Raw genomic sequence first — 236,501 nt, forward strand, 5'->3', positions numbered from 1 at the left:
TTCACATTTACATTGTGTGCAGTTTTTTGTTGCGTGTGTCACAAGGTGTCAGTGCAAGTGATGGTCTGTTTCGTAAATATATATGAGCAGGAATTAATTTGTGACAGGTGGAGAATCTGGTTAAGCAGTCAAAGGATAGCTTGCTTCTACCAAGATCCCTGGCATCCCTGGCACTGGCATTCAGCCTGTCTCAGTCTTATCAGTGCAAAGCCAGCGCTGCTGTGTGTGTGTGTGAGAGACCGATAGCTTCTCAAACCAGCTCCTTTTTATATTTAATGTGAAATATCCTTTGAACTATTCACACAAAGCACAATGACCTTGTCTCTGTTTAGATCACATTTCACATTGAATAAGAGAATGCACCAGGTTTGTAAAAAATATTAGTATTAGTATTGTTATTATGAGAAGGGTTTGACAAATGTTAACCTAACTGTATACAATCCTAACTAAATAAACTAAAAAAAGGTGTGCAGTTTTTTGGGGGGGGGGGGGATGGGGGGGGGGACAGAATGAAGCTTATAAATCCGGCTACTTGAGCATTATGCTGCCAAATATGGTGAATTAGCACCTAATCGGACAGGCTTTTGTGTTGGATAATATATATTTCCATTAGGCCATGCAAAGACAGCCATTATTTTGGAATGATTTCTGGTCCCTGTGGTTTGTGAAGATTACATAGGGCCTCAGTGCAATGGGCATCGAAATCAGAAACATCGAAATCAGAAACAATCTGTAGTGTTAGTAATAATATAAATAATATGAATATAAATCCATATTCGAAAAATACTATTACACTTTTGCTTATATCAAGAGTTTCAACAAAGAGGACTTTCATACTGTGCTGTTATATGATTGCACTGATATACAGGTTAAGTTGTGGAAATGACACATAAGAAAAAGATCAAGTAATTACCGGAATTACACAGTTAACAATGGAATGTGCCACACCCTCCATCAGTGCTGTGAACATTCCAAGTACCTTCCTGTGTGTTTGCACAGGATCAGTATTGGGTGCAATGGATCAGAGACACATTAGACATTGATTAAGTAACTAATTATTCAGTATATTTAACTAGTACACTTTGATTTTACTATGGGGAACATTTAAAGGGGGGAGCCCTCTAAAAGTTAACAAGACTTTAGAAATATAAGCTACAAGCACATTTAAAAAAGTGTCTTCAGACACAAAACCATTTTACAAGCATTGATATCCACCCTAGTAGTCTTTACCTGTAGATATTTGACTTTGTTTTTCGGTAGTGTCTTTACCTTGGGCTCAGGACCCCTACTGTAACTGTCACGGCATTCAATTGTCTAGCAGGAAAGCCTGCTGTGTTGAACATTAATACCAAACTAATGTTAAAAAATAAATAAATAACAACACAACTTGAGAGTGCTTAAGGGACCTGATAACACTTTTTTTTTTTTTTTTACTTGAGTTTTGTAAATTGAACAATTAGGGCTACCAGTAGAAACCCTTTTTATAGTGTAGGTTGGCTCTTCCTGAATTACATTTAAATTACTGAAACGTTATAGTGCTGTTGTTAAAGTAAGATCTACCGATGAAATTCTTTCCCTATTTGACTGAGACAGATTGTACAGTCTAGCTGGTTCCAGGAAAAGAGAACAAGCGAGGCATTGTGAGATTATTTTAAAAGGAACAAGCATGTTGTATGAGAAGGTTGTGTTGTTCAGAAGGAATTAAAAAGTAAAACTATGCAGAATATATGTAAAGTTGACCTGTGGTCAGATCCACACAACTGTAAAGGAATGCCAGGTTCGGGACTGGCTTTTTAAAGTCCTTTATGATTCATTAAATCAAGTTTGAAATGCAGGGCAGCCTGAGAGGACATGGAGCTTTGATGAAATATTTCGAACCGATTTTGAACCTGTCTGTCGCGTTCCTTGCGTTGGAGGTTTTGAACCTGTCCGTCGCGTTCCTTGCGTTGGAGGTTTTGAACCTGTCCGTCGCGTTCCTTGCGTTGGAGGTTTTGAACCTGTCCGTCGCGTTCCTTGCGTTGGAGGTTTTGAACCTGTCTGTCGCGTTCCTTGCGTTGGAGGTTTTGAACCTGTCTGTCGCGTTCCTTGCGTTGGAGGTTTTGAACCTGTCTGTCGTGTTCCTTGCGTTGGAGGTTTTGAACCTGTCTGTCGTGTTCCTTGTGTTGGAGGTTTTGAACCTGTCCGTCGCGTTCCTTGCGTTGGAGGTTTTGAACCTGTCTGTCGTGTTCCTTGCGTTGGAGGTTTTGAACCTGTCTGTCGTGTTCCTTGTGTTGGAGGTTTTGAACCTGTCTGTCGCGTTCCTTGTGTTGGGCGCTCATTAGGTGACTTCCTCCATCAGTGCGAGTCGGAGAGGTGCAGTTCTGCCAGCCCGCAATCCTAACTGGGACTGTGGCAGAGTCCCTATTGAAATCGAATTGATCTCGAGACGAACAGGACTGCTTTCAAATGGCAGATAAGAAGGTACACTTGATTTACAAATAAAATGAAGAGCCGCTTGGCTTGGCAGGCCCTGGACTAAGCGTCTTGATCAGTGTCAGCCTTGCTTCTGTAGCAGAACACATTACCTCGAGTTACTCAGTGATCTTCAGTGCTGTGTTAGACGCTAACAGCAACGAGACAGCCGCTCCCTGGTGTATGACATCATGAGCATGGGTGTTCATGTCAACAAAAGCAGAGCGCTCTGGGGGGCATTCTGTAAGGGGAAAGCCATCTCTGACACAACGTGGGTGACTGTAAACATGAGTAGTGCTTTTAAAGTACTTTAGGAGATAGGAGCTGTCGACGTCGGCTTTGCAAAAAGATGTGAGTCAAACTGAAAGGGATTCTTCATTGTTACTGTACTGTAATGAAAAGAAAAGAACTGCAATATGTATAAAACATGAAAAAATGGGGATCGTAAGATTGGTGTTCAGTCCTTTCAAGTGACCAAAGCAAGCTTTAATTCAGGTCTCAAATGATTATGTAATACATCATTCATAAGCAATAACTTATTGTGCAATATATATATATATATATATATATATATATATATATATATATATATATATATATATATATGTGTGTGTGTGTGTGTGTGTGTGTGTGTGTGTGTGTGTGTGTGTGTATCTGTGTGTTTATATATTTGGAATCAAAATTAGGAACTCCTTCACTAATACCCCTATTGGTATTTGTTGCTATGGGAACACACAAGTAAATAATGGCATTCAGTAACACAGGCAAACTTGTAATGGAATATATTCCTCTACAATACATTACTTAGTGCCAGAAATGACTTTTTTTTTTAACCACAGTAAACTTGGTCAAATGTCAGCTCTAAAATCCCATATGTATTATATACAATAGAGTATATTAAATATATACTGTACAGTGGAAATAGCAATCACATTGATTTTATCAACACAAAACTAGATGCTGTGCTTGTAGCTTTGAGTCTGGATGCCCTGTGCTCATTTTCTTGATGCTTGCACCATCAAACTGTGCAGCAAGAGTGTGTGGAGGTCCCACAGGGGGCTCACAATTGAAGCCTGTGTCCTCTCCTCCTCAAACTGTGCAGCAAGAGTGTGGGGGTCCCACAGGGGGCTCACAATTGAAGCCTGTGACCTTTCCTCCTCAAACTGTGCAGCAAGAGTGTGTGGGGGTCCCACAGGGGGCTCACAATTGAAGCCTGTGTCCTCTCCTCCTCAAACTGTGCAGCAAGAGTGTGTGGGTCCCACAGGGGGCTCACAATTGAAGCCTGTGCCCTCTCCTCCTCAAACTGTGCAGCAAGAGTGTGTGGGTCCCACAGGGGGCTCACAATTGAAGCCTGTGTCCTCTCCTCCTCAAACTCTGCAGCAAGAGTGTGTGGGTCCCACAGGGGGCTCACAATTGAAGCCTGTGACCTCTCCTCCTCACTCAAGACTTCAATACACCACCTTTGCAGCTTTGTAAGAATCTGCTCCTATCCCTCCCCATCTAGTGCTGGAATAGTTTCCAGGTTAAAAGGTGTATTTTTGATGGCGTCTCTTTATGATGCGTACTTGGGAGTTGACACGGGTCCGGTATTTTTGTTCTTGGAAGTCAGTTTTAAACGGAATTCATTGAAAGACACACATAAACAGAGATGTATTTGTTCCATCCATTTGTTCAGGTGAGAAGGTGCTGGTGCAGACTGGCATGCATGGAAAACTCACAAAGTCTTGCCACGAGTTGTTATTTAAAAATAAATTCTAGGGTGTTCCTTTCTTATGACGCAAATAATCCATGCCATATGTATTATTGTATGGTGTTAAAGGCATACACACCCCATGCCTGGTGGCTGTACTTGAATGAAATGGTGATTAAAGTGTATTACATTGCATTAGCAAACACATACAGTAGCATTGTTTGCTTCCAGCTCTAGGGAGTTCTCACAGAGGTAACATATTAACAACAATATAAATGATAATCAGCTGGTAATTTGATATACCTGTTCTGTATTGCACTCCCCTTCGGTCCCCCCCCCTCTCCCTCTCTCCCTCTCTCCCTCTGCACCTCTCTCTCTCTCTCTCTCTCTCTCTCTCTCTCTCTCTCTCTCTCTCTCTCTCTCTCTCTCTCCCCTCTCTCTCTCTCTCTCTCTCTCTCTCTCTCTCTCTCTCTCTCTCTCTCTCCCCCCCCCCCCCTCTCTCTCTCTCTCTCTCTCTCTCTCTCTCTCTCCCCCCTCTCTCCTCTTACCTCATCTCCCCTCAGCCTAAACTAACCTTCTGTTAAAATCAAGCTAGCAGTCTGCTAAATCCAATTCAATTTCATTAAAGGATAATAATAATAATAATAATAATAATAATAATAATAATAATAATAATAATAATAAAACATTTATCCTTTAATCATATAGACTTACTGAGTGGCTTTCTACTAAACTTCTATCATAAGATCTTGTTTTTTGAAGCAGGTAATAATGATATCTTCCTGACTAGCAGCCTGCTAAGTACTGGCAGTGCTTTGTGAATCTGGCCCTGGCTTCTTTACTGAAACTGTGGGACTGGTGAATGCGCTGGGGAGTAATACCTTCGGACCAGCATGGAGGAACGGGCTGTGCAATAGTGCTGCACCTTCAGAGATGCTGTGAAAAAGGTTAACTGCGTCAGGGTTGCTGCAGCTTTGAGTCAACACAGCTGGAATGGAGTCAGGAGGCTGGGTGTGACAATGGCCCGATCGCCCTTTACATACCAAGGTAAGATATTGTGTGTCCTGTGCAAGATTACAGGCTACCAAAGAACTTGCAAAACCTGTCGGAGTCGTCATCAACCCTCCTACTGCACACAGTACAACCAATCAGCACTGACACACTCCTCATAGTACATTTGTAGTGATGCACAGCTCCCTTCGGTGTGATGAGGTCACTTTTACAGGGGAGGCAAGTAAAACAGCAGTTATGTTTTGTTTAGCTTGAATGCCAGTGGAATATGGTTGCTTCTGGGAATGTATAATGCAATGTCTTGAGTGGGCTGCTGCAGTTTATGAACTGAGCAACGCTTATTCCACATGTCTGTCTCCTCTCCTTGGTGCTCTTCATCAGCCTGATGTAGTTCTTTAACGCATGTCTAGCTCTCTGTCTCCACCTGCTGGTAGTTTTGTTAACTGACAGAGAAAAAGGAACTTATTAAATGCATGTAAATAAACCAGATGGATTGAAATGAAACGCATATAAACCTGCTGCGAAGTTAAGCACATGCTTTATATCGTCATTGATCTGGTTCTCAATCCTGGTCCTCGGGGACCCATGTGAAAACCAGAAGACAAAGCGGGTCCCCAGGACCGGGTTTGTAGAACCACTGGTCTAGACAGCGGTACTACTCAACTGTGGCCCCCGAGATCTGTTCCAGTCCTGGTCTTTATTCCAAGCAGGTCCTAAATTAGTTAATTGCTTCTTAGCAGCTTCAATTAACTACATTAGAACATGCTTGGAATAAAAACCTGGACTGGATCATATCTCGAGGACCAGAGTTGAGTACCATTGATCTAGGCTAGGATATACTTTGCTGGTTTGTATTGGATACGAGATTTATTTATTTATTTATTTATTTATTTTGTGATACCTTTTAATAAGATCACCTGAATTTCAGCTGATCCTATAATTTAAAACTTGGTAAAAAAAATGATGGTCCCTACATATGATTTCACTGTACAGATAACACCGCTTTAGTAAACCACATTTGTCACAGTCCTGATCATTTTTAACATTAATTAAAAAATACATTTAAAAAGATGAAAATGAGGCTAAGTAGCTAACTATCGAGTGAGAAAATGTATCAAGAATGAACATTTAACTCTCATTTTTCGCAAACATGTTAACACTGGATGTGCCAAAAAAGGATAGATACCAAAATACCACGTACTAGCAAAGAAGATCTTTAGTGCTAGTCTTGGTTTCTGATCTAGCCTTACACATCTGATGTCTATGCTCTCCTCAACAGCGCAGAGATTTTCTGATTGGCCAACCTAGCGTTCTTAAGCGGAGGCGGGGCCAGATAAAACCGTGAAAGACTACTTCAGTGTTTCAGTCTATGCTATTGAGTGTAAATAGCATGCAAAAGATGCTGACCATTATTTCTAATGTGTTGAAGGGCAGCGCCAGCAAAAATGTAAGTATTTATGTTATGAAGGAATGTAGTGCTAGCCGTGTCGGCGTTTTTATATCAGGAAGGAGACGTGTTGTTTTCGCGTTGACCTTGCGAGAGACGAGGAGGCCTCTGGTATGGCTGTGTCAGTGACAGGTTTAGTTTTGCAGCATTCCACATTGAAAGCTAAGAATAAAACAAGATTAATAACACACTAACGTGCATTCTGAGTGTCGTGTGCTATGTGAAGTCAATTAGGCCACCATTTACCATTTCTTTAGCCTGTGTAGAAAATTGCCCTCCAAAAAAAAATCTCACCTTTTCAGACTGTGTTTTAAAAAACACGAAATAAAGAATTATTATTAATAGTACAGCTTTTTTTAAAAAACGTTTGGCTTAAATCCGTATGTGGAATATACTTTTGCTGTTTTCAAATGTATTTATCGGTCTGTAATACCGGGAGTAATTCAAATTTTATATACTGTTGGCATCCTTAGCATTGCACTTCTAAAGCAAAAGATTTTTGGTGTTTTTTATTTTATTAAATAATTAATAAGTGTGGTTTAGGATTTCGAGTCCTAAAAATTTGGCCACTCAAACATTTTGTTCTCTAATAAATTCATACGCACACACCCTGAGTTTTGCCCTTGATGCGACTTGGTGGTTGTGCTATATTATACTATTGCATAGCAGTTTCACCCATTCCCCAGGTGTTATTAATAAATTAATATGCACTTGATTTAACCCCAGTGAATAGGTGTGTCTCTTATTGGGTACCAGTAAGAGACACACCTAAAACTGTTAGCTTTGTGCTTACTACAGTCTCTGCAAGTTGGGCTGCACCTGTTAAGCGTACCCTGTGTTTTATAGCTGGATAGAGACCCTTACTGTGCTGTCAAGGGGAGACCTCTGATAGTGGTCTGGTGAACTGCACGTCATAAGTCGTGCAAGGTATTAGTTTTTTAAGAAGTCAGCTTTGTGAATTATTGAATTAGTCAATTAATTCAAGCCTTAACATTATCAGCAAAAAGGCTTACTTTTTTTTTTTCAATCAAAATCCAGTGGTGGTATTTTGTTACAAGTACAATGAACCTTAAATAGGAAGTCCAGATACTGATGAGCCCTTGATTGGCCTTAATGGTGAGCCTTCACTGTATTTTCATTTTTTAGGTGTTCCAAAGCCCCCCCTCAAATAGAGTAATGGTGTATTTTTTATTTTGCATGTTTTGGGTACTATGTTTAACACCCCAGTCTCCTCAGTGATGTGATGGAAATCTAAAACATTTACTTGTTATGTTGACTTTGTCAGTTAAGTTGGCTGTGTTGGAACACGTGCCATTATTATAATGGGAAAAGTTGAAAATGGAAAGCCTGCATCTCATTCTGCCAAGCAAAAGTGAGAATTGTGAGGGTCTGGAACCAACTCCCCAGTAATGTTGTTGAAGCTGGGATCCTTCAAGAAGCTGCTTGAGATTCTGGGATCAATAAGCTACTAACAACCAAACGAGCAAGATGGGCTGGCTGAATGGCCTCCACTCGTTTGTAAACTTTCTTAAGTTCTTAATACAGTTAAAAAAAAAAAAAAAAAAAAAAAAAAGCAGTTTCCCTGAACCTTTGCTGGGATTGAGATGTACAGTAGTTGCACTTGCATGTCCACTAATTCTCACATTTTTCTCCTTTTTTAATGATTGCATTAAAGGGAGCTGCATCTGAGGTAAGAGATGGGTATCTTTCCTGCTTAGTAATGCGAGCACTTGTTAATCAGAGGAGCTAAATCGGTGGTTTCCAAGCAGGCTATATTAGATTCATTATAACAATGCAGTGGAATTGCCTGCACCGCTCTGCTTTTTTTAAATGCTTTAACTTTGTGTTTCTGCTTGGGGCCCCAATGCATATAACATGTAATAGCCATTGCAGTTGAAATTTATTATTATTTATTATTTTTTCTGGCCCTTGGGCTCAGTACAGACATTGATTTATTTTTTTTCCCCCCCACACAAATTAACAGAAGTTAACTTATTACCTTGTTGAATCATGTGTTGTGGTAATGAAATCTGGTACTGTAGTTTCACAACAGTATCTTCCTACTAGTCAAACATTCACTACAAATCAGCCCATGTAGTTTCAGCTTGAGTTGCACTGTGTAATTGCAGATGAGTTAATTCTGGGTCACCTTGGTAAACGTTTGCAGCATGTTTCTTTATTCTTGACAAGGTTAGCACAGCACCTTTCCTTCATTTATACAGTAGTTGCGTTCTCTGACACTGGGGTTCCGGGGAGGGGGGTTCAGAAAAGCAGATGGTCGGCACTATATAGTCGGGTTACCGGAAACACAGTTCTCTTGCATATGTTTATGAAAGGCAACTAAAACTGATGAACAGGTCCTGAACTCAAAGCACAGAATTATAAACAATATAGAGTTTGAGTAACCCACTCAGCAGGAGGAGTGCTGAAAATACCAACCCTCCCCCTGCGGAAGCAAGTACTAACCTGAAGTTGGTCCAGATTTGGCGAGTGCGTGGGTCCATTCTGACAGAATGCTCTCTCCTCACAAGCCCTGCACTCCCTGGAGCGCTATCCTTGATATGCTGGCTTTAGTCAGAATTTGCAGACTTAACAATAGCAGACAATCCAGTGAGTACAGAGAGTTCCTATTTACACATGGCTTTGATATGGTGTTGCAGGAAGGTCATTTCCTTCTTTTTTGCACAGCACAGGTTTCTCTCAGAAGCCCCCACTTCAGCAGTAAACAATTAAGGATCCTTGTATGGGGGAGCTTAAATGAATTTACAAGACCTCTGTTGTGTATAAAAACTCACATTAACTGTTTCATATTTTCACCCTTAACTCTGACCTGTGACCTACAGTAAGTAGTACTCTACCAAGCTGTGTTAGATAACCCTAATTTACCTCGTAAGGCTGCTGTATTGTGGTCATGCGGCTTAAGATTCTGCTGTATAGAGACAGTGCACTTTGAGTTGCATTATTTTGGTATTTGGATTCTTTGATTCTTACCTGGGGGGGGGTTTCATTGTTGCCCAGATATTAACAGTGAAGCTTGACACATTCTACATTTCAAGACCGTTGATGCACATTATACATTAACAGCTTGCCACAGTGACACCCAGTTATGTCCCTGGTCTCTGGGTAATGTTGACTCCTAATGGCCACAACATGCCCAGTGTTATTGTTGAAGCTTTATGCATGTAAGGGTATGCTTGTGTGTTGGATTTTTTTTTTTGTGGGTGGCCATATTGGTTGTGTGCTTCAGGAAAAAAAGTTTAAGATTGTCTCAAAAGTGAATTGACTTTCTCTGCTATTGCCAAAAGGGCTGTTTTAGGGGTCTTGAGTAGCAGCTGCAAAATCAACTAACTGCACTGACTGGAGTCACAATACAGCAAACTATGAACAAACTTGCTAAGATAACAGAACAAGTAGTACTCCTCGTCATGCTCAACGCACGTGGTTAACCTGCTGTCACGTTCCACTTGTATTGAATTGCAGTTTTGCTTTTCCCAACAGGTTGCCCGTGTTGTGGCGGCACGCACCTATGCTGATTTTACAGCCGAAGCGACCTTTGATGTGAAGGTGAGTTTCCTATTGTTTTTGTGGTGGTCAGGCATTGTTTTATAACTCGAATGGAAAAGATGACCCTAATTGGTTCTATGGAGGTCAGCCGTTTTTGTTATTACTCAGTAATGGAATGACAAAGCACCGCTGACGTGACCCTTATTAATGACCCCTGTTTCTGTGAACGCTTGCGCCCTGCTTGCAAAATCCTTTCAGTGGACAACTGTGCAGTGATTATTGCAGGCGAACCAAGGTAAATAACTTTAAAAATATTTAGTCAAATAGTGATAATGGTATATTCCTTATAATGAAATGTACCATTCCTCAATGCAACGCGTTCAAATAGTATCTCGGTAGTTCCGTTAAGACCTCTAAGCACGCCAAGGCGTTTTATTTTTCAATTGAAAGTCCGTGGATAGCAGCAGCCTGTGCATTTTCTTCTCTGCAGAAATGTGACACCCATCGTCTGGACGACGCCCCCCCGACCAAGTCGGTGCTGACCCGGGAGGATGCTCTGAAGTACTACAGGACCATGCAGGTGATCCGCCGCATGGAGCTCAAAGCAGACCAGCTCTACAAACAGAAGATCATCCGTGGATTCTGCCACTTGTCCGATGGCCAGGTGTGTGTGGTGTCCAGTATTACACTAGTCTTCAGTTAACTAAACAAGGGCCGTTCCAAGGGAGTGTAGCTTTTGTTGCATTGGATAAAGCATTAGAATCGGATTACCTCAAGACTTTCTGTATTGGGACAGATTTGCCTACAAAAATCTTTACCTTTTTGAGTTTATTTTGAAGTTGTTTGTTTGTTGTATTTAATTACAAGGTTATACATATTTATATGATTCTATGAAAGGATACAAGGAACTGAATGAGTGCGTTTCAGCGCTCCAGCAATAAATAAAGGCGTGTTTGCTGGTAGTGTTGCAGTGAACAAAGTGCATTTAATGAGAACATCATTATTAACCATGGAGTTTTATTAGAATATAATTAGGGCTTCTGATTTTTGATTTTAACTGAAATACAAAAAATTAAAATCGGAGGATAGCCAATAAACACCGGAAAAACTGTGGAAATGGTTAATCAATTCACGCTGACTTTACCTTTTTCCCATTTAAAAATAAATAAATAATAAAACCTATTACAAAAATAATAAATACATTTCCCAGTGCTGCTGGGCAATGTCCCGCCTTCCTGACTTGCATCTATCATTGGTTCGTTCTGAATACTTTACTTTAAACACGCCCCAACTACTGAGTGACGGCACATTTCTATTGGAGACTCCCCTTGCGTGATTTAAAACCTGATTACAATCAGGATGGAAGCTTGTTAGCGAGATTTAAAACTGTATTGGTTAAGATACGGAGGATTTAAAACAGTTGTGGCGACATGTACAAAAATGCCTACACGCAAACCCCAGAAGAATGTGCCCGTGACCATAAGGATTTCATTGTGGAAGACAGCAAAAGAAAGAAGGTACAACTTTAAGTGTGCAAGTACTGTCGAGTTAATACTATACATATTTTGACAGAAAAAAAATGCTCAAGCATTTTGGAAAGTAACCAAACACTAATTTCATGCAGTATATCAAACGAAAGCCCTGAAACGATTTACATAACTCAAATAGCTCAAATTAAACAGAAATACAATTAGTAAAACTCGAAAAACAGAAGCCCTATATATAATGTACTCTCCTAGTAGTAGATCTAGTCATATTTGTAATGTGTGTTTAAAAGCTTGAATGTGAAAACGTGTGATGTAAATACATCTACTTAGTTACTGAAAAGCAATGGAAATTCTTTAAATACTAAAAGTTGTTTTTGGTACTGTGTGCACATTGCATTTCTTAGTGCAAGCCTGACTGTGCCATTCTTATTTTTCCCCTGACAGGAAGCTTGCGCTGTTGGTATTGAGGCTGGGATTAAACCCACAGATCACTTGATCACATCATACCGAGCACATGGGTACACCTACACTCGCGGGGTGTCTGCCCGGGAGATCCTGGCTGAGCTCACTGGTGAGTATGGCATGGAGAGTGTGCTCTGTTGCGTGGTTTACAGTGTTGTGTTGGGTGTGATCTGGGAGTCCAGGAAATGACCCCTCACTGTAAACAATCTTATTTGACTTTAATAACTAGACTGACTGGCTTTGAACCATTTACTTGTTTTTTCCTTTCAGGAAGAAGGGGAGGCTGTGCCAAAGGAAAGGGAGGCTCCATGCACATGTATGCCAATAACTTCTATGGTGGTAATGGCATTGTAGGAGCACAGGTAAATCAAACTGTTCTGTTTACTATATACTGTGCCCTCATCTACATATCCCTAGTATGTGATTTTCTTTTTTATGCTTACTGACTATTTCAGCAAAACCCTGCTTATGAAACAAATCCCAAGGCTAATTGTAGGAAAGCATAGTAGTGTTACACTGTACTCTGAGGCCTATAATGTAGCAGTGTGCACAGAGTCCTGTGCAGATGTATAATTCTGATCACAATCTGCATGAGGACTCTTCAGAAGCAGTAGTAATTTAGCATGACAAATGATCTGTGCAGAAATAACAGAATCGTACAAACATAATAGCTTGTTATACAGGTAAGGAATTCAATATCGGCAAAACGTACAAACGATCTAAAGTATCCCAATAAGTGGTGCAGATAATGTTTCTTCTCTCACCGTGCCAGTGAAACCTCCATTTCCTTCTGATACAGGTACCCCTGGGGGCTGGTGTGGCGTTGGCTTGTAAATACCTGGACACTGACCAGGTCTGTGCGACTCTGTACGGAGACGGTGCAGCTAATCAGGTAAGGGCTGGTGTGACTAATACATATGCATGCTCATTCTCTACATAGACTGTATGTATCTGTATTGTTAAATTGTTTGTTTGACAGCACCTTGCATTAAAGGGCACTATTGAAATGTGAACTGTGTACAGTACTAGAGGTTTTATTGAAAGCATTTGTCTTTTTGCAGGGTCAGATCTTTGAAGCCTACAACATGGCATCTCTGTGGAAGCTGCCCTGTATCTTCATCTGTGAGAATAACAAGTATGCCATGGGCACATCCGTGGAGCGTTCCTCTGCCAGCACAGAGTACTACAAGAGAGGGGACTTCATCCCTGGACTCCGGGTGAGTAAGGCAGGCATGTCTGAGGGAGCAGGGCTATTGCAGGACGTAACGGGTTTATTGCATTTAATCAAGCCGCTGTCCTTGAACAGTTCAGTAATGAGATCTAGAAATGGGCTTTCACGTGATGCAATTTCTTAATATGAGTCGCTTACTGACTTGGTCCTTAATTGAGTATTGATGCGATTTCATTTAACAGAAATAAAACGGCATTTCTGTTTGCAGGTGGATGGTATGGATGTTCTCTGTGTAAAGGAAGCTACAAAATATGCTGCAGACCTCTGTAGAGCCGGGAAAGTAAGTCTAGACGACCGTAGAATAAATTACACAGTGTAAGACTTCCACTGCATAGCAGTTTGAGACGTTCAAGCTATTAGACACATGTGTTGTACAGGTAACTTACAATATGGGCTCACAAGGAAACCTGAAGTGGCACAAACTGCTTTGCAATTGGAGTCTTAAATTTTATTGCATGGTTAAGCAGAAACTAAACAGTTGAATCTGTTTTCAAACAGTGAGAGCTGTCTGCACTGTAAATGTTTATGAAATGAAAGCTACTATACTTGAGCAGCATGGGGACACAAGATTTATACAGTAGATCAGGGTAGACCAATCCAGTTTAACTATTTAATTCAACGATTTAAATACTTTTGGACCTGGTCAAAGATTCCATTGCTTCATAACTTAAAAACCGGGCTAGCCTTGCAGTAGATCACAGTGCTGTTTTGAAATATCATCTGACAAAATGAACAGCCTTCTGTATTTGTTCATGTAGGGCCCTATTGTGATGGAACTGCAAACTTACCGTTACCATGGACACAGTATGAGTGACCCTGGGGTCAGGTGAGACTGCTGGAGATGCATGCATTCCTTCATTTTAGTAATTTCAGTGATCATTTACAGCACAGATACTTTACACATAACCCTGTTACAGCCTCATCGGTCCTATCTTTTTATAAAACCAAACTTGTGTTTTTCATCTTCAGTTATCGTACTAGAGAGGAGATTCAGGAAGTGAGAAGCAAGAGTGACCCCATCTCTCTCCTGAAGGACAGGATGTTGGCCAACAATATGGCCAGTGTGGAGGAACTGAAGGTATATTCAGAGAGGCTTGGTAGTGTTCTGTGAACGTAGTCTTCATTCATAAGTCGGCATGCTGCATTTTACGCACAAGAGCACTTGAATTCCAGTGCACAGGTTGTGTGTGTTAAAAAATAATATAATATATATTCTAAGGTGAAGGGGTTCTTTCAAATCCTATTGTCCCAGGTAAAATGATCAAGGAAGTGCAATACTACCTGAACATAACTTTCAAACAGCTTTGTTTTAAGAGTACCAGATCTCCTTTTTTTTTTTTTAAAAGAAATGCATGATTTGCAGATTGAGATCTATACAATGAATAGAAGTGTGTGTGACTTCTTGATTATTTCAATAACTAGAACCCCTTTAACACTACCACACAGGGAGTTAATGAAACATACCTGTAAGAATTTAGTGTAGGAGTTTAAACGTTGGCGTAACTGTTTTAACCTTTAGAATTGTGCCTAAATGTTTAACTGCATATCCAAACCAAATATAGTTGTTGGCCTAAGTATGGAGCTTTAGCCAGTTTATTTCTTATTCAGTAGTTCTTCATGGTCTTGTGGACCTACAATCAAAATCTGTTACACCAATACATGTTGCAGCAATTTATAAAAAGTGACAAAGGGCTTCTTATGATGGCTTTTGTAATTTTGCTTGCAAGTGTTCCCGATGTGTTAAAGTTTACACATTGAAGCATGTTGCTTTTGTGTGTTTGTTTTTTTTTTTATTCCATAAGCTTTCAAACTTTAGGATTTCACTGAAATGGTGGCTCATCGTTTCTTTTCGCTGGTACAGCAAGGTGCTCAGTTGTTTGTGTGCTGCTCTCTCTTGTAGGAGATTGATGTTCAAGTGAGGAAGGAGATTGAAGAGGCTGCACAGTTTGCCACCACTGACCCCGAGCCTCCACTGGAGGAGCTGTGTAACCACATCTTCTACAACGACGCACCATTGGAAGTACGCGGCACCCTGCCCTGGACGAAACTGAAATCCATCAGCTAAGCACGAAGGCACGTTCCCGCCCCGCAACTCTCTAGCAGTTATGGCCTTTTTGACCCTTTTTGAGGACTGAAAATAACATACAGTTCAAATTGTTATCAACTTATTTATGAAGAATGTTTTGTAAATGTTAAATTTACAGAGTTACCGATCATTGCTAAGACCTTTTAGAAATTCACCCCACTTTGCACAAACTGACTAACCTGCGATTTAGTCCTATACTTCCAGATATCCGTACAGCGACGCCAAATAACTGATTTGAATAATTAAAAACCTTTATATAATAAGGGACAATTGTCATCTGTGTGGCGCAGGCTACTAGCAACTTGATTCCTAATCTTTCTCTCTGGTTTTGGTAGAACTACCCCTTCCCTTTTTAAAGTTCAGTAACATGTTTAAAAATGGGACTAAAATATAACTTGTTTGATATATGTTTTTTAGAGAACATTCTGATAACCAATTCATGAAGTGGTGGATATTAACTAAAGGGATGATTTGATTAATGATTGGTTATTGCTTTACTTACTGGATGTAGGACTAAATTACAGGTAAGCAGACAAGGTGTGAAAAACTACTGCCCCTAGTCATTGGATGTGTGATGCTGCAAAGTTCACAGGATTGAGTACGATCGTGACACAATGTTACTTTCTATCGTAAGAAACAACTAACCTTGTGTGGGGAGGGGCAGTCCGATCTTGGACTGGTGTTTCCTGTAAATACATTGTTGTTAAAAGAAACTGCAAGTGTTTTGTGAAGGGAATGTTGAATGAAATGTTTATATTTAACAAACAAGTTTAATGGTGGTATACCTTGATTAAGAGCCAACATGTCAGTTAAATATTAACCTTCATGTGACATTCCCAGCAGCTGTTATGGACACCTAGCTGACAAAATGTTACTTTTTATAGAAAAAGATATTGAATTTGGTGGGGGGGAGATCGAGATGTAACACATGTTGGGTGTGTTCGGTTTCCAGTCTGTTTTGTTTGTACAGTCTGACACAAATAAAATGGTCAAAATAACATCTGCTGCTTGAAACCAGTTCTTACTGCTTCCTTGTAATTCATTCTTCATGTGGTTCTGTAACTAAAAATGCTTTTTAAATTGATCATTAGAGTTGTGGCTTCATATCGCTAGCAAAATGTGTGGGCAAGATCTTTGACTGTAGCTTTTCGCTGTCCCACGTAACAAGACAGAGCATGTTCCCGCTCGTCTCATACCTCTTATATATAGCAAGGATGAAAACAGTGTAACTGACACACAATGGAATTTTTTTGTTCTTCAGTCACATTCCAATAAACGGATACTGAACTTCATTGAAACAAAGCAAAAACTTGTTTTGCATATAATTACTCTTTTATTTGGCAACTTAACATAAAATCACAAACAAATACAGCACATAAATCAAGTACTGATTGGGGGGGGGGGGGATACTACAAACTATCATTAAACACTAGGTGGCAGTGTGGAATTCCATGTGAATTACCTCTAGATCATATTTAAAGTCCTCCCACATGTATTGAATGCATCTAGAAGGAAAAGTAAGCCATACTGTCAGCTACACTACGTTGTTCAGCTAGTGACTGGAAAAACATGAGGCTTTTGAAAACGGACAACACCAAAGTAGTTTTTAGCTTCTATGTAGTGTCAAAATTTGTCATTCTTTTTCGGGACTACAAAACATCCACAGGAATGGAATTCGTGTGTTTCAGTAGCAAAGCTTGTGTACTATTCAAATTGCTTTTTTAGTGAAATGTTTATAGAGTACTCCTTTGCTGTATTGCTTGCATTGCATTAAAGGGCTTGGCAAACCCTGTAGTCTGGCCGGGCTTGCTTGTAAACTGCGTTGTCCTCCGACACTAGCTCTGAGGTGGCTGCACAGTGGGGCTGCAGTGTGAAAAAGAAGCGGGCGGCTGACAGCACACGCTTCGGAGGACAGCGTGTTCGTCTTTGCTGCTCCAGAGTCAGCGCGGGGGTGGCAGCGGTGAGCTGAGCCTAACAATAATTGTCCATTCCAAATTGGGAGAAAATTTTTTAAAAAAAGAACTGATACACACACACACACACACACACACTGGTATGTATATGGCTTCAGCTTGTATCCTACACAGCACCCTATATTATATATATTTTTTTACAATAAACATTAAATAAGCAATATCAAAGAGTATCACAAATCCTAATTCAACATCATTTTAATCTCATACTAACACATTTTAGATGACTCACATATATAATATATACATTTTAAAATCTTTTTTTGGCTAAAAAATACTTCTTGTAAAAGAATTTTGAAATCAAAGGTTTAGACATTATTTGCCTTTGCAATTATTTTTGTATTTCATGATAGTGACAAATAGTAAGTACAGTAGGAATTTGTGATTGAATATAAATGGGACGTTCTATATATAGACATTCGTATGGATTGCAGTTAAATGTAGTTTTTAATCATAATCCATTTTAGTGCATTTTTAAGGTATATTTACCAAGTGGACTCCAAAGAAAATTTTCAACAGTGAAGTGGTAGAAAAAAAATGACAACAATAAAAACTATACATACAGAAGGTCTCGTTCTTTGCTTTTACGCACGCGTGAAATATGACAAACAAGCAGATAAAAAGGCACATTTCAAATTTTTGGGAGCACTTGAGGTCCTTTGGTCTTCCTTTGTACACGCCAGTGCAGGTCTGTTTCAGTTTTCCATCTTCTCCAGGGTTTCCTCTTGCTTTCTTCTCTCCTTGATCCTGTACCTCTGCACACCCCTCCATATCCTGCACAGCACACCACCCCTGGAACACAGCAACATTACAACCACATACCAGAGCATTCAAACACCTGCCACACTGATCACAATGCAATACAGCACACCACCCCTGGAACACAGCAACATTACAACCATATACCAGAGCATTCAAACACCTGCCACACTGATCACAATGCAATACAGCACACCACCCCTGGAACACAGCAACATTACAACCATATACCAGAGCATTCAAACACCTGCCACACCGATCACAATGCAATACAGCACACCACCCCTGGAACACAGCAACATTACAACCATATACCAGAGCATTCAAACACCTGCCACACCGATCACAATGCAATACACCATTTGTATAGCCACTTTCCTGAAAATGATCTTAAAACACTAGTTCTGCTGCCACCACGCTGTAGCAGGGATGGCAATAAAGCTCCTATTGCATTGCAGTTTGATCCATTCCTGGTTTACTATGAGCCTGATGAGCTTGTTACCATACCTATAAAAACTGTGGTTAAAGCGTAACAAGACACATCTGAGCTTGTTACCTATACACTGTAGCTAAGCAAGCTCATATTAAAACCTGGTATGGGTGAAACTGCTATGCAATAGGAGTCTTATTTCCATCCCTGCTATAGGTTTCTGTTTCTTTCCTGTACATCAGAAAAAAGGATACACCTGAGCTTTACACTCACTTTGTTGCACAGGTACAGCCTTTATGCCTGCTGCACAGGAATCTATAGCATGACTCATGAAACACATTGCTACAGAACATCACTAGAGAACAATGTGCCAGCATGTACAAACATCTCACCTGGCATTCTGGACAATGCTCAAGCTAACTGGAATCAATGAATCACAACTTGCCAGGGTAGTGGCGGAGCTCAAAACGTTCTCTAAGAATGTTTTATTTCAATGCGTCGCCTTTATCAATCATTGTTCACCTATAGTAATGTATGGTGGCAGGATACACGGACTTCACCAGAATCCAAAATAACGTCTCAAAACTAAACAGTCTAGGAACAGGCGGTAACAAAGTCCAAGTAATTACATACAGTCGTGTGCAAAATTGATTCGAACACCCCATTGCTTCTGCAGTTTTGATTTGTTGGGCATATGAATTGTCTAACTGAACTGATGACTTTAATAGGCGATACATGCAATTCATTTAAAATAGCAAGGGGAAAGGAACGCAGTCGCACATGGTAACATGCAGGAAATTTTTTAGAACTTGTTTAAGATGCCTAATTGAATCACAAAGTGGTCTTAACATTTTCACATGAGTGCCTATTGTTTCTATATCACTGATTACTGACCAGACATTGAAATTCTCACACCCTGAGGTTTTCAAGCAGGTAGGCATATAAAGGATATACATTTGCACACTACTGTATACCTGCACAAAGCCATGGACCTGGGGATCGACTCACCGTATTCTTAGGTATCTTAAATCCTCTTTGCTGATATCATTGAGAACATCATTTAGTGTGTAATCCTCTGCAACAAACTGAAAAAGAGGGCACAAGGAAAGAAAGGTAAACTGTGATAAACATAAGGTTCATCTAATTAATAGAGGCAAGGTCAGTTTAAAAAAATAAGATTGCTTTGCATAGGCGAGGGCATTGACAAGGAACAGTTTCACAGCGTTAGCAGTTATTCCTATTCAGTTCCATTGCTTTTATTTGGGACAGTAGACACTCTCTGTACCTAATACCACATGTACCAAACACAGCAGGTATACTAGCATCACCAACAGAGACTGCAGCACAGTTACCACGGTGGCAACCTACATAACCCAGAAGAGCATTATCACATGGAAGGGGAAAATACCCACAATGAAAGAAAAACGTGTTACCCGTTCTATTGTCTGTGTGTCCGCTCCTTGTTCTTTCAACCAATCAGTGAGCTCTTTATCGACTTCCTCGTCCGCGGGTATGTGAAATATTGAAGGGGGCGGGACATCTAGAGACACGAAACAAACAAACCAGACTCTTACAATGTCAGATTCCATCCAGACCAGCATGGCGTACAATGACGCGAGCTCGGCTGCTTGCTACAATAAGTTCTGATATGCTGTAGTTTCTCTTTCTCTGCACTGTGCTCAGAAAAGAAGACACTCTTTATATTCCCCAAAGGTATCTCTCTGGGTTGCCGCCCCTCTGGGAAAATAAACCAGTAAATGATTGTAAATTATATATATATATATATATATATATATATATATATATATATATATATATATATATATATATATATATATTAGTATGTCTTTATAAGAAGTCCTAGGTAATCGGACTGGCTCGTTGGGCAGCTCTGGTTTAACTGGGTGGTCCAATGGGAGCTGCTCGCCTCGGCTGGTTACCTGCGTGTTTGCATTTCATCTTGATGAGCTCGAGGTCCTGACACCTCTGTTGGATAGTTTGTCGCAGGAGCTGCTGGTATTCCTTCTCTTTCTGCACCAAGTCTTCCAGTAACCTGCAACAAGGACAGCGAGGTTAAAGAGGAAAGCGAGACCTGGAAAGAAGCAGGGCTGCGGTCAACAGCGACTGATGAAGGCACTAGCCCAAACAATGGTCTGCTTGACTCAGTTTCTTCTAGTTTCACCTCAATGTCACTGAAGAAGGCACTAGCCCAAACGATGGTGGCAATTATTTTTTGTATTATTTTCCATCAGCCGACCTCTTCTTTTCACACTGCAGACTCATCATGCAGCCACCTCAGAGCTACAGCGTCAGAGGACAACGCAGCTCTGGGCAGCTTACAGGCAAGCCGTCATGCGCCTGGCCAGACTACAGGGGTCGCTGGTGCACGGTGAGCCGAGGACACCCTGGCCAACCTAAGCCCCCCCCCCCCCGAGCGGCTCCCATCCATGTTAGGCAGTGGAATAGCCTGGACTCGAACCGGCAACGTCCAGGCTTTAGGGCGCATCCTGCATTCCACGCGGAGCGCCTTTACCGGATGCACCACTTGGGAGCCCCAGTTTCATGTAGTTTTACTGTTAAGCAGCTACATTTATGTGCTGGTTAACAACATTCTTGTAAAAGACCTGTTAAAATGAAATAAAAACGATATACAGCTGTTGAGCAAAATACAAGAGTGGTGTGCACTCCTTGGTGCATAGCAACACAACCAGACACTCCGAATTCTATCTATAGACATCAGCTGTTCCATTACTCCACGGCAACAGAACTGACATGTTGACATCACAGCTATTCTTAAACCCCAACTGAAAAGAATTTCACACAGCTATATTAATAATATTCCTTGTATGTAAAATACAATTACTAATTAGTGAATGACTTGTTAATATATAAAAAAGAAAATTAAAACACAAAAAAGAGTGTGTGACTACTGACTAGGGGCCGCTTGGGGCTGCAAATTAAAAGGAAACCCTGCAAGTCGCATATCTTTATTGGTTAAAAAACCTGAAGCATTTGGGCTTAGCATTGCCGTCATCAGGGTACAAAGCAACATCACCTGGTGATATGAATCAAAAAGTATACGAATCATAACAACATTGAAGACACTGGAAAGTTTCTTTCAGTGTTTTACGAACAAAAATGGTCAAGAATGTGGCGACCCCCTCTATCCTCCGTACCTGTGGGTCTCCTGTTTAAGCCTCCCGAGCTGCATGCTGAGAGGGTGCTGCGGGGGTCTGGGGGTCTCGGACAAGACAGAGCTGAGGGTGCTGACCCCCGAGGTGAGCACCGGGTCCTCGGGCACCAGCTCCTCCCCCTCCCCCCTGAACTCTGTGTCCTCCACCACCTCGTCTGCGTCTTTATCAGCCCCCTCGCTCTCCGAGGCCGGCCCGAAATGCGTCTGCAGCTCTGGGGAGGGACAACCAATAAATAGCATGCTCATTACGCAGTATTAACATTAGACTTTCTCCCCAATTTAGGAGACATGAAGGTTCAGTGGCGTCTTCCGATCCCACAGCCGAGCCAGCTTCCTCTTCTACACCCAGGAACGAGAGAGCGGATGTCGGCAAGCTACCGGCCTTCCAGTTTTGCCTCCCTAACCCGGGGGAGCGCCAGCCAATGTGATGCTCCCTTAGAAACCCCCAGCGAAGAACAGCGCCTTCGCTCAGCCAGGACGCTAACCTGCGCTCCCCTGACCATATGACTCACCCTGCACACCCCACAGCCGTGCTTTTACCAGGTGAGCCACTCAGGGACCCCCAACATGTGATTTTGAAATGCGTGTTATGCTACATATTCATATTGAAGAGGAAGTCTGTCTCAGTCTGTGGAAACAATAACTAGTCTCAAGAGCTCAGCGATTAACAAGAACATGTCCCAGCATGCACCTGAGAACAACAACACTGTGCAGTGGAGACAGTGCTTTGGGGTTGCAGAGGGACTGTGAAGTTATTCATATTGTGAACACCAGGGGGCAGACGGAAGGAGAATTGGAGACGCATTGGATAGAGATCAGCAGGCACACAAGCTGTAGTGCACCTTGCCCGAGACGATGTGAAGAGAAACAATGTGACAGGACACGTGACAGTGCAGCAGCCAAGGCACTGCAGCGCTAAGCCTGGGCAGAGGGATCAGGCTACTGCAAACACATGGGGAGCGGACTGGAAGCTAATGAACAGTGAGTATAAAAACACAGCGCAAAGCAACAGCAACAACAAATTCTGACATTTACGAGAAGCCTCAAAGCACTGCACCGTACACAGCCTAGTCCCGTAGTTCCATTTTCTAACATGCATGTCACAGAGTCAGGTACTTCTACAGTATGATTTAGCCCGCTGGTTAACCCTCTCTACTCTGGATACATCCGAGGCACGTCTACACAGCTCTCCACCCTCCTCGGAACCGAGAGATATTACACAGAAGCTGTAGGTGGCGCTGTAGACACACACACACACACTCTTTCCAAAAACGAGGCTATCAATTCCAGAAACTGTCTACTTTCCAAAAAATGGACTACGGTTCTAAAAAACAGGGTTTATTTCCAAAAATAAACAGTAACTAATTAGGGAAGGTTCATTACAGATAGACAATTCACTCCAGGCTGGTTTCACAGACCCAGATTAGCACTAGCCTACCTAATGTTATTTTATGTAAGGTAATCCAGTGCTAATTGGGTTCTGGTGAACCAAGCCACCAGAGCATGTATATTTGAAGAGTTATTGAACAGAGAACAATGGCACAGAGAGGCACTGTAACCCTGGGCATGTACCTGGAATCAGTATTGTGACTGCAGCCTGGACTGCCCTGCGGATGATGTTATCCATAGCAAACATCCAGTGAGGCTTGATGTGATGGTTCCTCAGAACCTTGTTTACCTATAGAACAAAATAACATAAAAACGGACAAGAGTTCTGGGCATTTCAATAGCAGCATGGTGTGAAAAGGTCAGTCCTGTGATGCAGCTTGTGGCCCTCAGTGTTGTATTCCTGTCCTAGACTCCTGTGCTTCACTCACTGGGCTGCACAGATTAGCGGTGTGGCACCGGAGTTGTTCTTAAAAACACTGATTATTTAGGCGGTCACAAATCTTCAGTAACAACTATTTCTGTAATTCTGTACTGTTAAAATGCACAGTATAATACGCAGTAGCAGTGAAGAGGTCTGTAAACAGTGGAGAATCTTTTATTTGCTTTTAAGTAATTAAAAGGAAAGCTCTATAAAATACAAGGCATGTGAACTGGAATAGAAAGGCAAACTGTGATTATTTGAAAACTATAAAAAGAACCCAGTCAGACATGCAGCAATACTAAAGGTACCTGGTACAGTTCTTACAAGCAGAGGGGAAGGCATCAGAACGATTGCTACAGAATGCCAGTTTCAATAGGGATTTACCGAGTCCTGGAATCCAAAGAGCACCAGCTGAATCTGGTTTATAGAAGTGCTGTCGAAGTCCAGGTCCAGCTTGAGCTTGGATATCGTGGAGGCCATCACCCTGCGCTCAGGGGAGCGGATGAAGTCCCGTAAGATACAGATGATCTGCTTGATGTGATCGACTGACAGCTTCAGCTCCTCCGTGCCCTGCAGAACACAAACACACACACACACAACGAAAATATTCAGCGTCACTTTACTGCATCGGTACAGCAGTAAACATGTCAGCGCCCCGGATGACAGGAAAATTCGCCTCCAAAATCGACTTTTAAAACAGTCAACGCGAAACTTAATTGCTACTGATTGGTAGTCAATTGTAAAGGTGAGGGAAGGACAGCTTTGTTTTGAAACACATTAATAAATTGATTTATTGAACACCTGCTGATAAATACTTCTTAAAGGGAACTACATGCATGAGTATCAGCACACCGCTATTAACAGAACGCATAATAAAATAAATCCAGGAAACCATTCTCGACTGCTGGTGTCTTTTTAATTAACAGTCAAAATCTGAATACCGTATATCGTATTAATACAAATGATTTAAATAACTCAAACTTGTCTGCATTTCTGAATATTCAGGAAAACGGTTCTAGGCTTTTATTTTGCGTGCCATTTCTAAAAACACATTTTGATCAGACGTGCATCATTTTGGGCAGACTAGGCGCATTTTAAAATCAGCCTTTTTTTCCCCGTTGCTCATGGGGAATTGTTGCTTTTTGGCTGCACTGTGCATGCAGATGAAAACCTGCCTGTATGTGATTCTCCATGAGGTAAGCGCTGACTTTATCCTGGTCTTCGTTCAGGACCTTGTAGAGAATAGCCCTGCGCTCGCTGTCCTTCCTCAACAGGAACAGCCCCGAGTCCCTGTCCTCCGGGGAGGGGGGGGCACTGCGGTCCTCCGACACCGAGTTCTCATCCGGGACACTGTGGGGGGGTGGGAGAGGAGAGAGGGGTCTTCACACCACTGGACAGGGCCTTCCCTACACCAGCGGCTCTCAAACTAATTACTCAGGGGGATCCTCAGAAAAATCACTAAACACAACCCTTATCTTTAACTCTCTCATCTCTGCGATGATTTCATATGCACAACAAATCAAAACCACAGAAGCGATTGGGTGTTCTAATAAATGAGCACAGTGCTGTATAAATAAAATGCATTGAAATTGAGAGTCATTCTGCAACGTGACTTAGTGTTGAAAGACTGCATGTACACAACAGCGTGTCTTTGACTGAGTTACAGACCCTTACGAGACGCTTAGCATTCATTCTGCATGGTCTTAGTAGAACGGTTTCCTTGAGGCTATTTATTCCCTCTCATAATCAGCACATCTGTGGTCACCACATAGCTTCATCTCTAGATACATTAGGTCGTTTAAGCAGAGCGGAGGAGAGGCTAATTGAAAAGGCTGTAGCTAATGCACATTCCCTGCTCGTGAAAGCACTGGCATTGCTCCCACTCAGAAATCACTCAGAAATTCACTTGTACACCGATTTTTATGGTAAAGCAAATAAACAGATTCGTTGTATGGCTGCTTAACATAAATAAAACAGAACAAATGAATCAACTATTAAACTAACAGAGTGCAGGCAAAGTACACAGTATGCGCAGTGTCATTTACCTCAGAGCTTTTGTACTTCATTGATCAAATAGCCAACTCCAGGGCAATTTCTGGATGATAATGGACTGGATAATGGCTATGTACAGCTGCCTGGTAAACTCCACACGGAGGTCCGTTATCACAAACAGGCTCAGTGGAATCATCAGGGTTCAGCCAATGCTGCCTCCAGTTGATAGATTGTAATTTTCAGCGGTAGTGTGAGGACAGTCTTTGCCATTTGATTTAGCCTTCCCCATTACAAAACTGAAATCCATTTTTATCAGTTTAATTTGTGTATGTGCAGCCTTGAGTATTTTGGAATGATTTTGAAAATAGAATCAAATTACATGTTAAATAAGGTAACGTTGAAATGTGTGAGGGAAAAGTAAATACAAGTATGCATGTTTTGAATTATTTGTATTGTATTTTGATAGCATTGTTTGCACTTCTGAATATTTGAATTGCTAATGTTCAATGACTGCATCGTTAACTAATTGAGGTCAGGTTTTACTGTATTTAATGCTGTGGGCAGTGTCTGTTCACTACGTCCTGAGGAAGGAAGTCTGACGAAACCTTGCTTTGTTTTTAACTTTGTTCTTTTTCAATAATAAATAGTAAAGAATGGAAATCACAATCTATTGTTATCAATTGTGATCTATTAAGTGCATACTGTGAGAAAACGTTAAGCCATACGTTTACACAGGAGGTGGACTAACGCCTAGTGTAAGCTGCATGTAAATGCATAACAAACACTTAAACACAGGACAACCATGCAATGTGTTCTTGGGGGTGAATCTGTGAGCGTCTGCAAGCACTGTGAGAAAAGGACCAAGTCACAATAAAACACAGCTGCTTTTCAAGCACGCCCCTCCCTTCCTCCAGTCAGGGTCTCACCTGAGGAAGTTGGAGATGGGTGGTTTGATGAGGTTTTCAGAGCTGGATCGTTGCTTCTTCTCGAAGAAGATGTCTTGCTTGGCGTCAGAGTCGGGCGAGACCGAGCCGTGCTCACTGCTGCTGCTGCCGGCACTCTCCCCCTGCATCTGAATGGGCAGCGACACGCTCCGAATGTAATCTGAAAGGAGAGCACCCTGAGTCAGGCACGGCTGCAGCAGAAAGACTAGGAGCCAGGAGAAGGGTCGGATCTGAAATGCTCATTTTGTTAGAACTTCCCTCTGTTGGGGCCCTGATCTGAGAATATGACTACTTCATGGAGGGTTGGTGGCTATCGTCTAACCCTTGTTTCACTATCCGACTGGTAAAACTTTGAGATCAGCACATCAGCACAATGAACTGTGAACCTGGCCTAACGGGGTATGAAGCGACTTGTGAACTGATGAAGGAGTGCTGTGAGTAGCTTAGCACGACATTCTCAAAGCAGCAAGCAATGCATCCCCAGCATGTGGGGGCAAGGCAAAAGCCAAGCAATGCAGTCACTGCAGGGGCTGCAAAGCTACGGAAATGAGAGAGAGAGAGGAGAGAGAGGAGAGAGACAGAAGAGAGGAGGAGAGAGGCAAGGGAAGGAGATAGAGAGAAAAAAGAGACAAGAGAAAGAGGAGAGTTAGATCTGACTTAGTCAGCAGGGATGCATGCATGCAGGCAGTACAAATTCACAAACAATGAGACAGGTGAGACTGCAGTCATCCTGACAGTAAAGTGAACCAGTACGGGTATTGGAAAGGTGACAATGAGAAAGGAAGGGTAACCACAAGTTCAAACCAACCTTGCCACACTGTATTATACCACATCCAATTAGACCAGCAGAGACCCAGCGACAGTCCAGAATGCAACCAAGAAAAGGGACAAAGGGACAGCGTCATTAAGATCTAGTGCGGCAACTGAAACAACACTTCAGTAAAACATCAGCCACTGCTTTGGGGCGTCTCAGTTCAACAGCACTTCTATCACTGCACGTCAGCTCGGAGATTCATTCGCATTCATGTTCTTTGACTGTACGTTTCCATCCCGTCATCTTCTTCGAATACAGTCATCTACTCTGATGTCATAGCTGCTGCATTGGGAGTTTAACAGCCAGCAGAGTAGTTGCCTGGTTGTTCAAACTCCTGGCACCTACATGTGAAAAGGAATAAAATCCTTTATCCGGATTAAAAAAAAAAAAAAAGTGTACAGTTAATAGAAAGTTTGAATTCTGGTACCACTATACTTCTGGCATTTATATACTTAATTTTTTTTTAAGACCCGGTAACTTGTGCAATTATTTAACAGTAACACATCAGTGCTCTCTGTATATTTAACAGTAACACATCAGTGCTCTCTGTATATTTAACAGTAACACATCAGTGCTCTCTGTATATTTAACAGTAACACATCAGTGCTCTCTGTATATTTAACAGTAACACATCAGTGCTCTCTGTATATTTAACAGTAACACATCAGTGCTCTCTGTATATTTAACAGTAACACATCAGTGCTCTCTGTATATTTAACAGTAACACATCAGTGCTCTCTGTATATTTAACAGTAACACATCAGTGCTCTCTGTATATTTAACAGTAACACATCAGTGCTCTCTGTATATTTAACAGTAACACATCAGTGCTCTCTGTAATTTAACAGTAACACATCGTGCTATCTGTATCACAGTTGTTGTATTTGTATCGTGGTTTGCTGATCTGTAATTACAATGTGATCCTGGGGTTAGCTGTATGTTTCATGCAGCTACAATTGTTTTTAACTTGTCCAATATATAAATGCTTTTGCACTTGGTCCTGTGCTTTAATGAAAGTGTGATTAACCCGGTCTCTCCTGACATCAGCGAACACAAATCTAGAATCATTCAAATTCAGTCACCGCTGCCCAGGGCTTCACAAGTAAAAATAGACAAAGCAATAACATACTGTCGATTAGGCCAGTTATAAAACTTTAATAAAAAATAAAAACAACTACATGAAAGGAAATCCGCAAGGTATTACTGCAACATTATGAAACATTTGCATTTAGTTCTTGTTATTTATAATATTTTCACTCCCCTTTTTGATTTTGCCGTTAAGGAATCTGGTGGAAGTTGAGTTTGTGTAGATCACCAAATCACAAGAAAACGTGTTAAAAAAACAAACAAAAAAAAACACACAACAATCCAGGTCTTAACAAGCATCAGTGATTTGCACTTGTCCTGTCTGAAATTAGAGCACCATGCAAAATCACGAGAGAAGCGTGCCTTGCAGAACCATGACTTTAAACCCGAGCAGCTGAGAATGAAATTTGAGAAGGACCGTTTGGAGAGTTCACTGGCATTCAAAATCATTAAGATTCAGAGAGAACGTTTCAAATGCCTGATTTTGTAAGTCAACAGAGTTAGAAGCTAGAAATGGAGAGAGGAGGGTATCAGATGAGTTATTTGTCTTATTGATACACCATACCACATCTTATTTAAGCTTTTCTGTATCAGAACCCCATTGGAAGCACAGGCTATACTCACCAGAGGGCTTGAATGCGATTTTATTCTTCTTTCCCTTGACGCCGTGCCTCACGAAAGAGTCCTTGAGCAGGTCCGCCGCAAGGGCTCGTTTGTTAGGGTCCGGCTCAAAACAGCGCAAGATGAAGGACTTGGCTTCAGTCGAAAGGGACTCCGGGATCTCGGGGTGGATTTTAAACATCCCGACCTGCGAACGGAACAATATCAATCCACTGTCTATTCAACGTTAGGGTTTGCTTTCACTATCAACTTCCCAGCTCCGTCGCGGACCTCTTTCCTGGTTCTTACTACCTTAAACATGGCGGCTTGGGGTTCTCCCAGCTCGTGGAAAGGAGGTTTCCCAGTTGCCATCTCTATGATGGTGCAGCCCAGGGACCAGATATCAGCCGGGGCCCCGTAACCACGAGGGCCCTTGTCAATGATCTCTGGTGCCATGTACTGCAACGTACCTGCGGAAAGACACAATGGAAACGCCGTCAAACAGCGCAGGCTTAGAAACGCACTCCAGCCCCGGCACCCAGGAGCAGCGCACTCCCCTCAGTTAGGAATCATCAGGAGGCAGGAGTCTGAGCAGGCAATGCAGTCTATGTAGTGCAGCTTTGGAAACAGCGCAGAGTAGTGTCATGTAGTTTAATGCAGGGAATGATGTTCAGGAACACCTTCTACTGTTTAGAGGGAGCAAATCTTCAAGAAGAAGCGGAATCTTTGAAATGATAGATTTTGTTAAGAGTTAGATCTATACTGTTATAGTATGCAATATCGTGTGTGTCAAACTCTCACTAGCCCTGCTGCACCCAGTCCTGGGCTTTAGAACTCCCCTCAATGAAGTACAAAAATAGAATGATCAGGCGTCAGGAGTAATCATACCCCTGTTAAAAACAAATACAGAAATATATATTGCTTTGTTGGGTATAAATTATGCAACCATCAAGACTTCTTGTGGAAACGTGCAATCTTCCATCAGCCGCTATCTTCCTGATGGCTTCAAATTTAAACACATTCTGTTTCGAGGTGTTCAGTCACTGGAAAGCAGCGGAGGTTCGTTCATATTTACCTTGCCTGAAAACCCATGCATCACTAACACCCTTGCATTGCAAGATTGCTTTCCCTGTGGTGGATTAGGATGGGATGCTGCTATAGTGCACTGCACACCTGACAATTCGGCAGTGTTTACGCAAGCCTGCTTTCAAAACGCACTAAAAAGGAAAAAGAAGTGTTATGCAACACAGCCTGTGGACACTGCTGCCACAGAAAATGTCAGTGGAATAACCCATACATGCAGCCCCTGACACAGCTGTCAATGCAAAACTAGATCCGTATCAAAATACTTTCATTCTGCATGAACCCTGCTGGAGCTTTCCCAGCATCTCAGGGCGGTGTCATTAGGATCTGTTTTAGGTGATTTAAACAGACACATGTATCCTTAAAAAGTAAAATGAAAATATCAAAAATAAAAAGGTTTACAGGCAAATGTAATAATACATTGGTAACGCTTGTTTTCCAGTGTAAGCATTTCATTAATATGCAATGAGCCATTTGCTGAAGTTTAGTTCCATGTTAATAAACAGTCAATAGACATGCCATGCATGTGTGTATCTGTCATTAGACTGTCATTGGAGCTCATATTTCATATGCGTGTTGAGCAGGTTTTTTGAGGCTTGCTAGTTTCCTGCTCCAGTAAAGATCACGTACAAAGACTGGTGTGTAAAGCTACTAATACCCTATTCACACGATCATCACAATCTGAATACATGATTGTGAATGGCAGTCGTGTGGTTTAAATGCGCACCATTTAGGTAGTGTGGATAGCTTACATAATAATATCAGTAACGCTACATGAGTAGTCTTTGCAAGTCTCAAAAAACCTGCTCAAAATGCATATGAAATATGAGCTCCAACAGCAGTCTAATGACAGATACACACATGCATGGCGTATCTAGTGTTTATTAACATGGAACTGAACTTCAGCAAATGGTTAATTGCATATTAATGAAATGCTTATTTTTCCGACACTGGAAATAAAGCGTTACCAATACGCTTATGAAAGCCTGACGGCTCCTGTAGATTGATTAACATTTCATCTCCAGCTGTATAAATCCCAGTCACCCTGTTTTTAGTACCACGGGGGCGTGTTTCGAGCAGTAATGAAACTGAACACAGACAGCGGGACTGTTGTGCCAGGGAGAGTGGCAGCTGCACCCTGAGCCTCCAAAGTAGATTGCAGCACTGGCTCTATCCGAGTCTGCGGACACTCGTTACTAAAACAACCATCTTTACCCACACCCATCACGGGACTCCCTCCGTAAACCCAGAGCTCATCCAGCCGCAGCACCTAAGAGCCAAGCAAGTGTTTGGGTGCCTGCCTGAGGCGGCCATTTGTTTGATTTGATAAGAGTGTTGATTTTGCATTGTTTGCTTCCTGCACTTTATTGTTTGTTGTGTGATTCCTGCCTCGCGACTCGGCTACCCGGTGCCTGGGTTAGACTACAGCATGCAAGTCCTGGCTGGTGAAGGTCTTTAGTGTTCTAACCTTACCTGTGAATGTCTCAGTGCACGGGTTTACTCCTGCAAGCCTCTTGGAGGTCCCAAAGTCTGAGATCTTCAGCACGCCGCTGTAGGTGTTCACCAGGACGTTGTCCCCCTGGAAATAAAAACCCCTGGTTACTGAGGTTTATTCTTTGCCGACAACAGTTTCCCACAGTAAAAGAATAGCAAAGTATAATAAAGCACAGTGAACGCATGGTAAAGCACAGAGGTAAGCATTGTAAAGAATAGCAAGGTATGGTATATTAATAAACATGGCAAGCCTGGGTAAGCGATGGTTAATGCATAGTATAAGCATGGGAACATTGCACAAATCCAGAAGTACCTGTGTATAAGGGCTCTAAAGATGTAATGAAACCACTGTCTCATTTGAAAGAGTGTCAATTCACCTTAATGTCTCGGTGTACAATCTGGTTTTCATGAAGGTACCGCAGCCCTTCCAAGATCTGCCGTGTGTAAAATATTATCGTGGACTCCTTCAAGGGCCCCCACTTGGACCTCAGCAGAGCAGAAAGACTTCCTTTATTAAAACAAAACAAAAAAAGACTTGGAAAACATCCAAACCCCTCCCCCAGCTATATAAACCACCTGCTACAAGTCTCAATACAATGAAAAACACATGACCTAGCACGTGAATTGAATGACCTACAGCACTTGGAACAGGACACGATAAAAAATAGCCATGCACAGGCTCATAATAATTGGACAGATGATTCTAGAGATAGCTACAATAGCTATAGTCTACCATAGCTACAGTCTAACATTTCCGAGATACAGCCTGCCATATCTAGCTAGACCACAATCTAATGAGCTGTTCTCATTGGTTAATGTGGCACATGTACTATGCAGGGATGGACCCTCCCCTAGTTCCCCTGCTGCACTATTAAGATCCCTATCACCCTCCTCAATAGAAACACTGAATGGAAGAGTCTGTACACACCTCCAGGCACTTGCTCCATGAAGATCTTGATGTAGCCGTCCTCAGAGACAGAGCCCAGGTACTGCACAATGTTGCGGTGCTTCAGGTACTTGTGCAGAGCAATCTCCTCGTGAAGGGGCTGGGAGTACCTTCGGAATGCAATATGAAGCTCTGTTACGAGTGCACCAGGAATGACACTGAAATCGTGGGAGGATTCCGCTCCAGTACAGTACACAGTGCTTTGCCTCACCTGCTATCCCGCTCTGGAATCTCCTTGATAGCGATACGGACTTGATTGCTGAGGTCTCTTCCAGCGTAGACCACTCCGTACGTTCCTCTGCCCAGCACCACCCGGTCTCCATTCTCATTGTAGTCATACTCATACTGGAATAGACACACACACACAGAGACTCAGAGAGAGACACAGAGACACACACAGACTCAGAGAGACACAGAGACTCAGAGACACACAGAGTCAGAGAGAGACACACAGAGACTCAGAGAGAGACACACAGAGACTCAGAGAGACACACAGAGACTCAGAGAGAGACACACAGACTCAGAGAGACACTCAGATTCCTGTTTTTCCAATCTACTTCTCTGTTGATACGTTACTACACACGAGGTGCAGGGATGTAACCCTTCCTCAGACCAGCACGTTGTACACAGGTGGGGAGTTATATATACACACACACACACACACACACAATATTGGATGGCCAGAGATACATCGTTTATACAGGTTTATTCCTTGAGTGAGGCAAAGGCCTTCTTGCATAGTGAGTATGGTTATAAATAACAAACTCAACCACTTCAATCTCATGTTTCATTAAGCCTGCCTTAATTCTTTAAATAGCCAATGTACTTAATGAACGTTTATGTGGTATCTGATTACATTATATATATGTGTGTGTGTATACACACACACACACACACACACACGCACGCACACACACACACAACCATCAAGGATTTCTCAATGCCATAAAGAACAGATGATAAATTCGATGATGGTCCCATCCTGTATACTCTGTAGTCGTTTAGAGGGGACTGTCCTTACCTCTAGCGTGTCTCCATCAGCTTCTCCCTCCAGCTCCACGGCATTGCCAGAGCCATCCGAAATAACCTCCTTCACCATGGAACAAAACCTGCCAGCAATGCACACTGTCAGGCATTTCACTGTGCTCTGATAAACACGTTGTCTCACTGCGTTTCAGAAGGATTTCATTTGCAAAACCAAACTACTAACTGAACACCTTTAATGAATGCCAGTTATGCACATTAACATAACCTTTTTATTATGGACCCCACAATACAAGGACCAATAACAGATATCAATATAGTGACGTTATAGAGATGCTCAAAGCTGCACCTGCGATGCCATCAGCCATACAGTGATATGAAAGACTGATGCAGCACTACAGGAACTAAACACTTTACTTATATATGTTATGTGTCATTAATGTGCTTCTAACCTGCTCAGTGGCATTTCATAAATCTGCATTTTAATGTCATTTTATTGGACCTATTAGAAGAAATAGATACAGTAGTGTGCACATCATGTATTAGAACACCTCAAGATTTGTCATTTTTATCCTTTATATTATTATTATTTGTTTATTTAGCAGACGCCTTTATCCAAAGCAACTTACAGAGACTCGGGTGTGTGAACTATGCATCAGCTGCAGAGTCACTTACAATTACATCTCACCCGAAAGACGGAGCACAAGGAGGTTAAGTGACTTGCTCAGGGCCACACAATGAGTCAGTGGCCGAGGTGGGATTTGAACCGGGGACCTCCTGGTTACAAGCCCCTTTCTTTAACCACTGGACCACACAGCCTCCTTTATATACCTACCTGCATAAAAACCTTTGGGTGTGAAAATTTAAATCTCCGGTCAGTAATCAGTGATATAGAAACAATTGGGATTTGTGTGAAAATTAGGCATCTTAAACAACTTTGAAAAAGTCTCATGCATTTTACCATTTGTGGCTCTGTGTTACTTTTCTCTTACTACATTAGAAATGAACTGCAGGTGTGGCCTATTAAAGCCATCAATTCAATTAGACAATCACTAATTTGTTTATCATTTTCCCAGATTTTCAGTTCCAGTGGTTCGATTTCATGTGCACAACAAATCAAAACTACAGAAGCAATGGGGTGTTCTAATAAATGTGCATACAACTGTAGTTAATTGTTAAAGTATTAAGTATCCATCCTTTAGAAAAACACAAACGGTATGTGTCTGTGGTAAAAAAAAAAAAAAAAAATTTTTTAACAAAACGTACAACACCTAGCAGGGGGGCTTGGTTGTGTGTCTGACCTCCTCATGCTTCTTTTATCTTCATCTCGCAATCCCCCCTCTCTCCCTCTCCCTCTCCTCTCTCTCTCTCTCTCTCTCTCTCTCTCTCTCTCTCTCTCTCTCTCTCTCTCTCTCTCATTACCCACGCGCTGACATTGCTGTTTAACCCCTCACCTGCCGCACTGACACTCTGTAGAAAAGTAGATCTGGAAGTCATCAGAGTTGTCGTGAACGTACAAGAAACAGCAGCGCTCGTCAAACTTCGATATGCTAACAACGAAAAAAAAAAAAAATTCAAGAAAAGCAGTTAAAGCGATGGCCCGGGTTCGACAGTCTGACGAGAAGCAGCCTGTCTGAGAACTGACAAGACCATGATGAATACAGCCCGAAATATCACAAATGAGAACCTGAAAGAGCAGGTTAAATATGTCCCATACTGATGCCAGTAAGTTGTCACTTGGGGTACACCATGTAAATCAGTGTTACAGCAATGGCACAAGAGACAGTGTTACTGACAATGATACTACTGCAAAGAAGAAGAAGAAGAAGAAGGACATAATCATAATCCAGGATGGTAGTGTTTCATAATGCAAACAAATACATTCCTCAGAAAATTACATTCCCATTCTGTGTAATAAAATGCTAACACTGAGCTCCCCCTCCGATCCACGACACTGATAACCATGCAGTGGGTTTAAATACCAAATGAACACAGAGGGGTAGGTATTGACACACACACAGGAACGCTTCTGCGCACAGGAAACCTCTTATATTGGACTTGTATATTTCTTTTAAGTGTAAAGAGAATTGTGAAGAGCTGCTGTTGATGAGAATTGTATAGATTCTGTTACAAAAAAAAAAAAACCACAATACATGACCGAACATGTTTTTGATCATGGGGAGTCATGTCAAAGTCTGTGGATGATTCAGAACTTCATGACTCATATTCTTACAACAGCTCCCTGTGGTCTTGAGACTCACAGCTATTTACTTTGGATCGTCATCAGCATTATTTTTGTCTGAAGATTAAAAACCCAGACGAATAAAGGGACAACTTCAGACAACTCCAGTTAAATGTTGCGTACTTAAATGTAGGAGTTGCATATAGTAGGAGTTGCATATTTATCATTTTATTGGGTGCACTTTTACTATCTGAAAAAAACAAACATCGACAGGGTTGACCAAAGGTTCCAAGACACAAAACATCATGATGTAATGGAAACCCTTCTCTCCATCTCTCTAACCTGTTCATCCACACCTACTGCTGGCTTTGTAATTAGCTGCTGTGTGTGAGTACGCTCCGCACCTCAGTGTTACGGTTATCACTGCTGGCTTTGTAATTAGCTGCTGTGTATGAGTACGCTCCGCACCTCAGTGTTACGGTTATCACTGCTGGCCCTGGATTTCAATCAGCAGGTTGTCTAATGCACTAAAGATGTTCTGGAAGAGCTGTGAATTACATTCACTTTCCCAGTGATCTGCAATCTGTACTTACAATGAAGTACAGGCTCTAAAAAGCATGGCACATCAGGGGAGACTTGGGGTTTCATACAGCAAAGTCACCTCAAACTAGATCTCCCGGTCTCCTGGAACCAGGTTTCAAACCACTGTTCCTGAAAAAGTGGCTTTGTGTTCCCTCTTTATAATATGTGATTAATAATGTATGTGTGTGTGTCTGTTGGTACCAACCTGATTCCCTTGATTGACGTGGCAGTGAAATTCCATTCGTGGATGCCTTTCTGAAAAGGAAACGTGGTCAAATTAACATATGCTTTGAGATTTCCTTCTTCACAGGAGAGATTCTTAAGCCTTTCCTTGAGCATTTCATCTTAAAATAAAGATCTGGTAGATGTCATTATGCACAAACCAGGAGTGTGGTCAACATGCCTAAGTTACCAACTCTTGTAACAGTTTGACAGTTTCACTATGCCTTATTACAACCCCTGTTAGTACATGACTCCAATAGACTAAGGAGTTTATTCAAGATCGAAAGAGCAGCGCATCTATTCTTTCAAATCTGAACCTGGGTGTTTTCACAATCGAAGAGTCTTTTCATAATCTTCGCTGCTTTAGTAAAGAGGAAGGAGCTAACATGTTTTATTATGATTGTCCCCTTTGTATAATATTTGCAATATTGCAATATTTCTTCTTTTGTTTTTGATATAGTCTGTGTTAAGGTGTTCCTTGGTTGTAGTTCCCAGTCACAGGGACATGTACAGTAACACTGGAATACTGAACTCCCTCACCGTCTCTGCCGGGGAGACGTGCCATATAGAGACATTCTTCTCATCCGCTTCACTGTTGATTGAGACGTAGGATGGCTGGTATATCTTTGTCGGCTCAAGTATTAAAACCTACAAAGAAATGCGACAGGGAAAACAAAAGTAATGTATTAGCCCATGGCAACTGATTCAATGATGTCAGTGATTAGTGCTGCCCGAGCCGACTCAGCGATTACTCGATTATTCAGATCGAGCTACCCCTGGAAAGCAGGCGAGGAGCATTGGTGTTGATCAGGCTAATTTACCACTGCAAGCGAAGAAACAGCTGCTTGGATCTGTGTGGAGTGCTGGTTTTCTAAGACTCTGTGGAGAACAGCAGCCCACACAAATCCAAGCAGCTGTGTCTTCACTTGTTTCACTCTGATGGTAAATTAGCCTGATCAACAGCAATGACCCTCTAATCACCACTTCCATGCAACTCGGAGAATCCATTTGTGCCGCATTATCCCATTAAGTGCCATGGTCCTCATTTGAGGACAGGCTACTTTGTAATGTTTTGGAGCATTTTTAACTGGCATCTACTGTTACTTGAATTTTCTCTTTAACTATATTGTTATGATAACGTTACCCGTAACGTAAGTAAAGACACAAATACAGCTTGTGCTCCGATTGTGCACAAGTAGGTATTTAGAGTTCAAAGGTTAGGGGCAATGTAAACGCAGCACTATTGTCAATACATACTGGGAAGCGCAGTCCGTTGGTGGTCTCTTTGGTGGCCTCCACTATGATGTCCATCCAGAAGTTGAGGCGCTCCCGCTGGGGAGAGTGCTCCAGGTTCTGCTTCTTGAAGCGCTGGATAAGCTGCAGGTTCTGCACCACAGACCGCAGGTACCTGTGACAGAGAGAGAGAGAGAAAGAGAGAAAGAGAGAGAGAGTAACTGCCGCTGCATCACAAAGGGAACTGTGGTGCATAGGGTTAAAACTCTCAAAATAAATTAAAGGAAACCCACAACTCACATATCAAAAAAATACTTTATTGCTTCAGAATAATGACGTGTTTCAGCTTAGCATTGTCTTCATCAGGTAGAGAGAGAGAGAGAGAGAGAAACACAGGAACACAGCTCCTAGCATTAACACCTCCCTGATAGGAAGATAGGAATCCTGGTTTCCAATTAGTAACACATTCTTGTTGTTCTTTATCATTCTTATGATGATCCACATTTAATCATCACTAATGCAGTCAGTAATAGATAGCGAAGTGCTCCTCGTAATTGCCTTTAAGAAGTATTTATTGGCAATTATTAAATAAATCCATCCATTGATGTGTTTATCTTAAAACAGAGTAGAAAATGTGCTTCCAATCTCCTTTTAAAACACAGAATTTAATTGTCATTGATTGGTACTCAATTGTAAAAGTTTGGTGGTGTTTTCAAATCAACACATTCATGAATAGATTTATTGGAAACCTGCCTATAAATACTTCTTAAAGGCAATTACGAGTAAGAGCAGCAGCACATCACTAGTTAACAATGATGTTGATAAAATACTTCAGAAGGTTTTTGCTTCCGTAGTGTTGCTTGACACACTGCGGTTAAGGATTCTGTCAGTGAGATGAGATTAAAAGCTATAAGCACTCCTGGCTGGTGTAGCGTGCGTGATTGCTGGTTCCTGCCCTGCCTCTGCCAGACGCATTCACATGCATTTTGACTACATTACATCATTTTTAAGCACATACTCTTCATAACATTGGTCAGCTGGTTTTATCGGCTACATGTGACAACCTGCTTTATAAAGAAATATAAGATGTGGAAAACCCCAGAGACAGCGAATGGATCTGAATAGTCGCCTCTTGCCCTCAAGCAAGGGTTCTTAACAGTACCAAGCAGACAGAACACATTACTCCGGTCCTGAAGTGTTTGCATTGGCTTCCTATCCAGTCCTGGGTTTTCTTTAAAATATTGCTGTTGACCTACAAGGCTTTGCACGGTCAGGGTCCTGGTTATGTAACGGACCTTCTTAGCCCTTCCATCCCTGGGAGGCAGCTTAGATCCTCTCACTCTGGACTGTTAAAATGCATGCTTCCAAAACGTGTTACGCTCGGAGGGCATAGCTATAGCTGTGTTGCTCCTTTTCTTTGGAACTCACTACCAACCTTTATTAGAGAATCAACAACAGTAGCCAAATTTGAAAAATCCCTTAAGACGCACTTATTTTCTGTTGTTTTTTCTTAAACTCTTTCTTTACTTAATTTTTTTTAATTAATTGTTGTTGATTGTTTTGTACATCACCTTGAGACACAGTGGTGTGAAAGGTGCTATAATAAATTTATTATTATTATTATTATTATTATTATTAATCCTAATTGGGAAAAGCAATTACCCCATGACCTAATGAAACAGATAGCCTCTCTCTCTTAAACACATGTTTCCATTACCTTTCTGAGATGGATTTATAGCTCAGATTAGCTTTACTGACCCCGGTGTTTATTCTAGGGCTGTTTGCACTTCTGTCTGTAATGATCTTTTATTGTTTTATGAGTCTTTGAATGGAGGCACATTGTAAATGTGTGAGACGGCTGCATTTCAATCTGCTCTCCTAGCATCCTCGCACGAGCGCTGTTAGGAAAGTGTTGTCCATAATGTACTGAATTCCCTGCACCTGCTCCCTATATGTTTATTCACTGGTAATTACAAGCTGGCTTACATGTTCACAGGTGTGCTTCAGCATTACGGGCGAGGTTCTCAAAGATATTTACTCTAAATTATCATTAAGACAATACTGTCTGAGAGTACAAACGCACTCACTACCAAACCAGAAGTAAACAATCCTGCAGGGATGGGACTAACACTCCTGTTGCATAGCAGTTAGATCCATTCCTGGTTTTGCCATGAGTTTAATCAGACACAGCTTGTTCGCTATACACTGTGGCTAATCAAGCTCGTAGTAAAATGTGGAATGGGTGACACAGCTATGCAATAGGAATTATTTCTTATTTCCATCCCTGCATTTATCAGTGGAATTAAACCTGGTACTTTTCCTGACTTAAATCAAGCATTTAAGATGTATAACACAGCTCTGCATCTCGTTGTTTGAATGCGTCCAATCTTTGGTATGTTACCTAGAAAACAAGCGGCAGACAGCAGAAGAAGCGCCTTCCTTCTTCGTCTAGCCCTTTGCATTGTAATGAAAGCTTGGGGATTTCCACAGCCACTCACCAGACAGGGGGTTTTAGTTTGAAGAGTTTCTCTGCAGCCTGCACAGCCTTGGGGATGTCACTAGCCAGCATGCCAACGGTGAAGAACTGACCCACGTCCCAGTAATTGTTCATTTTCTCCAAGCTGCCCTTCCTCCCCAGCAGGCTGTTCAGACGGACACCTAGAGGTGCAGCGAACGGGAGGGGAGATTTCATTAGGAGCCCCGAGGCGCGACGCAGCCCTCTCAAGCAGCACCAGTGCACGCTCCTTACCTATCTTCCTCAGTTCCATTGAGCTTTCGAATTGCTGACCGGAAACAATGAGCAGAACTGCCAGGTTGATGCCTGAATACAAAGTTGGCTGGAGTTCAAATCCTTTACGATACCTGGAGGAAAGGAAAAGAAAACAAAAGCCATTGGATTGTTTGCTAGCAGTGAATCTGCAGCTGATCTTGAATGTCCTCTCGCCAGCACTAAGCCGACAACGTCAACTGTACATATTAACTTATTATAAATCATGCTTTAATTAAAAAAAAATACAATATATAGTAATGTCTTTAGAATTTGTCAGCTGGTAATCAAACCTCAGTATGAGGTGCTGAAAAGTTCTGAAATCTGGAGTTTTATTTAAGTGAGAGGAGTGGCTTTCTGACTTCTAAAACATTTTAACGGGTTCTGGAAATGTCACAGTGAAACAAAGAAGTTATTTTTACTGTTGTTTCTGGAGCTGATTAATGATACGTCTCAATAGTAATCCTTGCACATCTTGAGATCATTCTTCTTATTAAATGCTCTGTGTTTTGCTGTGTACTGTGGTGTGATTCCATTGGGAGTAGTGGGCTGGAGGGACCCCTCTCTCTACACAATCCTGTTTCACTCTCATTTCACTGCAGCACTATGGCAAGGACTTCATTGCCATTCGCTTTATCTACCTCCAGCACATCCCTCATAAAAGTTTGCCATGGTAGTTCTGCAGCTTCCCCGTGCTTTTCCTGTGGTTATACTATGAGATTTCCATAATTCACCCTGGTTTGCCATGTTTAGTAATGTGCTTTGCCGCCCTCGCTGCCTTGCTTTATTACACTTTGCTGTGCTTTCACTATTCACTTTTATAAGGGACGGGCCATGACCTTGCTAATCAGTCTTTAAAATCTCTCATGCAAAACTCTTAACAGGCTTTACGCCGATAACGAAAGTAAGAAGAAATATTTGGGGAATTTTCTCCATGGATGACATGTATGCAAGAGGCTTTGTGACATTCCTCAGCACATGTCATTCTGAGGGCCAGTGCAGGACGTGTTGGAGGGACAGGGTCTCACTCTGGAAACTCCAGCAACAGTACAATGATGTCTGCACATTATTCTAACTGAATTCTATTTCTACCCCAGAATAGAAGTTGACCACAGCAAATCTGCACAGTCACTGTCCAGTTTTCTCTTGCTCTTCTCATGGCTATACTACGCATTTACCATAGGTTTGTTTTTTATATGATTTAAATTACCTCTCCAAGCTTTACAATGCTTACATATGCTTTATTACAATGCTTAGGTATGCTTTAGTACACTTTGCTATGCTTTTACTATGGACAACTGTTATAAGGAATTCATTATATATCTCACAGCTGTTCGGGTATTAATGTGGCATTTCTTTTAAAAAGTCATATGATTTTAGCAGGTTTGGATCCACTCACTGCTGGTTCTGCTCTGTACATTCAGTTCAGAGAAAACGTAGCTGTTGCTGCCTGTGCTTTAAATAGTTAAAATGACATTGAATGCTGCTCCTGATCGGCACATGCAGACAGCAGGTGTGAAAAGAAATCGAAGGAGCCGGTGTGATTAGTACAGTGGCCTAGCTGGTTACCACTGAATGGCGTTCTCGCGGTTCTTTGTGTCTTTGCAGTCCGAGTCCAGGAATATGTCCTTGTATATCCGGCCACACAGGCAGAACATGTCGGGGGCAGGGTGATCGCAGGACTGCAGGACCTGGAGCATCACTCTCAGAGCTTTCTCCCTGTCTCCGGGGCTGTTCCTCCTGAAGAACACAGAACCAGAACCAGACAGAATGACACAAAATCAAAAAGAACCAAAAAGAATCAAAACGAATAGAACAGAATCAAATACAACCAAAAAGAATCAAAACGAATAGAACAGAATCAAATAGAATGAAACAGAACCAGATAGAACCAGACAGAATGACAGAGAACCAAATAGAACCAAAAAGAATCAAAACGAATAGAACAGAATCAAATAGAACCAAAAAGAATCAAAACAAATAGAACAGAATCAAATAGAACCAAAAAGAATCAAAACGAATAGAACAGAATCAAATAGAACCAAAAAGAATCAAAACGAATAGAACAGAATCAAATAGAACCAAAAAGAATCAAAACGAATAGAACAGAATCAAATAGAAGCCGATAGAATGAAATAAAATCAAATAGAACCTAATAGAATCAAATAGAACCCAACAGAATCCGATAGAATCAGATAGAATAAAACACGCGCTTTAGCAAGGCTTTTTCTGACATTACCTGAAAAGACACAAACTTAATTACTGGGATCAAAAGCGGACTGCTTTTTAACTGCATCTCAAGCACGGTTCTGACGCGTCACCGCTCGAGGGAACTGTTTTAAATCAGATTAAGAAACCTCTGTAAACTGATTCATGGGCGACACAACCTTCCGAAAGTGTGTAGGTAGCGTAGATCAACATAAGGGCAGGAAGCGATAGTGATCTTGCTGCCTTCCAGGTCCTGGTGTGTTTGAAGCGGAGTGCACAGTCTGGATTTGCTTCACCACAGAACCGCTGTGTTGGAGTAAATGGGTTACTTTAACTAACAAAGCAACCCCAGAAATCTAGCCTGTTGTGTATTTCTATTCCTCTTATGCATCTCAAATGTGCAGTTTTGAAAGAAAGACAGTAAAACACGTATTTGTATTTTAAAACACAATAGCTGGTACTACTACACTTGGTTAACAAAACCTCTATGTGTTTCTTTCAGAACTGCACATATGATACCTATGTAGCTAACGGAAGTGTGGAATAGGTCAAATCTATGGTATTATTTTATTAGCTACATGCTAACAGAACCCTGCATCTCGTTTAGTGGTAATTACCAAGTAAGTACATGAAACACACACTACACAGCGTTTTCACAAAGCTGGAAGAAGCACAGATTTTAAAAGCAGCCAGTGCATGGTGCCTATCCCCAGCTGGAACACACACCTGATCCCGTTTCATTTCTTTAGCAATCCATTCATCAGGAAATGTCATGTCCCCGCGTTGATAGAAAAACTGCTTCCATATGTGAAAAGCAAATAGCTTAAAAGCCTACTCAAAAGGCTATTACTGTTATTTAACAAATACACCTGTGGACATGCCCAGCTCAAGAAAGCAGAGCATGTGCATTGGATCAAGATTCTTGTGTTCACACGGTCTGCAGGGATGGAAATAAGACTCCCATTCCACAGCAGTCTGATTTAGTCCAGGTTTTACAATGAGTTTAATAAGACACACCCGAGCTTGTTACCTATACACTGTGGCTAATCAAGCTCATAATAAAATCTGGAATGGGTGAAACTGATATGCAAAAGGAGTCTTATTTCCATCCCTGTGTCTTACAGTATATAGGCATCTTCATTAAGCCGAATAAGGGCCGTCAGATTTTAAAAACTGTTCCAGACGCAGGGCTGGATCAACAGCCCTGGAGGCAAACTAACTCGCAAATCAGATGGGAACGCTTTTAAGCTCTCATGAAAAACTGATCCAATATAAAGATTACGATGCAGTTGTTTCCAATACTGCTAATATAGCATCGAGAGTGCTCCATTCTGCACAGTTAAGATCAGTGCATCATCTTCTACACTGTCACCAAGGCTTTGTTTCTTTTGCCTCCATACACAGTGATGCACTCTGCAAGCCTACCTCTATAAACTGTTGAAAAGGTTTTAGCAAAAATGTTTGGTTCCATGACCGATTATTCGCTATTGCGCACTCAAATGAGTACCTCGCTAATTTAGAATGTCGAATGTTGTTCCCTCATCGCAGCAACTCCCCACAACATCTCTGGATAACTGAGGGTCAGTGGGCGTCCTCTGACCCCACCGCCAAGCCAATCTCGAAACACTCAGGAGCTTTACAGTGGATTTCAGCACTCTACCAGCCTCTGGAGGACAAAGGCCAGCCCTGCCGGTATCTGCTTTGAATTCACCAGGCGCCTGGCCAGTAGGGGCCAGCAGGAGAAGACAGTCCATGATGATTTTGCCTCCCTAACCCATCAGAGCCAATAAAACGTTGCCTGTGGAATCCCCAGCAAAGACCAACAACTTGGCACAGCCAGGATGCAAACCTGTGCTCCCCTGACTGTATGACTCACCCTGCATTCCATGTGACCATGCTGTCACCAGATGAGCCACTTAGAAATGAAAAAGGCATTACAAACATTACACAGCTCTGTACCTTCTCAAAGGGATCCCTTAATCTAATACAATATTACACAGCTCTGCACCTTCTCAAAGGGATCCCTTAACCTAATACCATTACACAGCTCTGCACCTTCTCAAAGGGATCCCTTAACCTAATACCATTACACAGCTCTGCACCTTCTCAAAGGGATCCCTTAATCTAATACCATTACACAGCTCTGCACCTTCTCAAAATGATCCCTTAACCTAATACCATTACACAGCTCTGCACCTTCTCAAAGGGATCCCTTAACCTAATACCATTACACAGCTCTGCACCTTCTCAAAGGGATCCCTTAATCTAATACCATTACACAGCTCTGTACCTTCTCAAAGGGATCCCTTAACCTAATACCATTACACAGCTCTGCACCTTCTCAAAGGGATCCCTTAACCTAATACCATTACACAGCTCTGCACCTTCTCAAAGGGATCCCTTAATCTAATACCATTACACAGCTCTGCACCTTCTCAAAAGGATCCCTTAACCTAATACCATTACACAGCTCTGCACCTTCTCAAAGGGATCCCTTAATCTAATACCATTACGACTGGATGAGTAGTGCAGGCTTCAGACATCTAGAACAATGTCGCCAGAAAACAAAGCTCTGGCTACAGAAATAGTTTATACAGCTGAGCCACTCTCCTGGGTCATTGCCAGATAAGAGCCATTGAAATATGCTTAGTGTAAACAGTATTAGTTCAGCTAAGACAGCATGTAAAAACAAAATACAGATGTTTTTTTTGTTTGCTTCTCCGGTGCAAAAACAACCAAACAAGTGATGGTTTATTTAAGGACTTTTAAGAAAGAAAGAATAAATTTAAAAAATTGCGACGGCACTGCACGTCAAGTTCTTTCTGAATGCTAAAGTCATAACATCATACCATAAGAGCAGCACATGTGCTTTCAACAGCTTCAATCACAGCCCACGAGATATTCCAGCTGCTTAGAGACTGTCAGCAGCACCAGCACATTGCGTTCAGCTACTGTACTGTGTTGAGTGCCATCAAAAGTAAGTGAATACAAGCAGGTAAATCTGTCACTTTAGAACCAGCACTTGCAGCTGCTGGTCTTCTCACCCTTGTGTCTTCTGCGATCCGCTTGTGTTGCAGACTTCATTTGGTAGCATCATGCAGGGGAAGAACTGACTCTCTGTGTACACAGAATGCGTCTTGCAAATTCAATACTGATTTGTTGCTAAATTACTACATAGATCATGCATGCTGTTCATCTGTGAGCTGCCAAGATAAATAGCATGGGGTGTGGAGTGCAGAAACACAGTATATGTATTCACTGTTGTATGGTGCAAGGTGGTACACCTGGTTTTTAAAGGATGAGACCATGCCGTCCACTCCATTAATACAGGTTTCCCATGCAAGTGGCTACTTTAGTTCCGCTGAAGGCTTCTCATTAAACAGGTGCCCTGGCAGCTAGCATGGTCCCTCCTAACAGGCGACATTCAAGCTATGTTTAGCAGACGAAGTATTCATCATATGGGACAGCTGCACCGTGCTTTTACAATGCATGAGTCATTTCCACCAACATCTGCTTTTAAGAGGTCAGCAACCTACTGCATGGCTGCTTTAACATTCGACAAAGAACCTGGTGCAAGACCTTGAACACTGTGACCCAGAAATGAACACCCACTTCTTCAATTCTGCATACTGTACTCCCAAACTACTGTATATAAAATCACAGTCACATACAATGACCTTGAGCACTGTGACCCAGAAATGAACATCCACACACACAATGCAGTTGTGCACTTAAATCAAATGTTAAAAATGTTCACTGTTCAAAAACAACACACCAGTATCAGACAATGGGCAAGAGAAAACAAAACATTGATTTTCCAGAGTTTCAAATAGAAATCTCACGAGGTGAGCTTTAAGACCTGCAACATGCACCATAGTTGTTTTTCTAGTCCTGTAACAGTTTATCGTGTTCATTTTACAAAAAAAGGGGAGCAAACTTCCGGCTGGTAAAGATTTTGTGAAACATTATTAAACAGAGACCATGAAGAGGCGGTCTTAGATTTTGCTATCGATTTGAAAGCCGCAGTTTGAGTGGTTCACGAAGAGCTATTGATGTCAGCACAGCACTACACACAAGGGTATGGAGAGAGCAGCTTGTTTGTCACACATCATTCCCTGATTTGCTACTGCTGCCCTGCTGTTTTTCCTGTGTGTGTGTGTTTGCATATATCTGTAGCACCCAGTCAAGCAGGCACACTCAGTTTCTACTGACCTACATCCACAAGCCCCTTTGAAAACTCAACACACTGAAGCAGAGTGTGAACAGTTACCCTCTGCAGAGTGCAGCAGCTATGGTCTGTGGTAGAAATACATGCGGTTTATTGTTTTGTTAACCCTTTCAGTCCTTAATTACTTTTGTTGAGCTGAAAAATAAAGTGATTTATGTATAAATGAGATACATGAGTCCCGTGAGGTTCCAGCGTGATTTCTACACTACATCAGACTGGGACCGAGGAGTCCTATGAGGTTCCAGTATGGGTTCCAGTATGATTTTCGACAGCATATGTTAACATACGGTGCCAAGAACAAGCCTCACCAGGACTAAAACGGTTATACAGTGCTTGAAAAATGAAAATAAACCGTCTCTAAAACAGCTGAGAAAGGCTTCCTGAACGGCCAATGAGCTTTCAAAAAACATTCCTTACATTTTTGTGACTAGCGCCAAAAGCCTTTAATAATCCAACTAACCAAAGGCCAGAACTCCTGCAGAAGCAGGTCAACGTGATCTAGATATTTCAAGAACACTTAAACGAGAGGCTCTCAAGATATAGCTAAAAAATAAACATTCATTCCTGCATTCAGAAACAGATCACACATAAAACTTACTGGTTCAAATATACAGGTCTCAACAAACAGACTTCTCAAATATACGGGTCTCAACAAAATTTCAATTCATTTTTCAGTGTTAGGTTCTCTGTTAGGTTCAGACTGAGCACGTAACAGGTATGTATTACATTTCAAAAGCCCAGAATCTGGAGGCTTACCTGTTGAGTGCGAAGGCGTAGTGAAACTGAATCATGTGCTGGTTAGCCAGGTCACAGGTAGGTAGCATTTCCAGGGTCTCGACCAGCTTCACCATCGCATCATAGTCCTGCAGCCAAACACAAGGCAAAGAACAAAGACCAATGAGGAGGGTCTTGACTCAAGTCTTTAAAATCCTAAAAGGTGGAGTTGACAAAGTGAACCCGAACCAACACTATGCGCAACACAGAAACCAGGACCATAGAAATGAAGTGGAAATAGACTTATGACTGAGGTGGGAGACACTTCCACAGAGAGTGGTGAGGGGATGGAATGAGCTACCTAGCCATGTTGTTGATGCTGAATCCATGGGATCCTTTAAGACCCAGCTTGACAAAGTTTTGAGATCAATCAGCTGCTAGGAGCCAGATGGGTTTAGATGCAATTTTCCACAAAGAGACTACAGAGTATGCCAGTTTACCTCTGATTGTCCAGGAACCATGTAGAAAGATCTGTTATCTGTACAGCAGATACATCATCCTTAGATGGCATGATACACTGTTTTCAAGGAGGTAAACTACAAAGCAGTATGTAATTCAATATGTAGCATGACTCAGGGGGTTTCATTAGGGTTAGCAAAATTACTTAATTCTATATAGGGTGATGCAAAACGTCTGGACGTAGCTGTACCTGTTATCTTACTGTATTGCTTAATGATTGCCATTGTACATGGTATGAAAATTGTTAAGATAAAATACAAATAAGTTTAAAAATAAATAAATAAAAATAAACATTTAAATCAGCATTTATTGCAAGTGAAGTAAGAGTTAAAAAGGCCCGATCTGCACCTGAATATCCCTGTATGAAAAGAGCAGGTTCATGACAATATCCTGGGTCAGCATCTCGGTGTTGTCAATGCGCAGTTTAATACGGGTCAGCTCCTTCGCCAGCTCCTCTCCTTGATACTTGTCCCTGGCTTTGCGGATGTCGTTCAGTAGAGTGTCCTTGTAGGAAGCGCTGTGGACAGAGAGACAGAGAGTGAGACACACACACACAATGACTCGTAGATACTGCTGGACACCAGCTGTGTGCCGACGGGCAGAATTCACTTTCAGCGTGCTAGCAAAACTGAAAGAGAACTCCAGGTTTGTTCCAGGATGCTAAGCATTGATCTATCATCCTCATCCTCATCATCATCCTCCTCCTCCTCATCATCCTCATCCTCAGTCTGTTGGCACACGCTATGTACAGTGTGTTACTCGAAAATAAAGAGAGATGTGAATGCTGTTTTGAAATGATGTGGAGGCAGCAGGGAACTAAGATCAGCTTGGTCAACTAACGTCAGTATTACCACGGCAGGTAAGCATTGTTATGTAAAATGCAGAACTTGGAAATATAAATGCCACGTGATTATTACACTTCTTCAAAATTACGTGAGCACAATACAACTCATTTACTTATGAGAATTTTATTTTGTGTCTGTCGTTCTTTAAACTACTTACATACTGTGCCTATCAACAGCACACTGCATCTTCTGGTAGTCAGAAATTCACAGCAAAATAAACCAGTTTATATTATGGTATTGTCCATGGTGTGTCACTGTTAAAAGGTATAGCTAGTAGTCTTTGCTGGATAATTCTAGAATAGTTCTCAGAATTAATTTCTGACAACATATAGTAGAGAAATAGCAGTGGTCAAGGCGTCTTCCATGAAGTCTCAAGTTTCCATGGCAGCCCCCCTGGCTTGTGTCTCAGAATGCCCTGCAAGCATGTCGAGAAGGTTCTGTGTGGTCCCTGTGTGCTGCCATGTAATCTTAGTTGGAAAGCATTCCAGGTGGACTATTAAAAAGAAGCTGACTCACTGTCATGTAGTGTTTCAAGGTATCCATACTGTAACCGAACCCCTGTGCTGGCTGAGATCCTGAAACAGGAAGCTCGTATGAACCGAGATTACGTACTCACTGGAGAGCTAGTAACAGCAGCCATGTAGCTGGCACTCAATTAAAACTTATATGACAGCTTCATCACAAGTACTGTAGCCAAGCCCAGGGTGCATACACTATTAAGAGTCTGATTAAGGGTGGAAAGTACATTATCAGCTTTCTAGCCACCCCAGCCTACAACACATACACAAAATACATCTTTCACAGTAAATGTAGTCTTGTAGTTCGAACAGAGCAGGACAACCACCCTTATGTAAATGATTTACTGTACTTACAACTGTACTTATAGTACTGTACCTACCTGCATCCATGCATTCACTGTCACTCATGCGTGAGCTTCCACAACGCACCCGCCCTAAAAAATGTGTCTGTGCATGCAGAGATGGATTCTTGTATGGGGGGGGAGGGGGAGGGGCTCATCACTCACCCCCAGCCCATTCATCCTTCTAGGATCACGTTCAGACGAGGGCAACAAATCTGTACCCCTCAGCCTTCACCTTCAGACTCGGTGTCACGGCTCATCTTGATCTGTAACCCTCAGCCTTCACCTTCAGACTCGGTGTCACGGCTCATCTTGATCTGTAACCCTCAGCCTTCACCTTCAGACTCGGTGTCACGGCTCATCTTGACCTGTAACCCTCAGCCTTCACCTTCAGACTCGGTGTCACGGCTCATCTTGATCTGTACCCCTCAGCCTTCACCTTCAGACTCGGTGTCACGGCTCATCTTGATCTGTAACCCTCAGCCTTCACCTTCAGACTCGGTGTCACGGCTCATCTTGTTCTGTAAACGTCAGCCTTCACCTTCAGACTCGGTGACAGAGTTGACCATCCAGAGGCTGGTCACAGAGAGCCCCATGTGCTTGGTGGAGGCCTATTATGTATGTTTTATGATGTATATAAAAATCAGTCAATAAAATTGATCTGCTCTACGGGTGAACTACAAATCACACGTGACGGAAACTTACGGATAAGCAGAACGTGTTTTTCCAAACTCTGCTTTGCCTCAATCTGCAGCCACACTTACATTACTGCCAGGTAGTGACATTGACCACAAGACTCCACACAAAAGCCTGAGAAAGCCATGTGTACAGATTGCCATACGCGGTCCCTTTCCCGATGCCTGACTTACCACGAGGTCACGTGGATGTCCTTGATGAGGCTGATGAAGCGGTCCGCCAGGGGCAGGCACAGGGGTCCCAGCAGGTTGTCCCAGTTGGGCTGCATGTACTCCGAGGCCCTCCTCTGCGCATCGTTCTCACAGCACATGTACTCGTTGTTGGGGGTCATGATGTACGGAATAAAGTAGTAGTTCCCGCTGGACGCCTGAAAAGAGGAACAAAACATTCCCCCGACTGTTACCGTGGTTATGTTAGATTTTACCCAGATAAGAACACATGGCAGCACTTCAGCACGTCAATTCAAGCATGTTATACAAAGAAAGAGGTTCATACTGTACAGGCTGTTAAACACTGCAACACACAGCAACAGCAAGACTCTCCTCCTGCCTAAAGAGCAGCGTGATACTGATATGAAATACAGAGTCTTCTTAACTAACTAAAAAAATAAAAATAAAAAAATAGAAGGAAAACATACATTCCTGCCTTTAAGAAAAAAAAAAAATCCATCACAAATCAGCCGACCCCGTCTTTAAATCTATAATCAGTTTGGCATGCTGATTTAGTGAGAGGGTCAGAAGTGTGTAGGAGGAACACATTGCATTGTGTGGGTAATACCTCAATATCGTACAGAGTAAAACGCAGGCTGATTAATAATACAAATGCATTCTGCAGCTGATTAGCACTAGCATCCTCACACAGGCTGCCAAGCCACAGGATACCTACTTTCACTCTTAAACAACTGTGGTACTCAGGAGGCAACTGGACCCAGGGGCGGCCTATGGTGCTCCAAATAAGACACAGGGAAAATATACAAAATGAAGAATGCAGGGAAACTTAGGAGAGACACAGAGCAGACAATCCACAACCCAGGTACGAGAGCGAGAGGGAAACGAAATCCACAACCCCAGTACAAGAATGAGAGGGAAACGAAATCCACAACCCCAGTACGAGAACGAGAGGGACGACATCACTGGCTACATGTTCCTGATGCTTCAATTCTGACAATCCACACCTCGCTTTAGAAAAAAAAAAAGTGGGCTTTGGGGAGTCTTTTCAGAAGCATATATTTTGCTGGAATAGTTAACAAGCATGCCCCCTCATAGACTCCTAAAGAACTCACATAATAGGATGTTAAAGAGGTAGGTACTTCAATATTAGAAACAATGAGCTTATATACCGTGAAGTGTAATCTTGTTTGGCTCAGGCAGTAAACGTAACCCAGAAGATATTCCGACCAACCACAGCAAAAAATGATCTTTCGATTGCAAATCTTTTCAAGCTCTAACCAGCTGTGTCATCTCAAAGTGCGGGACGAGTCTTTTTTGAGGGGGCGCTCCAAAATGAAAAGCGGTCCAGGCTGTGGATTCTGCTGAGTATAACAGGTTAGCAATGCACACGGTGTGGAGTGCAGGATACCTGTTATGGAAGGAGAACTCAAGGACCAATCATTCCCTGGCTCGCTTTGTAACATGACAACCCCGCTGCAGCTCAGACCAGACTAGAGAGGCAGTCTGTGGGAATAGGTCCCGAGGTTAAACTTTATTGGGAATCTGTGAACTCGAGCTGCCCTCCAAAGCAAAACACTGACACCATGGGAACAAAACTCCTTAACCAACTCTGAGCTCCAGAGAGGGGAGAGGAGAGAGGGGAGAGGGGAGATCATTCACAAGAGAAGTTGTGTGCTTGTGCGGGCATGACTGTGTGTTTTTGTGTGTGACAGAGTGTGTGTTCCACTGTTTCCCAAGCTATATTATGTTTTTCTTTTAATGGGAGTGATGTTGTTCTTTTTTACTTATCTCTACAAGAATAGCTTGGCAGCTTCAGTGTGCTCGTTGTAATGACAGAGGAAACGGCAGGGAGGTTACAGCTCACCCGAGTCATGTCTCCCCCACCTCTTTGTTCGTTCTTGTCGCTCTAATTTAATACTTACTGTGTTTTTTTGGGAAACCATGTCCTGTAAAGACAAGATGACAAAAGGAGGCATTAGCGTGATCAAAGTAACTTTGTTACATTTAGTATTGATGCGGTTCATTCTGGTTCATGGTTTATTAGTCTAAAAGGAGTCCGGCAACGAGCTCCATTCAGCAGCTGCATCTCGATCAAAGGTTATCTTTAGTTCAGGAAATCTAATCTGAGACCCCATAAAGTTAGCTTGGTAAACTTGACAATTTAAGGGTTGTCTTGACATTGGATTTTACACCAAAACATCTTTCATTGTATTAACCCTTTCTGGCAATACATTTAAATGCAGGCACCTGCAAAACCTTTTATAATACCAGTGTCTGGTCTCACAGACCCAGATTAGTAATCCAAGAATATCAGATTTAAAAAAAAAAAAAAAAAAAAAAAGTATATATATATATATATATATATATATATATATATATATATATATATATATATATATATATATATATATATATATATATATATATATATACTTCCTGATGCTCGCCTCTGTACTTTATATGTACTCTTAAGGGTTATCCTCTCTGAATCAATCATATCAGTGACAAAGGGACACATTTGTAAAGTCACATTTGTATAGCATGCACACAGTACATGAAGACATTACTGAGAATGGCTATGGAATCAGACTGCCCTTTTGAACAGCAATAGCTTAAAGCACAAGTCCTGTAGCATCCACCTCAGTACACACAGACGAATCCATACCCAGCACAACCTTACCCTGCTGCAGTTACCAGAGGCCCCTTCAGTCCAACGAATAGACTGTTCAGATAGACTCTGGCCATCATGGGAAGTGAGGAGACGGACTGACTGTGCTTCTACACTACACTAGCGTCTCTTTGTCGCTTGTAAATAGTTTTAATTTTAGGGATTTTACTTTTTGTGTTGCATTTATGACTTTATAACTGTCCCAGGAAAGAGTTAATTTGGAGCCTTACTGATCTGTCAATGCTCATGTGAATGCAGCTGGTCAGGCTGAATTGCTTAATTGATTGCCAATTCAGCCTGTCTCTCCTGTATTTAAGCCTGTCCCTGTGTGCTTCAGTTAGTTCTGTTTGGACTCCACAGACAGGCTGGCTACCTGTGTTCTGTTAGAAGCCTGTTAGGAAGCTTTTGCTTTTCCATGTTCCAGGGAGAAGGGCTCGATATCCACACCCAGGGGCGCCACGCTGCTGCTGTTGTTGAAACAAGCGTGGTGTGAATTCCAACCCGGCATTACACAGTGACAGCAGTCACACGAGACCCAAAGGCTACAGCACTGCGAACGCAGCACAGGAACAAGCACTGTGAAGCAGCACTGGACTGGACAGGATTAGTGTGCTTCACGGTGCTACTCCTTACTGCTTAGTTCAGCATTTGTAATACATCAAAGTGATTGTAGTGAAGTACTTAGCTGTACTGCGCTTCCACCAGTTATGTACTGTAAGTCTCACATGTGCAGGTTTGAGAGGAGCACATGTTACAGGAAACAGGATTGTGAAAACACGATATCCGCTAATACGCTTGGTTAATGAAATCTCCGTTTGCAAGTCATGCTTTCTGTACTGTTGCACTTGCTTGGTCATTTCAACTGGAGGGTAAAACTTGCTCCATCTCTTTAATGGATTCTTTCCTGTCATTAAATAACCAGCTGCTTCCCAGTATGAAAAACAAAGGTAGAAAAAGCGTTCCTTAACCTTGTGTAGGACAAGACAGCATGTTTTTAAAGGAACGTGCACGTTTGCACATAACATGCACGTTTCAAACACATGTGGCTAGTGGAAGTGTTGTGAAAGCAGCCTGACCTTGAGGGACTGGGCAGTGTCGGGGTCGGTGTCGTGGTACAGGATGACGTTATTCGCCATGTCGAAGCTCTCTCGAACCCCCAGGTGATAGAAGAGCGAAGGCTGACGGAAAACATCGCTCATGTCCACCACAGCAATGTCTGGAAAGAAAAAGGGACAAACACAGGAACATACCATATAACTTGTGTTGATTTTATTCAAACAAATGGGGTCACAAGAATAACGATCGAATGACAAATAAATGACAATTCTGCAGGTGTGCTGAGGTTCACCTACAATTACAATGGCATTGTAATGGCAATTAATTAGGAATTGCACAATTACAACTGGACTTGACCCCGGTCTGGCATCAAACAGATCAACAATAAGGGACTTGCGAGTGGCCGAGCAGATGGTCTGAAATACCAAGTCCAAGGAGCCTTCCTTTAATACGGACTGTGGACTCAGCATGGATCGGATCAGAGAAGAGGGAGCTAATTAAACAATCAGCAATCAGAACCGGACAAGGCTGTGTTTCCACCTGCGCGTCAAACCGGGATGACGGGCCAAAAAAAAAAGTTCTGTCTGGGGGAGGGATTAGCCGGGATTGCAGCTATTTTGTCAGGGATATTCATGTTCCCATTGGATATTCCCAATACCTACACAGGAACAGTGTGTTCAGGCTGCTGCACACTGCTGCCCTAAGAAAACTGCACAATAATTTAAAAATTTCCCCATGCTTTTCTTATACATTTACTCTAGTTTACCACGGTTTGCCTCTCCGGCCTTTGCATTGCTTAACTATGCTTTATGCTTTCACAAGGCTTTATTACACTTTGCTATGCTTTTACACAGAGCTGCAGATTTGTATTGCACTTTGACCACAGTGAATCGCTGCTGTTTCATTCTGGATTAACAATGGTATAAAAAAAGAAGGCTGGTGGTTAAGGAGTTAATGCTGCTGCACTTCTTACAGTGAATTTAAAGAAGTAACAAATAACAAAATATCAAAGATAATTGGAAATCCTTTCTGCTGAGACTGCCAAGGACATTTACAGCAGTATTTATTGACAGCAGTATTTATTTAAAGTACGGCTATGGGGCTAGGGACACCGTGGTGAGAACAGAAACAAAATAAATGGTCTTACTGTACATTTTATTTATTTGCAAAAAGCCAGGCCCCTGAGGTCAAGGGAGCCCTGCAATTTATTTATTTCTCTCTCTCTCTCTCTCTCTCTCTCTCTCTCTCTCTCTCTCTCTCTCTCTCTCTCTCTCTCTCTCTCTCTCTCTCTCTTCATATTTAGAAGGCACATGCTAGCTGTATGAGTTACACAGCAGATAAAGGGCTCTTCTTATAACACCATTCACATTCATTTGTGATATATCCGACCCCCTTTTCAAGAATAATCTTGTCACTTACTGCAGCTAAATAAAAAGTCACTCCCTTCACTGGCCTTTTTTGTTTCGCCCCCAATTGCTATTGGATCTCTCTCTCACACACACACACACAGGCAGAAGTTGTTCTGAGAAAATTGAAAAGCGAGATTTGACTAATCCAACATCAAAAGATTGTAATGATTTTCAATGAGGTGTAAAGAGTTTCAGTGATATCAGGAACACATCAGCTCCTATATGCTTTAATAAGGTTTATATTCATCTTGTGGTGCATTGATCAAAGTATAGTCTTCGCAGCTAAGCGCTCAGAAGCATAAGGAGGATCTGAACTCCAGCCACGGAGTTCAAGGCAGGACAGACGCTTATAGGAAACGGCTTGCTTATTTTAGATCTGCTTCTTTGATTATTTTCCCAGGTACATGGGGTACGCCATCCAGGGTACACTTGAAATAACGGGCACAATAAATCCCAGGGGAAACATTTGGGCTCTGGGTTTGCTGTGGTTTTCCCAGGTTCTGATTGTCATCACACAACTAACATGGCTGGTACCACAACATGTGCCAGAGCCCACAGCAGACTGAAGGCTAAACACTGAGCGTTCCTTTCAGCCAGGCCGTGTCTAAAACAATACTCAGAGAGCACACTTACTGTGCCAGCTCTTATTCCGTAGCAAGAACACAAAATCTTTTTCAACACTGCTGGAAAGCACAGCAGAGCTCTCGTTCTCTTTCTCTAGTCGTGTGGTTGGACACGACGCAATTATTATTTCCATAATGGGCCAGACTCTCAAAGCTATTTACTCCAAAATGGTATTAGCATGTTAGCCATGCCCTGTGCCCAGCACTGCTGCCCGGTGCAACGCAAAGGAAACCAGGACAGCACAGTACAGAAGCACTCAAACTAGACTACAGGTTATAATGTAACCCTGCTGACAAACAGCAGCAACAAGCCTGGCAGCACATAGGAAACTGTTGCACAACACTTTGCAATGAGAGTTAGTTATTTAAAATGCATGAAGTGTACAAGATCACATGATTTCCTATTGAACAGTATACACTTTACACAAGCCAACAATCTATTCCTGACACTACAAATCACCATAGCATAAACACAATGGTCTAGATTCTCAAAGCTTTGTACGTCACAGTAAAAACACACCAAATAAAGCTACCAAATCCAAAATAAACAACTCAGATATTTAATATAAAGACTTGTGAGTAGCGTGAAGCAGAGGTGCAGTCCTAAACCGGAACGCCACTAAAATACTGATTAACTTAACAAGAATTATTATACAAATTTGCATTGCTACAGCGCTGTGCTGTTCCAGTTGTTCCAGTTGTTCCAGTGACCCCCTCCCCTTGTTCTGTGAGCATTCTGAACCCCACTCTCCATGAGTGCTACAGCGCTGTGCTGTTCCAGTGACCCCCTCCCCTCGCTCTGTGAGCATTCTGAACCCCACTCTCCATGAGCTCTGCACTGTGCTGTTCCAGTGACCCCCTCCCCTCGCTCTGTGAGCATTCCGAACCCGCTCTCCATGAGCTCTGTGCTGTGCTGTTCCAGTGACCCCCTCCCCTCGCTCTGTGAGCATTCCGAACCCGCTCTCCATGAGCTCTGTGCTGTTCCAGTGACCGCCCTCCCCTCGCTCTGTGAGCATGCTCATGCAGGTTTATGTAGAATAGTTTGTAAACTATGACAGCTCTGACTCCTCCAGTCCTCTCAGGGCAGGTTGAGACAGCACACAGCACAGCTCAAAACAGGAAATCAAGTCATAGGAGATTGGGGTCAAAATCATTCTTTTGAGAAGCAAAGATGTAACCTTCTCTAGATAGATAGATAGATAGATAGATAGATAGATAGATAGATAGATAAAATGTATGTTATTTAATATATATATATATATATATATATATATATATATATATATATATATATATAATATTTGTATTATTAATATTAGTAAATATAACTACTCCTCCTCCTCCTAATAATAATAATAATAATAATAATAATAATAATAATAATAATAATAATAATAATACAGGGATGGAACTAAGACACCCAATTGCATAGCAGCTTTATCCATTCCTGGTTTTACTATCAGTTTAACAGAACACATCTGAGCTTGTTACCTCTACACTGTGGCTAATCAAGCTTGCAGTAAAACGTGGAATGGGTGAAACTGCTATAAATAGCAGTCTTGTTTCCATCTCTATAATAATAATGATAATAATAATAATAATAATAATAATAATAATAATAATAATAATAATAATAATTAGTGTTACATGCAACTTCCAATTCTTCACTCAGGTTTCTAAATAAATGATGTTTGAACCTCACTGTCAAATCTAATCGATCAGATAAAGTGCCCCGTGCTCAATGTGAACTCGTGTCAGAACGGCAGCATTGTCTTTCCCTTGCGCTACGGTATTGGTGGACACGGCAGAAGCACTAGCTGAAAAAGCTCCCCTCTGCCCACCAAAGCAGCAGTGGAGGGTACTGGTCATGTAGCGACGAGAGGAGACTGGAGCTCCTCTATCGTGTTGACCCGCTAGTTTTTAAAGTTCAGCACATGCCTGCTCATTGTACTGTAATATCCCACTTGGTTTGCTTATTTGTTTGTGTTTTTTTCGCTAGTCGATAAACACATCCCACGTGGTGAGAAATCATCACAAAGTATACAATTTTATTTAAGATATATCATAATAATAATAATAATAATAATAATAATAATAATAATAGCTAGGCATTTGCACGACTTGCCTGCATCGTAAAATGTGTCGAGCACAGACGTCTCCCCGAAGTCTAACGTGCCGAAGGTAACCGTGGCAAGGATGGCGCTTTCTGCATCGCACGCCCGCTGCAGGCACTGGAGGGCTCCGGATTCTGGGCTGTTCGCCTGCACGGCTTTCAAGCCATCGTTGAGGACGTAGACTACTCGGAGGGACCTCTGTTTGGGCTGGGGGAAAGGGCTGTTGATTTCAGATCGCTCCAAAGCCCCAGCCCCGGCAGTCGAGGCATGATCGCCCCCAGACTCCACGGCAGACTGAGAGGAACTTGCCTCCATCGCAGATCTTGAGCAGTTTTTTTCTTTCTTATCTTTTATTTTATGTCAACAGAACTTTTTTTCCTTGCACGTCAGTGCGTTTTCTAGTTATTTACCTTGCAGGTACATACTAGCTCTCCACCTCATACAAGCACTACTTTTGTCCCGGGTATAACAATCACAATATGTTGTTGATGCCGATTGTCACTTGATAAAAAAGACTATGCAAAATACTGTACCTCAAAGCCGATTAATTAAACAGTTTTATTTTTGTCTTGGTTTCTGCTGGATTACCATGCTTTCCAAACTGCAAGTCGTGCACGAATATTTTAAAACTGTAACCTCTTTTTTTAAATCTGTCTCAGAATGTATGCAGCGTTCTGTTTTCCCACTGTCCTCAGCAGCGCAAGGCAGAGTGCGTCTGAAAAATCAACAACTCCGAATTGGGAAACTACATTACAGGCTAGTTTTGCTATTCCAAGTAGTTTCCATAGAAGCAGCGTTGAGCGTACATTAAAAAATGTCTCAGCAGCAAATTTCGATCACCTGTGTGTCAAAAAAAGATCATTGTTTAGGGAAGCTTTTATTTATCCGCGTGAAGAGGTCTTTGCGGTGACGTCTTTGGAATATGCGGAAGCGGGTGGTAATTCCCTTGGTGGTTGCTGAGTTGTTGCAATAAAACACATTATAAAATAAGACGCTTCCCAGCTCTATTTTCTCAGAAGGAAGAAACTTTACAGAGAATAAGAAGTCAAGCCAGACAGAGCACACGACGCATCTCTGTTTATTATCCTCGCCAGCGATAGACTTTCTGCTAGGGAGAGGTGTTCAATGAATTGGCTCCTGTAAACTGCTTCAGCGCAATGCTCGTTTTTCGAGTCGCTTGTCTTGGCAGTCGGTCGTGTAGCTGCTGCTCATCATCATGATGAGTGAATATAAACGTGTCTCAATGCATGACGATGACAGCCGCGAGCACAATTACAGCAGTCAGCCCGGGGTGTTCAGTTTGCGAGTCTGTGGCCAGGGCTGCACCTCCGTTCAGGTGTTTGACCCGACCTGTGGCACCCGCGGAGTATTGTTCAAATGTGCCAAAAGTTTCACAGGTGCCAGACTGGCGCCGTTGCAGCAGCACATTCCATTGCATTGAGTGTAGGACGGTGCAGTATAGCAGTTTGGCTTGTTACAGGTGTAATTTCGTGGTACACGTTAAAAAGTAGTACACCGTGTACTGCACTTGCCCAGGCATGTGCTAATTATTTTAGTTCAGAAAACAAGGCAACGCCAATCTGAAAGGGGTTACGACTATGGCTCTTAAAGTTTAACAGTCCGTACTGATTTGTGCAGTAGTTAGTCAGAGCATTGGCAGCATTACCTTTTTCTGGCGTGCCATGGGTCAAGTCTTGGTACGCGTACCACATTCTGACAATGTACCAGTTATGCAGCTGTGTAGCTGTCCTGTTTTATCCTCTTCTGCACTGGGTGTCTTTAATATGTTCATTGTTATTTATTACAAACATAGCGAGTTACATGTTCAATATGTATTTCTAGTGATTGAAAAGTATCCTGTTAGATCCCAGTTCTCCTTTGATGCAGTGATGGTGGCTGTCGTCTCTATAATAACATATCTTTTTGTTTTTTTACCCCCATTTAAAATAAAAATATGAATACATATCATGTAAATAAATTACCACATGAAGTTTTTTTATTGTTAATTTCTTTTAGAAGAAAATAAGCAAAGTACACTTTAGACTGAAGTAGTTTAAAAGTATTACCATAAAAGTGAACCTTTTATCTTTTTATAGCTCTTTTTTTGGTATTTATAATATATAAACGTGCATGTAGAAATAAATGTACAGATCCAGTCTCTCTCATTAAGGAGACGGTATAGCCTTGTGGTTAGAGAGCAAACCCTTTCCACTGTAACAAATGAAACTATTCCAATCATATCTGCTTCTGTTAGAATCACTCACACTGTACATATTGATAAGTAGAAGGTTCTGTCAAGAACCAAGACAGAGATGGATAGAACCATCGAGGGTTCCATGCTACAGTGATGCTTTCGGGTCAGAGTTGAGCGGGAAACTGTATCTGAAACCACCAATTGCTTTTCCTTTTCGAAAAAACAGATGATTGTAGTGACTGTTTAGCGAATATTAATTGCTCGTCTAAGTTCGTCCATATGGCATTCTCAAATATTTCCTTTTGGTGTGTTGAGAATTTCTCTCTCCTGTTCACTCCCTTCCTGCTGGTCAAACATTGCTCTTGCCGGATTCCCTAATGCCTGTGATGTGTGGTGTGTACTCTTCTGACTCTGTACTGGCTTTCTCTGCGCTGTTGCTTGGTGTGCAGGGTATTCCTGAACCTCCAATGGGAGTCATTTCAGCATCATTCCATCCTGCAGAGTGCCTCACTCTCCTCTGATTGACAGCTGTTATAATGCCCATTATACTAGAAAGCTCTTTTTGACTTGCTCATGCCTATCAGAGTGTGTTGAATTAACCAAGGCTTTCCAATTAGTCAATATCCTATAGCTGTGGCCAAAAGTTTAGCATCACCTAGAATTTTAGGACTGAGACATATATATTTTTTGTAACTATATGAATATAATTTAGGTCATTTATGTAACATTATGTAATCAAAGAAACTACAAAATTATATTGCTAAAGTCTACTCCAAGCCATACTAGTAGTACAGTATTTCATGTTAGATTTTAAAATGTAACAATTAATGTTGTTTGTTAAGGATCTGTAAAACTACAAAGTGCTCTTTAATTTAATATGTTAACACAACATTATTCAGCAGGCAAAATTAGTTAACTCTACAGGGTGATGCAAAATGTTTGGCCATAGTTGTATAGTCCTGGAAATTGCAGATTTCATGGAAAAATACACATCGGCATTCATACAAGTGCATATATGTATGCTGAAGAAGGCAAGTTAAAACAGTAATACCTTGTGGATTGTCTCAACCCCACAGTTGCACAGTGTAAGTGACGAGGGGTTGGATGATTGTGCATACAAAGTAACTGTCTCAGGCATCTCATCCTCCTCCAGTACAATAGACTCGTGTACACTATGAGGCTGAATTGTGCAAAGTGCTTAACTCTCACAAACAATTAGTCATGCTTACTGCATCTCAGTAACATATTCGAAAACCATGCAGCGAGCTTTGAGGAAACATGCCGGGATTGTTTATGCAAGAGGCACGGATTTCATAATTGAGTGTTAATTCAGGAATGGCAAGTGTTTCAAATACTGTAGCATCCTCCTGCAGCACTCTGCTACCTTTGCTATGGGTCACGTTTAATGAATTGAACCCGGTGAACAGCCTTCATAGTTTTACCACATCCTGAAATCCGTCCCTATGCTGTTAAGTTTTTAAAATGACACAGAGAGATGACCCATTGTACAGTACAAGGGGATGCTGGTCAGATTCTGGAGATGATCTCATCAAAGGTGACTGGCTAGTGACCCTCTTTGCCCTGTTACTTGGTAGGTGACCTTGTCCTGTAATATTAATGGAACTGGTCTAAAAGGCCAGATCTGAATTAGATTTAAAAAGCTGCTGGCTGCATCTGCATCCCTGATCTCCCTGGGAACTGAATTCCAGAGACTGTGGAGGAGAGGAGGGAGGGAGGGAGGGAGGGAGGGGGGTCATTACAGCTAAAAGCCCCAGCCCAGCTCAACCATGCAAACAGCTAATTGCAGTGCTTCATTATGTCATTTTAATGGCATGCCCTTGTATCTGTCAATAGAAGAGAGACTCCCGGTGCAAATATCAGAGGTTAAGCAAGTGAAGCCGGTGGACTGATCCAGGCAGCAGATGCCTAATAGGTCCTGAGAAGTTCATTTATTACTTCACTAAACTGATTGCATGCACACACTGCACCGTCGTTCTTTGGCAGCCATGGTACTACTCTGTGCTTGCTTGTGTTTGTGCTCTTAATTATTGCATTTCCATTCCTCTTGCTTTTATCTTTTATAATAAACTTCCAGAGAACACTTATTTACAAACCCTTAATTACCAATAAAGGTAATAAACTGCAGCCGACTGCTATGTAAAAAACGAATCACTTAGCAACTGATCTCGCCATGTGTGGGGGCTGCTATTGAAAATAATGTGCGCTGTAATGAACCCTTCATCGATACTGGGACCTCATGGGATCAGGTCATTCGTTAGCCAGTGTTTATTTTGTTTAAAGACACTTCGCAATCTCACAAGCTGCAAATAAGACAAAAAGGGACAGTTTTTCAAAATGTTTTACTCCAAATCATTGTCATCGGCACAATCTTATTTTGAAAGTTGGCAAAGAAACAAAAAAAATTACAGTTCTCAAACTAGTAAAAATGCAAAACTACCTGCAAGCCACTAGATTAATGTCTGGGTTTTTTCTTTCTGTTTTGGTAACTTTATTTGGCTAATTGTTCCTTCCTGAAATGATTATTTGGAGTGAGGATCTTGTAGAAACCACCCTGAGAGTTTCAAGATACTGCTTTAGAAAAGTGTTTTTGTTTAACTTAACATACCTGCCCCTGTTGAAAGAACTAGAGATCAAAAGAATGAAATAGAACACATGCAACACCATTACATTTTTGGCTTTTAACATATTGTAAGTATAGTGTAGTTTCAGAATTTGTTACTGTCATACCATTTACTGAGAAAATATTAATTATAGCATTGTGTGTTTTTCGTGTTCAGATCCATATTGTACCCAAAAGATAATCAAGTACGATGTTGGTCCTCACAACCTACATGTTTTAATGTAGATTTTAAAATTGGCACCAATAGAGTCCCTGACATGTTTTGGCAGAGAATTCCATAGTTTGGGAGCGCGGTACCTGAATGCCCTCCCCACCTCCCACAGTCCTGAATGCCCTCCCCACCTCCCACAGTCCTGAATGCCCTCCCCACCTCTCACAGTTCTGAATGCCCTCCCCACCTCCCACAGTCCTGAATGCCCTCCCCACCTCTCACAGTCCTGAATGCCCTCCCCGCCTCTCACAGTCCTGAATGCCCTCCCCACCTCTCACAGTCCTGAATGCCCTCCCCACCTCCCACAGTTCTGAATGCCCTCCCCACCTCCCACAGTCCTGAATGCCCTCCCCACCTCCCACAGTTCTGAATGCCCTCCCCGCCTCCCACAGTTCTGAATGCCCTCCCCGCCTCCCACAGTTCTGAATGCGCTCCCCACCTCTCACAGTCCTGAATGCCCTCCCCACCTCCCACAGTTCTGAGCTGAGCCGTCAGGATGGTCAGTAGTCCTGCAGTAGAGAACAGGTTGGATCGTATTCAGACAGCATGTCTGAGGAGCTAGCCCATGAAGATCTTATACAGGTCAACAAGAAGATCTTAGTCAATGCAAAACAAAACAGGCAGCCAATGAAGGCTTCTCAAGACTGGTGTAATGCGCTCTGCATACACAGTACGAGTCAAGGCTCGGGCAGCAGATTACACATGTAATACAAGAAAGGAATTGTTTATGGTAGACGTGTTTAAACTCTGGTGAGGATGCTAATCTACTGTGTGCTTTTTTAATGTATTTTCTTAAGCATGATTTATGATTAGTAAATATGTACAGTTGACCCAGCTTCCTCTGGTATAAGAGTTTGGGGGAGGAAGGAGGTTATTTTCTCTTGTATCACGAGACACAGGGTTAGCTGTATATGTTTAACCTATAGAGGACGCTGTTAAGTAAGCTCTATGCTGTGTGAACCTTGAACAGGACACGGTAGCAGATGCCCATAATGTTCCTGAAGTGACTTATGACATTTAAAATGATTTAGGGTGATGACACAATGCGATCGCTTCCATGTAATTACTGTACTGGAGCGCAGCGGCAAACCTCTTCAGCACACTGCTGGGGGGAGACCTCTAGTGGACAAACAACAAACAAACACACACAAAACAAGCAGTCACTCCCGCGTTACACACAGTGGAGCACAATGTACTCAAGGGTTACTAAAGAGCTGAATTTGGGTTCTAAAAAGGGAAAAGCAAACCTGGACTATTACAAATCAAGGCAAACAGCGACCTCCTCAGGGAGGTCTATTCAATGAAACACTGCCACTGCGTTTCAATGTTAAATTAGGAACACTGCGATCATCTGAATTACTTTTGAAGACAAAAATACACCTGAAGAGACTTGGTCTTGCTGATGCTAGTTTTCTTTCAATGATTTAAAAGACGCTGTATTTAGATCGGCCTCCACTTAGATCAGCTGAATAGTCGGGGTGTGCACAAACTCGCTGCTCATGCTCGGAGTTGTCTTTAAGAAGTATTTAAATCGGCAGCTATTCAATATATCCATTCACTACCGTGTTGATTTTAAAACAAGAAAGGCTGTCCTTCCCTCACCTTTACAATTGAGTACCAATCAATGGCAATTGACTTCCACACTGAGTGTTTCCAAAGCCGACTGGAAGAGTATTTTCCTCTCATCCGGGGCGGCGACAGTTTTACTGCTGTGCTGGCATACCGAGGCTTTTAAACTTGGGTTAAACCCCAAAATGAGCTAGTTTCAATTTTGCAACCCCACCTGTTTGTGTTCCCATTTGAACAAAGCCCTGGTGCAGGTGCAGCCCTGGTATGAATGCTTAGTGAATCTGGCCTCGTGATACGTCTAACAGCTTTTAATAACACTCTTGTAAACAAAATATCATGTCTCAAACCGTCTACTTTAGTGCATAACATAAAATGCATAAAACAAATACATAAATACCATTGTCTCCTGTGTATTATGTGTTGTTGGGAATATTCATTTCACAATAGCAATTGTCTTACTTCCTGTCTGAAACTCTGGTTTCCCAGTGTAAATACAAGGACCAGCACTACCTACATAAAAGCTTTTTTAATCAAACAGGAGCGCTCTGCAATTATGTGGTTCAGACAGCAAACTGGAGATTGTGTCTAAAAGGGTGCTCAATACTTTGGGAGGGCCACTCCAGTTGGTTAATGGGCTACGACATGGGGATAAACACATCAAACCATCCCCAGCATCTCTTTTATGGACATGTCGGTTGTCTACAGGAAGTGGGGGACAAATCATCTCTGTAGCAGTGTGGCGTCCTCTTTAGCTTTACAATCATGAAAGTTACAGGGGCTAAAGGAAATACTGCTGCATTTCTATATAAAAAAATATCTGCTTAAACATTACAGAGACGTGGCTGGTGTCCTCATGGTGTAGGTTCTGTCAGTGTTTGTGGGGTCTTTTTTTAACCTAGCAAGCACTATAAAAGAGTACACACACGCACGCACTCGCTCACACACCCCAGTAAGGAATTATTCATGCACTGAATATACAGTATTGAACATTATAGAAATGTGTTCATATCTTTGCTTTTTAATAAAAATGTCCACACATAATAGCATTTAGAACATTGAAATATAAAAAGGTATATAGAGAATATTTTGCAAAAGAACAAACCAAGTTAGAAAACACACAGGTCTCCTTCAACTTTGAAACAATCTCAACACTTGAACAGAAAGTGTCAATGTCACACTGGCAAACCATGTATGTGAACCCAGACTGGGACCCGGGACCCGGGAGCCAATGCCGTCGTCCCTATGAAACCCCAGAGCACAGGAATCACTTGCAACCACAAAAAAGCACAAATATTCCCCCACAAAAGTGGTAAAGCACATGATATAACTTGTAAACTTATATTGTGAAATACATTTTTTTTTTAATGAAAAATATAATCAAAATAGTACCAGGATGGGCAGAGCAGCCTGTCATTTCATTCACCAGCCGTGCACAATGACCCCTCCGCTAGAGAGCGAGGGCTGGGCATACAGAGGAGGCATCGCTCAGCAACTTCCCCATCGGCTACAGTTCGTCTCATGCATTTAAAAAAAATTAGATTTCATCTCTTTTTTTTCTTATATAAAAGGACAACAAGGGAAAGTTTACAAAAAAAAGTTGTTGTGTTTTTTTTTTTTGTCACAAAACTAAATTTGGCTGTGGCAGAACTGCAAGACTCGTAAGGTGAGCGAGCGCTGGTTCTGCTGCTCGAGCGCTCATTTCGAATGAAGGAATTTCTTTATGTGTTCTACTTCCATCTGAAAAGGAGAGAAAAAAAGCAGCGTTATCTTACAGCCAGACCTGGGCTCTATCACAATTACAGTTACGAAGCAGCGTTATCTTACAGCCAGACCTGGGCTCTATCAGAATTACAGTTACAATCACAGCAGCACTGCAATTACTGCAATTACGATTACAGGTACAAACACTGAAACATGCTACAGAATCTTTTTTTTTTTTTCAAACAAATGGGGTCACCAAAAGCAGTTGCTAATACAAAAATAACGATCGAATGACAAATAAATGTGTAATTGAACTGCAAACGATCAATTACATGGTAGAATTACAATTACAATTTCTGCAGGTGTGCCAAGGTTCAACTCCAATTACGAATTGCCCAGTTACAATTGTGATTGACCCCAGGTCTGCTTCCAGCTGGTATCACTGTTCTTATAAGAAATGTACCCTTCTCTTATGTTAACCCTAGAGAATACTTCAAGAACAGCAGAGAACTCAGGACAGGACCAACCCATTCTTTTATTGAACCAGCTGGCCTGGCAGGGATTATATGCAGTGATTTCTTTCTAGCCAACCGGATCGCTGCATTGCAGAACACTGTCACCAATCACTGCTAGCCTAATAAAAAAAACATTCCGAATTGGGATTTCTTAGTGTCTGCTGTGCCGGAGTGACGCTCACATACCTGTAAGGATAAACGGATTTTCTTTTCTTCATCCAGTTCATTTATTAACTGTCTAATCTCTTTCCTAGGAAACAGGCAAAAAGAAAGAATTAAAAACCATTTCCCTTTATCAAGACCAAAGCGGGCAGTACTCGTATTCTTCGCAATGTCTTTTTTTAGATTTTGGATATTGGTTTCACCTTTAGAATACTGGGATACTGTATATCAAGTTCTTTTTGTGCAATTTGCAGTTAGTGAGTGAAAGGAAGAAAAGGGCTACAAGAAATCCCATGGATTTCAAGTCAGTCTACTTCTAGTGATGCAGTGAGAAGCACACTTTAAGATTACTGGAAGCTCTGGAAAATCTATTTTACTCCACATTGCTCCCTGTGTAGTAAGCAACACATAAATGTACTCAAATAAATAGTTCCGGTATTAACCAAGCAAATGAATAACATTCTGAATTAATTACGGGGCCAGTAAAAAACTCTCACTGGAGTGCTCTGAATTGAAGTCCCTGTACTCACTTGTGCTGGCTCTGAATTGAAGCTCCTGTACTCACTTGTGCTGGCTCTGAATTGAAGCCCCTGTACTCACTTGTGATGGCTCTGAATTGAAGCCCCTGTACTCACTTGTGCTGGCTCTGAATCAAAGCCCCTGTACTCACTTGTGATGTCTCTGAATTGAAGCTCCTGTACTCACTTGTGCTGGCTCTGAATTGAAGCCCCTGTACTCACTTGTGCTGGCTCTTCATGAGGTCAATGATGGTCCGCAGGTCCATCACCTGTGACCGCAGCTCCTCCAAGGGTTGCTGGCTATGGCTGGCTCGGTCGTTCTTTGGCTTTGCTTCGTGGCCTACGTGGGAAGGGGAATTGGGTCTGTGTCCTGTGGCCGCCCCCCCTGGGTGCAGGGCTGACTGGTTACCACCTCCGCTGGAAGACAGGGCTGGCGCTGGCGCTGCCGGCTTCGGGGGCAATCCGGCTTTCAGATCGGCTCCCTGGAGACGGAGCATTATAAACAGTGAGGTTCGGTACCTGAGAAACACTCGCTGTTCAGGAAACAGGGATGCTCAAATGACTCATGAGTTAAAGCTTTGTGAATACGACCCTTTAGATATAAACTCCACTCACCACTGCATAACGCTCTAGCAGTATAGGAAAGAGAACTCCACTCAACACTGCAGAGCACTAGCAGTATAGGAAAGAGAACTCCACTCAACACTGCATAGTGCTCTAGCAGTATAGGAAAGAGAACTCCACTCAACACTGCAGAGCACTAGCAGTATAGGAAAGAGAACTCCACTCAACACTGCATAGTGCTCTAGCAGTATAGGAAAGAGAACTCCACTCAACACCGCAGAGCGCTCTAGTAGTATTGAAAATATACTGTAAGTGACTCAAAATTGTTCCAGTAGTATTGAAAAGTTAACTCAACCAGAAAACGGTGATATTTATCCTAGGTTAGTATTTCTGTAAAGTGTAACTGACCACGTGGTGTTTGAATCCAGGGCTTGAGTCTCCAGTCCTGCCTCTACAGCACCGTTCCTGATTCTCAAAGGCTTTTAAAGGAAGTAAAAAGAAATGCATCCCAGCTTAGTAGCAATACCTGGATAGGCCTTGGAGCTCTCTTTCCTGCTTCGTGTGGTTTCGGGGAGGGAGAATCCTGCCCTTCTTTCCCTCTGTCCTTCTCATGCTTGTCTTCTTCCGGAGGTGGAGAATCTGCTAAATCTGAACTGGAAAGCGAGGACTGCAAACAGAAAGTCAGCTTTTTAGAATTACAATAAAAGAACAACACTGCATGCAAACAAAGGAACAGGAAGGGTACACAGATACCGAGGCAAGGTCTTACCAAATACACATTTGTCTACTTGACTTTTAAACTTGAATCTTACTTCCCAAACCTAGCCTGTTACAGCATGGATAACATAAGAACATTTACGAACGAGAGGATGCCATTCGGCACATCAATGTTCGTCCGGTTCCTAGAAGCTGGTTGATCTCAAAACTCTGTCAAGTTGTGTCTTAAAGGTTCCCAGCGATTCAGCATCAACAGCGTGGCTAGGGATCTGATTCCATCCCCTCCTCCAGTCACCTTAAAGCCAGCAGGAAAAGGAGCATACAGTGCACATGCGGGGTCCTAATGTCGTTGCATGGCTGGCAGCACATCTCTTTTCTCAGCTGCCAGCTCACTGTGGACCCTGTAGGGTCTGTGCAGCCGTATGTGACGAATCACACCCTCCTGCACAGGGAGCCCCTGCTCAGATCAGGCATGCAGTCCTGGAAGGAGATCAAACACAAGACCTTCCAACCCAAACATACCAGAGAGGGGAGGGGAGGAGCAGGAAGGGGAGGGAGGGGAGGGACAGCTTCAACAGCAGGCTGGCAGCCAGCAGAGACTGGGTGTGAATCCCAGCCAAGACACGCTGTGTGACCTTGAGGGTGGATCACGGGACTTTGTGGTGCCTCAGAGCAATACTATGACAATGTGGGAATAAGCTTTCGCCCTTGAGCTGTGGAAGACGTTTGGGGTTTTTTTCTGTAATGGATTTGGTCTCCTTTGTGTGTTCACTTTTAAGTTCTAATTGAGTCTACATGCTAATGCTGTCATAAGTTTACCGCTGTATTTTTGCAGTTTTGCCCCATGCTTTTCCTATGGTTATACTGTTCTAGGTATTTCCCATAGTGCGCCCTGGTTTGCCATTTTTATTAATATGCTTTACCATACCTTGCTATTCTTTACAATGCTTACCTTATGCTTTGCCTTGTTTTCGCTATGCTTCATTACACTTTGCAATGTTTTTACTATGGGATACTTATATGAGGGATACTATCACTTAAACAAACGTTGTTACAGAAAAACTTAGTGTACTTCACATTCACTTTGATGCGTTTTAACTGTATTCCTTCATACCAAGTCTAGCTTGCAGTCTATGCAAACTCCTGAACACTGCTGAATGGGATCCTTCGCCCCTTGGAGCTCAGTGATCTCTATACGGCTCAAGAGCTCTCTGCTGCACAGCCCTGCTCTAGGCAGTCAGTAGTGAGGGCTTGTGAAAGGGAAGGACCCAGAGATGCTTACAGAAGTGAAGATCTGAGAGCGAGGCCGTCTGTCTGTGACTCTGGGTCTGGTGGTGGTCGGATGGCAGAGCTTCTCAGAAGTCGGTACTACCGTGTCGAAATCTTCGATATCTTAAAAATATACGTAAAACATTCATTTTAACAGCATGAGCGAGTCACCCACATTACAAACTGCACCAAGATACCGCAGTTACCTGATACAGTACAATATTTTAAGTCCTCTTCTTTTCATAGAAAAATCAGTATACACCACGGGCTAGATTCTCAAAGCTCTTTAAGCCAAATCTTTATCAGCAAGATTTTTCTAAAACGGGTACAATGCACCCAATACAACTGACCACATCAGGGCTTGCAAGTAATCATACATGGTTTCTATTAGTTTCAGAATTGCATTTTTTTTCTTTATTTATAAAAAAAAGACATAAAATGTGGTATAATTTTGGAGTAAAATGCTTTGAGAATCCTGCAGCAAGCCCTGAAGTCTACTGGCTGATTCCCTGTTGGTCAGAAATGAAGGAAGAAAGCATATGATAAGGGGCTCGTTAGGAACACAAACGCATCATCAGTTAGGCAAAAAATAAAGAAAGAGAAAGAAAGAAGGAGAAAATGTTTGCTGCTTCATTGAAACACTGCCGGCCGGTCACTGCAGCACCTACAGCATGTACTGTGCAGATACCAGCTACGAGACATGGATTTCTGCAGCAGCGTGTGGGAACCGCATACAGAACTGCAACACAACAGCACCATCTAGCAGACATAGGGACACATTTTCAATGCTACAGACCTTAATTAACTGGCCCAGTAATCACTATTTACGAGAACAGATTAGTTCAGGATGAGACCAAATAATTCAATAGGGAGTTTTTATTTTATTTTATTATGTTCTTCAAAAGTTGCTGCAGATCACACACTTGTAGCATTTCCGTCCAATTGTATCACAGGAACAATCAACTGCAAATCCCCTTCACCTGATACAGTACAGAACCTGCATGTTGAGGGCTCATTAACTGACACGTGCTGTTTACAAAAGCCCTTTCAACTGTTTAAGAGTGGCTTACAAGTTCATTCTCATTTTCAAAGCGCTGTTGAACTTAAAGCTGAGGGAAATCAAAGCCACTTTTTCAGGCTTGAAACCTGGTTCCTGGAGAACTAGTTTGAGGCAACTTTGCTGTCAAACCCCAAGTCTCCTCTGGTGTGCTGTGCAGTGGCCTGAAACCTAGTCTCCAAACCATGTTCCAAGCCACAACGCGGCTTCATGTCCCCTCAGCTTAAGAGGGTGTTATTAATGCACTCTTTCAAAAATCATTCCTTAATAAAAAAAATATAGAAAAAAGGGGAAATTCGAGCAAAAAACAATGTTCCAATAAATAAATAAATCAGCAGAAAATCGACCACAACAAACACTATCTACTTCCATTGCCTGCCCCTGTACTGTATGTGCAGTAAAATCAATTGCACATACTCTACTGCGTTTCGCTTGTGTCAGGACAGGCGATACACACACACACACACATTATAATAATGAATGAAATGCTTCAGCATGCACTCAGTACACCGCAGACAGAGATGTGAAGAGACACAAGGCACCTGAAGGCACATGCATTGAACAGAGTAAGAACCACAATGAGCATGCAGTGTCAAGCCTGCAGCCTTACCAGCGGTGAGGGCCGAGGTGTAGCTACCCATGGCAAAGAGAACACAGAGTTAGGAGACTGACGAGAGATGAATTGAAAGGAAAAGAAAGCAAAGCCTGAAAGCAATGACAAAAGAATAAAAAGGTTATGTTCCTCCTCGGACTCGCTGGGTAAGTATGATGACTGAAACAACAGACCAGCACAGGAGTGAAGAATACATGAGTTACTGTAATAGCAAGAGGATATGCAGCGACCCTGCGTCTTACTAAAGTATATTACATGGGTATTACTTAGCATTGCATCTTCACCCATACATTAAATTAAACCATGCAATAGGACGTTCTCTGTCCATAAACAGTAGTGGGCACATTTATTGGAACACCCCATTGCTTTTAGAAGTTGTTTAAGATGCCTAATTAAAGCACAAAGTGGTCTAACATTTTCACACATGAGTGCCTATTGTTTCTATATCACTGATTACTGACAGGAGATTGAAATTCTCACACCCAGAGGTTTTCATGCAGGTAGGTATATAAAGGATGTAAATGACAACTATTGAGATGTTCTAATACATTTGATTTGCACACTAATGTATAGTGTAACACTGTGAATTCCATGTAAAATAATGCAATTTATTTGCTTGTAATTCACTGCAGCCAATGTATTATTCTATATTATATATATTCAGGGGTTCATCTGTAAACAGTAAGGTACTGGATCTGATCATTAAGGAAGAGGGATTGCATTTTTGTTTCCAGACCTATTTGTCCTGACCTTGATTTACAGCAGCTCCCACGTATGCTTCAAATGCTTTAGTGGATCAGAGTTTCGTGTCTTATTGTTGGTTTCAGTAGCTGCATTTGAAAACTGTTTTAATTCTCAAATTTAAAAAGATACCGGGCCTGGGATCTGGTGCGATCGACCACAAATAAACCCCTGAATATACTGAAGGTTGTCATATGAATACTTCTATTGCAGGTGAGGTCAGTTTTCAAAATGACTCTGAAAGATTCTGAGCAAGCAGTCTTTCCGAAGTTGTCAATTGAAATAAAGCATTACCAATTCAAGAAATCTTTAGACAATAGCAACATTATTCCATTCAGTAAAAAAAACTTTGCACTACAGTAAAAATATCTGTCTATTGAAATCCAAGCTACCAGTGGAAACCATTTTCAGGCCAGATATTTTATAATTAAGGTGGTGAATCAATCCATTTCAAATAACATGTTTGTACCATAACTGTGCAGAGAGCAGTTTACACACACACACACACACACACACACACACACACACACACACACACATATACACACACAAAAACTACCTGAAGACACCATCGAACAAAGTAAAGGCAGCTCAAACCAAACACATCCCAAAGTGATCTTGCTTGGCTTGCTTATCCAGAGCTTGTGCAGTATTAAATGTCATGTTTTTAGCAGCTCAGAGTGATAAACCACAGAGAGATGTGATTGTAACGAGACCTGGAGTTTCTAATCTGAGTAGTAACAGGACTCCTGGTGGCAGGACCTCAGCTCTCTCAAGTGGAGGAGTGGTTGTGCCAGATGGTAAAACCACAAGCCAACAAAGGACAGGACTGAGGAACTCATCAGCCCATTGAAGACATTAAAAACCCACAGACATTTGCCTTATCAAGCCCTATTTTTAAATCCCAAGCACTGTAGTTCTCAATAAACCACGCTAAATGAAAATAGCAAGCCATGCATAATAAAGCAGTGTTGTGTGCAAGCTCTCGTTGCTACTGTACTGTGCATCTTGCAGCAGTTTCAAACATGCTTAAGAAATAGCTTAGTATTTCACTCCCTATTCCCCAAATCCTGCTGCTGAAATCCAAATAGCACTCTGTAAGTGGCAGGCACTGGCATCAATTCTAAGCAGGTTATTTTTAATTGTCCTACAGAGTTCTCTCACCAATGTCATTCGATTTCTCAGCGGAGTCCCTCTCCGGGGTGCTTGCTAACGTACCACTTCCTGCTTCGGACTTCGGGCTCTCACACCTGCAAAGAAACAGCAACAGCAAAATCAAAACCTGAGAAGAAAAAAGGTTCTCTCAACGCATGGCAGTGCCGCTGCTGGATGTATAAACACTGAACAGCGTGTGTCTGCTATCTAGAGTGGCCAGAGAGACTGCACTTTCACGTCGGGCAGCTATTGGGTTTCACAGCTGACAAAAGCCATTCCTTCGTTGCAAACCTGCTGTTGTCGCTTTTGCTGTTAATCAAGTACTTTTTTTTTTTCGTCCCAGGACAAATGAGCAATTCCTGCAGCTGTCCAACTCAGTGCCTTAAATAGCATGCTAGAGAAGCAGTACTGTATCTCTGCTGTGAAACTGGACCAGGAATACTAAACAAGCCTGGTCTAAAGTGAAATCACACCAAGGACACCAAGTGTATCATAAAACACTAATATTACAGAGCATTTTACACACAGCCTGCTATAAACTTCAGAGGAATTCCTGCGTGTTAAAAGCAGGTTTTGTAGGCTATACTACACAGCATACTATGGTATTCTTTCGGGTGTAGTATACTGGAGGCACACGCTGTACTAGGGATGTAACTCCCAGCTGCTCTCAGTCATGCTTGTTGTGCACAGGGTGAGCGCAAAACATTTTGGAAGTGTGTCCAGTAAATTACGCATGGGTCAACACAAGCACATTTCTTTTAACACCTCCCAGTGCAATATTACCCAGATGAAATAATTACAAACTAAACACTGCAGAATAAAAAAAAAATACATGATAAACCTAGGCTTTATAAGCAAAGAACTACTAAAGCCAAATAAAAGTAATATCTAACTTATTATTTAAAATGACTTTTTAAAAATGACTACACACTTGTCTGTTCTGCAAGAACATAAGACAATGTACGAACGAGAGGAGGTCACTTGGCCCATCAGTGCTCGTCTGGTTCCAAGTAGCTGACTGATCTCAAAAATGATCTCAGTGATTCAGTATGAACACCATGGCTAGGTAACCCATTCCATACCCGCCCCACTCTCTGTGTGAAGATGGCTCTCCACTTAATGCTTGAACACCAAGCTATGTTGAAGGCTGGTGGAGTCTCACTGGCTGTGCCGCTCTGCCTTGCTGAGCCTACCTGATGTTTGGCACCGGCCCCACTGGCCGCTCGGGTCTCTTGGGGGGGAAGGAGGTCGGTCTGCTCAGGGAGTTGCTTTTGGGAGGCAGAGGTTTCTTTGGAGGGATGGCTGGCAAGGTGGGCTTCGATAAGTCTTTCACATCCTTGTCTTGCTTATCTTCTAATATAAACGGAAAAAATGAAAAAAAGGAAGTGCAAAATTGCAATCATGTGCTTTTTAACAACAAATAAGAACACAAATTTTAGCGGCCAGTAAATGATGTGTTTTTTTTTCAAAATAATTTGGAAATACTCCAACAAGAAAATCCACATGGCAGCAACTGTGCAACAAGTTCAATATTCTGAACTGATGTCATAATGAAGGGAACCAATGAATGAAATCCAAGAGGAATAAGCAGAGTGAATAGTGTTATTCATGGGCACAGCCCAGAATCGGGGAATGGTACAGCATCACAGTAAGAACAAGGCTTTAAGAGGGGAATTTAACTTCTGAGAAGCTCAAGAGATCCTATGTACTGTGCTACTGTATAATGCAAGTGCATGCAGCTCTGTGCACGATCATTTTTATTTTGAAGGTTCTCTTTAAAAAATGGGGGCCCTTACGTGCTGATCATGTCCGTCTGTCCATCCATCAGTCTGTCTGTCACACTCTACAATGCTCCGATAAACTCCCCATTTTATACAAACATTTTGAACCTTTCAGAAACTGTGTGTAATTATGAGGACCCTCTATATGTGCGTGCACTAAACAAACAGGATATAGAAAAACAGAGCTATCAGTATTCTAAAAGACCATGACCTACGTCCACACTATGTACAATTAAAAACGCAAGCGTGTCATACAGTACCTATCTATAGACAGACAGAACGAGAGGTTCCTCCTTATAGACACAGATCATTTGCTATGTGGTTCTGCAGATATACGCAAGTGTGACATGTATATACAGTAAGTACATAAGGACAGATGGTCAGGCATCTCCTTACCCGCAGATTCTGATGCTCTCCAGAACTAAAGAATGTTCCAAACAAGTCTCACCACAAATGGAAAAGAAGTTCCCAGGATATGTAAAACTCTGTTAATGTTGCCTCCACTATATACATCCGCAACAGGGATGAGAAGAACAGAAATAACAAAATATACTGTACATGCTCACTTTCTTTGCCCTGATCATAATCTGTACAATGCATATATCCTGTATATTAATATAGTGTACATCCACCAGTATTGAAGCAGGCTGTTTCCTGCACCTGCATGCTCTTATATTGGCAGTAACACAGCATGCCTGCCATCAGCTACTGAGCAGCCACAGCAATAACAACAACAGCTAGACTAAACCATTCCCCTTTCATTATCAACTGTGGCAGGAATGTAAGCCAGGGAAGTAAAACACAATCAAACTGAGAGCTCGTCTGAGGAGGTTTTATATAAAACAGGAAGAGCATTTCAGTTTTGTATTGGTGTGTCTGAGTGTGTCTGTCTGTGTGTCTGTCTGCGTCTGTCTGTATGTCTGTATGTATGTGTGTCTGTCTGTGTGTGTGTCTGTCCGTGTGTGTGTCTGTCTGCGTGTGTGTCTGTGTGTGTGTGTGTGTCTGTGTGTGTGTGTCTGTGTGTATAGACACAGTGCACACTTAAAGAGTTTAAACATCATTCACGTCATACCTTTCTCCTCTACTTTGCTTGGAAGAGACTCCGGTCTTTCTGGTGGTGCCTTTTTAACTTCTGGCTTTTTCTCTACGAGAGTCGGTACAACGGCATTATACACAGTGTCTGTCACAGGTGTTCAAATCAGTTTAGTACACTGTGAGTACATGGTTAGGGTTATCTAGTGTCTGTCAGAGGTGTTCAAATCAGTTTAGTACACTGTGAGTACATGGTTAGGGTTATCCAGTATCTGTCAGAGGTGTTCAAATCAGTTTAGTACACTGTGAGTACATGGTTAGGGTTATCCAGTGTTAGTGTCGGTAACGCAACCTCATGCCTTGATAAAACGACAGGAGCGAGAACAAAGCCTTGACGACCGTTCACATTCGGATTAGTGGCAAGCAGGGGGTCATGTGTTACTGGGTAAGAGACAGACGTCTATTTGATTAAAATGTAGTTTATTGGCAGGAAAATGATGAGACAGAAGAAATGCGGACAGGTAGTCATCAATCCTGTAAACTGGTCTTCAGGGCAGAAAGAAACTTGAGCATTGAAATAGATACACACAACAGCAACGCATGTATATAATGTTAATATTGGAACACAGAAATGGGTTATCAAGACAGGTAGAACTCAATATGTAGCAAGAGAACTGATGGAAGTACATCAAGAGTAATACAAGTAGATCCAGTACATATATCTCAGTGAACCTGCATAAGTGAATGACAATGATGAACCGATCAGTAAGTTCCCATACAAACAGCATTGTGAATTCATTCCACTCCAGTACTCTAGAGTACTCATCATGTCCCTGGTGGTGATCCCCAGCACACCAGCCCATGTTTACACAATGGACTCTGCAGCATGTTCAGTATGCATGGAGATGCACGTGTTCATTGGCCCACTGAAGGAGTCCCAGTTAATGAGAGAAGAGGTGCAATTTAATTGGCAAGCGCTCGGGTCTGAATGTTATCAAGGCGTGTTGCTGTCAACGCAGCAGAAGAGCAGACAAGCAGAGCAGTGAAGTAGCGAGACAAACAACTCCAACCACAGCACCAGCCCTGTATATCTAAGATCTTATATCTTAGTGTGTTTGTCCCAGCGCTGTTACAAAGGGAATTTGATTCAAATAGAAATGACAGAAACAAGGTGTACTGCCTGGTGAACTGAAGTGGTCAGTAGAGTTCAGAGCTACTCGAAACAGTGAAAACAATGCAAAGACATGGCAGGAGAAGCACAAGGGTTCATTCCAGCCAATTCCAGTGCATGCTTTTACTTGAAACCAAAGCTGTGAATTTGTAGAATGACGTAACTGCATTCAAGCATTCGCAACCTCCTGCATAGCATTCACACCTCTTCCTGTTTCTGCAGCTCTGAGGTCAACTGCCACTTTTCTATTCGACTAGAACCCTACACAGAAGGCTATGGAAGGAAGGGGTTTGTTTTAAACAGTATGAGTAAAATGGAAGCTATTACCCAGTGTGCCAAGGCGGTGTAATGTGTGTGTGTGTCTATGTGTGTGTCTGTCTGTGTCTGTGTGTGTGTATGCGTCTGTCTGTCTGTCTGTATGTGTCTGTGTCTGTGTGTGTGTGTGTGTGTGTGTGTGTCTGTGTACGTGTGTGTGTGTGTGTCTGTGTGGGTGGGTGTGTGTGTCTGTGTACGTGTGTGTCTGTCTCTGTGTGTGTGTGTGTGGGTGTGTGTGGGGGGGGGGTATTGGGATGGCAGGGAGGGGGTTAAATTCCTCCCTGCAAAAACACGTGGGAATTTGGCTGGAGCCGTAAATTGAATAAATGATTAATTAGGCCACAGGTGTATAAAAAAGTGTGATCACGGGTGTTAATGTTAGGATTAGTGATGGTGACGGTATGGTGCTGTGCTGTGCTGTGCTGTGCTGTGCTGTGTCATGTTTGGTGGTTGTTTGTATTGTGAATAAAATGCACATGAGCAATTAAACTGCAGCTTTCTGGTCTCATTGATAACTCTACCCGGTCACACCCAGTTACAAAAAAAAAAAAAAACTGTCACGATGTTCAAGAGATACAGTATCTACACATGTGGTGCAGGCTGCAAGAAGAAGCAACAGCAAGCTGTGTTGCTTCAGCAAGCCCTTGACAGCTATGCCCAGCTGTGTTATTAATTGCAGGTGACAATGAAAGACATTTACCTGGAGTCTGTCTACCAGTAGGAGCTGCAGGAGGGGGTGGCTTCTTCGGTCTCTACATAGGCAAGAGAAACGCATACAGTTTAACAATCACACATAAAATGAGAATAAATGAATAGCTTCTTTATAGCAGTACGTGCCAGCTCCGTCGAGCACACAGCTGTGTATTACCAGAAATATAACTTATTAGCAGGGTGTGTGTGTCAAATGCATGGACTGGGAGTCTGTTTATCAAAGAACATTAGAAGTGACCGAGAGAGAGAGAGAGAGAGAAGGTATGAGAGGATACCAAGCTGTGCTGGAGAACAGGTACAAAAAGAAAGAATCGTTGAAGAATGATGTCACCACAGGTTAGGTATAAAGAGGCTTGTTTAGAGCTCTGTTGTTAGACCAGAGGAAGAAGAGAAGACTGTCACACTCTGAGATTGGTATCTATGTGCATTAATTCCTTTTTCGTATTGCAAGCTGATATCGAAGTTTAATAAAGCATTAGTATTAAACTGACTAATTGTTGTAATGAGTGAATCACTGGGTTAATCCACTAGATAAGACTCCCAGCAGTGAGACACTTAATAACAATTCATTCAACACTTAGATCTGCTTTTAAAAGAAAAGCGGTTTATTGATACCCGGCACGTTTTGATGCAGAACTCACCTCTTTTTCAACATCCGGGGGGAGCAGCTTCACAAAGTTATCAGGAAACACTCCCCGCCGGCTCCCTAACTCCCCTCTCCACCAGCCTGCGTCGGCACAGTCCTGCAGAACACACAGCAACGGGAGGCATTCATGGTGAATGGAGGAGTGGTGCATTGGAATACAAGAGGGCACGAGGTGTCAGTTCACTAGCGTGCCAAACAGATCATCTGCACAGAACCTCAACACTACAAACACTCCCGGAATGGCTGGGAGAAAAGTGGAGTGAAACGTTTGGCTACTGCCCTGAGGATGACAGGAGTCCTGTTGGGTCCAATCAGAGCAAACAGTCACAGGAACGTTACAGCAAGAGAAGACAAGCAGAGGAAATGGATGAGACACAGCCGCTTGAACAGGAAACGCTTTAGAAGAGTCACAGGAAGTTAAAGAGCTTCTCAAAGAAGCAAACCAAGATTAGGGTTACCATACAACTCCGTGTACACTAGGACAGCTTGGGCCAGTTCAACCTTTTCAACTCAAATCGCAATGCATTCTGGTACGTTTTACCTGTCTCAGGTACCTTTCACAGCAGGACTACACTTACCAGAATGCATTGGGGTGCGAGTTGAAAAGCCTGAACTGTCCCAAACTGTCCTAGTGTACACTGGAGTCACATGGTAACCCTAACCAAGACCCCTCTGACCCTAGGCCAGCAAATGTATTTTAGAGGTTCATCTGAGAAGCATCCAGATCCTCCGACGCCGTGTCCGTTGTTTCTGTCAGAAACTGCCACCGTTGCTTAATTTCTGCTAATACCTCGTGGCCTCATTATTGTGTCTAATGATAATGATTATGCTGTAAAGTTTAACTTTGATTACTGGGATGAATAAATCCTTGATTTGGCAGCACATGTTTCTGAGCCCGGCTTGAATAAGAACAGCTCCAGCATCTCATGTAAACTTTGCACTGGCTGCACTCTCCTCTGGTGACGGTTACTAGGTGTGGCTGCAGGAAAAACAGTCATTGAATTGAAGGCGGAAATCTACTACTGGGTGGGTGGCTCCGAAAACAAACAGCGATCACACAACCTGATCATCCCAAACCAAACTGGAACACATTACACTGGCAGCCATGCATGTTCCACCACATTTCCATCTGTTCTTAATGAGTTTTACCCTCAAAACACACTTTATGAGGAGCAACAAGTAACTGTTTGTTTTTCTGTTTTCATTACAACGCCACTGAAGTAGAAATTGGCACATTGAAAGCATTTAGTTGGTCCATTAATAACAACACTTGTTTGGAACACTTTCCAACAGTGTTTAAAGCAGGTCTGTTTCACTTTACTATGAAGTGAAACATGTATTGAAGTAAATGGCTACTTCTCAGTAATCGAATATATGCTATAAAGTAAGAATTGAATTGCTATGTATTATTCATTTCTGCAAAGTGACGGAACACATTAGTCATGGGACAGTTAACAGATTTCAATAACAACCAAATGTTTAATGTGCTTGAGTCACAATGCATGTGTGTTTGTTTCAGGTTTTATAGTTTCAAGTTTACTTCCCTTGCAGTTGAACTAAGGTGACCTGGTTTGTATTGTAAACAATGGCAGCTGGGCAACAAACCAAGCCTCAATCCACCTGTACTCCACCAGTACTGCAACCCCAATCCTAATCAAGGTATTGCATTCTCTGAGCAAACCAAACCACACTTAAAAATGCAACTGAAAAACAGCAGATTGCTGGTGTCAGCATCATGCAAACTAGGATTCTAGTACACGCCCACATCACACACTGAGCTCACCTTACTGATGATAGCAACAACATCCCCTTCTTTGATTGTCAACTCGTCTTCGTTTTGTGCTTCATATGGGAATGTTACTTTGCAATATTCCTTTGCTAAAGAGAAACACAGCCGTTAGCATCATTAAAACAAGTACACTGGAGGACTTATCTGCCAAACACAAATGGAACCCCAATTTAATGTACAGACACCCTTTGAAGAAGCATATTGCATGTGTGCTTGCTGCTGTATTCACAGTTAAATGCAGAGTACATCCATGCATTATACCCCCTTTCCACACAGCCTTAACTACTCGTATAATGTTATTTTAAACGCATAATTACAACATTACAACAGGACGAAGGTCACCCAACGGATTTACACACAAAATAAAACACACAAATACAGTTCTGGTGGATTACTCAAATGTGCAGCTAAACTGGAACAACACCATCACCAAAACAGGAACAGGAAAACTGGAAGTGGACCACGAACAACAAGGCTGGGGGTGGGGAGAACACATTTCTGATTCCATACAGGAAGAGGGCATCACTAATATTGAAAAAGGCCATGGTGAGTCCTACTGAATCTCACCGATATGCTATTAAACAGTATGAAGCATCAAGTTTTTTTTTTTTAATGCCTCCTTACCCTTTTATAATGTTTTCAATCAAGGAGGTTTATTGTCGTAAAGCTTTTTGATATTTTCTTTTAAGGCGCTTTGCCCTCAGCTCAGGAGCTGCTCCTCTGTTCCAGTTGGGTATGATAGATGTATGTAAGGTGCTTTGCTCTCAGCTCAGGAGCTGCTCCTCTGTTCCAGTTGGGTATAATAGACGTATGTAAGGTGCTTTGCTCTCAGCTCAGGAGCTGCTCCTCTGTTCCAGTTGGGTATGATAGACGTATGTAAGGTGCTTTGCTCTCAGCTCAGGAGCTGCTCCTCTGTTCCAGTTGGGTATGATAGATGTATGTAAGGTGCTTTGCTCTCAGCTCAGGAGCTGCTCCTCTGTTCCAGTTGGGTATGATAGACGTATGTAAGGTGCTTTGATCTCAGCTCAGGAGCTGCTCCTCTGTTCCAGTTGGGTATGATAGACGTATGTAAGGCACTTTGCCCTCAGCTCAGGAGCTGCTCCTCTGTTCCAGTTGGGTATGACAGATGTATGTAAGGTGCTTTGCCCTCAGCTTAGGAGGTATGTAAACCAGTCTGGATCAGCTGAAGTGTCTTTATAGAAGTAAGAGCCTGCGCTATCCATTCAACAGGCATTAATGATCACGTTTTTGCTGGTAACACAGCTGTTGACGAGATGGCGTTGGCTCTTACCTTTATAAAGACACTTACAGTTCATACATCTATGACAGGCCACTAGAACAGCAGCTTCTGAAATCAGGTGAAAGCATCGGAAAACAAAATATAAGAAAAACAATTGCAATCAGAACCAGTGTAAATCTGAGAGAGATTGCAAGTATCATTAAAAGGCTCGGGGACAGTAAAACAAATAAACCGTTGAACTTGTACTGAAATACTTTGCCTACATCTCTCAGCTGCGTGTGCTTGGGGCTCAATTGCTCGTGAATGAAGAGAGAAGTCAGGCAGGGTGATTAAACACACAGCTGCACTGTGCACTTACCCGTCGCTTTGGCTCTGCTGTCAGAGTCTGCTTTCACAGGCTCCTGGGGTCCAGCGGAGGAGGGGACCTTCCTTGCCGTTGACTGTCCAATAAAAAAATTAAAAAAAATAAAATAGTGGAAAACAAATGAACAGAAATAACAACCAATAAGAACCATTCAAGGAGGAGAAAACTGCAAACATACAAGCCATTCTTCTCCTGTCCCGTTTAAATCCTGCACTCGTGGAACCTGCATCTGAACTAAGATGTAGCAGTCCCAGTACTCAAGGGCTACAGAATATTACAATCCAGACCAACTGCTTGGCAATCTGTCATGACAAACAAGTATTCTACTTTAACACATTTATGTTCTTTTTCTTGAGCATGATGATAGAGATGCAACAAGTAATCGAATAATCAATTATTTCTGGTGCCCTATTCTGAGCCTCACGTAAATACTTTATATTACAAGCACATGCAAGTTTTCAGTTGTGTTTGAAGGCTTTCCTGAAGTTTATTTTTAGTTTTTGATTAAACATTGATTACTGATGTCTATTACCTGTCTGATATTCAATTAGGAAATTGGTTTCTGATTGCACCTTTGCAAAATGTTTTTTTTTTTTTTTTTTTTTTTGCAATACAATGAGTGAAGCATACAACTTCACTAAAGCACATAGTTACCAGCTTCACTAAAGATCTCTAGTAAAACTTTCCGGATAACAACTACACTAGCTAGCAAGCAAACAAGCAGGTATTAAACAAGCACCTAATACCAGTGGTGTGCCTTTACCCCCAGCTTAAACATCATTTTAAAAAAAACAAGATCAAACCTGTTGCATGTTCTTAATTCATCAACTTGTCTGTAGTCCTGCCTTCTACGATGGAGCACCCAGATCTCCCCCTGTACATGAGGGACTGCAGAACCCAGGAACAGCAAGCGTCTGCCCCTCTGACATCACAGACACAAGCCAGGACGTCAACTAGACTGTACACAGCCTGGGAGCACTTAAATACAATCATTGTCTAGCACCAGGCTTCAAGCTATGCAAAGCTGATGATTCAAATGCAACAAATAACTTGCTTGCAGTTCAGCAGAATTCACAGCTTTAAAACTTTTAATAAGTTTTTTTGTTTTTGTTTTTACATGTACATAAAAACTAGTGCAGGTTTCATGCAATGTATTTCCAAACACATGGAGAACCTCAATTGAAACCATGTGTGGAATGATACACAGCAGGGAAACAGGAAAACGCCAAGCTAAACAGACGCCAGGACAACATAAGATCACTTCCATGTTTTACAGCTGCATCCAAACTCACCGAATTCATTCAACCTTTGCAGTCTCAATTTGTTTAAGATTCCCTTCGGAGTTCCCCTAAACGATACGACTCGCTTGACTGCAGCGTTCGAAATGCAACAGCTCGTTGAAAACTCTTACACAAACCATGACGTTTTAAAACATGACCTTGTCTTCCGTTAGGCCAAGTTTTACTTCTCCTGTGTCTTAAAACATCCAGCCAGAGCCTTCACAACCGCCTCCTCAACTTCCCCTTAAATCGACAAGCAAAGTGAAAGAGAGAAAAAAATTGCTCGGAGGCTGGGCCGAGCAGAGAGTCACACTGAGAGCCACACGGCTCAAGTGGAAAACAAAGCTGCCATTTGTTTATTACTTAGGAGACCAAGTTATTTTTGGAAGAAATGCCAGAGGTTTTCCCCTCCCAGGACACTGGCCCTGGCCCATACACTGGCCAGGACCCTGGCCCATAAGCAATGCATTCATCTCCAGTGTTTATCTTTTGTGAAGACGAGCCCTCATAGTAAATACTGTACAGTACACATTACAGAAATGTAAACGTTGCATTAATGAAAACAGCTGAGGAACTTTTTTCCCCCTGCTACAGTTATTGGGATGAGTTAGTATTCAGGATTTCCACTAAAGCGCTCTCAAAAAACTACTATTCCGCCACTCCATCAGAACAGTACGCTGATAAGCCAGGGGTACCAGTGCAGGGCTGTGGTTCAAACTCTTATAATTACAACAGTCATTCTATTATTGGCATTATCAAGGATTAGCAATAAAGTGTAAGACTCGATTGACTCATAACTGAAACTTAACCAGATTACATTTCTGTGATTCCAAAGCATAAACGTACACGTCTTAAACTTCTGTTACACTGAGTTATGTAAGGCACTCACAAGCACCAAACAGGCAACTCCTTCAGGGGGTGGATAGGAGATCTGGAGATGTTGGAATCGCAGCTCGGTGTTGCCTATAACTACCTTTCTATTTACACAGAAAACATATCGTTTAAAATACAATGGGCCCCTGAACTACTCTCTTTTATCTGTTCTTATGAAATTGGCCACAAACCAATTTCCATCAAACAGGCCACTATGCTTCTCACCCAGTCATCACCTTACAATGTATACTATGGGTTAAATATAGGTCAGAACATATCTATTCCCTTGCCAAAGCTTGATATAATACATTTGTGGGAACCAAGTCTTTGAACTTCTCTTTCGTACACTCAGTCATTTCCACTTGACATTACCTTGTATATTCTATAGTTCACTGACCACATCATTCAAACTGCCACTTATTCTCCACTCAGAGCTATACAACTATCTCACTCCAGGTGCTGGTCCACTTGGAAAACATGATCATCACATCTCTCTACAGCAAACTCTTACACACAATCCCATGCTTTTTATGGCGAGGAGTCTAGAAGTTTGATCAAAAAGTTTTGACTTGCTAGTATTCTGATAATGAGGACTTACCCAATTACAGTATGTGACTATAGGGTAATACAGTACATGAAATGTAAATGGTTTGCACAAGCTGTTATTGTTGCATACTTAGGAGAAAACAATTACTGACTGTGTCTTTTGGGCTTGTTTGTATCTCATGACATCATATAACATGCAGCTCTACCCTCTGCTTGTGCTTGATGCACTGCCAGGGCGAGAGCTCATATTAGCTCATGTGTTTCTTGGGTAATCAGTTCATTACAAACGGGTGTTAGTTACTCTCTAAGGGCAGAACGATTTTCTGTGCGGCCCCTTCTCAAAGTGCACCGTCTGCAGAATTGTCGTTCCTTTCAGAATTACACCTAAGCTTTAATGGGCTATCTTTACAGCGTGGTACAGCATATTATTATGTTTCTGTGGTTTTCCATGTTCACGCTACATGCTGACAAAGCTCATTTTGCCCTTGGAGCTACAAACACACTGGAGATGCCAGCTTTTCCTTTCAAAGCAGCATGCGACCGGATATATAAACAACAAATATTAAAAGGTCCATCATTTATTTACTAGGATTTAAACGGCACGATCCGCTTCTGTAAGAAGGGTTTCAGCATTTCACAACGCATTCTTTTAGGATTGGAACTCCGCCTCAGAACTGTCTGTGTCACCGTGTTCTTAGAACATTCATCTGCAGGTCACTGTGCAACTTTCGAGCTTAAACAACAACAAAAAAAACACATCACTTTCTTATCGACTGCTTGTGCACCAAGTTGTTACAGGTACATAATGTGGTGCAAGACAGTGAACATTTGCAAAAAAACACCTTTAACAAATCCATACAATTATACAAAACTCAAGTCAAGTAGACCAGCATTTTGTGTTTGTTTTTAATTTGTACACTGAAAGCAGCACTAGACGAAACGTTTGTCTACTTGACTGAATTTCTTCTAAGTTTTGCTTAAGAATTCTGATTGACAAACATTTGTTGCTACCCCTACATGGAGATCCTAATGAAACAGCGCAGTATCTAAAAGTTACAGACTTCTTTTCTGAAAGCTTTCTTCCAAGTTTTAGCTCCAGTTATTACCAGAAAGGCACAACATTCCTTGCATTTTGGTTTAGTGTGACATGGGTTACAAAAGTGTTTACTGAAACCAAGCTAGTAGTGTTACACACTTGTATTTCTCTTGTGATTTGGCTGGGAGCAGTGTGCAAAATCAGCACCTTCAGGGCCAAAAAGCAGATCTCAAGTTTCACACACAGTTGCAACAGCCATATGCATGAACACTTCTTATTCTGTATGCAAAAAAAACAAAAAAGTGTACTCTCCACAAAATACAACTGAAAAATAAGCATGTGCATATTACTATGTGTAGTAATATAATACATGCATTGGAAAAACTTTACTATTCTTTATTCTGATTCTTCAATATCTCATCACAAAACTAATAAAAAGGAGCTTCAGTCTGGCAACATGCGAGGGAAGCACGTGTTACTGGGTAGCTAGCTACATGAGGCTCCAGAGGGCACCAAGGTGAATTACGGATCAATTAATGTTTAATTGAGGCTCGCAACATATAAGCATTGGTGATCAATAATCAATTTATCGATGCATCTCTAATGACATTGCTTCACTAATCATCTTCTCTGAGCGAGGGTAGGAGTGATGGAGGGAGGGCAATTGTGGTCTAGGAGAAGGATTACTGTACTAATAGGCAGGTTGGGGTTCTGGCTGTCCACTCTGGCCTTATTTTACCCAAAGCCCCCATTTGGTTAAATGGATGTGGACACACAGTAAGCCTGCCATGGAGCTTGAACACCCCCACACGCAGCCCCAGACTCTGCACTTCATGGCAGCGCTCCGGCCACTGACCCTCTGCTTCCTGTCTGCAGTCATCACAACGCCTGAAACCGAGAACGCCGGACTCATTTCACTTCCGAATCGGCTTCAAAGGGTTTCTTTACAAATTAGGAGCACATTAACTAAAGGTCTTAGGAAGAAGATCATTTATAGTTAGTGGGAGAGAGCAGTTTTTTCATGATGAATTTAAATGTTTAAACTTTACAGCCTTAATATAAACGGGACACACCCCCACACATTTCTTTGTATCATGCACTTTTGTACTGGAGGCTTGCCAAAATGCACAACAAATATTATTCCAAAGAATAAAAATGCCTTGTATGAAAACTCTTGGCAAAGACGTCCTGCCTCCTGATTACCAGTTGCACAACTTCCTCTGTCCTCAGAACAGCAAACTGATTTACAGGACAGACTTCTCATGTCTGCACAGAAATATAAAACCGAAACAAAACTACCCTTCAGGATGTTACAAAATAAAACGAATACAACCCCTGGCTAAAAAAGGAACTGTATATATATTTTTAATTGCAACTTTGGAAGTAGTAGCATTACTGCAGAGTTTATTTCCTAAAAATAAAAGCTGTATTTCCTCAAAGAAAAGTTGAACTCCCTGATAAACAATTATGAAACAGTTGGGTCTCTATGCTCCTGTCGGGTTAGGGGGGAAACTGGACTGAGGATAGTTCACCTCGTCCCACTCTAGTGACTCCTACTGGTCCAGGAAGAGACTAGCTTGGCTGGAACTCGGCTCCAAGATTCAGCAGCTTTTAAATCTCCAAAAAACATGTGAGATCATCATCAACAAAACCCATAGAGAGCTCCCACCAGCAGGGCGCAAACAGGAGAACTGCTCTGGATATTCCAGCCCTCCAGTCAGCCAGGAAACTGACAACCTGCACATGGATCAGGAAACACAGAGGCTAAAGGGGGAGGAGAGATGCCAAAGCAAATCAGAAAAATGACTGACCATTTCAATAATACTGCATTACAAAACCCTGAACCCACAATAAGATATCCACCCTGCGTGAGCATTTCAATAATACTGCATTACAAAACCCTGAACACACAATAAGATATCCACCCTGCGTGAGCATTTCAATAATACTGCATTACAAAACCCTGAACACACAATAAGATATCCACCCTGCGTGAGCATTTCAATAATACTGCATTACAAAACCCTGAACACACAATAAGATATCCACCCTGCGAGAGCATTTCAATAATACTGCATTACAAAACCCTGAACACACAATAAGATATCCACCCTGCGTGAGCATTTCAATAATACTGCATTACAAAACCCTGAACACACAATAAGATATCCGCCCTGTGTGAGCATTTCAATAATACTGCATTACAAAACCCTGAACACACAATAAGATATCCACCCTGCGTGACCATTTCAATAATACTGCATTACAAAACCCTGAACACACAATAAGATATCCACCCTGCGAGAGCATTTCAATAATACTGCATTACAAAACCCTGAACACACAATAAGATATCCACCCTGCGTGAGCATTTCAATAATACTGCATTACAAAACCCTGAACACACAATAAGATATCCACCCTGCGAGAGCATTTCAATAATACTGCATTACAAAACCCTGAACACACAATAAGATATCCGCCCGGGGAAAGCAGAGCTTGCTCCCTCATTTCAGGCTGCTTGTTGCTCACAGGACATGTGAACATGACTGGTGATCCCTCCTTAGTCTAGGTCAGTGACATACTGTACACCCACTCACAGGCACAAAAGAAAAACACAACTACACTCAGAAAACCGTTTCCTAATCGAATACTGTAGCCGATGCACTGAGAAGACTTTATTATTCAAAGCAAGAAGCAAAAAAAATGTGGCGATTCTTCACAAAAGCCTTAAAATACAACTGGAGCATGCATGAGCAATATCATATAATATTGTGTGAGGCTCCAAAATTGGACACTAATGAATGTTTATTTGAGGTTTGAAAAATAAAGCCCTGGCGATCAATAATCCAGCATATGATAAATAAATGCCACCTAACTGTGGCACACTGACACATTACTGTACAGCAGACCGGGGTCAATTAGAATTGTAATTGTGTAATCCGTAATGAACTGCAATTGCAATGCTGTTGTAATTGCAGTTGAACCTCAACACACCTGCGGAATTATAATTGTACCATATCACTGATCGATTACAGTTCAATTACGCATTGATTTGTCATCCGATCATTATTTCTGTATTTTCAACCACTTTTGGTCATCCCATTTGTTATATAGTATGTTTCTGTACTTGTAGCTGTGATTTATTAATGCTTGGTTATTTAGAATACATGAGTAAACATGTGAATGTGTGCAGTTGTTTATGTTACTTTACAATTGTAATTACTGCAGCATAATTGTAACAGTAATTGTAATTGAATAAAACAGCATTGTAACTGTAATTGCAATGTCAGCTAACAATTCTTGTGTGATCGTACTTGTAATTCCAGTTGACCCCAGGTTTGCTGTACAATGCTAACTCATAACTGTATAGCGCTGCTGCTACCTTTTCCGAGGGGGTCCCCAGTTCACTGTCCACGTCCATCGACCTGGGTCTCAGTTTGATGGCCTTGTCTTTGAAGATATCCCCGAAGCCGATTCCTTTCACCTTCTTGGGCTGGATCTCGGACGCGGACGTGACGCTTCCCCCGTCGGACTTGGTGCTGCAGGAGTCCCCTCCGTCGCTCTCCGAGCCCGTGCTGTCCTTTATATCTGCAGGGAGGAAGAAGAGGAGCAGGAAGCTGATTAACGAAGCCCTGGCAGTGAGGAGAGAGACTGTGCAGCCGGCCAGACTGAGCACAACTCGACTCTGGAGTTCAATTTAGGGACAAAACTGGCCTCTTCTGCCACTCCTGTTTGTTTAAAGCTATTTGTATTCTGTATAGTCTACACACTAAACAGCATCTGGAGGTCTCTCTCCTACCATGGTGCCTGTTCCACTTGTGCATGTTTAAGACTGGTGTTTCAGCTTCTTCCGAGGGTAAATAAAGAAACTGGTTTCTGGTGTTCTGCCCCCGAAGCCTCCAGGGAGGGATTTGTCTTTCTCTTCCTCATTATTTTTTTCTTTTCTTTTTTTTGAGGTCTAAGCTGCTGCTGTTGCTGTTTCTATTTCTCCATGTGTTTCATTAGCAATTACTAACATGGTCATTTAAATCTTGCTAAAGTACCACTTGTTGTAAAAAAGAAAATCATCCGATAAAATTGATTTTATACAAACTAAACAAATATCTGCAAGACTGCGTGTGCCCTGGTTACCTATATCAGGATTAAGAACCACTTACGTAACTTAAGTTTCCAGACACTTTCCACCTCACTTAATATGTGGCATTGGTCCCTATTCACAAAACTTCATGGACTATTTTAAAGAAGGTTTTTTTAAGGACTGTTTTTTTTACATAAATAAAATCTGAACACTTTTGTTAAATTAGATCCAAACACTTCGTGGCGCGAGAGCACAACCTCTTTCTTTGAAGTCCAAACACAATTAGTGTCTGTGGCAGGCCCTCCAATGAGCCCGGAAACACAGCTTCAAACTGCCACTAACAGCTGTTTTCTCTTTTTAAGCCGTTTCTAAAAGGAAACCCTTAGCCCTGGCCGATCGAAACTCATTTAATCAATGATTGTGGTTTATGAGATTTCAGCCTCCTGTGTCACTGCTATGGTAACCAGGATCAGAAGCCCCAGGCCGCTCTGGCGAGCCTCTCCCTGGCAGGGTTGGGAGCGTTGTGTTTTTGTCACACCCACTTGTTCTTGTGCTCTTTTCCTCCTGTGTGGCAGCGGTGTCCTCTGGCTCTACAGGAAGTTCCTTAATGAAGTTGGAGGGAAATATCCCGGTCTTCCCGTTCAGTGTCCCTTCCCACCAGCCCTCCTCAACCTACAGAAAGAGGAAAAATAACAGTCGGGCTGTCTCTCCCTCTTCTCTCGACTGGAGATCCCGAGTTTATTACTGTTTCACTTTTTAAAACACATTCACGGTATATCCTCAGTTAAAGCTGTTATTAATGGTACGACCACGCATGTTTTCAGTAGTGTTTGCAATGTTGCGTCTTGCATCTGAATAATAAAGTTTTGTCCATACCCAATATCCATTATTACTGTACCTAACCAATATTTGATTAGGAGACTGCTTGCTGACCCCAAGTAAAGTCCAGTTTTTGCTTGTTCAGTTTAGCAAGATCCCACTAGCTTTGCAGTCGGCAGGGTCGCGGTCAATCCCAGTTTTTTAATTCCAATTCCTTTTTAGAATCAATTCACAATTCCAATTCACATTCCCATTCTCTTTTAATCAATTCCACTGATCCAAATTGCAATTTGCAGTATTCTGGTTATAACGAGCTTCTCACAGTGGCAACAAATCACTTAAATTGAATTCACTGTAGCCAATTAAACTGGCTTTAAATGAAAGCAGTTGAATAAATCACAGGAATTATTAATGTCTCTGAAATATGAATTCCAATTCCTTCTAAGGAATTGGAATCGAAAGACAGGAATTGCCCCCAACCCTGGCAGTCAGGCCAGTCATGTTCATTCATGAGTGCTGTATGTATTCAGTTATACTACAAAAGTGACTTTCAAAAATGGTTTTATAACACTTTTTGCACTAGCGGAATGAATTCAATTAATAATATAGGCTGTGCATGATTAAACGCCTAACAAGCACATCAATATGCATGCAGCAGACAAAACGATCCCTTTAAAAAGGTCAAAGAAACAAGCATAGGAATGGTGTCAGTAACAAAATGTCAACCTGATATAAAGACAGCACATTATTATTATCTGTGCTAAATGAAGCAAGCTAACTTCTTCTGTTGTTGAGGAAAGACCTGCCATAACACTGTCAACAGGTACAGAAACAGAAGGCAGTCATTTGTTGTTAGCAGCATCAGCTATGCTGCACACATATCAGTAAAAAAAAAAAACATTTTCAGACAACTGTTTCATTGAAGACGGAGTCGCTTAGCGGTAGGAGCTTCGATCAAGGAGGCATAGGTCCCTAGTGAGTGATTTAATTAAATAATGTATTTGTATTGAAAATTCAGGAAACTGTTCAAGAGTGTTGTTGAATAAGCCAACAGCCTAAAATATCAAACTGCGCATTATTAATAAAAACAGACTTCTTCTTTCGATACTGCGCAAATTAAAAGAGAATAGAGCCCATAGTTTCAAATCTCGGTTTTCTACAAACAGTATTTTATTAAGTAACCCTGAGCAAGTCCCTGGCAAGTCCCTGTCTCCTCGTGACTCATATAGTTACACATTGATTAGTCATGCCATTGAGAGCTTTAGAATCCAGACTGGCATCTTCCTTACATTTCAGAACTCTGTAACCCCACACCACATCTGCAATTACAAACAGCCCAGCCCTCCACGCCAAGTTTAACCTTACAACCTCACAAAGGAACACTGATCTACCTAGAGTGGAGAGAATGCAGCTCCCAGCTGTCAGCTGGCACTTACCTCCCGGGAAACTTCAATGATATCTCCAACCTTCAGCTCCAGCTCATCATCATTTTGAGGGGCGTAGCTGAAAGCCGCTTTGCATCTTTTTTTCCTAATTTTCTCTCCTTTTAAAAAAAGAAAGAAAAAAATCGCTGATCTCTGCTTAATGCAAAATAAATAAAAGGAAAAACAGGTCAGTACTAAAAACAAAAAAGCAGCATTCCTTTTACATCGCAAAGACTAGAGTCTCTCACGCTTATTTTTAAACTTTCCCAGAGATGGGCTTATCAGATACACCAAGCTCCACCCGCTGCCCTTCAGCCAACATGCTGGTTTGCATTAGCTACGCACTTTCACAGAGTGCAAAATCACAAACACATGCTTCCTGGTGCAGGCAGCACAGGCTGCAGGCAGTGGAAGTAAGTGTAGCTAACAAAACAGCTCTATAAAACTTCTCCTGCATGCACATCTATTCATTACATAGGTCTCAAATGTGCAGTTCTGAAAGAAACACATGTTATAGCAAACATGTATTTTCATTGTAGACCATGATAGCCGGTGCTACACTAGGTTAAAGACACCTCTGTTTGGAAGCCATGCTTTGTGATTGTTTCATCAGAGTGTAATTGTCCCTTCTCCGACTGCTTCCCCTACTGACTGGCATGCTTTGACCCTGAAGAGAGTGCTGAGGTGACACAGCCCAGGGAGTACAAGTGCTAACAGACAGCCCAGGAATTCCTTAAAGGAAACTCAGTTAGTACCAGATACTCTGTTTCAAAATGAAAATGCATGTGTGCTGTAACCGGTGTTTCTGTACATCTGAGAAGCATGTAGATAATGGGAGTGTAAAGTGGCTAGGATTTATGGAATTATTTTGTTACCTACAATTGCTTTAAAAGCCACAATCCCCTCTGTGTGTGTGTCTACTGCGGAGACAAAAATATTGAGACTACTGAAGAGATGGCCTTTCCTGCTGCTACCCCACATTACAATGGCAATGGTCTGATCGATTTGCATGTATTTGACAGTTAAAGTCTTTGAATTGCAGGGCTTGTTTTGTAGCAGAGGGGAAACAGATTTAACAAGATCATAAACTGTAGATTTATATTGCACTTCACAGGAGGCTGTGTGGTCCAGTGGTTAAAGAAATGGGCTTGTAAGCAGGAGGTCCCCGGTTCAAATCCCACCTCAGTCACTGGCTCATTGTGTGACCCTGAGCAAGTCACTTAACCTCCTTGTGCTCCGTCTTTCGGGTGAGACGTAATTGTAAGTGACTCTGCAGCTGATGCATCGTTCACACACCCTAGTCTCTGTAAGTCGCCTTGGATAAAGGCGTCTGCTAAATAAACTAATAATAATATATATATATATATATATATATATATATAATTATTTGCCAGCATACCGTGCCATCTTACAGTATGGTGCTGAACAGTAAACCCATTCTGAAATCTCTGGCAGCCAGGAATGAGTTTACATGTGTAGTGCAGCGAGAGATGATGTTGTATTTATAGCAAGGTTCTGCTTGGATTCACCTGCCAATAAGTGTAACGTTGCAAAGCACACCAATCTCCAATACCTTTTAAACTTAAAAAGCGTGTTTGGAAGCAGCTCCTCTGGGCTCACTTTGTCTTTTGATAACCCGTGGTTCCCAATCCGCTCCTCAAGAGCCACTCCAGGTATTTTTCCCAACTAGGTCCTAAGTTAGTCAACTGAACCAGACCGGTGGTCAGTTACAATTGTGACTGTGCAACTGTTTAACTGTGACTGTAGTGGAACCTTGGCACACTGTTAGTCAATTACATTGGCTTCAAATGAAAGCACTTGAACAAACACAGCAACTATCATGTCTCTAAAATATCAATTCCAATTCCACTTTCCTTTGAAGGAATTGTTGTGTTTGTTCAAGTGCTTTCATTTGATACCCATTTCATTGACTGACAGTGATTTCAAATGAAGTAATGTGGCGTGTTGGAATTGATTAAAAGGAAATTGGAAATGGAATTGGAATTGAAACCAGGAATTGCCCCCGACCCTGGCTATCAGCGCCACCGTCCCTGACAGACAAGAGAGCCCGAGGAGGACAGGCAGCAGGCAGGCTGTCAGCTGGCTGGAGGTGCCCTGATCTCAAGACCACTGCAGGGGCACTGCAGAGGAGTCCTGCACAGCAGCTGTGGAAAGCTGAGTGATTGTCACATGAAACAGCTCCAATGTGTCAGCTCGGCTGCACCCTTCCTCTCCCCGGACTGCTGGGAATGCCTGGTGGCAGCAGCTGTTTGTAACACCACATGCTCCCGCAGTGCTGTACTCCTAGATCGTTAACAAGGCAGGCCACTGCATTGCTTTACATGTAACTGGTGAATCCATCCTATTCAGATTGCCTACCATACAAGGTTGAGGTAGTATCTCAGTGTTCTATACAGCATGGGGCATTCTCTGTGTATTCTCTGTGCTTGACCAAAATGCAAACAGATGCTTATTAAGAAAACAACTTCTCATAAACGACCGAATATTGGATTAAAATATACAATGATCAGTAAGAAAACAAAATGCATACATTGTACTGCAGATCAAATGTTTTTTTTTCTTCTAGTTATGGATGCAGCACACGATAAAACCTGGTTCTGACACAAGATAAACGGTCTCAGTTTAAAAAAAGATACCAGTTTAAATGCATTTCTCTTTAATTGAGAGATCATTCAGATTTGCTCATGAACGTTTTAGATCATGCATGTGTGGTACATTTGACACACTGGTTTTGTTCCCCTATAGCAGAGATGACCCACATTTAAAACTCTCAAATTTAACAGCATTTGCACCGTTTCGCTTGCTTTAGGTTTTGACTTTGTTTACAGGGTTCTCAGTCCTGAGCATTTTCATCTCTCTCCAACAGAGGGCGCTCCTTTCCTGCATTTAATTCAGCAGCTTGCCATGCCAGAGTGAGCTTTCCTGTTACCCTGTGGAAATTGAGTTCACATTTTTATCATTAAAGGGCTTAACCGCACATTAGCATGATGTCTCCAGGCAGAAAATTTGCTTTTAAGTGCCATATGGATGCTGCTGTAATGGAAATCTGACACCAACAGCATCTTCTATAAAATATTTTCAACAAATCATTCAGTGTTTATTAGTGTATCCAACAATTACTAAGAACTCACAGCAGAAAGAGAACATTAACAGCACATTGAGATCCAAGTGCAGTCCTTTTGCAAATCCCTCACAATAACATTATATATATATATATATAGCATTGCAATGGAAAACATTTCAAAACTAGATTTTTTTTATAGTAATTGCTAAACAATTCTACTTATCTTCTCAGTTGAATAGAATGGAGAAAGCTGCATAAATAAGGACACACAGTAGCAATGACAGTAATTTAGCATACTCCTGATGCTGATGCATACATACATAGATGCATTCCACCAAGCCGATTTCATTAGACAATTGATTACATGCGGTACTAAACTGCCACGTCAGCATCCTCACTGTGGAAACAGGTCAGAAATATCTCGACTCATGTACTCCCTTGTGCAAGAGATTTAATGAATGGATTTATTACTTGCATTTTTAATAACCTGTCGTGATTTAGTGATGAAAAGAGATTTATTTATTTTTGTTTAAATTAATAATTACATCCTTAAAATATGTGCAAAATGCAGAGCACTGCCTTATAAATGTATAACGTATATCTGTGTTGACGTGTATCTGTTGCTGACGGTTGCTGTCATAAAGGTTCTGTGCTGCTGCAGTTGCTTTCCTTGACCACAAAGCATTAGAGTGGGGAGGAGAGTAGCGTAAAAGTACAATGAAGACAGAGTGAAAGCTGCAGGAAAGCAGTGTGGTGGTGGTGCGAGCTAGCGTGAATCACTCTACCTTCACAGTGCATGTGCTGGACAGTGTTCTTCACAGTGCATGTGCTGGACTGTGTTCTTCACAGTGCATGTGCTGGACTGTATTCTTCACAGTGCATGTGCTGGACTGTATTCTTCACAGTGCATGTGCTGGTCTGTATTCTTCACAGTGCATGTGCTGGTCTGTATTCTTCACAGTGCATGTGCTGGACTGTATTCTTCACAGTGCATGTGCTGGACTGTATTCTTTTTTTTTTTTTTTTTTTGAATAATTTAGTCGTCGCCAATTATTTTTTTTACCCCGGTTTTCATCCCAATTTAACATGCCCAATTATTATCTGTATCCCCGGCTCACCGCTCGCAACCCCCCCGCCGACTCAGGAAACGGAGGCTGAAACACGCGTCCTCCGAAACGTGCTCCTTCCAAGCCGTCATTTTTCGCACTGCAGATCCACAGCAATGCTACCAGACCTATAGTGCCGGAGGACAACACAGATCTGGCGGCTCCGCTGCAGAGCCACAGGCGCCCTATCGGCCACAGGGGTCGCTGATGCGCGGTGAGCCGTGGATTCCCCTGCCGACCTAAGCCCTCCCTACCCGGGCAGCGCTCAGCCAATTGTGCGCCGCCCCCTAGGAACTCTCGGACACGGTCAGCTGTGACATAGCCTGGATTCGAACCAGCGATCTCCAGGCTATAGGGCACATCCTGCGAGGAGCGCCTTTACTGGATGCGCCACTCGGGAGCCCCGCTGGACTGTATTCTTAGTGCATGTGCTGGACTGTATTCTTAGTGCATGTACTGGACTGCATTCTCCTTTTTGTTTACTTTCTCAGAGTTGAAAGCAGCTGCTCCAAGGGGATGGAATAAACCCCACATTCATTCTATTTTCCTTTTAATCCAACACATCATTGATCAAAATTGCAATACAGCAGTATTCTGTTAAAATGTGGCAACAAATTACTTAAATGGAAGTCGCTGTTAGTCAATGAAAATGGCTTCAAACGAAAGCAGCTGAACAATCACAACAATTATTAGGTCTCTAAAATATCAATTAAAATCCCAATTCCTTGGAAGGTAGGCCGCTGAAAGGTATATCTTTTTATTTCCAGATTCTGAGAACTCTACTAGTGCTAAAAAATGTCCTGAGCAAGTTTCATGACAATCGGCTAACAGGTTCTAAATAAGTAAAACACTAAAGTGTTGCGTCCGTCCCCCAGAGAGGTTTAAACATGTGCAGGTAAACACCAGGACTCCCATATTCAAATCCAGAGTAACAGGCTGCACTGTGTCCCATTCCACTCCTGGGATCGCTGGTGCCAGTCCTATTAACCAGTGGCTTTGTGAAGTCACCAGCTTACCAGCGCAGCTTATTGTCAAGAGTGCAATCTCAAAGTGCTTTCTCCTGTAGTTAAAAGAAGCTTTGATTGCTTTTAAGAGATGTTCTTAATTACTCCGCTGAACAGAAATCAGGGAAGACATGCGAATGAGGCCAGATACGGAGCCAGTATCTGATATTAAGACCAGTCGTTGGGATTTTACAGAAGGGTCTGTATTTGTGTCCGGGGATGACGAGCCATTTGAACAGGGTCACAAAGTGAGGACACCAGGTGTGTTCTGGATGCTTGTTAATGAGAGGCCTGTCCTTAGAGCTGCAGCAGTGTGGGAGCCTGTCGCACTCAGATTAGTACAGCTACTGTACAGCAGTTAACCATTTCCCTCCCACAGCTGGGAGGCTGTTCTGGCCTGTTTACTGCTGTATAGCACAGGAATCTTACTCATTTAGAGGTTAAATGCTTAACCCTTCAGCGCTTAGCGCCCTCACCCTGTCTCTCTACTCATCTTGTGTCCTCTGGTCCTGGTCTCTGTGTTCAGATTGAAACCGGGACTGGGATTTACTTTGTTGAACCCTTTTAGGATTTCAAGTCTCCCCTAAGCCTTCTACTTGCTAGGATAAGCAGGTTCAGCTCCCTCATACCCTGAAGCCCCGAGGGTTGGTCTACTTGCTCCTTTCTAAATTTTCTACCATGCAGGAAATGAAACCACGAACGAGCATTCAACATCTCCGTTCCACAAAACAGAATCTCTGCAATAACTGCGGTACTGTTAGTACACACTAGTAATACGCTGTGCTGCTGCTGTGAGCTGTAAACAACACCACAGTCAGGCTGAAGGCAAAGTAAGTGGCTGTACCTTCCTTGTGCTTCCGCAGGCTGGCGTAGGTCGTCATAGAGGAGCTTCCATTGGAGAGCTCAGCCCCCGGCTTCTCCACTTGCTTCTCCGCTTGGCTTTCTTTCTTGACATCCTTTTTTATTTCCTGTCACAAAATACATAGAATAATGAAGATACAAATAAGACAAAGTCAAAAGATGAAGCTGGGTTATTATTAGCTCGTAACTACTGCACTGCAACTTCTAAAGAATGTTGTTTTCCGTGCAGCATCACACCTGAAGAAACACTGGCCTGCCAGTGACTGGGACGTGTTCCTGGAAAGATCAGACAGGCGGACGGGTCGCTCCGCGTTCCAGCTGATCAGCCCTGTCAGAAAATAGCTCACTTCTAAGCCTCAGAAACCCTTGCAGTATAACAACTAGACCTTCGAATAGAGGCTGGCTTTGATCGGGATTAAGCTAAACCTACACCGCTATGGGACGGTCCGGGAAGTGATTAAGTTGATCTACTATGGGAATGCCACAGCAAAGACGTGGCGTTGCGGAACAATCTCAGTGTTCCCGTTTGTTTTTGTGTTTGAATAACGAAGGGGGGAGAGAGAGCTCATTTCTCCTGACAAATGCAATAAATGTCCAGTACTTCCTTGTGACGCACAAGAATAACAAGAGAACATGTGGGCGCTCTGTGATGTTTTTGACTTGAGTAAAAGAATATGTGAAATGTGTCTGTTTGGAGGACTGATGCCAGAGGATTCCCAAATTGAAAATCCACTCTTTAAAAGCCAAACTGCACCTGTTTCCTCCTTGAAAAGGAGTATTTATTTATTTATTTCTATGCATGTTCAAATTATTATTATATTTTTTTTAAATATTAGTCAACACTGAGCTTTCTAGAAGCTATAAATATTATTAGCGTGAAAAAAACAACATTTCCTATAGCTACAGCGAAGTGTAACGCATGACTCCCTCCTCCTCCCCCCGGCTAATTACAGCAGCAGCACGTCTGTTTAGTTTGCAGAGTGACAGAGCTGCAAGAGGGCTTTTAAGGAAGGAGGCAGCTGAAACAAACTGGAGAGCCAACAAGGTCTGATACTGTAGCATCTACAGCAATATAAACTGAAAGAACCGAGTCAGTCAACCAGGATTAAACTAAACATGACTGCTGCACTTCAGTTTTATTACCCTTGCTGCAACTGGAACCCTGCCTTGTCTGACCTTCCAATCATTATCACTCCGCTCTGAATTCCAGTTTTCAATTAGTATATTTCAGTGCTTGCGTGACATTCATTTCCAAACTCCCTCTCCCCCGAGTATTTCTACTTCGTAATCAGAGGCGACTAAAAGCATGCAGAGCTGCAAAACACATTGGCTTTTAAATAAAGAGTGTCTGTGCTAGTCACGCACCATGCACTGTAGCAAAAAGCCAATACACAAAGTGAGAAAGCAAGCAGGGGTAAAAATACCAAAGTGTTTAAACAGGAACAGAAACCCTAAGCCCTGTAGTTTTTTTGTTTTGCTTTAGCACATCTTTAAAAAGGTACGAGGTCTTGCTTTTACATGCATGTCTGATGCAGGCCAGGATAGCAGCTGGCACTTACTGTAATAATAACACTATTCTGCTACTTGTTACCTGACTTATTCAAATGCAGAAATTCCATTAGGGCATTTTAGAGAAGTAACAAACACAATACAATAGGTGGTTTATGTAAATCCTTTGGTTGTGTCCTACTGTTCCATAGCCAACTAATAGAAAGTGCAGTACAGGCCCAGTAGAAAATGAACTCCAGGCGCAGATTGTTCTTGCGATATTTACTGGTCTGTTCTCTTTCCGTAGAAGTTAGTTAGTTAGTTTCCAGAACTACAGTAGAAAATCACTGTGTAAAAAGCTTCCACGTCTGCAGCGAGTTGAGTTCTGTCCAGATAAAAAGAAGCATGGGTGTCATGGGTGCAGCGTGCAGTCGGGCTGTTACATTACGTTTACTCTCCTGAAAGTTTTACCTTAAAGATTAAACATGTTTCAACTTTCACATGTTTGGAATGCTGGTAGCCAATACTAACAGCCAACAGCACTCCGACAGAGTTTAAAATAAATGACTACAATATTAATGTGTACAACCCTTATGTGTATATGGAAAAGCCTATGAATAAATACTGCACTGAATAATACCATTAACCTTACACAACTACTACTGTATAAAAACATCCATACTTCATGTGCACATTTCTAATTACACTGGAGATACAATCCTTTAACAGCTGAATAAACGTTTAAACAAGAAATGCTGGATTTCACCCTGGCACTTCCAAAAGCTCTGCATTGATCCCACTTTATAATAAACACACAAGCCCGTAATAACTGGAGCTCTGGAACTCTCCCGAGAGAGCGTGTAAAGAGGCTTCGCTGTAATCCCCCTATCGGAGCGCCATGACATGTTCTTAAAAAGCAGTGTGCATTAGTTCAGGGGCTACAGATACTGTACCATAGCTCTGCTTTATTATTATTATTATTATTATTATTATTATTATTATTATTATTATTATTATTACTAATTAAACGTGCTTAACCAGGACATCCATCCAAGTGAGATAAATCAAGGACTTCCTAGGGTATCCAGAGCAATGAGAGCGTACTGTACATTCATCAAACACAGCAACAGGCATGTTAATATCCAGGTAACTGCTGCCTTCAAAAAGAAGATCTTTCCAAAGGGTTTAGAAAGCTGCAGCCCTTGTGCTTATGGTCTTCTTTTATCTCTTTGATTAAATGAGAAAAGTGTGTGCACGCGCGTGTGTGTGCGTGCGTGCGTGCGTGCGTGTGTGTGTGTGTGTGTGTGTGTGTGTGCGTGTGTGTGTGTGCGTGTGTGCGTGTGCGTGCGTGCGCGAGCGAGTATACAGGTAGATTCGACACGGCTCCTCTTACAGCTGCAGTTTGCTGTGCAATGTTATTTATGGGAATGGATGCAACACAAGCACTGGATTGCGATGGATATAAATTGATTCAGACGTTTCACCTGCCAGTGCACCTCCGGCCGGGTATTGACATGTCTGTGTTACACGCTGCTCGCTGCGTTCCCTGGGCTTTCAAACTCATTTACTAGCTGGCAGGTCGAAACTCTCAGCAGCTAAAATGAACCATCGTTCAAGCAAGGCAAACAAATAGCTGGACAGACAGATTTATTGATTTCCCACGCAGAAGAGATAATCACCGAGCCAGACGGAATTTATACATAAATATACAAGACTGATGTCTTCCCCAGGAATGTCTGCAGGAACAATTTGTAAGGCTCTTTTGAAACCGTTTCAGGCATGGAAATGAGACTCCCATTGCACAGCAGTTTGATTTATTCCCGGTTTTACTAGGAATTTAATAAGACACACCTGAGCATGTAACTGTACCTATACAGTACACTGTGGCTGATCAAGCTCTTGTTAAAACCTAGAATGGGTGAAACTGCTGTGCAATAGGAGGCTTATTTCCTGCTTCTAATGATTTAACATAATTTCACAGAAAGAGTGCCACTGCCTTCTGGTGCTGGGTTTTGGCGCTAGCCGTTGTTACAAGGAGTATAAGACACTGGGGTCTACTAATATTGAGAACGATAGGGAGCACAGATAATAGAACAGGATTTAAGAAATTAAATATTCGGAAAATGTAGCTGGTATAAGGCAACCTCTAAAATGCTACAGAACCTCCTGTAGTGTTTAGACTTCACACTTTACTTTACCTTAGCTCTACCGGTACTCTGGGTTGTGCATATCCTAGCTATAGTACAGTACAGTACAGGCATACATCGCTCTACAGAATACAGGACTGTATTTATATATATTTTTTTTTATATACACATCAAATCGAGTGGAGAATACATTTGTGGTTCTAAAAAACCTACCAACTCAAAAGGGCTTGTTTTTTTTCTGTCCTTGGGCATTTAGTCTGTACAATACATGCCTTTGTAAAGTTCAAGCAGCAGTCGATTCTCACACTACTGAACACTGGAAAGCCAGTAGCAGCAACCTGATAATCAAAGTGTATAGAGTGGTAATGCAATAGCATGGTAATACAGTAACTAGTCTGGTCTCAACTATTCGATTAAAACCCCCTTGAATCCCCCTGCGTTATAATGGTGTTGATTAATGTGTTGTGTCTATGAGGTTGTAATTGTGAAGGAGAGCAGCGGTTTATTTTCCCCAGAAAGCTCTTCAATACAGTAGATGAGTAAAATGGATGATGCGGTCAGTATAGCATTACTTGACAGTACCGCACATTGGCATCCTATTCACAGCAGAGTCATGATTAAAATACTGTACGCTGGGAACCCTGCAAGCAACAGTGCTTTTCATATACTGTACAGACCGCTGCACAGAAACACACAAAACTACCGGAATAAGATTATAATCAGCTACTGTACACTGTAAACTGAGCTTCCATTGTGAGAGGGGTTTTTTTTTTTAATTCTGTTGAATTCTGCTCTTTAATTTCCTTGGGACCTTGGCTTTTAGCATTGCTCTGCAAAACCATTTTACATTCAAAAATACATCTGTGTTAAAAATACAGAGAGGCTTGCATAAGACTCTTACTACTGGTGGCTATAAAAAAAGAAAGTGAAAAGTCCTTCAGTACTGTATGTGAGAGTCAAACAGATGCTTAAACACAGAAGAGAACTGAACAAGTCAACCTTTATTGAACTACAATATAGAACTCACACCCGGTGTCTATCCTTATAAAAGATTAGCACAGCAAAAGCCCTGCAAAGTGTAATAAAGCACAGTGAAAGCATGGGAACGCATAGGTGAGGTTTGAAAACACAGAGGCATGTGGTAAAGCATATAAAAAGCATGGCAAAACCATTGGAAACTATCATGCATGCATAATATATATAACCATAAAAAATGACAGTGGTAATATTATATATTAAGAAGTGAGGTGCCAAAGAGGGCACCAGGAGAATCAATAATCAATGAATCGGGAATTGCATTTCCTAGCAAATGTTGTGTTCACAGTACACACTTGGGAAAACAGAAGGCTAGGGTCTGAAGAGTTACTGATGTAAATGTAAAAAATAAAGCACAGTGGAAGCATGCTACAGAACAAAGCACAGAGGAGTACGGTAAAGCAAGGTATGTGCTACGGTAAATTCACAAGCTTAGGAAAATATTCCTACAAGGTCACAGGCAGGGCAAATCAAAGCACAGAGCCCAATTGTGTACCACATCAAGCTAGCACTGACCCACAGTATTGAAAACAGGCAGTGTGCAGTTCAACACAGACAGAGAACAAATAGCACTTCTCTAATCTACATAATCCCAGCAGTACAAAGCATGGTTATTATTGGATAACTGATTCCCCCTGTGCTCCGAGCATGCTCAGCACACTGTACAGATCTGAAGCGTCTGTCTCTAATCTCTCCCAGTCAGACGGATGGCTGGAAGCACGGATTCTGTGAAGCAGGGAACATTTTCCCTTCAGATCTCCATGCACGGCAATATAAAAATGCAGCCGGGCCGTGTGTTCATCAGTTCTAGAGGATAGGACTTAGGGTCTGGGCAGAGGTTAATTCCAATTCCATTTCCAATACCCAACAATGAGTGAGTGAAACTGACTCTCTTTATGCAGGTGTACCGAGACTCGAGTGCTAATCAATCATTCAATTGGAATCTCGGTACATCTGAACTAATTGTGCTCCCCATGCTTCCACGCGAATACTCACTTTAATCTGCACGTGGAGTGATTGTGCAATCTCGTGCTACATAGCCCCATTATATCCTGTGCACCTATACATACACCAACAATAACACACTACATACAACAGATAAACATGAAATACACACAGGTGGGGCACGCTGCCACAGACTTCAATTAAGTAATCTGTTGCCACTGTGAGAAGCTCATTTTAAGAAAAAACTACTAATTCCAATTTTGATCAATGATGTCCTGGAATTGATTAAAAGGGAATTGGGAATTGATTTTAAAAAGGAACTGCATTGTATAGCTGTCATGCATAGCTGAGGCTAAATGGGAACAAGGACATTTCATTAACTCTGCACACAACACAAGAGCTACAAAAGATTTCATATCAATTATCACAAACTATTATAATCAATAAAATGAGACTTTAAAACGCAGTGGGGCAGAATGTGCACAAGCTCTACAGATTGGAGTCGCTTTCACGATCAGAACAGATTTAATATGCAAATCAAGAGCAAGAACATGGCCAATGACTCAGTGATCTACAGCATATCCATCTATAAACAGGTTTCTAAATAGAAGACTGTGTAATCTGTACCAGGTGGATTTATGCTAAACGGCAATCAATCTGTTTTTTTAATAGGCTATGAAATAATTCCTAATTTAATAACAATATCACTGTGACAGCATGCTGCCGTTCATTCGGATTGTGTAAGTGCTCACTGTATGTGGTCTGAAGATCCCTGCAGACAGCATGCTTTTAATTAGTTTGCAGTCTCCCAGGTACTTTACAGTACTGTCGAGTCTCAATCTGAAGGATTGCTGTTGAGTTCATAACAAACCCCGCCCGTTTACTGAACCCTGCTCTGCACGGAGGGCTGAGTGTTATATCGGCACTGCTCCTGAAACAGACTCCTGTGCGGTGGAATTAGCAAGCAGGTGAGAATACAGCACTGTAGTTGGGATGAACAAAAGCATTCTCTCAGCACTGATGCATATTCATTACTAGCTCATCTTCAAAACGTTACTTAGCAGCAATGTAGTCAATTCATTTGTGAAGCGATTGACAGAATGCACTGGAGCTCCACCCAGGAAACTCCTAACAGGGTGCGCATTTCTTTCGGAGGGGGGTGGGGGGGTCCCCACATACAATGTATTAGCAGGAGTTGAGAGACTACAGTATTGTGTATACTGTACAATGTTTATTGTCTCATACAAACAATCTGAACAGACATTTTCTTATCCTTTAGATTCATTTTTCAAAACATGAAACCCCAAACAGAAGAACATAACAACATAAGAACATAAGAACATAAGGAAATAACAACATTTACCAACGAGAAGGCAATTCCACCCATCTACTGTAAGCTCGTCTGACTCCTAACAGCTGATTGACCTCAAAACTTCGTCAAGTTGGGTCTTTAAGGATCCCAGGGACTCAGCATCAATGACATGACTAGGTAACCCATTCCATGCCCTCACCACTCTGTCTGAAGGAGTGTTTCCTACCCTCTGCCCTAAGCATATTTCCACTTAATTTCCAGTGGTGTCCTGATTTCTGCTGATATTAAAGTATTGCTCAGAGTTAATTCTTTAATTCTTTTTTGTCAGGTTACGATAACCCAACAATCTTATTATGGCGACCAAATCCTCTGTTTCCTAAACTGCACAAACATGGGCTGAAAACAGACAAACGTCTTTAATTTTACATGCATGTGAATATGCTGGAAGACTGTGCAGTGTCATGATTAGCAACAAAGGGTTCGATGGTTCTCTGATGTAACTCAAACAATGATATCCATTAGAGGAACACATACAGCACCAGCAACCGAAGCAGACCGGAATACAATATCACCATGGGAACCAGAGACCACAAATCTGTCCCTCAGACCACAACCAACCATGTTCTACAGCTGTGGCCAAAGGTTCTGCATCACCTAGAATTTTAGGACTGAGACCTAATTTAAAAAAAAAAAAAAGTCTATGAAAATCATTTAGATCTTTTATTTAACATCATGTAATCAAAGAAACTACAAAATGATATTGCTTAAAAGGAACCATAATAGTAGTAATGTTAGATTTCAAAATGTAACCTTTTTCAATTTTCGTCAGTTTTTCGTTAAGTATATGTTAAGCGGTATGTAATTCAATATGTTAAGGTAACATTATTCAGCAGGTTTCATTCAACTTTATGAAGTAAAATGAGTTAATTCTACAGATGCAAAACCTTTGGTCATAGCTGTATACTGCCAAGCCCTTACTGTACACCACACCGCGGTATGTAGACAAGGACACCACTGTTTGCACAACACAAAGAAATTGCTTGGCTTCAGTATAAATGACTCTGTATTTATTTCATACTCCAGGGTCCGTTCTTGTCATGCAGTTGCACAGCTTCTGCATAATAATGAAATCGCTGCCTCGAGCCTGTATAATAAAGGACGAACTTACAAATTGAAACAGCTGAGGCTTCAAAACCAAGCTAAAAGGACTTGCACAGCTCCGGGAGACAACATCTTTTAAAAGGTCTCAAGCCTCAGCCAGTACCTGAATGCAAAGTTCTCCAGGTTTGCTGTTATCGAGTGGGTCTTGAATATTTCACACACTGCGCATGAATGCATGCAGTACAGCACTGCTACAGTTGTATGACAACATAGAACATGTTTCAACTCCTGCCTGACAAAATAGAACACTAAAGAGCCCCAAGCCTTCCTTCTCTGGTCTTTGACTGCGTTAATGCGATAGTGCCGTCTTTTCAGATGCAGTATAATGAATACGGATGGCTTGCACCGACTCCATGAAGGGATTTGGTTTTAAGTGCGTCCCTCGGTTATTCAGCTTAATCTTTCATGAGTAAAAGTGCCTTTGTGTGCCTCCTGAGATCAGAGAAGCAAATTGTGTTATTAAAGCTGACACTATTTAAGTCCACCTGCCTTTTGAATAATGAATCTTCAATTAAAAGAATACAACCTGGGGGCTCCCGAGTGGCGCATCCAGTAAAGGCGCTCCGTGTGGAGTGCAGGATGCGCCCTATAGCCTGGAGATCCAGGCTATGGCACAGCCGACCGTGACTGGGGGTTCCTAGGGGGTGGCGCACAATTGGCCGAACGCCGCCCGGGTAGGGAGGGCTTAGGTCGGCAGGGGAATCCACGGTTCACCGCGCATCAGTGACCCCTGTGGCCGATAGGGCGCCTGTGGTTCTGCAGTGGAGCCGCCAGATCTGTGTTGTCCTCCGGGACTATAGGTCTGGTGGCCTCGCTGTGGATCTGCAGTGTGAAAAATGACGGATTAGCAGGAGCACGTTTCGGAGGACGTGTGTTCCAGCCGCCGTTCCCCGAGTTGGTGGGGGGGTTGTGAGCGGCGAGCCGAGGATACAGATAATAATTGGGCATACAAAATTGGGGAGGGAAACCAGGGTAAAAAAATTGGCAATGACTAAATTTTAAAAAAATAAATAAATAAATAAAAAAAAAATACAACCTTGGCTGTCAAGAATTTAAATGTGAATGGATTTCAAAAAGCATACAGTTCAAATACCACTTACAAAAGCTAACCATAGTAAAAGCATGGCAAAAAGTGATAAAGGATAGTGACAGCATGGTAAAGCATAGGTAAGGCCTGTAACACCCAGTGAGGTGCCTGTATGGTATATAGGTTTGCCACCTGTCCCTTTCTCTGGATTAATCTGGTATCCATAATCCATAAACTGAGCACAAGTTAGATACATCAAGATACAATATTACTGCAACAGACGTGCAATGTGAATTGGTTGTCAATACTATACTGTAGTAATATTATCAATGTTTCCTATTGGATGAATAGAGGATTTCTAAAGAGAGTTTACACTTTTAACAACCCTCTTCTGTCCAGAGGTCCCAGTTTTGTGTACCTCAGAGGTGGCGGCCCGGATGGTAAAGCATGTTAAAAAACATGGCAAACCATAGTAAAGTAGGTAAATGCACAGCATAGCCATGAGGAAAATCACAAAATGGCTTTTATATGAGATACAGCACACAGCCAACAGCGTGTTCTTCACTCTCACCAGCACAGGCAGCAGACTGCATAATGAAAGTGGCTTCAAGGCTACTATTGTAGCAAAATAAATAACAACATCATAGAAAACATGACCATATGGTCCCTTACAAAATGAATGCTGTGTTATCTACAGTACAGCTGCAGAGGCAAAGCTGGCTGTGGGCTGTCTGGACACAAGGGGAGACTCTCCTGCCAAACCATACGTCTCAAACCATTATAATCAATGTAACATGGAAAATAAAAGCAAAAGTCATATTTAAAAATGTGCAAGATTGTTCTAAAGTCTAAACAGTAATCAACCTTTTACACAAATCAGGCCAAATAAGTGTTTTGTCACACAAGGTAATACACTGCAAACCAACAGGCCAGCCACCAACAGATCCACAATCCTCCAGGGTAAATGGAACACAACGAATCCAGCACGTGCAGGGTTCCCATGACAACAGAGCTTCAGAGGTAATAGTGTCAAGGTAAGGTACATTTCTTCACAGGTTACAAAGCTGGGCAAGAAGACACTCCACAACAATCCATATGCTACGATCCAGGACCAGTGCTGCTTCAGGGATGGGAATAAGATTCCTACTGTAGAGCAGTTTGATGCATTCCTAATTTTACTAGGAGTTTAATAAGATACACCTGAGCTTGTTACAGTGCCTACGCAGTGGGGCTGTTCAAGATCGTATCAAAACCCGGAATGGGTGAACCTGCTATGCAATAGGAGTCTTATTTCTATCTCTGTACTTCTATAGAACCTCAGCCACCTCAAATCAATCTGCCTTCGCACAAGGGTTTCAGAAACCCCCAGTGTGCTTCTTTTTAGCAATTTCTCCTAACTGCCTGCAGTACAGAACAGCCTCTATATTCTCTTACTGAGCTCTCCACTGATGTGAGTTATCAACAGGCTGTGAAAGGCTGTCACAAAACCAATTGACTGAGCCATCTAGAGGTCCCTGGAACGAAATAGCAGGCTGGCAAAGGTGCAGTCAAACCCTGAAGTGCTGTTGCTGTTGAAAGACTTCAATCAAGTGAGGGTGCTTATTAAGAGATTGAAAACACCAGTTCTCTTTTTTTGCCCTGTTGTAAACAGTGACGGAAGACAGCTCTTAGAGCCTAGCTCCCCAAAGCCCATTCCATTAGACACCCTGAAAAGTACAGTAAGGCTTTCTCACAGCTGCATTTTTCATCAGTTTATGCACTAAGAATGAAGCAGCTGAGGCTCTCTCACACCTAAAATAGCTGTAGACTCTACTCACAGACATGTAAATGTTTCATCTGAATAATCCTGGTCCACTGCCATTACATTTGCTCGGTTTGCTTTTAGTTCTCGTTGAAATCTTTAGCACAGCAACACAACAGGAAGGGTGGAGAGACGCATCAAATACTCTGTATGCTTTACAGCCAGTACGGATAGAGTTTCTCGCTGACAGTAAGTAACCCATTAAAGATACACTTTGCCAATCTTCAGTGGGAGACTTGAAAGGACTTATCTTTAGCATAATCATTACCAGTGATGAATTTGGTATACGCAGCTAGACAATTGCGTTGTGATGGGCTAGTCGAGGAAACGGCTGCTGCCAACAAGGTGCATTGAGTATTAGGGGTTCAACAATTCATTGTATATCAATGAATCGTGATCCTTTCTTTACATGATGTATCACATCGTAATACAAGTACGTATCGTGATACAAGACCAAAAGCACAGCAGAGCTCACTGTAGATCTCCCAATGGTTCTTGAATGAAGTAGAAGTGTGTTTTATAACTGGTATGGAGGTTTTATTAAAGGTTTGTCTTTTAACGAAATGGCCCATCATTAAATGACCATTTGATCTTATTATGCATCATGCAAGCAGCCAATCAGGACCCTCACGTACTCATGTACCGTGAAACATATCGTATGGTAACCTGCATATCACATCATGTCTCGTATCATTACACCCCTATTGAGTATGTGGGTTTGTTTTCATTACAGAGAAGCTCAAACAGGTGCTGAAGGCGAGACTAATTAATGAATCTCACTCTCTCACCTTTACTCCCACACTGATGATGCAAAAAAGTTTCAATGACATAATGAAAAACAAAAACAATATGAGCTGGAAACCAAATAACATGAATTATACTTACTGTAGGTGAGAGAATGATTTCATTTTGAACATCCTCTTTATTTCACCTTCAATATAAAAAAAAAGCCACAGGTTTTTAATGAGTTGGGTGGTTTTCTTGTGGTCAGGTAGTGGATTAGGTCAAATAAAACCGGTCTGTGTCTAGCACACTGTACGGTAACACTTTGAAGCCACATAGACCCTCTACCTTTTTTTTTATTTTAGATGTATTTTAATTGTGTTGTTTCTACAGTAATATTCAGTATGCTCCTCTGTTGTGTTCTACAGGAATTATAAACTGTACCGTGAACAATCAGTCAACATGGAGCTGTGTTCTAATAAAAAAAAAATATATACTATTTTATAAATGTTATTATAGTTTTCATTCTAGTTTTGCTGTCTGATCTAGAAAAAAAACCCAGCCTGTGCTAACCTTGGAAAGAAGTTGGCAGGCAATGTTGTATTTGGAGATGTTTGTATTGGCTGTCGTTTAGGGTTTATTTATCGGTGCAACGCATCTGAAGCGCTGTGACTCACGGTTTAGGAGCTAAAGCTTGCAGTATGTCCAGGAATTGTGTTACAAGTCCTCCAGTAACACCGATTATATAGAACAGGTTTACTGAGGTGATGTTTAGGAATACATTTACCAGCACACAATAAAAACCCCAACTGAAACACAGTACAATGTATGTAATGAATTGTTTGTTTGTAGCTGTGGCAGGGGTGAGGTCTGCCCCTGTAAAATCTAGTTGTGTTTAATTATGAACGTGGTTTGGCGGGATGTGTTTTGATTTTCTAAAGATAAAAATGTGGAACGTTTGTAAATGATAATGTGTTTCATTTGTTTAATTGGACGGCAGGGCTGGGAGGTTAGACCTCCCTGCTGGCCTAATTAAAATGAATGTGCAGCAGGTGGTCAGGGGTGAATTGAACAAATCAATCGATTAACCCTGGTCATCTGCCTTTAAAAAGAGGCTGAAAAGCAAGTTTCTTTGTTCTTCTTTTGTTTGGTCTGTGCTTTGCAAGCCTGGAGGTGAAGGAGAACTCTCACGTCTGAGTATGGAACCAGGGTGAGCCAAGGACCACTGCAGGTGTAACTGGGGTCCTTAAGAGCATAGGTAGGGATTACTTTAGGGGATTAGTAATCCTAGCAAAGTTTATGTAGTTTATGCAGGGAGAAGGTTTCTGAAGCGGGACCTCCCTTTTAGTGAGAGTAGCGCTTGGCCTGAGCTTGGCCACCTTTTATTTTCGAGTTGTTTTTGTTCAATGTTTTGATTTGCATTTTGGCAGTCATGTACACTTGTATATATTGCCACCCGCACTAGGGCTACTCTTGCCCGTACCCTAGTGGCAGACACCAACCACTGCATCTGTCTACAATACTTGTAATTAATAAAACCTGGACGCCTGAGTGGCGTTTCAAATACAAACCCTCTGTGTCTCTCACGTTACCCACACCGTAACAGGGGGATGTGTTCCCATTTTAATTAAAGCTGAGGAACGGCAAGATAACCGTGTAATGTCCCTGGCAGGTGGATTCCGTACAGGTACGGTGGAATGAGAGGGCTGTGCTATTCAGGACTAAACTGTATGAAGAGCCGTGGTGACAGGTTAAAGAACTGAATCACAAAAAAGACAAGCAAGTGTTTTTATTAACTGCTAAAAATGCAGAATTGAGCAATACTAGAAAATACCCAGCTATTCTTAAAATGAACAACGCTGAGCCAACATGCATGAAGAATCGGTTGTATGGTAAACTTCAAGTTAAAAATAAACGCTGCAGTACGGTAGCAGCTTCTGGTACTGTACCAATAGCCATCATCATCACAGGTTAATCCCACTGGCATCCAGCAGGGGATACGGATACACAGACAGCACAGTGCCAGAGCTACCCACGAATTAAAGGCAGACACAAAGTCCCATTGTGCACGAGCCAGCCTGGCCTGCCTGCACCCCAGAATGACTATTCCAATAAGCAGAGACATGCTGTTTAACTTCCTGCAGCGAAATACCAATCCGCCCTGATCGTTGTGCAAGCATTAATCCAGGGATTCGATTTGCTTGTGTTCAGTAGCTGGGGGCAACAGTGTAAACCTGATCGTGAGGAGCACAGACACCCTCGCCCCTGGAGAAAATGCAAGCAGCACACTTCTGCAAATAGTCCTGGAGACAAAGATTCCAGATGTAAATGTGGAGAGGATCTTGTGAATAGTACGGCTGCAGTATACAGTATGCGTGCAGTAAGCACTGTCAAGTTTAAAGCCATTTGCTAAACATTTAAGCTAAACTCATATGAACCTTTGTTCAGCGTGTTATTCATTTGCTGTGTTATTACTGGAACCCTATTAAATGCATTCTGCACTGCTTACTTGACGGGAGCACTGCTAGCAACGTAGTTTCAATGCAGCCGGACTCTACATTGTACTGCTTCTTTGTGGATTCGTCATCAGTGTAATCTGGTGCCTACAGGAAGTGCACACAATCCAGTGAAGTTTACTGCAGTGAGAGACCTGGATAACTTGCCCACAGCTGGAGTTATTTAATGCACACAATCCACCAACTAGTATTGGGGCAGATTAATAAATACAGAACTGAGGTAGAACATGTTCTCCTCTCCGTTTGTTTGCTTACTAAATATCTTGGTATCCCTGAACAGATAATCACCTCCTCTTCACGCACAAGTACGACTGCTTGCTCTGGTTTTAAAGATCGTATTTGGGAGTTGCACAGAACCTCCTGCCAATGCTTCTCCTTCAGTCCGCATTAACAAAGAGCTACCGGTCTTATTTATTCTGTTCCTTGATCTCTGATCTCAGAAATCTTTGACCTCTGTGTGCTGCTGATGAAGTTTGAACCGCACATGTTTTTATTGTGTTGTTTGTACTTCGCAGTTGTCCTTTTATTGTTTTATTGTAAATGAGGCCTCGGTCTCAATGGGGAAATCTCCTGGTTAAAAGTGGAAAGCAAGCGCAGTGGTGGCCCACATTATAATCCATTTCATTGGAAATGCAGAATAACTGGTCATTCGTTGTCCGTTTTACCCCAATCTCTGAATAGATGATCATTAAGATTTGAATGCAAAACGACTAGGGCGAGGATCTGTTCATTTGAACTCCTGGAAATTGGCTTCTGGAACAGTATTAAGTAAGTTATGGGTTAAAAAAATGACAGCATCAATGGAGGGACACGAATAATTAAAAAAACATATTTCAATGCTACAAAAGCAGAGAGTTACTACAGAAGATGTCAAAGATTAAAATCAACATTTCGGTTCACAGTGGTTCTACAGGAAACACCTGTGAAAAGTGAAAAACGGAAATTCAAATCTCCTCTCCTCTGCGAGCTTCTCAAAAGGGAAGCCCTGAAAGCTTTAGTTGTTCCTTTTGAGAGAATATTTTAAAATTACTTAGGTTTTATAAAAACCACACTTGCTCCCCAAGCTTCGAGTTTCATTAGAGGGATGCAGCCTGTCCCACAGCAGAATGTGTTGAGAGTTTCATGAGAGGGATGCAGCCTGTTTCACAGCAGAATGTGTTGAGTTTCATTAGAAGGATGCGGCCTGTTCCACAGCAGAATGTGTTGAGTTTCATTAGAAGGATGCAGCGTGTCCCACAGCAGAATGTGTTGAGTTTCATGAGAGGGATGCAGCCTGTCCCACAGCAGAATGTGTTGAGTTTCATTAGAGGGATGCAGTGTGTCCCACATCAGAATGTGTTGAGTTGCAGTAGAGGGATGCAGTGTGTCCCACATCAGAATGTGTTGAGTTTCAGTAGAGGGATGCAGTCTGTCTCTCACTCTGCAGACAGACCTGCTGTTCCAGGGCTGCCTTGCAGTTTCAGCCCTCTCTCAGTCTCTCACTCTGCAGACAGACCTGCCCTGTATTGTATGCTTGTTCTGAGTTGTTTGCACTGGAACTGGCATTGCTGCTGAGAAGGATTGGATTTCGTTAATAAGCAGATTCCATGGCACAGCCTTTATAGAAAGATTACCACAGTAAATTTGCATGGTAATTTCACAATTTTCCTATGGTTATGCAATGTAGCTTATTTATCATAGTTTGCAATGGTTTGTGATGCTTCTTTTTTTTTTTTTTTTTACCATGCTTGCCTATGCTTTACCATGCTGTCACTGTGCTTAATTACACTTTGCTATGCTTTTACTATGGGAAACTTTTATAAGGGTTCCACACAAGACTGTGTACACTGCACTGTGCACATCCCTGGACTGCAATGCCTCCTGATTGACAGAGCAAACTGAACTGTTTTATAATAGAGGCTGTCCAATAATCAATAGCATGGTCTTAAAGTGACATTTCTGCTCCATCTCAAAACATCAGCTCTTTGTTGATTCATGTTATTTTCGTACTATGCAGTGCTATAAATAAAGCTGTAGTACCAGTTCCTCTTTCCGGTGGTCTGCAGCATGGGATTTTTCTACAACCTTAAACTCTGCAACCCTGAACTTTTTAAAGAAAGACCAATGAACCTATTAACAAAGTAAGCAAGACAGTAGCAAATGCATAGAGTAACAGCATACATCTCATCTAAAAAAGTCTGATTTAATCCCAAGTAGAAATCCTTAAATCCCATTTCAGCACTGTGCACTGTAAAATAAATTACTGTATTATTGCAATCTAGAGTGCCTACTACTGTATTATGGTGGCTTTCCAAAGCATTGGTCCTGATGTACAGTGTTCATTTAAATATATGTCTGAGCCAGATGAATGGGCTTCTTTAATTTGACAGATCAGGGGTTAACGCACAGGCAGGGTTCGACTCGCTCAAGTACAGTAGTTATGCCAGTTTGAGTAATTTAGGGGCAGACTGGCTATCTGCCCAGTGGAATTAAAAATCGCCATGGTTACTGCAGCCCTCCCCAGCCTCTCTCACGCATCCTGCCGGACAGAAGATGAGATGCCAATACTGCGCTGCGTTCTGCTGCTACAGTACCTCCACCCCACCGCGTACAGACACGATCACAGGCAGGAGGGGATTCAAACAGTACAATAGGCAATACAACAAGGAAGTCCAAGGACAAAGCAAATCTCCAGACAGGAAACACGGAGGGTCGTGCAAGCAGCTTGAATCCAGGGATCCGTAGCTGAACCCACGTATGTGTGGTTGTGTACAGGTTTGCTCAATAAAGCCGATGTCGTAAAAGGAATTGGAATTGTTTAAAAGAGAATGGGAACTGAGAAGCGTTGTTCATTGTCTCATCTAAAGCCCCTTTCACACTGGCATGCTCTGCCCGGGCCGATCCCTACCCGGGTCGGGACCTGGTGTCATGCGGGTTGGCTATGCGATTTCGCACTGCTTTTGAAGAGGCAGGGTCGACCTGGGTGACAGAAGCAAATACTCAGCGAGAGTATCAATGCCCCGGAAGCAGCTTGTTACAGACACTTCCATCCAAGCTTCTCTGCATTGAACTGTCGGCCCAAATGCTGATTGGAGCGAATGTTTCTTCATCCCTGCTGCAATCTGGCTCATGGTGTGTCTCAATCAACAAAAACATGGCTAAACAGAATAAACAGAAACGTTCCTTGCGGAAGTGAAATCTCAGTCCGTCTGAGTTTGGACTGAGTTTGTTTCAGTGCACAGAGTTCTTTTCTTCCAGAGTTTATTTCTCAGTGAACTCAGTTTGGTTAGTTTAGAAACGAACCCTATTTTATTTTTTTTCACAAATCTATCGCTAACCCGCTGCTTCCGGCATACCCTACAGAAAAGCGTGCACAATGTTTAACCCAGTAATGCTTTGTGTTTGCACTTTGCGACTGCTGCAGCCCTCTCTAGACTGTGTCTGCAAACCAACCTCAAATGACAACTGTTGCAAATGATGTGTGATGTGTGTAGGGTTGCTCCTTTTCAACATTTATTTTTCAGGGGTTCCCAAAATACTCTAATAAAACATTTATTTTTGAGCCCACTCAGGTTCTTTATTGAAACATCATGAAACCTATTAATTGTGCAAAGGTCTGCAGAGGCTTTCCTACTCAATGCAATATTTTCAGTCGATTCTTTGCTTCTGACCAAATTCCTTAGCTTGGAGATATGTACACAACCACACATACGTGGGTTCAATCAGGGATACCTTTTTTCCTGTAGAGCGTCGACGGCGGGGGGGGGGGGGGGGGGGGGCGGCTGCAGGTGCGTAGCTAAGTATGTGAACTTGCCTTGTGCACTGAACGCATGCCTGCCACAGGGCTCCCCTGGGTCCTAAACCCTGCTAGGTACAGACAGGGTTTGCAGTAACCACACATCAGCCATGACTTTTGCAGACATTAAAGGTTTGGTGACATAAGGGGGTTTAACAGTAGAGTTGAGCAAAATACGGGAGAAAATCTGTCCTGGGAGTTGTTCTGTCAGGTTAAGAGACACATTAAAAGGCCAATGCACACCAGATCCAGTTTCCATATCCTAATTTAACAAACAACAAATATTATTTTAAAAGTCACATACATTTCTTACAGTACCTTGCACAACAAGCTCGTAAATGTGCGTCACTGAATTTGGAGTGGCTTTGGTTCAATCAGATTTCACGTCTGTTATTGAAATGACGGAGTGGATCTGATAGCCGTCGATCTTTGCAGGTCTAGTCCAGACTCTGTGATCCTCTTTGGAGCACGGTGCTCAAAATGCTAAGGGGCTGCAGTGCAGATATAACTCATCGTGATACCATTATGAACAACCTATAAGGTCAAGTACAATTCCTGTGTCTTTGGTGCAGTAGCATAATACAAAAGTGCCACAGGGCTTATTTTATTAAGAGAATCCAGAGCAACTAGCCCTGCCATTCTGGTATTCAAGTACAGTAGTACAACAGCCCCATTCTTACTACTGTGCCCAGCCCCTTTTAATGCAGGATACCCCTTTAAGCATGCACCCATGTTTCCATGGAAACAGCAGACGAGGCTGACAGGCCCACAAACAGAGAGACACAGACGAGGGGCAGTTATGAACAGATGGAGACAGACTGTCCCCTCTTCAGATGATCATCAAGCAAGACACTTGAAAAGCAACGTCTAATTTTATAGACGTACTGTAGCAGCTGCTGAGGAAACATGTTTGCAAGCACCCTCGACAGCTTTTCTTCTGAAGCTATTCATTCAAGAGCGATGCTTTATGAGCAGGCCGGTTCGTTTGCATAACTCCATAAGGGCAAAAACAAAAATGCACACCGAGCTGCACACTGTATCTACAGTGTGTAGAAATGCACACCGAGCTGCACACTGTATCTACAGTGTGTAGAAATGCACACCGAGCTGCACACTGTATCTACAGTGTGTAGAAATGCACACCGAGCTGCACACTGTATCTACAGTGTGTAGAAATGCACACCGAGCTGCACACTGTATCTACAGTGTGTAGAAATGCACACCGAGCTGCACACTGTATCTACAGTGTGTAGAAATGCACACGAGCTGCACACTGTATCTACAGTGTGTAGAAATGCACACCGAGCTGCACACTGTATCTACAGTGTGTAGAAATGCACACCGAGCTGCACACTGTATCTACAGTGTGTAGAAATGTTGTTGTGATGAAAAATAAAGTATTATAGGAACATACTGGCATGCAAGCAGAGGCCAGTATGAATTACAAGAGGCCCTTTTCTCACCTTTCTAAGGACGTTTAAAAGGACCTTAAATATAAGGATCATTGTTTGAAGAGTGTCGTGCTGTTTAGAATAGAATACTGTACACATCTGTATCAACACTCCACCACTGTTTAACTGCTCTTAGTCGAACCCGCTCTTACATGGAATTATTTGAATTTGATCTTTTGCTACTGATTTTATTGTACCTTTCAACTGCTCTTATCTGTAATGCAATACTCTGTAATGTGATACTCTGTAATGTGATACTTTACAATGTGATACTTTACTGTATTTCCCCTTATAAAAGTTCCCCATAGTAAAAGCCTACAGTAGCAATGTGTAATGAAGCATAGTGAAAGCATGGTAAAGCCCAAAGGGGTATGGTAAAATATATTTAAAGATAAATACGGCAAACCATAGTAATCTATGGTAAATGCACAGTATAACCATGGGAACACTGCAAAATGACCATGCACTTTTACTGTGGTAAACTATTACAAGGGTCTATTGCAGCTTCTGCTATTAGTGTGGGTGGCAGTATATGAGATGCTGTTTAGATTAATAAGACCACTTGAATGATAAGACTTATCCTGGCTAGGGATGTCAGAACCTGATTAAACTTTAATATTAAACATGTTTAAACATTAACATGTTGGGAATGTTTCTAAGCAATTCAAAAGCCATCAGGAGAAACCCTCCGTAGAGTGCTGTTGCTTTTTTATGATGCACAGCAACAGTAATGCGGATGAGATTACATGCGTACAACACTGATGCGGGTGACACTACATGCATACAACACTGATGTGTATATGGAAGAGATTCACGCATCCTACTGTGTAATCTGACCTCTAAATCAGACGGGCATTTCTTTGACAACAGTAAACGTTTAGGAAAAAACTAACGTTTAACAGATGAACATTTGAATGATCCCGTTTGAAGGGGGAACAGCTTCCTGTGTTTAATTTCTGAGAAGCGCAGAACAGGAAACGACTGTCCGAATCACTTTTATTCTTTGCCATTCAAGTGCTGGCATGCTCCAGTTGGAGGTTTTTATGAGAAGCAGTTTTAGGTTGGCAAGAAGTGCAGAGTTTGTTTTGCTTGTGTGGTGACCCTGCACCCTGTTCCCATTTCTGACGGAGATCTAAATCCTCAGGGTGAAAGGGGGACGTGGCTTTAGTTGATCATACAGCAGCTCAGCTACAGAATAATCTACACCTTCTCAGCAGCTACTAAACCGTTTACAGTACAGCTCAATCACGAGGACCAGTAGCTTTGAAATGCAGTCTTTCTTTAGATAAGACAGACTCATGCATCAACGTGTAAACAAAACAGTCTGTAGGGCTTGCATTTCTAATTCAAAGACAAAGCAGGAGCCTTCATCTTCGAGCATGCAAAACTCTGCGCTCCAAAATCCATCTACACAGTTTATACCAGCACCACATCCAAATCCTCCGCTTAATAACCAATTTACCCATTGCCAAGTCACGTCTTTGTTTCGGCAGTAAAGTTCTGTATATTTAACTCAAAAAACAAGAAGCTACTGTGTAATATGTTACCTGAAATAAGGAAAGGGAAAATACTGTTCTTCTTCAAATCCTGTGCATAACTGCTTTTGCAGACACCAGAGTCGTGCAGCCATGGAGTGCGGGTTCAAGTCCTGGCTAAGCTCAGTTGCTGATCTGGGCTGGGGATCCCACATGGAGTGGTGCACTGGTCTTGGGGATCCCACATGGAGTGGTGCACTGGTCTTGGCGCTCCCTCAGGTCGGGGACATTAAAATCGTTTGTGACCGTCACCTCACCACGCTACAGTGCCCCCTACTGGCACCTGATCTTCTTGTTTGTTGTTTTTTTTTGCCAAAGAAAAATCAGAAGCATCCACTTACTAGTATTCATGCCTGAAGGTCTTCAGTTCTTATTATACCCTCTTTCATTTTCTCCACTGCAGTAGGTTTTTTTTAAAGCAGTTAGGCTACACATATGCTGCAGTGGTTTAGCATTCCAGTGGTCCTCCCCCCAGCCATAACTCATACAAAGCATAATATTGTATCTTTTGTAAGCCACGTGGTGCTGCACTTGGATTATCCTCAAGATGCTGTGCCAGTGGCTGCTAAAGCAAGACTCCACTTTTATGAAAAAGATTATTCAAATTCAACATACACTAAACCACGAAATCCTCAATACAACAAAACTAGAATTTGATACAATGCACGTTTTTCTGCAATGAATTTTCAAACATTACAGTAATTGCCTTTATGGGTCGGCAGTAAACTGACTTAAAGCTACAGAGTACAGTACAGTACAGTACAGCAAGTGCTGGTTTTCCAAACTCCTTGAATCGGTCATCCACTTTCCCAGTCACCAATGAGCATGCTTCAGTGTGAAAGACATACAGCGATAAGGCTTCAGCTAGCTACCATTGCACTTTTTTATGGAAAGAAAGCATAAAAGGGATGTGAAGTGGCTCTCAGTGAAATACTAACAGCTCCTATGCTTGCAATGCAATCACACCACTTTAGGATATATCAAGTACAGCTGTTGTAGAAATAAATCCTTCACTTCCTTATGAATATAAATCTGCAAGATAGAGGCTTTGTTATATCGCCACTTCTTAACCACTTTCCAGTAGTCCAGTTTCAACACCCAGAGATCATCCCTGGTTCACTATCCCTGCATTTTATTTTTATTATTATTATTATTATTATTATTATTAGCAGACGCCCTTACCCAGGGCGACTTACAGTTGTATACTAAAATAAATATCAAGAATTACAGTACAATTAAGAGCAAGATACAAAATACAATGACTTCAGTCCTTATAAGAGCAAATACAAAACACGGTACGATTTGATATTGGGGCAGTTCAACAGTCCCTCTGCTGTACACAAGCAGGGATGAGACTGATCCTACCAGGGTATACAATAAACCCAACCGGGAGAGGAGCAGCGGACGGGGGCAGCCAGCCAATGGCTGGGAAACCTGGAATTTCTGATTGATCAGGGGAAATGGATGCCTGCAGAAGTACATTGCAGTTTTCTTTAGGGAGTGTTCTGAGTGTTTACACTGTTTATTGCGCATCAGCTCATTCTAAATTGACCACTATTTCCTGTTCCCTGTGCCATTAACTAAACAGCAGGGTTCCGTCTGCCTCATCCTGTGTCTGACTACAACACAGGATCTAACAGTATCCAGGTACCAAACCCACAGCGATTACAAACCTTTAAAAAAACACTGCACTCGCCCTGTACCCCACGCAGCCGTGTCTTTACTAGACCAGCTGCTCGGGGATCGCTAGGACAAAAGTAGGCAACTTTTTACATTTGAGTAACTTAGGCGCCGCGTGATTGCTATCAGTTTGTAACAAGCAGCAGTTTAAGCAGATTCACTTAAACTGCATGATCTTCTAGACAAAGAGAAACCGGAGTGTACCGTAAGTTCTGTGACCTGAATACTGTGGTTAGAACATCGTGTTGTGCTGAATCCTTCATCCCCTGGCCTGTTCCGTTCTATCTGTAGATCCGCTTAAGGAAATCCATCCAAGATTCTGCACATGTATTGTGCTTATTGAACAATGGGACAATATACTGTACCCAACACTCCATGGAACACTGAAACAATGCAGGAAGCACTGCCTTAACCCTTTGAGGTACAAGGGACAGATGTGTCCCACAAACAGAAATGACGCTAACTTTCTTATTCTTGCAATGAGGTGCACCAAACCGGGTTTAGGTTGGATCTGGTCGTCCAAATTGTCAGTTTCCTCCTCGTGATACCTTTGAGTTCAGTTCTTCGTGTGCCTGAAGGGGTTAACGTGCGTTCATCAGATCAAACTTCCTTTTCAATTCTCCTGCGCTTGACGACCAGGCACCTCTTGCATCTCTACCTCCCTTTCTTTTCTTAGGAGTTTAAAAAAAAAAACAGTGGTTATGCTTCATGGTCTAAACATAGTAAGATCACAGCTCCTGCACCCTGCAGTGTATCCTGTGTCACTTTAAGAGCACACATGCTCAGCTGCTTCATTTATTCAAACAGGCGCTGCACACAGCACAGCCCGCAGGACCTCTTGGTTAACAGAAAGCATTCACCAAGTACAGATGGATGGATGTTACAGGTCCGTCCGCGCCTGCTGCAGTTTCCCCTGGACCCCAGGGTCTGTTTTCTATTACTGTTACTCCTATTTTCTATTCAGTTCTTTATTTGCTCTGTAAGCACCTTTTTTGCTGTACTCCCCGATAGGCCATGACATGTTGTAGCATTAGGCTATTAAAGAAACTCACAGATAGTAAATAGACACAGCAGTCTATCACTGAAGAGAAATGCTCTGCACACCTGTACCCTTTAACAGTAGCTGCTTCAAGGAATACTTTACATCCTCTTGATTTGCAGAATATTAGGTTTTTTATATATGTTCTCAAATGATTATCACTGATTACTGTTTCTGCGCTCAAGGATATTAGGCATGTTAGGCATAAAAATCACTGGCCTGTTTTTCGGGGTCTTTAAGCAATGAAAAAAAAAAAAGATCACTCGTCTTCCCTCTGAAACAGATGTTGTTAAAGACACGCTGAACAATTTGACACATTCTTGTTTTTTCGAAGGGGAAGAGATGACCCGTGCACACCCCTAGTGCACCACGGATGATGATTTTGACATTGGCCTCATTACTGAAATTCCACTTTGCTCAGGCTTGCTCAAAGACTGCCCTGAAGATGCTGGGATAGTACTTGCTTTGTTAACTTGTTAACTAAAAAGACACATTATGGTGAAATGCACTTCCAAAACAACTTCTACTGCATAAAGTGTTTAAATTGAATATATTACGAAGATCAAAATGTTTAAAATGCGGCAATAAATCAGGGATGGAAATAAGGCTCCCATTGCATAGCAGTTTGATCCAATCCTGGGTTCACTATGAGTTAACTCAGACTCACCTGAGCTTGTTACCTATACACTGTGGCTAATCAATCTCGTAGTAAAACCTGGAATGGGTGCAATAGAAGTCTTTTTTTTTCCCTCACTGATAATAAAGGTCAACATGTATTCAACATGCAGTAAAAATAAATCAAACTATTTACTACTTGTTGTTAACTGCTGGTGCATTCTATTTAGATTGATCCAAACCAAATTCATTTTGTTTTTGTAGATCTGCAAAACCCAACAGCCTCATTCAAAACAAAAAACCCAAACCGCTAATTATAGAGAATGTGCCTGACAGAGACACCCTCTATTAAAACACTTTGGTTTGCAAACAGCTTGCATCTTTCCACATTTATAGGTTGGGAGTTGCTATTTCTAAACCCATCACACGTTGCTCTGCACTTCCGAAATCACAAGTCCTAAAGACAGGCGTTTGTTTTGCGAACACCCACTGTAGCACTTGGAGTTAGACTGAGAGAAAATGACAAGAGAAATGAAACAGTAACTGTGATGACACAATGCAATACATACAGAGCCCCGTGAAATTGTTTTTATTTTTATAATTTTTCGTTTTATTTTTCACAAATGTTGTTTTATTACAGATACACATTAATACTCAAATAGATCAAGAATAGTATAATATACATCATGTTTTAACTACATACATATTTTTTATTAAACATTATCCGATTTTTAAAAAAAAAACATTTTGACAAACAGACCTCGCACACAGAAATAATTTAGTTACCATTATTTCTCATTAGCGGCAGTAACAGTAATGTACAGTCCTCCACTCTTTATAATCAACTGCCTATTTACAGTAAATACTGCCCATGCCCTCTATAGAAATAAAATAAGATTAAATAAAAATATATATATTTACACTGCCCTACTATTGTGGGGCTGTCATAATAATTGCACATACAGCAATCTACCCATTAAAAAAAAAAAAAAACAAACATAGGATTTGTATTTCAACCCCATTGCACTGAAGCAGTATACAACAAGCTTGGGTTTCTCAGTATTTAAACACTAAGCAAAGCAGATTCATTCATTCAAATCTATTCAAAACCAAAGCGGCATTTGCTCCAGTGCAAAGCTTGCACCACTTGAAATAAAACTAAATATTAGCATACTAATGCAAAATACTGTACATGCAAACAAGCCATATCTTCCCCAAAAGCAACAAACAGCTAATGATTCATGTTAACGATGGCATCTTTCCACTCCCATTCCAGCCGACAGTTGCAAAATCTGCACATCATTATTTTGTCAACGTCAGCTGCATACATCCCCTCATGCTCAAATTCTATGCAGCGTTGTTTAATTGTTATGTGCGGTTTAGGCATTTTAGAAACACACGTCTTCTCTTCCATCACAATCTTAATTCCCAAACGACTCGCTTCAAATAATACATCTGCGCAAGTGCTAGTCAGAGCGTCAGTTTCCCTTCAGACTGCGTCTATGGTAACGGCTGAGCCTTGACAACTACGACTGCAAGTATTTATTTAAAGTATTTTCTGTATAAACCTCACAATTTAAAAATGTCACACTGATGATTTTTCATGTTATTTCTTTTTATATTTGCATTTTGTTTTATATGTTACATTTCGCGTTATTTTCTGTTATTTCGTATTTGCGAAAAACACAGGGCTCTACTCATCGTCTACAGTAGAGACAAGAAGCTGCTTCCTGTTTGACCTTTAAAAACTAAACGATGCATATCTATCTACAACAGGAACAACACCAGGGATACATAGATGCTCTCGGGTCTAGTGGAAGTCTGTTGTAATTGTTTTTTTTGTAAGCAAGAAACAGATGAAACTACCGCATTTGACGATTAACCAAACACTAAGCAATGCTATAATTGTCTTGAGAAAGCGAGTAAGCTGGCTTTGGTCGTATCACCAAAGTTTCTATTGTGTCTGGTACAAAGCAGAACCTTCCTTTTTCCAGCGCTTTTTATTTGGGAGTGAGCAGTGCTTTACATACAGCACTGCCACAGTAACAGTTGGAGTGGATGGGGTGTCTTTGTAAAGGCTTTTAGATTCTATGCACTGCGGCTGCTGTTTTTCCTGCATACAGTACAAGTAGTTACTGTAGGCTCATAGATGGCGTAAGATAGCGGTATTTTAGCAGGCACATTGATCTGTATTGCAGAAGCTGTCCTTTGCCAGTAAATGAAAAGCTCTCACAGGAACAGAATACATTGTGAAGTCTGTGCGGTCAGGCCGTTTGGTAGAACACAACATCTCACATCTTCAACCACACTCTGGGGTTACTGCCTAGCTTTTTAGATACTTCTTGTTACTGGATTTCTGAAAGAAGGTTTGAATTGCTGCTAAAGGTTTGATTACTGGGAATGCATAGCTATGTAAATCCATTGTAATAACTGGGTAACTGCAGATTATTTATGCACTGATGTAGTAACTAATGGAGGAATGTTAGTGTAATTACATGGCAATGGTCTGTGTTACCATGTAATTTAATGGGTGTGGCCATTCCTATGTAATAACACAGTAGCTATCGTATAAGAGCAAGCAGCCATTGGTAATCACACTGTTATTACAATGTAATTACAAGCCTGGTCATGCAAAGTGCTTCCAAAGATTCTCCAAATTTTGTCCAGACTATTATTTGAGAAGCCTTAACAAAAACTACCCTATAAATAAACAGAAACTCATAAACACAGTTTTGGAGTGCTATGAACTTGAAAAATGTTTGGCTTTAATTTTATGAAGTTTCTTTTAGCCTTTCCCAATAGTAGGGCACATCTTTTGAGTATGCGAGTTATAGTGATAAGACGAGTTATAGTGAATAGCTTTTCATTTCAAAAGGATCCTTTGATACAGTAGCATGCAGGCACTTACCTAGTGGACCTACTAGCAGCTTGTGCTTCCTCACGCCAATTAGAGCGCTCTGGCTGCTGCTGAGAAGCAGGCCATCGTTGTTGCAGCATGGCCTGCCTTTAGACTACAGAACACACACCACAAAACAAACACATTGCTTCTCGGCTTTGCTTCGGCTACGAGTTTGTTCCTACCCTCTGGTGTTTGGTAAATGTTATACCAGTGAGCTTGCAAAGAAGAAGAACAAGAGTCTTGTTTACCACAATTTCCTGCTCACTGCAAATCAAGCTCAGCAGCAGACTTCTGCACGGACCAAATGACATTTCCATACATGAAGTACTTAAAAACAAAACCTGTTTGTAGTTTTGGAAACAGTGATGTCATTATTTTTAGCACCAGTTTCTAATTTTTGTTTACATATATATTGGCATCATGTTCACTCAGCTTCGTTGAATACACTTTCCTCGGCTTGTGTGTTTCATCCCATTGCAGAGTTTCCATTTCATTTCATCCCTCATGATTGGCTACTCCACACCTCAGGGATGGACTCTCCTGGTAGTATGCCACTAACACTATATTATCATGTTCAAAGCTCACGGTCAGCAGTTCCATTGTTCCTTCATGTAAGGTTTGGCGCCCACATGCTGTAAGACAACAGAGAAGCAGAGAACACAACCCCCCCTCCCTCCCCCCCCCCCCCCCGTACATTGAAACAATGAACAGCCTGCATCTAAAAACCTGTGCCAGTCTAGCAATACTGGAGCCCAAATACAAAACAGTCCGAGCTGCAAAATGTACCAAACAGTTCGCCTCAGAACAATCATGAGTCATTGTGATGCAATGTGCTGAGATCAGTAGAAAAAAATTAAATTGTTTCAACAAAAGAGGACAGCATTCTGTGCACACTGCAAGACACACAGAACATGAACAAGGATGGCACTCTCACACTTGCTGAATTACAACAGAGTTTGTTGAACTGGAACCCAGGTCAAAGTTTATTTTCTGCCAGATTTCAACAGCAAACGTCTGGCTTGGTCACAAGCGAATTTGCTGGTCTACTGTACATCTATTAATATACCGGATTCTGCTGAGTCAACACCCCAGTTTGAACAAATCACCTCACCCCAACTTTTAGCTGAAAGTCACAATTTCACCATTAATTTCCGTGTTTTTAATGACTCACATGAATAGAAAAAACTGCCTAGAAGTAGTTGCTGTGTGTATTGAATAATTCTGGGGCAGGGTTATCTTCGGTTCAGATAACGAAGACGTGGAGCGGTTTGGTGGTTTCGGATCAGATGATACAGACTCCTCAGTCTAAATGATTGCACTTTCCTGATACGCTACAATCCATAAAAATGTATAGACACTGCAGGAGCTTGCAACTCAGGCATCATTTTTTGTATTGAACATTGTAATGCTATAGTGCTACTTTGGATGTTCATGTTAATTTCTTACTTGCAGAGATTATGTAAAGCCCTCTATTTCAGTGGTCGGAAATTTTCACGTTTATATATTTTTGGAATGTAGCGACTTTTATTTTAGTGTTTTTCACTTACACATGTGGTTTTTCATGTGGTTTTACACGGGACGCTGCAGCTTTAAAGGTTTTTTTTTTTTTTTCTTTTTTAAATTTAGTCTTTGTCAATTATTTTTATTATTTTCTTCCAGTTTGGAATGGCCAATTATTTTTTTTTAGCCTCAGCTCACCGCTACCACCCCTGCGCTGACTCGGGAGGGCGAAGACGAACACACGCTGTCCTCCGAAGCGTGTGCCGTCAGCCGACTGCTTTTTTTCACACTGCGGACTCACCATGCAGCCACCCAAGAGCTACAGCATCGGAGGACAACGCAGCTTTCAGAGAAGCCCGCAGGCGCCCGGCCAGACTACAGGGGTCGCTGGTGCGCAGTGAGCCAAGGACACCCTGGCCGACCTAAACCCTCCCCCCCTCGCTCGGCCAATTGTGCGCCGCCCCCTGGGAGCTCCCGTCCACGGTCAGCTGTGGAATAGCCTGGACTCGAACCGGCGATGTCCAGGCTATAGAGCGCATACTGCACTCCACGCAGAGCGCCTTTACCAGATGCGCCGCTCGGGAGCCCCAGCAGCTTTAAAGTTTAATGTTTGTTTTGTGAAAATATTTGAAATGACAAAACAGTGGACATACTGCAGCAGTCACTTCTTGATTCTTTATCATGACTGTGTGCTGTGCTCTACCCTTTAAGCATGCCTCATTGTAAACTTAATCTATCGACCTGATGCTAAAAACACTCACTCTGCAATAATGTCTGTTATTTCGCCCATACCTAATTTCGTCAGAATCCGGTACTTTATTATAGGCGGCTGAGGATCTTCCAGCCAATCAGAGCGCATGTTCTGCCTGCTGGGTCACATCAGCGGCACCATATTGAGTTTTTACCAGGCTTTATTCTAAATACTGGTACAGTCTGATGTCACTGGCTTTAAAAAAATATCTATCTATCTACATATATATATATACCTGGGGCACTTCTCGGAACTCCATTAAACTACAAAGTCAGTTTAAAGCGTGACATCACAGCCGGCCACCAACCTCATCCACTTAACAGTATACTCTTGATCAAGCTTTGCCCTCCTCAATACATATAACAATGGACTAATACAACATTGGTTGTGAATAGACAATAATAATAGCTATAGATTATTTTGTACTTGTATATACCTTAAAAAGCAGTATATAATAGCTCTAGCACTGCCAGCGTGTAGACGGGTTATATCAACACTTGGCTCCGTCCCGTCACTTCTACTTGTGCCGATCAAACCTGGGGTCAATTAGAATTATAATTACACTATGGTAACATAAATCAACTCCACACATTAACATGTTAACTGTTCATTCTAAATAACCCAGCTAAATGACTGAATCACAAATAAATGCGTAACTGAACTGTAATCAATCAATCAATAAGATTTAATTACAATTGCAATTACAATTATGCAGATGTGGCAAAACACTGTAGTTTGAATTAATGAGGGATTGCAGGATTATAATTGTGACCCCGCTCTGGCCCTGGTATTCCCCGACACAGACGTATGCTCTCCCCTAACCCTGTAACAGTGCAATTCAACTTACCCTCACGAAGTTGTCTGGAAACAGCCCCCTCTTGCCGTTGGTCTCTCCTTCCCACCAGCCTCCATCGTCCTTCTTGATGTTCGTGATGATGTCGCCCACAGTGATGGTCAGCTCATCGTCATGCTGAGCTTTGTAGTCAAACTCCACTATCGCTTCCACTGGGGGAGGGAGAAGAAACCCAGGGTCACCTCGGGTTACACAGCAGGGTCTCTTACAGGCAGAACCAAACACTGCCCTCCCATTCACAAACAGGCTCTTTATTTCACTGGAGAGTGCGCCCTCGCTTTCCCTTATTTCGGATTGTTCCTGAATTTGGTTCATTCTCACGTACTTTCTCATTTTTTCATTTGAAATTGCCGGCGCTACCGTCAGCCAGAGAGCCCTCGGGTACAGACACTCAGAATACTGAACGTGTAATATTTCGGGATCCCTAATATTGAGTCTCATATTTTATATGTTTTCGTGGTCTCATGAAAAGCTAATAACGAGTTTCACAGCCCAGTTTCGTTTTCTCTTGGCAAACCTGGTCTCAGGACGAGGACGATAGAGAATTAACCACATTGTTTCAGTTAATTAATGTTTACAATATGTTTTTTTGATGTGTCAGATAAACATTATTATTGGATATCTCACCCCTGGAAGAAAATGCCAGCAGAGTGATTTAGATTTAGATTTGCCACTGTTGGGATCATTAAAAAGCAAGTAGCATTACTTTATTTTGTTTGTTACACTTCCACAAGGACCATTTGTGGCAAGCCTCTTGTGCAATGTCTTTCATTAAGACACATACAATTGTTTTGATATTGACCATTAATCACCTGGGGACTGCTTGCAGAGCAATGTTACTGCACAGTGCACACCATTGTCTCTGGATAAACATCATTTTCAGCATCGTATATTACAGCTGTCATATAAAAGACCTCTCCATTTTTGTTTTTGTGGTGACAGTAAAAGGAGCACACAGGTCTACATCGCAGTGCAAAAACATACTGCTGGAAAGAACATTAACTCTGCTTTTGATGGAAATACTTTCATCATCAATGTCTTCTCAGCATGAGTTCCTGAAAACACACTGCTTAACTGTCACAGACGCTATACTCCCACGCGATCTGCATCAGCTTCTTTAAAAGAAATATTCAGTAGAGAGCTCTACAAGACTCTACAACCCCTCCACTTCGACCAGCTCCCTGATCAGCATCTGCTGCTGCTGTTTTATAAATTCTAGGCCGTGTTTAGAAGGAAATTGTGTTGCCTTGCAGAAGCTATGCAGTACTTCACCTAATAGAAAACAAGCCCACTGGTCACTAAACATTGTCAGGGTTATTTCCCACTGCAGTTAGTGGCAGAGATTGTTCTTGCTGGCATCTCTAGAAATGACTGTTCCCGTGACTCTCATGGCTTTAATGCACACAGAGGCACAGAGTCTGTGCTGCTTCCACATACCAGGACCACAGGAGTAGGGAGTCAAGGAGGAGTTTCTGCGCTTTCCATGTATGCATCTACTGTGATGGATCTGCCCAGAACTGTTTCATAGGACAGTGAAGAGCAGTACTGAACACAATGCTTTGGTTTTCAACCTTCCCTTGTTTCTCTCTTTGTTTGTGTATTTACTCTGGCCTCGGGTTCACAAAGCACTGCTGGCACTTAGCATGCTGCTAGCCAGCAAGCTATCTACCTGTTTAAAAAAGAAAACTATAATTTTAAGATAGAACCATAAAGTTTAGTAGAAATCCACTCAGCAAGTCTATATGATTAATGGATAAATGTGTGTGAACAGGATGACATCACTGGTCAGGCTGTATTAACCAGGAAGATACTCAAACACGCAAAAGCTGCAGGTTTAAAAACGCAAATGCGCAAATTAATCACAACTAAAAAACAATAAACAAAACACAGGAACAAAATAAACCGGCATGGTGGCCAAAGTAAACATTCAAACAAAAACTAGATATATTTTAAATACCGCGGTTGTGGACAGAGCCGCCATTTTCACATACACAATACACAAGGCTACAGGCTACACCCCAAAGACATATATAGAAATGAATATATATATATATATATATATATATATATATATATATAATATATATATAGGACTGTATTGGATCTTGTGCACAGCAGCAAGTCAGGACTGGCACGGCAACACATCTTTATCACACAGACTCGCAACAGCGCCAGGGTGCAGGCACACCCGTGTGTACAGTGCAGGGCATCAGATGCACCAGCAATGAAAACAGATGGATAGCAAAGGAGGGGGTGGGGAAGCAACACTGCCCTGACACCTCCCAGCACCACTGGGCTTCTGATGTACAAGATGGTACAGTACACAGCCACACACAACTGCCAATACAGAAATGCAAGTATGGTTTACACATGTGCAATACAATAGGACATTCATGGACTTAAAAAAAACACATAATATACTAGTGCATCTACTTTATAATGTGTGTACACTTTACATTCTTTTGGTTATTAGGGAGAGCATCACCTCTTCAGAGGTGTTTTGCAGTTTTATTTTAAATATATATATTTTTCAAACCTATAGAGAATCTGAGATAATCTTCATACTTCCTGGTCTCCCTGTACCGATCACATACTGTGGCTAAACCAAACAAAGGACAGAACGCGATACACAAAAACACTGTCGAGATGATGGCCAACCCATTTTACAGGGTTGAAAAACTGCAGTCTATACCACGCTGTTTGAGAGTGTACAGAGTCCAGTGATAAGCTAAAACACATCCACGAAATAAATCAATACTGTAAAGAGACCAAGTTCAGACCAGGATGAAGGGTTTAGGGTTTCCTGAAATCAGAGGCGATGTACTGTATTGCTCAACAGCTGCAGGAGTTGTAAAACCAGTGTCAGTTTATTGTGTCTCAGGATACAGGAAACATTATTATTTCTACCCTCAGGAAAGGACTTTTGTCTCCTTTCCTCCTTTCACTGTGTTCCCTGGTTTGGAGTCTCCTTTTGGTCCAGGAGAACAAGGTTTTGCATCCCCCTATAGAATGAACACATTTTGCTTCACAAAGTCGAATGAAACCTGCTGATTAATGTTATGTTAACATACTGAATTATATAGCGCATTGTAGTTTTCCATATACTTCAAGAAAAACTGACAACAATGGAAAAACGTGACACTTCGAAATCTAGCATAAAATACTGTACTACTATTAAGGCTTGCGGTAGACTTTTGCGATATTATTTTGTAGTTTCTTTGATTATATGATGTTAAACAGGGGGATACCCATACGCACCCCTCGCTAGGCCTCGAACACACTTGATCACTGATCACAGCCCGAAAATTCTGGTATAATTCAGTCTTCATTTTTTATTCCCTTTCTTGAAAAAAGCTCACAAAAATGCAGATATTTCTCAACGCCATGCTACTGTATTTGATTCCTGCTCAGACGTGCAGTGTACCCAGTGGGACCCCTGGAATATCCCATTAATGAGTGTTGAACGCGTGCCTTCTCAACACTTTGATCTGAACCTCTAAAGAGCATGCATGTGTTAGCTTGGCTGAACGGCAGTAAATGGTACAAAACTGTCTGAGCTGCAGAATTTTCAGGCCAACTACAATGCAAATTCCTTTAAAAAAAAAAAACATGGACACACAGTAATGTGTAAATTTTGAACTAATATACTAGATTAATAATGCATTAGTTTGTGCAGTACACAAAATACTGAACTACTTTCATTTGATTTATGTTTTGCTGCCTGTTGTACAGTAAAACAATTGTTAAGATACACGTAATAGTGATTCAAATGATAATCTTTTGCAGATAATTGATAATAATAATAATAATAATAATAATAATAATAATAATAATATTTATTTCTTAGCAGACGCCCTTATCCAGGGCGACTTAAAATTGTTACAAGATATCACATTATTTTTACATACAATTACCCATTTATACAGTTGGGTTTTTACTGGAGCAATTTAGGTAAAGTACCTTGCTCAAGGGTACAGCAGCAGTGTCCCATACCAGGGATTGAACCCACAACCCTCTGGTCAAGAGTCCAGAGCCCTAACCACTACTCCACACTGCTGATCATTGATCATTGAAAGGTTTATTATTGTCCATTGTTTTACCATGAAAACCAAAAAAAAATACAGCCGCATATCTGCAACTTTCAGTACGGGAAAATCTCGGCCGCTATCTTTAAGGATTATAGAAACTCAGTACACTGCAGTAAGTAAACAGTTTTGGAAAAAAAATGCGATATTAAGTCTATCAAGGTGTTGTTTTGCAAGCAATGACTTTTGCTTTAACTCTTAAAACTCAGCCCCATTCATTTTGGGGCGCCAGCGCACCGAAGGTTACGCACATATTACTCAGGCATCATAAAAGCCACCTACTGTGGCTTATTTAAAAGATCAGACTCAGGGCTTTCCACAGACGTATTCAGTGTGTGTATGCGGTACTCCTAGCCGGAACTACGATCGCCTGAAGTTAAGCCTCTCATCATGTGACAGAGTTCACAGCGTAGGTTTCGTTTTGAGTCTATTGCTCCGTCATTGTAGCAGCTAGACTAAGGGGCGGTATCGTTGGAAAGCTTAGAAGCTCAGCTCCCCTCACATGTTCATTTCATACTGAGGTTCAATGGCGTTTTTTTTTGTTTTTTTTTTGTTTTTTTTAGCCATCTTCTCATCAGGCAATGGCAAAAGCAATGGACAGTGCTCTGTCACAGTGATGAACAACTGTAGGTCTCCTGAAAGCAACATTTTATATTAAAGCAACACCAGTGTGAATGATGATGCAGTAAAATATATATCGTTTTTTTTATATGCAAAAGTGCTTTTTCTTTTGCCATTCCCCCCTAAAATTTTGGAATCCCCCCCATTGGCTGCAGCATCGGGGGGAAATCCCCCCCAGCACACAAAAATGAAATTCAAGCCCTGGTTAAATGATCATTTGAACTCATTATGCAACATACAAGCAGTCAGTCTGGACCCTGATATGTATCGTGATACTGTACATATCGTAAGAGGACCTACATATCGCAATACTTATTGTATCGTGACATTAACGTATCACTACACCCTTACTGCTCAGCACACAAGAACAGGCACTCAGCATGTTAAAAAGCTCTCAGAGACTGAGCCTGGTTACTCATTAGTTAAAGATGAAACTGCTGTTGTTGAATGACATGCCTGTAAAAAGTACCTGCAGTCACCTACTTTCACAGTATCTGCAATAGCGTATGTGCAGGGTTTCATATCACTGGGTCTAGTGGTTCTGAAGAGATACTGCAGGCCAGACAGAACATGGCTCTGGGAAATATCACCACGGTATAAAAAATGAATTTCAAACATCGATCTTGTATAGCTTCAATGCTATACACAGTAAAAAAAGAAAATGTGTTTGTTTGTTTGTTTGTTTTTTTCACTTTCCCTAGCAACAGAATTGATTCCATTTCAACACTGAAGCAATAGAAGACATGACCAGTGACAGCAAACAACTTCTAAAGGAACAGAAAGGTCAAACAAGAAGATACTGGCATCGGAAAGCGTTTTACTCTGCTATTAAGATCATATAAAAAACATTTTTTAAATAAACGAAACGGGCACCAGACTGATCAAAAGGTAAAGAAAACAATAGGTGCAGAAGGAACACTATCTAAAATAAATACACATGGAATTCACATAAAGAGGAGGTGCTCTACCCTGATTTTAAACTTGATAGGAAGCTTCTTATTCATTTATTCAATATTTGAATCCAATCATTTTAATTTAGCCTGGATGGAAATAAGTCTCCTACTGCATAGCAGTTTTGCCTCTTCCAGGTTTTACTGCAAGCTGGATTTGCCAAAGCGTACAGGTAATAAGGTCATTATTAAACTCATAGTAAAACCAGAAATGGATCAAACTGCTAAGCAATGGGAGTCTTATTTCCATCCTTGTTTTGTTTCAATAGAATGTAGTTGCCAGTGGAATCCCCCCGCTGTGGGGAACTGCAGTGAGGTGGAGTGGCTGGGGCAGGAGCTGTAGACACCGCTTAATAAACTCTCAGACTGATGAGGAAGCTGACATTTACCAACAGAGAGCCCGGCTGCAGGAGCAGGGGCAGCAGTCACCAGCGGCAGCTCTGTCTCAAAGGTCTTCCTCTAGTGATTCTGTAATGATGTCAGCTATGACAGGGTCAGCAACCTTTCCTGACAGGACTGCACACAGCAACAACATGCAGCACTGTGCAGCAATCGACTGCCTCAAATATACTGAAACACACACACATTTCAAATAAATTACTGACGTGTTATTGTGTACCGCCCTAATGTGTATATAGGATAAACTGTGAACATATACCGAATATTAAAAAGTTATATTCATGTTTTCCCCATATAAAGCAATGGAAAAAAGACTGAAAAAATGTTCAATGTAATATATATTGATTGTGTGTCCAATACTACTTTTTTTCAGTTATTTTCAATATTTCATGCATGAAAGTGTTAAACAGCCCATGAGTTTGTGAGCAGAGTCCACGGTGCATCTGTAACCTGCTGCTTTGAAGCATGCAATAATGTAACTGAACTTCAAGAGTGTGGACATCTACTGTACACTATCAGTGGCATCTAATTACACTAGATTGCAATTCTGATTAAATGCAATTGCTTGGCCTAGTGCAGCAATGTGATCTAGCAGATATGTTTGTTTTTTTTAATCAACTGGAAAAAACAGGAAGGGGCTTCAGAGACTAACTTCAGAACAGACAAGAGCTTCTCACCAGACTTTATACAGTATAGTGTGCTTCAATCAGGTACAATCCAGCCCGTCTCTCTTGAAGCAGGGCATGCAGAGGCACTGTTATACAGTACAGTGTGCTCCAGCCCGTCTCTCTTGAAGCAGGGCATGCAGAGGCACTGTTATACAGTACAGTGTGCTCCAGCCCGTCTCTCTTGAAGCAGGGCACGCAGAGGCACTGTTATACAGCACAGTGTGCTCCAGCCCGTCTCTCTTGAAGCAGGGCACGCAGAGGCACTGTTATACAGTACAGTGTGCTCCAGCCCATCTCTCTTGAAGCAGGGCACGCAGAGGCACTGTTATACAGTACAGTGTGCTCCAGCCCGTCTCTCTTGAAGCAGGGCACGCAGAGGCACTGTTATACAGTACAGTGTGCTCCAGCCCGTCTCTCTTGAAGCAGGGCACGGAGAGGCACTGTTATACAGTACAGTGTGCTGCAGCCCGTCTCTCTTCAAGCAGGGCACGCAGAGGCACTGTGCAGCTCAGTCTGTCAACCTCATACTGTACTCTATCACACTCAGAGATGAAAGGGAGATAAGCACTGCATCGTAGAGGCCGCTGGTCTACTCGTTTAAAGAAAGTCTGCAAGTAGATTTCAAATGAACACACTGCACTGTACAGCACACGTCTCAAATACCTCTCAATAAAAATACTATTTTTGAAACAACGGGTTTAAGCATTTAAACTCATCATGTATTTCTATTTTTATTTAGTCTGTAACTTTCTAAATTATTCACAGATGAGCTCAGCTTGCATATTTGAACTACTGCTGTCATCAGACAAGTGGGGATGTGCGATCACACTGTACCTACACAGTATATACTATAAATAGTTTTAAACAACTGGTGATCACTGTGAAATAACAGAAAGTCTGTCTCCCCCTTAATGGGGTGGACAGAAAAAGAAGTTTATCAGACTCCAGGTAGGACTTTTAATCCACCACCTGAGGTCTACTTAGAGCTGGTGTTTCAAAACAAATATCTACTCATGCTGCAGTACTTACAGTACGGCAGACCACTGTGGACAGCACTGCTGCCCTGTAACACTTTACTACAGTACTGCTGCTGCAATGGTAAACCATACAATCTAGAACCAACCACGACAGCTGTATGCGCAAGAACATTTTGTGAATATATTAAAAAAAAACAACAACATTATAATATGACCACACAACACAGAAGGAAGAAGAGTACAGAGAAAAGTACGACAACGTCAAGTACAACCCTTCTGGGTCAAAAAAGGCATGATCTAAAAAGGTTAACCACTTTACCTAAAATAACAGCGGGAACAGAGGTCTGGCAGCTACGTTGACTAGGGAAGGAATTGAGAGTGCACAGCAGTGCAGCTCTGCAGTTAAAGACTACAAGTCAATTAACCCAGTGGGTTCTCTGTTATTCAAGTTTTTTTGCACTGTAATTTCACAGTTTTCCACTGGTTTATGAATTTATTATAGTTTTAACATTGCAATGCCATGTTTTTAAATTTGCATTACCGTACCTCTCTGAGCTTTACAATGCTTGCCTATGCTTTATTACACGTTGCAGAGCTTTTATTATGAGAAATAAGGGCGAACGGTTATTATAATAAAGGGGGAACTATATAGGGCAGCCATATTCAGGTCCGCCTCTTAGCGTAATTCTCAGCATATACTAGAAGAACGTGTGTGTGCTGCGCAGGTTGTGTGTTCTATACAACTGTGGTGTTTCTGATAGGACAGTATACAAGAGGCGCTCATTATACAAGGGTAAGCCAGGACTGATGCTTCCCTGCAGTCATTCTAAATGCTCAGTGCATCCCTGTCCATTATAGCAACAGTGCAGACCCCAGCAGAGGCAAAGCCTGCCCTGCACTCCACTCAGTGCAACCCCACACGCATTCTTTTTTTAAATAACCTTCCACAAAATGTGCTACTTTATGGCAACAGTTTTGTGTTCATTTTTAATATGTAACTGCTGCACAACAGCAGTCTAATACTTCCTAGCGACGTCAGTTCTAGTTCCTGCTGTAGCAACATCGAAAGGCATTGTACCAACGTCAAAACAAAAAGACAATTTTCAAGGCTGTTTGGAGCACTGAAAAGAATGTCATTGCGGGTGAGAACCGGGCTGTGATTATATTCTACAGAGTACTATAAAGCACTTTTAACACATTCACAGAGCTGTGTACAGTATATCCCAGTACATCTACAGCAATTCCCATCTTCACATTTAGTTATTGATTGCCATAGCGTTAATTATGCGTGCCTCAGATGATCACTTAAAACAGGAAGCTGTTTCACACTTAAATGTAGGGAAGTGACTTATTTTCCCCTGGAGGAATTAGGTTTCAATGCATTGTTGGCAATACAAGATAGTGAAGTGAAGCCATCAGGGGGTATAGGTAAAGAAGAAGCTCTCAGACATGAGCTGAGCAGTGCAGCACTGCTATTCTGTTAAACTTCACACACTGCAGGTTACCATACTGTAGCTCTCAAATGCACCGGCAACAATAGAAAGCCATTAAGTTCAGAATCAGATGACTTGTAAAAGCATTCAAAGCCCCCGGGGCTAGCCGAGTGACTACAGCCACTGCAGTACACAGTAACAAGCTCAGACTCAAGTCCTGTATTTCACATTCCAATGGAGAACATTTGAAAGCCTGTCAAGAAGATCCCGATTTGTGTCAGCGTGTCTAGGCTGTGCGCACTGCTCTTTCCATGTCCTGATGCTTCTGTTTCACCAGCTTTCTGCAGGAGATGCCATCCACACTCCTGCACCCCATGGCAGGCTGGTCTCCCAGATAAATACACTGGCACATGGATCAATTTCGCTTTCTACTCATCAACAGAAACAAAGTCCGGTTTTGCCACCGTGCCCATTGCATGGAAGGCACAGACAGGACTGTTCCATTCAGGGCACCAGATAAGGTGACTGGCAGAACGTACTTTAGGATGGCAGACTGCATGGCAAACTTGACAGAGCTACTGCAATTATCAGCTTTGCAAAGCTAATGACTACTCACCTACTGCACTGCTATTCTGGAAATTAGCTAAATTGAGATAAGTATTAGACAAAGAGTAGGACTCACTCCACCCAAGTCTACTAACAAATAATGATATCACCAAGCATGCCAGTAACACACACCCTCCGTCACGGCTCCACATTTACAATTAGAGCTATCAGTAGCGTGAACAAGTTGATTACCAATGACATGTTTAATCACACTGTGATACACTCTTCTGCAACCTCTGAACGTTCAGTGTGCAATTCACTACAGGCGCAGAAAACACTAATTATTCACTATGTAATGATGTCACGATCCAACTGTGTGACACAGACACAGGAAGGCTATTTTTTTGGGGTTTTTTTTTTTTTGTTTGTTTTTTGCATTCTCCAACGCGTTAGATTATTACGCTGAAGATAAATCTTATTTACACACACGAGCGTGCAAAATGAACGAAACAAAGCGGGGCGGCGGCGACGGACTTTGGAAATCAGTATGGATATTGCAAATTACAAACAGCACAATTAGCATGCTCCTGTGTTACTACCACGAGATGTATAGCACTAAGGAAAATATATCCACGAGAATCAATCAATCAGTTACAAGAACCTGGATAGTGTGTTCACGCACTGTAATTCCGTACGAACTCGGGGTATGGGTAAATCTAGGTAAAATCCAAACTTGCATTCCTGCATTGTAAACATTCTTTATTAAACTTTGAATATTAAATATGGACACTAAGGTGCACTGTACGTGCAATACACAGTATAATATTATTTTTCCAATCTTTTAAGAAAACAAATTATGCGGTAGGGGCATGCATCACCCCTACAGTAAAAAAAAAACAAAACGGGCCCTTCATTTCCTGCCTGCTAGTGTTACACTAAAACTCGGCAAAAAAAAACTAGTTGCATACGCCAAAGCAGAGTATGCATTTATTAACCTATTAAAAACGACACGTCGCATTAAATCATTAAGTCTTGTTGCGCAATTTGAAATACTGGTAATTATAACGCGAGAGACCAGATAACGGTCCGCATACACGCACACTGTCGGGACTAGCAGTAGCAGAAAAACAGCAAACGTGTCAACATCTTGAATTCATCACGGGCTTCTGAAGATTAGTTTACAAAGCCTGAAAAAAAATGTGAGTACGTCAAGCGCAGGCTGGAATATGAATGACACAGCGCGATATCAATTAACCTGTACTGTACTGCTAGCTAGACTCCCTTCGTTGTGCAAGTTACACTTTTATCCGGCGTGCATTACCTTTCCAGCGAGACCCGAGGGTACTTTTCAGAAAAGCACAATAGTTATTGAGAATCGTCAAAACACAGATTTGGATCAAGCAGGTTACCACAAAGTTCAGTTCCAAATTTCAACATTTGGAAATAAGCAAAGACAACGTCGTTTTCACAACAAAACGAAAATTTAAAAAAGAAACATAAACAATACTTACCCATTTATGTTGTACTTTATAGTCGTGCAGATCGAAACTTGTTTTTATTTATTATTTAAAAATGTAAATAAATAAATAAATAAATAAATAAAAGCAAACAAAAATGTTCCGAGTGCAGTCTTCCGTCTTTAAATAAATGATTGCGATATTTTAACTAGCAAGCTTTCTGGAAAAGAAACTGCAGGGTTTGTATTACGCTGTGCAGAGCCCTGCTCATGCACTCGTTGCAGATTATCTTGGTACTGTTTTTTGCTTGTAAAACGCTAATATATTGTACTCGGCTACAGGCAGATGCGTATTAACGCCGCTGCTGTGTTTTTTACGGTATATAAACTAACCCTCTCTCTTCCTCCCTCCCTTCCTTCAGCTGCTGATGCTGGAGACAGCTGAGCGAGCCCAGTCAACACTCTCTCGCGAGAAAATAGCAGCCTTTAGCCGAGATTTCTGTACAGCTGCAGTGTACAGTAATGTGTCAGCTGAATGTCGCTATGTATCCGCTGCACGGCTGTAAATGCCGATGCATTTTGAATTGTATTTGTATGTATCTATTCAAGTAAAACGTAGTCTGCTCTCCAAGCCTGTTGGTGTATAGAGCCTTGACTAATACTAAAAGTTGTCTTTAATTAGTAATATTGTTGTTTTAACTCTTTCTCACTCCAGTATTTAAAGCGCTCAGGATTGTTTAACTAGCTGTCTAACGCAGTCCAGCAGCAGCAGCCAGCACTTCTCCGACCCTAGAATGGAAGAAACAAAAGTCTATATCCACATACAACATTTTCAGATGGAAAAGGCATTCATTCAGGTTAGAACAATTAGATCAGCTATTACAAAATAAACACAGCGCAGTAAAGTGGTTATTTAAAAGTGTACTGCACTGTGTTTGCATTTCTTTATCCAGTCTGGTTGTGAATTCCTCTTTTCAGAGATTTGGGTTTGAAGTTGCTTTCTGCTCCCCCTGTAGGCAGGGCTCTCTGGCCCCCTCTTCTGGACAATGCAAAGTACCACATGTCCATTCAGATCGACACGATGCTTTGACGCGACGTGGTATGTATACTTCACCAGGTGCTGGAAGGTGTGTCGAGGGATGTCAATCTATTCAGTCATTAGTATTTCAGGCAATCAGTGCTGAGAGATAGACATTGAAATAATGTATAATGTGATATCTTGTAACAATTGTAAGTCGCCCTGGATAAGGGCGTCTGCTAAGAAATAAATAATAATAATAATAATAACATCCAGTTTCATTCAAACCTGCATGCAAGACCTGCAAGTGCCTGCCAGGCAAGGCTAATGGAACTTCAGAACAAATAGACAAGGGTCTAAAAAATGAGTCATTTTAAAAAAACAAAACTATAATCTGCATAATATATGAATGTCCTATCGGATTAAAATGCTTGCACCCTTTATCATATTGTATTATGAGAGCTTTGATGAGCAGTGCTGTTTTAGAGAAAACAAATCACAATAAAATGACAAGGTAATACACCAGTCTATAATATTGGCAACTCAATACTAATGCAGAACGGTTGCAGGTTTGGTGTTCACCTGGTTCCTTCTGCTATGCCGTGTAGGGGTATTATCTGTATCTTCTGGTTGCAAGATGCAATTCATGTTACTAGGCTGCGCTGCTGCTCGTATCCGTGTCACAGTAAATATATGGGAGACGAGCTGGTTTAAAAAGGGCCCTGTAAAAAAATCAACAGCCTACATTACACTGACAGATGCAAACACTCACTGTGACCTAAGGGAATAAACAAGGCCAGCCTCACACAATCTCTGCCCCCATGTTGCAGTCTGAAGACACGCATGGGGCTTGCCTGTTGTCCAGCGCTACTCCAAATTGCACTTAACCAAAGACAACCGAATGCTTTTCCACAGGCTTCAAAACAACAGCCCAGGGGCCTGGAACAGCAGAGCACAAAAAATATCTGAAATTCAGAAACCATTATTCAGTTAGTCACAGCACCGTGACATGTAACTAAAGGCCGCTGCCAAGAAAAAATGTGCAGCGATGCGACAAAACGAATACAACCTATACTTCTGATAAGTATCTTTCATGCCACAGGCGACACAAAATAAATAGGATTCAAGGTCTCCACACAGCGGGCGCGATGCGATTTGTCCTGCGATAAAATGGTAATTTCACTGCGATACTGCCTTTCACACCCGTGGCGACAGGCGGGCCAGACATACAGCTGATAAAAATGTATAATACATAATAGCTTTTCAGAATCTTATTTCAGTAAAGGTAAACGAATCATACACAGCAGTTCTGACTGCCAGATGTTCTCCCTCATTGCCGTGTCTTTATAATTGTGTGTCTTTTATTGTACAGCTCCAGGTATGTAGATGCTGCAAGAATGATCTTTTTTTCTGCCATTGTTTACTGGAGGCGTGCAAGGGAAGGTGTTCCTCATTGGTCAGTTCCCTAGCTGTCGCGCGGCAAAAACAGACACCAATCCTTTTTATTTTTCGCATCGCTTCAGCGTCACGTGCGACGCATTCGCTTGTCGCAGCCCGTCCGGTGTGATAGAAGCCTTAAATCCTATTTTTTTGCGATTTGTCGTGACAACTAGGAATTGACCAATCAGAGAACAGTGCACATGGTCCAGCAGGGTAAAGCAGTATCCAAAATGAGAGGAAAAAAATATTGCTTGCCTGTGAAAAAATACCGAGTTATATGACAAAGATCATCACAATTAAAAAGCTACAGATTTGAAAGATAATATATGGGAGTCCATTTCGAAGGCGCTGGATAAGCCTGGTATGTATGATTTATTGTTGAAATACGTCATAATTTCCACGTCATGTTGAAGATGTACCATCTTGATCATAGTTCTCTTTTATAGATCTGGCGGTTTTCAAATCTGTTGCATCTCCTGTGTCCCTTCAGGTGTGTATGGTCATGTCACTGCGAAAGGATCCAGTCGCCCAATGAAAAAATCCCATCACGTCTGGTGTGTGTCAGCCTTAACCCTGCTACTTTCCTTGAATGATAATCGTCTTTACCTTGGCACTTTATCAAGCCTTACCATATGTGCCAAACCAGTGTAATGGAACATGAACCCTGGGCCAGCAAACACCGCTATTACAGCTGTATTAGATGCATTCATTAGCCATTTACAGGCCTTGCTGCTCCCAGTTACGCTCTGATGAGGAGTAATCTATTTTTTATTATCTATTGATTAGCTGGTTTTTATTGAAAGCAATTTGATTTGAATTTCTTCCAAATGGACAGGCTCAGCTGGAAAGCGTGCCGGGACTTGGAGCAAACCCCACTGGGTCAAACAGGTCAGCTGCTTTTCTGATCTGCACCAAGGACAAAACGTCTATACTGAACTAAACTGAACTGCAAACCAGCAGTCTGTTTTTTTATGATGTTACTGTCCATACAGTCCTGCTCCTTGTGCAGGATACGGTTTAAAACAACCAGACAGCTTTTTGTAAAGAAATCTCTTTATTGGCAGTTCTTATTTCATCTATAACACTCAGGTCATAAAATATTTAGTCATACTAAATAAAATCTCAAACATATGATAAACTTTTTTTTGTTCTGAAGAAATATCGACTTCCCTGATCACTGTTTCTTTTAGCATTACTGCTGTATAAATGTTCTTATTTACATTCTGTTTTGGCTCGGATCGACACTACAATAGACTCTTGCTAACACTGATATCACCTCTGAGTGCCTCCCCCACTCCCTGCCTCCCCCAAGAGTGTGGGGAGGTCTGGAAAATGAAAAATCACCACAATGGAGGGAAGGCAAGCTGGCCGTTTCATTATGTGGACGTTAAAACAATGTGATCAGAAGAGGAAAGACATCCTTCAGGCCGTAATAGTACAGAACAAAAACATGAATACAATTAAAACAAAAAACAAATAACAGTCCAGACAGCAAAGTTAAATAGCCTCTTTCCATTAATGCGCCTTCACAGAAATGTGCTACTGGGGCCCCTTCAGACTTTCAGTAGTGTTGTTTTCATCTTCAAGAAGTCTGTTTCTCTTCTGTAGGGAAAAAAAAAAAAAGTTTAATCCAAGACATCTTGTCGCTCTGACAACACACTAGTCAACGCATGACAAGCCCCCATCTTTAAAACATTTGTAGACGAGGAAGCAGTTCTCAAAATAGAAGTGTAGATACAGGCGCCTCCACACTACATCGGTCACCAGGCTTATCCACCCACACAGGAACAACAAACAAACTCATTCTTACCATCTTCTATACCCGGTGCCTCTGAAGGTAGGTCCCTTTTGGCGAATGCTTTGTAAATTCCTGTACTTGGACTGTATGCTCCTGAGAAACACAGGTTTCTGCTGCACCGGCGGTTGGAGTGGAAAGTTAGCCTGATGAAATTAAATGAGATTTATGATACACACATTCCCTGCCACTAGTGTAAACAAACAAACCAATACATCTCAGTACAACATTATATACAAATGTGGTTTTCATGACAGATCTACAGTGTGGGAAACAGAAATCACGTAACTTAAGCAGAGTTAACAAGAAGCCACACTTTTTTTTTTTTTTTTTTTTTTTTTTTTTAAAGTAACAATGGCTTGAAACCTGGTTCCAGGAGACCTAGTTGGAGGAAAGTTTGCTGTATCAAACCCCGAGTCTCCCCTGGGGTGCCATGCAGTGGCCTGAAACCTAGCCTGAAACCAAGTTCAAAGCCATAGAGTGGGCTTTGTGTTCCCTCCGCTTCCATTCATTGGAATCTGGGCTCCAAGTTCAAACCCGGATGAGAGGTTTGCAATGAACAGAAGTGAGACTGGAAGATGGGACCATTGAACAAACAAACCGATGTCTAATGAGGACAAACGTCACCTTGAAAGGCTTTTTTATGGGTTTGCCGTTTTCAGTCTTGTCCTCGAATGGTCTCTTCCGAACAAAGGGAGGTTTTATAGATAAACTTCTGGGATGAACGCTGACCTGCTTTTATAAAAATCAAAAAAAGAAATGATTTAACTTAAAACAAAAGCATGCAAACAAATATTCTTGCTAATTTACTACAGCAACACCTTTACCGCGGCGTCATCCCAGCCTTTGTTATTAAACAAGAACACATGTCCGTACTACAAGTACTTGATTCAGCAGTTGCACCTCTCATGAGACCATATTAATATTATAAAATCATCAAGTCAGTCAAGTTGTTGTGGGATCATTTCAGTTCGCTGCATCTTCTTAAATCAAGTCAAAAAATTATAAAAACGTACCTGTGAAGGTCCAGTCTTCTTGTTCGGTTTTAACTTCTTCATCTCTGACAGAGGTATATCAATTTGTCTTAAAAAAAAAAATTAACAGTACAAATGACCACAAATTAAATAAAAGATGCAGTTACTCGCTTCATAAAAAAAAAAGCAAACAATGAAGACGTTCTTCTGTAAGTATTACACACAATGGGTCCCCAATGTCCTTAGATTTTTTGGAAAAAAAAAAGGTCGTCATGTATCTGCATGTTAATATAGTGTTATTTGCATTTTATGCCCATTGCAATGTATTTTCATGCCTAAATGCTTTGTTGATTACATTCATCTCTCTGGCTGGCCATTATTTGATTATTCAGATCAAGCTCTCCAAAGGCGAGGGTCACTGCTGTTGATCGGGCTAATTTACCATTCCAAGTACAACTAGTGAAGAAACAGCTGCTTGGGTTTGTGATGATCGCTGTTCTCCAGAGTAAGAAAAGCAGAAGTCATCACAAACCCAAGCAGCTGTTTCTTCACTCGTTTCACTTGGAATGGTACATCAGCCTAGTCAACAGCAGTGACCCTCACCTGACTGTCAGCGCCTGATTTCTGCGGAGAGCGTAATCCCAATAACCGAATGATCGGTTTGTGCAGCACTGAAGGGGAAGTACTGGTACTGTTCAAAGAGAATGACGTGACAGTGCTTACCTGGAAATTTTTAGACCCGGATGAAATCTCGCTCCACCTGGAATCACAGTACGGGAGTCCTGAAGTTTTGAGAAGCGGTCGTTTAAAGTTACATTTCCACCCATAAAGTAAGAGTCTGAAGAGACAAAAATAAGTAATAAAAAGAAGCAGCAAACATGCTATTCATTATGGTCAGCATGGCTGTTAAACCATACAAATAACTGTTGTTTTTATGTGCAAAAACCAAAACGTCACTTCAAAATAACTGTACCATCACCATTTGGATAAAATTCACTAGATGCGATTGAAAAATGACAAACATTGCTTGAGAGCAGCTGCAGTGACTTTTTATTGTGCTGATTAACAACTGACATCACAAAGATGCTGCAAAATGATCCGTCGATCTTGGGCAGGTGTTGTGACTCTTGGTCTCCCAGTTCGTGACCTGTCACTGACAGAGTGCGTCTGGTTATACCATCTTGCCAGGTATGAAACTGCTGGCTGTGAGCACCCAAGACCGGCGAGCCACAGTACGCTGCCCTAGTCCAGCCTCCAACATGCCGATTGCACGAAGGCGCTGCTCTCTTGACAGACTTTGCATATTGTTTTTTTTTCTGTGATTTTCTTTATTGCTTTTATTCAAGCTTGCAATTCAACAGCTGAAATCACTCCATATCCAATGTCCAATCAACTGTCTCACTAATTAGGTGATTAAGTGCATATGCTTCAGTCATAGCCACTCAAGCGTGTCATGGTTAAGGATGAATGATCGAGTGAGACACACACACACACACACACACACACACACACACACACAGTCACAGTCCATGAGAAACCTGTACTTGAGGAACTGTTTTTAGCTTCACGCTTTGCATCTGGTTTTTTTGTTGCCCGATTAATGGGAGTCATGTAACGGAGGAGGACAGGCATGGGAAAGTCTGGTCCTGGAGGGTCATTTTACACCAGGATTAACTGGTATAATGAAGTAGTCACCTGCTTTAGGAGCTGAATGGAGGTTGAATTGGTTCAATTAAACAATTAAGAACATGGTCATAACAAAGACCTGGTCAGGAAGGGTCAGATTTGCCCATCTGTCATAGGAGTTGCAAGTGGCTTCTTTAGAGTTCCATCTCCCAGCAGGTTTGGTAAATTCCTTTCCAAAATCACTGTGTGTCTCCCAAGAGTCGCACATTAAAATTGACTGTCCCATAATGACAGCCACAGTCAACTACAGGATTCCCATAAACAGTCGGAGAAGCATACAGCAATCGGCACTGTGAAAGTGGTACGATTTACTAAATAGTTCATTGGTGTTATGCCTGGGTTATTTTAGCAGCATGCTGCAGACAAATAAAAAATGTTTTAAAAAAAAATAATAATCACACACACACACACACACACGTAACCAACCTTGGTGTACTAAAGTGATGATTTCCTGGGCAAAATCACCTGTTTGGGAGTTACGGACCATTCGTTCGGAAGAGCCAGAGTGCTTCGCCGCGGGATGGAAGGCCAAACCTCTTTGGCCGACAGCAACCAAATCCTGGGACAGCTGCCTATCGGAATGGCAGGTGAGGCTACAAGAAGAACAGGGCCCGGGATAACAACTACTGCTCAAGAGTCAAGAGGCACAATTACAAAGGGCAGGATTCTACCTTTACTTCCCTCCTGCTTCAGAAGATTACTCAAAACTAGCCTTTTAGGGATTATGATACCTGACAAAACTACTAAAAACAAACAAAATATAGGAATGCAAAAAAAATGACAAGAACAAATAGAGGATTCTTTAAAGTACAACATATAGAGTCTTACCTGGACAATGCTGTCTTCTGTCACTTGATATGGTCTTATTTGACAGAGATTTTTATCATTATGAATCCAGCTGATAAACCAACTCCTAACCTTTTAAAGACTGTTTAGCTTAATTAAACAAGGTATTAATGAAAGCTTTCTCAACAGATTTAAAACATTGGACAATATCTACAACACAAATAAAAAGAAAAGTCTTCATCAATATGCCCTATTATTAATGATTACACATAAATAACTCTATTGAAATATCTGTGCATTAAAGATATAAAACATATGAGGCTGGTATACAAATGCTCACACCTTCCCTCAGCTGTAGCAGACACATCCCACATGATAATAAGCTTCAATGCTTGGGTCCAGTTCTGTAGAGAAGTCTCTTCCTGCACTGACCTTTACATCTACAGGATGGTTAAGAGTGTTTTCAGGCTTGTTGTTTTAAAGTAACCGCTGTCGACATACTTTTTTTACAGTTTCCTCTTCATGGTGCATTTAGAAATTGCACAGTGCAATAAATGATACTCTGCAGTCTTGTCTGAACTTGAGCAGACTTCTGCAGGTTATTGTACTGCAAGTTGGTTCCTGTGCATCTCCAGAGACTTTGGTAGGGGTTTATTCACCTGGAGCGAGGTGGGGTGTCCCATTAAAAACTGTGTTTGCTTACTGATCTTTAAATAGGTACCCAAACAACTTTGTGAAGTCCTTTTAAAAAAATTAAAACACACACACACACACAAACACACACAAGCCATTAAGAATCCAGTGCTGTGTGGCAATCATTTTGGTAGTCCTGGAAACTTCCTTTCTATTACTCAGCTGAGGTGAAAGATCACATTAGACTCAGATCTCCTGCGTTTTACTCATAAATAAAGCTACTGCATCCAAATATGAGGTCTCGTCACAAGGACATAGAGTTATCCGTGCATATCCAGTTGCAAAATCTTTCAGAACTCTTTCATTTGCAGATGTCGAGGTAACTGGTACTTAAATGCCAATCAAGATTGAGATAACCAGTTTGAAGTATGAGATTCCAAAGACTTTTAAATATCAGATAATTACATGTCATCAATATGCCCCTCTTAACACATTTGCTGAAGCCGTTCATTTATAATTGGTTGAATTGGTTTCAAAATCAGTTGACACCACTTTGTGGCGTGTCAACTTTTAGTTCCCTGTATGGAGCGCTTCCTTGAGTCAAGAGTGGCTTTCTATTTTTCGGTCAGTTGCAAATGACTTTGCAGGGGGTTTATCCTTCACAGCACTGCAATCCAACCACGTTTTGAAGCAGGTGTGCATTTGCCATAGGTTTTGATCACTGGTGAATTGCATATACTTGTTTCCAGCAATGTGTATGTGTAGTAAAGTGAATAGGTAAATACATGGCTGCACTTTGGAGCACACATCAACAAGAGCCACAATAAAAAAACACATGCTGCTGTCCGAAGTGTCGGTCAGTGGTAAAGCACTCAGACTTTTTCAGAGCCTATCTTTGATCAAATCATCACGATGAGCCATTTGGTTTTTCATCAGCAGAAAGAATGACCCGGTTGCTGGATAAGCAGAGTGACTGCTTGCAGATAAACATCCACATCGGGTGCGAGTCAAACTCAGAGCAGTGTTAACCGCATTTTGGTTTTCTCAGCATTTTCTGCAGAGAGGAGGAGACTACTTCTTTGTTTCTGCTCATGTCACAAGATCATAGTTGTCAACAGGGCTGGGAAGGCTTGACCCATTGCTCCCAGAAAGGCTCTCGCAGCACACACGGAGTTGTGCACATCATGCTCCAACTCATCCCGCAAACTCTCCCACATTGTTATTGCACAACAGAGTATGCACAGACTGGGTTGTTTTGATGCTGGTTGATCATGCCCATCAGGACAGTAATCCTCCTGGTCGAATACCCTTTGCTGTGCCTCAGGCCTCCAATAAGACAGAGTCCCCAGACGATACCAGGCAAACCCAATATCCGATCTGTGACATCCAGGCCAATAAATCACAAGCAGAGAGGGGCCTCATTGTGATTTTTTTTTTTTTTAAATGAAACCTCCAGTTTCAATTCAGTCCCGACATCCAAAACGTCACACACATCTTTCAATTGGCTGGGCACCAGTATAGATGCAGATTTTGCTATAAAAAGGATTTGGGCGGATATGGCCTGGTCCTTTGTCGGTATTATGCTTTGGTGCAAACAGATGAACTCCTGTAGCACAGCACAACACCACGTTCCGACTGCCGTTCATAAACATCACGCACCGTCAGCCTTGGTTCTCATATGGTTTCATTGAAGCAGATTCTTTAGAAAGCAGTTGTGTCCAAACTGAACTCTGTGGAGAACGCAAGAGGCGTGCTTACGTGGCAATCCGTATTAGTCATAAGGAAATATCCCTCAACAGGCTGGTTCCACTGTTTGGTATTTAAAACAGCTTTACTGTATTCTGAAAGTGAACCAAAGCTGTCCCAAGGCAAGGAAAATCCAATCCCAGGATGAAAAAGCATTGCTCCCACTCAAAATACATGTATCCATTGCTGTCATGAACTTTTGTTTCCTTATAGTTGAGTCGTCCACCAAAACCCAGATGACTGAATCATCTTAGAAGTAATCCGACATTCTGAAGCTCTAGTGGAGGGGGGGTACTCCATTTCACTTCATTTTGCTGTGCTCAGACATTTAAGGAAAACACTGTAAGGCTTGTCTCTTACATTTCTTTCACACATTAAATATTTACACTAAAACGCTACTGGACATTCTTTTTTTTTTTTCAAAAACATTACCGTGCACAGAACCCTGCTGTTGAAAGTAATGAAAAGTGCAATTTGATGGAATTCACGTTATTAAAATGCCACCATTCTTTTTTTCTACATATGAATTGTTCCCAAAAGGCAGGCTCCGCAGACATAGTTTGCATACTCAGAGTTGACATACATTTGTTTCTTTGCAGAGCCGAGGTCTCCTTTTTTTGGAAAATGAGGAGTAAGCATGAACTTTTGAACCAGCCTCATAACAGGAAATAAATGTAGATACCATACCTGTACTTGGTCATTGGTCGCTTCATGTCCACTTTGATAGTCAGCGTCTCCCCTCTGCTGTTGTCTGGTATGTAGGGCTTCTGTGGACCCGATTGCTTGAACTCTGCTCTTTTCAGGCTACTGTCTTCCATGGATTTTCCTGGCTGCATCCGAGAAGAATCTGAATTGCTTCTCAGTTTGTTCGGTCTTCTCTGCTTGGCAATCGGGGATCTAAGGTCCTCATCTTTCTCAATCTTGGAAGGGTTCTTGAAGAGCTTCTTCGTGTTGCTTGCATGATTCAAGGGGGCCGGCTTCGGTCGTCTGTCAAACAGCGGTCTCGTCTTCATCCCTCCTCTGAAGAGATTCTCCTCTTTACTCTTGGAGGTTACCACCTGGCTTTCCTTTTCTCTGCTTTCGGGCTTCTCGTGAGTTTGTGGCAGTACCCCTCTTGAATGTTTGTGGCTGTACTCAAATGCCATCTGCAACGCTGGTGGCTTGTCCTCTTGGTAGTGTCCTCTGTCAACTGGACAACCTGCCCCCTGCCTGGGGTGTTGTCTGGGTCCCTCTTTGGGATAGGGAGCGTAGGAGCGGTCCTGTTTCCATTTGGGACTCCTGCGCGGATCCCGTTCCTCGTAGCGTTCCATATCTCGAGCTCTTTCTGCCGAGCGGCTGTGCTTTCTGAAACCTCGTTCCGCAGGATACCTGTGTTGACAGAAAGCAGTTTACACGTGTACGACACAGAGAAGACAGTGAGATTGTATTACAGTGTATGCTGCAGTTAAGTACTGCTTATAGTGCAGCGTTGTCATTTTTATTTTATTCGCCCAATGCCTTTCCATATATGCCAGCCCTTCTTAGGATAGGCAGGAAACTGTCGGCTAGTAAAAAAAAAAATTAAACCACATCCTAAACAAGTGGTAACATACACAATTCCACAGCTAGAACAGCTCTGCAAACTTTACATTCGCAACAGTGAAAGACTTATCACTCTGGCCGACGCTTAGCCCTTTTACATGACTTTACCCAGGCTGAACAGCTTGGTTCCTGTTCCTCTCTTCATAGGGGCTCCTTCTGTGATACTCTTCAAAGCCTCTTCGAGGAGGAGAGACTGAATACCTCTCTTCCCGTGCAAAATCTTTCCCTTCCTGCCAGTTTTCTCCCCGTCCTGGGCGACTGAAAGGCTTCCCTCTATTGATCTCTCTCCTTGGGCTCTTGCTCCTGGCCAGTCTGTGCTCCTGGAAGCGTATCCTCTCATACTCCCTCGGGGGCCCCTCTTCTGGGTACCTGGGAGGAGCGGGGCGGCCTCTGTCTCTTTCTTGTCCTGGAGAGGGGTACACAGGAGGAGGAGCAGGGCGACCCCTTACCCTCTCTTGTTCCGGAGAGGGGTATCTTCTTTGGGTTGTGGGTCCACGGAAAGGCTCTGGGGATGGAGGTCTGTGTGTGGTGGGTCCATGGAAATGCACTGGGGATGGAGGTCTCCTATGTGTGATGGGCCCACGGAAAGTTCCTGGGAAAGTACGTCTTCGTTGGGCGGTGGATCCTTGGAGGTCTACTGGAAAAGGATTTTGCCGTTGGCCGGGAGAATCGCGGAAAGATTCTGAATTCGTTTTCCTACCACCTAGGATAGGAGGTCTGAAATTGATTTTCTTTTTGTAGGCGAAATTGTTGGGGGGCATTCTTGAGGAGTTCTGTCCATAGCCTTCATCCTTCGGTCCGCTCCATCTTGCTTGTTTTTCAGGGCCCTTCTTGTACTCCCCCAAATCATCGCTGCGGTCGACGAAAGGCCTGTCGTTGAGTCGTTCTTCACTCCTTTCATAAGATGATGAAACTGACCTGTTTCAAAAAAAGGAAAAGGAAACAGGTTAATGCTTTACAATTCAACTGAAGGGATTACACAAAACAATATATATATGGCAGTAATGTCTAAAAGCTACATTTTCACACTTAAGCACACTGACCCTGATTTATCAAGATATTTCAGCTCCATTAATGTTTCTTTCACAAAAAAAAAAAAAAAAGTGCAAATTGAAGTTTGGAGTAAACGCCTTTACACATCTGACCATAGTCTTTCTATACTGAAGTTCAAAAATATATAGCCTGAATCATTGAAGCCATTTATGCAATAATTTCTTTCCACTGTCGCTCGAATGAACACGTTTACTGTATGCATGCTTTGTCACTGTCACAAGGCCACTCAAAGAGGTATCTATCCTGGTAAATACATTGATGTTTATACCAGATCAATTTCAAGGCAATAGATGTCCAAAGAGGCTCTGTGGCTATACAGAACTGGGAACATATGGCAATGCGGTTACCTCTCAGTCAGCTGAAAGAGTTTGTGCTATGATGTAGTGTCACACAGTCTCTTTAATGCTCACAGACCACACAGGACCTTAAGTCTACTTTTAAACCCACGCCAGGTGCACTTTTTTGTTGCTCAAGGAGCAGTACAAAACAGGCGTGTTAATTGCTTAGAGTTTAACTTAACCATGTGTTAATTTAGGTTTCTGTTGAAGCGTTCAGCAGTAGTCAAAGATATTCTGGACAAATATAGGTGTTGGCCTTAGTGTTTACATAGTAAATGCACAGTGCAGTCCAATGTATTTGACAGCCAATATTTATTCAAAGCCTTTATCTTTTACAATTAAATACACAGGTGTTGCAGTAATTTATAAAAAGTGATTGGTGGGGGGGGGCTTCCTGTGATGGCTTCTCTGACTGGTTACAAACATTCCCATTCTGTGAAAGTTTAAAGAGTTAAAAACATGTTGAATCCTAAAGTTTAAAACAGAAGTAAACACCTCTAGTCCAAATGCATAAGTGAATAATCTCTCACTCGGAAGCAGGAAACAGACTGAGCTTGCACAGCTTGGGAATAAATAAAAAAGAAACACCATAAGAAATCCAGATTGAATCGTACTGTACCGGTACTTGTGCCTCGGTGATCGAGATCGTGGTCTTGACATCCTTTATGTTGTGTGCCAAGCTATGGGAGAGAAAAAAAATACAATACAATGCACCAGTGTTCCAACAGATAATAAAAACACGAAACAAACTTAGATATCTAGAATGGTTTACTGCCTCTTCAAGTACAACACAAGAAGAGAAGGCTGCACAAGAAATTATATATATATATATATATATATTTTTTTTTTTTTTTAAACTTACTGGCAGTTCATTTAAAGCTTGATATGCACGAAACTGTTACAGACTGTTAAATTAGCCATAATAGGAGATTTATTTTGTATTCATTTAAACAGACTTTAACTAAGATATACCCAGTGGATTATATGGTTTCCCCCCCCACTCAAGAATAGGACCAGTCCCTGTCTAAAGTGTGTATACGCGGATTCCTGGCTAAACCGTGCAGTTGAAAGCAAGTTACAAGTAGCCCAAGGGTATAACGTGGATGAGATGGTATATTGAGTTGCACTCTCCTGCCCACTAATGCACATTGCCAGCATGAATGATGATCAGAAGGCAACAGCAATCAGCTGGAATCCCAATCCTGAATCAGTTATTCACTCAATGCACATGTCCAAAATGCTTCATTTATTTATTTATTTATTACTGTACAAGTCCTATTAATTTCTGAGTTTTAGTTTTATTTATACATATTATCACCTCCTACTGTTGGATGTGCAATGGTAGCAGGAGAACACAGTGATGTGCAAATAGGGAAGACAACAAATCACTTTGAAGATGTGCCAAAATCCCAAAACATTTATGCAAAAACGTAAGTTAATTATATATTTAAATTGGGCATCTCCATATATGGTTTTCAATATTTAGGACCAAGACTTTGCCAACATTTCAATCTAGTGTTGCAAGTCTACCACCTACTGGGCAGATGATAACATAACAGATAAGAACATCCAATTCCCTTTTCTCTTCTGTTTTAATAATATTTATTCACAGCACGCCCTGGCATTACAAATGCAACACACGCTTTTCATTTGTCTTAATGAAGGCTGATTACTATGATTATTATTACTGCAGTGCACAATTGAGATATTTTATAGCAGTTCAATTTCTAATCCAGTTCATTAGTCTTTCATTTCAACTGTTCTGAGCATGCAGCTGTCCGTTCATGGGCAGTACAAGGTCACTTTGCAAAGCCTGATTCTGCAGATTGCTAGACTTACTTTCTATCACAAACAAATACTTTTATTTATTTTTAAAAAAATATAGAACAATTAGCTTCAAATGTATTTTTTATTGTTACACATTTCCCATACAACGTGTTATGGTCATTCTGCGTGGTCTTGGGTTTGGTTTCTCCCATAGTACAAGGATGGAAATAGGACTCCTATCGCATAACACTTTCACCCAGTTTAATCTGTATCACACAGTTTGGATTTTTTCCAGCAGCTAAATATAAGAAGTCTACACTCATGAGCTGCGTGGTTTCAATTTCTCAAGGTCTCTGAATGCAATGGGCAGGCGCTCAAGCTTATAAATACAAAACTATCACCATTGAAAAAAGAAAACAAAATGACCTTCCCTTCCCTTCCTCAGCTTGTTGTTCACCATCAGATATGCATAAATCAAAAGTCTGGACTGTCTGAGCGCCATTAATCATCGAGGCTGAAGAGGTTCAGATATTGACAAGCATGAAGACGTTTGGAAGTGTAATCCCGGTGTTAACACCGCGACCAGCAACACCAAAGAACCAGACAACAAGACTAACACGGCGCTTCAACTCGAAACGACTGCTTTGCGTTAACATAAGCATTTCCTTCATAGTGTTTTCATAAACAAAATGTTTCAACAGAAAAAGCACACCTACCTTGTTTTTCTTTGAAACTTGTCTGAGATATTCAGTACAGTGAGTAGCTTGCGTTGCAGCTGGCAAGACAGACTCATCAACCGGAACCACACGTGTAATTAATCTTCTTACGTAACGGGTTAAAGTCAAAGCATAAATGTAAAACACCACAAGATTCGACGCGTATGATTTAATGTTTACTACATATCCTGTAAACCCAAAATAATTTCCAAACACGTCATTTCACATACATTTTAAAGTAAACCTCTAACTTACACACCAAACAGTTCACATACATAGAAACATTTCCGGAAGTAATTGGTGCACCTTGACCTGCGACTCACAGTGGTTTTAAATTAATTCCAGACCCTCACCAAACACACAATATACATTTCTACAATAAGCTAAGTACTACCGCGTTTAAAATGGCTAGCAGTGTGATAACTTGCCCCTATCGAATGTGAATAAACACAGTCCATTTTTGAATGCATTTGAAAGCGGTTTGTTTGAGACTAACCAGAGACCGCCGGCCGGTAGAGGCGCTGCCATCACGGGAGAAACAGGGACAAGCACTTCCTAGGTGACACTACTGATGCTACTTCATGGTGACCCGAAGCTTCTTGTGTTTTGCTCAGTAAGAATTTATTTTCATTGAAATAGATTTAACAGCTGATTCTCTGTTGCGCTTGTGATAGTATATGCGACGCGCACTGATGTGAAAGCATACGCCCGGATTGATTTGATGTAACCCCTGTGTAATTAATATTGAACACACCATTTTGTGTACTCTACCTGGTACTGTGTCGTTTACCAAACTGGACTGCACTAAACACAAGCGCCATTCCTGGTACTGCAAGCTCCCCGTGCACTGAAAAACTGGTATTTTTGGAGGACCAAAAGGCGAAACATAAAAAAGGGGTAAGCGTAATGCTTTGTGGCAGTGTTAAGAGTGAAACCTGGGAAATGATGGCATTAAATAAAGAAAGGTGACTTTATTAATCCTTAACAGTGCATCTGTTTACCGTCCCATTGACGCAGGGAGGCAGCTGGGGTTACTGCAGAGGAATGTGTTTATGGACACAGTACGGTACTCAGCAGAGCACGTCTTTAACACATTAGTTGCCATGTTATTGCAACCGTAATGTCAAATTAGTAAGACGGTGAGGACATAACGTTTAAAAAGTGCAGGGTTTTATTTTTATTTTTTTTTTGTATGATGGTTTTATAAGAAAAATAAATCAGAAAATATAATACATTTTTGTCCAAAGACGCAAAGTTAACGTTTCCTGAAACAGTCGTTTTCCCTTGTCTGTATCCCGTACAAAGCACAGATGATAGTCATGATTAATGATGCTATCGCTTTTAAGAGCTAACATCATTGATTTTAAAGCCTCATATATTTGAAAGCAGAAATATTTATAGGAACGTGTGTTTAGTACAGGATTAAACAGAGTTCCAAGTGCCAGTTATGTGTGTGTTTATTTTATATCCCTTTCTTTACTTTTCACGGTGCAATCATTATGAATGGGTCAGAGTTAATATTGAGATGTTTTTATGGTGGAGAATTGAAGCAGGTGGAGTGAGCAGAGTTGAAAGGTCACAATATCACAGGATTTCCCAAGATCAGAAAGCAAAAAAGACACAAATGTAGATCCATTATAAAATGATAGGTCATACATTGTAAAAACCACAGGCCTGCAAGCAAGAATGGAAGATGTACAGTACAGTAGCCAGCTAAAAGGTAAGGAGTGGTTTAAAAAAAAAAAAAGAGTATTGATACATGAAATCAATATGAAATAATACCACAATATAGACAGTAATGTGCTGTGGATGTCTGGTCCGTCTGCAGTAAATATCAAATAGTTTCCACAGTGATGCTATTTTTCCTTTTCTTGTTATTTCCTAGGCAAGCAAGCATCAAAAGATGTCAAGACCACGATCAAGATCTCCCCGATATAAATACAGGTAATTGTTTGATGCATGACTTTCTTTACATACATTTCTATGTAGGGTGGCATAGGGGCAGCAATGTAAATGTGGGTTTGGGTTACTGAGTAATTCTGCACTTCTGCTAAATTATTATTTTTTAATTGTTTTAAGTAATGTCTAATTATTTTTTGAATGCAGAGATCATACATTTATGTAGTTGCTTGTACCAAACCTAAAATGAAAGATCTGGTTGGGAATACATGATGTATTAGAAGAAATTCTGAGTATGTAAACACAGTATCTTACAGAGGATCACAGAGCATTGTGTCATACATGATACAACATCTGTGGGCAATTAACCATTGCCGCTCTCAGTCAGCTGGACATAACCCTTGCACAGTATATCACAAAACACCAGCTAACTTGCATTGAAAAGGATATATTTGAACAAAAAATTAAATGATGTACGTACCATGAAGAAAACTACATCTTCTAATCGCAAAATATTAAATATAAATACAGGTTTTCATAGTTAATGGGTGTGTATTTATTCTGTGTACAACTTTCTGATTTGAGAACAAGTTTAGCAGTACCAGTCAAACTGTGTCAAAAGGATCTGGTCCAGCTAATGTATTTTAACATGTATGGCTTTCTAACCTTTGTGTGGACAAGGACTCAGATTAATCGTTAATCATAAATGAAATAATTATTTTAAAACACATTTTTTCCATCTATTACTTCAAAAATTGATGTGGTCTGCAACTTTGGTTTGAAAATCTCCACTTCAAGATTAAAGTCAAACTGGAGGCAAGGTGTGTCTAGTAGACTCAACCTTCTATGGAAAGAATGTCTGCAATGAGCGTTTAGCTAAAAACATGAATTGCAATGATAGTGCTAATAGGATCCAAGCATTCCAGACAGTGCATTCTGAACATTTCAATAAATAAACATTCCCTTGTGTTCCTTGGATATTGCAGTTAGTTGATGCTTCCTTTTTATTCCAAAAGACTCACTTTGCTAGTTCTTATTCCTGGGGGTTGTCCTCACAAAGGTTACGCATATTTTCTATAAGAAATGAAGCTGGAAGTGTTACAGCAGGGTTCATAAACTCAAGATGTATTCATTTATCACTTTTCACTTTCCTAAAACAGGTCTATTTCACCTTCGTTTAGAAGAAGCCCAGAGTGCTATGTAGAGAGGCCTTTTGTCAAGCACTATGGTGATGACTTTGAGGACTGTAAGAAAGGCCCTGGAAAGCACGAACAATGGAAAGGACCAAAGGATAAAGACTTCAGACAAGGTAGCTCCAGAGTGTCCCAGCAAGATGACACCCGGCAAAAATATTTTGATCACAGGCCCCCTGGGCCAGATGCAAGAAGAACCCAATCTGAAGGCTTCCATGGACCCACCACACACAGGAGACCTCCATCCCCAGAGCCTTTCCGTGGACCCACAACCCAAAGAAGATTCCCCTCTCCAGAACAAGAAAGGGTAAGGGGTCGCCCTGCTCCTCCTCCTGTGTACCCCTCTCCAGGACAAGAAAGAGACAGAGGCCGCCCCGCTCCTCCCAGGTACCCAGAAGAGGGCCCCCCGAGGGAGTATGAGAGGATACGCTTCCAGGAGCACAGACTGGCCAGGAGCAAGAGCCCCAGGAGAGAGATCAATAGAGGGAAGCCTTTCATTCGCCCAGCACGGGGAGAAAACTGGCAGGAAGGGAAAGATTTTGCACGAGAAGAGAGGTATTCAGTTTCTCCTCCTCGAAGAGGCTTTGAAGAGTATCACAGAAGGAGCCCCTATGAAGAGAGGAACAGGAACCAAGCTGTTCAGCCTGGGTAAAGTCATGTAAAAGGGCTAAGCGTCAGCCAGAGTGATACATCTTTTATTGTTGTTGAGAATGTGAAGTTTGCAGAGCTTTGGAATTATGTAATGTAACAAGTGGGTAATTATCCGGTGGTGTAAAGCATGTAGGAGACCCACTTTAAAAATTAGTTTATCTTATGGTCCTGCGTGATCTAGAAAAAATATCAAGTTTTATTGCTGAAAGTTGCATTGTCTTTTGCCAAGATAAAAAGCTGCACTTCCTGTAGCGCTTAACAGCTGTATTGCAAGCATACACTGTAATAAAATCTCACTGTCTTCTCTGTGTCGTACACGTGTAAACTGCTTTCTGTCAACACAGGTATCCTGCGGAACGAGGTTTCAGAAAGCACAGCCGCTCGGCAGAAAGAGCTCGAGATACGGAACGCTATGAGGAACGGGAACCGCGCAGGAGTCCCAAATGGAAACCAGACCGCTCCTCCGCTCCATATCCCAAAGAGGGACCCGGAGACTTTGCACATGGGCGTCATGTGCCGTACTGTGAAGATAAGTCGCCTGCGATGGTAGCATTTGAGTACGGCCACAAGCATCAGCGAGAAACTTCACAAGACAAATATGTGAAGCCCAGAAGTTTCCCAAGCAGAGAAGGGGGTGGTTACGTGGTCCCTTCGCAGAGTGATGGAGGGAATGGCTTCAGAAGTGGTAAGATGAGACTGCCCGGGGACCCAGAAAGCCGAGTGTCCCCAATGCACCACGCCGAGGACAGTCGCTTCAACAGCGGCAAGACGAGGCCAGCGGTGGACCGAGAACGGAAGGCGTCTCCAACGCGCCGTGGCAACACAAAGAAGTTTAACGATAACCCTGTCCACAAAGTCCACAAAAAAGACGTGGACCTGAGACCCCCACTCCCCGAGCAGGAGAGAAGAGAAAGAAAATTCAGCGATTTTAATTCTTTAAACACGCACCGCAGAACAGACTTGCAAGAGAAGACCTTCCGGCAGGGGGATTTAAAATTCCCTGGCCCACAGAAGCCATATGTGCCTTCTGACAGCCATGAGAGCAGCAGGGGAGAGACGCTGACCATCAAAGTGGACATGAAGCGTTCAATGACCAAGTGCAGGTAAGGTATCTAGATGCTCTGTTGTGAGGCTGGTTCAAAAGTTCATGCTGCTTTTCCATGTTTCCAGTAAACGGAAGTTCAGATCGGCTGATGAAGACGATGCTAAAAGGTGCATCAATTTGGAATAATGTCTTCCTGCGATTTTTTATTTTTATTTTTTATTATAATTATTAAAGAACATGTTTCACTGTGAAGAAAACATTTTTTTTTTTTTTGGCGAGGGGGTATGCTTACAGACTCCACAAAATGGACATTAACTGTGGTACAAAGTAAAGCATATCTATCAACTACAAAATGGAGTGGAATGGCGATAATTAACCTTTAAGCTGTTGTCAGAATCATAGTAATTCAGGAGGATGGAGGAGTTGCTCTATTAAACCAATGGAAACTACATGTGGAGCCAGTTTAAATGAAACGCACACATCCCTCTCTTCAGTGGTCTGTCATACACAGGTAAATCATGGAAGTGTAATTTTCTTGGGATAGTAACAAGGTCTACTGGGAGATGATCTCCACAATGGAAACAGCAGAATCATTAAGACTTGCAGTGCTAAACGCTACGAAACTCTGCCCACTGTACTGCGCAAGGATTTGGATCGGCAGTCTCCTGAAGGGGTTTCTAGTTCCTTTACAAAGTGAAGGTTAAAATACTGCACATGGAAATGGTGGAGAATAAGAAAAAACAGCTGGATGTCTTGTCATGCTTCACTTACAGCGTCAGAGGGTCAGCATTCATTTGACAGGACGGTTTTAAGTGGAACTTAAAAAGAACTTCATAAAAAAAATATTAAAATGATTGTTTTCCAGACTGCATTCTGTGTTTACCTTGCTCTTTATAATATGACTTTTTCTGGAGAGGAAGAGGCGATCAAGTCAAACTTGTGTGTGTTCACGGTACCGAGGTCAGCGATGGCCATGCTCTACAGTCAAGTGGTGCAAAGCTCAGGGAACCGAATCGTAACAATGAACTTATTTTAACAGTATTTGTGACACTCAAGAAATAAGAAAGCAAAAGACAATTCTCTGTATTACTTGCACGAACAGCTCCTGTGTTAATCCAGTTTGCCTGCAGCAGCAAAATCTGAGTGGTGAATGGGTGGACAATAAGAGGCAATGTAGAAGAAAATAACAAACACAAATAACATTCACTACATACAGCTTGGAGTTAAATTTGGCATCCAATGTGGTGCGTTCTCCAAAATACCAGTTTTACCACCAGTGCATCACTCTAAGCAAACCGTTCTGATGATGGACATTTTAAGTAAAGGAAGCTACAGTACCAGGGAGTGCATTACAGGCAGAGGCTGTATTGTGTAAAAGAGAAACCACTGCTGCAGAACAGCATGTATGTGAAACAAAAAAACGCTCTTCTGATTCTGGGAGCTACTGTCTGGTGAATCATTCTGTAATTGAAATTGTGAAGACTGCAGGAGCAGCAAAGCAGATTTGACTAAATATGCCTGTTGATTTGGACTGATCCAGCTAAGTTGTGCTCAGTTTGTCACCTATAATGTTATTGAAAGCCAACAGCTTCATTTAAAGTACTCCATTCTGTGTGACAGCGATGAAAAGGGCCTGTATATTGTACCTTTAGATTGAAAACAAAAGTCTGTCATGGCCTTCTGAAACATTAAGACTGGTAGACAAGTGACTGAGTAGGTCCTGCATATGCAAGTAAAATACCAGGTCCACAATATGGTTTTTCACCTTACATGCACAGCCCATTGTAATTTTGAGAGCTGCGTGTGGATGTGGAATGTAGAGTTGAACTTGAAAGGCTAAGCCAGATTTGTACAGCCACTATGGATAACCTCCGTGTGTGTGTTCTGAACTGCACTGTGAAATTTAATTTCGGTCGAGAAGAGACCAGGAGTCAACATAAAGATGACGAGAAACCAAAGTCACCAGCTATTGTACAGTGTTCCAGGCTGCACGCAATACAGATAACCCCTAAAGAAAGATGCAAGTGGCTAAAGCTTTCAATGGCAAATACTAAAAAAAGACCATTGCAAATAATTGGCAAAGCACTGGGATCTTGGGATTGTGACCATGAATTTCTGAAGCCATTCATACAGATGCATGCCAGATCTCCTGGATTAATCCTGGACAATTCTTGGTTACACAAGTGGGAAATAAAAATCATGCAAACACAATGCACAGCTATTCCAAGTGTGCATGTGTCAAAAGAGCATTGGTATCATCACTGGATCATCCTCAAGCAAGGGGAGAATGCAGCTTTGAACTCTTGCATATATGGAATTACTGAACGTGAACAATGTATTAACATTGTATCCGGAAAGACATTTCTTCACATGGGACTATGCATCTGGAGTAAAGAAATCAAACACATTTCAAAAGGAGGTGCTTTACATCTGAATGATAGCATGAGCTTTTACCAGCCTCATACCTTCACCCCGCTGATATTTCTTACACTGTATCAGGGATGTAACGTAGCTTCAGTATTCCACCATACATGTTTAAGCTGGGTGAACACGAACTTGGTTTCAGGCCGCTTGCACGGCACACCAGGGGAGACTTGGATTTTAATACAGCAAAGTTGCCTCACACTAGATCTCCCAGTCTCCTGGAACCAGGTTTCAAGCCACTGCTCCTGAAAAAAGTGGCGTTGTGTTCCCTCAGCTTTAGAGGCATACTTCAGCCCTTGCAAAAGATCTGTGTTAAGATGGTCTAATACTTTAATCAGAGAGAGTGCTGTGGGTCAGGTCAGCGGAGTTCATATGCATTAGATTGTCGGCTGCGTGTTTCCTTTCACATTTTTAGCTACTGTATTAGGTTTTGTTTTGCATGACTTTTTTTTTTAGGTACAGTATCATAGATCCACAGGTGTGTTTTTGTTTTGCTCCAGAACAAGTGCTTGGGGTTTTACATTGCTGTGCACACCGGTGGTGGGTTATTCTATGAGTCCAGTCTAATTGCACCTGTTTATATGCTTTTTAAAAGTGTGCTTCGCTCCCCTGGTGTTCAGTTACAAGTTGCCTTTCAGTGCAAGGCTGGCTTGCGAGCCCTTGCAATTGCAGTTACACAAACCATTTATGGTACACAGAAAAGGGTTAGATTACTGAAGATTGAACTGTATTCTAGTGACATCATTTGTCAAATATATTACATAAATAACCACGCTTTCCAAATTACTGAAGGCATCGTCATCCAGGTAAGGCTGTTTTTTTATCTGTCATAATAATTAATTAGAATATATATATGTGATTTGCCGGGTATTTTAAAACTAAAAGCAGTGAATTAAGACGTGTGTTTCGGCTCGGTGCCTTCATCAGTATAACGCAGCACAGCACAGCAAAGCATTTGTATCCCTATTGTTGCAGTACTTTTATATGTAACGTCTAATGAAAAGCTGTTGTTGGTGCTGATTTCCCATGCTTTGTTCTTCTTGCAGCCCTGCACGCCACTCCACAGACCGGCAGCTGTCCCAGGATTTGGTTGCTGTCAGTAGAAGAGGTTCAGAGTTCCACTCCGTGTTGAAGCACACAGGCTCTTCAGGACGAGAGCTGCGTAGCCCCCAAACGGGAGGCTTTGCCCAGGATATCATCACGCTGGTGCACCAGGTTAAAGGTGGGTTTATGGTCATTTTTTTGTCTGTATTTGAAAACGATTCCTCCTGAAAATGAACAAAGCATTTTATAGTCTCTCTAATGTTCAATATAGTAGAAAGGGAGAGTTGCATCTGATGAGACTGAATTAAGGTTCTTAGTTTATAACAACATCAATTTACCCGGCCGTTTGTACCATGCTATCTGAATCGTTGTTAAAATTGTACGTTTTCAGTTAATCAGTTACTGTTCTTTTTTATTAAGTATTTCTAGTGATTTGATGAGTGTCCTGTTTGATCCTGTTTAGAAGTGCCCAAAATGCTGTGTAAAAGTCAATCTCCTTTTGGAAGAATGTACTTGTTTTGAGCCAACTCTATGTTCATCATTTCAACCTCATTAAACCTGTTAACTGTGCAGTCAGTTTCTGAGGCTTTGCCACTTGCAGTAAATGACTGATGCTTCAATAAAGAACACTCACCTAACTACCCACCTCACTTCTGTTCTGAGTCGTTTCATTCCTGTTGCTGGTGTCTTTTCCTCACCACAGAAAGCTACTTCAAGAGTAATGAAGGTCTAACTTTAAACGACCGCTTTTCAAATATACACGACGCTCGCACTGCCATGCCAGAGGGAGGGAAACAGCACTCGGGCCCGGAGATAAACAGGTACTTCACTCGCAGCACCTTGAAACAAGCTTGGCTAATGTAATGCTATGAATGACCTTTTAGAAACAATTTCAGGGAAAAAAAAAAAACTCTTGGCTTTTTCTTCTTTTACGGTATTGCATTTTCTAACAAGCTGGTCCTGACACACGCGTTATTGAAATATGTGCCTCAAGTCACTTTGCTACAGAAATGCTGCCTCTCCATATTTGGTATTTGAGACCTATGCAGCTATTGGAAGTTCAAAACAGATGAAATCACTTTAACACAGCTGAGGTGCACCTGTGGCCCAGAAGCTTTCCTTGTGATTTCAAGTGAACCCTGACGTCATCAGTCATGTTGATTTGAAACAAGTGTTTTATGAAGGATCTTCTTTTTGTGATTCCCATTCAGGGATGGAAATATGACTCCTATTGCAGAGCAGTTTCACCTGTTCCAGGTTTTAATACGAGTTTGATTAGCCCCAGTGTATAGGGAACAAGCTCAGGTGCATCTTCTTAACTCATAGTAAAACCAGGAATGGATCAAACTGCTATGCAATGGGAGTCTTATTTCCATCCCTGACGTGTGAGTGTTTTTTTATTTTTTTAATAAAAACTCAAATAAATTCCCCTTTTACAGACGCATTGATTTATCCCTGTCGGACCTCCAGAAGAACAGGATGAACAAGAGGATTGGACCCTTGCAGGTTTCGTATGCCTAGGCTTTTAAATTCCTGTTCCCTGTATTCTGTCTGGCCTTTCCAGGTCTTTTGAATGTGCCTTGCTTGTTTCTTTGTGTCGCACACAGACGTGCTCCAGAGTAATCGATGACCCGAATGATCTCCGGCACGATATTGAGAGGAGAAGGAAAGAGAGGCAGCTGGATATCGATGAGCGCGTCCCGGATCACAGGCATTTCTCTGGAAGGTAATTCAAGCAGCAGGGCTGCACTGGAGGTTACAGGCTGTGCTCTGTGGTTATAACAGAGGCAGCTGGATATCGATGAGCGCGTGTGAGAGTGCGTCCCGGAGCACAGGCATTTCTCTGGAAGGTAATTCAAGCAGCAGGGCTGCACTGGAGGTTACAGGCTGTGCTCTGTGGTTACTTCTCATTGTTACACTCCACTGTTTCAGGAGCTGTACTGTAGGCCTTGATTCCACACTTGCATTTTTTAATGGTTTTGATTATAGTGTGTCTGTTGGCTTTCTTAGCAGCAGTGATACATGCATAGCTATGGCTAAAAGTTTTGCATCACGTAGAGTTTTAAGATTGAGACATGATTAAAAAAATAAAAGTATATGACCATAATTGTGATCTTTTATTTCAAATCATGTGATCAGCATCCCAGTTACACAAGATGCCCAATATCATCCACTCAATGAAGCTGAATTTAGAAATAGTAAAACTACTTCTGCCTCTGCTAGCTTAATGTCCCATTCGTGGGTAATTGGCACACAAATGAAGTCACAAATTACTCTTTGTGCATTTCATGTGAGCATTTTGGGCATGGTTAGGCAAGTTTATTAACTATTAGAAGCTTCATCATGCAATAGAGTTTTCCAGTCATCAGCGTTTAGATGTGTATATACTTACAAATATGAACAGAAGAATTGGTTATTTTAGGGAAATACGTGGGTGGTAACTGTTATGTTGTCTGGGGTCTGAAATCATCATCATTATTATTATTATTATTATTTATTATTATTCCTACAGAAACCAGAATGGCTCTGGTTTTACAAGAAGAATTCAAGAAGAAAACTTCTTCCCAGAACCGAACCAGTTTGAGCTCTCCCCGGAGAGATATTCAGACAGGTCTCCAGTCCTGGTATGTTGGGTCGAGGGGATTCTTTTATAGTTTGTGGTACAGAAGTGCATGATCGGCGACAGATCACCCCAGCGCATTGCAGCACGTGAAATCTGAGTGAATCTAAAGTCTCTCTAGTTTTCTTCAAAACCAGCATATCATAAAAACAATTATGGACTTGGTCTGCAAGTTGCAGTAAAAATTATTTATTTTATTTTTTTTAACATGCATTTACCGCATGTTAAATCCAGATACAGATCTGATCATTGATTATTTAATTAGCGATGAATTGTTTGTTGTAATGTACCTTTTATGTTCTTTCCACCTAATTATTAAAATCACAAAAAGATAAGTTATTATTATTATTATTATTATTATTATTATTATTATTATTATTATTATTATTTGTTTGGCAGACTAATTAATAAAGGTACCACATGTTTTCCAGATTTGCCTGAGGAGGTTTTTCAGGAGCGTTTTGTTTCCTATCCATGGCTGAGGATGTGTTTGCTGCGAGCGTCCCTTAGTTCTGTTCTGATTAAAGGATTTGTATTCCTGTCTTGGCAGGGCGGTTTTCACCCGGAGGGCCCCACCACAAAACCTCCTTTTGTTCGGAAGAAGCCATTCGAGGGGAACCCAGGAAGCTTCAGGCCCATCAGAGGGTCTTTGCGGGTACAGTATCTGAATGAATGAGAGGAGGAGCTGGCAGACCAACAGAGTCTGCTTTCATAACAAGGCTCAGTGCTCAGTGTAACCTGGAAGGAGGAGGACTCCAGGACCGCTGCAAAGAAACGAAGAGAAACGTTTCTCCCCTCATTCTGAAACCAGGACCCCCTTCAGACAAGGGAACATTGCCTGTGTTGATGATTATATATGACAAGTGTATTGATTTAGTTATCAAACAAACAAACAAATTCTCCAACAACATAGAAAATCTGTGTTCTTCCACAGCAAACTGATTCCTAGGATCCCTGGTAATGATATTGTATATATAGAGAGAGCCCCCCCCCCCCCCCCCCGTGGAATACTGCAGATAGGACTAGTTATGATATTGTATAGAAAGAGAGAGCCCCCTGTGGAATACTGCAGTACTGCAGCCAGGACTAGTGATGATATTGTTTATTGAGCTATACAGCTTTGTTTATCAGCAGGTTTGTACAGTAGCAATGTGGACACATTCTTGTAATCAAAAGCTATCGCTTAGAGAAAGTCGATCTCATTACATACAAGTGCTGGAATATAGTGGCTGTCATCAAAAAGTGTGTGCAAGTGTTATAACCTGTGTTTGTTTTAGTAAAAAAAGAATAATAATGTTGTATAATAATGTTGTATCATAATGGTATTTTATTACCGAGTTGCTCAAGAGATTATGTCCAAAAGGATCTTATTTTTTGAGAATGATTTCATGCTGGAGTGCTGCCTTGGTCTGGTCTTTCTTGTAAATGAGATCTCAGTAGGGCTTCCTGATTAAACAAAAGTTAAAATAAAATGAAAACATCAGACCTGTTCACAACTGATTTGTTATAACAGGGTAACAGACTTCCACATCAGCAGAAACCTGGTTTTGTCCAGGCAGGTTTGAGCATACAGTCCAAGTACAGGCGCCTGCAAAGCATCCGTCAGAATGGGCCAGGCTACAGGGGCATCGGCTACAGGATCAACAGGAGCGAGATGGTAAGAGGAGCCACTCTGTCCATTTTACACACTGGGCTGCTTTCATTTTGACTGTTTACCAGCTTTTTAAACACATCGTTTTTCAGGAAAGTCCTCATATTGGGTGCTTTGAAATCACATTAGTGATTATTAACATAACTGATAAACAAAGGAATTTTCAGGGATGGAATTAAGACTCTTTATTGCTTAGCAGTTTCACCCATTCCAGGTTTTACTATAAGCTTGATTAGCCCCAGTATGCCGTACAGGTAACAAGCTCAGGTGTGTCTTATTAAACTGGTAGTAAAACCAGGAATGGGTCAAACTGCTATGCAATGGGAGCCTTATTGCCATCCCTGAATTCTGAGTAGTTTTTTACATTTAACAGTCATTGCCCTTTTTGCATATAGAACATGTGCAAATATCTTGAAGAATGTCAACTGAGAATGATAACCTTGTCTTAAAGAATTACACATGCATCAGAAAGAAAAGATGCAAACTACCAGATCCGGACTTGAGGATCTGCAATGCCAGACGTGTTAGAATTTCTTTTGTTGTTGATGTTGTTGAGTTTATTATCTGTTTCATACAAAAATCAATCAACATACAAGCTTATTTTCCTTATAAAAAGGCATGTACAAACATTGATGGTGTTGTCTGAATTAGTGACTTCCATGAATAACAAAACCTTTTGTTTTTTTCAGGGACCAATCGGTTAACCTACTGATTTGAAGTCTTCAAGTGGTAAAACCATTATCTTGAAAAAAAAAAAAAATCTGAGCAAGATGTATTAATGGATTGAGTCTTTAACAGTTACACTCAGGCCTGTGTGTTGTGAAAGTTCGTGTTCAGGGACTTTGAACAAGCGGAACCATCCTGAGTGCATGTCAGCGGTCCTGTTGAAGGGGTATTGAAAACAGAGATAACAAAGACATTTGAAATTGAACTTGTTCCTGTTTTTCTGTATGTATGGGAGGGGATGTGGAGATAATTCATAGATGCAACTTCAAAAGCCTCCTGGTTTATTTCTAATGAACTCTATATGGAACTCAAAAAACACGTTCTCAAAGAAAACACTTTTGTTCTGTGTAAGCAGTTAGTTTTCTGTTTCCGTGTGTGAGTGTGTTATGTTTTTACTGGATGCAGTATTTGCCTGATGGGTTTGTAATCAGGAAGATGTTTCGCTATTGAAGTTTGTTCTCTTGGATTTTACATGTGCTTTGGTGGCACATAGTGTAGCACACAGGCTTGGCCGTCGATTTGCTTACACATTCTGTAGCATGTGTAAATTGAGTTACCGTAGGGCAGTGGTTCTTAAACTGGAGTCTAGGGAACCCTGGGTGTCTGTAGAGGTTACCCATGGGTCCCAAGAAAATTGTTTAAAATGTCATGCATTAATGTGTGAAAAGTGGGATTTTGCTTCTGTAGTGAGAGGGCAGGCAATGTACATTAAACACTACTTTCACTGCAGTACAGTGGGTTTATTTTAATTTTTTTAAAACTTTGTTAGTGTGGGAATTCCTTAGCAAAATAGTCTGGTTCATGGTGACCTACTTTTTCGTGTAGTCTGGCTTGTGATTGATTGGTTTATGAAGGCTCTTCAGAAATGTAGCAGCAAGGTAGTGAATTTACTTCATGCCTTAGTGGCTGGGCTATCGCTGGCTACACTGAGTTATCAGCTGAATTAGATTGCATTCTGCAAGTCTGTCTATGCTGTGAATGCAGGTCATGGTGTCATTTTTCCATGGACGTGGTACCTCTGATACTGATGAATAGTTAAAATAACTTTTTCCTTGGAAATGAAACCACCCTCGGTGTAGGTTCTCTCAGATGGGGCAAGTTAATGGTTTCTCATATTGAGAATGCACACGTACTGTGAGCGAGCACTGCCACGCAACTGTTTCTGAATAAAGCCGAGCGTTGTCTTATGTGCACAGGAAAGCAATGTAGATTTCAAGATGTTTCAGGGCATGGGTGGAAGAAACACATGCTCTGCAGCGTAACACAGGGACCAAGGGAAGGGCAGCCCAGCATCCACAAAGAGCAGGGCTTCCAGAGCCTTTAGGACTTCTCTTGAACCATGTGCATGTTGTTCATCCCAGTACAGGGACAGAAACTCTGTGGAATGTCTGTACGTGTTGAAAGGGGTGTCTAGAATACATTGTGCCAGATCTATCGAGGTCTTTACAACACAATGCAATCTGCATTTGGGTGTTGTAGTCTTTAAATTTGCCTAATGCTGCAGTGAACTATTTGACACTCACAAAAAAGGCCGATTGCATCTCCGTCATTACCTTGTGTCTGCATTTTTATTTATACCGGTTATATTTAAGAATTTTTCGCCCCATGTTCATGCATTAGTAAAATGTCACATTTGCAGTTTTCTATCTTTTGACTGTAATGAATGATCTTTGCTATGCATATGTTTAAACCATTTGTTATTCTTGTTTGTGCCCAAATAAGTTAAAAGCTTATAGGCAACATGTTGTTTTGTATGCTCTAGCTGTCTACAGCCTAATAGCAGATGTTTTTTAGCCTGCATTGAAATCATTTTGCAAGATGTTTTGCAAAGAATGGAAGTAAATGAAGAATCTTAAGACTTCAGCATTCTACTTGAAGTGCTTTTGCAGAACAGATGATATGTGGGGGTGGGGTTGAAGCAATCCAATAAAGTGGGAGTTACAAACTGTGCTTGTCCTGATTTTTTTTTTAACCAGTTTTATACAGTAACACTAGAAGGATATAAACCAAAATAATTGAATACATTTTAATCCACTTGAACCACTGTTCTGAAAATTATGGGGCCACAAAAATGCTAGATCCACTGCTGGCGTTCCCTCTGACTTCTACAGAGAGAAACCTGTATTGATCAATGAAAAGAAAAATAAATAATAAAATTGAGCTTTAACCCACAGCAGGTTCTGACTAGACAGGACTGATCTGTCAAAGCAGCTGACAACCTCAGTGATATTACTGTTGACTGAATAGGATACGTTGATTATGTATGCTGGGAAACAAAGGTATTTTCAGGGCTTTATCTACAATGCATTTACCACCGTTACTTTTTATTTGGCATGTTTAATAAAGTTAGAAGCATACTTTACCTTTTTATTTTACCAGACGTCTCTGAGCAAGCATGAGTAGGGTGGGATTTCTGTCATTTTGCATTTGAAATCTTTATATATATGTATATGTATATGTATATGTGTCCCTTATCTCTAAAACATACACACTTACAGAATCGCACCTGGACTTAAGTTACAAAAAAATGTAAACCCACAAGAGCCACTTTAAAGGAGGATTGCTTTATTATGTGCACATGCTGCAGATTTCATGCAAGGGTAATACGCACCATGTTTACAATAATTACACTAACACAAATTGCAACGTATTGCATTTTGCAGATACAGAACGACGTCACCACAACCTCTTCGTGAAACATTCTCGTGTTACAAAGCCATGTTTGGAAGACTCCAGCATCACACCACACTTCAAGTAAACTGGTTTTGTTTGAACTGGTAGGCCATATTTTTTAAATTACATGAAAAAAAAAACAAAAAAAAACACGCACACATGTTCTGACACGCACGCCACAAATTCATAACACGTGTTTAATTAATGCTCAGGCTGAATTAAGAAGCTGAAGCTAACATTGAAATATTCCAAGTACTTCTTTACCTGCCATCTTGTATCTCTGGTAGACCTTAACCACTTTGGAAATATTGTCGAATAAGCATTGCACATTTAAAACAGAAAGAGAAAATGTAATTCCTCATATGACTAGGACTGTAACTACTTAGAAAAAATAGGAAACTCAGGTGACCTGAAATACAGCATAGTATAGAGCACACATGCTACACTCCGCAAGTCTGTCCCACTGAAGCAAAGCAATGGGTACAGGTCTAGTTTTCTAAGTTTAGCGTCTTTAAGGATGGTGAAAATCGGTGCCTTTCTAGAAAGCAGTGTCAAAAATACAGCTATATAGGTAATGCATTTGACAATATCTAACCATACGTAGCTTTATACTGTATCAATTGTGAATGTAGAACCGTTTTGAGCAGAGTTCTTCCCTTTAATATACCCAACACCACACAGGACGACAAGCACTTGTTGTAGTTAAGCTTAACGTCGGAAGATGTGGGTCTAAACTATGTATGGCAGAAACGCATGGATCACACCAGCCTGCTGGGCACGCGCCCGTGGAGCGATGCATTCCCCCCCCCCCTTTTATTCAGCACAGTTCCACTACAGCATCATTATTAGGTAATGGTTGTGGGCTGGGGCTGGCCAACGCATGGCTCATTGGCTTCAGAGGAGAACAGCAAATGGCTGTTGAGCAAGCAATTAAACATATTTAACGAACACGCAAATACTGGTGTGGTCTGCAATCTGGTGTTAAAACAGTCGTTTTCTGTTTTGCTTCTTTATCGCTCTTTAAATGAGAACTGTCTGGCCATCGCTATGCCTCAGTCAGCCAAAAATATTAAAGTGGAAGTGATCAAGAGACTCCCGTAACACATTAGCTAATGAAGGATCAAGATGACTGCGGAAGGAGGGGTGCATGCCAGCCTCATTGACAATGATGATGCTTCTGTTAATGTACTCTTTAAAAGACAGTCCAGGAAAAACTGTTTAGTGCTACAGCTGTACTGCAGAGCAGGAATGAGGCGAGTTAGGATGCGTTTAGTGGTGGGCAAGTGTCAGGTAATCTAATATACAGTCATTCCTGACGGACTCTAAATTTACATCTCTGGAATAATCTTCTGCTGTTAAGATGCTAAACCCCCAGCAGTGTTTTTATAAAGTGTCTCCGTCACGTCGACTCTTCACTATTGCACACGCACAAAAAAACAAAACTATCCAACACATTGTAAAAACAGGCACACAATCAGAACGCTTCTAACACACTTGTTTTTTTTTCTTTAGAAAATAAATATAAAAACGTCACATGCTCGCTAAAATACTTGGAAGAAATAAAATCCACATGACAAAAAAAATACAAAATGTTAAAAGCCACAGTGAAGCGAGTTAATTGATGAGATGTTTTTAAAACAAGGTGATTCTTCTAGTCCCAGAGTCCCCACTGCACAAGCAGGCATCCCTGAATCAGAGCAATCAATCGCAGTCCCATTATTCAGGAGCTCCACCCACATTAGCACATTCAGCAGGGCACCGTTTCAGAGGAAAATAAAACGTACATTCAGCAATGGTGCTCTGCTGCAGTGTATGAGGAGCACAGAAGGGAGGGGAGGAAGCTTCTTTAGATGACACGGCCTTCAGACTACGCCACAGCTCGGAGGTCTGCCTGAAGCAGCATGGTGCAAGTGCTCAGGAACTCTGAAAACACGGGGGAAAAAAAGAAATGAGTTCAGTGCCATCGTCTGAACTAATATAGCAGATTTCACATCACCTGGAATTTTTGGATTGAGACAACTTTCAGCCATAGCTGTAGGTTTGTACATTTCAAAACGGCTGGGCGCACAGTACCTGGCTATTGGAGAGAGGCTTTGTCGATGGACTGTGCTAAGGATTCGATGAGCTGGCTGTCCTGCCCTGAACTGCAGAAGCCTTCGATGAGGTTCTTATTGAGGTCCCCTAGAGCCAGGGTCTCGCTGGTGGTCATGGGGTATGCCATGTGTCCGGTGAGGTCCAGCAGGTCCTCGATGGCCTTGGCGTTGCTCATCCCGATGTGATGGATCTCGTTGATGGGAGAGAACTCTGGGATTGAGATCAGCTCCTCCTTGGACACGGGGCTGGAGGGAACAAAGTTCTGACTAGATTACAGGAGACACGGAAGTCAGACTGGACTTTCCTTTAGAACTGCCTTTCCTATTCCTGGAAGCACTTCTTAAAGTTTAAAAAGGAGACTTAAAAAGGTGCTGGGAGACAAATACCATAGTTTGGCAGATCCCTCAGATTTTCCTTTTTACTCCTCCTTTGTAGAACTGCACAAGGGAAGTGCCCCACTCAGCCAATGAAAAACCTTGGTTGAGTTGTGTAGCCAATCACCAGTAAAAGGAACGGCTTTTAGCCGAGAGGAATAAGAAAGGTGTTTATAAATACTTGCAGACATGTCAGTAGGCGGCCTGCTATTTGAGGGATTATTTCTTTTTAAATGGTCTTTAGCAGGTACTGCAGTGTGGCCCACTACATGGTGCTGTGTGGCTAGCACAAATCCTGTTGCAACCTAATGTATTCACCACCACCACCACCACCTTGAGACCTAAATAGTGCGATGGCTCCAAATACTGCCAGTTTAGATAACTAAAATAAGTGACTGTACATAACCAACTGGAACACAGCAGTGCAAGAGAAAATACGTTTGATGGAATATTTCTGTAAAACAGGGAAATAATGCGGCCATAGCCGTTTACACAGGCAGTGAATAGACACTCCAGAATCACAGTATACCCTCATTTCTAATTGGCTGTAGGTTGTCTAAGCAAAGGTACTTGCATGTCCTGGACCCTTCCATAAGCTGCAGTGCTGTGTCTGTATCTGTGTTGGCATGGTGTGATAGGTAGGCTGCAGCATCACCCCTCTGTCTGTCCTTACCTGACATCCATGGACTGGACCTCGTCGGTGCAATCGTAGAGGCTTGGAGATTTCACCACGATGGGGTTAAGGTTAATCAGAGGAGGGACTGGGTTCAGTTCTTTGAAAGTCATTTCAGAATAAGAGGTTTCCGAGACACATTCCTCTGAAGTCTTCTGCTCCTCGCTCGTGATCTGTCCATTGACTGGATTTAAACACAACAGCGTTTATCATGCACAGCACTTTAATATCCGTAGAGCTGCTTAAATCAGAAATTACAAATTTCTAAAAACCACCCCACTGGTAAATAAATAACCTAAGCAGATACAGCCATCAAGAAATTCTACAGAAACGCAGAATTACAATAAAAAGTATCCCTTTAAAAGTTTCAGTATGTATCTGTAACCCATCAGCCAGCTACAAACAAAACCATCACACTGTAGGTGTTGCTTGCTTAGTAATGTAGTAACAACACTTGGGTATCACAGCAAGTCTGCAGTATTTCAGGAAGGGCACAAGATGCCGGGAGCTTTCAGAAAGGTACACGCTGAAGAGGCTGGCAGAATGAGCCGCCACACCCACAGGAAGAGAGTTGTACCACGCAGGCCTAGTCTCAACCCAGCAGCCTTGGATGGCATACCTTGCTCTTCAGGGATCACAGTCTGGACCGGTTTGAGGAGCTCCACAGCCGGCTGCTCTTCAGTCTTCTGCTGAACGCAGGAATCAAAAGAGAGGACGTCACATCTCCATTGCTCATACTACAGTGGGGAGGTGGGGTCTATTGGACCCCAGGGCTATGTCTCAGTATGTGCCTTGTTTTATTAGGCTGAGCTTACTGCCCACCCCTTTTACACCTTCAAGCTACTAGACTCTTACAAAGCATGCTGTACATGCCTTGCTTTAACTGTCATTCTGCATGCTGTCAAAGTGGCACAGAGCGCATCTTGCTTGCTGTCATTTTTCAGATTTAGAGGCATGAGAGACAAACCCATGTCTGTTCACAGGGTGCAGACAAGACCACTGAGTTTTCATGTAGGACACGTGAAAAGGCGTTTGCTATGAAGAAACCGATTCAATTCAAAACTCTGTGCTTACTGTCAGCGCTTATGTAAAAGGGTTTGCAGATGGTTCCATGAAACCTGTGTCTATTGATAGTGATCAATTCATATATGGGGTCATATGAACCCCACCTCATGAGTTACGCAATTCTACCCCACCCACCATTTAAGGGTTAAAAAAGAACAGTTTCTCTTTTTGGAGATGTTTACCTTTGTGTCGCAAATGTCACTCTTTCTTGTTCTCTTCATAATCTCTTCGATCCTCTGAAAGTGGAAGGGGAATAAATATTCCAGTGAGAAACTGTGCTTCACAAATGACAATGCGACAATTCCTGCATGAATGAGCACTTCTCTCAATCCCCTGAATGCATGTGTTATACATGTGAGCTACACCATGTGTTAAAAGAAATGGAGAAAACACGAGTAATTAAATACACTTGAATGACTTCAGAACTCTGAGGAAGTGCAGAAGATATTCAGGTGTTGTTCCAGATGGATTCAGCCGAAATTCATTACTTATATGCGGCCATTATTTGAAAGTGTTAACATGACAATTATCCTCTCAGTGGAGGGTTTATTAATGAATTGGGAGAATCGAAGCTGCAGGACACACAGATACTATTATAAGGCATTCCTTTTGTGTCCAGCCCTTAAACTGATCGTTTAAGATTGCTGTATCAGTTTCTTGGCTCAGGTCAGGACGTGTTTTCTGCCAGCTTGCTTACTGCAAGGCGTGGGAGTATTGCCAGGCAGCACTGAATCAGCCTTCTCGAAACCCACGACACAAAATGCAAAACTGAACATTCCATTAACCCTTTCTAGAAAAGGCATGTTGATGAAGTGGAGTTGCTGAACTCTGCTTTTCACCTTCTTCCTCTGCAGCCTCTCCTGCTCCACCTGCAGCTTGAGCTGCTCTCTCTCCTGCCGGAAACGCTCGGCTGCCTCCTGGGCCTTCAGCTCAGCCTCTTCCCTCTGCAGGGAGGGGAACGAGAGCAGAGTTCAATACAGGAGACCTCCCACACACTACCAGGGTACCTACAGGACTGAAGACACCTGCTCTGGAACGGCACATTCCAAGAGACACAGTTTTTTTAAGTTTTTTTATAGCTGTTCAATTTTGTACTAGCTACAAAAGAAAAGTATACCAAGTAGCATATAGACTAAGTAAATAAGTAAACCCAGTGCCCCATCCAAATACCTAGTAAAGAAAGGAGAGAAACACTCTCTTGTACTGTAGAATGTATGCATTTGTTTCCTTTGCATAAAGAAACAGTCATTAATAAATTTGGTTATGTGAACAAATACGAAACAATTACATTTTTGCCACTGAACACATGTGTCTCAGAACTACAAGAACAAAAAATCACAACCTGAATTTTGTACTGGGTGCATGAAATCTTATTCCAAACTCTGATTTGCCATAAGACACTACTGCAGCATCAATGTTCTGTTTGAGGGAAGGCCAACCCAGTAACTTTCATAGTTACACTGTACAGCGCATGCAAACACAAACAAAATGCGTTTCTCAAGCTGCGTTACTGGCCTCTCTCTCCAGCTGAGCCTGCATCTCCCTGTCCTGCTGCTCCCTCCTCAGTCTCTCCTCCTCTTCCCTCTTCTGTCTCCTCTCCTCCTCCTGCCTCCGCTCCTCCTCGGCCTGGCGAGCCGCTTCCTCCTGCCGCGCTCGCTCCTCCGCCATCTTCCTGCGCAGCTCCTCCGCCTTCACCCTGCACACAGAGACATCAGGGTGAAGCAGCAGCATCACACACAGAGACACGAGGGTGAAGCAGCAGCGTCACACACAGAGACACGAGGGTGAAGCAGCAGCGTCACACACAGAGACACGAGGGTGAAGCAGCAGCGTCACACAGAGCAGACGCGAGGGTGAAGCAGCAGCATCACACACAGAGCAGACGCGAGGGTGAAGCAGCAGCATCACAGAGCAGAGACACAAGGGTGAAGCAGCAGCGTCACACACAGAGCAGAGACACGAGGGTGAAGCAGCAGCATCACACACAGAGACACGAGGGTGAAGCAGCAGCGTCACACAGAGCAGACATGAGGGTGAAGCAGCAGCATCACAGAGCAGAGACACGAGGGTGAAGCAGCAGCATCACAGAGCAGAGACACAAGGGTGAAGCAGCAGCGTCACACAGAGCAGACACAAGGGTGAAGCAGCAGCGTCACACACAGAGCAGAGACACGAGGGTGAAGCAGCAGCATCACACACAGAGACACGAGGGTGAAGCAGCAGCATCACACACAGAGACACGAGGGTGAAGCAGCAGCGTCACACAGAGCAGACATGAGGGTGAAGCAGCAGCATCACAGAGCAGAGACACGAGGGTGAAGCAGCAGCATCACAGAGCAGAGACACAAGGGTGAAGCAGCAGCGTCACACAGAGCAGACACAAGGGTGAAGCAGCAGCGTCACACACAGAGCAGAGACACGAGGGTGAAGCAGCAGCATCACACACAGAGACACGAGGGTGAAGCAGCAGCATCACACACAGAGACACGAGGGTGAAGCAGCAGCGTCACACAGAGCAGACATGAGGGTGAAGCAGCAGCATCACAGAGCAGAGACACGAGGGTGAAGCAGCAGCATCACAGAGCAGAGACACGAGGGTGAAGCAGCAGCATCACACACAGAGACACGAGGGTGAAGCAGCAGCATCACACACAGAGACACGAGGGTGAAGCAGCAGCGTCACACAGAGCAGACATGAGGGTGAAGCAGCAGCATCACAGAGCAGAGACACGAGGGTGAAGCAGCAGCATCACAGAGCAGAGACACAAGGGTGAAGCAGCAGCGTCACACAGAGCAGACACAAGGGTGAAGCAGCAGCGTCACACACAGAGCAGAGACACGAGGGTGAAGCAGCAGCATCACACACAGAGACACGAGGGTGAAGCAGCAGCGTCACACAGAGCAGACGCGAGGGTGAAGCAGCAGCGTCACACACAGACAAGAGGCTGAAGCAGCAGCATCACACACAGAGCAGAGACACGAGGGTGAAGCAGCAGCGTCACACACAGAGCAGTCACGAGAGTGAAGCAGCAGCGTCACACACAGAGCACAGACACAAGGGTGAAGCAGCAGCGTCACACACAGACACGAGGGTGAAGCAGCAGCATCACACACAGAGACACGAGGGTGAAGCAGCAACATCACACACAGACAAGAGGCTGAAGCAGCAGCGTCACACACAGAGCAGAGACACGAGGGTGAAGCAGCAGCGTCACACACAGAGACACGAGGGTGAAGCAGCAGCATCACACACAGAGCAGACATGAGGGTGAAGCAGCAGCGTCACACAGAGCAGAGACACGAGGGTGAAGCAGCAGCGTCACACACAGACACGAGGGTGAAGCAGCAGCGTCACACAGAGCAGAGACACGAGGGTGAAGCAGCAGCATCACACACAGAGACACGAGGGTGAAGCAGCAGCGTCACACAGAGCAGACATGAGGGTGAAGCAGCAGCATCACAGAGCAGAGACACGAGGGTGAAGCAGCAGCGTCACACACAGCAGAGACACGAGGGTGAAGCAGCAGCGTCACACACAGGGACACGAGGGTGAAGCAGCAGCGTCACACAGAGCAGACATGAGGGTGAAGCAGCAGCGTCACACACAGAGCACAGACACAAGGGTGAAGCAGCAGCGTCACACACAGAGACACGAGGGTGAAGCAGCAGCATCACACACAGAGCAGACATGAGGGTGAAGCAGCAGCGTCACACAGAGCAGAGACACGAGGGTGAAGCAGCAGCGTCACACACAGAGACACGAGGGTGAAGCAGCAGCGTCACACAGAGCAGAGACACGAGGGTGAAGCAGCAGCATCACACACAGAGACACGAGGGTGAAGCAGCAGCGTCACACAGAGCAGACATGAGGGTGAAGCAGCAGCATCACAGAGCAGAGACACGAGGGTGAAGCAGCAGCGTCACACACAGCACAGACACGAGGGTGAAGCAGCAGCGTCACACACGGACACGAGGGTGAAGCAGCAGCGTCACACACGGACACGAGGGTGAAGCAGCAGCGTCACACACAGAGCAGACATGAGGGTGAAGCAGCAGCGTCACACAGAGCAGAGACACGAGGGTGAAGCAGCAGCGTCACACACAGAGACACGAGGGTGAAGCAGCAGCGTCACACACAGAGCAGAGACACGAGGGTGAAGCAGCAGCGTCACACACAGAGACACGAGGGTGAAGCAGCAGCGTCACACACAGAGCAGAGACACGAGGGTGAAGCAGCAGCGTCACACACAGAGCAGAGACACGAGGGTGAAGCAGCAGCGTCACACACAGAGCAGAGACACGAGGGTGAAGCAGCAGCGTCACACACAGAGACACGAGGGTGAAGCAGCAGCGTCACACACAGAGCAGAGACACGAGGGTGAAGCAGCAGCGTCACACACAGAGACACGAGGGTGAAGCAGCAGCGTCACACACAGAGCAGAGACACGAGGGTGAAGCAGCAGCGTCACACACAGAGCAGAGACACGAGGGTGAAGCAGCAGCGTCACACACAGAGCAGAGACACGAGGGTGAAGCAGCAGCGTCACACACAGAGACACGAGGGTGAAGCAGCAGCATCACACACAGAGCAGAGACACGAGGGTGAAGCAGCAGCGTCACCCAGTAACACTTCAATGAATGAAGAGCAGCACAGACAGGGGGTTTGTTCAGAGCTCAGTAACACTGCAAATGAGTGAAGAGCAGCACAGGGGGTTTGTTCAGAGCTCAGTAACACTTCAACAGCTAACCAGAGCTAACCAGACTGTTCAATTACAGCAGCTTGCACTTAATTACAGTGCTGAAGTGCAATCGCTTGTACTTAACCAATTAGGCAGAAAAATAAAAACAGAACGAAACAGACCCTTGATTTGAGGGTCAAAATGCTCGTTAATAGACCTATCAAATTGTTCAATCAGCCTAATTGTGCACTCAGAATAATGCTGTTACTATCGGATACCAGCGTGCTCAGCAATTTACACAAAGGCACTGACCCTGCAAGCCACAGCAGAATATACAATACGGTATGCGTGCGGCTGTGTGTGCGTCTGCGTGTGTGTCTGGCTACAAGTACTACTGAGTACTCCTTTACTTTGAGATAAAACAATTAAAAACATAAAATGTACCGCTATACAATTAAACAGTTCACAAAGCTTGAACTCACTTATTTAAAAAGAACGTTTTTTTAAAAGTATGTTTTATGACCATTCTTTTGAAACAGATGTCTTTAAAAGAACTAAAATGTGTGTTTAATAAAATTTCTAAAAACTGAAATAATAAAAAAAAAAACAGGTGTGACCAAAGTGGAAATGGCCATCTCATTAGCACTTGGCTGTACTTGGCTATCAAGAAACACAGACAGACACAGCCTACCTCTCTGCCTCCTCCTGCTCCCGTTTCTCCTGCTCCTCTCGTTCTTTCTGAAGGCGAGCCTGGCGTCTCCGCTCGGCCAGCAGCTTGCTGGCTTCCTCTGCGTCTGTGGTCCCAGCGATGGTTTTCCCAGTGGGGGTAACTGGAGAAGCCTCTGTGACGAGACGGATACACAGAGACAGTTTAAAAACAAGGCCTCACACGGTTCAGTACACAATGAATAACTTAGCAGAGTGTACAGCAAGAGGTTAAACAGGCCTGGTTTCCTTCAACACAGATGGTTTAATGCCATCATTTCAAACTTGTCTCCATGGCATTTTAAAAACAGTAAGCAGCTTCAAAACTGATTTAAATTTTTCTTTAATTTTTTTTTTATATATCACCCTTACTATTTTAGGGTCTTTGCATTCCACTCATGTGACAATACAGCCTTTCAACTCCGCCAGTCCCACCTACTCTCGGTCAATAAAAATAGAGGCGGCTGAAAGGTCACATTGTCATGTGATTGGAATGGAATGAGCATGGCTGTTCAGTGCCTGGCAGTTAGGATTCCCCAGACAGGCTCAAAACAGGGTTCAAAGCCAGGTAAAGGGAGATTAAGAGAAATAGGATTAGTGATGATGGCTATAGGCATTAAAATCAGTGATGATGGCTAGAGGCAATTTCTGGAAAATATTATAAATTTGTAAAGATCTTTTATTTTTATCCAAAGTACAAAAGAATGCTGTAGCTGTAATACAAACAAAGGTTTGCGATTCCCGTTTTGTATTTATTTTTCTTACAGCATTTTTTTATGCTTATCTAAAAACTTGTAAAATCTGTGTAAATCTGTCAAACAAATGACATTTCTACGTTCCTCTAGCCACCTGAATAGAAATGTTCCCGTCAGTCAATCCAGCACAGTAAGTGTGTCTCCACCTACCACTGGCGCCGATGTCGCTGCTCTCAGACTTTGTCATTTTTCTGTCGGGTTTCTCTGTGCCTCTGGCCTCCTCGGCCCGTCTGTCCTGGGCTGCTGCTCCATCCCCTTTCTCTCGCTCTGCCTTCTTCTTGGCGCTCTCTGGGTGCGTGCTCACGGAGGCGCGCTGCTTCATGGGAGAGGGGGGGTACTGTTTCACAGTGCTGGGAGAGTGGGCGCGGGTCTTTGAAACAGACCTGAAAAACACAATGCCAGCCGTTCCAGAACACAGCATTAGAAACCTCCTGAATCAACTGGGACAGAACCCAGCCCCTGGGGACTCTGGACTCCACTGGACCCCAGCAATAGGAGAGGCAGTGGACTCTCGCAGTGCTTGGGAGCTGGGCACAGAAGTGAATGCCACATTCCCGCTTCGAATCCTTTGAACCCCAGAGCCAGGTCTTCAGCGCACCCCTGATAAATGCACAGTGATTGTGGCCCCAAGAGTTTTGTAAAATTCACATGGGCTCGGGTGGGCATGGGTAGAACCGTGTTAAGTGCCCACCCCCCAGGGTCACATACACTCAGTAACAATGTAATTATTAGATGCTTAACTGGTAATATCACTTACTTGGGTGTTGCCGGTGAAGACGACCTCTTGGATACAGTGGCAGGTGACTCTGGTCTGTGGAGTGGAGAGGCCAGCACAGGGGAGGTGAGTCTCTTTTCCTTCTTCAGCTTCTCAGTCTAGAGCAGCAAGAGTGCTAGATCAGGATAATCACTCCTCTCTCTCACACACACAGCACTGACCCTGCCCTCTACATCACCTCTATATGGGCGTGTGTGTACATATATAAATATACTGTATATATTTGGTTTAGTTTCAGGATAAAAATGCTGCAAGAACACGATCATTTTTAAGTGCCATTTCTTTCCAGTGAGCTAGGTCAGAGGATTGTCTGGTAATCCAGGCATTTTACATGTTAGGTCAAATCTCCCTCCACTGATAATCTGAGGGGTCGACAATGCTAACCCCCAACTGTGCAGTATTTAGAGCTCAAGTTGGACAGAGCTATAGGAGGTGTGACAGTGCTCTGCGCATCCCTCAGTGCTAGATCTGCAACACTAGCTGTTGATTTTTTATATATATATATAATTTAACAATAGGATTCTTTGTCAGTAGAATTGCTCTGCTTGTGAGATTTCTGCAAATCTACCCTGTTGGAACCCTGCTGGAACCCTCCTGGGAGGAGCCCCTGATCTCAGTGAGCTCCTGCTGTTTGAGGAGGGTCCTCACCTTCAGCATGTCAGGAGCTGCTGCTGCCCCTCCAGATTCCTCGGGAGACTTGGGGGAGGTGGAGGCGTTCTTCTTCCGGCTGGGCGAGGCTTTGTAGGGAGACTTGAGCGGGCTGGACGGAGCTACACGAGGACAGACATGCAACGCTAGAGAGTTCAGAGTTCAGAAAGAGATGGAAAAACCACAACACAAAACAGCAGCAGCAAGGCAAAGAAGAAGAGTTACAGGGAAGCAGAAAAAAAAAAATAGAAAATAAACCTCTAGTTAGCCAAACTCCAACAGCAATCTGTCGTGAAGCGTTTTCAAATTCTCTGCAATGCCACTGCACACCAAAGGCATGATGCCTCAATGCGCTGTTTAGGTAGCTATGTATTTAGTCTGGCTGTTCTGTACTGTATAACCACTATTTGAAATTGAATTACAAGGCTTTAAATACAGGTTTCTATCAATGTCACAATGCTGGTGTATAGTAAAGCATGCTCATATCCCCACCTTCTGCATCCACACTCACCTTCGGCTGTGGGGTTACATATGAAAGCTGAGAAGTAACTGCGTTTTCACAAATAAACAGCATGCACTCAAGTATAGGCCCAGTCACCTATTTAAGCGATGTTAGGGTACAGTGCATACAGTGTCAGTATCAGACTACGAAGCACTGAAATAACCTTGCATATCTTTGTGGACTATTTCTGGTCATGCAATTTTAGGCACCAGTTTTGTTAGAGAAAATATATAAATTCACAAAAAAAAAACCCATCATCACCGGTCTTTAACATTTACAATTAATTTGATACAATATGTTAACTGTAATATACCATTCTGCACACAATAAGCTGCCCCAATTCAGTCTCAGCTGGTAAGAAAACAAGACGGAAACCAGAGTTTAATAGGAATAAGTCAATGGAACAAAATCAATATTTATTTTGATTCAATTACCAATGGAAATAAATGACATTGGCTCTGCTGATGTAATGAACATATCTCTCTCTTTAACCTCAGCTATAGCAGGTAGATGAATTGTGGACTAAGAGCAAGGCTAATGCACTCATTTAGTACAGACATGTTTTATTAGTGTTATTTGTAATGCGCCTCATCTGCTGTTGTGTTTTCTTTGCAAGCTGACCAGTAGAACAGCCACGAGTACCAGGACAATGTTCTTCATAACCTTCTCCTGGCTGTTCTTTACCTGAGTGCTCTGCACAATACAGAGCCGTGGTACTTCTGCACCTGGCTAACGAAGACTGCGTCGGGGTCAAAAGACGCTTAACAAGTAGGTTTTCCAAAGGGCTAAGGTGCAAGCGATGAGCTGTGTGATGAGAGCAAATTAAAAAACACAGAAATAAAATCAAATGAAATACACAAACAAAAAACAGATCAAATAAACTGCCGTAATGAAACCGAAAAAAAAAAAAATTCACATAAAATGAACTTAGAAGCAATAGCTGGAATGATAAAAAGAAAACAAACAGAATACTTCCATGGAAACAATACTACCTGTCTTCACATTGAATCAAAACCTGAATGGATTCCCTATAGCATTGCAATCCAATATGAAGTCCAAAATTCGAAAACAATAACCAGCGTCCTTCTATCTCATCAGTATTGGCATCTATGTTAGTGCTGATTTTTCATTTTCAAAATGAACCAATACTCTATTATTATTTCATTATGAATTAGCTGGAAGACATACGCTCATAAACAGCTGGTGCTTCCAAACAGAAGTGCTGGCGGTTCAGATGAAGAAGAGACAGCATGCAAGGAAAGACATCCCAACAGGACTGCGTCAAGGGAGGCAGAAAATTACTTACAAACGGTTATCAATTGCGTACAATATTAAATATTATATCTGCTGTATATTCTACCCCTCCTGGTAAATAGCATAGCTAAAAATACAGCTAATCAATAAAGTACTGTTATATCTATCTATCTATCTATCTATAGTCCATCAACGAGGTAGTTCAGGACAGACCTAGATAGCTACAGAAGGAACACCAAGGAGAAGTCTGCCATTCAGTCCCACAGATCTCTTTGGAGAGAAGACAGTTGTGCCAGACTAACACATATCATTAATTTGTATCTTTAACAAAGATAAACAGAACCGCTTATGACCGTTCCATATTTAGCTGATCCAATTGAAACATAACAGGCATCACAAAGGAAGCCTTTCTTGTAGCTCTCGTATCTATTGACCAGCACGGCCAATCTGACTCCAACAGAACCATGTATAAACTGCCTTCATTATCGAGCCACATCAAGAACACAAACCCACTATTCTCACAGCAGTCTAAGTGTTCAAGCTAGGAGACAGCCATACTGTTAAATAATTCAAGGTAACAAAGAAAGAAGTCCCTTTTTTAGTAAAAAGTTGCATTTCCCAAAATGAAAACAGGGCGGTCTCATTTATTAAGCTACTTGCGATTGTATTTCAAGCCTAATCTGTTGCCAAATCTGAACCCCCAGTTCATTTAAAAACGTTTTAATATTGTATGGACATCACAAGATCTGGTGCCGATATAGACGGGACTGGAATTGAAAAAAATATTAAAAGATCCTTCAAATTCCAGCAGGCAAATCGTTACAATGTTATTATATTCTCAACAGGATTTAAGCAGCAGGGTTAGATACAACAGCAAAAAATATCTGTTGGATACAAAAGGTTAGCACAAATCTAGGAGCTAGTGGGAAAAGAGCATGACTGCGGGCCACACAGACAGAAAGACAGACAGACACACACACACAAAGACAGACACACACACACAGACAGACAAGACACAGACAGACAGACAGACAGACACACTGGGGCGTCACTTGCCTCTGTCAGGAGAATGGGTAATTGTCGCGGAGGAGTGGGACAGGCGCTTACTGATTGGCGACTCCAAATGCTTGGGCAGATTCATGGTGGAAGCTGAACGTTTGTCAGTCGCTGCAGAGAAATGCATGAAGGATAGTTTACATTCGGGAAGGAGGGAAGCAGGAAAGACCAGACAAAACTAACCCTCAGATTCTCAATCACGACGAATAAGACACATTCAACTCTGCGTGGAGACAGTCTTCTGAGAAAATGACTGAGTAACACATTTTACACCGGCCTTAAATGATCTGCTACCCCAGTCCTGATTTCAACATTGCTAAGTTCGTCATGATGGTTATAGTTACATACACAGGCTGCACACTGGCTTGCTTTCACATGTACTTAGTCATATTTGCTTTGCTTTTATAATTGGCTACTCCAGCACACAGTCTCCAAAACAGACCCTCTGACTCCCGATCCTATCACTGTCCCTGCAGGTATATGTGCCGGTGAATATACAGTAGAGGAGTATACAGAGCATTAAAGAGAACAGTTAAGATGACTTTGCATTTCAAAGGAATAGCCGCTGCTGAAGCTCGTATCTACAGGGAGACATTCACGTACACCCACTGGTGCTCCACAAACAAACCAGAGCAGATCTTTAAAAGCACAGCCGAAAAAAGGTACAAGGTTGAGCATAACCCACTAGTGTGAAGCGCATGTTATTCAATAGTGTAGGTTACATACACTTTATCCTGCAGCTTGAACTAATGTGCTAAATATCCAGCCACAGTGATGCTGCATATATTTAACCTTATGCAAGTCTAAAACTAAACAGGCCCTTGCTACCGAGTCTTTTGTTTGCATTGTTTTTTTTTTTTTTTCTTTTTTTTATGTCAATGCTTGGAACCAGTTTAATTAACAAACTACACGTACCGCCCAAGATATTTCTGTATTTTTTTAGGTTTGGTTGCACATTTCAAAACGAATGACTCTGGAGCAGGATGCTAAAGTACTGGCGGTCCGTAATGCTCAAAATCAGGCGGTATAACGCAGGACAGCTATTGAGGAGTGAAAAACAAGCCCTAGAGCAGGGATTAGCAGCCTGCGGACGTGTGTCGCTTTGTTTTAGTGAGGCAGGCCTGGGAAACACCTTCACCTTCAGTACAAGCTTGTATCAGTATAATATAGCGGAATTAAAAACAAATATCATCATCAAAACACAGCAATTAGTACAGGGACTCCGTTTTGTCTGGACTTTGTCTGGAATTAAATAAACAGATGAGGATCAATGTAAACAGAAATCCATGCAAAATCTTTGAACACTTTCATGACAGCTGTGTTTTTTAAAACACGAGTGAGATGGAAAAGGAAGGCCTGCATCCTAGCACTGCAGTGCTACATTATTACAGAGCAGGGCTAGCACCGCAGGGACACAGAGAGGAGCGTGACACAGACAGGGGAGAGAGCACGTGGGAGACAGAGGTGGGGTGGAGGAGGAGGTGGAGCTGGTTCAGAGAGGAGCGTGACACGGACAGGAGAGAGCATGTGGGAGACAAGAGGCGGGGTGGAGGAGGAGGTGGAGCTGGTTCAGAGAGGAGCGTGACACGGTCAGGGGAGAGAGCACGTGGGAGACAGAGGTGGGGTGGAGGAGGAGGTGGAGCTGGTTCAGAGAGGAGCGTGACACGGACAGGGGAGAGAGCATGTGGGAGACAGAGGCGGGGTGGAGGAGGAGGTGGAGCTGGTTCAGAGAGGAGCGTGACACGGACAGGGGAGAGAGCATGTGGGAGACAGAGGCGGGGTGGAGGAGGAGGTGGAGCTGGTTCAGAGAGGAGCGTGACACGGTCAGGGGAGAGAGCATGTGGGAGACAGAGGCGGGGTGGAGGAGGAGGTGGAGCTGGTTCAGAGAGGAGCGTGACACAGACAGGAGAGAGAGCATGTGGGAGACAGAGGCGGGGTGGAGGAGGAGGTGGAGCTGGTTCAGAGAGGAGCGTGACACGGACAGGGGAGAGAGCATGTGGGAGACAGAGGCGGGGTGGAGGAGGAGGTGGAGCTGGTTCAGAGAGGAGCGTGACACGGACAGGGGAGAGAGCATGTGGGAGACAGAGGCGGGGTGGAGGAGGAGGTGGAGCTGGTTCAGAGAGGAGCGTGACACGGACAGGAGAGAGCATGTGGGAGACAGAGGCGGGGTGGAGGAGGAGGTGGAGCTGGTTCAGAGAGGAGCGTGACACGGACAGGAGAGAGCATGTGGGAGACAGAGGCGGGCGGGCAGGGTGGAGGAGGTGTAGCTGGTTCAGAGAGCAGAGTTACAATGGCTTGGCTTGGTGGGTAAGTAGTGGCTGGGACAGTCAACACACAGACATCATGGTACTGCGACGTGTCCAAATACCATTGTGGGCCTGGGCCCCAGCTGCAGAGATCACAGGGTCTGGAGGGAGGAGGCTGCTGGAGGGCAGACCTAGAGGAGGAGGTGGGGGGGTTTCAGAGTCACCTACACAGCAGGGAACCAGAGCAAGGAGAGGACAGGAACAGCATTACACAGGATAGAGCGCGGAGGGAGGCTTTGCTGCAAGGAGGAATAAAAGAACACCAGCAAAAAAAACAAAAAAAAAAATCGGGAGAACCTACTTGCATGTTAATTATTTCATTCATTTCACTGGAAATTGCAGGATTCAAACCACACACCCTTACATTGAAAATGCTTCCTTTGTTAACAGAATCAGCATTTTTCTTTATAGACATCAGATATATATTTTACGTACATCTTCTTTTTGTTTGTTCATAGCATTTTACGAACTGCATTAAAATTATGCTTTCAATTCTATACAGCTATAGTATAAATGTCAACTCCTTACTCCTTATTGATCATAATACTGAAGCAGGTTCTGTTAGAATCTTAACAGATCAGGAAACAATCCCATTCTTAGAACAGGCTTCCACACAGTGAGGGACGAGCACCCCTGCAGTGTAATCAGCAACTGGATGTATTGATTTAGTGATATGGGGCGGGGCACCCACAGCTAGGCACGTCACTTATGACAATACCAACCTACGTTTCAAATCAAAATGTCTAATTTCTAAAGCAGCTTCTCAATCGTGTTTAACGTGAGCCTCTTCAGTGACACACGCACATTTTCAAGAAGAAACCAATTACATGTCATAATAATAACATTCCCATTATTAGCTCTGTATATAAACAGGATTCCATTTGTAAATGTCATGGGCATTCTATTCCAAAGCAGAGTACATTACAAACAACGCAGCAACAAAACCCAATGTGACCCATCCATGCAAACATGCTTGTTGTAAACAATGCCTACTGCCTTTTTTGTGCAGAATAAAAAAATCCTTTGTCTTTCATATATATATATATATATATTATTATTTTTCTTTTAAATAAACTGAAGGCCTGTCTTTTTCACTGATCTGCAATGCAGGCAGCCTCTCTCTCTCTCTCTCTCTCTCTCTCTCTCTCTCTCTCTCAGGCCTCTCCGTCACTCACCCTCTCTGACTCCCCCGTTGCCTCCACCCCAGGACCAGCGCTTGGGTCTCTGCTCCAGCTGCTGACTACGCTCCAGGGACCGGCGCATCATAGCCTCCAGCCGCTCCTGCTCGTTCCGTTCAAAGACAGGGAAGAAAAGAAACTCTCTTACTGATCCATCCCGTCCACCCGGGGACAAAGAGGCTGGCTGCATTGATACTGCCTTCCTGCTCCCTTTCTGGAATGAAAACAGCAGCTAGCAGGTAGAAAGGCAGGGAGGCAGACAGCTCTGAAGATGCCCTGCCCAGCAATGTACTGTACACAGCGCAGAGAGGACGTAGTACCTTGTGCAAACTGTGAGCTAGCCCTCGCAGACACACACTCACTCACTCACTCACGCACACGCCCCACACAATCAAGCACCCTGCGTTCTGCAGGCAGTAAAAAGGCTATGTAAATGACACAGGTTGCATCACTGGACAGCATCTGTTCCCAGTGGTGTAGCTGTCACTGTGGCGCTGACTTCATTTGTCTGGGAATAATGCTCATCCAGCATTAACCCCCTCACCACCAGATTCCAAAAGGGAGGGGTTTTGTTTTTAGAACCGAAAATCTGGTTTATGGAAGAGGGGAGGGGAATGGAAGACCCCCTCTACCCCCACCATGCACTACTGTAGTTTTAGGTCACATTTAGCTGCATCAATTGTATAATTGTACCTTTACAGTCTTTCTCAAAATATCATCTGCATAGCAACAGCAAGGGCAAGCTCAAGCACAGTCACTGCTTTGAACTCGGGTGCTGCGATTCTGAAAATAACATTCATTGTTATTATTGTTATTATTATTATTATTATTATTATTATTATTATTATTATTATTATTATTATTATTATTATAAATAGAATATTGCAAAGTTTTACTGATTCACAATTCACACATATCTCAAAGTATTTCAGCATGTCTATACTGAAGATTTCTAGGAAGTAAATTGCAATTAACAGACTGAAATTAATATAGCTTGATTGTACCCTATAGATGCACACCCACACTGCTGTTTACAGTTGCACTGCAGCAAAGTGCACTCCGAGGGTGTCAGTGCGTATTGAATCACAGACTGTCAAAGTGCACTCCGTGACGCAGAGCGAGGGTGTCAGGGCGTATTGAATCACAGACTGTCAAAGTGCACTCCGTGACGCAGAGCGAGGGTGTCGGTGCGTATTGAATCACAGACTGTCAAAGTGCACTCCGTGACGCAGAGCGAGGGTGTCAGGGCGTATTGAATCACAGACTGTCAAAGTGCACTTCGTGACGCAGAGCGAGGGTGTCATGGCGTACTGAATCACAGACTGTCAAAGTGCACTCCGTGACGCAGAGCGAGGGTGTCAGGGCGTATTGAATCACAGACTGTCAAAGTGCACTCCGTGACGCAGAGCGAGGGTGTCAGGGCGTATTGAATCACAGACTGTCAAAGTGCACTCCGTGACGCAGAGCGAGGGTGTCAGGGCGTATTGAATCACAGACTGTCAAAGTGCACTCCGTGACGCAGAGCGAGGGTGTCAGGGCGTACTGAATCACAGACTGTCAAAGTGCACTCCGTGACGCAGAGCGAGGGTGTCAGGGCGTACTGAATCACAGACTGTCAAAGTGCACTCCGTGACGCAGAGCGAGGGTGTCAGGGCGTATTGAATCACAGACTGTCAAAGTGCACTTCGTGACGCAGAGCGAGGGTGTCATGGCGTACTGAATCACAGACTGTCAAAGTGCACTCCGTGACGCAGAGCGAGGGTGTCAGGGCGTATTGAATCACAGACTGTCAAAGTGCACTCCGTGACGCAGAGCGAGGGTGTCAGGGCTTATTGAATCACAGACTGTCAAAGTGCACTCCGTGACGCAGAGCGAGGGTGTCAGGGCGTATTGAATCACAGACTGTCAAAGTGCACTCCGTGACGCAGAGCGAGGGTGTCAGGGCGTATTGAATCACTGACTGCCAAAGTGGACACCTTGAGCTGTCAACAGCAGGGAACAGGCTCTGTTACTGTAGACTCGAGGTAACCACTTAATATGATGAGCTGGGTGTTACAAGAAACACATCCCATTGATCCAAATGACTAAGCACAGATACTGCCAGAAACTCCAGTCCTGAGAAAACAGCCAACAACCCAGGTTTTAGTTTTAACCAGGATTTAAAATATTCATCTTGAATCTGACCTGGTTTCCATCGCACGCACACCAGCCCTCACTGGCATTCAATCAACTGCAATGCAAATACATATCTTTGAGAGACAACTAGGAACAGTATCCAGGGTGAGTACTGCCAGTCCCAGCACCAGAGCCAGGACATCCTGCACCAGCCCTGCTGCCTGCAGCCAGGCACTGCGACAGATTACAGCAGCAGCAGCAGCAGCAGCTCCCCACGCAGCCAGGGCTGGCAGATTTAAGAAGCACTCTGTCTGCATGCACAAACCCCAGCGCTCAGGGACTGTAGTTAAAGAAGGCTCTGAGAAGCTTTGCAGCCGGGATTCTGAGGTACAAACCATCACTTTGTCCAGAACTTCGAGCGTGTTCATTTGATTTCAATTAGGAGACAGATAAGGAGTGTAATTATATGTATATCCCTATCTAGGTTGATACACCGAGTGTAGTTGAAGTTAACAAATAGTGTAGTATGCATGAAACTTTTCTAGAACAGGTTTTCCATTCTTTAAACAAGTTAAAGCTTTGTGAAGATGGTCCAATATTCTGTTTTTTTTTTTCTTCAGATCTATAGTCTTAGTTTAACCTTTAACTGCCCTGCTTGCTTGTGCTTGTTTTGAGTTCTCACAACCCCTTGTGACCCAATGCATCATTGTCAATTTCAGTCAATAGGTAGAGCCATGCTTTATATTTACCAGGCCAGGTTTCTATTTAAATTTGCTAAAACAAGGGTTGTTACTCGTTGAAAATATAAGACTTTGTGATAGCTTTTGGACAGAGGTTTAGTGACAAATATAGTGCAGTGGCTTATATAGCTGAGGTAGAGAGCAGAAATTTGGTACTGTCCCAGAAAAGGCCACAGGGAACACTGAGGTGCAATATGAATATGTCCCTAGGGTCTCTGTTGAAACCCATATGTGCATAACATTAAAATGAACTCTGAGCAGCTATAGAGCATGAACTCAGCATTGTAACACACAGAATACCAAGACTAATATAACCTTTTTGTTTTTTTAAATGTGTCACTGCATTCCCTCTGGCTTGTGATCAAAAACAAAAACGCAGGGACCAGATCTCTAGAGAAAGAAAAAGAAAATGTAACGATCAAACCGGTTTCGAGGAAGAGGCATTCGCTTAAAAGTCTGCATGGGGAGAAGAGCAACAAAGCAAGGTCCACAGGACTGAATACGTTAATTAACACAGTGTCACTGGAATGGCACCAGGCACAGGATATACAATATCTGGATTACAACAACTCAGATATCATGCAATACATTAATAATGTCCCTATAGGTCATGCCTTAATAAAGCGTCAATCAAAGTCTTGGTGCCACTCCTAGACAAGTGAGAAGTGCATAAACCCGGGTATAATCACGCTTCCTTTTCCTCAGTGAAAATCAGTAGGACTTACACTTTATACTATCTACACTTTATTAATATTGCATTTCCTCCCCATTTAACATCCTTGCGCGTGTGTCAGTGTGTGTGCGTGTGTCAGAGAGTGTGTGTGCATGCATGTTTGTGTGTGCGTGTGTCAGAGTGTGAGTGCATGCATGTTTGTGTGCGTGTGTGAGATGGAGTGTGTCTGCGTGCGTGCGTGCATGTCTGTGCGTGCATCTCGGAGAGTGCGTGGGTCAGAGAGAGTGTGTGTGCGTGCGTGCATGTCTGTGTGTGCGTGGGTCACAGAGAGTGTGTGTGCGTGCGTGCATGTCTGTGTGTGTGTGAGTCAGAGAGAGTGTGTGTGCGTGCGTGCATGTCTGTGTGTGCGTGGGTCAGAGAGAGTGTGCGTGTGTGCGTGCATGTCTGTGTGTGCGTGGGTCAGAGAGAGTGTGCGTGCGTGCATGTCTGTGTGTGCGTGGGTCAGAGAGAGTGTGTGTGCGTGCGTTCTCTGGCAAGCTCTGTTGCTGTTCCTGCTCATACAGGGTGCACCTTGCCAATCACAATGCAGGGATTATAAATGCTTGCAGTTCAGCTCCAGGGTCAGTATTCTTTTCTACACGCCTATGGACTGAGCATTCCTGGAAACCCACACGGAGGACCCAGCCCCTCAGAACCACGGGACACCAGACATCAATCAGAGACCAGAGAGCCCCAGGGAGACTGCACAAGCAAACCAATGAATAACTGAACGAATGTAAAAGCAAGCACGCTAACCCAAAGAGCACAGTGCACTTTGCAGTACTCCTCTAAACAGGTGCAGTGGACTATTAGCATGCGTCTTGAAAGGAGTTCTTGCTGGGGGAAAAACATTTGCATCTTAATTTCTCTCCCAATTATTGCATTTTCTACCCAATCACAATCTTTCAGAGCAATCAGATTGTTTCGCAGTAGCATGAAATGAAGCTCATCTAAATTGGAATAAACAAAAAAAAAACTTCAGCAACTCCTGCAGAAGAACACAGTAAATCAGTGACTTAGTCAGGGATCCGAGGGTGAAAAGCAAAATAAGGAGCGCAAAATACGGCTCACAGTGCAGCGGTGTACAACAGGAATGATGTGGTTACATGTACCTCCTTGTGCACGGCACTTCAATAAAATGACTCCTCTAATTGTGTCAACATGAATATTTGTGTTTTGTTTGTTCCCCTGATGAAATTCATATCAAATAGAGGTCAGCTGTAGTGTTTATACAGTAGAATGTGAGGTAGTTTATTCAATATTTATTCAAAATGTTTCTCACACACACGCATTAATGCTGTAGTGTAATTTAAACAGCACTCTAATGGATGGCTTCTCATGGTAGTTTTTCCATTTAAAACAGAAATTAAAACAGACTAACCTCTTGATCCGGGTTTCCTCAGATTTTATACTGTGAATCTATTTAGAAATCCATCACTTTCTTTATTTAACCAGGAAGCTCTCGGGAGATTCAAATTTAATTTCCAGTGAGGTCTGGAGGGCTTGCGTCACTATTGACAAGCCCAGCAAACACAGGCCCTGCACATCAAGGCTCTCCAATCACATGCTAATCTCTCACTGCAGTGTGTCCAGCCGCTCTCTACTGGGCCCTGGCTGTCTATACCAGACTGAGAGGCCGCAGTCACTCTGATGTGCTTCAGTTCTTCAAAGGGTTTCGAGGCACACGGCCCCAGTAATCCCCTGCTTTCACTCACCCCTCAGGACTGAGTTAAATCATTCATTCTGCACGTGTGGGAGGAGCGTGGAGAGAGTAAAAGGAGCAGTCAGTTTCCATACAGCATGTTTTAAATCTATTTTCAAAAAAAAAAAAAACACACAACAAAGTGTGTAGAGCATGCATGGTATATTCTAAACTGAAATACATGTTCAGAGTTAATTAGAGTCATTTCATTTGCAATTGCAAAGTAGTAATTAGAGGTTAGTGCATCACCTACAGTACCTATTAGAGACCTCTAGGTGGCAGAAGACTGTCTGATAACCACAGGACAGACAGAATTGTACAGAACATCTAGTTTACTGAAGCAAACTGGAGTTTACACACTGGAGCAGTCAACAATATCTCCCGCTAGCGGATATACACCCTTTAGCAACATGACATAACAAAAAAGAAAAATGCAAAAGACCTATAGTAGCTAACATGGCATGACGTATCAATATTAACATACTGAAAACCCCAATAACCCTCCCACACAGGCAACTACCTATATTACTGACATGTTATTATTTACCATGCTGCCTGTTACAACTGTATGCTAGCTTGAGCCGTCCCTCACCTACAATTTGACTACACTGTACTGCTCTCATCAATTAAACAAGGCAAATCATGCCAGCGCACACAGGGCTTGGTGATAATGCCTCCCTGAACAGTTAAGCCAGCCTTCATAAACTAAACTAACACACTAAGGATGCAACAGTGTAGGTTTGTGTGGAGATGGTGTTGGTATGAAAACGATCCACACATTACAAATAGACCTGCTTGTGCTTGCTGACGTGCAGAGGACAGGGCTAGTGGGCTGGCATCACAATCTGTCATCAGTGGTTAGGAACTGTATCAATCACGACCCGTCCGTGAGACGTGAATCTGCTTCCTGCTACCGGTTGTTATTGATCTCTGTACAGCCAGGGCAGGTGAAGCAGAACCAGCGTTTCCAGTATACACACACACAGAGACACTCCAGTAAAGATCTGGACCAGTCACCCTGAACCAGCGTCTCCACTACACACACAGAGACAATCCAGTAAAGATCTGGTGGTATGCGTCTCGGATGCACTCTCCAGTGCCTTCTCTATCATACATTAGTCTTGCACAACTTGAGATGTGAAGCTAAACCTTGCTTTGCCTAACCTACCTTTGTCAGCCGTGTTTTATTCTTCATTGCACAAGGTCTCCATTCCCTGTTCCTGATCTTGAGGAGTAAAACCTCCTCTCTTGAGAACAGCACGCCCTGCAGCTGCGAGTACAATGTGCTGGTAACATTTTCATGAACCCTTTGCTGTCCTGGCAGAGAGCTCCTCTACTCACCTTCTCCTCCTCAAGCCTCTGCCTCCTCTTCTCCTCGACCGCAGCCCTACGCAGCTCCTCCTTCTGCCTCTGCTCCTCCAGCCTGCGCCAGCGCTCCTCCATCTGCCTCTCGTACTGCAGCTGCGCTCGCTTCTCCTTCTGCTGGATCTGCTGTTCCCGGGCCACTGGGACACAAACACAGGGTGAAGTTCACCACCAGGGCGGGGATTGCAAAAGAAAGATGGGCCCCAGCGACAGGCAGAGAAACTCACGGGTTGTTGGTTACGCTGCCATGAGTAACAGCCTGCAATTCAGAAAACAACTTCAGGGATGGGAATAAGACTCCTACTGCAAAGCACTTTCATCCATTCCAGGTTTTACTATGAGCTTCAGTAGCACCAGTATATAGGTAACAAGCTCAGGTGTGTCATATAAAAAACTCAAAGTAAAACCAGGAATGGATCAAACTGCTATGCAATGGTAGTCTCATTGCCATCTCTGAACGCCAAGTACTTTAGGGCAAGAAATAAACACAGCAAGTGAAAGCCAGTGTGGGAGCAAAGGGCAGTGACTGACCGTCGGGATAGCTCCTGTAATAAGTGTAATCAGTTCAGAATCTGTCTGAATGCACAATGTGTAAATATCATCATTATTGATAATGTAAATGTTTTCAAATCGCGTTTAACTTGAACGAGGCAGTCCTATGTACTATGGCCATACACCAAGACAGGCACTATAAAAAGAGACTGGTGAAAGGAAAAAAAACGAAGAAACACAGTGCAAAGACAATGCATTTTTTTCTAACTTAGTCTATGCTTGAGAACACAGCTCATCATCACCGTAAACTGACTAATCAGGTTCAATCAGGAACACCCAAAGAGAATGAGCAAAAAGCAGCACGTCCAGAGGCTGTCAGATCTCCACCCTACACAATTTATACAGGCAAGATGTGCATGGGTGAGTTTGAGAGAGGGTGTGTATACTTACACAAGGCATGTGTGTGAGTGAATACACTGTAGATACATGTGGAGTGGAGTGTTCCCCAGTTAATCTGATCCGCTACAGGAAACCTGTGTTAAAAGGTGTAAAGGGGGAAGCATTCCGATTGGAGGAGGGCATGGCACTTTATTATCAGGATGACATTTGGAATGAAGATGCTCATTTGATTTACAGACGTGTTGATGAAGGTCTATAAAACACCTCTTCCTGGCCAATGCCACACAGATCCTAAAATGGCAGTGAATCGCACTGGACTGTGGCTTTATTTAATGTGGACAGAACAAATTACCTTTTGACCCTTTGAGGTCAAGCGTGCTTCTTACTGAGCAGCAAATACCCAATATCCAATACTGGAGTGATTTACTGTACTTACCAAGGCTTATATGTTTTATAGATTTCCTCCAGGGGGGAAAAAAAAGGTTTTTAGTTCATGCAGAAACGAAGGCACGCGAGCAAAGCAGCTCAGAAGCAGTTTTCAGATTCTGGCGTTTATAACCTTGCTCGGGCGTAGCAAACACTGACAGCACCTCAATTCATCCTTCAGCTCGGCCATTATCCTGCTACATTTTGGGCCAAACTTGATTATTTCGAGAGCTAAATTTAACGCATCAGCTTCAATTTAGGAAACTCTGTAACTGGTCCAGACTCACACACGGCTTCAAGGAACTGAATCAGCTCTGATAAACTTGTACTGATGAAGGTCCGTCAAGCGGAAAGCCCCCTGCCCGTCCGTGAGGAATGCTTGAAGGATTGCTGGAGTTCAGTTTCGCAATGTCAAGCGCTCGACTCTGCCATCCATTACTCTGCTGTCTGCAAGGTTACATGACCTCTTATTTTTCTTACATACACACGTGCGAGGCATATTGAACGACCAAAAGCAAATTCACATTTGGTCACACAGCAAGCAGTGTGGTTCATGCATTCATGTACATGTGGTACATGAATGCATGAGGGTTCCGGACACTATTACTAATGTGCAGGGAATGAAAAGATACCGTGAAATAAGGAATCCGTCTCAAAGTGGAAATGAGTTGAGTGAAACAGTTCTCCATATTACTGCACTGGGAAAAACTGGGGGGTGCTCTGGAAATACTGTTATGCAATAAATTGAGCATTCAAATCAATGAACACCAAGGATTAAAAACACAGCAAACCAACCATTTGTCTCTCCCTTGCAAACAGGTATGTACATTATTCCCCAAGGTGAGACTTTACGGATACAGTCTTCATTTTAAAAGATCAGGTTAAACACCACTGCATTTCCTACAGGCTGCTCATTCTCCCCTTCCCCCATCAGTGTGGATGAAGCTGCTGCAGAGTCCAGTGGAAGACCCCTCGAGGATTCCAGCACGTCTAATTATTCTGTTTGCATTTGAAGACGGCAGCAGTCTGCTTGCCTCACATCACAAACCCGGACTGTGCTGACAACAGCAATTAGGTTTGGGAACAAGACGACGGGGTCTGCATTTTGCCATTAAGAGAGGACATTCTTTACAGAAATAAATAAGTTCAATCTAATGCCTTTGCAAAAGCTGGTACACAAATATTACAGTATTGTATTGCAGTGAAAATAGAGCCTTCCATGTCACTGTGCATTTGAGTCACATGGTATTACAAACATGAAATAATGGGACCAAACTGCTTCTCATAATGATGCTACACCACCCTCAAGATGTTTAGCTGCTTCTCATAATGATGCTACACCACCCTCAAGATGTTTAGCTGCATTGTTTGTTTATCTGAATCACTTTCCTGTGCACCAATCAGGGACAGAAATAAGACTCCTATTGCATAGCAGTTAGATCCATTCTTGGTTTTCCTATGGGTTTAATAAAACACACCTGCGCTTGTTACCTGTACACCGTGGCTCATCAAGCTTGAAGTAACACATGGAATGGGTGGATGTGCTCTCATCATGCTCTCATTTCCATCCCTAGCATCAATCCTACTTCTATACAATACTACTGTATTTACAGTGGGCAGCTGAATATCAATTAGCTGCACAATTGTATGCAGGAATACAGCAATCCAAGACCTATTTAAATAGTATTTGAAAAAAAGTCTGGAATTATGCATTTTTGTATTAAGGTAGTTTTCGAACAGCATGTTCCCTTCCATAGACATGTGGAGGAGGCTGTGTGGTCCAGTGGTTAAAGAAAAGGGCTTGTAACCAGAAGGTCCCCGGTTCAAATCCCGGCTCAGCCACTGACTCATTGTGTGACCCTGAGCAAGTCACTTAACCTCCTTGTGCTCCGTCTTTCGGGTGAGACGTAGTTGTAAGTGACTCTGCAGCTGATGCATAGTTCACACACCCGAGTCTCTGTATGTCGCCTTGGATAAAGGCGGCTGCTAAATAAACAAATAATAATAATAATAATAATAATAATAATAATAATAATAATAATAATAATAACAAGCAACATCTTGTACTTGGAATTGACCACTAGAGGGAGCTCTTATGTCAATACTTCTGTTAGCTTAACAACATTACATGAAATGTGGTTAAACGAACGAGACTTCACTGAAGCATCAGGCTGTCCTTCATGCTAGAGGCTACTGGTGGATTGTGTGCCACATGCAAACCTCTTCAAATATTTCACACACGCATTTAAAAAAAAGAATTACCAAGAGTTTTTTCCCGCTCTTCTCTTCTTTCTTTGGCTAACCGCATCCTGTCATCTGTTTTTAAAAATCCTTCTAAAGCTGAAAAAGAAAATGATAAAACAAAAAAATACATGTGGGCGAACATCTCAGCAGAAACTGTGTAAGCATTGAACCACTAACAATAAAACAAACACATTGAAACAAAAACAAAGGGAAGTTTATCAATAAAAATATCCAGTGTCATTGTCCGTCCTCTGGAAAAAAGTAACCGTTTCTTAAAACAAGACTATGACTTCCCATGATGGTTGCACCATAATGTACAGCATCTGTAATGTACAGCTTTGGGCAGAAGTGTTGCATCGCCCTATAGATTTAACAATTTTTGCTCCATAAGGTCGAATGAAACCTGCTGAATGTTACGTTAACATATTGAATTACACACTAGTTTTCCCATATACTTAATGAAAAACTGACACAGAAAAATGTGACATTTCGAAATCTAACATGAAATACTGTACTACTATTATGGCTTCTCTTAGATTTCTGCGATATCATTTTGTAGTTTCTTGGATTATCTGATGTTAAATAAAAGACTGAAATTTTGTTCATATAGTTGTTTTATTTTTATTATGTCCCAATCCGAAGATTCTAGGGCATGCAACACTTTTGGCCACAGCTGTATATATAACTTCTAGTCTCTGTTAATGTGCTGTGTTGGGGAGGTTTAATTGAATAGCTGTGTTAAACAGGGAAAGAAGGACGGGTCACACAGTGGCACAGTCATTGTCGATTGAACCTCTCTCACAGCAGCTTTCCCTTGCTGGTCATGCCCTCCCTGTCACTGGGAATGCCTTCATGTTGTGCCATCACTGAACGAGACAAAGTGGGATTCGCCAGGGCCAGGCTGCCTGGTCTGAGATTACCAACAGACAGTAACATGCAACCCAGAGGGCTCTCAGCTGCCAACAATGTCTCAATCACAAGCAGATTCACTCTGACAATGAGACTTGTGCATGTGTTTATTATGCACCATACACTGTGTAATAACCTGTATATTCCACTTTCCCTTGTTAATCTGTGTTGAAAATTCCCCTTCATTTAATTATTTATATAAGTGCAGGAGACATGCATGATTAAATAAAACAAACATGTTAAATACGTTACAGCACCGTTTCTGGAGCTTAATAAATTAAGCAAGCATGTCAGTTAAATACACCCAATACCCAGGGTGAGCACAGAAAATCAGAACCATCAGTGACATCACCACGGCCGTCATCCACTGTATGTAAAGAAGTCTGACATACAGACAGACGCCTACAAAGTTCTGACCTGAAGATGTTCACAAGGTTTATATATCAGTTCCTTTTGTTGATTTAATAGAAAAAAAAGAAAGAGCAAACCAAACCAACAGTGCAAAGCTTGCAAGCAAATCAAAGCCAAAATCTCCAACCAGATCCCTTTGGTTTTAAGAAGGCAGTTTGCTGGAACGCACTTGGTTTATCAGCAGGGCTGCTGCTGCTGCTGCTGCTGCTGGTGCTGCCGTTGGCAGGTAGACGCACCGGGGAGGCATGGCCGTTCATCTGGAGCTTTCTCTCCTCTACTCTGGGTTGCACCATCACTTCTGCAGCAAGGAAAAGAAAGAAGAAGAGGTAGGTGGAAATCCAGACACAAGCTCTGCATTTTTGTTTGACACAAAGACTTTGTTTCTGAAACACGGAACCCCTGGCAGACTGCAAGCCATTGGCATGCATGAGCTCCAGGGTCAGAAAGAGATGCAAAAGTAACTCCAGTTATAGACCTGCACTCTGCATATCCAGCACCAGGACTGTCTGTCTGTCTGTCTGTCTGTCTGCTGAAGATGCTGGGAAGCTCTAGTGGCGGCTCAAAGTCCCAAAGCATCTTTGCATGGATTCGGCGCTTTGCAAGACTCAAACGAACACAAATACATGTTAGAGATAAAAAAATCACACAGCAACACAGAAAATATATCATGCAGCTAGCTGTTTGTTAAATTAAGCTGTCTCTATTGAAAATGTTACTGTATGTTTACCCAAGCCATGGATTCCAAAGCATCTCACAATGCAATCCCTGTTGACTCGCAGCAGACTGACTTAAACAAGTAAATCACTGCTTAGGGGCTGACGTTGCAATGTTTAAAAGCAAAACTTCACCCTCTTAAATCCCTTTGAAAGTATTATATAAGAACCTTAATTAAACTCAGAATGAGAGGAGGCCATTGGGTCCATATAAACTCATCCAGTAGCTGACCGATACCAGACCCTCAGTCAACAACACAGAGTACATTTCTGTTTTCTGTAAAATATAGGTTGAACCAAAACAGTTGTTGAATAAACCAACCAAACCCTATATTCAGTGCCTGTCACACATTTTCAACAACACCATCTCATATAACTAAATTCCTTGCAAAAAAAAGAAAAATCCTTAATAAATCCACCAGACCTGGTTTCAATGAACCAACAGCATTTGTTAATTAAAATAAAATCTATTTCCGCTTCTCCCTTGCCCTTTAGATATGAAGTGTTTGTTATTAGTTTGCACAGCAAATCCTGGGTTCATCCCCAGCTAATCCACAGAATGCCACCGGATACTGCTCCCTCTCTCCCTGCCAGTTTCAGTGTGGAAGATGCTGCTTAGCTGTAGGATTTCAAGCACAGAGAAAGGGTTTAAATGACTCTGGATTGAGCAGCAGTGATAATCCAGAGAACATTTAGCAGCACAAGATTATATCAGACTGTAGTGGATTTCTACTAAATGAGACGAGGGGGGCGCTGTGGGTTCGACAAGCAGAGATGTTCATTTCCGTTGAAACTTTACGATTAAACACGTTAAAACTATTAAGAATCTCTGCAACCAATCAGAAAAACTTGCCATTATAAAGTGCATGTGCTGTGCAGTGCAGTGTGATCAATAAACTTCATCTGATTTTCAATTGGAGGCGAGCAATTTGTTGCTTTTGTATACAAATGTATTAATGAAGGCACAGAGTATCTATATAGAAATGTACAATTCCTTCATACCTAGACAGTTAAAGTTTACTAAGTTTCACCACAGTGGGAGGAGCGGTTCTATTAGACATTTGGAGAACTCTAAAGTCATATTTATGGTTACCCATGGAGTAGCAATTTGAGCCATTGCAGGTCAATGGTGCATTACCTATACAACAGGTGTGCGGGGTATCAAATTAAACTCACTCTAAAAGCTGGAATAGTTCAAACGGAGATGCAGCTGAGGTCTTAAATTATGCCTTGACAAGTGTGCCAGACATACCTCTACTGTATCCCCGGCGGAGGGGATATGCACCCGCAACAGGAGAGAAGAAAAAAATTCACAAAGCAGTAAAGCTCAATGCAACTGAAAACAAAGAGCAGAGATTACACGCCACTGTAAAATGACCCATTGGCCTGCATCTCCCCCACCCTCCAAACACATTCTCCACTCATTATGAAGAGCTGAAGCCAATCCATTTGACTACATTACTCTAAGTGATGGTACTGCATCACCACAATGTGATTAAACTGGTTCAGCAGCATGCATCGTCTAGAATATCGATGTGAGAGAGATTGCATGTTTCACATTCTAGTTTTAAATTAGATTTTGTGCTTGTTTAAAGACAGTCCCAGTTGTTGTTTTTTTTTGCAGTAGCAGCAGCAGGCATGTGTTTTGAAAGGCGGTGAGCAGTGCAGTTATTGGAATGCTAGAAACACACACTCATCCTCAGGCTTGATGCGGCACACTCTGAGCTTCACTGACAACAGGAGAGACTTTCATTTTCCCTTTATTGTGGGCTGTGTGTTCTCTCACCCCGAGGAAATAAACTCCAGACATGTGTCACGTGCACATCAAGGACTGGAGCAGTTATTAGAGTCTGGTTCGGCTGCATTCCTCGCATACAGCCAGTGAAGTGCAGTCACACCCAAATCAACTCGGGCAAACAATACTGGCAGATATTACTTCTTACCAGCCCCTCTGCGCACAGTCTGGATGAAAGTCATCCACTGCTCCTGGTATTCAGTTATCTTACCCTCTGGTTAAATCTGCTGGTTAGGTTGTTCTCCACACACCCACCAGATGATTTTAAATCAACCTGGCTGCCAAACTCTTCAGTTCTACTCATCTGTGCACATCAAAGAATGTCTCACTGACTCCAGTTACAAGAAGAAGAAGAGCAGAATCATATACCAGTACGATACTGGGTATGCAGTCTCCAAACCTAGTGTCCAGTGCTACATGTAATGCAACTGTAATATTAAAATACTGTTCTCCTGAAACCTCACGCCTACATCTTGCAGCAAAAATGCTGCAAACCGAAATTTATCATGGGATTGTGATACTACTCTGCAAACTAAAAACATCTCAAACAGTAAAACAGTCTCTTCAAAACACTTATATTTAAACCAGGGGTGTCCACTCCAGGTATAACAGGTAGAATGAGATTGTGAACGACGGCAGGGTCTGGGTGGAGGTTTAATCGGTTCAATTAAACAATTTAGAACAGGGTTGGAACAAAGACCAGGAGTGGGAGGGACAGCTTTGGTCACCCTTGATTTAAATGTCTTTTTTTTTCTGCCATACTGACATGCTACGGTCAACTCAGAGATTCTCACGACTTCAGCAGCCTGATGCAGAATAACTTTAAGAGTCTCAACCTTAGGTAAACAGGGCTATGCAGCGCACAGCTGGCCAATGAATAGCTATTGTTAAAGGAATACCATTACACATAGACACGCTACCCACTGATTACAATGCCATTTCATTACTTAAAAGAAACTTGAACTTAGATGTGTGTTGACACGCTTCATGTTTAAAACCAAACCGAGGTCCCAACCTTATCTTAGTATAAAATATCCTGCGAGGTCAAGATTTCAAATGAAACCAGCCAGCACACGGACTGCACTACAGTACAGCACATGCACACGATCAGGATAATGAAGTCGGCTGTGCAGAGGTACAATTCAACCTGACAAGAGGACAGATTCTTTGTGATTGAAAACTCCCTGCCTGCAAGGAGTAATCTCAGCAGCTGAAGAAGAGTGCGGCCGAGGTGCAGGAACAAAAACCTGCTTTATATAAAAGACAGAAGAGCTGTGTGCAAATATCCCATAGGCGGGAAGATGCGTCGAGACACTATGTATCTCAAGGCAAGGACAATCCATGCGTATATTTAATCCGCTCATAAGCCCATTTCTCATAGTGTTTCAGTGTTTGATGGATTCGGAGGTGCTTTGCCAATATCCTCTGGGTTTTCTCAATTATTTTGGTAAATGCAACACTGACACATGGACCGCGAGACAAACAGTCAAACACCCTCCTTGAGATTATAACATATTTGATAACTCGTGCTCAAGAAAGCCCTGAGCAAGTTTCATCACAATTGTACAAGTGGGTTACTAGATGTTTGCAAAACTGAAGAAGTGTAACACATGCAAGCATGCTCAGCTCCACTGTATCACCCGACAGGGGATAAGAAAAGAGACTACGTTCTGTATGATCACATCAACGACAGGGGATAAAAAAAGAGACTACGTTCTGTATGATCACATCAAAGACAGGGGATAAGAAAAGAGACTACGTTCTGTATGATCACATCAACGACAGGGGATAAGAAAAGAGACTACGTTCTGTATGATCACATCAACGACAGGGGATAAGAAAAGAGACTACGTTCTGTATGATCACATCAACGACAGGGGATAAGAAAAGAGACTACGTTCTGTATGATCACATCAACGACAGGGGATAAGAAAAGAGACTACGTTCTGTATGATCACATCAACGACAGGGGATAAGAGACTACGTTCTGTATGATCACATCAACGATAGGGGATAAGAAAAGAGACTACGTTCTGTATGATCACATCAATGACAGAGGATAAGAAAAGAGACTACGTTCTGTATGATCACATCAATGACAGTCTTGCCCTGTCCACACAGTACTGACCTGCTTTCACATTCCTCTTCTCAGGCAAAAGCCTGCCTCTGACTATCCCTGACTGGATATACAACAAAGCAGAGCTTTCACCATATATCATTTTCAACACCACACACTTAAATCTCCGGAGAAACTTTCAAAGGGGATACAAATGTAACCCTTCAAAATTTGTTTCTTGTACTGTAGGGTACATGCAGGGTTAGATTCCAATTCCAATCCTAATTCCCTTTTAATCAATTCAGATTCTAATTCCAAGTCCTGCACAGGAATTCCTTTGATGGGATTGGAATTGGGAATTGATTTTAAAAAGGAAATAACCCCAACCCTGGGTACTCCTAATAAAGGTGATATTGCTATAAAATCAACAAAGCTAGATCTTTTTATTCTGTGCAGTTGCTCTCAGAGGATACCAACTTATCTTTTTGTCATTCAGTTTGGTTTTCAGACACAAACCACATCAACTATCTCTTTAAACATTCAGCAGTATTGAGAAGCAGCATGTTGCAAAAACTGCAGCAGCTTGATTAAAGAACAAGGTTCATGTTTATCTCGTTAAACATTTACAAACCAATAATCTTTACCAGGGAGAGGTCTCCACTCCCTTTAATCAAATATACTGCAAATCAAATGCAAATAGTTCTGTTACTATAAAACAGAAGGCAAACTATTAAATATATTGGCCAAAAATGCCAAGCAAACCTCTTCTACTAGCTATATTCTAAACCACGAGAGTGGCTTCATTAAACAAACTGTGAAGCACTTAGCAAGGTTCAGCAAGATAATTTCCTACTCGTCATTATCAAATGAATAATTTATTCATTCGACACTCACTTCAAGAGGAGCCCAGAACACACTACAGATCAATGCGAGACCGGAACTCAGAACACTTCAGATCAATGTGAGACCGGAACTCAGAACACTTCAGATCAATGTGAGACCGGAACCCAGAACGCACTTCAGATCAATGTGAGACTAGAACTCAGAACGCACTTCAGATCAATGTGAGACCGGAACTCAGAACGCACTTCAGATCAATGTGAGACCGGAACTCAGAACGCACTTCAGATCAATGTGAGACCGGAACTCAGAACGCACTTCAGATCAATGTGAGACCGGAACTCAGAACGCACTTCGGATCAATGTGAGACCAGAACTACCGCTAGAGTACTTTATAACATCCAGATCACAATTTACTGCTGAAATGCAGTTCAGGAGAGAGTCTCTGGTTGTGTTACAGGGGCAAGAGAAACCCTTTTTCAGCTGTTTTTTTTTTAAATTTTATTTTATGTATTAATTATTCTTAACACTTAATGAAATGTATCAAATGCACCATTCCTGCAATCAAGTTTTTCCACGCTAAACAGCCTCTTAAAACACATCCTTCTCCTGTGCGACTCGCAGTCTCTTCTACACAATCACACCATCACCTAGGCTAGGGATGCACACTCTTCAGATGGGTGGGGAGGTAAACATGCATTGCAAAGTACTGCATTTATTACAGAATTCATCTGGCAAGCTGGAAACAGATGGATCAGATCGATCAGCACTCAGTGAAAATGTCCAGCAAATCAAGGCAGCGTGTTAATAAATCTTCTGTAGTATTGCATTATGTTCTCCTGATTAAATCACATTTCAGCACATTTTAAAAATGCCAAATGCACAGAAAGGCTTCCCACAGCTTTACTTACATCTACAAAATGCCAAGAAGGGTAGTGGGAGCTACAATTGCACTACTCCCCCTCCTGTGCAATACATATACCAGTATGCACACATCACTACCTGGATATTTCTACCATGCTATCTGAAAAAGGCAGAAGCCTTCAGTTTACCAATTGTTTTATATATATATATATATATATATATATATATATATATATATATATATATATGAAACAAAAAGTAATTGTTTTAATTGTTCCCCTGCCCCTTTGCCAAATACACATTTATTCCATATACTGTAACTAGAAGGAATGCTTTAAAAAGTGTGCAAAAGAACAGAATCTGCATACTGTAAATGTGCATGCTTACTGTTCCTGGAGTATTTCAATTCAATGTGTGGCTGTTCATTAAAAGAAGCTTCTCTGTTTTCTCGTTATTTTAGACAGGTATTTGGTCACTCGTTATGTAGCACTGAAGTGGATAATGACCCCAACCGGTAAACCAGAACATCTCTTGTGAGAATCTCTGAGATAGATCAGGGGGGATGACGTCACACAGTACCAAGTTCAGTGCTGCTGCTGTTATCACCAATCGACAGCCTGGCCTTTTATCCCGCTTTACTGCACAAATAATTAATGTTGACAATCAGCAATAAAACAGCTCTTGAAATGCCGACCCTCATTACGCGGGGTAAAAGTCAATAGGTTTTAGTAAACAAAATATGAAATTCATATTGGTTCAGAAATTGTTTGGCCCCCGTTGGCACTTGATCTCATTTTGTGCAAGGTACTGAAAATGAATGCTTCTTTCACGGTATATACCGACACTGACTGATAACAGGCTCTGCAGGCAATTCCTCCGATTCTAGGAAGCGCCGACAGGACAACCTCCACTACAAGACGGATCATTTCAGTGACATTCTCCTGCTCAAACTTTAATACATAAAGTCAAATGATGTTCAACTGAAAATTAAATTTCAACACAAACCTGAGCAGCGAGTGTCACCATTGATTCCTACTCAAAACTTGACTGAATGATTATGTTAATTCCCTAAACGTTTAAACTATTATTTAAGATACACACAACATGTATGTGTAAAGACCTTACACTGACTGCCCAAGTCTTACTGTAAAAACTGCACATGTTTGACAATGGAAAACTAAGCGCGTCCTTGTGGTGTACAGCAACTTGCCCATATCCTCCTGTACCAATAAAGACTATTCTTAAAAAAAGAACTACACAAATGTATATTAGATTCATTTCTGTTCACATCTCCATACATACAATATTCACACACCATTCAAGCTACACTGTACAACTGCACACAAAGATACAACTTCAAAAGGGTTCCTTCCAAGTAGAAGCCTACACTATAAAATGTGCTCGTTTATCAAATTTAAACGTGTTACATTTAAAAGGCAAACAAACACGGCTTTGAGATGAAGTCCGTGCTTCCTATTTTTCTGCAAATATCTTTATTATATTATGTGAAGTACTGCATGGCTTGCATGCAGTACTTCACATATCCTGCTTACTAAAACAAAACAACAAAATCCAACTGATTCAATTCATTCAGAAGAAGAAAAAAATCATATTAATGCAAGCATACGTAGTGCGGATTTTGTATTTCTATTAGCTTATCTGTGTATTATGTGTCGTTCGCAATAACAATAATATTAATCCGTAAGCTTCCTTTCCATTTCCAAAACCTAAAGAAAATCCGACGACGTCTCACTCGGCTGCGCGGCTGTCCAGTCTCCTTTAAATTTTAATATTTAAAATCCACCGCACACCTGAATGCTGATGATGGAATTCCACTGCGACCACCTTGACAGCTATCCTTCTGCGATTCTTATTTAATGGCTACTGTAGGTTACTGAGCAGAGACAATCAAACCTGGGCATTCTCCAGTCTGTCCACCATCGCCCACTAAACAGACCAACAGCATCTGCGACCACTGTTCCCAGTTTAGACCGACTTGCTTAATTAGAGCCTTACCTGGTCTGCTTTCCCCAGCTGTTTCTATTGCGCATTCCGCCATCTTCCTGCTCCTGTGTATAGTCCCCTTCTCTATGTGCACACGCGCAATGTCTCCTCCAGCTGCCGCACAATTTACCCAAAATTTAAACCTTAGTGAGATGCCTCGCTCCCGTCTTCATCATCATCATCATCATCATCATCATCAAAACCAGCAATATCAAAACAGCGCAGGCAATGTGAATGGAAAATGAAAGAAACCCTTTCACTGCCTGACCCTCACTCAGCATAAAAACTCACAGGCTGCGGACTGCTGGCGCAGTTCTGTGGGGAGTACTAGAGGTAGTTTAAGGTGGATTATAATAATTGAGGCGATAGACGATACGCAGCAGATTTCAGCAGTCGTGTGTCATGCGTTTATTATTATTATTATTATTATTATTATTATTATTATTATTATTATTATTATTATTATTATTATTTTAAAACGGGATTGTGCTATTTAGTAGATAAACTTAATTTAAATTTTGGCAAATTAAAAAGATATTTTGTGACGCTGGTGTCTGTGTGAATTTTGAAGAAAAAAAAACAGTGGAATACATTAAACGCATTTGTGAAATTGAGTGAACATGTCTATATGTCTATCTATTGATGTTATAAAATTAAACGTTTTGACGATGAGTGACACAAAATGTATTCCAAACCATGTAATAAGTAATACATATTTAACTAAATAGACCCCCATGCATTTCCATTCTTATGTTGTTGTTGTTTTAATTTTATTTAATTTTAATCTGTATTCATATATTAACTGGGAACATACTATGTCGTAGGGGTTTTTTGTCTGAGGGCAAAAAAAGTGTTAAAAGTATTTTATTTTTTATCTGGCCGATTGATGACTACTATTTTATAATGTCCTGCTGTGATGAATAGGCAGGATCACAATGCAGAGCGTGCCACTAATTGAGAGGCACTGGTAACCAGCGTTCTGCCTCAGTTCTATTGAGAACACATTGTTTTAACACGCGTTTGAGCAGCTGTAATTACCCTGCATGTAGCTGCAAGGAGTAAACACACCACTGAAAACATTCAAACAAATAGCCTGAAGGACAAGGAGCTCCTTCTGACACTCCTCTGATCTCAAAGCAGTCACACATATGATCAGTGGTGACTACGTGTTGCGTGCAGCAGCAGCGGTGGACTTGCTTATATGATAATAATCCGAGGCTGTTAAATCAGTCTGGGCAGAATCGAGTTTAACCTTTACCAGTACTGAACTGGAATGGAGTCTCATTTAAACCTGGGTCACCGATAGGGTCCTATGCATTCTTTGGAGGCGAGTTCTTTATGAATACAGCCCAAGGTAATCCAGTGTATGCCCTGTGTGTATCCTTTCACATATGTACACTTATTGATAATTATTAATATTTGTTATTTTGCTGATGCGGATATCCTTGTACATTTTCTGTTCCTTCTGGCATGCAGTACCACAGCGCCACCTATTGCCTGAAATGTATTGTGCTGCTCTGTTATAATAAAATGTAAGACCGCTATTGCCCTTTCCCCACAAAACAGATCGGCGTCTAGAGCACCAAACCCCTCTACACACGGGCAAAAAGGGCACCAAGTTCCTTCAACTCAATATCTTGCGCTTATTGTGCATTAGAGATAGAGGGCTGATAGAAATAGCATACCCCCTTGACCACAATCTGTTTTTTTGTTTTGTTTTGTTCAATGGAAATGCTAAATAGCATACTTCCCAGTCACTGGATGTTCTGGGAAACAGTAAAAGAGAAAGTAAGATCACATTGAATTAGCATCCTTTATGGCAGGTCAGCTGCAGATTCCCCCAGAAGGAACTACAAAACCTTCAGTGTACCTCACGACGCTATTTGTATAAACACACCGCAAGTAAAATAAAATGCAGAATTTCATTTAGCCTAAAGCCACTGCTTTTTCCATTAAGTAGAAGAGTGTGTGCGTGGTTATATAAGCTTTGTAATCTCTTTATACCAGCAGTACTGCTGTGGAATAACAGCGCAGACCTGGGTAGAACACAGTGCATCCCAATTCAATGTAGCACCAGTGAGAGGCCCTGCTGGAATAACAGAGCGCAGACCTGGGTAGAACACAGTGCATCCCAATTCAATGTAGCACCAGTGAGAGGCCCTGCTGGAATAACAGAGCGCAGACCTGGGTAGAACACAGTGCATCCCAATTCAATGTAGCACCAGTGAGAGGCCCTGCTGGAATAACAGAGCGCAGACCTGGGTAGAACACAGTGCATCCCAATTCAATGTAGCACCAGTGAGAGGACCTGCTGGAATAACAGAGCGCAGACCTGGGTAGAACACAGTGCATCCCAATTCAATGTAGCACCAGTGAGAGGCCCTGCTGGAATAACAGAGCGCAGACCTGGGTAGAACACAGTGCATCCCAATTCAATGTAGCACCAGTGAGAGGCCCTGCTGGAATAACAGAGCGCAGACCTGGGTAGAACACAGTGCATCCCAATTCAATGTAGCACCAGGGAGAGGCCCTGCTGGAATAACAGAGCGCAGACCTGGGTAGAACACAGTGCATCCCAATTCAATGTAGCACCAGTGAGAGGCCCTGCTGGAATAACAGAGCGCAGACCTAGGTAGAAGACAGTGCATCCCAATTCAATGTAGCACCAGTGAGAGGCCCTGCTGGAATAACAGAGCGCAGACCTAGGTAGAACACAGTGCATCCCAATTCAATGTAGCACCAGGGAGAGGCCCTGCTGGAATGACAGAGCGCAGACCTGGGTAGAACACAGTGCATCCCAATTCAATGTAGCACCAGTGACAGAAATAAAAATAAATGAAAGTGGGGAACAAATGACCCTGCACCCCAGTCATGCTGCACTTGTCTGAATGCCTGCGATGGAGGCTCCTAATCGCCCAGGCTTGTTCTCTTGAGCTGTGTTGCTGTTTTAAGAAAGAAACGGAAATCACAGCTCACTCCCCACATGAAAGAAATGCTTTTCACAGGTGGCAGGGCAAGTGCTGATATCTTTTCTACCCCAAACTTGCCTCAACCCATTCAAATTCATGTTTACTGTAATTATATTGCCCAAGCTGTTTGTCTTTGTTTGAAGTTTGAGGTTATGAATGTATCCAGATTATGAATTAAAGATATGTACCAGTTGCCAAGGGGTATCCCCTAAAACTGCCACAAAGGGGTCTGTGTTAATGATAGAAACAGTGGCTGGTCTATTGACTGCTTTTTAACTCTATTAGCACAGCTGTTTTTAAATGTTAGGGCTGCAGTGTTGGGATTAACAGTGTATTTCTGTGGAGCACATATTGTCTGTCCTTTCCCTCCTGAATGATAAAGGGCCAGTCTCTCAAAGCTCTTGACCATTAGCATGTCATTAGCACTGTAACGGGCAGTGTTGTGTGATGCAGTGCCATGACGGATTGTGTCCCGTCAGTGAGATGAGATGAGGTTAAAAGCTCTGGAACAACGAATGCAGACGAGCCTGGATCTTTTGGTTAAGACGCTCGCCTGTGTGCGGGGTTGCCGGTACACGCCCAGCCTCCGCCCTGTTACACACGTCATTAGTCCATTTTTTTCAGAAAAGAACAAATAGAACATAAGAACTAAAGAAATTCCAGAACGAGGGAAGGCCATTCGGCCCACCTATGCTCACTCACTTTGGTGCTAGCGTGGTCTGTAACCTGGTTAGTAGGGGAAATGAAACCTCTGGGAATCCATGGCTAAACGGACCACCCTTCAACCAGACGGCTAGCTAAAGGTCTTATTGTGGTCACATTAGGGTTATACAGTATTGTTCATGACAGCATCCAGTCTATTCTTGAAGGATCCGGTAGTCTCTACTTCAGCAACTCTGTCTGGCAGCCTGTTCTAATGGCTCACCTTCATTCAAATAATTCTCAGCAGTTACTTTGTTACACTCCTTGACAATTTTAAATACCTCTATTAAGTCACCTCTGACTCTCTTCCTTTCTAGGCTATACAGATTCAGCTCTTTCAGTCTATCTTCATATGACATACCCTTCAATCCTGGTTTAATCGTGTTGCTCTCCTGCTACCAATAAAGTTACCAGACCAGAAATACACAACCAAGATATTTGAGGGGCTTGCATTAAGTCTTAAGTTGTCTTTTGCTACATAAGATAAGTTACAAACAAGAGGATGGCATTCGACCCATCACTGCTTGCCGGTTCCTTGTCAGCTCTTTGGCAGCAGTAGGAACGTGGCTTGGTTTCCATTCTCTTATGATATTGCTGTTGGGATTAATCTCTGGTACACTGGCTCCAGAATCCAGAGGTCTTGTATAACTTCACATGCAAAACAAGGAACAGAGGTTATTAAAGAAGAGAGTTCACTGACAATACTGTGGATCAGGACTCTCCAAAGCATATCCAAGCACAATTCAGATCGATCAACTGGTGTAACATGTTTCAGTGGGGAAGTTCTGCTCCCGTTTTCTAAGGCCCCAAACTACAGAATTTACTGACAAGTTTCATCACAACTGGACCAGCGGGTTCTCTAGACCAACCCTAAAATGCCAAACAGAAAGACAGTTCAGACGAACAAACCGCTTCCATGTACCTGGAGAACATGGTACTATATGCAGAGCTATGTAACCCGACAGGGTAGAGATCCGAGGTTATTCAGCCAGGCCAGGCTGTGTTGGAAACTCACCCAGATGCCCTTCTCTTCTGTGGAGGAGTTCAGTGGGAATCATTAATGGGAATCATTAATGTCAAGAGCAGACATTGATTTCAATTCAATCTTTTTCAGTGGACCAGAACAAGAAACAAGGATATTTGGTACAAACCATAACAAACCCCCTTCCTTCCCCAAAGGAGTACATGACATTAAATAAGCAGCTGTATTTAGTAACTATACATAGCTCTAGTGCTTACACATGTATAAATTAGAGCATTGTTTTACTGTACTGTTTTACAAAAAAAGAAAATAAAGATTATGCTGTATAATATTTAATGGTTTACATAAAACACCTTATCATATGCATGTAGTACAACATTGGTACAAGACAATACAATTTTCACATGAACAAGCTGGCTCTTAAACAAGAACTGTCTCTATATAAACTGTATTGTTTAGGGTGTATAAGCACGACAGGAAGTTATTTTTCCTTTTTCATTAATTAACACTTCAGCTGCAGTGTTTTAAGGACCTATAGATATTTATTTATCATGCAATTTTGAACTGAACTTTATTCAACTAGATTAGCCAGGACACACCAAACAACATTATGACAGGAGCCTAAATCTTTATGTCTGTTGAGGCTACGGAACTTGAAATACTGAGGCTGTTTTTCTTCTGCACACTTTTATATAGCAGTTAGTAAATAAGGATGCAGACAGAAAGCTGAATTATTTGCAGTAGGAGCAGCATGAATGTTGATCCTCTAAGAAACTGAGCACTAAAAAGTAATGTGTAGACTTGCTAATAAATTCCTCATAAATTACACATCTGAATATAAACATGCATATCATTCTATTGAAACGTCTGTTTCCAAACATTGTTTAAATGTGTAATACCGAAGAGAAACTCAAATACATTTTATGCAAAATATAAAAATTAAAAAAAGTTACAGTAGTATTTACTGAGGAGCAAGTCATTAATTAGGGATTCAAACTTGAATGCACATATCTACTGGTAATAATGTAATTTAAATAGAAGCTATAAATTAATATTTGGGCATCAAAGTTTTAAACAAACACTGAGTACTGGTTTCAGTCCCCGATTAGCGCGGATCTTGGACTACCTAATGTTATTTTAGGCAAGATAGTCCGAGACTAGTGCTAATTGGGGTCTGTGAAATCAGTTGTGAACGCTCCTTCAACAACCAGTCTGTATATAGGGAGGTTTCATTGATATACCCTTTTTATGCATCCTGATAATCTGACCACACAAAATCTCAGACAAGATCAAGATTGTGCGAATTCCCTTTTACTAAATATACTTAAATACAAAATATATAAACCGATTTTAATTCTAAAATTGTATTTTTCCAAGATATCTGAATTGCACACGCACAACCAACACAGTATCACATTTCTTGAGTTTTGCAATCTTGTTTACCAACAGCACCACCTAGTGATGCCCCTGTGTAAAACACATGTGGCTCCTGAAATACAGCACTGCACTTTTACTGATGCTTTATGTATGATCAAACAGAAATCGAAGCGTTCCATTGGTCAAATTAGGAAGAAAAATGACATTGGTCACTTATCAACGCCTCAAGAGTCACAAACGTTAAGAATTCTACACAACAGCCAGAGAAACCATTTCAAATTGGTAAAATTGACTTCATGCTAGTCATCCATTTCACTGCACTACAAAACACTGGTGTAACAGATTGGTTGAAATGTTCAGGAATCTAAATTCGAGATATTGGTACCTGCAACATAACAAATGCAAAGATCCACAGGTAGTTAAAAACGGTTCATATCGATTTTATTGAAGGGCATTGCTCAAAAGAAATTCAAGGTGGTGGGGCGAAACCATCCAGCAGTGACTAGCTGTCATTGCAAAGATCAAATCTATGGGCAAGATGGTGAAGCCCTCGCAGCATGGACAATAGGAAGATCCTACAGTCACTTTTTTTTTTTATAACCAAAACAAAATAATTGGACAAAATGCCTTGAAGCACAGATACTTTACAAAAAAATAAAATTATAAATCTGAAAAACAAGTGTTTGACTTTTTATTGTAAATTCAGACACTTCTGCGTGTTTTTGTTTTAATATATATATATATATATATATATCCTAAATTCAAATTCTATTGAGAGAAATACAAATGCATTAAAACAAATGCTGAAAATGAATTGAAGTACATAAAACCATCCACAGCATTTTATTTTTTTTATCATTGTGTTACTATGTGTAGGAAACTGATCCTGATTCAGGTTGCTTTGCTGAGAGCCAGTCCTTGCTTGTAATCCCACAGCAAGTGCAGAATCACACTTGTAAGACAATGGGATAAACAGTCCAACTTAGATCTGTGGAAGGAAAAAAAAATTAAGACATTAAAAGTACTGCATAAATCATAGAAGTGTATAAATTTCTGTGTCGTCCTTTGCGAAATGTAGCCATGACCTGATGGCATTCCTTTGCAAACGGAGAGTGTGGTGTGGTCAGTCACTGTTTGTATTCTTTGTGTCCTCAAGAAAGACCAGGCAGGTGCTTTGATAAAAATTACAGGGCAACTCATATGCAAGCAATATTTTACGTGCGTTTATGGCCGATAAGGACGATTGGGTGCAATGGCAACATTACAGCATGGACCCAAGTTAATGATACATCTATGACTCTCCGTTAATATGCAATTCAGTGGGAGCAATGTTTATCAGCGCCCCTGAGGTTCAAGCTGTTTATACTTACATCATCGATATCTTCATCATCATCCCCAATATCATCGAACTGAATTTCATCATCATCACCAGGTCCAAACGTGTCTGTTTCATTGATTTTAGCTGGAGTAGGGAAAAAGCAAACCCACCACATTACAAAAGGGACTATTACTGCCATATAGCAAATGTTCAGTTCCACCCAAGGACATCAGAAAGTGTCAAGCTGTAAAAGCAAGGATTTCCTCTACTACCAGAGTGTCCAATCACAGTCCTGGAGGGCCATTCCACTCCAGGGTTAACAGGAACAATGACACAATGAACTACTTCAGGGTCTGGATGGAGGTTCAATTGGCTCAATTAAACAGTTTAGAACAGGATTGGAACAAAGACCAGGAGTGGAAGGGCCAGCTTTGGATACCCTTACTCTAGTACTTTTAATGGCACAAATCATAAACATATATTAAGGATACTGCATAGCAGTGGTAATAGGTTTTGGCCCGTTATTACTGAATTCAATACAGAAGTTCAATGAAACAGTAAGACCTGGTCGGAACAAGCCTCTGGACTGCTCAGTTAATTACAGAATCCTGAACTGTGACTCCTTCAATCTGTTACAAATGAGTACCACTGGACTACAATTCTATTCAGATACCAGGCTTCAAACATTGTATTGTAAAGCGATACAAGACATACACAGACACTTCAGGCTACATCCCTGTGCTTTATTGTGCACGCATCACTGGCTGATTCAGGGTTGCATGAGATCATCCAATAAGAAACTGCATAAGCATGGCTTATAAAAGGGAAATGCCAAACAAAAAGAACTCACCATGTTCTGGAAGTTCACCGTATGCTTTCAAGCTTCGGGCTTCATCTGCATTGTACTTTAGAATGACATCAGCTTTGTTGTCCTAGAGAAAACAATGTACACTGAATGCATTACTCAGCAAGGTCTAAGACTCTGCCCAAATCAATAGTGGGAAAGCTATGTTCAGTACTAATGACAGACTGATTCAATACAGTAGGATACAAAAATAGATGTTTTTAAAATGTACTGATGTTACTGGAGATGGCCCTGCAAGAAACTGGAGTTACTGCAGCACTCAAACAATATTGCAGCAGCACTCTTGGGCTTTAATCTATTCCAGTCCATGTTTACTGAACCCAGGTAGCCAATTAATTAACACAGGTCCTGGTAGGAAGAGCTGTAATATTTCTATTTGTTCTTTGCAGTTTTCACTTAGATTCGTGTTATTCTGATTCAGCTACAATGCTATCGTTTTAAAAATAGACTGGTATACATCAGTATCTTATAATCCGATTGCAGAAAGCACGGGTCTCTACAAAAGTAAAACAAAGAGTTACCTGATAATCTCTCAATCCGACCAATATAATATCTGATGTGTTTATCCAAACCTGTACAATTAAAGACATTAAGTTATCAAAGAATTAAAATTTGACAAAGCATGCAAAATGTTTCTGGTTGAGCAGCATGCATATTTAACTAATTGGTATAACAGTTGGTTCTTATTGCAGTCCCAGATTTGGTTCCCCTTTTAAAACAGACTTTCAAATGCAACTGCCAGAAAATAATCAGTTGTCTTTAGGTGTTGATGACTCATCAGACCCAATGAACAATGTATTACAGTAGCAATTACTTTGGGCACATCCCCCCCCAGCCCCCATGTACTGTGACCCTCAGTATAAAACTGATCTACATAGCACCCTGACAACTGTGACAAGCCAAGAGGGTGGTGTATAATTAAACACCCAGGGATTAATGCTCCTTGTCCGGTGGGTGTGACTACAATGCAACTCAAAACACTGAGCAGTTCCAATTCTGCTAGACAGCACCAGCTGGCGAGTTGTGTACCAGCATGTGAACATAACTAATATACATTGCATCAGGCAGACAAACAGTAAGCAACTTAACATTTGCAGAAGAACTTTTTTTTTTTATGAATTCTTGAAGTACAATAAAGTTCTAGCTGGAGCAACATGGTTAAATGAACCAGATGCTTTTGGTATTTCCTGTACAGTACAATGCAGTTCCTGGCATTATGCTTTACAGATGTATCCAACAGGGTATCAACACAAGCCAACCTTTTTTCTTAGTTTTCCTCTGATGTGGCACAGCCTCTTCACACCATCAAAACACATTGCTTCCAGCCTCCCATTACCCAGCATCTTGATCACCTGAGCATATTCTGGGGAGAAACACAAAACACAGAATTGGTGCCAGTCTACAAGGAAAAGAAAAGTGTAAACCCCACAATTAAACCTTGCAACACGTTTCTGCTGGTAACTCACCTTGCCCATCTTCTTTGAACACCAGTTCTCTCTTTTCTGATTCGTTCTCATTCTTACCACGTCGCCGATTTTTACCTCCCTTTCCTTGAATGGAAGAGGAAGAGGAAAAGAGTTTAAAAATTGGCATGGGCTACAATAAAGTGAATCTGAACAACGATGCATCTGTATACAGAAGCTACATTAGCTGGACCATACGCAAAAGGTTCTTGGATCAGAATTGACCAGGTTTCATTATTATATATAAACAGTCCACAGACATACCTGCCACTCTTACTCTCTCATACACCACTAGGAGGAGGTTTTCCTTGTAAGGCTGTTCATACTTCAAGGACAACCACACTGTGCTTTGTTTAATATTGTTTGGATATTTATTTTGTTTCCAAACAAGGATTACAATGAAATGCACAGAGAAGTCAAATTTCATAAGCAGGACTAAGCAACAGTTACAAGTAACTTGTGCAATCAATCCCCTGAACTGGAACCTCAGAGTACACAGAGGAACGTGTAACTGTTGCTTTGTAAACCCTATTGTTACAACACATTTCTTCCCAGTCGTTTAAAAAGCTATTGAACCAGATATTCGACTCAACACAAGAGTCAGGTTCAGTTATCACTTGTGAGTGAACCGGTTTGCTTAATACATCATTACTCCTCTATGCTATTATTCTTGGTTGCTGTGTCACCTAAATCATCTAATTGATTTTCTAACCTTAAGTCAGCGATTATTTATTTATATCCTGCTCTAATACACCAAGTAGTTTGAAGGGATTTATCCAGTCCATTTTTTTTCTTTTTTTGAAGCATTACTAAAGTTCTCAGGTCCCAGCACTCACGTATACGCTGAACCCTTCCATAGTGCCCATCACAAACTTAGTTCAAAAGATAAATAAGGATTTAACACACAAGTTTGACAGTTCTGTCACACAGGGTGTGTATAGATGGGTGTTTAGCGCTGTGGGCTGCATTATTAGAATTGGAGAAAGCTTTGAAGGAGCAACAGGTTAGAACACTGGAGGCATATTTCGAGACAGAATACACAGATAGACACCAGAAAAAAAGATTTTAAAAAACCCTACACTCACAACTGAAAGTTTCACTGGAACAGTATTAAAACCTGCTGACCACCGAGTTTAGATATTTATCAACCCCACCACCAACAAAATAAGTTGTGTTATATCGTCAGAAAAAAAATATTTAAATAAGGTCCTACTCCTCCTACAAACTAGTGTTCACTACTACGACTACATACTGCCAGACATCATGGCCTTGAACTAGCTGGCTCCATTAAGACATTTTAATCCTGACAATCGGAATCGTATTTTCCATTTAAACAAACCTCAGGGTTAAGTACATAAAGACCATTTCGCCTGCATTTGGTGGTGAAATACAGTAACTTACAAGCCGTTAAGTAAACCAACTGCACCATAAGCCTAGGGGCCTAGCCGACCAGCAACCGACCGTATGAGTGCAATACACTAGAAACAGTATCAAGGACCTACACGTTTGATGCTAGAGAAACACTGAACAAAGCGACTAACGTTTCAAACAACTTCCAAATAACATACAAGATTTACACAAACCTAGTCGTGCGTTATTCTCGCACCTTTAGGGCGGCACGATTTAGCTTTCGCTAGTAGTACTGTTGTGTAGTATTACTATTAACGCAGAATTACTCAGAACAACGGTTTTAATTGAACTAAATACAGACACAACCTAGTTCACTCAAGATGTACAGACGTGTGTGCTGCCGTCGCTTCACTAGTATAAAGAGAAACTGAGCTGTAAAAAGCCCAGATAAGGATCGCGTTCTCTCCCACATTGCTCGGCACAGCTGCGTGAATCACAGCCGCCTCGCCGGCCCCGCTTCGACTCCAGCCCCCAGCTCCACACCGGCGGGGCCCGTACCTTTATTCTTCGGCATGTCAGTACGGAAGAGCACGGCAAGTCCTGTCGGGGTCTTCGCTGTGGCGCGGTTTTAGTGTTGCAGGTAGCTGACAGCAATGGTTACTGTGTATGTAGGTATAAAGCGGGATTCTCTTTCTCTCCTTTCAATCAACCTCGCTTCTTCCTCAGCGTCGCCGCAGGAAATGACTCCTCCTCACCGACCCAGTAACGCATGCGCAAAAGAAACAAGCAAAAACTTTATTTATACTGTCTAACGAAACACCGAGAGACCGCACACGTGATGATGACATGTCTCATTGGTGAACTTTATTACGAGACTTGTTTTGTAACACGGTGTTTTTGTCCACGTTAAGTCACTGTATTTGGATATCTATACACGCCTCTTTGGTGCTGTAATCTGCTGGACAAACCAATACATGCTTTCCTGTGACTCGTCCAAGCTGCACCACAGCACCTCCTAGTGTAAAGTCTATGGAATTGGTGGGAATTTAAGAACATAACATTTACGAACGAGAGAAGGCAGCTCGGACCATCAGTACTGGTCCGGTTCCTAGCAGATGTTTGAACTGAAAACCTTGTCAGGGCGGGTCTTAAAGGATCCCAAGGATTCAGCTTCAGCAACATGGCTAGGTAACCCATTCCAGACCCTCACCACTCTATCAGACCGGTCTCATCTGGTCCAGGTTTCAGTGCTGTACACTGGCTAGGGTTACATTTTTCAACTGCTTTTCAGATTTCAAAGACTTCAAATCAAGCTCTCCCCCCACCGCAAGCACATATTAAGTTATCCTGTTTTATTTATTTTATTTTATTTTAAACCAAAACAATTTGTTCGACAGGTTTTTGTAAGCAATTCTTACGCGTTTTGTTTTTGTGTTTCAGTCGCCAACTAGGACAGTTAAGTTATATGAAAGTAAAGTTAAGAAAAACTTCAAACTTCAAATAAGAAACTCTAAAAGACAAATGCGTGAATCAACGTTATTCACACGTGCAACTCTGGACTTCCACAGAGAAGGTCTCCGATTCCCAACACATTAAGTAAATTGCATTGTATACAAAGACACCCAGTTTTAGATTCAACTTATTATAAAGGGGAAAAAAAAGCTTTTCACAAACTAGTGCTCACATTGTTTTAATCGTTTCTCGGGTCATTCAGTCAAGTACTTCAATTCGTTATAGTGTTTCAAGCTAGTTAAGCTCGCATGTTCTCAGGCAAACAAACCGCTATCTTGTTTCAGGTGTGCTGAGTGATAGTAGTGACTTATTTCAATCACGGAAACAAAGCAACAGCAGTCAACTCGTACAGTAGCAAATGCCAAACACGCACACACCGTACAACAGCCAGGGAAAGGAAGGACAGACCGATACTGAAGTGGCGCTCCTGCTGTTATGCTGCTCTCCACATACTGGACGTAAATATCTTCACTTCTAATAATTGCCATGAAAATAAATTGCTACATGTTTATAATTATTTATAGTAAAGTTGTATTTTGTATTGTTTTCATGCTGAAGTCAAGGTGCAGTCCTGTGGGTTCTTTATAATTTCATATGCATAGTTTTTAAACATTGGTTAGTAATCCTTCATTCCTCCAACCTCCAGCTCTGTAGCATGCAGTGCTGAATTTCACCAGCAGGTGTCGCCGCAGCAGCGCTTCCTTACTCCGATGAGTGACAATTGAAAAATTACTTTGTGAACATGGTATCTTGGTTAATTTATATCACTTCACTCAGGGGTTGACATTACAAAACACCCTACTGATCTATGAAGCAGCGGGTCTAAAGAGTTCAGTAGATTGGTCACTTCCATTGCTTAGGTCTGGGGAGAAAAGAAAATCTTCAGAACTGCATGGCCATTGGGCTAATCCCAGGACTCCATGATATCGCTTAATTATAAAGAGATTGAATTCCTTTAACCTGTGCTCATTTTAGGTCTACGTAAAAGCTAGCCCAATACACTATTTCAGATAGGACCAGAGTAAAAGCAAGTTGAGAACAACGCATGTTACCTAGATTAGCCTACAATTCCTCATGATCACCAGCACGCCACGCAACTCTGGTCAAGGAAGCTTCTGTCAACCAGATGACCATCAACCCTTTAACACAATCTGCTGCTGTGGCTGAAACTGGGAGACGGAATTTACTAAATATCTGTGAATCCTTGAGATGAGTGAAATAGACCCGTGTGTGCTGTACTCTACACTGCCTGTGTCCAGTCCACTGAGAAACACACAGATAATAATAGTGTCTCTATCTCAGGAGGGTTGTGTGTGCTCATATGGGCTGCTTGGTAGAATCTCAGGTTCAGGATTTCTCTTTTTCTTTGGTTGATGCATATAAAAAGCAACCGTCAAATAAAAACATGACAGGTGGGGTTTTTATACTTTTGAAACGTTTATTTTACATACTTTTTTTTCTTCTTCAGGATTACAAAAAAACACACAACTAAAATAAAACAAAAAACAAACAGATAACTAAAACCCTGTCCAGTCATTTGAGATTTAAGCTCAAGGGAGATTTCCTAATGCTGTGCAATCTGAAGACAGGACCAGGCCCTGAAGTAAAGCACAGTTCGTTTCTAGAATAAGCACAATGATGGTTTTATTTCTGATTATTTTCCAACACAGTCTCCTGTTTAACTTGTGCTTTAGTCATGTTGCTCATGTCAAAGATCTCCCCTGGACAGAGGAGAGAGCCAGCACAAGTTGTAAGCCATGCCGAGGAACCTGATAGAAAGTCTGAGTCTATACAAGTGTATCAAAATATTCAAATGTGCTTTTGTTAAAAATCTGATTGACCACTTTTTTTTTTTCTTTTTTAATAATGACATCACTATAATGTAATAATCATCAACTACAGGATAAAGCTAAATAAATGTACACTGTTCTTTTTTATTTATTTATTTAATTATTACTGCAATCTGACCCCATTCATCATTATGCAAATACCACAAAAATGAAAGCTTTTACAAAACTTTACCAGAACAGAGAAAAAGTAGCGAGATGACTGAGCATCAGGCTAGGAATTCCCTATTCCCCTTGTGCATGATCATTGTCTTCCATTTGAATACTTGTCCCGTGCAGTTCAGTATGCTGCTTTCTGTTTAATACTAGAACAATGGCATGCTTAAGACCACCACCCATCACCCCACAGTGTGAATTTATATACATTTTTTTGTTGCTTATAATACATTCAATGGACATTTCAACAGGCACATTTCAAAAGCTGTATTTAATGTTTCACTTAAATGAGAGAATGCGCTGCTATGAAACACAATGAATAAATGGAGGATGGAACAGCGCAAAACAGGCTACTGCATAAAAACACAACTCCGAAACTCCATATTGAAAATGGATCAATGGCACAAAAAAATCCCAAAGAAACACAACAGTAACAGGATCTATCATTTATATATCTAACCTGGAGTCTCTTCATCCACACTTGTTCACAAAAGTTTAGATTTCCCTTTATAAAAGGTTACCACAGTAAACTTGCACGGTCATATTGCAGTGTTCCCATGCTTTTCCCATGGTTACTCTTTGCACTTACCAGAGTTTGCCATGTTTCTTTTTTTATATGGTTTACCATACTGTTCTGGGCTTTACAATGTTTACCTATGCATTACTATACTTTCACTGTGCTTTATCACACTCTGCAATGCTTTTACTCTGGGAAACTTTATAAGGGTCTAAACACACTTATTGTTCATCTATAAATGTAGACCAGTTATATTATTACAAGCTATTTAACAGAACAATACAGTGTTACTCAAGTTAACCGTTCTGACCCAAACTGTGGACAAACAGACTCATCATCATCATATATCCCCTGATCTAGAGCTACGAATCTGATCTGCAGCTCTGACAGCCCTAAATAATAATACAATAACAACAACAACAATACAAAAACACAGAATGACTGAACTGTGGGTAAATTCAGAAAAAAAAAACTAAAAAAAAACTAAAACGGATATTACAAACATTACTAAATTCTGATGAGAACACAGAGTTTGAATCTGAAACTCAACAGCTTGAAAACAGTTCATAAGAAAGCTGGGACGCTGTACACAGTAGGAGTGGAAAACCATGAGCCCTTTGGAGAAGACCTACAGTGGATAATAATGCCCTCCACGTGATATTTTTCCACTACAACTCGTATATTAAAGCAAAGCAACACCAAATTTAAGCTCTAAATAAAAAGGTTTAATAAATACATATATATATCCGTATATGTATATACATTGTATGTATATATTTCTGAGTGTGCATTGTAAAAATTTTTAAAAACTTTTGCAAGACTATACAGTGCATCCCCCCCCCCTCGGCGAGGCACGATGCTTTACAATGATTGTACAAGCTAAATGAAATCCGAGACAGCGAGAGTGAACCTTTCTTTGTGATAAGAGTCAATTCCTTCCACACATACTCCGTGCTTTGGAAACTTCAAGCAACTCCTTTTTTGTTTCATATCATAGAGCCCAGCAGCAGCAACAGCAGCAGCAGCGGGGTTGCAGTTGTCCCAGCCAGGACAGGCTGACGGCTCTCGCTCCCCGAGATTCGCTCTTGCCATCCTGGGAGGCGGCAGTGTTTTCACAGGGCGGTGGAGGTGAGCTTCTTCATCCCTCTCCGCTGGGCCAGGGTAGAGCAGCCCACTGACTCAAGCATCGGGGACATGGGGTTGCGGTTCAGAGCAGAGTACGTAGCAGCCATGGCACCCTGATAAAAAAACAAAATACCGATCAAACACATGGTACGACCACATGTACGAACCCGCAAGCGAGCGCTTTAACCACTATGCTTAAGAGGGGTCGGGCTCGTCTCACGACGGGTCACAATCTGTAACGGCAGTGCAGCACACAGCACACAGCACCGAGTTGCTGAGCACAATGCCTGTTTCAATTGCAGGGGTAGGTCTTTGTTCCATCCATGTTTTAACAAAGTGTCAAAGTGAACAAAACAGCAGTTACAAATGTTAAACCTGGAGTGGCATGAGAAAATAATCGACAACATCGAAAATATTCACCGACAACAGAGAAACTGCAGGAAAGTGCAATTAAAACAGAAGATATCGTGCATTACTGAAACCCATAAGAGGGTGCTGCAGAGTCAACATTCGCTTTAAGAGGCTGGAGAGAGATAATCAAAACCGCAAACTGCTTTTAGCAAATTTGTACTTTACTGTATATTAATATCAAACATTTCCTGGGGGCAAACTTTGCACTGGAGCTCAGACCCTCCAGAGATCTTTGCACTGGAGCTCAGACCCCCCAGAGATCTTTGCACTGGAGCTCAGACCCTCCCGAGATCTTTGCACTGGAGCTCAGACCCTCCCGAGATCTTTGCACTGGAGCTCAGACCCTCCCGAGATCTTTGCACTGGAGCTCAGACCCTCCAGAGATCTTTGCACTGGAGCTCAGACCCTCCAGAGATCTTTGCACTGGAGCTCAGACCCTCCAGAGATCTTTGCACTGGAGCTCAGACCCTCCCGAGATCTTTGCACTGGAGCTCAGACCCTCCCAGATCTTTGCACTGGAGCTCAGACCCTCCCAGATCTTTGCACTGGAGCTCAGACCCTCTCGAGATCTTTGCACTGGAGCTCAGACCCTCCCGAGATCTTTGCACTGGAGCTCAGACCCTCCAGAGATCTTTGCACTGGAGCTCAGACCCTCCCGAGATCTTTGCACTGGAGCTCAGACCCTCCAGAGATCTTTGCACTGGAGCTCAGACCCTCCAGAGATCTTTGCACTGGAGCTCAGACCCTCCCGAGATCTTTGCACTGGAGCTCAGACCCTCCCGAGATCTTTGCACTGGAGCTCAGACCCTCCCAGATCTTTGCACTGGAGCTCAGACCCTCTCGAGATCTTTGCACTGGAGCTCAGACCCTCCCGAGATCTTTGCACTGGAGCTCAGACCCTCCCGAGATCTTTGCACTGGAGCTCTTTCCCTGTGTCTGAAGTGTTGAACTGAGTTTTGATTGACATTCTCATTGCTGATACAGTGTGAATGATCTGTTAATGGCGGCATTAAGAGGAATGTGCATGTGCAGGTTTTGCACATAGCAGATGTTAACCTTGCAGAGGTGTGAATGGTGCGAGTTACAGCAGGAACAGTGTCAAACGTGAAAATTAGGATAAGACCCAAAGATAGTAAATGAAAAACCAACTGAATATACCCCACAGAATGCAAATCCATGCATTCTCCCACCCCATACGAGGAGTACGAATTGGAAGCCTTACCTTTACCAAGTGCGGCGCGTCTTGCCTGTTGAGCTGGTACTGAGGCAGCCGGTCCCTGTGCACTATCCAGGGGTGACGCAGAACCTGCGCTGCTGTCAGTCTCTGGTGAGGGTCAACGTGAAGCATCCTGGATACCAGATCCTGGGCAACAAAACAAATAGCACTGCTATCCAAAAGCGCTGGGACAAACCGGGGGTTTTAATCCTCGATTTTGTTTAATATTTATTCCTATCAAAATCCTAATATTCTTTAAATTTTGAAATAACTGGAAACAAAATATAATTTGTATCATATTACAGTAAAAATAAAATCTCTTGTGGGTAAAATAAACCTGCTAGCACATCTAATTACCCATTAATGAAAAGAGAGTAATACTCGTGTCCAGTAGAATGCATTTTTTTATTTTTTTATTTCAGGCCTGCATTGGATTCCTTGTTGATTCTGTTGTGTGAATGAATACAAAGTGATTTTTTTTTGTTAGAAAACGCATTTGCCCAAAGACCACACTTGGTTACCTTTGCCTCGTTGGACACAGAGTTCCAATAGCCTCCGGTGAGAGAAAACTTGCCACTGCCTATTCGAGCCAGAATCTCTTCTGGGGTATCTTCAGGGCCATTAGCAAACGGGGTGAATCTAAATGCAACAGAAACCGAGAACAAATCAGACAGCATACACAATAACCCTCCAGCAAGTTCTGGGACACTGATTGCTGCTGGCTACCCTATCCTGCAGCTGGAGAAGACCTTCTGTTCATGACCCACCTAGGCACGCCTGACCAAGAAATTATCAAAAAAGCACTTTTGGATTACTTAAGCACCACCTGCACGACTGATGCTTCGCTAATATTCATGGTTTATAAATAAGGGAAGATCAAAATGCGTTTCAAGAGACTGAATCGAAATTCGGGTTGGCATAGATTACTGAAACTATTAGCAAATGCTCTACAAGCCTCCAAGATAAAAAATGGTATGTAAATAAATGGATCGGAGGCTTGACATTTTAAAAGGCAAGCTCTTGCGTTTGACTCACCATGTTTTACAGCTTGGTTCCTGCCTACATTGATTGCACAAGAGACACAGAGTCATCTTTCTAACTGGCACATCCTAAAAGTACCAGATGGGATCTCAGAAAGAGGGTTATTTAAGGAGTTGCTTTATAAAACGTCGTTGTGCTATAGAATCAACTTCAATCTCTGATGCATGTTTCTCCCAATAGCTGTCTACTCAGCCATGGTGCTGAACAGCTCTGGCACTCTTCTGCTGCCTTCTCATTCTCTAGCAATCCTGCACACCAGAGAAAGAAGCTGTCAAGGTACAAACCTACCCTGTGATCATCGTGTAGAGCAGCACACCCAGGCTCCAGATGTCGCACGCAGCATCATATCCTTGTTTCTTTAAAACCTGCAGAAACAAAAACATAAAAATCGGAAGGCTATTATCAGTACCCCACTTGTGATAATACAGTAACCCAGGTCTAATAATGATATACCACATTTCCATCTGCACCTAACCAGTCTATAAAACTCAATCTCATCTCGTTCCTAGTATTACAGAGGGGCTGCTGCTGTGCTAATACATCAAACGCACGAGACTGTAACTTCACAGACATGACATGTTACCTCTGGAGCCACAAAGTTGGCTGTATAGCAGGGAGTCATTAGCAGACCGTTCTCCGCCCGCAGCTGCTTTGCAAAGCCGAAGTCACAAATTCGAATGGATTCTGGATTCCCCGATTCATCCATGTAAAGAATGTTGCTGGGCTTCAGGTCTCTGTGCACTACCTACAGGGAGGGAATTGAATAAGCAGATACCACTCAGTGAATCAGTCACTTAAATCAGCCGCTATTCATTCAGTAATGAACCAGTGCACAGCTGGGGAGTGCAGAGAGAAGATGTACAGAAATAAACCAAGATGTACTCAGTAACCAATCTGGATAAAATATTAAAATGCAGTTAAATCAGGTGCTGGTTTAAAATAATCCCAAACCAAACCCTTGACTGATGGGGGGATGCGTGCTCCATCTAGGTTAGTTTGTTTCTTGTGGAATAGTACAGTAGAAGTTAATCTCAAAAAGTCATGAACCATTTCTCCTCGCTTTCCCAGAATTATCACCACACTTGAGGTTTTATTTATTCAGTTTTTTTTTGTGAGTTCTAACGGCCGCTCTTCATCTCCATGTTCCCCTGGGACTCGGACCACCTTGCTCTCTTACTTCCTGGCGACCTGGCCTGACCATGTGTTTCGTCTCTTTGATTCCCCAATATCCTCTGGCAAACTCATGATTAAAGCAACCGTTAGAATTATCCTGGTAGTCAAAACAACCCTCTTTCCTCCCCTAGGCCTCCCTCTGTAGATTTGGAGCCGACAGAAAGGAATGCTGGTACTGAGCTGTTCAGCTGCCGGAACACATTGTTTCATTATCAGAGTGAGGAGGATGTGTCTGAAGCAGGCCTTCATAAATGAAACCAGTTTAACAACAGGTCCCTCTGCTACACCCACAGGGGAGTGCTGCAGGTTTGCACTTTCACCTCTTTAGATTAAAACTCCCCCTAAAGCTCAGAAACCGTTAACAAAATCTTAACCCTTTCAACTCCGCTGGTTTATGAGAATGAGTGCATTTATATACACATGCGTTTAAAGAAAAACTAGAAGGGACAGTTCACTGAAGAAGGCACTTTTGTCTACTTTAGTTTTTATATTTTTTCCTTTAGGTTTCTGACAGAGCACTCTGAAGTTAGGGATGGTTCATAAGGACAGAAACGTACCCCCTGTATATGAAGGTACTCCACGGTTTTTGAAATGGTGTACAGGACAGCGCTGGCTTCTCTCTCAGAAAAGAACTTCTGCCTGAGAATCTTGTCTAGAAGTTCCCCTCCTTTCATGAGCTCCGTCACCAGGTACACAACCTTCCCGTCATCATAAACCTGGCAACAAGAGATTTAAAAAGAACAGTAAATAGCTTTAAAATACAAATGCGATGTTGTTATAGTTGTTAAATTCAACACGAGTGTGGGAATGGCAATTGCTAGTACGCATTCCACCAATGTCACTGAATGCAAAGCAGAGGCACCTAATTAGCTTTTTGTTCATGCAATCTCAGTATGCGCTCGTGAACATTAACAATGCTAAATTATAACATGTCCATATAAAAAAAAGAAGTAAAACCACACATAGGTCACAATGGCCTTGGTGTTTAGCTTTAAAACTAACTAAGGGGTTGATTCTCTAGCACTGGGGCATTACCCTGGATTATATTAACCACCTATCTGTGGTGATCCTGGGAATGCCCCTAAAATAAGTGCTTAATGCAATCCAGACGGATTCCCTGGTACTGTGGCTTACCCTGGCAGGGTATACGTTGATCAAATCAACCCTGAAGTGTTTCTATACCTTTGAGATAGCTGAGTTTATGTATAATTAAAAGCTTGTTTTTTTCAGCCTGCTGAATTAGCTTGTGGAGAGACAACTCATTCTGACAAATCCGTGCCTTGCATCTCTAAAACCATTCTGGGCGCTTTAAGATAACACATTGGCTACAACTCTGTTGTTTGCAGCTAATATGAAAAGTCACAGTCAGCTCCCCGGGAATCACAGTACAAAGTGCTTTTAATTAACTCAAATGTCAAGGATTTACTTGCAATGCCAGGAGATGTGAATCTCACATCAGGGAACTCATTTCAAAATGTTCCGCAGGGTCCAGTTTTTCAATGAAAGCCAGTAGCCTTAATGCCACTGTGAGAGGGAGCACAGTGTACTGCACAATAAAACAAATGAGCCTTCCTCTGTCCGCCGGCAGTGTTTCAATTCACTAGTCAGCCAGTGTAACGTTATTATCTCAGCTCCGCAAACTTCATTACTAGGTTCATTCTTTCCTGCCGTCTTAACATTCACCCCGTGTTCCTTTGCAGAAATTGACTTACTCGCAGGTCTAGACACAAGGTAAAATCGGCTTTAGTTGATAAGCAGTGGTAGGGGACTTTTTAGCTCCTGAAATTAGCTTCAGTCATTGGGGATAGCAGATACAGGTCTTAAAGTTACCAAATCACTTTTATTATTAAAAGGCTGCAGTTGCTTTTTCCCATCATCGCGGTGTGCAGATAAAATGAACAGAAAGATTTAGTTTAAACAAGCTCTTAAGATTAGAACTTGAACTGTAATCCAATGCATTGCGTTTTATCGCGTGACTTGTTAAAACAATGCGGATTTGCTGCCAGCACTTCTGTCTGTTGACCCTCGTCCTTCCTAATGAAACGCGTGCAATGAAATACGCACTTACGTCCTTGAGAGTGATGATATTGGGATGCTGTCCGTATCGCAGCAAGATCTCGATCTCCTCTGAAGGGTCCCTCTTGCTCTTATTAATGATCTACAAGAAAGAAAGTTAATTGAAACAAGATTAAGAACGCCGCCGTTTCACCAAGAAAACTAAAAAGATTCCTTTGAATTGAAATGGGGTACTGGCTGTGAAGTTAAACTGCTGTGTGTACAGGTTATCATAGACTCAAATCAAGAGGAGACTGGACAAAAATACAAAAGCAAAGAGCCCATCCTTGTTGTGCATATGAATTACTACCTGGTGAAAGATGCTACAGTAATCCTTTTAAAACGTTGACACAATTACAGTCAGGAGTTAAAGCTATTAAAGCCACTTCAGACAGCACAGGAAAGCCAGTGAGCAGGATCTTTGCTTTACTTTACAGCTAATGCACTGGGTACTAATCTCAGTCGCTGTACTACAAAACCCATACTCACCTGTTCAGATACTGTATAATGTATTATTACACCTGTAAATATACCAAGCCAGACAGCAACAGGAAGTAAAAGCAGATCCTCGTTGCCCCTTTAGTTGAGTCTTTACCTTCACTGCATATTCCATGTTGGAAGTCTTGTTGACACAGCGCTTGCAGATGGAGTAGGAGCCCACGCCAATGTCTTCCTTCACATCGTACCCGTCCGTGAACTGCATGTTGTTTCTTTGCAGCTGCTGAATGCAACACAAAACATACCGAGCTTAGAAAACCCTCAGCAAATGACAGGAATTCTCTATTGTAGCAAGTCATGAAAGTTTGAAACATTCATCTTTCTTAATGTATCTGTCAGCTGATACAGTACAGGTCTAAGTAAAGTCTGAACAGATTTAAACAATGCTGTTTGTCCACAACATGCTGTCCCTGTTGCCTGTCCAACTTCCTCATGTAAAGGTAACAAAGAAAAAGAAGGGCTGTTTGAGCACTGCTCCACGACACAGCTCTCATGTACCGTATATTGTGAAACAGAAATATATTGTTGCTGGGCAGAACCGATTTTCATGTATTTATTTCTTAATTAACTCTACTGGAACAAATCCTTCAAAAATCAGTGTGCTTTTTAAGCCTATTCTAATTCAGCTCCAATAAACAGCAAAGAGCTGGGACATATCTCAGGACTGTGATTGAAACAGTAAATACGTGGTTTGACAAGGTCCTAGAATGAAAGCACTGGCCAAGGACACCGCTGCAATACACCACTTCACTTTCATACTTCCAAACACATTACTAGTTCAGACTATCTGTACTCAGAGATAGCACACAGCTAACACAACCAATCAATCAATCGATCAGTCTACACAAGGGGCATTGTTACCCTCCTGGGATCTAGTAATGTCAAACCAGGGACAGAGAAGCAAGGCATATTTCCTAAAGGGAAGCTGAGATACAAGAGCCTCACATGGTTACAAAAGGAGTTGAGGATCTCTGTGAATTACAATGACAAAAACTGGCAATCAGCATCATTTTAGGAGATTCAAACATAAATTCACAGAGAGATTTAAAACAGGTAAAATCCGACTTCTCTGTCACTCTTGAACACTACAGTGACGTCAACGCATTAGTACAATTGATGGAGAATGGGAGAACAGCAAGGAACAGATGGGAGTGAATGGTAAATAACATTTCAGGAAAGTAGTATATTATTCATGTTACAGCAGGATCATCAAAGCATGCCAAAATGATTTGATAGTTATGATTGCAGAGAACACTAGTAACAACTCTCCCTGTACAGAACTGTCTAATCATATGCCAATATGATACGCCGGTGCAAAAGCAATGGGAAATGCTGAGAAAAACATCCAACAGCAGTCCATTTTTTCCCCCAATATTTCAATTACAGGGTCAGTGGAAAAATCTTCAGTCTGTTAGTCTATGGACACTGGTTGATTTACGTGAATGCTCCCAAGACAAAAGCAACTCTGCACAGGAACTGGGACACCACAGCTCAGAGAGTTTGCACGCAACAGCACAGTCAGTCACTGAAACACTGAAGCAGTTCTGAGTATGATTAGCCCCAGTGTGTTTGTAAAGGCAGCCTCTCCCAGCTTGGGGGACACAGACCAGTTTTGCTTACCTGTGCAATGGAGTTCACGTTTGTGGTCTGCATTGGTTGGTTTTCTTCCTCTGAGGTAATGGCAACAAAACTGAACCCACGAAACAACTGGTGCGCATTAGCACTGGGGGGAATACCCGGGGAATCTGGAAATGAAGAAGAAAAAAAAATAAAATCTAAGAAATGCAAATTGAGCTCTAAACCACTTCACATTCACATGGCATAACAGCAGCCTTTAAATGTAGCAATTATACCATTGTATAAGCCTGGATAAACCTGCAGGTGTTGATGGAATTTGCATGGTCCTTTAAGCGGTTGGAACTATTGCAGAAGAACCTGTCATATCCGATTTAGTTGGTTCCAGCAGTCCATCAGATATGTAAAAATATCATACATTATACACATACATATATCTCAGAGGGAGTCGTTGTACTACATTGTAGTTGCTTTATTAACATCTAGGCATTACATATGAACAATGTCAGGTACTTCAGGTGTGTCAAACACCAAAGCATGGTACTTCACTTATACTACACAAATGAAAATCTGTGAGAATTATTGCAGAACAAGGCACTGTAATACAGGATTTGGCAAGCGTGCACACAAACACAAATTGGTTTTGGAGGTCGGCAAAAAAAAATCTTGTTTCAGCAGTGTGGAGTAGTGGTTAGGGCTCTGGACTCTTGACTGGAGGGTCGTGGGTTCAATCCCAGCTGGGGGACACTGCTGTTGTACCCTTGAGCAAGGTACTTTACTTAGATTGCTCCAGTAAAATCCCAACTGTATAAATGGGTGATTGTATGTAAAAATAATGTGATATCTTGTAACAATTGTAAGTCGCCCTGGATAAGGGCGTCTGCTAAGAAATAAATAATAATAATAATAAAAAGGTACAGTAATTCTATGAATCCCTTGCTTTCTTGTTTTATTTAACATGGTTAAAATGGGTAGCTATGTGAAGTGACAGCATGTAAAAAGTGAAACTGAATTCCCAAATGCAAAACTCTTTTTTGTATCTATTCTGTCCTGCTAAGAGCTGAACGTACTGTTCTAGACCCATAATAAAATGTGCATTGATCAGTTTCCATCAGCACCGCTCACTTGGTAGCAGCATGTGTGAATTACTGGAGTTATGCCATTGGTTAATAGAGGGTATCGAATCTTACAGGATCGGATGAGACAGGTTCTACATATTAAACTACATTTCCATAAAAAATCCCTATTAAAAAAAAAAAAAACACACCATACAAAAAGCCAACCACTTGCTTTCGTACCTTTTGGGGTTTTTGCTGTGAATTCTGGATCAAAATAAAATGTGTCGTCTGGTCTGCTTGTAGCCGGCTTAAAAGGGGGATGAAGTTCTCTTCTGAACAATTTCTAAAACACAAAAACACACAAACAAATTCAATAATTCATATAAAAGGACAATATTATATACATAGATCACACAGCTGAGAAATATGTGAAATACACAATGGGATTTTAGCTTGTTGACTCAAATCTCCTAGAAACTTTTGATTCTTTTCTATCCTTGAAGAAATTATATGAATGTGCGGCCACAATAAGAGCGAGCAAAACAACAGAAGCATGCAGCACCACAGACCTATGAAAACAACAAGTACCCTGCTCCAGCCGATCCTGCTGCAATGCAAGCCCTCCCCCTCCCAGATCTCTGTCCTTGCCATGCGCTCAACAGAACACATTTCTACACACAGCTGCCTGTGCTTGTTTTGAGCATTGTGGATGGGGAGTGAATTCCAAGGAAAGCGGAATGCATACAAATATCCACTGTCCCCGCTTTCAGCACCAGAGAGATAAAACCCTGCCCAAGGCCTCAAATTGACATTAGAAAGCACTTACATTCCAGTCTATAGTGGAGAAGAATTGATGTCTCTTAATTTCTTCCACTCCATCCGTCCCAGCGCCTGTGTAATTGCACAGAGAACATTTGCAAAGCATCATAACAAGGTAATGGGACAGGGAAATGAAACTACTTGAAGCTACTTCCTCTTTAAGCTCTCTTTTTTTTTTTTTTTTTTTTTTTAATCTTGTTTCTGGTAAAACCCCTTGCTGAACTTCAAAGGGAAACTTTACCCCATCACACATTTTCCTAAAATGTAATTTCTTACCTGCTGACTACCCTATTATGTGTTTTTTTCTGTATGATTCTTTATTGCTGTTTAGCGGTGCACAGACCGGTTATTTGAAAGGGCTCTCCACAGGTGAGGGTCAATGGTGTTGATTGGGTTGATTTACCATTTTAA

General features: G+C 42.0%; 8 protein-coding genes across 45 annotated transcripts in view; 2 read left to right on the forward strand and 6 right to left on the reverse strand.

The window, feature by feature from the left end:
- The first annotated feature begins 6,455 nt into the window (after positions 1–6,455).
- On the forward strand, positions 6,456–16,367 carry LOC117971027 (pyruvate dehydrogenase E1 component subunit alpha, mitochondrial-like). Of its 2 annotated transcripts, XM_059030730.1 has the most exons (12): positions 6,462–6,599; positions 8,275–8,289; positions 10,098–10,163; positions 10,594–10,767; positions 12,035–12,161; positions 12,323–12,414; positions 12,852–12,944; positions 13,114–13,269; positions 13,492–13,563; positions 14,042–14,109; positions 14,253–14,361; positions 15,184–16,367. In XM_059030730.1, exons 1-12 carry the CDS (start codon positions 6,522–6,524, stop codon positions 15,346–15,348), a joined length of 1,215 nt encoding a protein of 404 aa, XP_058886713.1. In that variant the 5' UTR covers positions 6,462–6,521; the 3' UTR covers positions 15,349–16,367. The 2 variants fall into 2 exon arrangements, with proteins under 2 accessions (XP_058886714.1, XP_058886713.1); XM_059030731.1 differs by lacking the exon at positions 8,275–8,289 and having other exon boundaries at positions 6,456–6,599.
- Positions 16,368–16,688: 321 nt separating this feature from the next.
- Positions 16,689–59,957, reverse strand: LOC117405267 (mitogen-activated protein kinase kinase kinase 15-like). Of its 3 annotated transcripts, none has more exons than XM_059030729.1 (29): positions 58,584–59,956; positions 54,447–54,586; positions 52,625–52,648; positions 50,706–50,899; positions 48,481–48,649; positions 47,656–47,762; positions 42,033–42,203; positions 40,446–40,558; positions 40,195–40,354; positions 37,721–37,871; positions 37,004–37,111; positions 36,447–36,496; positions 34,932–35,027; positions 33,515–33,602; positions 32,705–32,838; positions 32,476–32,603; positions 31,925–32,055; positions 31,527–31,632; positions 29,283–29,440; positions 29,011–29,178; positions 26,453–26,661; positions 24,710–24,884; positions 23,919–24,104; positions 23,297–23,402; positions 21,708–21,936; positions 20,472–20,584; positions 19,965–20,071; positions 19,540–19,616; positions 16,689–18,134 (listed from the first exon to the last, which is right to left on the reverse strand). In XM_059030729.1, the coding sequence occupies exons 1-29, from the start codon at positions 58,885–58,887 to the stop codon at positions 18,038–18,040; spliced, it is 3,999 nt and encodes a 1,332-aa protein (XP_058886712.1). In that variant the 5' UTR covers positions 58,888–59,956; the 3' UTR covers positions 16,689–18,037. The 3 variants fall into 3 exon arrangements, with proteins under 3 accessions (XP_058886712.1, XP_058886710.1, XP_058886711.1); XM_059030727.1 differs by having other exon boundaries at positions 26,453–26,630; positions 28,995–29,178; XM_059030728.1 differs by lacking the exon at positions 16,689–18,134 and adding an exon at positions 18,141–18,386 and having other exon boundaries at positions 26,453–26,630; positions 28,995–29,178; positions 58,584–59,957.
- Positions 59,958–66,185: 6,228 nt separating this feature from the next.
- LOC117406360 (SH3 domain-containing kinase-binding protein 1-like) lies at positions 66,186–141,216 on the reverse strand. 7 transcript variants are annotated; one of them, XM_059030733.1, is made up of 18 exons: positions 140,807–141,216; positions 129,611–129,768; positions 99,347–99,470; positions 93,320–93,426; positions 91,607–91,736; positions 90,369–90,574; positions 83,243–83,324; positions 81,639–81,733; positions 79,851–79,952; positions 79,199–79,250; positions 77,053–77,124; positions 75,393–75,549; positions 74,209–74,294; positions 70,647–70,756; positions 69,174–69,314; positions 68,306–68,565; positions 67,590–67,653; positions 66,186–66,924 (listed from the first exon to the last, which is right to left on the reverse strand). In XM_059030733.1, the coding sequence occupies exons 1-18, from the start codon at positions 140,808–140,810 to the stop codon at positions 66,883–66,885; spliced, it is 1,992 nt and encodes a 663-aa protein (XP_058886716.1). In that variant the 5' UTR covers positions 140,811–141,216; the 3' UTR covers positions 66,186–66,882. The 7 variants fall into 7 exon arrangements, with proteins under 7 accessions (XP_058886716.1, XP_058886715.1, XP_058886719.1 ...); XM_059030732.1 differs by having other exon boundaries at positions 75,393–75,552; XM_059030736.1 differs by lacking the exon at positions 79,851–79,952 and having other exon boundaries at positions 75,393–75,552.
- Positions 141,217–144,244: 3,028 nt separating this feature from the next.
- On the reverse strand, positions 144,245–156,829 carry LOC117973024 (BCLAF1 and THRAP3 family member 3-like). Of its 4 annotated transcripts, none has more exons than XM_059030742.1 (10): positions 156,781–156,829; positions 154,421–154,481; positions 152,519–153,328; positions 151,517–152,197; positions 148,091–148,257; positions 146,702–146,816; positions 146,021–146,087; positions 145,632–145,739; positions 145,020–145,150; positions 144,245–144,811 (listed from the first exon to the last, which is right to left on the reverse strand). In XM_059030742.1, coding segments are annotated over exons 2-10 (2,121 nt in total). In that variant the 5' UTR covers positions 154,462–154,481; positions 156,781–156,829; the 3' UTR covers positions 144,245–144,810. The 4 variants fall into 4 exon arrangements, with proteins under 4 accessions (XP_058886725.1, XP_058886727.1, XP_058886726.1 ...); XM_059030744.1 differs by lacking the exon at positions 156,781–156,829 and adding an exon at positions 156,285–156,592 and having other exon boundaries at positions 148,130–148,257; XM_059030743.1 differs by lacking the exon at positions 156,781–156,829 and adding an exon at positions 156,285–156,592 and having other exon boundaries at positions 145,632–145,736.
- On the forward strand, positions 156,774–171,482 carry LOC117406077 (BCLAF1 and THRAP3 family member 3-like). Of its 5 annotated transcripts, none has more exons than XM_034009822.3 (12): positions 156,774–156,897; positions 158,170–158,228; positions 159,344–160,024; positions 160,372–161,130; positions 164,543–164,718; positions 165,244–165,361; positions 165,980–166,046; positions 166,148–166,266; positions 167,053–167,164; positions 167,711–167,815; positions 168,674–168,817; positions 169,501–171,482. In XM_034009822.3, exons 1-12 carry the CDS (start codon positions 156,856–156,858, stop codon positions 169,513–169,515), a joined length of 2,397 nt encoding a protein of 798 aa, XP_033865713.3. In that variant the 5' UTR covers positions 156,774–156,855; the 3' UTR covers positions 169,516–171,482. The 5 variants fall into 5 exon arrangements, 4 of the variants coding, with proteins under 4 accessions (XP_033865713.3, XP_058886723.1, XP_033865714.3 ...); XM_059030740.1 differs by having other exon boundaries at positions 159,344–159,931; XM_034009823.3 differs by having other exon boundaries at positions 156,824–157,181.
- Positions 171,483–172,085: 603 nt separating this feature from the next.
- LOC117407139 (MAP7 domain-containing protein 2-like) lies at positions 172,086–210,382 on the reverse strand. Of its 14 annotated transcripts, none has more exons than XM_059030747.1 (19): positions 210,074–210,381; positions 201,959–202,087; positions 200,488–200,565; positions 196,885–197,048; positions 190,272–190,377; positions 189,159–189,260; positions 186,791–186,901; positions 185,165–185,284; positions 183,979–184,124; positions 183,313–183,428; positions 182,706–182,938; positions 181,787–181,937; positions 177,932–178,112; positions 177,256–177,360; positions 176,599–176,652; positions 175,971–176,040; positions 175,352–175,535; positions 174,284–174,549; positions 172,086–174,133 (listed from the first exon to the last, which is right to left on the reverse strand). In XM_059030747.1, exons 1-18 carry the CDS (start codon positions 210,114–210,116, stop codon positions 174,288–174,290), a joined length of 2,355 nt encoding a protein of 784 aa, XP_058886730.1. In that variant the 5' UTR covers positions 210,117–210,381; the 3' UTR covers positions 172,086–174,133; positions 174,284–174,287. The 14 variants fall into 14 exon arrangements, with proteins under 14 accessions (XP_058886730.1, XP_058886731.1, XP_058886729.1 ...); XM_059030748.1 differs by lacking the exon at positions 210,074–210,381 and adding an exon at positions 209,972–210,061 and having other exon boundaries at positions 183,979–184,100; XM_059030746.1 differs by lacking the exon at positions 210,074–210,381 and adding an exon at positions 209,972–210,061 and having other exon boundaries at positions 175,971–176,037.
- Positions 210,383–216,510: 6,128 nt separating this feature from the next.
- Positions 216,511–221,875, reverse strand: LOC117406180 (eukaryotic translation initiation factor 1A, X-chromosomal). Its single transcript, XM_034010086.3, has 7 exons — positions 221,646–221,875; positions 219,741–219,824; positions 219,534–219,637; positions 218,796–218,846; positions 218,260–218,341; positions 217,462–217,553; positions 216,511–217,079 (listed from the first exon to the last, which is right to left on the reverse strand). The coding sequence occupies exons 1-7, from the start codon at positions 221,659–221,661 to the stop codon at positions 217,074–217,076; spliced, it is 435 nt and encodes a 144-aa protein (XP_033865977.1). The 5' UTR covers positions 221,662–221,875; the 3' UTR covers positions 216,511–217,073.
- A 2,510-nt stretch (positions 221,876–224,385) lies between these two features.
- LOC117406561 (ribosomal protein S6 kinase alpha-3) overlaps positions 224,386–236,501 on the reverse strand; it is a 57,248-nt gene continuing 45,132 nt past the window's right edge. For 8 of the 9 annotated variants that reach the window (XM_034923681.2, XM_034923679.2, XM_034923676.2 and 5 more), the window contains 11 exons: positions 236,098–236,162; positions 235,512–235,614; positions 234,259–234,383; positions 232,736–232,861; positions 232,154–232,243; positions 230,643–230,801; positions 229,496–229,657; positions 229,201–229,277; positions 228,393–228,510; positions 227,878–228,018; positions 224,386–226,357 (listed from right to left, as the gene is read on the reverse strand). In XM_034923681.2, coding sequence (XP_034779572.1) covers positions 226,232–226,357; positions 227,878–228,018; positions 228,393–228,510; positions 229,201–229,277; positions 229,496–229,657; positions 230,643–230,801; positions 232,154–232,243; positions 232,736–232,861; positions 234,259–234,383; positions 235,512–235,614; positions 236,098–236,162 — 1,292 coding nt within the window. In that variant the 3' untranslated portion in view covers positions 224,386–226,231. The remainder of the gene's footprint in view (positions 226,358–227,877; positions 228,019–228,392; positions 228,511–229,200; positions 229,278–229,495; positions 229,658–230,642; positions 230,802–232,153; positions 232,244–232,735; positions 232,862–234,258; positions 234,384–235,511; positions 235,615–236,097; positions 236,163–236,501) is intronic. The other variant, XM_034923677.2, reaches the window with a different exon arrangement.

Source organism: Acipenser ruthenus, chromosome 9 (genome assembly GCF_902713425.1).
Source record: "Acipenser ruthenus chromosome 9, fAciRut3.2 maternal haplotype, whole genome shotgun sequence".
NCBI lineage: Eukaryota > Metazoa > Chordata > Actinopteri > Acipenseriformes > Acipenseridae > Acipenser > Acipenser ruthenus.

Excerpts from the sequence above, each read along its gene's own strand:
- LOC117971027 (XM_059030730.1), top strand. The coding sequence starts at position 6,522 with ATGCTATTGAGTGTAAATAGCATGCAAAAGATGCTGACCATTATTTCT. Across the intron at positions 10,164-10,593 it reads AAGCGACCTTTGATGTGAAG|AAATGTGACACCCATCGTCT; the intron begins GTGAGTTTCCTA and ends TCTTCTCTGCAG. Across the intron at positions 12,415-12,851 it reads ATGGCATTGTAGGAGCACAG|GTACCCCTGGGGGCTGGTGT; the intron begins GTAAATCAAACT and ends CTTCTGATACAG.
- LOC117405267 (XM_059030729.1), bottom strand. The coding sequence starts at position 58,887 with ATGGAGGCAAGTTCCTCTCAGTCTGCCGTGGAGTCTGGGGGCGATCAT. Across the intron at positions 33,603-34,931 it reads ACAGAGTGTCAGTGCGGCAG|GTTTTGTTCCATGGTGAAGG; the intron begins GTGAGGGGTTAA and ends CATTGCTGGCAG. Across the intron at positions 29,179-29,282 it reads CCCAAGCCGCCATGTTTAAG|GTCGGGATGTTTAAAATCCA; the intron begins GTAGTAAGAACC and ends TTCCGTTCGCAG.
- LOC117406360 (XM_059030732.1), bottom strand. Across the intron at positions 70,757-74,208 it reads TGAGAAATCGAATGACATTG|ATATCGAAGATTTCGACACG; the intron begins GTGAGAGAACTC and ends TATATTTTTAAG. Across the intron at positions 66,925-67,589 it reads AAATCCGTTTATCCTTACAG|ATGGAAGTAGAACACATAAA; the intron begins GTATGTGAGCGT and ends TCTCCTTTTCAG.
- LOC117973024 (XM_059030742.1), bottom strand. The coding sequence starts at position 154,461 with ATGTCAAGACCACGATCTCGATCACCGAGGCACAAGTACCG. Across the intron at positions 146,088-146,701 it reads CCGGGTCTAAAAATTTCCAG|ACAAATTGATATACCTCTGT; the intron begins GTAAGCACTGTC and ends TTTTTTTTTAAG. Across the intron at positions 145,151-145,631 it reads CCATAAAAAAGCCTTTCAAG|GCTAACTTTCCACTCCAACC; the intron begins GTGACGTTTGTC and ends TAATTTCATCAG.
- LOC117406077 (XM_034009822.3), top strand. The coding sequence starts at position 156,856 with ATGCTACTTCATGGTGACCCGAAGCTTCTTGTGTTTTGCTCA. Across the intron at positions 156,898-158,169 it reads AGCTTCTTGTGTTTTGCTCA|GCAAGCAAGCATCAAAAGAT; the intron begins GTAAGAATTTAT and ends GTTATTTCCTAG. Across the intron at positions 160,025-160,371 it reads AACCAAGCTGTTCAGCCTGG|GTATCCTGCGGAACGAGGTT; the intron begins GTAAAGTCATGT and ends CTGTCAACACAG.
- LOC117407139 (XM_059030745.1), bottom strand. The coding sequence starts at position 210,023 with ATGCTGTTGGTCTGTTTAGTGGGCGATGGTGGACAGACTGGAGAATGC. Across the intron at positions 185,285-186,790 it reads TACCCATTCTCCTGACAGAG|CTCATCGCTTGCACCTTAGC; the intron begins GCAAGTGACGCC and ends CTCATCACACAG. Across the intron at positions 181,938-182,705 it reads CAGCGACATCGGCGCCAGTG|AGGCTTCTCCAGTTACCCCC; the intron begins GTAGGTGGAGAC and ends GTCTCGTCACAG.
- LOC117406180 (XM_034010086.3), bottom strand. Across the intron at positions 219,638-219,740 it reads GTTCAAAGAAGATGGGCAAG|AATATGCTCAGGTGATCAAG; the intron begins GTGAGTTACCAG and ends GTTTCTCCCCAG. Across the intron at positions 218,342-218,795 it reads TCGGATTGAGAGATTATCAG|GACAACAAAGCTGATGTCAT; the intron begins GTAACTCTTTGT and ends TGTTTTCTCTAG.